The following is a 264,749-nucleotide window of genomic DNA, read 5'->3' as shown; positions in this document are numbered from 1 at the left end:
AGAATATTTCCCCTGTCACCTTCCTTACGTCCCCCCACGTACATCCTCCACGTAAGAAGGGGACCGTAAGGATCTCACGAGCGGAGGGCTGTGTTTTAAGGGCGACGGGCAAACACCCAGAGGCCAGCGGAACTGCCCCGGCTGAGCCTGCCGGCTCCGGGACGGCAGCTGCAGCCTGGCACTGCGTAAGGATGCTGTGCGAGACGAGAGGCTCTGCTAATGCTGGGGATGTGCGGTCAGCCCTGCCAAACCCCAGCATTAAAAAGTCATGAGCTCATCTTTTAAAAAAAAAACCTAACAAAAAAGGAGACGGTTTCGTTTTGGTTTGTTTTGGAAAGTTCACGAACATCGGGCTTTGTCCCTCGACCTTGGCTTGTCCTTTGTCAGCTGTGAATGCTGGTTAAACGCATGTTGGTTCAATGCCCCCTTTTGGGGAGCAGTCGGGGGCTGGCAGCAGAGGGGTGCCCTGCTCCTGCCCTTGCTGGGGGAGTTCACGTTTTGCAGCCCTCAGCGTCTGTGGCTTGGGGGGGGTCATCGGGAAACCCACAAAGTGGCCGAGACTGCAGGCTGGGTGAACAACGCAGCCAGAGGATGGCCCACTCCCTTCACCAAGCGAAAAGGCTCCCTTGGCGAGAGAAATGAAGACGTATCTGCTCCGAGTGGCGGTGGGAAAAGGAGCCCAGAGAGAGGGCTGTGTGAGAGGGACAGAAGGGAGACGAGCCCAGCATCACCATGGTGGGGACAGTGGGATGTCAGGAGGAGCAGGGAAGGGCTGAGAAGGTAGCGAAGGCCCCTGGAGAAGGCAAGCAGAGAGAGAAGGAGGTTTACAGTACAAAGGACATCCAGATCGTGTTCTTCCACATTACGGAAATTACCCTGAAGACTTTAGGCTCCTGTGGCATTCCAGATAAATATAGCTGCCGGCCATGTGGATAAATATAGCTGCTGTGCACACTGCGGCGTTGTGAGCTGGCAGAGCTGCCCCCGCGCTCCCCTTCCCATGCTGGTTTGAAGGCTGCCTCTGCTCCTCATTCCTCCTTCAGCGAATGCCAGCTGGTGCCAAAGCCCCTTTCCAGCAGGGTCCCGAGCAAAACTCCCCCCAGCCTCATGGGTGGGAGACGGACGAAGGAATTCACATCTTTTTTCCAGGAAAAGCAGGGCCCGGACTCAGGGTTGCCACCAGAGGGTGCAGCCGGCTCGGCCGTGGGGACGTGGGACACGGGTGTCCAAGTCCAACGTGCAGCGCCAGCCACCCTCCCCTCCGTCGCAGGAAGGGCACGGGGAGTGGGGAAGGGTGACAAAGGGGTCGACAGCATCGGGGGTGTTTCTGCTCTACACAGGGGGGCTCTTCAGCCTGGAAGAGAGCTGAGAGAGGAGGGATGGAGCAGCCGACAATAAAGCCGGGAGCAGAGGAAGGTCCTTGGTACGAAAGCCCACGGCCTCAGCCGAAATAAGCCAGGGGCAGGTTTGTGCTTTTTGTTACACAGGACTCGGCTGGAGGATGCTAAAACCTTCAATCGGGAAAAATAATTTTGGTTAATCCGGGGAAGATAAATCCTCCAGAGCTGCTAAACACAGAGGCACCCATTCTGGTCAGGAAATCCAGGAGCTATGAATGTCCAGAGGCTGGGAAGTATCCCCAGCGTAGCTGCGCTCCAGATCTGCTCCCTGTCCTCTCTCCTGGTACCTGTGCGAGCACTGATCTGTGAGGAGGCTGCTGGAATAGCCTGGCGATGGTCGGCTCTGGGAAAGGATAATTCAATGCAAAAATTGGAAAAAAACCAAACCCGTCTCCATTTCTAAAAGGATGAACTCAGCAATCAAAACGTGATTTAAGCTCTTCCCTCAAATTACATGGACAGGCTTGCTTTGCACCTGGTGTGTGTTGTTAAAGGAGAAGCCGCTGCCCGAGCATCCACACACCGTTCAGGGAGTCGCACACGCACCGCCCCAGACTTTAACTGCTAGGACCTGAGTCCCTTCGCAGCGGGCAGCTCCACTGAGCTGACGGGTGCCCCTTTTCGACTCCTCGCTCACACACACACTCACTCTCGGGCGCTTTCTCTCCCCTTAGGCTCGACCCTAGCTTTCCCAAAGCAGAGTCTCCGATGCGACGTACGCCAGACAGATTTATTGATTGGCACAGCGGTGAAAACAGGTCGAGCTGGGTGCCTCTGGAGAGGGACCCAGAACGAAGAAATCCCCGGGCAATTATACCCTTACAATCTAAATTCCCCTCCCCTCAGGAGACAGTTCGGACCAATAGTAGTGTCAGGGTCTGGGGTCTTCCCGTTCTTCACTGGGCCCTTTCATTGTCTCTAGGCAGGCCGATTCTTCTCTTATCTCTAAGATTGCAGCTTCTGCTAAGGTTATAGCTTCCTTACCTTTCTGGTTTGCACCGGTTTCACGGACCTTCCTTCATGTAGCCAAGTAAAAGTTCAGTGCACGGTCAGTGAATCTGGGTGAAAGTTCACAGCTTGTGGCCTAAGGCTTCAACAAGCCTTGATACTGATGCTATGTATTGGATTCTGTTTGGGCTAGAAAGTGACTACTACAACATGCGTGAAGCCATCCCCTTCCTAGCAGGGCTGGCCTTACCTGCATAACTCCCCTGGCATTTCATCCCACTGGAACAAAGATGGATCAAAGGCCCAGTCGCAGGAGATGGGGAGGCTGAGGATGAATCACCACTTCCCATGTGCTACTGCCCTCTCCCCCTTCCCCTGCACCTTTGTGCCCAGCCCTGGCTTTTACAGAGGCAGTTTTTGGCTTTTCATGCCAGGCAGTTGCATATATTTTACAGCACATACCCGCTGCTGGGAGAAATCGATTACTTCAAGAGTAGTCCCCTATTTTCCCCTATCGTGTGATGTTTTCCCCCTTCAGGTATATTGGCACCAGACCTGCCACAAAGAAAAAGATCTTGTTCCTGCCCTAACTCTGCTGCTCACAAGGCAAATGCCTTCATCCTGCCTCCAAGACAAAGGCAAAGCCTTCCCAGGCATTGCCAGCGGTGCGTTTGGTTGTCATCTGCTTGCCTTCAAATCGAGCCAAAGTCACTGGCAAGGACAGCCCTCCACAGCAGAGGCACGTGGGGAAGCTGGGGACAGCAACTGGCCTGCCTGGGCTTCCTCCAGGCTCCGTGGCCTTTTCATCCATCGCACCTGCCCAGTGGACTGTACGCTCCCTGCGGGATGGCAGGGGGCCAGCGGGAAGGAAGACGCGTAGGGAAGGGGCTCTGTGGGATGCTTCCGTCCCACCTCTGCAGCTCTGAGATGCCACGCAGGCAACATGGGTCCGCCCATACCTGTCCCTGTGTCCTCCCCTCATCAGGTTTAATGCAACACCAGCCAGAGCTAATAGACATCCCCCTGAGTATGATAAATCAAAGGATGGGTATGGCGGTGCTGCTTGAGAAGACCTTACGATGCCACAAGTACCCCTGCTCTGTGCTTGCCTGATCCCCCTGTAAGCCTGTGCCTCCTTGTCCTGCCCACCATGAGCATCAGGGCAGGTCTTTAACTTTGCAGTAGCCCTCGACAGGCTGGAAGAACATTAACATCCCTCCCTTCGGTCTCCTCCAGAGAGTTGCTTTCCCTCCCAGGACAGCCTGAAGGCCCCCATCCCTCGTGGCCAAGTCTGGGCAGCTGGAAGGGTCCTGTTTGTCCCCCTACTGACAATGTCTGTGCCATAAAACCAAAGGAAACGTCTCCCAGCTGCAGCTCTTCCTGGCCTCAGTGCGGGAGGGAAAAGCGTCCCTCTCAAACACTGAAAATAAACAGATGATTCAGGACTTAACAATAAATGTCATCAAACTCGCTACAGAGTAATTGCTCCCAAGGAGACTCTGTGACTGTGCATCTGGCTAGCAGCTATCTCTGCAAAACCCGAGGACGAGCTCTGTAGGAGTGCTCGTCCTCTTCTGTCTCAGCAGCCTCACGCACCACATGCTCTCTGCCCACAGACGTTGCCTGCACATCATCCTGCAACAGCCCCAGCGGCAGCAGCATCGCTGCAGCCCTCCAGCTGCACGGCTCGAGGCTGCACTTCCGTGAAAGGGTATTTTTGTGTCCTCTGGAGATGAGGTGAGGGATTGCTCTCTACTAGACAAACCACATCGCCTGTCCTTGGCACCTGCCCTGGGGCTCCCTGTTTTCCCCGGGTGATCTGGTCACCCCCGCGTGCCTCAGGGATCTCTGCCGCAGCTGGGGTGGAATTGGGTCAGTCCAGGGCAAAGAATTGCCTGGAGAAACCAATTCAGACCAGTTCCTGGCTGCTTTTAAACATCAACACTAGCTATTTTATACCTTATAAATAAAATTTACTTTTGGCAAAAATCAACAAGGACCCGTTTTATTTATTCTCTCCCCAAAAAGCCTCATTTTTCATTTCCAGTTTTTCAGTGACATCATCTTGAGAAGACCAGCTGCTGGCCACTTCCCATAAACCACAGCACCAAAGTCACCTTACTTTGGTCAGGCTGGACCAGCCGGTCACGTGTATTTATAGGCAGTGCCTGTGTACGTGCCAGCCCATAAACTGGTCGCAGATCCCACCTGGAAAAGGGATTCCGGAAAATCCCAAAGATGAAATGCAGTGGTCTCTGTGATTTGGCCGATCTTTGTATCCAAAAGAAGAGCCGTGGGGAGCTGGTAGCAGGGGTCTGCTCTGTCCCGGGGCCCTGCCACAAGACTGTTCTTGTTCCTGGGATTGAAGAGGGCTCTGTGCCGAGGTGCACCCCAGCTCCTCTTCCCCTGCACAACACAGCGGAGCATGGTGAAAATCTCGCTTTCCACCTAACCTGTGGCCACACATGGGATGAGTTTGCTAGGCTCAGCGTGCTCCGGCAGCGGGGTTCATCTCACCTATCATCAGGCACCTACAAGTTAGGGATCTCCAGCTCCAGGCTCACCCCAGTGCAGGTGTTTTGGGGAACTGAAGTGCGGCCAGGCTCGTGGCAGCCCCTAGCATGGGGTGAGTGCGGGCAGAGCCAGGGCTCTCCTTCCCCTTGGAGGAAACCCCTGCTCAAACACCTCCAGCAACCACCTTTGGTTTTTCACGTGGTGCAACTCTTCCCTACCCCTCCAGAGCCAAGCACGTGGTGGCCATTAGGAATTTTACAGAAATGCCATTTTGTGGGAATTCATCCCTTGTTGTGCTGTGATCCAGGCAGGTGCAACGAGGAGCTTAATCAGCTTTATCCAGCTTAGCCGGCTGGTTATAAGGATTGCAAAGATCTCTCTGGCATGGCTCTGCTCCTGTCGCAGAGGAACCCATGGCTCAGCAGTGAGGTGGCACCTTTCCCTTGTGGGACAACACGGAGAAGAGTTTTGTGGCATTAATCCTCATGGGGTGGTAGAGAAGCAGAAAGGACGTCAGCAGTAGGGTTCTCCTCGAGAAAAGGAAGGGAGAAGGTTTGGGTAAGCTCCTTCACCCTTGGGGCAGGTTTTGAGAAAGAACAGCTTTCACCCCCAAATTGTGGGGACTTTTCTCCCCCCACCCCAAGATTTCATTACAGTGAAAGCACAGCGTGTAATAAAACTGTGTCCTTAAAAAAATCAGTCGCACAGACAGGCAGCCTTTGTCCAAAGGTGTAATTACAGGATAAATATGGGATGCAGACCAAGAAATGCGGTCTGGTCAGGCATGCAGTCTCTTAAAAAAACACAACAGAAAACAAGAACAAGGCTGTCATTTAATGCTGAAATATCCATGTGTGCTGCAGCCCCCGGTCCCTTGCTGGCCCGCGGGTCCCCCTGCCAACCTGGGGTTCAGGCGATGGAGCCATAGCCCTGCACCAGCTCCCTGCGGGAACCGCACCAAGCCCTGCAATGGAGCGAAGGGCAAGGGCGGATCTGGCCTCCAGCAGAAGCCAGCGGGGCTGGGTGAGGGCACGCGATTGCTTGGGTGATAGGTTTCCCTCCAGCCCCAGTGCAGAAATCCCGTCTGATAGCGCTGCGAGGGGACATGGGGGATTAGCTCGTCCGATCCCATTAAATGGAGCTGGAGCAAGCGAGGAGAAGGGGATGGGGGGGTCACGACAGCCGGCAGAGCAACCATGACTTCTGAGCTTTGGGACAAACCTTGTGCCAAGCTGGAAAAAGGCCTTTTTATGCGTTTCTGTGGGCCAGCCTAGTGGCTTGGCTTCATGGGCTGGCAGACATCTGCCGTGCCAGCTGCTGGTAGCAGTTTGCCACCTCAGCCATGCATTAAACAGGGCGGTGTCCAAGGTGGCGATTCAGATACCTGGCAACCTTGACCACTCTCTTACTTGGTGGGCACCGGCATCTTCTGACTCAAGCAAGAATTGCCCCTTCATGGCAAGCCCAGCCATGCCAGCACAGCCTCAGCGAACCCTGAGTGTCTCTGAGAGGGAGGCAGAGAAACAGGAGGGTGTACCTGCTGTCCAAAGTCAAGTCTGGATTAGACCAGCGGAGGAAGATATTAACCAGAGAAATCCCATTTAGAGGGGAACAGTGCATACATAATTTATTAAAGTGGTGCTCACTGGTGCTACATCATCTCATGTCACCTGCAATAACCCCGAGGAGAAGCAGGCTTCACCTGGTGGCCCTGTCCCACAGGACACGTCCCCTCACTGCTCTGGGCTACTTGCAGAAAATGTCTCTCTGGTGATAATAAGCATCACCACAATGCGCCTGAATTTCCCCCAAAATACAGCTGTGGCAGGCTGAGCAGGTGAGCCCAGAGCCAGCACAGCTGCAGGCACTGACCTGTGCAGGGCAGGTCATAGAAGGGATGGGAGCAGCCTCGGACTGGGGAAGCAAGGTGGGGGGCTCTTTGTTGCTTGTTTTAAGGCAAGCCTGATCCTTTCGGGAGCTGTTTTATTTCTGAAAGCTTGAATCCCTTGAAAAGAGGATGGGGGTTTTTTGGCATTGGTGTGGATGGAGGAAGGGTGAAGCTGCATCCATTGTGGCCCCTGCCGCGGGCTTCCCGCGTGGCCTGTCTGAACACAGGTACTTCCTTGCTCTAAGGCATTGCGTCTTGCTGTGACTTTCCCAATGCATGCTTTTTCTCCCAGATCCATGCCTTTCCTCCTACAGGGAAGGGCCAGAGCAAGGCCTGGCAGTGGCCAGGGCAGGGCGAGCAGGAAGTACCCCTCCTGGGGGGACAAACCTCCCCCCAGTCGGCACGGAGGTTCAGCTGCTTTGGTCTCTAAAGGAGCCACGTGTTCCTCGTGGCTTCCCAATGCGTCTGGCACTGCGTGGGAGTCATGGCTATGGGGATTTAATGGGAGCAATTAGCCCCTGCGGAAATCTGCATGGGTCAGGGCACGTTTTCTTTCTGTCCTGTGACATTTTTGATGGGAAGCTGGAGGGTGTCCAGGAAGAAATGCTCTTGCCTAGCTAGAAATGACAGGCTGGAGCCAGCCGGGGCGGAGGCCAGCAGCGCAGGTGAGAATGGGCAGTTGTTGCCGTCCCCTCTGGCCTTAGCTCAGCACAGTTCCCCCTTCCATCGCTGCTTGCTCTGTACTTCCCTTTATTTGTCTGTCCTTCCCCCCAAGACCTTGCTTTGCCCAAGCCCTGAGGCTCCTCCGTGAGTGGTGGGGTGGGAAGGGGATGCTGGGCACCCCTCTGACATCCCCTTCCCGGCTCTAGCAGCTGAGCAGCTCTTTACTCCTCATGCTGTTTTGCAAAGCAACAATTAATTTAAAGTGTATTTGCTTTGCAAAAGCAACCCGATGGGTACTTTTTCAGCAGCACAGGAGAGGCGTTTGCCTGTAGCTGTTGCCCCGGGTCCGGCTGCGTTCCCCCTCGTGCTGGCCGAGCTCCGTGGGCTTTTCCCAGCGCACAGCCGCGGGGTATCCAGCCGACCTCGGCAACCCCGCCGCTTTCCTGGCGAGAAGCCTCCAAACAAAACCCGATTCACTCGGCAAACCCAGGGCCGCCTGTGATGCCGGGAGCCGTGTGCGAGACAGGGAGGGGGCTGACGGCCCCCCACCGCCTGCGCGCCACGGGGATATCGCCCGCGCTGCTCGATGCAAAGAAACCCCCGCTTTTGCACCCGCTCCCCACCCTGGCGTCGAGCACCCCGGCCCCGCACCTTGAGGCCAGGCGCTCCCCGGCGAGCGGTGGCCGCGCTCGCTCGGCAAACCTGCCCAGCGGGGCAGGCGGGCACCGGGGCTCCGGCGGGGCTGCTCCCCGCCGGCCGGCCCCGCGCTCCTCAATGCCGCCTCTGTTCTCCCGCTTGGGTCAAAAACGCGGCTTTTGTGAGCTCGGCCCACCGCGGCTCGTCACCGCAGCCCCGGCGCGTTCCTCCCGGCTGCCCTCCGCCGGCAGAAACGCAGCCCAGCTGCGGCCAGCCGCCGCCTGGTTTTACTTATTTATTTTTGCTTTCGGCCAACAGCTCTGGCTGGGGAGAGGCGATGTGGGGCTGCCGGCTGTGCCCGGGGGGCAGCGGGGACCCCTTGGGACTCCCGCAGCTCCCCAGCAAGCCTCAGGCGGAGACAACTGCGGGCCTCCCCCAAAATGCCTGGCTTCTCCCTCGGGTGGCCGCCACAACCCAAAATACGTGGGGAGTAAAGGCATGTGCTGCAAAGCAGGCTAAAAATAAGCATTTTAATTCCTTAAATGTGAATTGGAGGGGACAGCTCAGCACCAGGCTGTTGCTGGGTGAACATCTGCATGTGGCAAACACCCCAAAACTCCCCGTGCCTCTACCGAACCCCAGGTATCGGTCACCCACCAGCAAATACTTCTGGGGCTCCCCCCGCACAGGGGACACACACAAATGCCAAGGAGACAGGAGATGGTTTGGACTCTGAGCCGTTGTATTTTTGTTTTTAATTAAATAAGTCTGACCGTCTGGCAGCAGGCAGAGAGGTTCGCAGTCACTCTCACACGAGGCGAGTGCAGCCCCGGCACCGGCCGCGCTCCGCTGGGAGTCTGGGGGGGCTATAGCCCCTTGGTCCCCAGGGGCTCTCCCGGGGGCACGTGGTGGTCTCTGGCCAAAATCCAACCTCTGCCGCCTTGGCTCTGGCTGTCGCTCTGTTTCTTTGCGGTACGTTGTGCTGCTCTGATTTTTGGGCTTAGCTCCTTGACTGCCTCCCCCTCTTTTTCACATAATAAATAAATAAATTCGCCTGGTGACCCTGGTATGTAAATACACAGAGAAAAAGAAAAAAAGGGAAAAAACCAAACCCCAAACCCCACAAACCAACTTTGAAGAGCACCAAACCACAAAGTCGCCTCATTTCATTGCAGCCTGAGTGCTGGCTGGTGCTCCATGGGTGACTCCTGCCCCGGCATGCCTCCGGGGCAGTTCCCAGTCCATGCTGGCATATGAAGGCACTAAACCAGTAAGGCCTCTGGGGTCGGGGTCCAGGTCCTTGCTGGCACTGCGGGGGTCTTGTCCTTGCCTCATCCTAGCTGTGGGGACAACGCAGAGGCGCTCGGCCCCATCACCCCGCTCACCCTTCTCTTCCTCCATGCAGCTCCCGAGACGGGGAGGCGGCCCCAGCACCGAACTCCCCACTGCCCCTCACCCTTGCGATTTCCCCATTCCTGAAGAAATTGTGTAATTCAGGCTCTGCGGGACCCCGAGGTCGGCTCCGCTGGGATGCTCTGGCTCCCGGGGCTGCCGCTTTCCACCCGGCAGCAGCAAGGAGCATCTCTGCGAGTGGGGACCCCAGGTCTCCTCCGGGCCGGCTGGGAGCGCAGCCACAGCCCCTTGTTCCCCGCTGCCGCCTTGCTCCCCGCTGTTACGTGATCCAGGAGGGCTGTGCCTCCTCCAGCAGGCTGAAGGAGCGGTTAGCCAGCGCGGCAGGGCTGCTAGCCAGCTTGTAGCCAAAGAGGCGCATGGCTGGGGTGCAGGCGTCCTGCACCACCTGCGCCAGCTTGAAGGGGATACTGAACCGCCACTTCTCAAACTGCTCGGAGGAGTTTTTGCGGGTGGAATAGATGCCGCTGCCATCGCGAGGTGCCTGCGTGTTTTTGCTGATCCACTCCTTCACCTGGGGGGTGAGAGGGAGCCCGGCAAAGCGATACATCTCCTCCGCCTTCTGCAAGGGCGCCCGCGCCACGTCCTCATAGCGTACCAGCATGTAGCGACCCCGCAGCCAGCCTGGCCGCCGCAGCCCCAGCTCGGCCGACAGACGGATGCTCTCACAGTTCCCCCGCAGCCGCTGCACCTCCTCCTCGCGGAGGGGAGCCTCCCCTTCGGACGCCCACTTCTTCCAGGTCTCATACTTGCCGGAGAAGGCCACCATGCGGGACGCCAGGACGGCGCGGGGGTCCCGCACCAGCTGGATGATGCGCATGTCCAGCCGGGGGTCCTCCACCAGCGGCTGCAGGAACTCCAGCTGCCGGATGCGCACCGTCTTCAGGGCCATGTGCTGCTTGCGCCGGCACGCCTCGGCAGCCAGGGTGATGTTGAGGGGGCCGCAGCGGCGGTTCTTGCAGTGGTACTTCTCGAAGACCTTCTTGGTGCTGGGTGTGCAGACGGGCTCCTCGCAGAGCGAGCGGCTTGAGCCTCGCCGAAACATGAAGGGTGTCAGGTGGCCCTCGGGCGCTGGTGAGATGAAGCTCTCCAAGATGTAGAGGTCGCAGAGGAAGAGCTGCTTGAGGACGTCCCGGTAGACCAGGGCTGAGCCCACTGCGTTGGCTCCCCCCGGCTCGAAGGTCACCATCCTCTCGATGTGCCAGAGGGGCTCAAAGAGGTAGAAGATGCTGCCTTGCTGGTTGAAGAACTCCCCCACGAAGGAGGAGCCAGTGCGGGTGGTGGCCATCAGCAGGACATGCCGCCGCGACCCGGGGTCCCCGTCACCTGCCAGCTGCAGGGTGATGTTGCGCAGGTGGGACCTCAGCTGGGAGAAGGCGGCGTCCAGCTCTTGTAGCGAGGCCAGTGAGCCATTCTCAGCCAGCGCTGGGCTGGCCTCCGTGCTGTTGGCCTCTGCTAGCGCCTGTGGAGACTGCTTCAGCTTGTCCGACACCCTGAGGGGAGACCCAGACCAGCCTGGAGAGGAGCGGGACCACCCCTGTGTCCCGGCAGGGTGTTTTGGGGGGGCTCCTGCTGCACAGGAGCTTGGGATGTGGGGGAGAGAAAGGGTTAAAAGTGTGGGGTGGCTTAGGTATCCGCTCCCTACCTGGAGATGAAGTTGTTCTCCTTCTCAATGATGACGAGGCCAATGACAAAGACCAGCAGGATGGCGTACTTGCTCCTCATCTTCAGGCAGTGCAGCAGCTCCCGGAAATCCTGGGGCAAAGCGTGTCGGATTTCCATGGGGGGGACACACACGTCCCTCCCGCCCGCCGGGGAGGTGTCCTGGGCTAGCTGCCTGGCATCCTCTGCCCTGCTGGCCCTGCCCGGGGCGGCCCTGCCTGTGGGGAGAAGGAGGGTCAGCGTGGTGGTGGCTCTCTGCGGGCAGGGGGGAGCAGGCAGGGGTCAGAGGCTGACCCTTCCCACAAGGGATGACCAACAGGGTCTTGACAAGAGCAGTAAAAAGGGGGGGGCTCCTCCGTACCACTCCCATCCCGCCTGTGAGGAGCAGCTGCCCGAAGCCCCCATTGGCTGCTCCCCCTCCTTCCCGAAATACATCTGCCCGACAGGACCCCTTCCCGCACCTCTGCCAGCCACCCCTGCCAGCCCTGAAACCCAATCCCTGCCGCTCCGACAGCTGCCTGCTCCCTGCCGGCCAAAAACCTGCTGATGGCAGCAAGGGCCCCCCCGGGTGCGAGAGCAGCTCCTCATCCGGATCCATGGGGCATCGTGGCTCCCAGCCTCTGGAAACAGCTACTTTTGGGGAGGGTTGCAGGCTCCGCCATAGGGCCCCGGTGTGGGGCCACACGGCTTCCGCCTTCCCGTGGCATGGCAGCGGCGGCTGCTCAGCCACGAAAATGAAACCCAGAGGGTTTCCAGGAACACCAGCAGGCCGGAAAATGCTGCTGCTGCCACCAGCCCCGCTCAGGGCGTAAAATGCTCCTGGGGGCTTTTTCCAAAAAGAAAAAAAACCCAAATGATGGTGCAGCTGCTCGGTGCGGGATGCAAAACCCGCCGGGAGACTCAGCATCACCCCCAGCAGAAAAGACACCCCCCCCCCCCCCCCCCCCCCCTCCTCCCAGTGCTGATGAATTCAGGGTGATGGCAGGAGCTGCTCCGAGTTGCACCAAACCCACGTCCCAAGTGGGACATGGTGGAGATTTTGGGGGCCAAAGCTGCCGTTTGGGACCCTGGGGCAGGTCCCTGGCATGTGTCACATGTGCAAGTTTACACACGTAAGGCTTGCCGGCGCCTGCTACCTAGCCACTGGTTCGCATGCCCAGCATCTGGCCAGCTGCGCGGGTGATGCTGTTTGCTCATCCTGCTTTCTTGGCCAGACTTTCGGTGACTCAGGGAAAGTCTATTTAACTTTGGTTTGGCTCCTGCCAGTGTGACCCCGGCAGCCTGTCCCACCCCTGCTTTCCATACTGAAGGGGGGGAGCCCAGCAGAGCCTTGTCCTTCGGGGGCCCCGGGGTTTGCCGGAGGGGAGATGCCCCGGCCGAGCTGCGGTACCCACAGCCCTCGGCAGGGTGTGGAGCAGGGAAGCCCTGCCAGGCATTGCGTCACACCCAAACTTCCTCAACGCTGTCCATGGCAAAAATGTGCATTTTTTGGTGTTGCTCACTGTATGCTCCTCCCGCTGGGAAGGGGGGATAGCCTCGGGAGCGCGGGTGGGAGGAGAGGGACGTGCCGCATGCCGAGGGCAGCATCCCAGCCCGCCTGGTTCCTGTCCTCAGCCCTCTCTGCGGGAGGACCAGGAGTTTCCTAGCTTGAGCAAACCACTCAGCTCCTGGGGCTTGGCTTTGCACCATCTCCTTCCCAGCAAAACCTGCTAAAAAGAGACACCCACCCCTACACACCCAGGAAACCGGGGCTTTGGTAGGATGCAGGTGCCCCGGAGAGCCCCAGCTGCTGCCGAGCCCCCCCTGGCTCACCCCTTCCCCCTGCAGCGAGCGGCACCGACATCCCCCTGCACACGTATGTGTGTGTATGTTTAACAGCCCTGTTAGTTTAGTTTGTCAGCATGCCGCTCCTCGGGGACAGGCCAGCAGCCAGGGCAGGTGCCTTTCGCCGCGCCGCCCCCCGAGCCCCCCTCCTTGGTCCTGTGCGGTGCCCCTGCGACAACAGGACTTGTCGGAGTATTTGAGCAACCCAGAGAAGAAATAAAATATGCAAAGCCCTCGGCATGCGGCCGTGTCTCTCAGCGCCTGGCAGAGCCTCCGGCTTTGCCACTGCAAAGGACTTTTGGGTTTGCGGCATTCTGGGGAGCGGTGGCGGCAGTCTGCATCCCTGCCCTCACCTCCCCGGTGCAGGGGACCGTCCCCTCACTGTCCGGAGCATGCATGCGGGGGGACAGCATGCAACCACTTGCTCAGACAAAATCCCTGGGAAAAGCCAGGCCAGGGTTTTCCCCCTCTAATGTTCCCAGACCACAAACGATGCACAGACCAGGAATTTTTCACAGGGATGACACAGAGAGCCATTTCCAGCAGCACTGGCAAAACCCCTGATTCACAGGCTCCGGGCAGACATAATTTGTTAAATAAACAGCCAGCTGCAAACGTCCTGCCCGGGACCTGCAGGGTGGTGGCAACAGGCGCCGGGGGCCCTTGCAGGGCTGAGCCTCGGAGCTGGGGGACACGTGGGGTGACCCAGCGAGGCTGCTCGGCATCCTACCGCTCTTCCTCGCTGGGGCCCATGAGGTGCAGCCTGGCCGGGGCAGCGAGCAAGCCACAAGCATCCCTTTGTGAGCGGGAACAGAGGGGCTCTGTGCACCCCGCGTGCTCCCCTCCGGCCACCCGCCAGGGCTCCGCTGGGCCGGGAGGTGCAGGAGAGCGCAGGGACATCTCTCCGCTGCTGCAAGGAGAGCCAACGGGATGCTGCTACCACCAGTGCCTGCTCCCTGGGGATGTGCGTCCACCAGTGTGAGCAGACGGGCGGACAGACAAACATCATCTCCAGCAGTGGCAGGCAGTGGCCGGCCAACGCTCTCTTCTTACTCTGCACCTCTCAAAGCAAGGCGGAATAATTTCCATGAGCATTTCACTGAGACGCCCCGGAAAGCGGCACACGCGGCTCGGGGGAACTCCCCTGGTGCTGCTCCCTGCCTTTTCCCATCCCTCAGGCTGGAAATGCTTTTCATTTCAGCAGGGACGCTACAATTCCCACTGTCAAGATGATAAAAGGCTTTGCGGATTTCCCAGCTGAGTCAAAGCAAGCAAAGGGGCTTTTTCTTTTGAGTGGTGGCAGGGGTTTTGTTCCCATGCAAAGCTGCTTGCGTGGATATCCACCACTACTAGCAAGTTAACTTAACCCTGCCACAGCAAGAAGGAAGGATGGAGGGAAGGACTTGGAGATGCAAAATTATTCAAGTCTGCTGCAGCGCTCGCTAGTCAGATGGATGCTCCCATAGGTGCTGTAGGTGAAGTGAGAAGAGCAGCATAGCCCCAGGGCAAGGACTCGAGGCCCCACGGTGAGGGAGGAGGGAAGGGATGCCCTCACCACCTTTCTGCAGGGCGTTTCGCCGGCCGCAGGAGAGAGGAGCGGGGGTTTTCGGCCTCCCCAGGCAGGGAGCTGGGAAAGTGAGGGTCTTTCATGAAGCCTGGGGGCTTTCATCTCCCTCCTTCAGCTGCCCCCAACACCTACCGGGTGGGATCCAGGAAAGGAAAGACGCCTGCGGGCTGGTGGGGGAAGCCAGCTGGAGGTGCGACTAGATGAAGTCACATTTTCCTCCCGTGACTCAACAGGCAACAACTGAGCTCCGGACAAGGAACAGCGGTGAAGCACCTACTTGCAAGCTCCCTCCCTGCCCGAGATCCCTCTGTCCATCCAGCCCCCCTGTCCGCCCCCATGCATCCCTGCCCAGCTCCCAGGAGAAGGGAGCCCGTGGGGACCTGCGACTGAGCTCGCTGCCCCCCCCCCCCCCGAGTAATTCCCTCTGCGCGATGCTTTGCTTCATCAGATTAACAGCGGCAATGCGAGCCAGCAAAACACAGAGGCAGAACAACAAAGAGATAAGGCACACAGGCTTATCTGCTCTCCCTGCTGCTCTTTGTCTACAACCTGGGGAAAAAAAAAAACACCCTGAGCTCCCTCTGTATTTACTCTATCAACTATTTCCGCTCCCAACTTCCTCCTGAGGCTGGCCTTGGGAAACGTGCCACCGATGCTTTCAGCTTTGCTTTCATCTCCCAGCAATTTTCATCCTGCCTCTGGCTCTTCTCCAAGGCATGGCACAAGCACAGCACCACTTCAGTTTGCCCCCCAGCGCAGCTAAGGAGGCTGCCTGGGCAGGTATTTTTTGCTTAAAAACATGTGTATTCAAGCTAAAAAAAGGGGGGGGAAGTCACCTCCTACAATGTTTATAAAATTGCTTAGAATAGCCCCAAGCCTCGTCAAATTGAAGCCTGGAAACTGCCCATCGGAGGAGAAAGTTGGGAATGCGAAGTCCTTCTGGCTCGGGCAGGGACAGGGACTGGGCAGCCCCAGCCCATCCCACCGCCGCACAGAGAAACCCCAGTGTGAGCAGGAGCCGTGTTCCCCGGGGAGGACGGGAAGGGCAGAGGCGCTGCCCCCAGCTTGCCCCCGGGGACATGGCCAGGGGTTTGCTCCTTCACGTGTTCAATCCCTCAAGTTAAGGCGAGAGCCAAGCTTGTTTCTCCTCCCCTCATTCCCTTCCCAACTCTGCCCCTCGGTCCTTCAGCCCACCTCGGCTTGGTCCTCTGCTCTCCTCTTAACTGGGCACCCAGGGCAAAGCCACCCCTGGGAGCTGAAGCATGGAGGTGAGGGCAGAGACGGGAGGTTATGCTCAGGAGCAGCAGCAGTGGGCGTTGGTACAAAAAAGCACTGCTTAAAGGACTTGTTTTTCATTGCATGTGCTCTCAAACTCCAGGTGCATGAGGTTGTCTTCTGTCCACTATTTATTATCCCCCTGAGGAGGCACACCCCAGATGAACTGTCCTTGCTCCTCGTGTCCCAGAAAGCACTGCCCAGAAGGGATTTAGAGGCTGGTGTCGGGCTGGTGACAGGACCAGCCCAGGCTTTGTGGGCAGGACAGAGCAGTCTTTGCTCCCTCACCTTGGCTGGTGTCGAAAGAGAGGTGTTTTCTCCTGACCCAGGAGAGAGGAGAGCTGCTGCTGCTGCTGCTGCCGCCTGAGCCCCTGGTGAATGTGATGGGACTTTCAAGAGACATCAGTGCTGGGTACGGGGGTAAAATCATGCATCTGCAGGCACGCCAGGCTGCGTTGCCCTGGTTTGATCTGGACCTGGAGCCAGCGGGGACCAGCTGAGCTGGCTAACAAGCCTATAACCTTAAAACCAACTTGCTGGAAACCACGGCTGCTGGTGGGGTGGGTTTTGCAGCACCACCTGCAGCAAAGGTGCGCAACCAAATGTGCCAACCTGCTAGGCAGCAAGGGGGTCTGGAAAGCAGACCACCAAGATGGGCGAGAGGACTGCCTGGCTCTGTTTGCTCGGCAGCAGTGGCACAATGCTGGCCGCCGTGCGTGCCATCACCCCCCGTCCGCGCTGGGAACCACAAATACCCGTCCCTGCTTCAATGAGCCCTTTCTCTGGGGCACAGAGCCCACGGTCCCTTCCACCGCCCTGCGTTACTTCTCCCCACGGCTCCACGCTATCCTGGAAGCTCCTCCACCAACCCCACCCCAAAACCCAGGGACACCACTCGCTCTGTGCTCTGCTCCACACCCCTTTCACCCCAAGACAGGCGTCTGTAGCCTTCCGGGGACTTCTGGGAGGGACTGGTGGCGAGAGAAGTTCACCGAGGGAATAGTGAATCCCTGCTGCCCTTGGGAAAATGCAGACTATGCCCAGGTCCTGGCAGCGCAGGGAGACCAGAGTTGTGAAAATGAGTCCTACACTGAAGCAACTTGGTAGATGTGGGAAAATTGCGGAGTTAAATCCCTGTCCTGGCGTGGTGTTGTAAATCGTTGACCGTGGAAAAGGAGACATTTTGCCCCGGGGACTGAAGCCAGGCTCGGGTCCTGTGGTGCAAAGGCGGCAGGGTGCGGGCAGCTCCCGCAAACATGGCTGGGAGCTGCTGCCAAAATCCCTGCAGGCGCTGAGTGGGGACTCTGCCCCGGTGGCCCTTTCCCCCCCAAGGTAACCCCATGCCAGCCAGGTCCCGTCTGAGGCCCTTCGGGTGCCGGTGCCCCAGCTCCGGCAGAAAAGCCACTGGCTCCTGGTGGATGGGAGCCGGCCGAGGGCCAGGGTGCCCCAGCGGCCCCGGGGCAGGAGGGGAAAGGATGAGGACAACTTTCCAGTGCTCCCTGGTAGGGGCTGACAGGCCGGATGATGCAACTCCTGGGTGGCTGTGAGAAAGTCTCCTTTTCTCGACCCAGACGCGCTTCGCTCTGGACGGAAGCTCAGCGTTGCAGCTGGAGAGCTCGCCCTTATTTCATTTATTATTTCTTTCCTCTTTTTTCCCCCGAAAGAAAGCAGCGGAGAGAGCTGCTCGGGCGGTCGTGTGCCGAGAAGACTTCCTCCCCCGAGGCAGGGCGCTGGGATCCGGCTGCCCGCCGGCGGGGAGGCATCGCCGGCGCTGCCCCGCTGCGGGAGCGGGCGGCGGGGGGCCCCGCACGGAGACAAAGGAGCGGCCGAGGCCGGAGGGAGCACAAAGGAGCTGGCGGAGCCCGGGGCCGCCCCCGCGGGGGGATGCGCCCGCGGAGCCCCCGGCGTCCCCGCGCCCCGCCGCCCCGGGCCCGGCCCCGCTCCCGCTGCTCCGGGGCGGGGGTCGGGGCGCTGGCCCCTCCTCGCACGCCCAACTTCCCGCAACTCCCCTCCGCGCCGGGAGAGAAAGGCCCGACCCCCGCCGGCATCCTCCCCCCTCGCCCCGGGGCGGCCCGAGGCTCCCGCTCCCGGGGACTCCGCTCCCGGGGCTCCCGCTGCCCACCGCTCCCGGCCCCTGGTTGCGCTCCGGCTCCAGCCCCATCGGTCTCGGCCCCCGCTGCACCTACCCGGCGGCGGCCGCTCCGCGGGGCGAGCTCGCCTGGTCCTGCCGTGCGGGAGGAGGGAGGGCAGAGGGTCCCCTGCTTTTCTTCACGGCGCTGTCATCCTCCCTCCCTCCTTCCCTCCCTCCCTCCCTCCCCTCTTCCCTCCCTCCCTCCTTCCTTCCTTCCTCCCTCCCGGGGCGGCGGCGGGGGGAACGGTCCCGGCGCCTGGACGCAGGTCCCGGGGCGGAGCCGGGCAGGGTCCCCGGGCCAGCCTCCCCGCTGCCTGCCCGCTGCCTGCCCGCTGCCTCCGCGACACGTCGGGGCTGGAAACCGGGAGTCGCCGGCCCCAGCCCTGGGATCGCCCCGGGCTGGAAGGGGCCGCCTGGGCGCTGGGGGGGGAAATGGGGGGCTGGGAGCGCACAGACACCCCGGGAAAGTGCCCCACCAGGGCCAAGGCGAGTCCCCTCCCGGGCACCGTGGGGCCGCAGGCTCCTGTCCAGCCTCCTGCCCAAAGCGGGCTCACACCAGTGTGGTCAGGGCTTTATCCTGCAAGCCTCCAAGGATGGAGCCAGCACAACCTCTCCAGGCAGCCTGTTCTCGTGGGGAAAACGTTTCCCCTTATATGTGCTCCGAACCTTGCCTGTCCCAGCTTTCGCCCTGCCACCACCTGAGGAACCTGGCTCCATCTTCTCCGTGACCACCTTGCAGGCATGGGAATGCTCCTTCTCCTTATCCCCCGCCAAAACTGGCTCCAGGGTCAGCACCTTTCTCCCCAAAGTACTGAACTCTGTTTTCTCCCCGTACAGGAGCTGTGGGTGGGTTTGCCCCATGCGATGGCCGTACACCGCAGTGTGCCATGCCGGTGAGCACGCACCTGCGTGCACCAGGAGGGCAGGGGGTCAGAGCATCTTATTGGGAGTGGACCAGGAGCTTTAGGGGACACTGGCTGTCACCGTCCCACAGGGCAGGATTAGGGTCTGGAGCATTAAATCGTATAGAAATGGTTATTCTGGCTTATGGGCAGAAACTCATACAGCTCCCTCAGAGCTCTGTAACGTTAGACGCCGAGGAGCTGAAAGACATCTGGCTTTGCAGGCAGAGAGAGATTCGAAAAAATAGTCCCCATAAAAAGTTTCAGCCCTCTTTTGCATTCCTGGCATAGTTTTTCTGCTACGCATGTGGCATAGGCAAAAAATGCAGGTTTTCTTGGCATTCGTGTGCGATGACCTGCATAGCTCGTTAGTGGCTTCCTATTAGTGAAGGTGATGCGTTCGGGTTTATGCGCAGAGTGCCAGCACTATGCTTGCAGCAGCAGTGGGTGTGTGCAAACCTATACGCGTACTCATATATATGTAAAGACATATATTAACACAGGGGTGTTGCAGACCTGCCCTGTGTTGCCTGGAGGTGCGTGGGGCTGGTGGCATAGTTCGTATACAAACATCAGCGCAGGAAAGCCTGGGTGTGATGTTTATGATATAGACTCCATCCGTCCATACATCCTTCTGCTTTTTCTGGTTGTAGCGGGCGTATCACAGCCGGTAGCTCTGTGATTCAGCTGCAGACGGGCACGGTAACTCTGGTACACCCCTGCCGTGGCCGATGGAGCTGTGGCAAAGGGCAGCGTCTCACAAACTCTGCCTAAATGAGGCAAAACCAGGCCTGTGTAGGCTGTCAGGTTAATCATGTCAAAAAGAGCGGATAAGTCTGGCTGGCCGCACACCACAGGAGTTTTGTGGGGTTTCAAAATATTTTTAAGCTCCTTGCTTGTTATTTCAATTGAAGCAGGGAATTCTGCCTCGGATTTTAGTGGGCGGCGGAGCTATTGGTGAAAATACATCCCTAATACGTAAATATCTTTGAGATGAGGGCAGAGAGAGGCTGGTGGGGAGTGGGACACCCATGCTAGTGGGGCATCACTGCCTTTGTAGGATGTTTTTGCAGTAGTCCCGGGGGGTGGCGGGAGCAGAGGAGGGACCCTTCCCCACGCAGCTGCAGCGTGGGGTGCAGCCTGGGCTGAAGCCCACCTGCCCGAGCCCTGGGATGTGCTCCCTGCCTGCTCTGCATGCACACACAGAGCTTCAGATGGAGATCACATTCCCACTTCATCAATAAGTAAAGCTGGCACAGGGAGCAACAAAGTGCCTTCTCCTCCCCGCAAATTGCTGAGAGAGGTGACGGGACAGGCAGAGAGTTGTGTTTCCTCTGCCCTTCACTAGCTGTGGGATAACATTTCCTTCATCACCCACTCCTCTTCCCCCAGGGATAACAGAGACTGTTCTCCTCGCTCCCTGTGTTGCACATGTGCGTGCACACACGCATCTGCCACGTGGGAGGAGGCAGGAGAGCAACATCAGGAGCAAGGAAAGGGGGGGCATGTTGCTATAGCAATGAGGATGCTCTGTGTTTTCGGGAAATAAAGGCATCTGACACTCATTTTCTGCCCTGGGTCCAAGCTGATGATGTGGTGGTGACTAGGTTGGACTCTGACTTAAAAAAGCCTTCGCTGGTCTTTGCTTGGTTAGAGCCAGGTCAGCATCTGCCTAGAAATTTGCCTGTGGATTAGATGTTGCCAAATTCTGCACCCATGTCCCTTCAAGCGCCGTCCGGTGGCATCTGGCAGCAGGACGTGGTGACAGAGCACCTGGAAATGGTGTGGAAGCTGCGGTGCAAGGGGAACGCAGTTCTCCTCCACTTTGCTGCTTCCCCCAGAGGCACTTCAGGATTTTATTCCCCAGAAGGTCATGATGTGGCTCAGAAACAAGAGGAAGCAGAAGGACGCCTGTTGTCCGAGGTTATGAGATGGAGAAGGTGGCCTGGCTTTGTTTCAAGGCTGAATCTGCAGGGACTCATTTTGGATTTGTTTCTTGCTCCCCAGAAATTTGGAAACCTGTTGGCAGCCTTCCTTTTGCTTCTCGTGGCCAGGTGCCCATGCCGTGGAGAGCTGCTTTTCGGCATGTTCCTTGGATGGTGTGTGGCAGGGGAATGACCTGCCAGCTGCAAAATGAGTCACAAACACCCTGATTTCATTTTGCACGAGGGCCTTTTGCAAACACAGCCCAGGAAACATCATTCTCCAGCGGCCAAAGGGACTTGGGTGCAGTGGTTTCAGAGGACAGGATTGTGCAGGCACCTGCAAATGGCGGGATTTTGACCCCGGGGACAGCGAGGCAGCTGCTGATAGGACCTGCTCCAGGCTGGGGCTGGGCTGAGGATCTCCTACAGCTGCATGAGCTGGCATAGGGAACCGGGACCCATGTCAGAAGATCTCTGCCTCCTTGAGCCCCGAAGTTGCTCTAGTGAAAGGGGTGGGGAACCTAAAGCCACACAAATGCTCACACTGAACTAAAACATGCAGCACAGCTCCTAGCGCAGAGCCCAAACTGGCTAGCCAAGATCCGCCTCTGAAGAGGGAGAAGGTTTTTCTCAGTGCCAGGGTGCAGGTGTATCACCCCTGGAGCTGGGAGCAGTGTGCGTGTGGGTGCATGCACAGCCATCCCAGAGCTACTTGTGCCCCAAGGGAAAAGCAGGCAATAACTGGGATGCCCCCGCTCGAGCTGAAGAAGAGCCCAGTTTTCCAGCTGAGTGCACTGTGCATACCCATAACCTATACCTGACCTCAGGTGCTTTCATGTCTGCTCTAATGACACACTGGCTGTGGGCTGATATGAGGAAGGCATCCATGTGAAAAAAATGGTTTTCTTCCAAGGGCCGGATGGCATTTTCGGTCACTGATCCACCTGTCTTGGATGGCCTTCCCACATAAACTTCACAAGGGTGTTTTCATCCTCTCTGCCACCCCACGGCTAGCCTGCTTACCAGATTGCAAAACTACTAGTTGAAACTTCTCCAGCTCTTGTTTTTATGACATTTCAATAATTAAACACAACCCCACTTATCAGGAAACCTCTCCCCATGTAACTATAAATGGGGAGTTTCACTCTCTCCGCCGCTGATAGGTCCCATGCCAAAGACTACAAAAGGCCAAACTTACGGGCTGCGGCACCGTCTCTCCCACAACCGGATGCCCGTTGCCGCTGCCCGCGGCGGGCTCCTGGCGCCACCTGGCGGCGGCACGCCGCACCCTCGCCTCTTTGCAAACTGGTGCCCAGTCTCCCAGCCGCAGCCCTTACTGGGAGCGGGTGCTGCCTCAGCGCCGGCTTTGGTTTGGGGGGGTTCCTCTCCCAAGGAGCCGAGCCCCCTACGGGCAGCACACCCCGGCTCCCTCCGTGTGCGGCGAGGCCGTGCTTCCTGGTCCTGCAAGCTGGCGGGGGAACGTGAGCGTGGCCAGAGCCCACATCTGCTTTTTCGGTTCCTCCTTCCCCCTCTCTTTTCCGGATGAAGCAAAAGGTCTTCGGCTCCTGCCCGCTCCCTGCCCAACCCCTGCCTTCCCCGCGCAGTGCCCGTTCCTCTCTTGGCATCTCTGCTGCCACCAGGAGTCTCTCTCTTAATTTTAATGCCTCTCCTTGCTGGCAGAGCCCCCCCGGGGTGGGGGGGGTGTTTCAGACCGGAGCGATGGACCCGACACCACACGATGTACAGCTCCGGTACGTCAGCTTTTGAGGGGAAGGTGCTGCCTGCATTGCCATCGAAGAAGAAAAAGCAAATTGCCCACGAAGTAGAAGAGGGCAGCAAGCCCAAACAGCAGCCCTGTTGACAGGACCCAGGGGCTGCAGGAGATGATGGCCAGCAAATGGCGTGGAAAGGGTGATCCATAAACCAGGAGCATTTGCTGGAGGCTAGGCCTGACTCATTAACAACATCTGGGACTGGGTCCGTTAAATAAACTAATTATTTGCTGCAGGGGCAGCAGGCCAAGGTCTCTGCAAGGTAAACAGCAGCACCACGCTCACCGTCCAGCACAACAGTGCTTTCCCATGGGTGGCTATTCAGGCCATCCTCTGCTCCGCAAATGACCCGAGGAAGGAGTCGCTGCTGTCCACGGTGAACTGATACTTGGCCAGTTTCTATCCAGTATCTGTGGTGGCAGCTGCTTTCTTGTGCTTGCTTTCCTAAACTGTCCTCTGTAGGCAAACTGGCTCATGCAGCCCCAGCAAATCCCATCACCTGAGCTCCCTGGAGAGATTTTCAGTTGATCTCCCCCTCCACCCCCCAGCAGGTATGCTTAAAAAAAGCGGACATAATTAGGGTGGGAGCTTGGTGGGAAACGCATCATTCACAGCCGATGTGCTTTGACTGACTTCTGCACATCCTTCCCTCACTGCCTCCTGCAGCCCCCACATGCAACATGTGCAGGATCTTCAAATGACCCTGCTCCTCATTTTCTGTTCCTTTTTCAATTCTGCTTCTCTAAAACTGCTGAGGGCGAAATAAAGAAGTTAGTTTATTTTTAATCATCACACTTTCCAAACCTGCAATGCAAAGATCACTTTGACACGATGAGAGCAGCCAAGCCAGGGGGATGTCTGGTGAGAAGAGAGGCTGGCAAACCTTAAAATAGTGACACCAGTAGAAAATACCTCTTGTCCCCATCCCAGAGACAGCCAGCAAGGCCAGGCTGCTGCTCTCCCAGGAGAGAAGGAAGCCTTTTACTTTCTGGTTTGGCTTTTTAAGTCTCTGGCACAGAGAAAAAAGGCGAGTGAGAAGAGAGGGGGGATCACATGCAGACTGCAAGTATGTTTGTACCAGTGCCATTGGCTTTGGAGCTGCACTGCAGCAAAAAAAATGCCATCAAGCACCTGTCAGCATCTTAGTAAGGTCAGCAGCACCCTCAGCTGGGTAAAATCCAGGTCTCCCTGCTCTCTACAAACATGGAAAACTCCCCATCTGAGCACCCCACTCTCCTAACACACCATTAAAGGCAGGGAACTCTATTTAGGATCAACCAAATAAAGCTCCTTTTGCCTGACACGTTCACAGCTGGGAGACTGACCCAGACTGATAGCAGGCTTTTCTTTCTGACCAGCCTGCGTATGAAGAGAAACACCCTGTGAAAAGGAGCTGATTGTGCTAAATGCCACCAGTTACCCATTCTGAGCCTTAGCGGGAGAGGAAATGTCTGCAAAACCATGACTTGTCCCTTTTTCTCCCCTCCAAAAGAAGGAATTGAGAACCACCTTTTATTGAGAAGCACTCAGCAGTGAGAAAACCCCAGGGGTGACTCAGGTTTTTGAGTGCTCAGCACCCAGTATGTGCTGCCCAGCGGGCCGTGGTGCCCGCTGGGGTTTGCTCGGGAAGTTTCTGCAGCAGAGCAGGTGTTTGTAATGGGATTTGCAAGGTTGCACCAAGCTTTCTCTGTGCTTCTCTGAAGCCTGTGCTATAAAACGAGAAGATTTAGCTTTGGTATGAGGCAGGTTAGCTGCTAACTCCTCTTAAAACTCCCACGGCTGGTGTAATACTGGGGCACAGGCACACACCAAAGTGCGTGCCTGGGATGCTCTCTGCTGCGGGGTGTCCTCCTCTTCTGCTCCTTACCAACGACATCATGAGATGGTGTTAAGACTATGAAAATAATTTCTGGCCACAGTGAGTTATTAATATCTTAGCCAAACCCTTGGTGTCAAGATGTTTGTGAGACGGTGAGGTTTTATCAAAATGTTGATGAAAACTTTAAGAAACTTTAGGCTGGAAAAGGGTCCTCAAGCTGAGCACTCTCATCAATGAGGTATATCGATGCAGCTTATTTCCTTACCCTAATGTGTTATTTGTATCTCATCTTTTCTGTTGCCCTGCAATTTCATGATGTGCTTAAATCCACCTAAGTCAGGGAAGAGAAGAGACCGTCCTGTGCTCTCTTTCTGTCCCTGGCACATGTTCCCTCTCCCTTCCTTTGTGTCACTTGCAGCAACATGAGCCTGAAAACTTATCTTTTATTGCTTTTCCTGTGCAGAGTGAGTTTCTAGCTGGATCAGGAGCTGATCAGATCTACTCAAGGTCAGTCTGTCCCTAGACAGGGAAGTGGCAGGAGCACATGGCCAGGGTGCAAGAGACAGCAGGACAGCCCCTTCCAGCATCAGTTCAGGCATATGTTTTCACTCCGAACATAACTGTAGACCCACAGAAACCTGATTTAGCCCTGTCTGGACAGACATACATTCATTCTATTCTGAAACACCTTTCAGGTTTGAGATTCCCCAGCCACTGGCTGAAGGATTGGAGCTCGCTCTTGCATGTGACTGCTACTAGTTTGCTTGACTGACAGTTTTTTTTTGGGGGGGGGTGTTTTAGTTCTTCCTGGAGCTCAGCCACTGTTTGCAGAAGGGCAGACGGTGGCTTCTGACAATCCCCTAGTAGTCTTGCTGTAGCCTTGTCAGTCTGCTTACAAGAGGAAGATAACACCTCTGCCTGGAAACCTTGTCTGGCTTGGTGATAACCAAATCCTTGCTACTTAACACACAATAAGGGTACCAGGACCTTTGAAGCCTTGCTCACAATGGGGAAGGGCCTTTCCAACGAAGAAGCTGAAACAAAAGCACCACAGCAGATAAAGAACAGAGAACCAGTATCTGCCCAGAAGCCAGGGGACTTCACTGGGATGTCCATAGGGTCAGCCAAGCCCTGTAGCTGGACCTCTGGAAGATCCACGTCTAGGAAATGGCACTGCTGCATCCTGGCAGCCTGCAAGGATGAGACATGCTTCCCCACCTTGGCAGCTCTGGACGTGGTGGGTCTCATTTGAAGGGCATGTTGTGGAACGAGACATGGTGTGTGGCACAGGGCCAGACCCTCCTGGTGTAAAACCCATAGGTCTCAGAGAAAGAGAAGGACCAGGTCCACCTTGGAGATCACCTGCTTTCTGTGGACACCTGTAGGAGGAACCACCACTACATGATGGTCTTTGAGTGCAGCAAGAGAACAATTTGACCTGCCAGTAGGGAGACTGTCATTGGACTGGCTGTTCAGAGCAAGCTCGGAAAAGATTATGGGGAAACCTAGACACTTTTGCTAGAAATCACTATAAATTCCATATATCTTCTGATTGCCCCAGGCAGCATCAGAAAAACCAAGTAAGAGCAAAACTTGTTTGCTTTCTAAACTTCCCGGTGAAATAGGAGCAGCTCAAACCTGAAAATCCTCATTTTTATGGAAAAACAGTTTCAAAATCTCTCAGGGTTAATTAACTCTCATTTGCAGATCTGTTAGCAAGGACAGAATATGGCTCTGAACCTTGTCCAACTAAAGGAGCACAGAGAGAGATCAGCCACAGCTGAACAAAAAAATTACAACCTGAGGGGAAGCAGCTGTTGGATAAGTTTTAAAGGGAAGCTGCAGTGTGGCCTAATGAAGGGAATTGGAAAGACTTTTTTTTCTATGAGGTTAGTGTCAGGCTCCTGAGATGTTCTGAGTCAGTTTCTCTCTGTCCTTCAAAAAGCAGTGGATTTGACCCAGTGTGTTAAGCCAGGAATGATATTTGCTGCTCTTTACAGAGTGGTTTCTTGCATTTTTCTCTTTTCTATGAGTTCAGCCATGCTTTTGTTCTGCAGCTGGCTGGATCACGGTGCCCAGGGTTGAGAGCTAACTCCTACGCCTCTCTGCCCTTCCCTGGGGAAGGATAAGAGGGGTTTTGTTTCTTCTCTGACATTCACCATGGCAAACAAAGCTCAGCAGAACGGTGAATTTTGATCTAGCTGTTTCCTGGCTGTAGCTGAGCTTGTATGAGTATGTGGTGCTGACTTTTCTCAGGTCTGTGATTTACAAATTGAGGGTTAAAATAAGCCTTTATTCAACCAGTTCATTTCTGGGAAGAGGTGAAGAGCAAGTCTCAAAGATACACATTAGGTGATAATCATGGAAACTCTGATCACCGTGGAAAACCAGGCCGTAGGCTGGCAATACTTCATTAGTCACAGCACTGCCCATAGAATCCATAAAACATCTCTATTGCCCTGTGTTTGCTGTTTTGAGGAGACGCTCAAATGTTTCCCCAGCTGCTGTTGGGTGAATGGTGGGAAGGACACAGAAAGGGAGGTTGCTAGCAGGGAAAGGTGCTGCTGAATTCTCCTGTGAAATCCAAAGGTGTTGAATTGTAGCTGTTTGCCCTACTGCTGCAATCCAGCTGGCTTTTTTTTCCTGGTATGAAACATACTTTTGCTCTGTGAAACCGGAAGGTGAAGAAACAGTAAAAGAGGCTCAGGAAGTTTGACATGGGATCTTTCTGTTAGACTTGGAGAAAGCAAGGGATGAACACTGCAGTGGGCAGCTTGCTCCCAACCATTTAAATCCCAGACTTATCTGGGACAATGGAAGAAAGAGATTGAGCCTCTGACTGTATTTTTAGCCTTTTGTACAAGAGGGCAGAGAGCAACTATTCAGATGCCCACGACTCTGGGTGTGGGTTGTCTGCCACTGGTGACTGTAAGGTGATGAAAGACCTTGTGGTGGAAGCAACAGTAGCTGGACTTGCCACTTCCCCCACTGTGTCCTTGTGACTTTGATTAATCCAAACTCGTGCCAGTTTTGGCCAGTGGTTAGCTGCTGTTGCAAACTTCATTGAAATCCATTGCCTGGCTTAAATGCCCTCGACTGTGAGCGCACAGCTGAGGCAAGATCACATGTGAAGAGGTGCTGCCTGATGCTTCCTGAGTTTGTGACCTAGAAAAAGGATTGCAGACTTTGCAACAGTATAGTGACTGGTGAGCAGGCAAGCAGGGGATCCCTGTGTGATCCCTGCCTGGCTTCTGGGGCTGCTTATTAAGATCTCGGACTATACAATCTCCCCGATCTGTTCCCACTCCTTTCCCTACACACCAGCTAAAACCCTACTTGCTCATCCAAATTTTTGAGGACAGCTTACTTCCAGTCCAAGCTCTTCTGTTTTGTGTACCTTCTTCCCCAGATAATACATTCCCTTCAGTGTCTTCCCTTTTGCTTTGGATAATGAGGGAAGAGAAAGTAAGTATTTCAACAGCGGAGAAAATTGTATGAAGAAAGTCGGAGGGACCGGTGTCTTCTCAGTCTGGTTCCTTACAGGAGCCCTTGTAGCTTTTTGTCCCCTGCCAATTCTTATTTTTTCCTGCAAAGCCTATAATACTTTGTGCTTTTTCTTAAAGCCATGGCTCCTGGAGTCCTGTGATTATCTAATCGCTTCCGTGTGAGCTGAACTGAGTCAAAGCAGATTTTCTATCTGCTGTGAAAGGGCTGGATTGAAATAGTCTGCACTGCTAAAAAAGCCCTTAGAGCTTCCAAGTGTAAGCCTTGAAAACCTGCAAAGCAGAAAGCAAATAAAAGGAACTCAGCCCCATATTTTGTAAAAGCTTTTTTGTTTTGGCAGGCAAGTTTTGCCCATTTCTGGCTGGCAGTGCTAAAAGCAAGGCGGTGGCAGTTGGAGTTGCTGGTCCTGTGTTGAGAGCTGAGGTGAGCCCAAAGGCAATGGACAGGTAAAGGAGGAGGAGGTGGAAGATGACGATGGGGAACGTGTTGCCTTTTACTTTGGAATGAATGCACAGAAAAGAGTATCAGACTTTGCTCTGTGACACCTGAGCAATGCTCAGTTTTGTTCCCTGAGGACAGAGCCATGTGGCGGTAACGCTTGCTCTGCCCAAGGACTCTGTGAAGGGAAGATATTCTCCACTCCACACCAAAAATTACAGTGAGAGACCCTACGCACATGGGGTCCCCACCCATGCACTCGCTATCCCCATCCGAGTTAATGGCAAGGCCTGGCCGTGCCGTTTAATAGTTGCTTTGGAAAATGCATGCCCTCCTTGGCAGCGTAGTCTCTGGGGTGCGTGCAAAACTCCCTGTGAGTGCCTCCTTTGGGAAGCTGACAGCGTGGTGGTCTTCGGTCGTGTGACCCAACACCACCCTGCAGATGCCCCAGCAGCTTGGCAGGGTATGCACAGGGGGGTGTCAGCCAGGGCTGGGTGTGGTGATTTTTTCCCCCCCTAGGCTTTGAAGACCCAAACTAAAAACTTGCTTATTTTTGCAATGCCATCCTTTCTGACAGGGGCCAGCTCTTATAAATGGGTTGGGATTGTGTTTTTTCTTTTGGTTTTTTGATAGACGTGATACATTAAAAGCATCTTCTGGAAAGTGGCTCTTCTGTGGGATAGATGAGCCTGCAAAGACCTGGCTGCTCTAGAAAAGACCTGGCTGCTCTAGAAAACGGTGGTGAGCTTCAGTGCAACAGCACAATGTGACTGAGGGAGGGAGACCAGTGATGGGCAGGAATAGGTAAGGGCACTCTTCTGTTCATTCCTATCTTTTACTGCAGAAACCCTAAAAAGCATCAAGCCTGCTCCTCTTACCAGAGAGGATCTTAGCTCCCAGTAAGAAGCCTGAGTCATCTGCTTTGAATCTTTATAGACAAGCTAGGTAGCACTTCCTGGGGGCTGCTGGGGACCTTTTTCTCTGGCATAGCATGAGTGGGAACCAAAGGTGTCCTAAATTCCTCCTCCTCTTTTGCTTCATCAGACTTTATTTTCTTGGGATTTCTGACATATTTTTAACTCCATTATTAATTTTCCTTTATTTTCTTCCTGGGTAACCTAGATGTATATTTCTAATGGGGGTTTTTTGGAGGAAAGTAGGATTTGCAGAAAAACATGACTTAATTCTCCTTTCCATTTATAAAAAGAAAGCTGTTTCTCCTTCAAAGTTTGTTGCAGAATTTTGGCTGCTTTGTTACTGCTTACAACCCTGAAAAGATGACAAAATGACAGCAGGAATGGGATTCTGCATCTTTGCACATATCCTTTAAAGCACAGGCTTTACAAGATGCTGCTGCACTGTTGCACTGCCCTGTACTTAGGAGGAATCACCTGCTTTTCTGGCGACTCTGCGCTGGTCAGAAATCCTGGTTCATGAGGGCAAAGCATTTATGGCTGCTGACTCTCTGTGTTGATCCACTTGGTTTGAAGTAACAGTTGCCCTAGGATATGACCAGCCTTGGAATAGGGGTCTAATCCCAGTAAGTAGTGCCTAAAATGCTGAAGAAACCTTGAAACAAAATGCAGCTTGTAACTAAAATGTAAAACTTGTGACAGCTGACAAAGGAAATACTGAAATGAGAATTAGCTGCAGTGATTGGAGGCTTTATGTTATGCTTTGCTTCGAAAATCCAGTGCACTTGATGTGACCCCTTTTGATAATTAAGTTGTGGCTGAGCTGAATGTGGGAAGGAGCGTGGCCTGCAATCATGCCAGTGTTAACTGAGAGCTCTGTTTCGGTGCAGCTGCCAAAAGGGGATGGTCCTCAACTGCTTTCACCCAGTGCTGCCACAAGTGTTCAGACAGCGAACTGGATCCAGGCAAAAAACTGGCCGGGGAGAGGAATGGATCCATATTGGTCTCTGGGCTGCGCAGAGAGTGCGGCTGTTTGTACTGATGTGAGGGGCTGAGAGGCCGGAGAAGTGTAGGGTCGCTGCTGTCTTGCTCCCATGACCCGGCTGGCTCATTGCGTGGTGCTCTCTGCACCCTGTGCTGATTCAGGCCACTAACCCAGTAAAGAACCATCCGCTTCTGCGGGTCAGGGGGTTTTCGCTGTGTTGGGGAGCTGGAGCAGCCCAGCATGGGGGCTGACGAGCAGCAGTACCAGGAGGGAGGGGACACCCTGCTGTCCCACCTGCCCTGTTCTCTCCTGGTGTCGTTGAGCTGCAGCTTTGCCCTCGGATACAGTCCTTGCAGCATTGCCTTCCCATCTGGAAAATGCTCCGATGCCTCCTGCTTTGAGAAGTATGTCAGAGCGGGAGCATTTCTCTGCAGCCTGTTAGTGGCAAGGAAGGGGGCCATGTGGTGGGGAGTCTGTCTCTAGTCCAGCTGGGACCCGCAACCCAAACCATTTGTGAGTCATGGGGAGGCTGCTCCTGCTTGGGCTGGAACAAACTTCAAATGCTTCCAAGGCTCTTCTCGAGGCTGCCAGCCTGTAATTTGTGGCTGGCTTTGCTTCCTCTCTGACGGCTTGCTGCAGTCTGAGTGGAAATGCAAAATGGTCCAAAAGCGAGGCTGCTGCAGAAAATGCCTCGATTTACTTATTTTAATTTTTTCTTTGCAATGAGAGCACTTCTCCCGCAGAGCTGGCTGCGGCAGGCTGCAAAACCAGAGCCTGCAGGGACCTCTGGCTGGCCTCCTGAGATTGCCAAACAGAGATGCCTCATGTGCGCCGCTTATGCAAAGTGGAGAATTGGGCTCAAGGAGGGCGAGGCGACAGTGGAAGGAATTTATGTGCCGTAGGCATGACAAAACCGAGCATCAGGCTTTCTGGAGCCAGCTGGGCTCTGGGCTCCAGTGTCAGCCAGGTCCAACTTGTTGGTAGGGGAGGCAGCACTCTCGGATGCCAGCCCCTGGAAGGTGAGTCATGTGTTTTGCTGCAGGAGAGTCCCTCGCTCGGCTGCAGCTTTCCAGACTGAGGGAGGATGGGCTTTTCCTACCCACTTTCTCTATGCAGAGCATCTGCCTCCCAGAAAATGGGGCTAAAAATCAAGTTTAGGCTGGGAAGGCCCCCTTCTCTCCTAGCCGCATCAAAGTGACTCAGCTGTATGCAACTACAGACAAGACACAGTCCTTCCTGAGAAGCCTCATCTGACACCTTATCTGTGAGGTTTATCTTCAGGATAACCCCCAAATCTGAGCAGAAGCTCAGCAAAAGCGGAAGGTGGTAGGCAGACAGCAGACTGCTGCAGTTCACACCCCAGTTTGAGGTCTCTCTTCATGCAATTGGTCCTCACATCTGTGAGCTGGACCTGGCTTCAACAGGCTGAGCTGCCCTTTGGGGTTTCCCACACTTGCAAACAGTCCCGTCGTTGACAGCAGATGGCCAGTGCTTGAACTCTTGGTACCATTTTATTTTTTTAATCCCATTTTTAAGTGAGAAAACTAGCAGGCAGTATGGCTAAACCAGGAAAGCTATGTCATGGTGACAATTTGTCAGGAAGCTACTGGCCAGATACTATATGCCCTGTACTTGAGAGGAAAAAAAAAAAAGTCCCCAAATCAACTGGAATTGGTGAAGATCCAGGGAAACCTGGGCTAGCATGGGTGGTCTTGGTGCCCGAAATGAGAACAGACTGGGGGTGGCACCTGCTAGCTCGATGCTAGTCCTTCCTTAACCCTGTCCTTCAGTTCCCAGAAGAAAAACACCCTGCCTGCTGAAATAGCTCTCCTGTTCTAGACAGTCTTATTTAACCCCCCCCTTTTAAATATTCTTCACAAAGCTTTTTTTTTGTGTTTCTAAGCTAGTAGCTGACTGCTGGTTAGAAAGTCAAGGTGCCTCGTCAACATTTTGTGTACACTCCTGAGATAAGAAAGGCACGCTTGAGCCCTGCCTAGGCAAGGTGGCTTTAGCACCAGAGTAAAGGTTGCTTGTTTAGTCTGGCCAAAATTGCTGTTGGGGCTGGCTTTCTGCCTCGTTGATTCAGTTTGGGTGCATCTGGCTCCAGTTTGGGAATTACCTAAGATCCCTGGCTCCTGATGGGGGGGGATAGCAGAGGCTTGGGAGGCTCTGAAGGAAGCTGTGCTGACTGGCAGGGGGCAAAGACTGGCAAAGTGAAACAGAACAGATCCACTTCCTACTAAACTTTAAACTACAAGTAAACCTTAAATGTTATCAAGTCTGGTCCTTGAAAAATGAACATGTAGGCAGGGACCTAACATGGTAATACCGTGTATGCCCTTAGATGAAGGACAATACCTTAAAGATCCTCATGAACTGGGCAGGATAAGCCTCACAGATCGCGAGCACTTCAGTTGTGAAGTGATGAGTGTTTGTGAGTTATGGTGAGGCTGCAGGGGATATCCAAGCTAAGCTCTCCAGGCTGTGAGAAGCACCTAGCTTTCAGGACCCTTCGTCCAGCAACAGAAAGCCCTGAGCGTGGGTTTAAAAGAAGAGGGGAGCTGGTCTAGCAGCTCTGTGCAGTTCTGGTGAGCCTGGCTTCTGCCTGTGAGGGACCAGCTCTGGCCCTCAGCTGAGCTGGTTTGGTTTGTTGATCCAGTAGGAAAATACAGCATTTTTTTTCTGGGTTTGTTTGTTGTTCCAGTTGGCTGAATCAGTGCAAGGGATGTGGCAGGACTAGGAAGCTGGGAGATATCAAGTCAGTTCAGGCTGTCTTTCTTAATTGTACTTTTAATTACTGGTACTTTGGACCACACAGATACCTAGCCACCCAGTGACGACAGGGAGCAGGAGTCTGTCAGGCACAGCAATGAAAAACAAGCACCCCCTATCTCCTAACTGCAGGCAACAAGATGGGAAGCCTTTGAGCGGGAAGCTCTGCCATGGCAGATCTCCTGCTCTATGGTGTGCACCTCGATGAGATGCCATCAGCCGAAAGCAAGCCTAGAGGGACCTATGGGGACCCTCCTGCCTGTGGTGCTCCCACCGCCTCGGGGGCACTGCCTGTGCAGGGCCCCGGAAGGCTCTGCCCAAACCGCCTTTTGCGGCCTGTGGGGCCTTCCTCCGGCCAGGCACGGCCGTTTCAAGCGGCAGGGGCTCGCACCCCCTACCCAGAGAAGCCCGGGGAACCACGGCTCCGGCTTTTGTCACGCCTGCCGCCCCAGCGTGGAGCTGTCAGCCACCGCCGCCATTTCGAGTCTGCCTGAGGAGATGCGGTGGCGGCGGCGGCGCCGGCGGAGCATGCGCGGTGGGTGGGTGAGGGGCATGAGGCGCGCCCCCCTCCCCCTGCGCATGCGCAGCAACCGGCCGGGAGGGCGGTGCGGCGGACAAGCATGCGCTGTGGCGCCCGGGGCAGCCTTTATATAGGGGCGGGGGGGCAGCGGCGCCGCCGCATTGCAGACGGGCGTGGGGACGATGGCGCGGCGGTTATTTTGCCTCTTCGGGCTCCTGGCAGCCGGTAAGCGGCCCGGCCTCCGCCTCTTGCTCCCCTTCCCCCTCATGCTTAGCCCCGGAGGTTTGGGGGCGGCTTTCCCTCACCACCGAGGTCCTACTCGGGCAGGAGCGGGCTGAGGGCGGCCGGCGCTGTGAGGAGGCGGAGGGGGGGAGGCCGGGATAAAGCTGTTTCTCTTATCTTTTCCCAGCAGGACCTGCTGGGCCCGGCTGCCGAAAGCGCAGGGAGAGGAGGCAGCGGTCAGGGAGGGTGGCGGGCGGGGGGAGCGTCCTGCCGGGGCCCCGCCGCCCTTGCCGTGGCGCAGCCCGGTGTGGAGCTTAACGGTCCCGCCAGTACCGCTGGGGAAGCAGGACCCGGGGCGGGGAGCGAGTGGGGATTTCGAGGGCGCCTTCGGGGTGGGTGTGGTGGAAAAGCTGTGTTTGGGGTGGGGGGGGGAATCGCCCAAGAGTAGCGATCAGGTAAACGCAGGGAGAAGTCCTCGTAGAACCCAGCCTTTCCCACTGCTGGTAGGAAAACGACTTTCTGATGGCACTGTGGTAGCATCGGGTCAGTTTGTATCTGTATCTGACACTAATCGGGCAGCTGTATCACCTCCTAGAGCCAAATAAGAGCAATTGGTAGAAACTGTTTTTCTGCCAGGAGCTCTGTTTATCTTTGGCACTTGAGGGATAGATGTGTGTTAATCCTCTTTCAGGTGGCAAGAGATAGCCTTTTCTCTTGCGTGCTTTTAGCAACCTCATTTCATTAGGGTCTCCTGCTCTACATGGAAACTTCCACTAATGTTGCTGCTTGCTGCCTTGTTACCTGTTGTTGCTGGTGAAAGTGGTGATGGTGGAGGTATAACTGATATTCTGCCTTTAGCGTTAGGACTAAAGGTTAGAAAAGGCAGTGCTTGCATTTTGTACTTTGCAGAAGCTAGACAGAGCTACAGAAATGATTCATAGACTGACTGGAGGGGTAATACCTCCAGGTTGTGGTATGGAATGGCTAGAAACACCAAAATTGAAGGTCTAATACAGTGATGCACACGATTTTTTTTTTTGAGAATTTTCCTTTAAATAGGGCAATTTTAAACCTAGAGCTTACTTGCTTATGAGTTTAACCTGCAACACTTCACATGTCAACTAAAAAAAAAAAGCCTGACTAGCTGTTTAAAAGCCATAGGAATAACCTACTGGCAGACTGCAGTAAATTACGCCTCTGAGATCTTACATGATTGTACGCTAGTCTTGTACTTAAGTGGAGTTTTAATATACTGATATGTGGACAATTTAATGGAGAATCTCAGACTTTTCAGGCTGGAAGCAAGAAAGCAAATGTCAGCTTTCACTCTGCATATTTATCTGCTTTAATAATATGACTTTTGTGTTTGCTCTGCACTGAATTAACTGCAATCAATTATCATTTCTATTGGAACAGTTTCTGAATCACTAAAATCATTGTAGTTTCTTGTGCTTTAAAAGTGAAAAGGATCGGCCTTGAAGTATTCACCAGGTTTTCCATTAGTGTATTTAGGGAAATTGTAATGAGAAACCAGCTCAGCAATGAGAATTAGCTTGGTCTACCTGTTAAAGGCATATGTATGCAACTGAGCGTAGCAGGAGACTTGTTAGGCCTGTTTTTCTTTAGGAAGTCACTGTTTTAACACAAATAAACACCTGTCTTTTTTCACCAAGGTTCTGTTATGAATACTAATTGACTCACCTATGGTAGTATTGCGCAGATTTTTCTGAAGATTTTGCTGTTACAACCTGAAACACCGTTTTTGTCTACTAAGCTAACTTAATTAGCTGTATCAAAATCTAGCCACCCTTGGCGTATTCTAATGGAGTTACTTGGCTGGCTTACAGCATGGCTGGTAGGCCATGAGGGTTTTTGGTTGACCTACTTACAGTGCTTCTGTGCATCTTCCCTTTAAGGGAGACATGAAGGAATTAAAGCAGGGTGTACAGGACTTGGGATTTCTGGACTACTGATACGCACTTTGATTATTGCTTGTCTTTGAGACCAGGAAAGGAGGAAGCCTGTGTGCACAGTTAAAACAGAAGTCAGTTCCTCTTGAGCTGAATTTTTTTTTCCCCTCGTGGTAAAATAAAAGTTAAGCTGGGATTGGAAAGTAAAAACTTTGAGGATGTGATTACTTCACCTGCCCTAAAATAGTAGACTTAATCTTCCTTCCTTCCAAGATTTCAAACTAATGTGTAATTGCTCTAGTAAACACTGATCAGAACATTTGGGGACAGGTAAATTGAAGGCTGAGTTAGTCTGACTTGAATTTTGTGGAGGATGTGGAAAAAGCAGATAATTGAACTTGGACTATGCTCTGCAGTTTGCAGGCTTGCTCTAGTTGGGAATGTGGTTTCTAACAGAAAAGCTAGGCTGGTGCAGCCCACCACTGTAGATGAAATTAAGCAAACAGTGCAAGGTGTCTTATTTCTAAAAAATATATCCCTGTTTTCTTAGAGGAATAATAGGGAGTGCTGTGGGTATGAGGCACCTTACGACCATCACATAAAGAAGCAGTGCTTCGATAGTGCACCAGTGATGTGGCTTGTGTAAACCTGCCTCTGCACAATCTCCTCCTTGTTTGCAGAAGAGGTATAAATAGAAAGAGTTGTTGTTGGTTGTGTCTGGAGGAGCTGTGCAAGCTGTTCTGCCTGGTCATGCTCACGCTTGGTGAAATGTGTGATTGGATCTACAGAGCTTCTGAAGTCTTATGCGGTCTTTTTACAATCTCAGTTTGTGCTATTTAGCATACCACAAAGACGCAGTTCTGGGAATCTCTGAAAACCAAGATGATATAGGGGGTGGAACAAGAGAGTGGGAGCTTGTCAGCAGAACTGAATGTGGCTCCATCAGGTGACGGTGATATCAGTTGGGACTCTCTGGGAGGTTGGACTGTGCTGTTTCAGGGAGGGTTTTACAGTATAACATGCAGGAAGATTTTTACTTTATATCTGTGGAGGAAGCAGGACCAGTTACTGCTGGCCGCCAGTGGGTTTTTGTTTCAATGTCTCATGTGGATCTGATTCTTCAAAGCAGGTTTGGGACAACGCCTTAGAACTACATGACAAAAAAAAGGGTTTATGTTTGTTTTTTTCTCTAAGGGTTTACTCGCAGTCCATTTTATGTTTAATTTTTTTTATTTATGTAGCAGCTTTTGTATGCAATTGATTTGCTGCTATTAAGATACCACAGTTCCTATTGCAAGTTAAAAGGGGTACTTCTGTGGTCTTTGAAGTGTGTGCATATATTTTGAGGCAATGCTTGTCGTGTATGTGGTTATGGAGCAATGTTTAATTTCAGATATCAGTATTTTTCTTCCTCTTGGAGTGAGGAGTCTCATGTTTACACTGTTTACCCTGACTAGTTTTTAAACTTTGTTCTCTACTTCTACAGAAGTCTGCATATAGAGAGATTTTCTTGGAGATGCTGAGTAAATGAATATTGCAGTGAGATTTCAAGACTTGTTTTTTCCAGACATAACAGTTTAAAATCCTTTGACAATGTTCATATTGGGATGCAAGCTATTAGCATGCACAGACTAGGGGTTAACACTTTCTTCTTTCCTGCTATCGACTGCTTCATCACTGTACTCCTGGGTAGGTTATTCTTTCACCTTGTGCACCACAGTTTGCCTTTTCCAGGCTCTCCCATTGCTAAGTGCTGTCCTCCTTGAAGCTGCTCTTTAAAATGTTCCTTTTCATCCCTCTGGCATACTTTCCCTGCTCAGCTGTGGGGGTCTGATGTCTTCCCTTTCCCTAAGGGAGCTTCCTGTTGAGCTGTCTTCCATGTCTGGCATTCATTCTGCATTAAAGCACTTCTCCGGCATCAGTGTGAAAAAGAGCATTGCTCCTGAGACTCTGTTTCTTCGTGGCAGTGTCTGGAACTACCCTTCTGTTTTCTGAAGTTTTTAGATGCCTCTGGACTTCACCTGTGCTTTGCTGGGGCTGCAGTGTAACCTGTGGCCAGACATTTTGTCTTCTCTTACAGACATGGCTCTCTGCATAACTAGCAGACTTTTCCATTCTTTGTGGTGTGAATATATTTGCCTGGTGAAAAGTGTGTTCAATACAGAATTGAGACTAGCGTGAAATCTGTCCCCCCCCTCCCCCCTCCAAAACTCCCAAACAACCCAAAACAAAACTGGAAGGAATGGAGATAGACAACAAGTATGTTCAAAACATTTAGGCATATTTCTACAGGGATCTGCTGCAGGGAAGAATGCTCCTCATAACTTCTTGGGAATATCTTAACATACCGTATGGGACCGCTTACTCCTAATGACTACCAAATGCCCTTGAACATCCAAATATCTCTTCTAGATTCTGTCAGAGAAAAATATCAGGCAGAAGTCAGGGCTTGCTTGGCAACCTGGCATCAACCTCTGGTCAATGTGGAAATTATTCTCTTGCAACCTTTAGAGTAATTGGGACAATTTACTGGGACAGTAGAGCTGATTTTACTGTCTTGACTCATCCTGTTCTCTGCTATCTTTCACTTGATTGTGATTTCTTGTATGTACGCAAACTGCTTCTCTTACCATGCTTGTCTTCCAGTGAGGGAAGCAAGGAAGCATCTGAGGTAAGAACAATGTTTTACAGCAGAGGCAACGTACCAAAATGAGAATGCATTCCCCACGTTGAGGAAGAGCCCAATCACGGTGTTAACTCAAAACTCATGTCTTGTGAAATGTACTAGTTACAAATGTTTCAAGCTTGGTATTTGATCAGTAGATATTGGATAGGAAGACTGATTTTTAACTGACATCTGGAATACTGATAGCAGCTAGCCAGATTTCATCCATTTCGTCTGCCAATTGCCTGTAATCTGTCAAATACTGTGGTTATTTTACTGCCTCATTACTCCAGAGGCATAGTAGACCTTTGGCATGAGTTACTAGTATATGATGCAGTTACAACTTTTGAAATTTTACTTAAACTCACTAACCGACCAGAGAGGCTATGGATATTGAGCCCTTCAGGTAACTTCAGGATGAGGTCAATCCTTGTCTTGTTGACACTTTGTAAGATTCGATGAAGAGAAGCTGATCCCTCTTCTTTAACTTAACACACTTTGCTTTTGCAGTTCTCAAAAGAAATGGGGAAAAGTCAGTAACTAACTGAGCACAGAATGGCAGAGACTGATGCATTCACGTGGTCTATGGGCCATCTCTGGGAGATTATGAATGGTCTGTCTTTTTGCCAAAATGCCAAATTTTGGCAAACATTGCCAAACATTGCCAAAATAGGACAGCCTGGGAAACATTGCCAAACATGCCAAACATTGCCAAATGGGACAGCCTGGGAAAGAGCATCCCTCCTGATGAATATGTTGATATACTCGGAACAAATCAGGTTGTCATGAAGGCATAAGAGTTGACAGCACCCCAAGTAATCTTACACATTTGACTTTAACCCATTAACGTGAATAACAGCTCAGCTCTTTCCTCTTCTTGCCAATTGCAGGTTAATTTGTCCATAAAATTGCTGCTTACACCAAGGTTTTCCTAGCAGTTTGGTTATAGAGGAGGCTTGAGTCTTCAAGTTTATTTTCTTTGTGTTCTGGGCAATAGTTTTCTGGTTTATCCTCTGGCTCTTTAGGGAATCTGGTCTGGCCCATAGAGAATCCCTCTTCATAGGAGCTTGTATAAGGTATTAACTTTTAAGCACAATCATGGCAGTCTCATTAGTAGATTCAGTACAGCTTTGGAGGGGATTGTTTAGGATGTTTTTTCCGAGAGTCTCAGGTAGAAATTCAGGCTGGCTTTCCCTGGAAGAAGAATAACACAAATGCTTAAGGGAAGGAAGGGAAGGTTATTCTCAGGAAAGGTAATTACCTAACAATTTTCCAGTAGCTGTCCTTGCAGAATGGTAATCTCCAGCCATTATAAGCTTTCTTTTAGATTCCTGTTTCCGGAAGAGGAGTGAAGAACTGAACTGTACTTTCACATGCATCATTCTGTAAGCTTTCCAAGTAGAAAAGGTGGTATTGTCTGAGTGGGCTGTCACCTCTACTTCCCTAACGTCTGATTGTGTGTTAGTGTTTCCATTCCAGATGCCTAGTGTCGAGGAAGGAGATCATAGTTGGCATTTGCCGCTTTGAAGAAGCGTCTGGGAGTAATGCACAGTTGCTGAAGTAGGAAGGATAGTACCACGGTGGGAGTGAGTTGTGTGTTTCCCTTTATCTTCACAGCCTTTGAACTGGGTTTTGTGTGAATTCCTTCACAGGGCCCCATGTGATATGCAGTAGCTGTCACTTGTCAGGACTGCATTACTGGTGTTCTGGTAGCGTTAGGTTGCTGACCTGGGCCTTAAAGAAAGGGTTTCTCCTTCCTTTTTCTGCTGTTACCCTTCAGCTTGTGGAGTACTTTGATTGTGTTGTTGGGCTTCAGGCTGTGTTTCTGAGGCAAACCTTGTTCTGGGAGATGGCTTCTCTTGTCTGTCTGACACGAGCATCAGGGAGGTCAGAGTGGGTGTGAATCTCTCTTCTTTTGTTTTGGGTTTTTTTGTTCTGTTTTGTTTCGAGAAGCTGCAAGTGTATGCAAGAATCCTAGGGTGCCTGTGGGCTGTCAGCTTGGATAGAAGCCTGAAAGCTGAAGTCTTTCACATCTGAAAGATGTACCCTTTATACATGGATTGCGTTTCTACCTCCCTTCTCCTTCCTCTTCCATTTTCTTTCACTGCTTAATTTAGGAAAAGCTTGGTGGAGCAAAGACCGTTTCTTCTAAAATTGAAGAAACCACATCTCTGAAGCAGTTCAAGAAGGGAGGAACCAGTGAAGAGGACGAGTAAAGAAGCACCCTGGCATTCACAGATAAACTTGTTTGGTGCTCTAAAAATAGTGGCTTGCAAGAACTTCAGGGAAGGGGGGCAGGTTTGGATGGGCATGATGTGTGACTGTTGAGAGCTAATCTACAGAGAAAGGAGAAATCTATTTAAAAATGGATGACCTTAGATAAAGAACAATATATAAAATAAAGGGATGCCAGAGATAACTAAGAAGGTAATCCCATTGGGTTTATCCAGCAAGCATTAAGAGTTGTGTGAGGTAACTGACAGTGCTTTGTTTTCTCTTGGCTTGCTGCTGTGCTGGGGATGTGAAATACCACATTAAGGTGTCCCTCTTCTTGCAGCAGAGGCTATTTTGAGGGAACAGGCAAGATAACTGTTAAGACTCAGAACTGTTCATTCTGTTGTGAAACAGCACAAGGTCTTAACATGCTTCACTGGCATATTTGCTTTTGTTGTAATGTAAGTTAATATATGAGGAAAAATGCTGTTTCATAATTAAATAGGAGAACAAGCTAAAGGGAAGAAGTAGTGGGAACAGTAAGGGATTTCAATCTATTATTTTCTGAATCTGCAAGAGCTGAAGTAATGCAAAATATTTTAGTTTTGTTTCTGTTTTTCCCAGGACATTCAGAAAGGGAGGGTGGATACTGTTGCAATGAAGGTGCATCCTTTCATATTAGACATTGAGTTATGTAACAAAAATATTTCAACATAATACCGAATAAACTAATACAAGCTTAACTATATTTAAAGTCACTGTGGGAGATGGAAGAAAAGAAGCCATGCTTAGTGCATGCGTCTTTGTTCTGTAGCTGCTTTCTGAAATGTGCTTAGTGATGTGTGGCCCTAACAAACAAATTTGCCTAGTCACCATTTGACCAGAAAGATATGTACTGAAACCATCAAATGTAGAGTTGCCTTCTCAGAAGGAAAGAACTTCCCCAGCGTCCTTTGTAACTGAAAGGACACTGCTGTTCCTCTGTTTTCTGTAGATAAGTGTTCATCCTCATGGCATTAGCTGATTCAGGTTTCCTGAATCTATTGGCTTTTTTGATGGAAAAATTATGAAGACATTTCATCTTGCTCTGATGTTGTGCAGGAGTGAGGACTTTAAATAATACCAGTGGGAAGGTGTTTGGGCTGCTTGCTTGCATCCTAAAACTAGTTTTCAGTGTTCACTGGCTTATGAACAGTTTGATGCTTCTCATTCTTCACTGTCCCTGCTGGTCTCAAGCTCTTCTGAGATTTTGTGGCTTTGGTCTCCTGTAGAGGATTGCAGATAACATTAATGTCCTTATTTTCAAATCTGAAGTGACTGTGTGCCCAGTGGCAGTGCTTTGAGCAGAATCTGAACAAAATATGGCTGTGTATGCCTCTTCTGAGAAATTATTCTTTTCTCCTTCCAAACTGGTGAGACATGATGCAGGGAAGCAGCACAATCAGAGGGATCAAGTAGTTAATGTACTGTCAAAAATCAATCTAATTTTAGAGACTTTTTTTTTCCTTCTGAACAGAATTATCTGCAACCTGCGCTCCACTCACCTCAGAAGGTCTGGGACTACTGCCTTGCTCTTTGGTTTTCTTCTGCCTCAGTGTTGTAACCTGACAAAACCCTGCTGCTGTGCCAATATCCCTTGCTGTGTCCTGGCAGGTCAGAGCATTAGTGACTGACTCTGTGAGCATCTGTTTGATACAGAAGCCATGCAGCAGGGAATTTTTTAAAGACATACAGCCAAAAAAGCTGATAAGAAAGCATAAATCTGAAGCTTAGTATTTCTGTTGTCCTGCACTTATAATGACTAGAGGCTACGAGGAAGAAGGAACAAGACTAGCTGTTAGACATTCTGCCAAAAATGGGTATAGATCTGAAAAGTCATACAATGACAGGATCTTAAAGTAAAAAGCCAAACAAAATCTGAAAGTTCATTAAGAGCTAGATCAAACCAGTGCAAGTTATGGCATGAATTCCTCAGTTTGGGTTTTAAATGGCTTCTTAGATCAAGAGTTTGAGAACTGTTGTTGTAGTTTTATAGTATGTTTCAAACAGGGGAGGGGGAGTAATTTTCTTTTGATTTACAGAACTAAAGGCAGAGGTTAAAAAGGTATACTTGTAGATAGTTGGAAGCCCTTAATTCCACTGTTTAAAGCAAGGTCTTGCTTGACTTTAGCCAGACTTTGACTCTGCCTCGCAGAGCCTTCCTACCATTGTTCAATACCAATATCTGAAAGGGAAGAATAGCTCTTTCCTTCAACCAAATATATACTTGGTTATTGTCATCCTGCTAGAGCTGACAGCTATTTGACTGACTGGTCTGACCTTGAAACTTAACTACTCCTAGTGCTTCCTGATCAATAATGCTGTAATTTAGAATAGGCGGTCTGTAAATATTTTGCTAGCCATACATTATTAGAAGGTTTGAAGTCTTATTCCTATGGTCTTATAAGCAATCCTAGTGTGCTGTTCTTGCTGAAGAATAATATGTAATCTAGGCTTTTTGCTGGGAGAGAGGGTGGCAAACTTCATGCTCTTGTGCAGAAGATTAAGTATGCAAAGCACACTTTTCTTAAAATAAATGGGTCATTCCTCTGTGAAATCCAGTGTAAACAGGCTTTATAAATCAACAGCTGAGAAGGCTGCAGAATGCCACCTATAAAGCAGTGTTTATCTGGCTCTGTTTGATGTGTAGTGGCTGTGTACCTAGTAGATGGACTGGTAATTCAGCCATTAAGTTGATCCTCTAATTGCTTAGAACGGAGACATGAGAAATGGAAAAGCGATTGTTCATCTGTCATAACCTTACTAGAAGTTTCACAGGAATCAAACAGCTTAATTCCTGTTTCTTGGTTGACAATGTAATTTTACAGCATCTTGTGATGTGCAAACAGCATTGATGTGAAGATAATGGCTCCTAAACAACACCTATACAGCTAATAGGTTTGAATGGGCATTTTTTTTTCCTAAAACTCTGACAGCAGTGTCTTGTAGGCTTGGACCATGGCAGGTTTCCTTGGAACCTGTCTGCTGTAGGATTGTAGGAATTGTTTCTTCATAGGTTAGTGCAACGTAGGAGATTGCTGAAGAAACTGAGCCTACTGACAGGATGGTTTTAGAAAACTGGGAGAAGTTGTCAGTCCAGTCCAGACAGCACAATTAAAAAACCAACCAACCAAACCCCCCCAACCTCCCCCCCCCTTTTAAAGTCAGCTAGAAGGTGTGGTTGATTAACTTGCCCTATTACTTACTAATAGTGCAGATCTTTTGTACTCCTTTAGGAAGACTGTCCAGAAATGGTATTCTGTATTTTCCTTCAAAACTTTATAGGTTGCAAGACAATGCCACCTGGGGTGGGAGGTAATGTCCAGACAAGGACTTACACTCTTTTTTTTTTTTTTCAACAGCCCCCCCCGCCCATTTTTCTGTACACTGTTGAAGAACTGACCAAGAGGAAACAGTCTAAATAGATTTAATGGCTTTAAAAACTATTTGACAGAATGTGTCATGTTGTTTTCCATCCCTCTTTTGCTTTGACTTTTTTGAAACTTTCTGTTTATGATCAGTGTTTCGGTCTGTACCTGCCTCAAGTCCTCCATGTAATGTGTGCATTGTTGTGGCTTCTAATCCAATTAGTTTGCTAGCTCTCACAGTTGCTATATGAGAAAAGGGTGGTTCACCTGGGAGAAAGAATGCAGACAGCAATTACAAGCTAGATGTGACTGCTGGTTCAGAGTTGAAGTGACTGCAAGGACAGTAGGGCAGGAGAACAGGGTGTTGTGGCTTTGGGAACCAGCTGGCTGAAGTGTGGATTTCTGCAGTGAGCAGTTTCTCTGTTTTGAGTCACTGGGTAGTTCTTGTGTGCTAAGCAAAGTGGGGGTTTTGTTTTTGCCTTTTTTTTTTTCAAGGTGGATTATGGGGCAATGGGCTGCTGAGGTTCTCAGGCTCAGGCATTTCAGTAGGGAAGTTCAACTGTTTTCATTTTTCTGGAGTTCTTTGGCTGTGTAATCTGTATTTGGGACTCATTCTTATGTTTCAGGTAGGAATTGCTGGATTGAAATGTGCTTATAAATGTTAGTAAACCTAAGTGGCCTAATGGAAGGGTTGTGGTTATACTCTACAGTATTAACCTGCTTACTTTGGAGTGGAAATCATTTAAATGTGCAACTGTGAAAGAATGATTCTTTCTTTTGCAGCTGTGGCAAGCCCTGTTTTGTGGCAGAAGGACTGTGTGAAGGGTCCGGAGGTATGGTGTCAGAGTGTTCGGACAGCATCGCAATGTGGAGCGGTGAAACACTGCCAGCAGAATGTTTGGAACAAGCCTACTGTAGTAAGTATCAACTACTGAGCCCTTTTCCCACCTGTAGTTGGGGTAGCTGGTTTCCATATGCTAATAAAGATTTTTCAAGTCTCTGATCGGAGTTAAGTGCTACATCTGACTTTGCCTTGGTTACTATGCCTTAATTTGGGTGCTAGATAAAGGTTGCTTTCCACTTCTCTGCCTTGCACAACTTGTCTGCTGACTTTTCCTGTGACCTGTTGCACAATCACCGAGCAATGTGTGGAATGGAGCTAGTGGATTTCAGACTTGTTCCTCTTTATTAAAACAACTCCTAATTCATAGAGCCTTTTCTTATTTTTAACTTGAGCAATGCCAAAGTGATAGGCTTATTACAAAAAAAGCTGTATGCTTCTTTAGGTCTTTCTAGTAAGTTAATGTTCCACAAAAGATGCAGCATATACTAAATTATGAAAGCTATGACAGTAAATAATGGTACAAATGTTACATTTAGTGTGGCTTTTCAAATTGCATTTATACTAAACGTGAGTGCTGCTTTGCTAGATGTAGCTGTAGTTTGTGGTATTGTTTCACAATTTTCTAGGGGAAAAAGGCATTTTACTTACAGATGCATTCAGTCCACCTTGGCTATATCTGTGCCGAGATATGTTTCAGTTTGTGGAAAAGTAGGGGAAGGGAGGAATGTCAGAATGGCAGAGCACAACTAAAATGAGTGAAGCTGCCTGAAAAGTTCTTAGATTTCTAGTAAGTGTGAACTCTTTGAAGAGTAAGGTGAAAGGGGTTCAGGAGAAGGCTTCTTGGGGCAATGTACTTTATACTTCAAGGGAGGTGGGACTAGGTGAAATGAGCAAGTGGTAGCATGCCTGCTTTTTCATACCATGTTGATTTACTGAAGAAACTGGAGCTGGACATGCTTGGAATAGCCTCACTCTATTTAAAAACACATCTTCCCACCCCAGCTTCAGCCAGTATTTTTTCTTTAACTTCAATTCCAAATGTGATGCTCGTTCTTCGTATTGTAATTCGCACACTGCATTTACAGGTACTTAATTCTGTCTCAAAGTAACTCTCTACTTCTCTCTCCAGAACAGTATCCCCTGTGACTTGTGTAAGGAACTTGTGACAGTGGCTGGCAAGGTTTTGAAGGATAATGGCACTGAGGTAAGCAGAGCTCCCCTTCTCCTTGCCCCAAGGTACTATTTGATTTCATTGTCTTAACAAGATCGCAAGGTGAGGGGGTGGAAGGAGTAGTCTGCATGATGTTTTCCCAACCTAAGCAGCAAATGTTGAAAGGGGCCAGAGTACATGGGGAAAAGGCTTTTAAACAGCCTCTTCTGGTTTAGAGATTAGCAAATTCTAGAGCCTCTCATGCTCTAACACATCCCTGATTGACTGTAGATGCTTAATAAAATTGTGCTTGTGCCAGTGGGCCATCAATCTTAAAAGGTGGGATGCTGCAGTCTCTAGAAGTGGATGATTGCACCAAGTGGACTTTATTTTGGTTGTGGGCATTTCCTCCCTTTTTCTTTTGTGAACCTGAGTACTTTGTGTAAAACTGTCCCACTAGTCCATAATTTCACTTCCTCTTTGTAAATGTAAGTGTTCTGTGCTGGCAAGACTGTGTTGTGCAGGCCTTGCAAGCAGTATTTCATGTTTTCACTTTGGAAGGGTCTCATCGAAAGTCCAGGACTGGGGAAAATAAACCTATAGTGTAAAACCTCATTCTAGTTTTGCTTGCCAACTACCTGGACCTACCTGAGTCCAAGGGCCTTTTTTTAGGCTTTGTGTCATGCATTTTGGGAATGGAAAGAGCATTTGAGATAGATAGTCTATCTATATATATATATCTATAGTCTGCTTCATCTTTTATAGGATGAGATCCGCTCTTACTTGGAAAAGACATGCGAGTTTCTTCCTGACCAAGGCCTGGTCTCTGAGTGCAAAGAAATTGTGGATTCCTACCTACCAGTTATCATGGATATGATCAAAGAAGAGCTAGTAAGTAGATAACAATTTGCAACTGTTGGAATTAAAAGTGGTGCTCCTGTTGATGCCTGAATTTCTCTTCTACATAAGATTATGCATATGATCCTTCAGTCCTGTATGGATCACTGGTGTTACAATTAATGGTGTAAATTTGAAGACTGCTTCCTTGCTGTGAAATATTTTCCCTTCCTATCATGTTTCAGCTGAATGACTCTCTACTCTGAACTTCATATGAAAGTGCCATCAGTCTAGAGCTTTATGTATGTATCTTATCTCCTCTAGGATAAACCTGAAGTTGTATGTAGTGCCCTCTCACTGTGCCAGTCCCTTCAGAAGCACCTTGCAGCAATGAAACTTCAGAAACAACTCCAGTCCAATAAGATACCAGAGCTGGATTTCTCTGAACTGGCATCCCCATTCATGGCTAACGTGCCTCTTCTCCTTTATCCTCAGGACAAACCCAAGCAGAAGTCTAAGGTAAGGGTGCAGTGCTATTCCAGCGTGCAAGAGAAGTGCATGTTTTTTGCTCCAGAGCTTCAGCGCTCTTTTGTGTAAGAACTTACTGATGATTCTTGGTAAGGGATTGTTGTACTGGGCACAGTTTAAGCTGATGTGCTTCACCTGGGTGACTGTCTCCTGTTGAATTTTGTGCTGCTGCATACAGACAACTACCTTTTTCCTTAACCGTGGGTTTAAAGCTAAGTAAGATGATAGCTGCAGCCCCTGTGGACCATATGTATAATCTTGTATTAACAACCACAGTCTATAAAGACAAGTCTTGTGCTGGGCTGTTCTCATCCAGGACTCTAGTAGTCAAGCAGGTCTTACTGGAAACAATTTCTTCTGAGAGCAAGTTTGGCACCAGCGTTCAAAGGAAGAAGAATTCTCCCACATTGAGTAATCTGCTAGCTCTGCCCTTCAGGGGGAGCATACGTCTCTGAATCCAGAGGTGACAGGCTGGATCAGAAAAGAGCAAATAGTTGTTGAAGGGGAGTAGATGAGATGATGAACTTGTGAGTAGAGGCTGAGTCTTGATAGCAAGCCTAGATATGGGAGTTAAACAGTGGAGTGGGTGGAGAACAAGCTGCTGTGGGTGGAGCAGGTAAGATTATGCCAGATTTAGAAACCTTCCCACTGTGGTCTGTAACAAAACCAAAAGATTTTGAAGGTTGGGTATCTTAACTGTTATCTCGGGTTTCAGAGCCAAGTAGGTACCTAATCTCCATCTAGTGGCTGGTGCCCATACCAGCAGTAGCTTGTCTCTGTATTAGCTCAGGCTTTTAAGTATTCTGTAGAGTATTTATTAAGGTTTGTATATAGTTCAAAATAGCTTTAGAACTTGGTTCTAAAAAAGAACAGAAGCTTCTAAAACATGTTATGTGAAGATATGTCAGCTTAAGTTTCCTTTCACTCTTTGTCCAGGGAAGTGGGGATGTATGCCAAGATTGCATTCAGCTGGTTACTGATGTTCAGGAAGCTGTGAGGACAAACTCATCTTTTGTAAAGTCTTTGGTTGCTCATGCCAAGGAGGAGTGCGACCGTTTGGGACCTGGAATGTCTGATATGGTAAGCTATCTTTTTTGTTTAAAAATCTGTTCCTGTATGCAAACATAAAATAGTTTGTTCAGTGCCTTAGTCTTTTCAGTGTAATCTCTATTTAATAAAACAAAGGAGAGTGTCACATGTAGGATATGTTAGACAGTATAACAATAACAACACTGAAATCAAACTTTCTGGTCAAGAAAGTCGGGTGGGGTGCATGGGACTGGGGAGGAGGAAAAAGACTAAAGATTGCTGGGAGCCCTTAAAGGCCTTTTTCATAAAAATAATCTGGCAGGGTAATGTGGTCATATCAGTGAGGGGGAGTGCTTTTGCCCCGAGAGGAACAGAAAAGGACTCATCAGATAAGCAGCTATGTGTGCAATGATTGTGTAACCTGAAATGCCATCTTATATTTGGGACAAGCTCTGAAAGACAACAGAATAGTTAAGTAGAGCAGGTAAATCAATACCTTGATGTATTAGAAAATTCTAAATTAACTCTACAGCTTTAAGTGGTTAGATATTTACAAGACTTTCTTTTCCCACTTCCTGCAGTGCAAGAACTATATCTCTGAATATTCTGACTTGGCTATCCAAATGATGATGCACATGGTAAGATCAGTAGAATATAATATTTGCTTTCAGTTAATTGGTCTGCTTTGTGTAGCTAACTTATTTGGAACCAGGACATGTTTACTGCAGTAAAGGTCTGGGGAGAGCCCTTGCTCTGTAAGTCTTGGTGTTAACGCTTTGAACTCAGCATTTAATTGGGTAGTAACTTCAGTCTCAGAATGCTTTCTTCAGCACTTTCCTTTTCTTTCACAACCACTTCAGCGGTGCAAAAGGCACTCTAATTCTTTGAAACACAGAAGATGCTTTACATAGGTTCCTTTATACTCTTTTATCGCAGTCCTGTACTTACCTCACTTGCCCCCTCCCCACCAAATACTGTGTTAAGCATATTAGAGTTGGTCTTTGTCACAGTATTGCAAAATTGGTTCAGGTGTTAGAGATAATGTGTCTATTTGAAGCAAGACTAAATGTCCTTCTGGAATTGCTATCTCAAGACTCCTGCTCTCTGGGCTCTTGATAGGAGCCATGGAAAGTGAGCGGTACTGCGCCAGCTCTGGTCTTCTGCAGCAACATACAATATATTTTACCTCTGACCACCTCCATAGCACCTCTTTATCCAGACATCTCAAAGCCTTTTAAAAAAAATGGGTAAGCCTTTCCTTAGAGAACGCAGTGCCTAGATGCCACAAGTAACTAACAAATTTATAGGTGAATTTATGAATAGAGTATGTGGCTGACTTGACCCTGAATTTGGCAACACAGTGGCCTTTTTTTGTTTCCAGTTGCTAAAGGCTACTTAGAAGCTCATACTGCTTCTTAAGCATTTGTGGGGGGGGAAGCAAATCTTTGTTCCAACAACAGTTAGTTTCTCATTTTAAGCATTGCAGTGCAGTCTGTTGTTAATACCTGAAATTGGAATATGACCACACCTTGCATCCGGCTGAGTGTTCAAACTCTTTGGAGGTAGTCTTGCCCAGGATGCTTTCATAACTTCAAATGAATAATGCTGGTTAGCATTGTGCAATTAAATATGAATTGCTGTAGCAATGCTAAGGATCTCTTGGGGCGGGGACCATGTCATATTCCATCATCTTCATGGAAAGAGTATATGCAGTTCCAAGTGCTTGACTTTTTTTTTTTTCTCTTAACTGTTATCTTTAATTTCTCCTTTTTTCCTCTGTCTCCAATCTCCCCTGTCAACAGAAGGATCAGGTAGGTGAGCAACTTGCCTGTGGTGATAGCCTGCTTGTAGTTCACTTCTTGCTCTATTAGCTGTGTACATGGTGTGATTGTACTCAGTGTTGACAGATACAAGGGATATTTATGTGATTAAAATAGAGAAAGACTATATACTTCCTCCAGTGGATCAGTTCTACTTCCAGCTCCAGAAACCAGTTTGTGCTATTAAGATTTCAGCTTGATTATGCCAGTAGAGCAGAAAATATGCTCACTTTCATACAAGAAGGATAGATGTTGAAAAAGCATGCCGGTGGCTCCTGTCAGCTTCTGGTTTAAAGTCTGGGCTCAAAAGGGCTTGAGTGAAGCTGTCCCTGGGTCTTTTCTTGGTTAACCTTTAAATCTAGGACAATGGTATAGATGTTTGGAGTACATGAATTGAAAAGAAGATGCAGGATGCCTTTAGGTTCCTGCTTCCTAGAGCTATTTGGGCTTTTAATTTAACCAGTCCTGGGAGACCTTGTGTCTGTCATCTCTCTGTGAGAGAACATGTTGCGTGTATGTGGGTGTTGCTGTAACATTAATATCTGGAAATGCTTCTTACAATGCATGAACCAAAGGGCTTGACTTAAAGGTACTGCCTGGAGTAGTCTGAAGCAGCACTGTATATGTTGAGATACTGCTTTTGCCTGTGCATGAGGTTTTGGCATGATGTATTAACGGTTGCATAAGCCTCTGCTGTAAGAAGCTTGATGCCCTGGTGACAGGGTGGGGTATGATCTTCTAATTACCCACAGGACCAAAGGTAACTTTTTTTAGCTTAAGTAGACTTTAGGTGGGAAAATTCAAGTTTTGTGTATTACTCTCTACAGCCTTTCTCACTTTGTGTGGGTATAATGTGGCCTCCTTAGAGCAGTTTGCCTCATGTCCAGCATTTATTTTTGCATTTAGTAATGTATTTTTCTAAAACCTTTGGGAAAGACTTAGAAAGCCTTTTTAAAGGATTTGTTTCTGTTTGCTGTTTTCCCTCTTACTGTGAAAAGAACACTTGAAATACAGTTACTGCAGATACTTGTAAAAAGGGTTAGGCTTAGGTTTTAACATGGTTCACTTTTGTTTCTTATAGGCTGTGTTCAGTAATGTGGGAATCTGTTTCTGTTTGCAAAATGTGATGTTACTGGATGCTTTAAAGAAGGTAGTTTGTGGATGAGAAAAGGAGTCCTTTTCTTCTAGGCATTTCTTTCAGCTTTTGGGTGAACTCTGAAGTCAGGATAATTAGCCTCTTCTGTGATTACTTAAAGCTTTCAGGGGAGCAGCTTTGTGGATGCAGGTCTAATGTGATGCTGGTGGCCTGTTTTGGTGTTGGTAGCTCTTAAGTCAACTCCTTTGAAGGGCTTGCATAGCGTATTAGCTCATGGTAAATGGGGTTTTTAAATGGATGTGGCCTAACCTCTTCCTCTTTTAAAGGAACTGCTAAACTTAATCTGGTAGTTGTCCTGCCTATAACCATATCAAATGCTTTGGTGATACTTGAAGTAGAAGTAGTCATGAAACTTCTAGTTATGTTGGAGCCTTCTAAAACTTTGTTCTCTGTGCCTGCTCACAGGCTTCGTAGAAAGGGCAGAGCCTTCTAGACTTTTAAAAATTGCTTATACATCTCTTTCCAGCAACCAAAGGACATTTGTGCCATGGTTGGGTTCTGTCCTTCCGTGAAATCTGTTCCCCTTCAGACTCTGGTGCCAGCTCAAGTGGTTCATGAAGTGAAAATGGAAACTGTGGAGGTAAGGTGGATTTTTTTATACTCAACAGCTTTACCTTCCTTTTTGCTTTAGTGTAACGAACTAGGTGAAACTGAAAAATATGAGCTTTTATGCGTAGAATAATCCAAGTCTCCCTGCATATAAATTCCTGGCCGCCTCTTGTTTCTGATCCTGGTCTGTGAAGTAGGAGAGCTGACTGATTTGTTAGAATAGCAGAGCCTACACTAAACCGAAGCTGTAAGGTAAAACTTCAGGACTGAAATGGGAACTCTTGTTCCAGCAGTAGAGTATAGCAGCCATTCTGAATGACACCTCAAATGTTAGAGGGCAAATTGCTGAATTGGAGTTTTGCTCTACATTTGGAGTTACACTTCGATCCCTTTTAAAAATGGGACAGCGCTCTCCATGTGCAGATGAGTGATCAGAGTCAGAATGCTGAAGCTCTGAGTTTGGAGAAGCACCTTAGCTTCCCATGGCCTTTGGGTGAGAGATGGGCTGAGGTTTTTTTTGGAAGGGAAAGTCTCTTTTGAGGACAGTTAACTTCTGATTAACATGCTCCAAAAAATTTCCCTCAAATCCCTCAATTTCTAGGTTTCTTTTGCAGACAGGAGGGTGCTCTCAATTCTAGTAAATTTCATCCTCAATGAATGTATTTTAAAAAGCACTTCATATTTCCCTTGACTCCAGTCACTGTGGGGCTGTTTATTTCTCTGTCTACTAAATTCAACTCCCCTCCTTATACAGCCTGGGGATTGTAGTCTTAATTAGTCATACAAAATGACTGTTCATTCAGAAAGGCTTTTTACTGAAACCTTTGAGGTTGGTTTTGGGTTCTGTGTGACCTTTTGAATTCAGCTCAAACTGGGCCAGCTAGGTAAATGAATTAGTGTGCTGTACCTGAGTGTGAATGCTGTTAGACTGATTTTTTACCAATTGTCCCTGTCAAATGTGGTCAAGTGCTGATTTATTGTTTTGTATGTTTCTTCTGTGTACTCAGAAAGCATCAGTTCAAGAGAAAACTTTTTCCTTGTGTGAAATATGTGAAACCATGGTGAAAGAAGTGACTGGCCTCTTGGAGAGCAACAAGACAGAGGTGTGTAAGTGGTGAAAATGGTACCCCTTCCTAGGCTTTGGCTAAAATGAGGCTGTATTGGAGGGGGAAGGAAAGTTAACTTTATTGCCTGTTTTTATGAGAGCAAGATTTCCATCCTGGGTGGGATGGAGTAAGAAAACATGTACTTATGAATTGAGTCAGATTTCTGTTCCTCATTTGCCACGCATCCTTCACTGTGCTTCAGGAGGAGATTGTACATGAAATGGAGGTCATCTGCTACCTGTTCCCAGCAAGTGTCAAAGACCAGTGTAAGGACTTCATAGGTGTCTATGGCCAGGCTTTGATTGACATGCTCTTGGAGGCAACGAATCCTGAAGCTGTGTGTGTTATGCTGAAATGCTGTGCAGCCAACACACCTCCACCGCAGCCAGGTTGGTAATGAGGAGTCGGTGTTGCAAAATGAGTTAGTTCACTTATGATTATATCTATTTTGAGGACACATGCTTTAGTACTTTGCTGATGCTGCCTCCTTTCTTCTATTTGGGGGAACTACCTAAGCACTGATGTTTGTGGGTTTGATGGTGGTTTGTTTGTTTTTTTTTTTCCTTCCCAGTTTTGGTGAAACCTGCAGGTGGCTTCTGCGATATCTGCAAGATGGTGGTAGCTTATGCAGACAAAGAACTAGAGAAGAATGCCACAACAGCTGAAATTGAAGCTTTACTGGAAAAAGTCTGTCACTTCCTGCCAGAGTCTGTCAGTGATCAGGTAAAGTGCAGGCTAAAAAGCAATGGTCTTGTTGATGGTTGGGAACTGTCCTTGTTGATTTGTTTGGTTTACATAGGTCCTACAGTGACAATTATGCTTACCTCATTTTCTGAGTGTTTCACCTGATATTCTGTCTACATGCTAATCCTAGGTCTGTGTCTCAAGTGTCTCTTCTGCTATAAATGTCCAGGTACTCATAATAGATGTGTCTGTTTTGGCCTACTGCCTTAGCCTCTGTCTGGAGACAAACTGTCCTCAGGTGCAGCTGGGACTGGCTTGTGTTCAGCAACCTGATCCTTCCTAGGTTTTTCCTGTTACTAGTTAGCACCAAAGCATAGCAGCTTCCCATGTGCAGTAGAGCAAAAAAGAGGGAGGTAGCAGGCTTGATCTGAGGCAGTCAAGTGACCACACAGGCCTTGCTGTGTGGCATCCTGCCTTCCAGTCAGAACAAGGCAGAGATGAACAGAAGGATGAAACATCTTGCAAAGTATTTGGAAAAACTAGTGAGCAGCATCTCATGGCGTTTTTTGTAAGAGTAGTCAGTGTAATGCAGTTGAAGGAATCTCTCCTTCTGCTAGAGGCTGGAAGGAGTTTGGGGTGCAGGGGGATTAGGTTGTTGCACTCCCCATCCTTGGGGGTTGGCAGTCCTTTGAATAGCTGGAGACTTATAAGGACCTGAATTGACTGGCTGGATTGCTGTACTAATTTGCAGTCAGTAAAGGTTTGCCTGGAAATCCTCTGAGAAGAGTGGGTGGGAACAGCTGAGGGTTTTTTCCTCAACACTAATCCTGTTCAGGGGGATTAACAAGGTAATTGGAAGCAGGCTGGCATAAATCCAGTGAGACAGCAAAAAGCAACACCTGTTAGGCCACTGCTATCAAGATTTACCTGGAAATCTTATTAGGTGGCTGCTGAGTGGCAACTGCTTATAAGTTTACTAGGTGTACAATATACGGGCTTAAAGCAGCTATGAAACAGCTATTCCTGCTAACTGCTCTGAGGCTGTTTAATAGCTGCGGTTCGCTTATTAATCAGTGCTGTTGGTCTCTGCTGAGAATGCCAACATCTTTTTATGCTTTGGAGATGGCCTCCCCACTAGAGGGCTGACTGTTATTGATGGGAAGCATTCGTGCTGCTGCCTGGTCTGAAGTGAATAGTAACTGCTTGGGATAGAAGTACTTAAGAGTCATTACCGCATTGCTGCCATCCTGTTCAGGATGTTTGTCTTCAGCTTGTTATTCAGTGTTTTTTCCTCTTGAGACAGCAGTGATCTCCACGATTAGAGACTAAGCTTTGTAAATCAAAGCCTGTCCTGCTTGGTTCTTTCACTTTCGACCCCTTTCTCATCATAACCTGTCTGCAGACAGCTGCAGGCAGGTATGAGCTAACAAAACATGGTAAGTGGTGTGTGACTAGTGCAATGCTGAGTCCTTTTCGATCTGCAGAGCTCAAGCCTCCGGTTTATCAGTTTAGAGTGTATTATTGAGGTGTTTGGAGTAGTGTACAGGCCTGCCTGCTGAAGACCATATCTTCCTCTTTCTAAGGCTTTAACAGGAGAATCTCTCAACCTGTGTTTTGTTATAGTGTGTTCAGTTTGTGGAACAGTATGAACCTGTGGTTGTGCAACTCCTGGCAGAGATGATGGATCCCACTTTTGTTTGCACTGTGAGTATTGCGTTTAGTTCTATTGAGTATGGGCTCTGATACAGTCCTGCCTGCTCTTCTGTATGCCTTTCAGTGCCTAGCATGCAGAAACTCTGCTGGAATAAAAATCAGCACACTGAATGCCTGGAGCAAATGCTGTTGTGCAAGGCCTCAGGCTTACTGAATGGACAGCTGTCTGACTGCCAGCCCTGTGCAAGGAAGGATAGAAAAGAGCTGCCAGTGGTTATCCACTGTTGAGGTTCAGTAACAAGGTGTAGTGTGCCCTGAATGTGACGAGAGGAAGTTGAATGACATTTCTTGAGAAAGGTCCCTTTCTAGAAGCTCTGTTTCTCAAAACTTAATATGAAGAAGCAGTTGCGGTAACTTAATTCTTCCTCCTGTCAGATTACTGCTTCATGTCTACTTGTTCAGCTGTAAGTGTGACTGCAGTTGTCAATTGAGCATGGTATTGTGGGAGGGCCTGAAGCTGCCTCAGTGTTGCTTCCATGCTCGGTCAGGTGGAAGCTCAGACGTGAGGCTGGAGTTGAGAGCTCTTGGTGCAAATAGAAAGCTGCTGACTCTGCTGCTGTTCTTTTCATAGAAACTTGGAGTCTGTGGATCAGCTAAACAGCCTCTCCTGGGGGATGACGCTTGTGTCTGGGGTCCGGGTTACTGGTGTAAGAACATGGAGACTGCTGCTCAGTGCAACGTACGTAAAGCAGGATTCTGCCTCAAGTTTCCTATTGGTCTTTGATAGCTCCTTATAAACTACTTTTCTGGCTTCTATACCACACTTTCAAGTGGATGAATTCCAGTTTCAGGAAGCAAAAGGGTACTAGCTAGATGTGGTTGAGTTTGATTAGAGGGTCTTCTGTAGCCCTTAGCTTTCTTAAAGCAGGCTGTTTCCTCTCCCCTTCGTTCTTGTCCCCCACCCCTCTGCTAGCATTTCAGAATCTACAGCAAGGCACAATGTGAGCTTTATATTTAGTCTGTGTTCCTGCAGCCAACAGACCATGTCATGACCTCTCATCAGGCTCTAAAAATTGGCTTCCAGTATTGCTGTGGGCTGATGCTTTCTTTGCCAGGCTTTAATGGCTAAGGGTCATCAGCATTCTTTCCTGAAGCTTCTGGGTGGGGATGAGGCTATTATTTATTCTAGTCCTCTCTGGAATAATTTTTTTTTAAGAAAAACAGATTTGCTCCCAAGATCTTGGCTCAGGAGAAGGCTTTGAATTGTATGTGTAGATGCACACTTGTTTGCAAATGCTTTCTTCCACTAACATACACTATTTCTTTCCCTTTAGGCTGTTGATCACTGCAAACGTCATGTGTGGAACTAGAAGAAGAATTTCCAGTTCTAAAAGTTTGCCATGGCTCTTAATGTGGGCCGAGGTTGGCGGAGAGCTATATCTCAAATGTCCTTCCTCTCTGCCTCATTAACAATTTGACCTTCAGGTTCCTTTATTGTAACTCTTCTGTAGCAGTGCTGCTGTTGAAGGATCAGATCTTCATTGTTGACTTAACAGAGATATTTCTGATTGTACAGTTTAACTCATTATGCTCCTAAAAATAGTCAGTGTGTTGTAGATTTTTAATTGGTAGGCTGAAGTGTTTTTTAGGTGCTGGGAAGAATTGCAGAGAAGGTGAAATGAGACAAGACTATTATCTTTTAATTTAAAAAAAGAACAAGATAGTGAATAAACTTTCAAATGTCTTTCTGTAGTCAGCATTGGGAAGATTACATGCTTTGCATTTTTAACATCTGGCTGGAATATTAATTTTCTCTGTAACAGTAGGAAAACTCTAAGGCATACTGTTGAACCTGGGAATCCCTTAGGCTGGAATTTTCAAAGCTCTACAGATGCAGAGGAGGGGACTTTGTGTGCCCAGCTAACTTTTGAAGTAACTCGTACCTAAAAAGATGCATTTGCATTTGAGTGACTACGCTTTTGCATTGGAGTGACCACACTTATGGCTCATGGTGTTATCATAGCTAAGGAAACCCTCCCTCAACCTTTGATCATGTCCTTTTTACTTCCTTGGACTACTCGGTCTAAGCATGGGTGTTCTACTGTCAGGCCCTGTACAATGGTATTTCAGTCTTTTGAAGCATGCTGATGTACTTAAGGAATGGCTCCCTTTTTTCTTATCCTAGTTGCTCAATTCTGCTTAGTCTTGCAGCTTCCTACATGCAGCTGTCTGGGTGCCAAGGAGGTGGAGCGAGCTGGGTCGGTAGAAGATGGAGGGGAAAAAGTCAGCAGAGGCTGTGCATATGTCAAAGTGAGTTCAGCATAGAGGGCAGAATGCATGGAAAGATGGCTTTTATTGTAAAATGCTGGTTTGTTCCTTGATCTGTTTTTCTCTCATAGCATATTTCAGTTATCTAAAACTTCAGAGGGGCTATGAGGCTCGTGGGCAGTTTCCATTGCTGCCACCTGTTCTCACTGACACTCGCCCTTCTGAGTAGTTTGAAGTATAAATTTTTTCCAGAGTTCCCATTTCTGTTGGGAAATGCATCTGAGTAGCAAGTGGAGATGGCAGATGGTCAGAGCACTGTAATAGGTATCAGGCAGCTCTGTTGGCATACGTGACAACCTGCCTTTCACACCTCTGCAGCATCCCACTGAAATCACCTGAACTTCTGAATGAAAGCTTTTCAAGGCAGGCTGCTACCCTGGAAACAAGTCAGGCCCTTGAGAATGGGCCCTTGAGAATGAGAATCATGCTTGCTTGAGACACACCTTGCATCCCTTACCAGCATTTAGTGCATAGTTCTCATCAAGTTAACCTGCAAAATAGAGGCACCAAAGTAGCTCTGAGGAGACTTCTGGGAAGGAAAAGCTGGGCAGAGGTGGAGCTTTGAAAATTCCAGTCCTGTTCAGAAAGGTGCCGGCAACTGCTACTGTTCCTGTGGTGTCTTGGGTGAGGTGGGAGCTCCAGTAACAACGCTTTAGCAGCAAGCAGAGTAATTTTCATGCAGTTCAATGGAAAACCACTTGACTGCAGCTTTTTTGTTATGTGTACATACTCAATGTCTGGACAGCGTTGACAGACAGCAATACCGGTTTGTCTTTCCTGTTTGCATTTGTACAGAACACTGAAGCACTCATGGCTTTAAAAAAAAGAAAACTACTTTCCCCTAAAGATATAAAATACCTGCAGCTTTCTGTCTTGGCAGGCTTGTGCAGTGGTTCCAGCAGTGTATCGCAGTTGGGGTAGATATGCCAGATAGGAAATGGGCTCTCTTCAGTGTCGCTGCCCTGGAGGTACGGGTTGTGTTACACCACAGCATGTAGTATGGTATTTGATCTTTTAAACTGGATGGTGTTCTCTTAACATGAATTTTTCTGGGGGGAGGTGGGGATGGATTGACACTTGCTCTTACAGGTTGGCAAGGTTTTAATTTTCTTGGGTTTTTAGTAGTGAAGGATTCATGCTAGCGACCTGTGGGGCGAGGTGAACCGGGGAAAGTCCTGTGCTAGCGCTGCGAGTCTCTTAGTTTTTGCCCTTCCTGTGGACCGTGGCACCTGACCTGCTTGAGTTATGCTGGGGGGACATGTGCAGTTGCTTTCTAAAGAACATTGTCTTGATTTTTGCACAAAAGCTTCCTTAATGAACAATAAAAACTTCTACAAACTGGTAAGTTTGTGTTTCATTTCCTTGGTGTGTGCTAGTTGCCAAAGGATCTTGTTAGCTTCCTCTTTGCTGTGGAGCCAGGAGAAGGCACGTCCCAAAATGTCGCTGGGAATCTGGGGCTGAATGGCAGGATTCAGATTCCCATTGAGTTGCCGTTGCCTTGCAACATGCATGTCCCATCAAGCCTTTGCTATATTGAGTGCAGTTGCAGGTTAAAAGAGGCTTGCCAGGGATCGCCACCACCGCGCTCTTCCCTGGATGAACGCAATGCCTGATGTGAGGCAACAGCCCTGTGTTGCAATTTCTCCGCCTTGCACAGGTGGGAGGAAGTTCTTGCTGAAGCTGCTTGATATCAGGGTTCAGTGCTGACTTGCATTTAATGTGGCTTTCCTTTTGTCTTCATTCCTTTATTTTGAATAAAATAAATGTCTTTTAAATGCTTTAAGCAAACTACTTGGTTGCTTCTAAATACACCATTAATTCACTTGTCCTAAATTTACTGGTCTTTAATATCTGTGCTGCTGACCTTTTTTGTAAGGGATGATGCTCTATTCAGTGAATTGCTGTATCACGTGGCAGTAGGAGAGTTTGCTGCTGCTGTGCCCACCCTTTGCAGCCAGGAGTGGTGAGGTTTGCGTTGAGCAGCAGGTTCTGGGCTGGTTTTGACTTCCCGGGAATACCTGCCTGGCTCTGGTCCCTCCCTCCACTTGCAGGCTGGTGATGATTTTATAATCAAGGCGTAAGGAGAGGGGTGTGGTAATTGCCCTGCGTAGGTGTGGGTTCTCACTACTCCCAACCCATCCAAGATTCCTCAGTCTGGGAGCAGCACAGGAGAGGAACCAGCCACTGAGGACTATCTTAGGAACAGCATGGAGAGCAGATGGAGGGGCTGGGTGCTGATCCTTTCTGTGTGCCTGGGCTCCTACCAAGGTAAGGGCAGGCCTGGGTGTAGGGCTCGAGGAGAGCCCAGAAGACCCCTCTGAACCCCAAAACTATTCCCAGCTATAGTGTTTAAGCTCCATAGTGTGCTTCCTTGTTCCTCCATGGTTTTGGAGTTATGCCAGAGGAGAGCTGGGCCAGGCGGCACCACCGCCTGCTTTACCTCTTGCCCACCTGGATCTGAGTGTTGCAACTTCTGCCCTTACAGATGATCTTGGGGCAAAAAGTGGTTTGCTCTCTTCCTTCTCCCGAGGGAGCTGGTGTTTTGCTCGGGTATAGAAGGAGGGAGGCCGGTTGATGGGGCGTCTCAGCAGCGATGAGGTGAGAGGGCTGCTTTGTCTGCTGCCCTTGGCATTGGGACCTGGCTGGGTATGTGCCATGTGGGGGAAACTGCTTTGTTCTCCTTGCACAATGTAGTGACCGTGGTGCCACCTGATGCTGCCCCTTTCCTTGGGGGCCTTGTAAGAGGTGCAGGAGGCAGGAAACCTCTTCCCCTGTGGCTTGCTGAGCTCTGGGTAGGGTGATGGGGTGCAGTGCTGCAGCCCTGAGCACCTTTGGAGACCTCTCATCATCAGGGCTTTGGGTATCTGTGAGCAAATCCTACCTGTGGACAAGCTTATGCTGCTGTCCCCCAGGTATCCCCCCAATAAGAGTGAGAAAGTGATACCTGGCTCATGACCCGCCCATCCCCAGGATGTTTCTGACCTGTTTCTGACCCCTGGTCCTTGCTTGAGGGGAAATCACTTACTCCAGGGGAAACTTCCCTGGGGAAGCCATGGATCGCTGCTTTTGCAGGCAACCCCCCCCCCTTTTAGAGGGAAGAACCCCTTTTGCACTGTAATTACTCCAGGCTCGGACCATCGGGCTCCTCTGACATGACCTGCCCAGGCACCGGCTTTGCGGTGGAGGAGTCGTGCCTGCGCACGCGTGGCCTGACGGTGGGGGGGGACATGCCAAGGTGCTCCAGCCAGCAACAGGCAGAGCAGGAAAGTTCACCTGTGCTCCGCACGTCCGTCCTTTGGGCAATACCTGCCCTGGAAGCCAACGGCGGCTCTTGCAGCAGCAGCTTGGCTGCACAGCACAGCGTGGCTGGGGGGGCTGCAGGACCGTGGGCCACGGCACACCTTTAGGAAGGATTTTGATAAAGGGAAGAGTGGATTTATGGTTTTTGCCATAACAGGGGTGCACACCCAGCTGGTAACTGGGGCACTGGGGCCCACGCCACCACCCCCAGGGTTTACGTCACAACCTGCTCATCAGGCTCTGCTGGCTTGGCCGGCAGGCTCCGGGGCTCCGTGTAATGCTAGCACAGCCCTGCTAGATCTGGAGCTAGATGCTGGATCCCCCCTGAGCAAAGCCCACTCCACCCTGGGGGCCTGGCAGCTGGGGATGGGGCAGCACCAGCTGGCCTGGGGCCACTGTGGAAATGCGGGAGCATCCCTGCCTCATCCCCTGCTCCGTGCCGGGGCTTTGCCAAAAACGGCATCGTCCGATGTCCTACTACCTGGGTGCCTGTCAGCACAAGGCAGCCCCAGCGTGGCTTTGAAATGTGGAGGAGAGCTCATGGGGCACTGGTTGCTCTGGTTGCTTGCCCTGTGGCGATGCTTTCCACCCGGGGAAGCTCCCTCTGCTCTCAGCAGATGGGCGTTATTATTGTTATTAATTATTTTTCCGGCCCAGCACTTGTTGCCCAAGTTTCAGCTTGAGCAGAGCGAGGGGTAAGCGCTGAGCTGAGAGCCACTGTGAGCCAGAAAGGTGCAGGTCCAAACCACTGGTGTCCTTTAGACCAGTGAAATCCCCCTATGCCATTGCCAGCAGCATCCTTACACCGCTGGTCCAGTCTCCAGTGTGGGGCTGTGGGAGATGTCTGTGGGTCAGGCAAGACCAGCTCAGAAACAAGCTGTGGGTTATTGCCTCCCCTCTCCTCTGTTTTCTTTGGTGCTGCCCCTTAACTCTTCCGCTGACTTGCCATTCCTGTTCTCCCTGATGCTAGTGCCAGAGTTAAAAAAATAAATATGTATCTCTCAGCTGATGCAGCAACCGTGGCATCACACTGCTGGAGAGGTGTGTGGGAAGTCATGTATGGGAAACCGGGGGGGACACACACACTCGCCCTGTCCTGGGGCTCGCTCCTGCCCTGGTGCTGCTGTCAGCCCGATGGGGTAACTGGGGCTGAAACGCCACCCGGCACCTGCCGAGCTGCGCCAGCGATTTTGGGAGCAGGCGGGGCTGGTGGGGGGCTCGGGAGCCCTCTCCCCGCGGTCCCCACCCCCCGTGGACTTGCCGGGGTAGCCCCAGGCATCTGAGCCGCTGCCGCAACACGTCCCGTGGATGAGCCGAAGGTGTTGCCAGAATCTGGCATGCAGGAAAAGCAGCTTTTGGGGAGAAACCTGATAAGGGCCGGGTGGGTGGAAGGAGCAGTTTTTGCCTTTGGCTTTATTCCTGCTGTGCTAAATCATATGGCCAGGGCTGGGTGTAAAAGCTGACTGCAAATACTCGGGGGGGTGAGGGGTTGTGCTTTGCTTAGAAATGCCAGCTGCAAGAGGGTATGCAGCAGGGTCTGTCCATCCATCTGTCCATGTGCTGCTCCCCATGAGCCCCCCAGCTTCCTGGAGCAGCTCCTGGCCGAAGCAGGGCAGTGAAGGGCTCTGGTTGTGCTGGCTCCTCGCTGCCTCCCCAGCCACATCCTGGGTGAGCACAGCCCCCAGTGGGAATAAACACTTGACCCATCGTGAATTAATCCTGACACCTCAAGGTGGCGATTAAACCGCCGGCATTGCGCCATGCCACCACGCTGCCTGGGCGGCCGGGGTGGCCGATGCCGCTGCTGCTGTGCCGGGGATTTTCAACCAGGAGAAAATGCTGTTGTTGGGAGGAAATAAAAGAAAAAACACCCAGAACTGGCGTTGCTCAATCATTGCTGGGAGCTGTGGCGTGGCTAACCGTCTGCTGCGTGGAGCTGAGCGCTGGCACCCCTGGTTTGCTTGTTTTGCAAGATTTATTACTGTTTTTATAAGCAGCCACCTCCCCAGTGTGTTGAAGAGTGCCGCGAGGCTAAAGATGATCCCCCAAATTTACTTTGCATTTGATACTGGCCCAAAGCTGCTGTGACATCCTGATGGAAAAGCTGGCAGCACATAGTGGCCTGCCAAAGCTGGCCTTTGCTGGGCCTAAAAAAATGATTGCGAAAGCTGAGGGTGAATCACAGCAGGAGGGTGAGGAGCATTGCCAGTCACTTGCAGGGCAGGGCTGGGGTCAGGGTGCTGGTGGGGAGGTTGGTGCCGTGCAGAAGGTGGTCTTGGGGTGCCCTGGGGGTTGACGGTCTCCTCTCCCCCCCCCCCAGCTGCGGCCAGCCCCGTCCACGAATGCGGCGAGCGGCCGGAGGACTGGTGCCGTGATGTGGCAACGGCAGCCAAGTGTGGGGCACTGGAGCTCTGCCAGATCACCGTCTGGGACCAGACCTTGAGGGTAACCGCACTGGGACAGGGGAATGCAGGGTGATGGAGGGATGTGCCCATCCTGCCCCAAAATGTGGGACTGGGGGGAGAATCCCAGCCTGGCCACCCCAATGCTGGGCAGCCAGAGGAGCATCTGCTGATGCTCTCAGGCAGCAATATGTCTGCAGAGTGAGTGACAAAAATGAATGGGTACCCTGGGATATTCCCAAGTGCCCCTTGGTGGGGTGCTTTTGGGGTGGAGTGGTGGGATTTGGGGGAGCAAGCAGGGGGTCCGGGTGCCATGGCAGCATCCCGATGTGTCCCCTTTCTCAGCAGAAGGGGATTCCGTGTCACCTGTGCCAGATGGCAGTCTCCATGATGGGCAAGATCCTGCAGGACAACTGCACCGAGGTGGGTCATGGCTGGGGGATGTGGAGCTGGCATGTTCCCCCTCCCATGGGGCCAGCTCGGCCCTGAGCTCTCCCCTTCTCGTCTAGGAAAAGCTGCGGCTCTTCTTGGATAAGAAATGCCAGTACCTGCCCTTCCAGGACTGGTCCGTCAAGTGCAAAAGGATGGTGGACACTGGCATCCTCATCCTCGTCCAGCTGGGCAAGCAAGTGCTGGTAACTGGTGGGGGGGACCCACCTGGGTTTGTGTTTCTCCATGGTTTGGGATGTCTTGGGGTCTCGCAGGGCAAGGGAGCCTGGGACAAAACCTTTGCGAGCTGGAGATGGGGATGGAAATGACCCAGGGATGGGGGGGGAGTGGGACAATGGGGCAGATGCAGCCCCAAGCCCCCACCCCTCTCCTCCCCCAGTCGGACCCAAAGGTGGTATGTGGGACCATCAAGCTGTGCCAGCCCCGGGAGAGCCCCACGGGGGCCCTGAAGTTCCAGGAGCCACCACCGTCCCGCATGGGCCCAGCTCAGGACTTCGCCGACCTGGTCGCCCCCTTTATCGCTAATGTGCCCCTCCTGCTCCATCCTCAGGACCTGCCTCGCGGCGAGGCCCAGGTACCACAGCACAGGCATGAATGCCATTGATGCTGCTCAAGGGCGAGAATGACCTAAGCATCACCTATTTAACAATAATTTAAAAAAAAAATATTAAAAAATACTGCATGGATGAAATTAGGGTTGTCATCAATTTGGGGCCGGGATATTGCAGGATCCAGGGGGGACTAGAGAGATGCTGTCCAAAAAGCTGCCCCAGATTGTGACCAGCATTTAAATCCCAGCCCTGCAAATCCAGGCATGGGCTCTCAGTTTTATTTGGGGGGGTACCAATGTGTCCCTGCCCATGTTGTCCCGCAGGAGATGGAAGAGGTGTGCGGGGACTGCCTGCAGCTGGTGGCAGCCATGCAGCTGGAGCTGGGGACTGACGCCTCCTTCACCCAGGTGCTGGTGGCCCGCACCGAGCGGGCATGCGAGGTCCTGGCACCCGACCTGGCACAGCAGGTAGGGGTGCTGGCATCCTGCTGGGCTCCCCCCCCTCCACAATGTCACTGCTGCATGGGAGCATCTTTTGTGGCTGCCTGCTTTTGAGCAGCGCCCGGGGGGCTGGGTGGTGGGGTGTCCCCCCTCGGGTGCTGACACAGTGTCTCCCTGCACAGTGCAAGTGGTACCTGGCTGAGCACATGGACACGGCTGCCTGGCTGCTCCGGCACTTGGTAAGCGGGTGAGCAGCTCCCTGGGGCTGCTGGGGGCAGGTGGGCACCAGCCGGGGTGGCCAAGCAGCACAGACAAGGGGACCTGGTCAGCAGAAGCGGGGCCCTGCTCTCGTTTTTTTTTAATTAATCCTGCTGCATTATATTGCTATAAACTTTTAAATATTTTTCCCCTCTCTCTGGCTTGCAACTGCTGTAATTCTTTTTTATTTATATTTTTTTTCTTTGCCATTTTCCGGCCCCTCTACTGGCAGCAAGCTGAGGTAAGTGAGACCCATGCCTGGACGGGCTGAAATTGCCCTCCACGGGGAAGCGGGGGCACAGGCTCACCCTCCCGGGGGGTGATGCCCGCCTAATTCAGGACGTCTCTCTCCCCAGGACCCGATGGAGCTGTGTGGCCAGCTGGGACTCTGCTCCTCTGCCTCGGCGCTGCCCTTCCACACGCTGCTCACGGAGAAGGTGACACAGGTCCTAAGCACGTTGGGGGTAAGCCCACTCCACCGTGCTCCTTAAAATCCAAACGCCGGGAAGGGAGGAGCTGTATTTTGCTTTTTTGTCCCTCAAGCATGTCCATTTTTCCAAGGTGGGGAGTGTCTTTCATGGGGTTGACGGCTGGGTGGGATGGGGGTGGCTCTGGGGGGGGCTTGGCACGCTTCCCACTGCCTTGTCCCGGCAGGACGGGGAGGGGACCACGCCGCTGTGCGAAATGTGCCAGTTCGCAGTGAAGGCAGCCGAGAGCCTCCTGGAGAACAACGTGACGGAGGTGAGCCCCACTGCTGTGGTCTGGGGTTGGGGGGCTGGGAGAGGGGGCAAGGTGGAGTGCAGCAAGGAGGCAGGGTCTCCCCATCCCTCTGCCTGCCTTCTCCTGGCAGGAGCAACTGGTGAATGACATTGAGAAGGTGTGCTACATGCTGCCCCACGGCATCATCGGGCAGTGCAAGGACTTCGTTGACTCCTACGGCAAAGCCGTGGTCATCATGCTGCTGGAGGCCACAGACCCAGCGGCTGTCTGCACCATGCTGCGCTGCTGCCCCCGGAGCGGGGACACCCACCAAGGTGAGCCGGGGTACCCAGGTGGCACCCAGACACTGGGTCTCCAGGGAACGGGGTGATGCGGGGGTGCTAACGGCCCCCACGCCGTGTCCCGCAGGGGCTGCCACGCTGGAGCAGCTGGCGGTGGGCACGGGCGTGGGCGCCTTCTGCAATGTCTGCCAGATCATCATCACCTACTTTGATAATGAGCTGCTGAAGAACGAGACGCTGGTGGAGCTGGGCGATGTGCTGGAGAAGGGCTGCGAGCTGCTGCCCACACCGCTCACTGGCAAGGTGAGCCGGGGGAGCGCCCAGCCTGGCGGGGACCCCCCGGCCCCCTGCACTGGGCTCACCCCCTCCCTCCTTCCTAGTGCGAGGCTCTCGTGGTGCAGTACGAGCCGGCGGTCATGCGGCTCCTCGTGCAGATGATGGACCCCACCTTCGTCTGCACTGTAAGTGGCCCCGTGCCACGGGGTCTGCACCCGCTCCCTGTGGCAGCCTGGACTGAGATGGGCATCTTTCGGCCAAGCCCGGGGGGCTGGCAGAGGGGCAGTGGGGTCAAAAACCCACATGGGGTTTTTTTCTCCCCTTTCCCACCTTTTTCCTTTGCAATGCAGAAAATAAGAGCCTGCGATTCAGCCGAGGAGGATCTCCTGGGCTCGGACCCCTGTGCCTGGGGCCCGCACTACTGGTGCAAGAACATGGCCACGGCTGTCGAGTGCCACGTAAGTGTCGGCCACATCCCCTTCCCTGGGTTGTCAGGGTGCTGGGGGTCCCTGCCTCCCCCTGCCATCCCTCCCCATCTCTCCCGCAGGCCGTTGAGCATTGCCGGCGTCACCTATGGAACTAGGAGTCACCTCCCCGGCTGGCCAGACTTGTCCCGCTGTTTTGGTTCGGGATCCCGGACCCCCTCCCTTGGGATGCGTCTGCACCCACGGACAGCGATGGCAGGAGCCCACTGGCCTCACCACCCCGGAGGGGGCTGTGGGACACCCCAGCCACCTCTGCTGCTTCCTTTTCCACCCCCGGGGCTTGGATTTCCAAATCAGGTTAAGGGACTCGTTAGTATTTTCAGGACTGGGGATTCAGCCTTGACGTGTCTCAGGGCAACTGCAAAATCCCCATCCATATCCCCATCCCCATCCTCACCCCTATCCTCCTCCCCATCCCCACCCCACCCTGAACCGCTCTTAAAGCCCAGATCCTGCAACAAGGGTCCATCCCCGTAGGCTGGGATGGATTCTGCTGCCCAAATGCCGGTCCCTGGCTCCTGGCCGCTGGCAGCCTCGCACTGCAGGTCTCGTTGGCTTTTGGTAAACCCAGTGCTTTGCTGGTCCCTCTTCAAACTGGGGTGGCTTTTTATTTTTTTTTCCCCTGGTCGCCAGTTAAAGAAACAAAGTGGGTTAAATTTACCTGCAATGCCCGGCTTTGCATGACATTTGCAGTACACTAATTTTGTGTCCAGCCGATTGCTGGAGATAGATAGCTATATATATTTTAAGTATCCCCTGAACAAAAAATGAGTGAGTTTGGGGGCAAAGATTTCCTTTCACACATACATCCACACTGGGGGGGATCCCGTGCCAACCCAGCCACAGTGGCGAGGGGCAGCAGGGCGCTGGCGCGTCCCTCCCTGCTGCGGGAGGGGGGATGCCCACGGCGCCGATCCTGAGTGTGCACGGGAGCATCTCACCACAAATAAACTCTTCCCGTGAGCCCGGCTGGTTGTCTCCCTCCTCCTTGTCCTGGGGTGCCAGGGGACTGGTGGCGTGGCAAGGGGAGGGAAAACCTAGGGGAGGTTTAATGCTTCCCCCAAAACCTGGGGTGCAGCAACACCCAGGGTGGCGTCTCGTGAAGGTGATGGATGGAGGGGTTAATTAAGGGAAAAGGGGGTTTTCTCTTCAAAAGGCAGTTCGGGTATGATGAATCTGCATGGCTGGGGAGGAAGGACGACAGACAGATTACCCAAAGCCATAGACAGTGTATTTCTGAGTCCCGTAACAGACCGTGCCCGAAACTCTCCACAAGGTTACGACTGGAAACAAACCCCCAACAAACAAACCTGAAAGCAAGAGAGAAGGGGAAAGAAAAGGGCATAAAAGACACGCACGAGCACTCCACATCCAGAAGCCCCAGTTATTGTCAGTCTCTCTCTTTTTCGACGTTGCAACATGTTTTGGTAAAGCCAGCAAAATGGAGAAATGTCTTCGGTTTTTGTTTTTTGGTCTTTCCTTGCTGGAAAGGTGATGTTAATGCCAAATGGACTTGGCGTCTCCCCACACTGCCCTGGCCCTCCCCATGCCTGTGGTCAAAGTATGATGGCTGCTTGTCCCTAGCCTGTGCCTGGGGATGCTGCAGCGGCACATCATCTGCACCTTTGCTGCACCTTCACCCCTGTCCAGCCTGGACTCATTTGATTTGTTTAGCTTTTCTTTTAAAAACAAAAAAAAAAAATTATAATAAGAAAAATTTAAAAAATTTAATGCTTTCATGGTTAAATGACAGGCGAGTAAAAGCAAACCGGTCCTGAGAGCCCTTTCCCGGGGCCAAGCTCTCCAAGGCTGCCGGAGTGAACTGCACCGGTTGGCCTGGACTCCTTCTGCAGGGGAAGAGGGGGCCAAGAGCCGGTCTCAGGGTGCTCCTGGCCCCTGCCACGGCCCCCCTGGTCCATGCTTCGTCCCCGCTGGCCCCGGCTTGCCTAGAGGAGCACCACCACCACCGCTCGTCATAACTCAGTGATCTCTAGCGGGCTCTCCATGATCACCTCACGCATCTTGTGCAGGGGGGTGGACTTGGCCGACTCAGTGCGGGCGTTGTGGTCGCTGTAGCTCCCACAGTCGGCGGTCAGAGTCTCCAGCGAACGACCCAGCACCTTCTGGTCATCCTCCGGCAGGCTGTTGAGGTCGGAGGCAAGCAGCGTGCCTGTGCTGCCATGTACCACGTGGATGCCGTCGGGACCTTTCAGCTCCACCGGCTGCTTGTGTCGGAAGCGGAGGCTGCCCTGGCTGGGGCTGTGCTCCTCCTCCTCCTCCTCCAGCTCCTTCTGGATCAGCTGCAAAAGGTCCACGGAGGGGGGGATCACCACCGCGGTCAGAGCAGATCCTGGCTTCCCCGCCTCCGAATGTCCTGCAATGCCGGAGCCCAGTGGGAGGGATGGGACCCTCCTTTTCTGAAGCAACCTCAGACCGTGGTGATGAGGATCACCAGCACGATGATGATCTCCAACCAGATTGCTCACTTGTTGGGTGGGTGCCCTGGCTCAGGCACCAACTGCCAGCCAGGTGGTATGTCCCACAGCAGCCCCCGCAGCAGCCAAGGTGGGGTTTTGGACCCAGGTTGGGATTTGGGGTTGTATGAGGGTGGTGGGGCAGGAGGCAGAAAAGGAAAGGAGTTGAGGGAAGGCTGGATAGGCTGGAAGGCAATAGAGCAAGGAGGGATGCGGGACAGAAGGCCTGAAAAGTGTCTCCTGTCCCACTGCTCTCCTCCACTCTGCCCCATGTTTTGCCCCCCATGAAGAGGGGGAATGCTGTGGGAGGAGCTGCTTCTCCCCACACCAGCCCTCCTGCACCACAACCCTCTGTCCCGGCCTTCTTGCCTCAAAAACCTGCTGGGTTGATAAGCTCAGACGAGCAGAGGGGAGGGAAGATGTCCCCACATGTTTGTAGGGACCCGCAGCTTTTTGGCCAGCCTCGGCAGAGAGATGGGGAGATGACGGACAGAGCCCACCCTGCAAAGAGGGGGGGTCCTCCCCTAGGGTGGGAGAGACCGACGGAGGGGTTGCTGCTGATGCTCAGAGGAAACATGGGGGGTCACAAGAGCTGGGGCACTGTGGGGAACCAGCAGCCTCGGTGGAAAACCAACATCTGGCTGATTTTGGCCAAGCAGAGAATGGGGGGGACCACTGGGTGACAGGGACCGTGGCTGTGGGGAGGGACTGCAGCCTGCAGGGCCAGGAAGACACACTGCATCCCAGAGGGCACGGCAAGCATCTCCCCATGCCCATGCACACCCCGTCTACCTCTGAGACCGAGGAGCGGTCCCCCTGACTGGAGGTGGCCTTATGCACCATCCGCTGGGCAAAGAGTTTTTTCAAGCGCATGTAATCATCCAGGACCACCTTCAAGAGAGAGCCCTGGGCGGAGGGGGAGAGACGACGGGTTACCCAAGGGAGATGGTTTGGTCGGAGGGAGGCTGGCCTCATCCCAGCATTTTTTGGAGCAACATCACCCTCCAGCGCCGCAGCCGTGAACCTGGAAGCCGTAGCGGTAGGAGAAGACCCCTCGGTGGATGATGCCCGCACTCATCACTCACCTTGATGGGTCCCTCCCGCATGATCTGCCCCAGCTTGGCAATGTTGTCATACTCCTGGATAGCTGCCCGCAGGTAGCGGTCATCCTCGGGCTTGGCCACGGAGGGCTCTCTCCCGAAGGTCCCCTGCAGGAGGAGAGAGCAGCTGAGGAGGCGGCACAGGTGTCGGGCACGGGAAGGAGGTGTCCTGGCAGGGGCCGTGTCTCACATGGGTGCGGGCAGGGCTGTTCCAGAGGTCGGTGATCTCGCTCAGGTTCTCCGGCAGGTCGTCCTCGTGCTCTGCCTGTGCCGCCAGCTCCATGTTCCTGCAGAAGGGGTCCAGCCACACCGGGTTGGCCCTGCCCAGGGGGACAGAAGCAGCCCTCAGCACAAGCAAAGAGTGGCAGCAACCCTAACCCCCTCCAGAGCTCAGATGCTGAGGTTGCGCTGCCTCCTTCTGCCCTGTGCAGGCATGAATTGGGCTGCTCTGGATCCAGATGTGTGTCAACACTGCCCGACACCCCAAGCCTGGCCAGTATTGGCAGAGATGGAGTCACAGGAGAAGGCACAAGGTCTTTTGGCTTTGAAAGATCTCAAGGCAAGCATGCGTCCCAGGGTCAGAGTCATGCCTGGCCGCATCCCTCCGCAGAGCAGAGAGGCATTGCGTCTCCACGTCCCACGCACCCCTGGCTGCAAAACACAGCCGTCCCTCTCGGGAGCAGCCTGCAATCGCATGAGGTGGCAAACTGGGGAAGGGAAGGAAGGGGAGAACTCACCCGTCAAAAGAGTACTTGTTGGTGTTTGGCATGTCCATGATGTCCATGAAGCCTCTGTTCCCTGCAAAAGGCAGGGGTGGGGGTTACAGGGCGGCACGTCGGCAGGCTGAGCAGCAAACTGTGGGGTGGCACTTCTTTATTGAGGAGGGAAACTCGGTGACTAAAAAGGCACCGGTGGCGTCAGAAACATGCTGGGATGTGGCTGATAATGTGGAGCCTGGATGCTGAGAAAAGCCTCCCACCATCGCGCCTTGCTGGGCAAGATCGCTTGTGATTTACACCCCGTTGACATCCCCTGCGTCTCCCTGTGTACCCCCTCCGTGCTCTTCATGCACCCTGCTGTCTCATGCAGCTGGAAAACCCCAAACACTGCTCACCAGTGGAGCCAGCCACTATGGCTTTCAATTTCCTTTTGTGCCTGTGAAAGAAATACAGCGAATCAGGGAAGAAAATAAAGAAGATGCTTGAAAGGAGAGGGGAACACAGATTTGCAACAACCCTGCAAACAGCCCCTGTATCTATAAGGACGGCAAGCTTGGCGAGGGGAGGCTATATCAGTATTAAAGTAATTATATTTTGGGGGAAGAGGGGCAATTTCTGAACCCAGGCTGAGCCCTGACGCAGAAGGTGTTGGGAAGTTGGTGCCCTCCTTTGCTTGCTGGCAGCAGCCATGTGGGTCCCCCTGGCCCGTGGGGAGATTGCGGCTGGTGGGGCAGAGCCCGAGCGTTACTCACACTGTCCGGTAGTACCAGTTCATGAGGATGAAGAGCATGGCAGCCAGGAAGAGCAGGACGGCCAGCACAATGATCGCCATCTAGGAGAGACAGAGGGATAGCGGCAACCTCCGGCACGGAACCAGCACCTGGCGGTGGGCACCCGCCTGAAATAATTCGGGTGAAACGTCTCTCCAGGCCATGGAGGGCCATGAAGGATGGGAAGGGACATCGCCCCACCTATGAGCAGCAGCCATGTCCAGCTGCAGCTGGGCTGTTACCTGCAGAGCTGAGAGGTCGTCTGGGGCCCGGGCCATGATGGCGGGCTGCACATCCAGCACATTGTAGTTCCTGAAGAGGTTCCTCAGCTGCTCCTTGTTCTCGTCTATCATCTGAATCACCCTGGGAAGAGAAGGGTTGCTTGGGTATCTTGATGCTAATGAGGCTCCCGGAGGACTCAGTGCGCCAGGCTGGGTGATGGGCCAGGTGACGTACCGTTCCACGTCCAGGATGCGGTTGGTCTCCCTGTTCACCACGTGGATCAGCAGCTCTGTCTGCGCGAAGTTCACCCTACCTTTCTTGTCAACATGGAACTGGAGAGAGACAGCAAGGTCTGCAGTGCAGGAGAGATGTCTCCTCCCGGGGCACCTCCTGAGCATGCCCCGAGGTGTGCTTGCGTGGCAAGAGACCTTCAAGACTGGCATAGGGTCGGTCTGGACCCCTATGATACACCCCAGCCTGGGGTATATCTGTCACCTTCAGAGCTCAGGGGTGTCTATGGTTTATATAGACAGGGCACCCTCAAAGGAGACCTCCCAAGCAGCATGTGGAAGGTTACCTACCCCTCGAAGGAACCTCAAAGGTGGATGGTTACCTGCACATCATCCGTGTTGACGATGGCGCCCGTGATGTTGGAGAGCAGGCTGATGAACTCCTCCTCAAACTGCCTGACTTTGTCGGGGATCTCGTTGATTATGATTTTGACCCGCTGGTCATCCCGCAGGATGTAAATCCCCACAATGGCTGTGTCATTGTGGCCCACCAGGTCAGAGGCCATGATGTCCACCACGAAGTAGCCGGGGTTGTAGGCCGTGAAGAGGTCGAAGGTTCGCAGGATCCCATCAAGGGTTCCTGGGGGAAGGATGGTCACAAGCCCAGGATTTGTGACCCTAGCCATGGGGACGTCTTTGGCCACAGGGATGTCTCTGGCCATGGTCCTGTGCTCCCACGGCATGCAGGGTACGCACCGATGCTGAAGATGTTGGCCACCTCCTCAGAGTCGTTGGAGTGCTGCTTGATGTAGCGGATGCCCAAGATATTGTACAGGACCAGGCTGTTATTGCCCACATCGGCATCCACTGCGACCACTCTGATCAGCTCCGACCCCACCTTGGCGTCAGTGGCAACCCCTTTGAGAGAGAGATGGGACAAGGACCTGAGGCCGGGCTAGCTCTCCCTGCCCCTTCATCCGGTTAGATTTTCCCCGGAGCATCTCTGGCTCCTGGTGCCTCCCCAGCCCCCAGCACCCCTTACCTGCCGTGTACTCTGACTTGGTGAACTGGGGGGACTGGTCATTGATGTCGTCCAGGAAGATCCGCACTTCCTGAAGGGTCAGGTCCCTGCTGAGGTCCCAGGGCTGAGCTCTGCCCGCCTGCTGGCCCTGAGGAGGGGACCAGTTCCTCTGGCTGGATGCTTTGACGATGATGGAGTAGTATGGCTCCTTCTCCCGGTCCAAGTCTCGCAAGACCTGCAGCTTCCCCTCTCGGCTCAGCTGGAAGTTGCTCTCCTGGTTCCCAGCTAGATGCAGAAAGGGGGCCCCAGTTAGTCCTCTTCAGGCTCGGCATTTCTGAAACACCACCTTGCCCATTGACCAGGGCAGAAAGGCAGCGAGGAGGTGATGGAAATGATGGAAACCTTTGGCGAGGGGTGTGCAGGGGGCCACAGAGCTGCCCATCCTCTCCCTGCTCCGCACCCACCTGCTATGAAGTAGTAGACGATGGCGTTGGAGCCCTCATCCGCGTCCACTGCCCCGGTGACATTCCCCACCACGGTGCCCGGCCGTGAGTGCTCGGGGACGGAGAGCGCCTGGTACTGGGGACTATCCCTCTGCCAGAGACCCCGGGAGAAGGGAGGGTCATGAGCATTGGGGTGGCTTTAAATAAAAGTGAACAAATCCCATCGTGATCCCCACCATGGTGATGCCCAGCAGTGCATGTTCCATCAGACGTGCTCACCGGCATCCCCATCCCTGCATCCCCTGTGACCCATCCCCTCCATCCCGGCGCCTTACGGGTGGCCTGAGGAAGACGGGCTCATTGTCATCGATGTCATCGAGTGCAACCTGGAGGGGCTGCATGGTCTCATAGGCTGGCTGGCCCTGGTCACAGGCCACGATGATCAGCTGGGGAGAGAGGCAAAAGGGCCATCCTGGGCAAAGCCACGCGGGCCAGGAGACACCACTGAGGCAGGGACAGACAGGACAGCCGGGTAGCGGAGGATTTTTGGGGCATTTAACAGGGAATTGGGAGTTGGCCCACAAGGAGGCAACTCCCCGATGGCACTTGATAACCACCCAGTTCCTGCTAAGGTGTGACATCTTCACGACTGTGGCAGCTGACCCCATCCCCACCACATCGCTTGCATCCCACCAGCCCCACAACAGACCCGCAGCCTCGAGGACTGTCCCGGCCACCCTGCGGGTGTGCTGCTGCCTGGCTCACGTTGTACACCGCCTGCTTCTCCCGGTCCAGCCGCTTGGCCGTCTGGATCAGCCCGCTGACCGAGTCAATGCTGAAATACTCCCAGTCTTTGTTCCCTGCCCCGGTTTTCAGCAGGTTGTAGAGCACCGCTCCGTTGAGGCCCTCATCTTTGTCCGTGGCGTAGACCTCGTAGACGTTGGACCGCAGGGGGATCTCCTGCTTGCACATGTGTAGCCCCTCAGCCCCAGCATTGCATGTGAGCCCCCTGCTGCCCCTGCCCCTCCAAACTCCCTTGTATCAGGGTCAGCAGACTCCTGCTGCCCAAAACCCAAATGGGGGCTGGCAATGTGGAGCCATGATTCCCTTTGGCAGGGTGGCTGCTCCATGCTCACACCAGGGACTGGCTGAGACAAGCCTGGCTTCCCAGAAAGGAGAACCATCTTAAATGTCAGCATTTTGGCCCTTGTTTATAAACAGGCTCAGCACGCAGCGCCCGTCTGTTTCCCTATTTTGCATGCTGCCAGGGTTTCTGTTCCCCAAAGTTGCCCCAGCATCCCCTCTCGTACGTACGGAGAGGGGCTGTTGTTGATCGTCCAGCCTCAGGACACAAACCTTCTTGCCATGTGTTAAATCAAGGTCTTGTTCCATCCCCGGTGGAGATGGAGATTGGATTTTGCCACTGGTAGGCAGGAGTGCTCCTGGGCATGGTCTTGGCATGCCATGACCCCCTCTCCCTGTCAAGGGATTTACCTCCTTGATGTGCAGGATGGTGCCATTGGGTGGGCGGATGAAGACGGGGCGGTTGTCATTGATGTCGATGACCTCGATCTGGAGCATGGTGGTCCCCCAGAGAGGGGGACGCCCCTTGTCCGTGGCCACCACAGTCAGGTTGAACCTCTCGTAGGACTGCAAGCGCCGCCGGGACATGACAAGCCCGGAGTCTTTATTGATCTTGAAAGCCTCTGGGGGCAGAAAAAACACATCTCTGACTCAGGACACTTTGCACCAGACAAATTATGATTAGAAACCAGTATACCAGATGAAGTGCACTCCTCACTGGTGTGAAATCCCTGCCAAGGGGTGATGGAGCAGAGCTGGCTGCCTGAGGCGAGGGGTGTGGATAGCCTCAGGGTTTTTAGAACATCCCTGCCCACTGCTGCATCCCTGCCACTGGGCAGCGCCAAGGGCCCTGCTCCCAGGCCACCCCTGGCTGCGTTTCACTCCCGCCCAGTCTGGGTCAGAGGAGCCCATGGGTCTCAGGAAAAGGAATGTTCTGCCATTCCTCTCTACATTTATGCTGGCTTTTGCCTGGTTCCCATCACTCCTCAGTGCAGAGATATACTGGATTTCAGGTGCTATCACTGTCCATCCACAACTTCCTAGCCCTTCTTAGCTTTCCTCTAAAGCGTGCAGTGAGTATGCTCCAAGACACACTTGTGTACATAGAAAGCCCTGCTGAGGTGGAGGAGACAAGAAGATAAGCCAAGGCTGGACTGCAGGATGGAGGCAGACAAAGCCATAACATGCCACGCCATGAGGAACTAGGAACTGTGGAGCAATACCAAAAGCTCCATGCTTTCACTATTGCTCCCAGGATTGCGTGCACAACCTTGCTCCAAACCAGCCACAGGACATGGGATGTAGTCTTGGCCCCTACATCTCCTGCAATTGCTCCTCATCATAACCATCCTCCCCGGGGTGGAGCCCCCCACCTCCAGCACCTACCCGCTCCGGGGCCCTCGATGCTGTAGGTCACCACACCATTATCCCCTTCGTCCAGGTCGGTGGCGGTCATGGTGATCACCGATGTCCCCGCCGGCTCGTTCTCATAGACGCTGGTGCTGAACTGGCTCTTGCTGAACTGGGGCCTGAAGTCGTTGATGTCCAGGACTGTGATCAGCACCTTCACAGAATCACAGAATCACAGAATCGTATAGGTTGGAAAAGACCTTTAAGATCATCGAGTCCAACCGTAAACCTAACACTACCAAGACCACCACTATACCATGTCCATAAGCACCTCATCCAAATGTCTTTTAAATACTTCCAGGGATGGCGACTCAACCACTTCCCTGGGCAGCCTGTTCCAATGTTTGATAACCCTTTCAGTGAAGTAAAATTTCCTAATATCCGGTCTAAACCTTCCCTGGCACAACTTGAGGCCATTTCCTCTTGTCCTATTACTAGTTACTTGGGAGAAGAGACCGACCCCCACCTCTCTACAACCTCCTTTCAGGTAGCTGTAGAGAGCAAGAAGGTCTCCCCTCAGCCTCCTTTTCTCCAGGCTAAACAACTCCAGTTCCCTCAGCCGCTCCCCATCAGACTTGTGCTCTAGACTCTTCACCAGCTTCGTTGACCTTCTCTGGACATGCTCCAGCACCTCAATGTCTCTCTTGTAGTGGGGGGCCCAAAACTGAACACAGTATTCGAGGTGCAGCCTCACCAGTGCTGAGTACAGGGGCACGATCACTTCCCTAGTCCTACTGGCCGTGCTATTTTTGATACAAGCCAGGATGCCATTGGCTTTCTTGGCTACCTGGGCACACTACTGGCTCATATTCAGGCGGCTGTCAACCAACATGCCCAGGTCCTTTTCCACCGGGCAGCTTTCCAGCCCCTCTTCCCCAAGCCTGTAGCGTTGCATGGGGTTGCTGTGGCCCATGTGCAGGACCTTGCACTTAGCCTTGTTGAACCCCATACAATTGACAAAGCACAGCCGGCTGGGTGACGTGAGGCTGGAAACGGCCGGGCAGCCCCTGGGGGCTGTATCTCTGCCGTGACCTGCGGCTCTGCTACAGGAGCATGGTGCCCTTCCTGCTATTCGTTTAGCTCTGCTAGCTGAATTCCTGCCCCCAACAATGGGGGCCGCTGCAGCCAGGGCACCCATTCATGCCAGAGCACTTGCAGACAATAACACTGTCCTCCCCTGCCCCTCCTGCTCTGTCTCCTCCTGCTGACGTGCCGTCCCCATGGCACAAAGCCCCTGCACTGTCCACCCCACAGCCCCTGGGGTCATCTGCTCTTCCTTCTGCCTAATTCCTCCCCAGAGCCACCAGCAAGCCTGCTGGGGGGGAGAGCCTGAGGTTTAACATCTTCTTGCCAGCGACCACCATACGAAGGGTGGTGGGAGGAGGAGAGCCCTACCTGCACAGAGTTCTCCCGACGGTTACTGGAGACGTCCCCAGGGTTATCCCTGGCCACGGCTGTCAGTGTGTAGTGATCCTTCTTCTCCCGGTCCAGGGCTGACAGGATGTAGATGTCACCCTGCAGCACACAGAGACCTTCAGGTGGATCTTGTCTGGCAGAGCTGGTACTCGAGAAGGGGTAGAAGGTGAGGTGCGGGAGCAAAACACAAGGTGGGACCATCTCAGCCTCCCCTCCTTTTTCCCCTCTGTTCCGGCCTCGGTTGGCTCCTTACCGTGTTGGGATTTATCCCAAACTTGCCCTCTCCATCCCCCAGGCTGTACTGGATGAGAGCAAAACGCCCAGAATCTGCATCCGTGGCCTTGATCCTCAGGATGACTGTACCCAATGGCACGTCCTCAAAGACAGCTTTCTGCAAGCAAAGGGAGCAGGCAGGACCGGTTGCTGCATCACTTGCTGTTTTAGCGGGCAGTAACCAAGGGTGCAGGGTGGCACCTAGGGGTGGGCACAGCTGGACCCAGAACAAGATGTTCACACAGAGTACATTGGTGGGTTGACCATCTTCAGATGGTTCAAGCACAGATGGAGGGAAGAGAAGGTGTCCCTGGAGAACCTCTAGCTCTGTGCCCATCCTTTCTGCCCAGCCCCACACAGACTTGGATGGGGGGCCCAGCTCACCTGGTAGGATGGTTGACTGAAAACAGGATTGTTGTCGTTGATGTCCACTATCTGGAGGTACACAGGGATCTCAGCGGATCTGCGGGGAGAGCCGTTGTCAGAAGCTCGGACGGTGAAGTTCAGCCACTGCACCTCCTCGTAGTCCACCGTCCTGTTGGCCACGACCTTCCCTAGAGGATGGCAGACCCTGAAATGAGAAATCTGCCCCAGGCCACTGACCTGCCCCAGACTCCCACCTCCCCAGAACACCAACCTGCTGACTGGTCTTCGAGGCAGGCGTAGCCTTCCGGGGAGAGGTTCAGCATCTCATAGGTGATCTGCCCATTGGCACCTTTGTCTGGGTCCACCGCTGAGATGGAGATGAGTGTGGTACCCTGTGTGGCTCCCTCCAGGATCCTTTCGGTGAAATAGGTGACCCCGAAGGGGCGGAAGCGGGGCGTGTTGTCATTGACATCCAAGACGTTGACTGTCAGCTTGGCTGTGGCCATGGTGGAGACCACAAGGGAAGAGGAACAAGTGAGAAAGAGAAGGGAAGGAAGGATGGGAGAAAGGAGGGTTGTAAAGATACAAGCATGAAACTCCAGGAAAGCCAACTAAATTGAGCTGATTCATCAAGAAAAAAGGCAATATTCAGCAAAGCCACTATGCCCTGAGCTGGCTGTGGAACAGTCTCACCTACTTCAGACCTACTCCTGATCTGTGTGTGCCTTCTCACACACGGGCCTGGATTTACCAGGAGCAGGGTGGCAAGACATCATGGGGATGGTAATGACGAAACAGGTGTCTCCCATGGTACGGTTATGGGCACACGGTCCTCTCCATCCCCAGTGCAGCCCTGGGATGTCCGGGCTGTTCGCTAAAGGAGGGCTCAGAGGAGAACCCGAACCTGCTGGGAGCTGGTCCAGGACTGCTCCCGCTGGACATGTCACTGGTCAGGATGGAGAGGGAGCTGGGAGAGCTGCTGGCTACCCAGAAGCTGTGCTGGTGCCTGGGAAAGGCCGTGCCAGCCCCCGGCAGCTGCCAGCCCCGGCCCCGCATTGCCTGGCAGGAGCCCACACTTACCATTGGGCACGCTGACTGAGTGGTCGATGACTTCACTGGCATTGTCATGGACGGAGACGGTGACCTCGTAGGTGGCCACCAGTTCCCTGTTGAGGGGGGTTTTGATCTTCACAGCTCCTGGGAACCCCAAAAAGATGGGGGTCACAGGCTGTGCCTGTGCCCCCCCACTGAGGACCCTCAGCAGACTGGTCTGCACCCTCCGCTGCGCTTGCTCTCCTGCCTCTCCCCAAAGGCTAAATGGGGAAAACACTCGATAGCTACAGGAGGAGACGACTTCTCTCCCGCTGCTCTCCATCTCTTGCCTTCCTGCCTGCTCTGCTCTGCCCAGCTAACTGGGTCTCACACTGCCTCAGCTGGGGTAAGAGTTTGGGTTGTGTGGCCAAGAGGGGTTTAGGAGCAGCTGCTGCTGCTCCCCTGCACGACCCCATCCACCTTAGCTCAGCATCCGGGCATCTTTAAGAGTCTTGTCCCATATCCTTTCCAACAAGGATGCTTTCTTTCCCGGATCAGCTCTGTGCTTCCAAAACAGGCGGGGGTAGCTCCTGGCCCTCCTTCCCTGAGGGATGAGCCTGCCACCCACCACTTACCCCAGCGTTGCCCCCCCGTTCCCTCCAGAGAGGGTGCCCGTGTCCGGTCTGCCAAGGCTGAGCAGCCCCCAGCCCGCAGCGGGGCCACCTGTGATGGTGATGGGTGAGATGGAGGGAGGCGACTGATGGTGCAGAGAGAGAAATGAGGACAGACACAGAGACAAACCTGGCGGGCTGAGAGCCGGAAAGGAAAGAAAAGGGTTAATTAAGTCAGATAGATGGGGAAGAGAGGACAGGGCAGGGTAAGATGTGGCAGCTGGAGGAGGAGAGCAGGGAGGCAGGAGGGAAGTATCATCTCCCTGTGTCTCAGACACCTACCTCCAGGCAGAGAAGAAGAAGAAGCAGAAGCGAGGAGAGGGGTCCATGCCGCCCGCGCAGCCCTTCCCGTTCTCCTACCTGTCCTAAAATCCACCGTGAACGCTCCTTGCTGGTTGGGCACCAGCGCGTCCGTGTCGTCACGGGCCACGATCTCCAGCAGGTAGTACTCCAGGCGGGGGTGGAGGTCCCGGTCGATGGCGGTCACCTCAGCCACCACGGTGCCAGGGGCGGCTGACTCGGGGATGCTGACCGTCTGGATGGGGTTGATGAACTCAGGCCGGCAGTCGTTTACGTCATCGATGAAGAGGCTGATGGTGGCGGTGCCGGAGAGCGCCGGCGTGCCCTGGTCCACGGCCACCACCGTCAGCCAGTAGGTATCCCGCTCCTCCCGGTCGATGCTGATGTTGGCCACACGGATCACCCCCGTGGCGGGGTCGATCAGGAACCTGTCCTGGCCACCGCCCTCGATCCGGTAATCCAGCTGCTGGTTGAGGCCACTGTCAGCATCTGTGGCCGTCACCTGCAGGATGGAGAAGCCTGGAAAGGGGGGACACAGCCCTCTCAAGTGAGGGTTGGAGGGCAGCAGTAACAAGCCCCCGGTCCCAAGGCAAATACCGTCAATCAACGTGGGAAGTCCCAGTTCCCAAATTTTCTCTTCAACCCCATCCTGGCCAGCCCTGACACTGGGACCTGGATCTTCATAGTCCCAGGGGGACACTCAGGTCTCCCCATTGCCCACCCTCACATCCAGTCCTGGCCCTCTCCTGACCTGGGGGGCTGTTTTCCCGCAGCCGTGCCGTCCCAGACGCTGGCTGGAAGACGGGGCAGTTGTCATTGTCATCGAGGACAGTCACTGCCAGGCTGGTGGTGCTGTTCAGCCCCCCCACATCACGAGCCACCAGTGTGAACTCCAGGCGAGGGTCTGGCAAAGCTTCTCGGTCTATCACGCCACCAGGCTTCACCGAAATGACACCTGGAGAAGGGGAAAATCCTGGTGACAGGCCCCACGGCTGCCTGGTGGCCCTGGGTTGGGGATGGGGACCTGCTGAGCCACCCCACCTGTCCTGTTGTCGATAACAAAGAGGTCCAGGGATGTCTCCATGAGCTGGTAGGTCACCATGGCGTTGCTGCCCTGATCACCGTCCAGAGCTAGGATGGGTCCATTGAGCACCATGACTGGAGTCCCTGGATGGGATGACAAGGGTTAGGGAGAGTCACGGCCCCCTGCGGAGCCCCCCCTCCATCCCCCTCCCACCCTGGTGACGCATGAGGGACGGCAATGAATGGATGGAGGAGGTGACAGAGTGGGGCCTCGCAGGGCACGAGGCAGCGGGGGGTGGCTGCTGCAGCCTTGCAGACCGACTCGTGAGTCCCAGGAGGCAGCGGGACGTCCGGCTAAAAACAAACAGACAGACATATCCGTCAGATGATGGCACCAGCACCCTGCCGCCGAGGGCATCACCTGAAGGCACCTAAACCCTTCACCTGGGATGCCCCTCGATGGCGGGACAGGGAGGTACTCGAGGTCTTGGAGCAGGGAGTGATTTAAATGGCAAGAAGGCAAAAAAAAGAGGAATATTTCTAGCTCTTTGGCTGGGAAATGTCTACCTGGACAGGCTGGACTGTGTTATCTCTAACCCCCGGAGCAAGGTGGCTCCAGGTGCTGGTGTTGGAGAGATTACACCCCATCCCCTGCAGGGATGTTGGGCAGGTTGGTGCCCTCAAGGCTGCCCCCAGGGCTCGGCTCAGACCATGGGCACATCTTGCTACCTGCAGCTGAGCTGTTCCCAAATGGGGCTGATTTCTCACAGGATTGTGCCTTATCTGTGCCAGGACAGGTTTCCGCCAGCAGCATGGACTAAAGCCACGTTCTCCACGAGGCTGACCTTCTTGGGCAGTTGGCAGGAGCCCCTCATACTCAGCATCCCCATCCTAATGACTTGCAGCCTTTCCCTGCTCAGCATCGTGTCTCCTCCATGACGGCCAGGAGACACCTCCCCTTGCCCAGCCCCAAAGGGATTCTCCAGGAGCCACCTAAGGGAGCGAAGAGAGACCTACCTGGGGGCGAGTTCTCCATCACCTCGGCCTGGTAGGAGCTCTGGGTGAAGAGGGGACGGTTGTCGTTCTCATCTGCTATGGAAATGACCAGTAGGTCAAAATCCTAAAAGAAAACAGGGACAAGAGGGCGATGACCACAACGTCCTTTCCTTGAGCTCACCTCTTGCCTCTCCCACCTCCAGCTTAGTGCTGGTCAAAGCTGGAGTCCTGTGCAACCATGATGCTGTGCTCCCTGGACCACCCTGGAGGGTCTGCAGGGACCCTCACCCCGTGGCTGGGCATCCCTTCCCAGCCTGCACCCCAAAGGGTGATGCATGGGACATCTTGGCAGGGCCAAAGGATGCTCTGGTGTCGTTGTCCAGCTCTCCAGCCCAACTTTGTCTCACCTACCATGACATCTACTGCTGTTGCATGGAGTGAACATGAGATGTTGAACTTGCCCTAAATCCTACTGGTCCTGTTGTCTGATGGGGAGGGTGTTGCAGCACCCTCCTTGTGACCCTCAGATGCTTTTGGGGGATGGGGCTGCTATTGGAAATGGGTAGATGGGTAGATGCACCGCCTATTTGTGGACATGGCAGGAGCCCCTCCTCCCACCTGCCCTGCCGCCTGCGCCACTGGAGGCCCTGGCAGTGTCAGTAATTTAATTACCCGCCTGGCATTGCGTATGTTCTCAGGGTTGTCCTTCACTGTGACGGTCAGCCTGTACTCCGCCACCCGCTCCCTGTCCAGTGGGCGGTTTACATAGACGATGCCACTCTACCAAGAAAAAAGGGAGAAAATAGGTACAAGGGATGTGAAACACGCTTCCCCCGGGGTATCTCCCGCCAGGGCAGGATGAGGGAAGGCATCACGCCAGATGGCACCCATGAGTGCCCAGGGAAGGCAGGGCTCCAGGGCCAGGGGTGCCCACCCTCCGCATCCCGGCATCCCACCCCCTGGCGCAGGGTGACCGCGATCCCTGGGGCCGTACGGTGCTGTTGATGTAGAAGGCATTCTCTGTGTTGCCCGACGTTATGTCGAAGGTCAGTAGGGCGTTCGGCCCCTTGTCTGCGTCCCGGGCAAGGATGCGGGTGACGAAGCTGGAGACAGGGGCATTTTCACTGAGGGTGAGGTTCATTGGGAGGTTGAGGAGCACGGGGTCATTGTCGTTGATGTCCAGCACACGGATGCCCACCAGCATCTGCCAGGGAGAGAAGCAGTGCGGGCATGTGGCACCTATTTCCATCCCTCCCATAATTTTTTTGCAAGAGGTGGGCTTCCCCACTCATCCCACTACACTCTGGGGGAGGAAAGCCCCAGGGACAAGGGGAAGGAGGAGGAGGGGAGGAGAGCAAAGGCAGAGGAGACTCCAAGGAAGGAGCTAGGGATGGAGGACAGCACCCCGCAGCCCCCCAGACTGCCAGGGGGACTCACCGTGGAGCTGAGGGGGGGCACCCCCCAGTCCTGGGCAGCGATGGTGAGGTTGTAGAAAGGGATGTTCTCACGGTCCAGCTCAGCATCCTTCCGCACCCGCAGCTCCCCTTCCACCGGGGAGATGACAAACTCCCCTGCCGGAGACAGCAGGGCCCTGCCTTGTGCCATCCTGCTGTGAACGGCCTGGCTCCCCAGGGGGACGGCTTGTTTCGGAGCCGGGGGACAGGCACCATGGCGGGCTTGGGAACAACAGCCCCAGTACCCCATTACTGCAGATATGGGAGGACTAGGGGCAGCTGGGGTCTACCCCGGGGGCTGATGCAACACGAAGTACCAGGAGGAGCAGGGAATGTGGGTTGAATGGCCAAATAAGAGGTGCTCACACTCCTTGGTTGGGCCTTTCTGAAGGTGACAACAGCCCTCCAAGCACCTGCCTGTGCCCCATGATGGCCAGAGCAGGGTGGGCTATGCAGCATGGACCCCCCCCCCCCGAGCTGAGGGGCTGCATCCCAGTTGTTCTGGAAAAGCTTTGCAGCAGGGTGAGCTTGGAGATGGGCTCTGCCTTCCAGATACCCTGGGCTAAAGTCACCACCCGTTCACAGAGGGACAGCTGTACGTCCCCATGGCTGGGGATGCCTGCAGCTCCTCTGCCACCTGCTCTGGGGTGCTGGTGGGGCTAGAGCTGCAGTTCCACCACAGCGTGCAGAGCAACTCGGTCCCCAAACGCCCTGCAAACCCTGTGGGGGGTTTGTGCACTTGCAGCTCTCAGTTTCTCTTTCTGTGGTCTGTTTTTTTGCCTTTTTTATTTTTTCGCCTTTATTGTTTAGCAGATTTCCCCCCTCCCTTGCACAAGCCCTGGCCACACCCTTGGCTGGCCATGAATAGGTTAAGTTTTCTGTTGCTCAAAACAGGATTTCCTGGTGTCGAAAGGCTGAATTTGCAGAAGCGCCTGGCTGGGAGGATGGCTTTTCTGAAACGCTTCCGCCTGTGCTCCTGCGCTGGCTCCTGCAAGCCGGGTTCCTCCATGGGGCAGCCAGAAGGAGAGGCGATGTTCCTGTGTCCCCACTCACCAAGGGGGTCCCCAGCGACGATGCTGTACTCCACTTGCCCGCTGGGTCCTGAGTCGCCGTCGTGGGCCAGGAAGGTCCAGACGCGCGGGCCAGGCTGCCCTTCCGTGACGTCAAAGGGACCCTCGTATGGCCGAGGGAAGGTGGGACGGTTGTCATTGATATCATTGAGGTTCACCAGCACCTGCGGTCAGGGTGAGAGGGTGGAGGGCAGTGAGAGGAGAGGGATGGAAGGGAAGACCAGCCCGCTGGCCATGAGTGTGGGAAGCCATGGACGGGCGACATTGCAAAATACCTCCTGTATTTCTGGCTTTGTTGGGTTCACCAAACATTCAGGTCACAGTTCAGAGACTCAGACTCAGTCATTCCTGATCATGCTCATCCTACAGTGACACTATGAAACTCCAGCCACACACAGGTGGGGCCCTTTTCAACCTCTGGGCCATGCACCATGATGGAGAAGTCAATGCAAAAGCCAGATGTTCTCCACATTCACATCCTGAAACCCAAGCTGGATAGACAAAAGCCACAGACATGGATTTGACCATCAAAGCCATGAGTTCGGAGAGGCCCAGCCTCTGCAGCCAGCTGCACACTTGCTCATCAAGGGCTTAATTTCTAATGCTGAGCAAACTTTAAAAAATTTGCAGCTTGTGTCCTTATTCCAACACAAAACACCACCAATGCCACTGGCATGTTTCCCCTCTTAGCATCCCTTCCTATGACACACTTAGCTGGCTAGAAATCAATCCTACAGATCTCAAAAGGGGAAAGCATCAACAATTTTAGGACAGAGTAGACCATGGGGCTGTTGGCGAAGCCGGCGACCCAACGAACTCAAGTCTTGCTTTTTAACTGAGTCACACTACATAGAAGACATTTAAATAGCTCTGTACTATACTATATTGAAAAGAGGGTTATGCCCTTGCTAGGCTTCGGGGAACTTGCACAGAGGAGAAGCCCTGCTGGAGGAGGAGAGTCTCCAGTGGCTAATAAGGGGTTAAGCTTTGACGTTACAGGTGGTTATGAGAAAGACACTGAAAATGAGGAGCTTTCCGCCCTCCTGGGTTAAAGGATAGTAAAATCCATCACATGGGCATTTGTTACTGGCTAAATCTAATCTTTACAGAAGAGTATATCTGAGGCTCTGCTCCGTTTCCTAGCAGTGGAGAAAACAAACACTGGCATGCCTTATCAGAGTGATGGATTTCCCATCACTTGGGATCTTAAATAATCACTAAACCTCCTCCTAAAGCTATGTTTTCATAGGGTGCTGGCACAAACTTCCTGGGCCGTGTAGGGAGGGTGTTTCCTACCCGTTCTAGCTTCGATACTTGTTGCTGAAGGGGTTTCGAAGTTCATGTCTCTGCTTGGGCCAAGAGACGGGAAAGCTCTGCCTTTGCCGGCAGCACGCCAGCAGCTGCCACCTTCCCTGCTGGCAGTTAAACCCAAGGTCTAGACGTTTCCGCTGCAGTTTTCCTGAGCCAGGGAGGCATCTCCTGCAGTATCAGATGCACACATCTGACGACTTCCTATCTGCCCCAGCATGGAGAGCACAGTGCTGCCAGGCTCGCAGGGATAGATTTTATCCATGGAAATCTCCCACACTAGTGTCTCCCCTTCAGTTTGTCTTTTTTCTTCACACATAAAAACCTATCTCCTTTTGGGGGACTAGAAACCGCTCGGCTTGATATCTGGGTGAGGCACAATGGACCATGATAGGGAGCCAAGGCAGAAGTTCTAACTGACCCCTTCTACTTGCAGCCCCTAAAATCATTCTGGGCATGGACAATGTCTGCTGTACAGCCCGTCAAATTTTGGTTTCAGTCACAAAAATAATCAGTGTATTCAATTCCTGCAAAACATTTGCTTTGGAGCTGCTAGTCTGCTCTCCCCACACTTTGAGCAGTGCATTAAGTTCAGGTCACTGTGGTCCAGGAGAAATGGAAGAGCTATAGAGAGAAGCAACAAAAATGACTAGAGGCTTTAAATAACCTCCATACAAGGAATTAAAAAGGAATTTAAAAAGCAGATAAATGATCTGAGAAGATAAAGATGAAGCAGAAATTAATGCTCTAGCAATGCTTTACTACCTACTGTCCCTTCAGGCAAGAAGAACCAAGGGGACCTCTAAAGACAATATAATACAACTTAAAAGCAATTCAGGGAATTTCTTCTGTTTGTGTCTTTGCAGGACCAAATAATTGGGTAATTAACCCATGAGTGTCCCTTGTCCACCTCCCTGTTTTGCAGCCCCCATGAGGGAGTGGGGTGACAGCAACTGGGCAAACTGGCCGCAGCTGGGAAAAGCGACTGGTGACCCCTGGGAAGGAGATGTGAAACTGCTTGCATGAGGGGGAACTCCTCAACCCCAAAGAGGCCATGGTGTCGCAACCCTGCTGGCAGCTCCCTACCGTGGCGGTTGATGTCAGCCGGCGTGAGATGATGGGGCACTGGTCGGTGGCAGTGACAATCAAGGTGTAGCGCCCGTGGCTGATCTCATAGTCCAGCTCCTTCACTGTGCGGATCTGCCCCTGCAAGGCGAGGGGAGAGCAGCCAGGAGTGAGGGGAGCAGGATGGGGGCATGGCTGGGATGGGGCCGGCATCCTTACTGACCGTGGTGCTGTCGATGTGGAAGGTACCCAAGATGTTGCCTTCTGTGATGGCGTACGCAACTGTGCCATTGGGCCCCTCGTCCTGGTCGAGGGCCTGCATGGTGACGAGGGTGGCATTGAGCGTGGCAGGACCTTCATCGAGGGTCACCTCATACAACTGCTGTCGGAAAGTGGGAGCATTGTCGTTCTCATCCAGGATGGTGACATACACCATGGTGGTGGCCTGTGGGACATGGGAACATCGCGTTAAGCACTATGGAGGGACTGGCTCTACAACCCCTGGAGCCGGCTGCGGAAGGCTGGACCTGTCAAGGTCAATGACCAACGTGGGCTCAGCCCTGCCAAGAGACACAAACGGGATGCAGGGCTCAAAATGAAATGAGCCGTGGCTGCAGACGCATCTCCAGGTAGTGATTGGGTACAGAGATAAATGTACAGAGATTAAATCACACTCTTGTTCCCAAGCAAAGCATGTCTCTGTGGGATCCCTCTCCTTTTCACCTGTTTTTTACCACTGCTGGTAACACCGGGGAGCAGCCCATGGCAGAGGGAAAGCCAGAGGCTGAACCCCATCATGCCTCACTGCCTTTGGAGGAGGTCTGTGTGAGTCCTCACCTTGACATTGGGGCCACCTTGGTTGTTATTACCAAGGGTGGCAACGTGGTAGGATGGAAAGTACCTGGAGATGATGCTGCCATGGCTCAGGAGAAGAACAAAAATGAGCACCTCAGACGCCTGGCCTCTCCTCCCTCAGGTCCCATCATCTACCTGCTAACCCCAATTTCACTGCCTGTCAGGCTCAGCCTGTCCAGCCTCTTCCAGCTGTATCTGACCCTGCACAGGCACTTGAATATCCTTACTGAAGGGTGTCTCCTGGTTGTGTCACCATGGTGGCACACCTGGGAACAGGGAGGTGACAAGAGTGTGCCACCCTGTCTAAGGACTCAGCTCAGAGATGGGGTCTCAGGACAGATAAGCCATTTTCTTGGAGTCTCTGGACTTTGTGCCTACACCTTCCCCCAGCAACAAATTTCTTCCTGCCACACAAGGGTTACATTTTTGATGAGAGCATCACAGACACGTTTGCTGTAAAAACCACAAAGCTGCACAATAATTAGCTACTTTTCTATTTCACTGCATGCTGCAAAGGTTAGCAGCAAAGTTTCCTGCAGTTTGCAAACCTCCACGTGTCTCTGGGCTCCACTTTCCAGGGAATAGGCGCCTGCCTGCACTGTTTGAAACAAGGTGGCCGGAGATTTTGTCAGTGCCTTTTGAGTTCAAAGTGAAGCTCCAGGAGGAGTTACGTGAGTTGGCCCGTGGTGCTGCTTTGCTATTTGAGGGCAAAGTAAGGCCCCCCCATGCAAACAGACTGTGGGAGGGGGACCCTTTGCTCCCCTTTTTTTGGGGAAAGCTCCGTTCCCTTCCCTGAGCTGGCACCGCTTTGAGTTACCCTTCCCTGTACCTGCTTCCTGTTCATCCCAGGAAGGTTTCTGTCCGCTTAATCCTCACAAACACGGGAAAAACAATAATTACAAGCAAAGTCCACTTTAATCAAGCAAGTTGGAGTTTGGCCCCAGGGGATCAGCTCCCACGGGGGAAAGGATGGGGACCAGCACCTAGCCCCTTGTGGCTGAGCACCCACAGCTCCCCCGGCACATCGAGCATCTTCCTCGGCTACCTCCTGTGCACCCCGAAAACGCACGCAGGGGGACCAGCTTGCTCTGAGCTACCCCCTGCGATGCTGTAAGGGAAAAAAACCCGCAGAGGCACCCGCCACTGCCCGAACGGCTGGGGACTGAAGTGTCACCCATCCGTGGGGTGCCCCGTGGGCGTGCTGCCGCTCGCCCCGGCCGCCCGCAGCTCCCTGCCGCATCTCACCTCCTGGGGGTGCTCGCAGCTCTCTCCGTTGCTGCGTGCAATAATACCTCAATGAAATTTCCTGTGTGTGCAAGTCCGGTTGCGGCTGCGGGGCTGCTCAGAGCGTGCGGGCGGCTCCGGAGAGGCGAGCTCCCCGCGGCCGCCCCAGCCGCGATGGAGGCGACGTCCCCCCGGCCTGGGCTGCTGCTGGCTGCGCTCTGCCTGCTGGCTTCCCACGGTAAGCCCCAGCTTGCTTTCCTCCCCTCCCCGCGCAGAGAAACTCTCCTCGCTGGGGCACCGCGTTTGCCCAGCCGGGGCTGTGCCTCGGCATGAGGAATTTGGGGCGTTATGTACTTTCTCACCCTGTGATTTCGGAATGGGGGCGGGGGGGATCAAGCCAGCGTTTCACGCGATGCTGGTTGCGTTGGGGGAAAGGGGCCACAGGGGAGCTGCTGTTTTAAAACTCTGGGACTGGGTTTTCCTCCTTCCTCCTTCGCTTTGATCTAATGTGCGTGGAAGGAAAGCGGCACGCCCTGGCCCTGCCAGCCCCCCGCCGGGGATCCCGAGCGGGAAAAGCTGCCCCGTTCCTGCACGGCACTTTGTCCTGGCACTATGGGGGTCCCTGGCCACGCAGCGGTGAAAGCAGCCTTTCCTTCATCAGCCCCGGGGGAGCGGAGAGAGGCAGTTTGTGCGAGCAGGGCCGGGATGCCCTCTCTGAGGTTGCTCCGCTCCGCCGTAATTGCCGGGACGTGCCGGGCAGCTTCTCCGGGGGGGAGCCGGCCGGGCCAGGACCGCTGGGTGCAGCCGCCGAGTTTCCCTTCCCCTAGGCGAGAGGTTCCCAGCGCTGGAAGCTCGCCAGCCGCTCGCCAGCACGGCGGAGGGATGCTCGGGGTGGGGGGGGCTGCTTCACGCCTGACTCCGCACCAGCTCTGGCAGGCAGCGTTTCCGTGCTGGGGCTCTGGGGCCAGGCGGTGAAACGGGGGCGGTGGCAATTAAAACCGCAGTTCATCTGTGGACGAAGGGTCAGAGAACAAAGCTGGGAAGGACCGTGGTCCCTCCCTGCCCTGCGCAGGCGGAGGACGAGCATCCTATCGGGCTCGGCTTCTCCCTCCGTCCTGGGATGGCAAAGTGACCGCCTCCAGGATTTCTGCCGGCGCATCCTCAGGAAGAAATGATGCCCCCCTGCAACGGGGCAGGGGGTCCCTTCTCCTCTCTCCTCTGTGACAGCAAGGCTGGTGCAGACTGAAGTGTGCTTTGCTTCTCATCCAAGCCTCTTGACATCAGAGAGCGATTCCCAGCATCTCCATGGGGCTTTAGATTATTTCATTATGCATCTGGGGTGCTGGGACTGAACATCACGCCTTCTGCAATGCAACAAGCTTGGACACTGATGTTCAACATCAGCCCGGTGCCAGAGGAACTGAGCTTCGGGCAACCGCGTGCCTGCCAAAACTTTCTGAACCCCCGGCTAATTTTAGCAGGGGTTGATGGAGAAGTAGAGCCCTTGGAGACATCCAGCTCCTACACGGTTTGGGGACACTGGCAGGTAGGTGGATGGGGAAGCGGCTCCTCTCCACCCAAGGGATGGCAGCTGAGCTGGGCTTTCCAAAATCGCATCCCACGTGCAAACCTGGCGTTGTGACCCTGTCTCCAAGCCAGGGCCGTGCTGGAAGAGGAGCAAGGCAGGACCCTCCAGCGGGTGCAGCAGCTCCAGGCTGCTCTCCCCATGGCCTGGATGATGGGTACCAAGGGAGCGGCCCCACCGCTGAAAAGCCATTTGGCTCCTCAGGGTGCGGGAGATGAGGGCTGTTAACACATGTGTCTCTGGCATTTCAGTAAGTTTTTTTCTCTCCTTTTTCTTTCCTGCTCTAAGTACTTGTGCCGAGGTATGGATGCCCCTGCACATCTCACCCAGCTGATAACTCTGAAGCATAATGACAGCACAGTGACGATGGGGCTTGCAGCACTTTTATGTGAGGCTGCTAAAAAATCTCCCAGAAGAGGAATTAAAGCCGGGTTCCTTGCTCCGGCACTGAGCAGCCACTATCTCTCCAGCAGCCCCTCCTCTACGGCGGGTGAGCCCCTTCAAAGGCTGCAGCTCTCCCACCCAGATTTCACTGGAGTGGAAAGAGGTGGCATGATGTGGAAATCACTTCTGTAAGTCACAGGAGTGTAAATCAAACACCTGCTTGCCAGAGCAGGGGACCAAAGTTAGGAGAAGCAGCCAGGAGAGGCTTTTGGTCACCGATCCAGAATTTGGCATGAAATCCTGTTTTATTTAAGCTGTTGGTCGGCAAAGCAACACAGGTTCCTTGGCATTAGCACTTTTTTGCATTTTGTTTTCTCTGAAAGGAGAGCTCCCAGGTTTCAAGCTAGCAGTGGTGCTGGCACCAGGGATGTACCAGTGCTGCACTGGGCTCTGTGCCGCACCAATGCAATGCTGCGGGTTGGAGCCGAAGATACCGAGGGGCCAAAGAGGAAGAGGGGCACTTTTGGCACCCGCTTGAGACCTCCTCTGTCTTTACCAGATGGTGACAAGACGATGACAAGCCTGGACCTCAACGGGCCCAGGCTCTCTCAGTCAGAGATGCATGGAGACTGGCATCTGGCTTTACTTTGGTGTTTGCCAGTAGCACTGACATAAAAAGGAATGGTCCGACCAGGATGGGATGGAGCCAAACCTGGGGTCTGGGTATGGAAGAAGCCCACAGCACCTGGGGGAGATTAAAATCCACGAGCTTTAGTGTAAAGACACTGACAGAAGACATTTCCTCCGGGCACCATCTGGCATCTAGCATAGCTTTAAAGCCGTGCTATGTCTTGGGGAGGGAACACCACCCTCCCTGGCACTGCCGCAGGGCATGCTGTGCCTCACCAGCTCTTCTCCCCAGTTGTTTTCTCCTCTGCTCTCTGGCTTTTGGGAGCCTGCTCAGGAGAAAGAAGGGAAGTTGGTAATGCCGAAGGCTTTGCACACGTGGTAACCTCTGCCCCTCCCCACAGCTGGGCGCCGATGCCGAAAGCGTGGGCCGTGTTGACTTTCCATCCAGACGGTTCCCATCAAGCCCTGGGGGTGGAGGCTGGATGGTTTAGTAAGGCACAGCTTTGCAGACTGTGTGGGGATGAACGGGACAGCCCTGTTTTATTTGAGGGGCGGTGTGGAAAACAAAGACTCCTGCAGATACTTTTGCAAGGTGTTAGAAGTGCGGCTTCCTCCAATAGAGCCCTGGCTTCCCTTCCCCTGGCTCCCGGGAGACCCCTGATGTGAATGGGGCACTTCCCGTTGCAGCAGGTATCGAGAAACACATCTGAGGTCCCTTTTGTGCTGAGAGCGCTGGCAAGGAGATGGGGGACCCGCTCCGCTGCGTGCCAAAACCCGTCCAGCCCAGCCAAGCATCCCAGCCCCAGCAGCATCCAGGGATGGGGAGCAGCTGGGGCTTGAAAATAAGCAGAAACAGGCAGCGTTGAGCTCAGGCCACACAAACCTCCGCCCCAGAGCAGCCCCGGGGATGTGCTGCTGCACGTGCCGTGGGGAGCAGGCTGAGGTGCCTGCAGGAAGCCAGAGCAATTAGCCAGAGCGGTTTGGCAAAGGTCACGCCATCCCCGGCTCTGTGGGACTCCTTGGCACTGCGTGCTGCAGACTGGGAGGGTCCGATGGGGCAGATCCCCTCTCCAAAACCCCCTCTCCCTGCAAAGCACCCTCAGGCAGGCTGCTGGGACTCAGGGGCTTCACAGCTGTTCTTACGGGGCTTAGAGATCACCATCGTCCTAAAAGGCATAAATAACCACGAGGGGTGGAAGGCATGGGGGACATTTTCACTTTCACTCTCTCAAGCGGAGCCCCATGTCAGGATGGTGACAGCAGTGATTCTGCACGGAGGAGGATGCTCTCCGGGCAGCCCAGCGATGGGGAGCCTCTCGCCTGGCTGGATGGCTTGCGGGCAGGCACAGCACTCCCCACCTGTGATTGATGCCCGCTCGATATAGCAAGTCAAAAACCTCAAGGTGAAACGGTGGCAGAGTTAATGGCACAACAGGATGTTACCAAAATAAAAGAACGTCTTGTCCTCATGCCATCTTCTCTGTTGCAAACCAGCCCCAGGAACCTCCTTTTCTCAGTAATTTAAAGAAAATGAACCCAGAATCTGCTTTTTCTTCAGCTTTCGAAGGTGATGTTTGCACTTCTGCAAAGTGGTGGTGGGGCCAGAGCACCAAAGACTCGCCCATATTTGCTCTTTTCTCTCCCCTCATGCACAGCTCCCCTTACCCACCAGTACCCTCCACCGGCGTGCTGGGACAGGACCAGTAACACCATGGTGTGCTCCTCTCCTTCCCTCTGTCCCCCCCCCGACATGCTCCTGCGCCTCTGCCAGGCCTCCCACTATGCGTTTTGCAGCCGGCAGCAATCAAGGATTTCTTTCTGAAAATCGTTTTCATTTTCAAGCAGCTCCTCACAGTCGGTGTCAGCCAGTTCTCCCTTCTCCTCCCCAGGGGCTGAAAAACAAGCAGGGTGGGACCCGCTCCCCGCATGATCTCGGGGGGCACAGGCTCCTCCTAGTTGTTTTATTTTTTTCTCCTTTTTATTTGCAGCCGGCTCAGCAGCACTTGTATTTCCTCATTTGCAAGCCATACCCCACTGCCCTGCTTTGCAGAGGTCTGGTGTCCCATAAGAAGGCGCCTGGGGCAGACCCCACTTCGCTGCCCTACGCCGCCCTGCTCTGCCAGCCCTGGGCAAACTTCTGCCTCCCTGCTACTATTAAAAGCTGATGCTCAGCTGTATTTAAAGCATGCCTGCCCTCCACGGATTATTTCTAGGGTGAAGTTGTGCTCCCAGCCCTGCTGGGATGTTGCTACAGAGCAAGCGAAGGGCTCACACCTTGCTTCCCATCTCCCTTCTCTTAAGCTATGGAGAGCTCGTGAGTTTTTCTTGCCCCAAGGGCATGGATTAAGGCTTTTTTCCCCATGCCTGCAGGCTGGTGTTCACACTTTCTGATTGCTCTCTGCAACCTCTAGCCACCCCTCTGCCAACATCAGTGGTGCGGTTTGCAGTGCTTGTTTGGGCAGGGATCCCCATTTTGCTATGAACTCAGGGTAAACCCAGGGCTGTAGGGTCTGACTCAGTCACTGTGTCTTCTCCCTGGCAGGAGGGCCAGCAGCTTTCCTAATCACCACCCCGTACTCGCTCTGCATCTGCCCCGAGGGCCAGAACGTCACCCTGACCTGCCGGATCAGTGGTCCCCTCACCGACCGCCACAACCTCCTCTACAAAACCTGGTACTTCAGCAGCAACGGCGACCAGAGCTGCTCTGGGAAGAAGCACATCCGCAATGTCACCGAGAAGGAGCTGCATCACGACCTGGGCAGGCACCACGAGCCGCCGGGCAATGGCACCCAAAAATCCCCCCTTGGGGCACAAGCCAGCCATCATGGGGTGGAGTTTGTCCCTGACCACCACGGTGCCTTTCACATCGTGGTGATGAACCTCACGCTGCAGGACAGCGGGAATTACTGCTGCTACGCTGCGGAGGCCAGGTGGGAGCAAGGCAAGCCCCACACCCTGCAGGTTGCTCACGGCTTCGTGGAGCTGCAGATCCAGCAAGGTGAGGGGGGCCAGGGGAGCCCCTTCCAGTCCTGCATCCATGCCGGGGTGCGTCGGGGCAAGGCGGCAGATAAGGGCTGGTGGGGGATGCCAGGGTGCAGGATCAGGGCTGGGGAGGCAGGGTGTCCTGATGCTGAAAGCCCAAGCCATGCTGCAAGAGGCAAAGAGCAGCAGATGTTGAAGGTTTGACTTAGGGCCAGAGAGCACTGGAACATTAAAAAAAAAAAAAAAAAAAAGAAAAAATAAATCAAGAGGCTGGAACGCAATAAAATCCATGCTACATAGTTTCACTGATCTTCCTCAACCTCTTTCTGGAAGAGAGGAAAACAAACCTCAACATAAAAGGAGGTGGCTAGCGGGTGAGCCCAGCGTAAGGGCTGCAGACATTGCTCGGGATGGAGGGCTTGTAGATAACCTTGGGGCAGCAGCCCAGCAGGGAGAGCTGCCCAGGGAGGCACAAACTGGAGGGGGAGGCGTCCCCTGCCCTTGATATGCAGTGTTAGGATAGATACGTTTTCTTTTAGACCAAAAAAAAAAAAAAAGAGCCTGCATGGCCAGGGATGGGCCCTGCCACTGTGAGGGAAAAGAGGTCTTGCAGCAGGAATCTTGGTGTAAGCTTCCCAGGATTAAATTCTTGCTTTTGGGATGCTCTGGTCTGATTTTCTCAATGCCAGTGAGCAAAGGCAAGCACAGCTAGCAGGTGTGGGAGCTCTGTGGTACCTGAGCGAATCCTCTGAGATCTAACACTCTTTTCTCTTCTCCACCACAGGCAGAGGAGGGCTTCAAAACTGCACGTTTCATACTGCCACCAGCAAAGGTAAAAGGAAAAAACCCTCTCTCCAATGCACTGCTCGCCATCCTGGCCTGTGTATTTCACTAGGGATGGCTGCTTGCTATAAACGCACTGGTGTCCAGATGCAGCCTCACGGTCAGGTGTTGGGAGGGTCATTTCCGAGGCTGTCCCCACAGGGTGCATCTGACAGGCATGTCCTCAGGCTGAGGAGAACCTCCTTTGGCCCATGTTTCCACGCCACCTGGACTGTCCTGAAGCCTACGGAGATCATTCACTCCATGGTTATAAAGCAACTGAGCCCCACCCCAACATGATTGGGGATTTAGCGGCTTCTGCCATGAGCAGATGGGAAGGGACAGAAAACTAGAGTCACAGGAACCTCTTGCAACACCCCACCGCTGTCCCGAGCCCATGCCACCTCGCCCCAAGCAGAGATACTCTAGCAGGGAAACCCCAAATCTTGCTTGAGTGCTCAGACAACATGAGGCTCCCCTGGCGCTGTGTCTAGACGCTGGAGGTGCCCACTTTGCTATGCAGGTGGTTTCTCCGTGGGTCGCTCTGTCTACCCCTGTTTGCTGGCTGCCAAACAGGCAGATTTTGCTAAAATTGGTTTGCAGCATGGTTGCGGCCAGCCCAGCCACAGGAAACTGCACCATCCTCCCCAGGACTAGCGCTTTCTGTCTCAAACCCTCAGTCCCACATGCTGGGACAGCCTGTCCTGCCAGGCAAAAAAGAAAAGGGGAGAACCCCCCCCCCCCCAACATACCCAGAGCAAGATGCTGCTTCCCCAGACAGATGCGCAGGAGAGCAGGGCTTGAGCTGAATCTGCCCTCAATTTAGGTAGCCCTTGACCCTGCCGCAAGCCATCCCACATGGACCTTGATGGCCACAGACATGCCCGTAGACTGCCAGCCCTTCTGGGGAGCCTTTCTCCTGACTTCACAGGGCTCTATCAGGGCCCCTGCTTCTCTCCCCATATCTAGAAGACCAAAGAAAGACCTTGGGGTGTCCTCCAGCAATGAAGGACTTTGGTCAAGGTCCTAAACAGATGCCTCAGAACTTATCTCCTCAACCGGCAATGCATTCCAGCGTGAATCCCGCTAGGAGCGGACCACCCGGGCATGCAGGAGCCACGTTGCATCAGGCGTGGGGCAATGCCGGTGTTGCCCCGTGCTTCTGCTACGCCTTGAGGAAACCAAGGAAATGCAAGGCGAACCCTCCCCGCCGCCCACTCCAGCTCTGCCCTCTTCTGTTGCAGATATCACAGCTGCCGCGCTGGCAACGGGTGCCTGCATCGTGGGCATCCTCTGCCTGCCCCTCATCTTGCTCCTGATTTACAAGCAGAGACAAGCGGTCAGCAGCAGACGTACGTACCCTCCCTTTGCTAGCCGCCAGTGGGGACACCCACCCGGGGACTCATCTCCTGGGCTGCATCGGCCTTTGTGGGATGGGATGTGTCCTGCTGGGATCAGTGGGTTCGGCTGCCCTGAATCCCACAGGCATAGTGTAAGGTGGCCCAAAGACAGGTCCCTGCCAGGTGCCTCTGGCAAAGCAGTCCTAGGAAGGGCTGGGCATGCCTGCAGGCTGCGGCAAGGCGTGTGGGGTAGGAGAGGGACCTGTGATGCCTGCAAGGCACCCCGGGAGCGTGCTGGGGGCACTGAGACTGCAAAGATGCTGCTAGGCCCCCTCCCTGCTGAGCTCTTTCCTCCCCATCTGGTGCGAGAGCAGGCTCATTTACTCATCCCTCCCTCCACCGCACAGCCAAAATAGCACCTTTGCCTCCTGAGTGACTGAAAAAGCATTATTTGTGCTTTTCCTCCACCTGTCTTTAAAAAGACACCTTACATTTCTATGGCAATAGGACGGTAGCAAGCCCCCTCTCTCCCCACTGCTCCAGCCCTAGAAAATCAGGCAGCACTGAGGTGCAGCTGGCTGCTAGCTCCTGCCCATACTCGGCTCCCAGTGATTTCAGTAATTAAGCAGAAAGGGGCACCACCTTAACCGGCAGAACCATTTCATCAGGCCTTGGGCAAGCTGGGGGCCCTGCGGTTTCTCTCACCGAGCTTGGTGGGTGGCTGTGTGGCTCTGAGCAAACCCTTTGGAGAAGTGGTTTTTGCAGCAGCAGCGGGCACGATGCCAGCCACAAGAACGGGAACTGCGCTTTCGACATCCATCCCCAGCTGAAAAGACTGGCTGCGTGTCTTCATGCATCCATTTTGCCATGGCGGGGGTGCTGCTCCCCCGCTGTGCTGCAAAGAGTCACCTGGATGCTATTTAACCCAAGAGGGAAGGCAAAACCCAGGGGGATTTGCTTATGGGGTGTCTCAGGCCAGGTTAGCTACAGGTTATTTCCACTGGGCGCTTTCCACCGGCATGGTCTGGGCCAAAACTTGTGCATCTCAGCTCGGGATGCTCGCTGTGCAGCCATCCAGCACACCCAAGTAACACGGACTGTGCGATCTGCTGCGCCTGCGGCAAAGAGGATGAGGAAATAAATAGCAAATGCAGGGGCAGCCAAATGACGGGGTGGTGTTTTGCAGAGCCCTGGGAGGGTGTCCCGGGCGGGTGGTGGGTGCATCCAGGCACAAGCAAGGCTGGGCTGCAGCCCAGGTGCTGCAGCTGCATCTTGCCTTGCCCCGCGCTGGCGGAAGCACCTCCTTCCCCCTTCTTTGGACCCTGCAGTTTCAATCTGGGAGGAGGCCAGGCTGGGGAGTAAACAAGGCGGGAGACTGCAGGCAGAAGGGATGCGGAAAGGGAGGTTTGGGAGCAAAGAAGAGGCTGATGCTGAAGAAGGGAGAAAGGGAGGGAGGAATGCAGAGGAAGAGGAGGAATTGGGTGTGGATGAGACACCAGAAACCAGCGCTGGCAGTGGGTCTGGATTTGGTGCTGGGCATCACGCTGCCAGCGCACATGCCAACCGTTTTGTCTTTGGCAGGTGCCCATGAGCTCGTCAGGATGGAGAGGTGAGGAAACCCATGTGCTTCCAGCTCGCCCGACCTCCTCACACCCCCTCTGCCGGCATCCCAGACCCCGCAAGGGTCTTGTCCTCTTCTCCCCTCCCCTTGAAGCTGGAGTGTATCCTTGCCGGGCAAAGCGAGGGGGATGCTGGCAGCACCCATGCCCGGGGTCCTGTCCCTTTCCGGGCAGCCACTGTTTCTCTTCCCTCCCTCCGAGTGGGAAGTGCCTCCTTTCTTTTTGCCTGTGTCAAGGGCACGCGTCTCCCCACGCCCCAGGAGAGCTCGAAACCATGGTGCCTTTCGGCTAAGCTTTCCCCCCTGCGCCAGGCTTCCTGCTTGCTCTCAGCTGAGGTGCCACCTCCTGAACTTGCTCCCTGCCCTGCTTGGTTGTTCCCAGCACTCAGCCAAAACCCTGGGGATAAAAAAGGCTTCTGAAATAAAAATGAAAATCCACACCCTCACACCCTCTCCTCTCCTGCAGCAGCGCACAGGGCATTGAAAACCCCGTCTTCGAGGCGGTCCCCTCGGCGAGTGCAGAGCCACGGCCCCGACCCCAGCTTTCCTACATGGCCAGCCGGCAGCCCTCCGAGTCCGGCCGGCACCTGCTCTCTGAGCCTGGCACCCCCCTGTCCCCCCTTGGCCCTGGGGACTGCTTCTTCCCAACGCTGGGTGAGTGACCGGTGATGCTGAGCCCCCATGGGGACCCCTGTGGGAGGGACAGGAAGGAAAGAGGCAGTCAGGGGGTTGAGTGGGAAAGCGGGGGTTAAATATCGGCTGCAAACTTTGCATTATGTGGGACATCAAGTCCCAGGGCTTTGCAGATGGGAAGGACCCAAGGCTTCCCCTTCCAATGCAGTCAATGAAAGCAGAGTTTGGCCGCTTCCTGAAGCATGTTCCTGCAGCTGCAAGCCAGACTAATACCCCTGGTCTGCCCTTTTCCAGATCCTGTTCCCGACTCACCAAATTCCTTGAAAGCTTAAAGACCCCAGAGGAAACCACATCCCCCAGCCGCAGCCAGGAGAGGCCAGGCAGCCACCGCGCCATGCTCGCCCAGCCGAGGCCCCCTGGGAGGACAGCATGGCCACGGACAGCAAAGCCTTAAAAAATGAAGCTGAGTGCAGGAGCCCTGCCCTTGTCTCCTGTCCTGGCTCTGCCCGGGGGCTGGAAGTGAACCTCTCTTGCCCGGATTTCGGTTTTTAACTACCTATTTCTATGGAGAAGAGCAAAACTGTGTACTGCTCACGTTTTACGGACTAGCTGAAAACTGGGGATGCAGGGAAGGAAGCACAACCCACACCTGCAAACCTCCCCGAGGATTTAACTTATTGCCAGGGGTTTAAGCTCTGCAACATCAACCTGTTTCTGCATCTTTGACTGAACATCCTCTCTGGGAGCGGATGGTAAAGTACTTTATCCACCACAAGACAAAACAGGGTCACCGGCCAACCTTGTACTACCTTTTTCTTTGCAAAACAGGAAGGGGAGAGGCTCCCTGCTGCTGATGGAGCCCTCCTTCCCCACCAGCCTTTTGAGACGGCCACAGACTTGCGAGGCTGCTGTGTTTTCAGCTGGACACACACTGGGAGGAGCCTTATTTCTGCTGCAATTTTATCCTCGGCTTGGGATCAGGGGAATTTATCTTTCTGTTTGTTTCATTATCAGTGCTGATTAAAAGAAAAAAAGGATGTTTATGGTTTTTGCCTTTTTTTCTTTTTTTTAAATGCCTATAAATTAGACAGTCCATCTGGAGGGTGTTGGAGGATGTTCCCGTGACGTAGCCGAGAGCCCCTGCAGAGAGGCGGAGGCACGGGAGCATGCCGTGGGCGGTGGGAAACGCTCCGTCTGGCTTCCCCGCCATCCTCCCGGGGCCAGCCGTCCCTGGGGCCACTGCCTTCAGCCACGCTGGAGGACCCTGCGATGCCCCGGGGGATGTGGGTGCCCTCACAGCATCCTCCGTTCGAACCACAGCACTCTGGCGTTGCTTATCCAAAAGAAGCTGTGGGTCAGGCTCCAGCGTGACTCAGCCCCTGATGAGGAGATAAAACCTTGTGGTAGACACTGTTACTCAAAGGGTGTGTTTGGTTTTTTTCTCTTGCTTTTGTTTTTGTTGTAAAGTGGGGAAAAAATTGCCACTAGACAAACATAAACACTAGTCATACCAAAACAGTGTCAGACCTGAGCAATATCCATTATATCAGGCAGAGCATCCCCAGCAGCATGCTGAATTTTCATACTACATGACTGGAGGAAACTGCGTTTGCCTCTGCAATGGGCTGGGGACACCCTGGCCTGCTGTAGGATTTGATTAATCTGGTGTTGGCTTCAGCAAAAGCAACTTCAAGATGGTCCAGCCGCAGGCAGAGGGATAAAGGAGAAGCCAGCACCAATGCCCCCACCGCGGACGTAACTTCCTGAGCACGGGACTTGTGCTTGTTGCCACCCACGGCTCAGCCCCTTTCCCTGCTTTGCTGGGGAAGCTCACCCAGTGCCTCCAGCGCTTCCCTCTCCCTGTCCCCGTGGCTGCAGCTGGAAAGGCATGCGGGGGATTTGCCTGCCCACAGGTCCTAACTGCTTTGAAACCCTCTCCGAGTCTCTCCCTTTGCTAACAAATGCACTGTTTGACAACAGAATAAAGCTTTGCTGGAAATAGGTTTCTCTCTGCGCTGCAGGAATCCCATTTTTCAGGATGCCCCATGCTGCAGGCATGTGTGGTGGGCAGGCAGAGGTGAGCTGAGCAGCCACGTTCTCTGCCAGAGGCACTGGTGCGGCACGTTGGGGCACTGCGTGGCATCAGGGACCGTTTCCTACCTGGAAAGCTCGCCAGAAGGAAAACTAAAGACTTTTAGGGGAAAGAGGCGATGGCTACCCATCCTTCCACACATCCTGGAGCAGGAGCCCTGGCACACTGGGTGCTGGCACACCCCACCTTGGCCTCCACCACTGGTGGAGAAGATGGCGCGGCGCTGCACCTTTGGGCAGGATGCTAATGCTGAAGGTGACCCAGCAAGATGCTCATGCCCTCAAGGACCTTGCCAGGTCCCACCAGCTCTTGCAAGCGCCTGGCCTGGGAACGCACTGGTGCCCCGCTGCTGGCTGTTTTCCGCTGCATCAGCACTCGGGGCTTTGCTGATGGGAGAGTGAGGAGCCTCGGAGCTTCACCTGAACTCTTGTTTCAGAGTGGGTGGATGGGAACAGAAACTGCAGAGGCTGAAGCAGCCCTGGCTGGGGGTGGCTGTGAGATAGGCATCTGGGCGGTAAGGAGTGGCTTTGCCGATCCACTCTGCCTCGCTGCAGCCGCTGGTGCCCGGGTCTGCGGGTGCCAGCAGGAGCCCTGCTCTGGCTCATGTGGGTGCTGCAGCTCCCTTGGGCAGACATCCTTCCTTCTGCTGTGGGAAGCATCCCAAAGTCTCCGGAGCAGGGCAAGCCCTTGGGAAGGTGCAGCTGCAGGCTTGCACCAGGGTCAGACAGAGCCTGAGTGACTCCTGCAATTCCCACGCAAGGACAGCAAGACTTTCCAGTTGCAGCTCACCAGCTTGTGAAGGTTTTCTTTCCTGCAAAGCTTTTTTTGGGTAAATGCTTTTCTTTTAATATCAGCATTTTACCCTTTTGCCCCTGCATTTCCAGCTCCCAAGAGGATGGCCAGTCTTCCACGTGCCCTTGCTGTCCTGGGTATCACAGATCACCACGGGACTTCCAAGTCCTCTCCCATCTCTGTCTCCTCTGCCTCTCCCATACTCAGAAGGCCAAATCTTGAAGCACATGGAGGAATGTGTGAATTACAAACAATAGTTCATTTTTGTGCATCATTGCATCAGCCTAGACTTACTTGTGAAACCAAAGTTTCTAGTAGGTGCTAAACTCCTGACAGGCATCATTTCATCACCCAGGCATGAGGCCAGCAGCCACCAAGCCACACGCAGGACAGCTTTTCACAAGACCTAAGCGTCCTCAAGCTCTGAAAAGGGCCGAAACTCCTCTCTCTGCTCAGGAATCAGGTCACTGGATGCTTTGTTTCACTTCAGCATGGCGGGATTTTGATTGTCGCTGCTGGCATAACTTGTGCCGGTGACGTGGTGGTCACACAGCAGAAACCCTGAGGACGAGCGGGGCTGCTGGGACACTGCTTTGGCAGCGTGAAGCGATAAGCTGTGTCACTTGTCCTCCCCGGCACCGGGAAGGGAAGCGGGCATTGCCATGGCAATGGCATTTGCCAGCTCGGTGCATAGCATTCCTCACCACGGCAGCATCAGCGATGCTCCCAGGGTGCCTGGGTGATGGGGACCCGTCTGGGAGGAGCTGGCAGCACCAGGTGCTGCAGTTATATGAAGCAGCTTTCTCTCATTTTGGAGAAAGAAACTTGCCTAGATTTAAGCTGCAGTGGCAGCCTGTCTTAAGAAAAAGATGGTGATGAACAAGCAGGCGTGTGAACTACCTGGGAGGGAGGAGTTGAGAGTGCAAAGCCTGAAGCGAGAGTTGCAAGCCGCAGTTTGCACTGCTAGTTGCAACCTGTTTCCTCAAAATGTAGAGCAGGGCTTTGCAGCCAGCGCTGTGCCGGGAGATCAGAGAGATAGCGAGAGAGAGCAGGTGGAGGTGGGGGAGAGGAAGGATGGCAGTGTCGCACAGGGTGTCATGCCGCCCCGTCTCACAATTTGCGCTTGCTTTGTGCATGCAGGCACTTGCACACCTCCCCGCAGAGCCGTGGGGTTAGGAGGGAATCGGGGCTGGAAAATGCCCCAAATGTTATTTGCTCATTTGACTCTCCAACACCAGAGTCCTCCTTAAAGGCACAAATAACGAGACTTGCTATTCGTGGAGCGGGGAAGGTGCGAGGGAGAGTCAGGCTGCAGCAAATGCAGTTACCTCGCTGGGCAGTCCTGCACTCTGGTAGCTAAAACGCAAGGTGGCCACCTCCCCAGACCGAAGGATGATGGACGGCGTCTCGTATCAGCCCCCAGATGCATGCCCAGACCCTGCTCACTGGGGGCAGAGCACTCCAGATGGCAGCAACGTGACTAATGAGCTGCCCAAATCTCACACAGTGGGGACTGCCACAGCTGTAGTGCTGATTACCAGAGCTCTTCTCATTTGCAAGCACCAGAGCAGACACACATTGGTCCATGGTCAGCTGCTGCTCCAGCCACTTCCTGCCCTGAGATGACTGAGAGCAACATCCCGAGACCTTTCAGACTCAGAGCATGAGGAGCCAGCGGGCACGACAACTCCTGCAGCCACCAGCACGCTTGCCCATTGGGATGGTCTTGATATTTTTGGCATTTACAGATGGGAGATGGCAGCTCCCTGAATGACTGCAAGAAAGGGTCCCGCAGGACCAAGTGCCGAAGGAGGCTCTGAATCAAACCTGTACTCGGCAGATTTGGACCCTGAGTCATAATCCAAATGGCTGGGTCACTGAAACATCACGCCCTGTGCCTGCTTGCCCCTTCCATGCTCAACGTCTCAATGCTAAGCTCGCTCCTGCAGTGCCGCCCAGCTCCATCCTCCCCCTGAAAAGCACATTTTGGTGGCTCACCGACAAGGAGGGGTTGCCTTCGTCCTCAACGGTGACCACCAGGCTATAGAAGCTCTGCCGCTCGCGGTCTGGCGGGGATGGCCGGGTGGCGATCTCACCGGTGACGCGGTCCATGCGGAAGGTCAGATCCTCGTTCCCGCGGGTGATGTAGTAGGAGAGGACGCTGTTGAGGCCAACATCTCGGTCGGTGGCGCGTACCTGGGCCACTGCCGTGCCACCGCCAACGTTCTGCAGGGCAAGACAGTGGGGTGAGCGGCAGAGATACACCTCATAACATATAAAATACATAATTCATAACATTAATAATATAATTCTAATATAGAACGGGTTTTTTCCAGGCATTGTGGTGCTTGAGGCTCCAAACTTGCGGCCCCAACACCCAGCAGCCAAGCAGAAGGCTGCTCTCCTTCACTAGCTCCTGGATGCTGTTTTTGCAGTGCTTATTGCAAACGATGTTTTATTAATAGATGCATCTTCGTGCAAAAAATTAAACAAGGCTACTCGCGCTGCCACTGATAGCTCAGCTGAGAACCAGGCACAGGCTCAGCAACGGAAGGCTCTGCCCTTTGCTTGAGCGCTCCAATCTTTTTTGGTTTGAAACTCTGAAATTAAATGTGTTTTCTATGTTAGCTTTTAAAAAGAAATGGAATAAAACTAACAGGTGACATTTGCTGTTAAGTCGCCAAAGCCAGCTGTGGCTGCATGCCGAAATTGCGCCTTTTTTTCCTTATGTTACAGCATCTCCCATTTGTTGCAACAAACCAGTTTGATTCCCTGCTGCAGAAAGCTGTGCATTAGGTCCTTTCTAGGCTGGCACAGCCTGAAAGAGTGTAAAAACCAGTGTGTGTGCAAATGTGAAGGCTGTGTAATGGACTCAGAGCTCGGCTAATTATTTTTGGATAGTCCCATTACAGGGGAAATCAAAACAGAAATTCTGTTCTTCAACCAGCTCTGAACATGTATTAAATAGATAAGAAAATCCTAACAGGGCAATAACTTTAATGCAAAGCTATTAATCATGAGCGACACTTCCTCACAGCTAAGTGTTACTGGCTATCACTCGTATTTCATTTTTCCTCATCAAATTGAGAACCCCCTGGTCCAGGAATTAAACTGTCAGGAAATAAGTTGTCTTTTCTCACGCCTGATTGTGTTTTATTGCTTAATTATCCAGCTCTTGCCAAGCTGCTTCCTGAAAGCAATTCCTATTCTGCACCGCGACGCCTCTTGTGTCACTTCGGTGGCATTTCCATGGGTGTGTAGCCACTTCTCCTTCCTGCCGGTCTCTGCATCCTCATGGGCTTAAGTTGCCTGCAGAGCTCTCTCCTAGCCCAAAACTAGGAGGCCATCATAGGTGAGGCCTTGCAAGGGGCCAGCAATCCTTAAATCACCCAAGGTGAGGTCTGACCACAAGGCAGGTGGGGACAACTCTGCTGTCCCCACCTGCTTTGTGGTCAGACCTCACCTTGAGAGGATGGAAGGAGAGGAGCAGGGGTGGGTGCTCACCTCGCTCACGCTCACATTGTAGCCAAAGGGGCTGTCGATGATGGGGGGGTTGTCGTTGACGTCGAGGATGTTCACGTGCAGAGTGTGCTCCTTCCTCCGGGGGGGCACACCGCCGTCCGAAGCTTGGATCTGTGGTTGGGGGGTGGATTTTTCTAAAAATGCTATTTTCAGGCTCACAGCCCCAAGAAAACAGCCTCGATGCTCAAACCAGAAGAAGCCCAAGGAGGTAAGCAGGGTGGTTCGGTGCTTACCCTTAAGGTGTAGTGATCCAGCAGCTCCCGGTCCAGCGGCCATGCCACAAACACCTCACCGTAGGTGTTGTTGGTGGTATGGATCTCGAAAGCCCGGCCGATGTTTCCTGACGTCAGTGAGAAAGTTACCTGGAAACATTATGGGGAAAGCAAAACAGGGCAGGCAATGTGATGCTGTGAGGAGGAAGGAGAGAAAGGAGAACCTACAATAATAAACCCAGCATCGCCTCGGGAAGTCTCTGAGCATTTTAAAAGGTCCAATGTGCTGGGGTCCACGGGTGTGCTGGCTTATTGCAGCCATCCCAAAGCAAACACCCATGGCCCAACCCCTGTCTCATCCACAGCCCTCCTATGATGCTAGCAATTTTTGGTGTGCCATTAAGGGTGATGAGACCTCATTAATGCCTGTCTGCGTGGTAAAGAAAATAACAAATATCAGAGAGCTTCCTGCTCAGCCTGCCAAGGGCTTTGCTGCTGTTCCCTGTGGGCGGAGAGGACACAGCTGGTTTTCAGATTGCCAGGCTCCTTTTGACATGTGTCCCACAGAGCTCTCTGCCCCAGACAGCCCAAGGATGATGCTTTTCCTCTCCTGCAGGCACACCTCAGCCTGGAAGCGCCAGTACCCACTGCACAAACACCCCCAAAACTGCTGGCATCAACGACCAGAGTTTGCTCTTGCAGGGATGCAGATGAGGGGAAGGGGCTGGGAAGACACCGATGGAGGCATTTCTGCCTCAGCGAACCACTACCACAGCCTTATGGGCAGCCCCAAACCTGCTGTGCCAGCCTCCCTACCTGCCCGTTGCTGCCTGCATCTGGGTCGCGGGCCAGGACCACGGCCACCCGCTTGCCGACTGCGCTGTCCTCCGCCACGCTCACGGAGGAGTCGGAGGTGATGTCAAACTGGGGGCTGTTGTCGTTCTCGTCCAGGACCGTGATGGTGACCTGCGGACACGGCACAGGGCTCAGGCAGGGTGCAGGCAGGAGCCCACCTGGCATCAACACCCACGCTGACACTCCTGGCAAACTCTCGACCTGCTGCACCCCCCGAGGTGCCGACAGCGTGAGTGTTGTCTGTCCTACGGGGGAATGGGCATGGGTATTTGAGCCAGGGAATTGAAGCTACATCCCTGTCTGTGGAGGAGGAGGAGGAGGAGGAAGAGGGATGCTTAGAGGCTGGAGGAAGAGTGCAAGGGTGCTACAGCTCTCAAGTGGTGGATTTTTCTATGGAGCATCCTCTGTTTTTTATCCTGCAAACAGCTGGGCACAGAGCAACTCACGCTGCTGCAGAGTGACCCTTTCCTGCTAAGCTTTTCACAAGCAGCGATTTCATCCGTGCTCACAGCGCCAGAAGTTGGGCAGGGTTTGCTTTAAAGCTAAATGGACACAAAGAAGTCGGAGCTGCCTGTATTTAACTAAAGCAGGGAAACTGGGCATACAGAAGACCTGAGCTCCCTCCTGGGAAAAGGCACATGGGCAAGTGGGAGACCAGGCAGGAGATGCTTGGAGGGGCACCCTGTGGAGGCGACTGGGGACCGGGCTACCTTGGCCACAATTAGCCAGAGGAAATGCTCTCATCGCGTTTGTAATCAAAGAGCTGCAAGGCTACACAAAAATGAGAGAGGAAGAGCCTTTCTGTTCCCGGGGCTCTATTTATGGGTGCCCCGAGTCCCCAGGTGTGGCCAGGCTGAATGTGACAACATCCCGGAGGAAGACGGGCAGTGCGCTGTGAGCCTTGGGGCGATTGGGGTATTGTTGCTGCTGAATTAAAAACAGAGCCAGGAGCAGGGAGAGCCCATTTAGCTGCTGTGATGGATCCGGCAGCTGCTGTCCCAAGTGCCAGATCAGGGCGTTGGGATTTCTGCTGGCCGGCATCATGTTCTGAAGGGTGTCACAGAGGCTGTTGCTGGTGGGGCAGGGCTGGAGACCTCCACCCTGGTCCCTCCCTGCCGCTTGATGCAGAGTTCGGGATGGATCCTGGTTCCCAAGGTGATGCCAGCATGATGGACACACTTACCTTCTGTTGGAGGAGAGCAGAGTGGGAAACAGAGAAAACAAAAAACCAAGAGTTAGTGGGGGATGAGGAGGTGCACAGGTGAGGGGCAGTGAGCTGGCCCTGCATCCCACCGTGGCAGTGCTGGGGGCCGCGGGTACCCCCCTGCGGTGATTCGGAGGCTCCCCTGTTGGAGCATCCTCTGTCTTTTTTTCTAGATAAGCTTGGTGGATTTGCCCCTAGCCCTGGGAGAGGCTCAGACAAGAGCACGGCAGTGAGTGGAGACCACAGCCGCCAGCACCCATGGGTGGGGACAGGCAGTGCTTGCAGCATCACTGCCTTTGTCATCCAGTATCCTTTTTAGAGGCAACAGATGCACCAAGCCACAAGAGCGCTCAAAACACAGAGCGCTGCCCATCGCTGCGGGCCAGCCTCCAGTTTCAAACCCCCCCAGGGTCCCGCTCCTCCAGCTGGCCCAAACCATCACAGTGTGAGTAGTGCCAGCCAAGCCGCCCCTGCCCACGGCACAGGGACCAGGCTCGCCCTGCACCCAGCATGCCTCCTGCCCCAGCAGAGAAATGCAAATCACCCCCCTGCTCGGCTGCCTTTGAAACTGCCAAATATAACCCTCTTAAACATAAACCACTGTGAAGTATTTCAAGGGCCCCAAATTTACCTCCCTCAAAACTGCTTTAGCTTAATAAGTGACCTGCAAACTCTACAGTTTGGGGTGGGGTTTTCTTTTGTTCTGAGAAATCCCACCCTACGACATGCAGAAGGTCTGTGCTTATGCAAAGCCAGGGTTTCTCCCAAATCGGGGTTTCCAGACCCCGGTGGCCAGAGCAGAGGAAAACTAGGACATGCTGTCCCATGCCAGAGGAAGAGGGAGGTGACCTGAGGTCAGCTCTGCCCATGCAAAAGATGGTGGGGAAGTGGGTAGAAGCTGCTCACCACTGTAGAGTCAATCTTTGGTCCTCCATCATCGGCCACCACTGTCAAGGTGTAGAAATCCCCCTTCTCTCGATCCACCTGGCCTTTGACTGTGATCACACCCTGCCAAGGATGAACAACAGCTATGTCAGCCGCCAACACCAAAGTCCACAGTGGACAACCAAGCCAGGAGGGACCATGCTGTAGCTACTTACAGTGATCCCGTTGATTTTGAAGAGCGAGAGCGCCTGGGCGTTGGTGTTGGGGTCGAACTTGTAGGTGATCTGATTGAGGTTGTCGATGGAGCGGGCCTGGACCCGGAGCACCTCAGAGCCCAGGGGGATGTTCTCCATGATCATGGCCTTGTAGCTGCTGTTAGAGAACTGCACGGCCTCATCCAGCTCATTCAGCAGGCTGACGTACACGCTGCAGAAGCCCTGGTTGTTGGGGGGTGCTTGGTCCGTGGCAGAGATGTTCATCAGGTAGCTGGTTTTGGTCTCGTAGTCCAGGTACTCGATGGTCGTGATGAGGCCCGTGCTCTCATCGATCTCAAACTTCCCTTCAGCACCCGACAGGATTTTGTAGTTCACCAGACCACCGTTCCCTGGGGCAGGAGCAGGAACCACGGTGCTGGTTGGACCAAGCATCCCGAAGAAGCAGGCACCACCGATGCTGACCCTGACCATGGAGCAGAGCCCATCCCATGTGGGGATTTCAGGCCAGCCAAGCCAGGATTCATGCAATGGCTCTTTTCACCGCTTTCCCTCTAAACTGGGTGTTTCTGTAAGCTCACCCCCAGCTTCCTACCTGTGTCTCGGTCAGTGGCCCGGACCACCGCCACCGAAGTCCCTATCCCCGCTGTCTCCCGCAGCCCCAGGCGGTTGTACTGCCGCTGGGTGAACACCGGCACCTCATCGTTGACATCTTCCACATAGATGATCACCTGCGGAAGCCCCCAGAGAAAGCATGGGTGAGCTGGGTAGGCCCATGAAGCCTCGCCAGCTGCTTACACTTGTGAGGGGAAATATATCCTTCATGGCACTCATCTGCTGCACAGGAGAAATGTTATTTCTGCTACAAATACCACGTGATGGAGAGTGAGCACACACAGTTGAACATCATAGATTTAAACAAGCCCCGTGGTTGGAGTGACTCAGTCCTTCCCTGGCCAGAGGGAGGTACAGTCTGTATATTAATTCCTCTGTGCTTTGGGATCCCCTGCTGGAAACCTTGCAGTTAGAGACCTTGCAATGTAGAAATGCTGGTGACTTGGTGGGAAATTTTGCTCAAAGTTCAGTGGGTCAAGCTGCATTTTCTCCCCTTTCCCCAGAGAACATCCTTTCTCCTCCCGTTTTTCTGCTTGCTGCTGGTGCTGTGGGCACATCGTGCTTGGCCAGAGCCCACCATGAACTCAGCGGGTCTAAAAACAGATGGAACCAGAGGGCTGGGTTTGTGGGAACCATGGGAAGCTGGTGTATCACTGCTAAAGATTATTGCCACTAGGTCCTGGCTTATTTAAATAGATGTCTGTCCAGGAGACACAGTTTCCAACAGGCTGAGGCTCAGCTCTTCCTCCTGCCAGCAGAGCTGCATCTCACTGGGTGAGTGGGACTCCCTCCGACAGCGACTGCCGCACCACTTAGCAGCCTCATTGCACTGAAATGTCACAGGAAAAAAGAAAAAAAACAACAAAAAACCCCCACAAGCTCTTCTCCACCCACGGGCAGCCCCCAGAGACTTTCCATCAGCGTTTCCATGCCAGATATCTCAAACTTCCTGCAAGCCTGCAAGGGCTGGAAATGGCTGACCTCTGATGAAGCATCCCAAATATTTTCCATGAACTCTGCTGCCGCTCAGCCCTGTTGCCCACCCCTTGGTGGCTGCAAGGTCCTTACCCGAACGGAGCTCCTCATGGGTCCCTGCTCCGTGTTGTAGGCCTCCACCTCCAGGACGTGAGAGGAGTTTTGCTCCCTGTCCAGGTGCCGCACACCTCGCATCACCAGCCCGGTGCTGGGATTGATGCGGAAGTTGTTGTGCTCATTTCCTGGCAGGGGGGAAAAGAGACGGATGCTGCCTGCTGCTGCTGCATCAGTCTTGGCGACACACCGAGCCCTCCCCGGGGGGCTGCCTCGGAGCAAAACCCAAGCCCCCATCACCTTCAGCTACATCAGGATCAGCTCAGCAGGGTTTGGCCCTGGTCAAGCCAGGAGCTACAGTATCTAGGTGTCCATCAATGACAAACCATCCCCTGGCAATTAACCCTGATGCTGAAGTTTTGCTCAAGGGTGGGGGAAACGTTTCTGTGGGCTGCAAAGTGCAAAAGGATGGAGAGCGCAACAAGGCTGTGCATGTGGCTGGCCAGAGCCTGGTGCAAATACACTGATGCATGAAGGGGCACCTGGACTTACCCTTGACAATCCTGTACCACACTCTCCCATTAATGCCTTCATCTGCATCTGTGGCTTTCACCTTTGCGAGAAAAGAAGAGCAGTGAAAATGAAGAGCAGAGCTTTCCTGACCATTACAAGTCCTCCCACCCTGCCCAAGCCTGGACATCCTGCTCCTCCACCTGAGCCAGGGAGCTTACCAACTGCAAAGAAAATATGTTACCCTCCTCTTGTCACTGGACAGCAGGGATAGCGGGCTTGGGAGCCCTCGGCTGCCAGGTTAGCTGTTGGATGGGCTCGGGGTGGGAGCTGAGCCTGAGGACTATGTCATGAAATCTGCGGGCCAGTGTGCTGGTGGAGGTGCCTCCATCAGTCCTGCCTTGCATGCCAATGCTTGCCCCGCTGGAGATGCTGCTGGGGACGGAGGCTCCCTGCCTGCAGAGCTGGCTTGAGCCGGGCAGGGAGAGCTGCTCCTATGCCTGGTGGGCACACAGCCCATGGCATCGGGGTGTACCACACGCCTTGTTAAAGGAATGACCCACCTCTCGGCCAGCACACAAGCACCCTCCGGGGTCTAGTGGCTCTGAGCTGTTTGCATTTACCCTCTCACTGCAAGCTCTTGCCAAGTCACCCAAGCAGCAGCATATGCAAAAAATACTGAAGAAACATGAATGCAACAGCCTAGTGCACGCTGGTGGTCTGGACACTGGCCTGAGTCCTCACAAGACCCCGAGCAGTAGGTGGGAGCACCCCTCAGCTGTGGTGCGCTGTATGGTCCATGCATGTACTGAATAAGCCATCCACCCCAGGAAACCCAAGACACGTGTCCCCTCTGGTGTCACCAAACAACACTGCAGTGCTTTCCCTGCAAATCCCAGCCAGCAGCCTGCCAGCCCTAGCAGCTGGGAAGCGGGACCCAGTGAGGGACAGCGGGCCCTGGGCTTCCTCCCCAGGCTGGCATTGAGCCACTGCGTCTCCCCTCCGCAGAAACCACTTCCCACAAAGCATCCAAACCATGACCGCAGTGGTGGCCACTTGCGAATCACCGGGGCGGGGACGTGGGGAATGCCTTAGCCTTTATTCTCCAGCTGCTCCCCTAGCTGCCCCCCCCCCCAGCATCTTCTGCCACATCTTCTGCCTACAAATATTACCCAGGGGTTTCCTTTCCCAGGCAGGTGGGGGTTTGTGCCTCGATTTGCACCGAAAAGAGGAGGGGTTGCTGCAAAGGACGCACGTGCAGCAGGAACAGCAAGGCCATTTACAAGAGCTCAGCTTTAAATCCCTAGGCTGGCTTTCACCCACAGCCCCACACAACAATTGCAGGAGTCAGAGATGCTCTTCCAAAAGACAGTTTTGAGATGCCTTGAACTGCTTTTATTCCCTTCCATGAAATAAGCCCACATCAGCAGAAATCTTAGAAAATGCTGACCGTGCCCTTGCAAACTATCTGGATTTCCCACCTGTGTGCCACACGCTGTTTTTCTCTATCCCAGACTGGCTCATGTCTTGCTTATGGCTGGACACAACCCTGTGCCTTGCTCTTTGTTTCACCATGGACCCCGCACTTTCCTTTCACAGCAGAGAGCTCTCCCTCTGAATGCTGCCATTACATCCACACCAGCTCTTCCACACCCGGGGCTCCCCAAGGCCATTTCTGGGCAGGAGCTGGGCTGTCTCCTCTCCCATGTGATGGATGGGCCCTGCACCAGCAGGTGAGCGATGCCCAGGCAGACCAGCTGCCTTGGCACGGCGAGACCAGCCTGCCGCACGCACTGACTCCCTCCTGGGAAAAGCTATCCCGATCCCGTCAGCCAATACACCATGCCAGGGCGGCAGTGGTGGGAGGGAAGCCTGAGAGACAGGAGACAAATCTTTTTGTGCCATTCCCTGCCCTGCTGTGCCCGGGAAAATGCATTTCAAGGCGAGCAAATGGAAGGTTTTCAACATGATGAGCACTGCATGGGAGCAGCAAACTGCACCCTGCAAACACCCCCTTAGCTGCCCTTTTCCCAGCTCACCCCAGCATTTGCTGCAGGCAGCTCTGGCACATAAACCAAGTGAAATGGGTCAGCCCAGGTATTTGGTTTTTATTAAAAAAAAAAAGTGGTTTGCGTTAAAGCAACACATGCTCCTGCCGCTGCCGTGGCATAGCGTGCTGCCGGGAAAAAGCTCGGCTGCTGCTGGTTTGACCCCCTGATGTCCCAGAGGAGATGCGGTACTTTGACAGACTGTCCCAAACTCGGGAAAACAATTTAACTGGAGTGCAACTGGTGGGAGAAAAGCTCTTTCTGCTGCAGGTGCAAAGCACCCTGTGCAGCCGAGCGCCGGTGCCTCCAGCCTGCTTTATCCCCCTGCTAGAGAGAGAGGGCTGCAGGCAGAGCCAGCCTTTTGCAGGCCACCTTTCAAACACCCCCGGCTCCTGGAAAGGGGTCAGAAAAGGAGGAGGAAGGAGGGGGAATAAAGGGATGGAAGAAAGCAGGCGGCTTTCCGCCGTTGCTGGGAAAGGGGGAGCAGGCGTGCGGAGGGCAGCCCGCCGCCCCCTCCCCGGCGCGGGGGGCTCAGCCCACGGCCGTACCATTCAGCCTTCCCGCAGGGGCAGAGCCCGGGGAAACACGGCCCGGAGGGCTCGACCCCTCGCCCCAGCGGGGCACAGCCCCGGGGCACCTCCCTGCTGGCAAAGCCGCGGCCCCCTCGGCTTCGCACGCTGGGGCTGTCCCCAGCCCGGCTGCCGCCTCTCTCCCACCCTCCCTTGGCCTCCGAGAGGGAGGAGGGGGCTGGCAGCCGGCAGAGCGCGGTGGGAGAGGCAGCAAGGCAGGCGTGCGGGAGGCAAACCCCGGGCTCGGCCGGCCGGTGAGAGGTAGGGACCCCAAACCCCTGCGGCAACCCCACCGCCGGCCGCTCAGGCTAACCCCGAGGGGCGAGCGAGACAGGCCGGGGACATGCCGCCATCCCCGGCTGGAGAGCTGCTGCCCTCAGCCCTGCAGCCGCCTGGGGAAAGGGCTGCAAACAGGCGGGGAGCGGACGTGCCAAGTTTGGGGTGGGTTTGAAGTCGGGCACCCCTCCTCCCTTCCCCGTCTCGTCGCTTTGTCTCTCCCGCTGATGGGAGAGGGGGAAAGTCCTGCGGATGCGGCGCTGCTGCTTAACAGCAAGGGTGATGGGGTACAGCGTGCCGTCACTTTCGGTGCCTGACTATTTAGGTTTGCTGAGCTGGGGGTTTGGTACCCTCCAGCATTACCTCCTCCTGCAAGCGAGTGGAAAGACTTAGTGCGTTGGGAAAAGCTGGGGAGCTCCAGGAAAGCGTCGCTAAGCAAGACAGAGAGGGGAAAGAGAGCTGCTTTTCATCTGAGCTGTATCACAGGCACGGAAGTGCCTGAAAACAGCCTTTTCTTTGCAGGAGTTTGAGAAAAGGGAGGGAGGGCATATGGAAAAACTCCTGCCAAACTAACCAGCTGCGGCAGGCCAGGCAGGCAGTGCCCGGTGCTGGGCAGAATAATGCTTTCTTCTGCTTATGCTCAAGAATAATTTCTTCTTCCTTCCCACCTTCCTCAGGAGCATTTTGCTTTTTGCAGTTTCTCTTCTTTCCCTCTGATCCTCAGCTGCCTTGTGCCCAGTGCTGGGTTGCGAGCACTCGTGGGGACATCTCATCCCTGGCTGATCAGGGATGACCAGCCAGGGATCAGCCAGGGATGACCCTTCTGGGGGGGGATGATCAGGGATGATCCCTGATCAGCCAGGGATGACCCTTCTGGGGGGGGTTTGCCAGGCTGGGCAAGCCTGTTATTAACCCAGCTCAACTGCACAACGTGTGGTGTGGTGGGACAGCGATGCTGGGGCAGCGGTGCTACTAACAGGGATGCAGGCAGCGGCTTGGCTGGTGGGTACAAACTGGTCCATTGCCATGCTTCAGGAAAGGCACCAACCTCCAACCCTGTGGAAGAGAAGCCCTCGTCCCTGTGTGTGCCATGGCCAGGGCACAGGGAGTGCTGATTTTACCACACCCTGACCTTTCTGCTGATAAGACCCCAATTTTGGTTGCTTTTTGCTGAAATTCTGCTGAAACGGCTGCAGCTCTGTCTCAGGCAGGAGGTGAGTGGGAATCCCCTTTGTCCACGTTAATACGTTGAAAACTTATTGGCCCTAAAAAAAAGTCACTGCTCATGTGTGCTCTGCAAAGATTTCCCAGATTTTTAGTGGCTCCATTTCTGGAAGGACTTAGAGATCAGGTGTGGGGCAGCCCAGACCTTCCCTGAATCCGCAGCTCTGCCAACCAAGCTGTGCCTGAGGAGAGGACAGATCGAAGCGAGAAGAGAAGAGAGCATGGCTGGAAAAGCCTGGGAAAACATCAGTGTGATCCCTCCTGTCGGGTTTCTAGGGGACACAGTCAGCTGGCTCTAAAAGAAAAACCCTACAGCCACCACCAACAGAGCAAAAACCAACCTGAAGGCATTGGCCACGCCTCCCGGCTCGCTCTTAATGAACAATATAAAGTCACCAAGCCAAACCACGCGTGCTTAGTAAATGCCAGAATTAAGGTAGCCGAGGTAACCTCGATTCAGGCTGCCTTTGGTGTGCGCAATAAGCAGCAGCCCTGCCTGCTGGTTTTCATGCCCCGGCCCTGGGGGGCCTGCTTACGGAGCGGGGTGGGTCCTTGGGATGGCTGTGGCTGCCAGGGGCTGCTCTGCTCTGCTCCCAGAGCTGGAGGGGAAGGGGCTGAGCCAGGCAAGAAGAGGCTGCACGGTAAAGAAATGCTTTTGGGGTGAAGTAGAAACATCACTCTGGAGGAAGGGATGACAGCCCCAGCCCCTGAGCCTGCTTGCAATATGCACGGCGCTTCACCCGAGCTAAGGAGTTCTCAGATGTCGATCCATTTATTTTTGCATTACCCATTTTCTGAGCGCAGACCTGGCTCTGACCCATGGAAGCGGCCATGTCTCCCCAGAGCCTCTGAGCTCTGACCAGGCCAATACAGTCCTTGCTCTGAGACTGCCAGCATCATAGCTTTGAATGCTCGAACCCAGGCAATGCAAAGTATTCCAGAAATAAATCGCATCTGCCAAGTGCCTCAAACCCAGCACCCAACTCTAGTGGAAACCTGTGACCTTATTCCCTCTGTATCTCAGCTTATTGCCTGCAAGGGGAAGAGCATGGATCCTGCAGGACTGATCTGTCCCCTCTGGGACCAGTCAGGGTCCTGGCAAACCAGAGCTGGGAGCTCACCTATGTAAGCACGTACCTGCACACAGAGGGTACAGCTGGGGCACAGACAACCTGAGTTCAAGGACTCCTTAACCTCTGAGCGCTCGGCCTTGCAGCCCTCACAGTGTTTGCTTAAGGTTGTTTCCTCCTGCGTAATTTGGACGGTAAGCGATGCTTGTTTCTTCTGACGCAGCATCTCACTTTCCACTGGGCTCATCTCCACTGGGGTGTCTCATAGTTTCCAATTAGTGATTAAAGACATGTCGCTGATGTCTCCTCTCCCCTTTTTTGAATGTTTTACCAGTGAATGTCTGGTTGCTGCCTACACAAACCTGCGTGGCTTTGGGATGGCAGCTGCAAGGGCAGACCCAGAGACCCTGGCAGTCCCTGCAGCCCTGCCTTTTCCTCCTTAAACTCTTAGTTTTAAATTGTCTCAATCCAAATCCGTACTTGCCAGGAGATTGCCTGACCACAGACCAGTCTAACAGCTCTCCATCACTCTTCTAACTCCCACATCTCTGTAGGAAAGTCAGTGTAATGAATCTTTACCTCCAGCATACAGGCTAGAGCACGAAGGGCCAAGCCGACGCGTTGCAGAGGGATGGCACAGCAATATTTCCCCAGCCCTCGTCTCTGAACTGGGGAGCTGCCAACCTCAGGCACAGCCCGTCCAGGGCCGTGAACGGGTGCAGGAGGGTGCACGGGAGCAAAACGATGGGTGCAAACTGCTCTGGGGATGCTCTGGGGATCTGACGCAGTGGGGAAAGGAGAGGACAGTCGCCATCAGGTGTTTGGTAAGAGCTCTTACTGATGAGGCTTTGGGAAGCTGGTTTGCATCACTGTTTGCAGATCTGGCTGAGGAACCCATGACATGTCTGAACCTGAAACCAGGTCAGAAAAACGCCTAAACCCAAGTGGGTTTTCAGCACAAGCAGGTTGAGGGTGTTAGGCTTTGCCCCTGAAAAAAAAAAGGCAATGCTAGTGCAATACTGCAGCTCGACAGGGAGTTATCTGGGCGGAGGTTCAGCCAATTATCCATTTTCTTTGGGGGAGAGGGAATAATCAAAAAACCCCAAATGACAGTCAATTCAGCAAAACCACATTTCTGGAGAATAGAGAAGAACCAAACCCCAGCAGCCTGGGGGGAGGATTTTGGACCGTCTCTATTGTATGGTTACATATCGCTCCCAGAAAAGCTTCATGCAACATGTGTGTTCCCTACAGGTGTCATCACTGGGGCCATGGTACTGTGTGTACCTGGTACTACCTGTGCTAGATTTCTTTGCCAGATGGTTTTGCATGTCAGTTCAGGGTAGTACTTTGCAGATATAAATCCTACCTCTGTGCTTTGCCTGCTGGCAAAGCAGAGAGACTTGTGTCACCCTGTGTCACAGAAAATGTGGCTGGGAGGACCTTGGACGTCAAAGCAAGCCAAAAATCCATCAGGTTGGACAGAGGGTGGCTGTCTGTCCAGCTTCTAGGTGGTAATCACCCATGTCACTTCTCTGTGTCATATTGTGCACTGCAGGGAAGATGAGCGCAGAGGACACTGGCAACGGGACCTCTCCCACCCCACCTCTCCTTGGACTCCTGGTTTCAACCACCGAGCTGGTCCCACCCATTACCACATCCCCCGAGAAGGCAGACCCGCTGCCTGTCATCGTCGCGCTCGTCTGCATCTTCCTCCTCCTGGCAACATTCCTCATCTTTGTCACCCTCTGCAAGCCAGTGGCGCTGGACCACTCTGGGCCCCGTGAGTGCATGCCCCATCACCCAGCGGATGCCAGCGAGCCCCAGCTGAGGCTCTGGAAGCGTCTGGGCTCCCTGCGATGCTCCATCAACACCTTCAGGAGGAGTCGGCCGGTGTCCCAGAGCCAGCTCGCCTGCTTCAGGAGCTCTCCTGCCAGCCAGGATGGGGACATCATGGAGTCCACCAAAATGTGATCCTACTCTGTGGGAACTAACTCACCCTCCACTGCTATTCTTTCCCAAGCTTTTGGTTCAGGTTCAGTTCCCTCCTCAAGCAGCCCCTCATATCCTGGGCATCCCAGCAGAGCCCCTTGAAGCAGCTCATTTCCAGGCAGCGGCTCTGCAAGGCGACAGGAGTATTTGCTATTTCAGGTTCCTGAACACTTTCCAGGTTACTGTTTCCTGGCAGGAAAGGTGGAGGCATCCGAACTACACCCACACGCAGCTATCACTGGGCAGTCCAAAAAAATATTGCTGCTTAACTTCTTTTGGAAAACATTGTGCAAGTTGCGAGGCACCTGAACAAACAGCCTGGGCAAGAGCAGAGCAACCTGGCTGCCTAACAAATATCGCCTTGAAAAGAGGCATCCCAGGGCAAATGTGCTCCACAAAAAGCAGTCCTCAGCTGAGATTGCCCCCCAAGATGTGCTCCTGAGCAGGTGGAGGAAGGCTCATGCCCCCCACGTGCTGCCCTGTCCCTCTCCCCCCGCCCCCCATGCAATGAGACGCGGGTTGCTGTGGTTGATGCTTGGAAGGATGCATGCTACAGCTGTCTGCTGGAAACCTGCTTCAATAAATGAGCAGCGGGAGCAGGTAAACACGCCTATAAACGCATTAAAGAGGCCTTTTGAGGCTCACAGGCGCTGACAGCTTGGAAAGCCACCACACAAGGCTGAGCCACTTGTTTCTGCTGGGAAAGGGTACAACAGCCAGCAGGTAATCTGAAGTGTTTAAAGGAATCAGTAGAAAAAAGAAAAAGTGGTTTAATTCTTCCAGGTCTGCAGCTCTCACTACATTCAGCCATTGAGTTCACCCCGGTGAAGTCTCTGTGCCCGGTGGGGCCCCATGGCGAGCACCGAACCCCATCTCTATGGGTTTCACATGGTTTCTGACCCTTGTGGGGTGCAGTTCTGCATCAGGACCTCTCTGGTCTGCCTGGGACATTCCTGCTCTCGTCCTGCCCTGGGCTGCCTGGCTTTTGGACCCACAGCCGTTCAGCTGCTCACATGGCTCTAAATGTGCTAAATAAGCTGGGTTAAAATGAGCAGCAAAACGGCTCTGAGCCCCTGGCTGTTTAAAGTCAGGTCAATTTGCTGATCAGGGCTGGAGCGGAGGATGCAGAGGGCTGGATGGGGGCTAATGAGGGCAAGGAGGAGCTAATGTCTGCAAGAAGGGGATGGAGAAACCTTCAAAAACTCTCTTGTTGCCATAGGGATGTGGGGATGTATTTGAAGGGGGAGACATTCAGTACACATGGTTCACTTTTAAAGGTGTAAATTAATCTAAACCCAGGTGATTGCCCATTTCCAGTTCCCTCTGATTTTGTTCTGTGGAAAACAAACTTCCCCCAGATAACGCCTCTCCTTTGCCACAGACTGCCAAGGGCATCCCCCTCTTTTGGGAAGTGTGCTCTAAGAAAAGGGTCTTTGATGTCAGAGTCGGGTTTCCTCCATTCACAGTCTTTCAATTTGCAAAAACGGCTCAGTTTTGGGAGTCCCTCAGCAGGGCTCCTCTCCGCCTGCGCAGCTCCCCTGCACACCTCCTCCCTTGGGTGCAGGGATTACAGGCAGATTCCTGACCCCAGAGACAGGCGCGGTGCTACAGGCATCACGTACCCTGTGCCATGGCACAACAGGTGACGAGGAGCTGCAGGGCTCGTGCTTGGGGACCGGCCGCCCCAAGCACGACTTTGTTGCAAGGCAAAAGGCTCCTTTCTTCTCTCCTGGTGACTCACCCTGCCCGTGAGAGCCAGGGACAAAGCTGCCCCTTTCCCCACGCTGGGAGAGGTATTCAAGGCAGGAGGAGCCTTCCCAGGGCCCTCTGCAAAGAGCCTTTGGTGCCCGCTCCAGAAGAGCCCTGGGTTTGAAGGGATGCTGGAAGCCCTCAGAGGCTGAGTGAATGCCTGCATTCATTCGGCGCTCACTGAGCCATTCAGCTCTGCCCACCGCTTCCTCAAAGAGGAACAAAAATGAAAGCAAAGTCCAAATGCTTTTCTCCCTCCACTTTTCCCCCCCTCTCAGAGCATCTCTTTGCATGCACTCTTCTCCCTCCCCCTTGAGGTGTCCGCTCTCGGTCCCTTCTCTGCTGGGAGGAGGGAGAAAGCGGGGACGCAGCCAGGCAAAGGGGCCTCACCAACACAGGGCTTGGTTTGCTCCTCTCACCCCCTGCAGAAATGGGGTGAATTTCTTATTTTTCCCTTGTGCTTTGCTGTCTTCTCCCCAGTGCTCACAGCCTGGGTTAGCAAAGGAGCAGGGAAGCATACAAGCAAGAACACATCTTGCCCTGGCCTGGAGGAACAGACCACTGATGGGGAGAGAAAATGTCCTCCCTGGGCTTCCAGCAGCTCACAGCCATGGTGCCAGGGCCCAGAGAGCAGGGGACACCCTTTGCCCACCCAGGGGCCCCAGTGGGAGAGAGCCACGTGCCTGCACTATGCTGCTGGTGGCCGGGATGTCCTCAGGGACGCTGACATCGTAGCTGCTCTGAAGGAAGATGGGTCGGTTGTCATTGACGTCCAGGATGGTCACGTACACGGTGGCGGTCCCGGTGCGCCGGTTCCCAGTGGGGCCGTTGTCTGTATGGGAAAGAAAGGCGAGGGGCGGTTCAGTCACCTCTGTCTCCTCCTTGCACAGGTGGTGCTCAGCCCTTGGCTGCTGAAAATAACAGGACCAAAATTTCTAAACTAAAATCCTCCGTCTTTTCTGCAGCTTCCAAATCCCACACTGAACCACAGGGGTTTTTTTCTGCCTGTCCTGAAAGAGAAAGGAAAAGCCAAACTGTGCCCAAGCTCTGCCATGGAGCCACCACCCAGTGAGGCTGGAAACGCAACTGGTCATTAAAGAGGGTTTGCAACTCCATAGACTAAGAGGGTGATGTATGCTGGAAGGGACTGCTGGAGGTCAGGGATTTGGGGGATGAAGATGGGCAGGGGTCTGCACAGCAGCACCTCCAGAACCAATCTGCACCTGAGCCGCTGCAGGGAGGCAACGCGGGTCTGGTTGGCTGCAGCTGGCCCTGACAAAAAGCAAAAACCTCAATGAGTTTTCTGTAGACCCAGCTCAGCTCACAGCCAAAGAGCACCAGGACTGGTTGATGTTCAGTAGATAAGGACATGGTAGCATGGCTCTTGCTTTTGCCATGAAGGATGAGGCAATGGGGAGCATAGATTGAGTTTGTTTTTTCCAACATGCCTGATGCAAGTGAGCACTAAATCCACCCAGCTGGAGCCCGTGGGATCTGGTGACCGGGAAAACACAGGCAGTCTGATACCCATCCGAGGGGCAGAACGGACCCTTTACCACGTGGGATCCGGTCCTGTGTGCCCAGCCAGTGCAGCATCCCTGCTGCAGACCCCGTGGCACCTGCAATGCTGTGCCCCCAAGATTTCTGACCAGGCCACTTATTTCTCCTTTCAAAAGGGACGTCCAAGTCTTCTGTAAACAGGCACATCATTATAAAGCTCTGGGGATGATGGCCAAGATGCGTTTGGCACACAGGCTCTCTGCCCATGCCAGGTGGCTCTGGATTAATTGGCAGCCTCTGAGCAGAGGCCTGGCATGGCATTAGGGGAACGATGCTGCGGTGCTGGCATTTCTGGGTGGAGGTCTCCTCTGGACAGCACAGAGCCTCTCGGGAATGGAGGTCTTGCCTTCCCTGGGGGAAAGGGAAGGCCCCAGGGCTGGACAAGCCTGAGGGCTGAGCTTACTGTCTGCAAAAGTCACGATGGAACTGGGACATATTAATGCACATGGATTGTGAAATGCTAACACCAAACACAGGCTCTGGTTTATAGAGCACCTCAAAGGTTGCTGTCTCTCTCCCATACTTCCAAGGCAGCTTGGCATGTGCACAGCCACCCCATGTGGCTGCATGGCAGTGGTCCCACAGGAACGGTGGGAAATCCTTACCGATGGCCTCCAGGATCAGTGTGTACGATGCCACGGTCTCCCTGTCCAGACTCACGACTGTCCTGACCACCCCATCCCTGAAGCCGACGCTGAATTTGCCGTCCTGGTTCCCACCTGCAGCAAAGGACAAGGACCAGGTTACCTGTTGTCTGGATGCAAGGAGCAGAGCCCATGCTGCGGGGGATGCTGCAGCCTGGGCACGGGGCCATGGAAATTGCAAGTGCTCAGCCTGCCCTCCTGAAGTGCTGCGTTGTACATTGTTTTGAGCAAGGCAAGTGTAGGGCAAGCTCATATCTCATCCTAGGCAAAGCTTCTCTGCAGCAAAAGTGGGCAGAGCGCCTTCTCTCCACCACATCAAATGCTGTGCCTGCCTCACAGCGCAGGCAGGGAGTGATGGTTATAGGAAAAGCTGAATCATGTAAATGCCAGATCATTTCCTGAATGCTTCGGAAGCAAACTGGGGTCACTTTGCATGTGGCCTGCGGTACCTGTGGGACAACACACACCTTTTCTCTTGTGGGGGAGGCCAGAGGGGCCGTGCATGAAACACAGGGCTGCTATTGTGAGAAAAATGACTCTCCAGTGACACTTCTATTTTTGCCCTCTTCCTGAGGGCTGAATGCCGCATGTGCAGTTTGCAAGTCAAAGCGCGGCCAGGGGGTTCCCCGGCCTCCCGCTGCAGGTGCTGCAGCTGCAGTGTGAGCCAGGCACTGCCCGGGCAGCATCGCTGCCTGCTTGCTCCCTGCCCGCCCCAAACCACCTGCACGCCGGGCTACGAGATGCCCTAAGATTCCAGAGAAGCTTCCAGCCCTAAATGCACGTTACGTGAACGCTGCCCCAGCAGTGTTAAGCCCATCCTCATGCTTTTCCTGGCTGCATCCTGATGGTGTGAGAGGCAGGGGATGCTTGGGGGCAAGGGTTCACCCCGAGCAGGAGAAGGAATAGCAGCGGAGCGGTCAGCAAGGCAGGGAGCCAAGTGGGGCTGTTCGGCAGAGGGCGATACCGCACAAGGTTTGGAGGGGCTGGAAAAGGCAGCGCTGATGTGCAGAACACCCTGGCCATGATCTGGGGCAGTCTGCTGCTGTCTGCAACCAAAGCTCCCCTTTGCAGCATTTTGCAGGGGGTTCGTACCTGTGATGAAGTAGCTGAGCTCAGCGTTCAGCCCAACGTCAGCATCCGTGCAGTTGAGCCGGACCACTTTGAAATCCCGGGCCACGTTTTCAGGCAGCGACACGTTGTAGACGGCTGGGAAGAAGGTGGGGCTCTCGTCGTTCACATCCAGAACTGAAAGGGGGAGCAGAGCTGAGTGCCCTCCCAGGGCTGCCCTTCCTGCAGATGCCAGGCTGACGTCTGCCGGGCTCCCAAAACCACCTGCCTGCTGCTCTGAGCATCTCGGGGAATGCTCTGCCTGCTGGTCCCTGCCATTTGTGTGGTGGGGGTGCCTGCAGACCAGCTGTAAGGACTGGTCCCCGTGGCTGCAGGTTGTATTTGGTTGCCTCTGATACATGCAGATCACCCCCCTCGTGTCCAAGAAACCTTACATAACTGTAATTAAAGTTACTGTTTGCACCAAACTCATTTCCATCCCCATTCAGAGGAAAATCTGGGGCTTAAATATAAGCTCAGTATTTCCTGATGTATGGCAAGGGGCTCTGGAGTTACAGGACCAGAAACTTCTTTTTCCAAACCCGGGCCTGAGACGAATTCAGCGTCAGTTTATTTCCAGATGATGCTTATCCTCAGCACTAGGCTCATGTGAAGGCAGTAAATAGAAATGCAGTAAATTAAAGACAGGCCACATAATAAGCGTCCAGCTCTGAAAGTGGGATTATGTGGGCTGTCCAGACACGCAGCTGATGCAAATCGCATGCTGAAGCAAAAGGCAGGCCAAAAGAAAAAGAAACACCAGGGATGGGGAAATGGAGGAAAAACGATACAGAGTTTGGGGGCCCTGCCAGAAACACCATATTTTCCCCATCTCTGCACTATGCTGATGTCGCACCAGGCAAGACGCGAAGCCTGTGGGGACAGCAGTGCAATGGGCTGCCCTGCCTATGTGCTGTTGTACGCAAGAACAGACATAATGGGTCAGATCATATATCCATCTGACTCCTCACTGTGTCTCCTATATAAACCACATCTCCTCTGGTGAGGTGTCCTTGTCACCCATCTTTTTGGGACTGGAGGGGGCTCTGCAGCTGGGCAGGGCTTGGAGGGCTCTTGGTGCACCCACCTTTGACGGTCAGGGTGCTGGTGGAGCTCTTGGAGGGCATGCCGGCGTCGCTGGCCACCACCCGCAGGTAGTACTCGGCGATCCTCTCCCTGTCCAGCACGGCAGTGGAGATGACGAGCCCGCTGGTGCTGTTGATGAGGAAATCCATGCGGGGCATCCCCACCTGCATGCGGTATGTCACCTGCCCGTTCGGTCCCTCGTCCAGGTCGATGGCCACTACCTGGCGGGGAGAGCGGAAGGACGGGGTGAGCATGGGGGAGCCCAGTTGTCTCCTGACTGATGAAAATCACAGTACATAAACCCTGAGCATTTCTTTGCCTCCAGGGATGCTGGGTTGAAACAAAGGGGCCTCAAGGCATTCCCCCTGCTGGGAGCAAACACATGGGGTGGGATGCCACAACCCCTTCTGCATCCCCCCAGTTGCACTGCTAGAGGCTGGAGAGGATATATTGCTAGCCTGCTTTGCAGAAGCAATGGCAGCGAGAGCAGCAGCAGCAGCTCCCAGAGCAGGGCACGGTGGCAATGGGGCACGCTCACCTGGAAGACAGAGGAGCCTGCGGGAAGGCCCTCGGCGATCTCAGCGGTGAAGGGCAGGTTTTGGAAAGTGGGGTCGTTGTCATTTAGGTCCAGCAGGTTGACAAAAACTGTGGCACTGCTGGTAGCTCGCAGGGGTGGCCTCCCGCCTGCAGAGGCCAGGAACGGGGTTTCAAGGTTAATGCCTCCAGCCATTTCCAACCCTTTCCCCCAAAAGAAGTCCTCACTCCCTGTGCAGACAGTCATGCAGGATGGGGCTGCCCCATCGAGGCATTAATCTGTCCGTGTTACTGCTTGCGCTGCAGCCCATTGGACTAATAGCATAGTCCCCTGGCAGGGGAAAGCTCTCCCTGGCAGCAGGCATGCAAGACAGACCGACAGCTACCCATGCATGCAGCTAAAAAACAATAGCAACACCAATCTATCCTTATCCCTGTCCTTCTGGCAGGCTGGATGGGACGATGGCCTTAGCATGGTGCAGAAGCGATGCAAAATTAGAAAGGGGCAGAGTTAAGGTTATACGTGCCTGCTGGCTCTTGGAAACCAGCTGGATAATGGAAAATTACCTTTATCTCCCTCTCTCTCTATTTTTATTCCTAAAAAAGTTTCCCTAAGATACTCTTTCCAGAGCAAAAGACATTTCACACTTGATCAGCTCATTTCCCCCCACCTGACTTTCTGACTTTCCTAGATACTGGTGGAGCCAGCCTCCATGCGTGGTATCTCACCAGTCCTGCAAGCCACGCAAGCTCAGCTCTGCAGAGAAACCCTGACCCGTCCCCAGCAGACCTTGCAGAGCAGCCCAGAAACAGGTTCCCCCATGTGCCTTGACATACTGCATCTTCTCAGCAGCAGGCTATGAGCACCCAGCGCTGCCCTCATCTCCCTGCCTGCGCTAAACATTTGCGTCTTTGTGCTACAGGCCCTGCCATCTACACACAGCCCGAGCGCAGGTCTCCTGTAAAACAGCCGTTTCACACACTAGGCGCCTTTAGGTTTGTTTTTTAACTGCAAAATGCAAAGAATGGTGTCTTCTGCAACGAGGTGGAGTTTCTGTCTCCCAGGCTCATTGTCAGAGCTGCTGCAGAAACCACTGTGCTCACGTTTTGAGGGTTTCTGGTTTGTTTTAGCAGCAGGTTTTAACCTCCTCTCATTTATTTAACCTCAAAAACATCTTTGGAACTTATGCTCAAAACAGGAAAAAAAGAAACTTCATCATAAAGGAAAAATTAGGCCAAGAAAAGTTCAGCTTGACACGTGAAAACCATCAGGGAGGGAAAGTGGAGAGAGAAGAGGGCAACGCTCGCACAACCTGAGCCCCAGTGATTTCTAGCTACAGTGGAGGAAGACAAACCACCATGGCCAAGAGGAGTGGAACTGAAGCAGGGCTTACAGTCGGTGACTGACACCACGATCCTGCGCATGAGCTGGGCCTCCTGGGCGTTGGGGTTCTCCCGGTCCAGCAGGACGCCGGTGGTGCGGATCTTGCCTGTGGTGCTGTTGAGGCTGTAGAACTTGTTGGGGGGTCGGATGCTGTACACCACTGTGCCATTCTCCCCCAGGTCCGGGTCGATGGCCACCACCTGCCACGGAGAAACAGCAAAGCGACAGGAATTAACTCCCACGGTGCATCCCCGTGTAGATTCACCAGTGTCTAATAATGAGGCTGAGCTCCCATGACAGGCTTTCCCATACCAGCAGCAGCAAGAAGTTCTCCTTCCTCCACACAGCTGTATATTTTCATGATACTTGCAGGGATTTTGTACCCTTGAGACCTCTACTGTGGTGTTAAATCTCACCAAAATTGGCCTGCAAGCCCAGGAGGTAATGGCATGGCAAGAGAGACATGAGCACGCAGCAATCAAATGGGCTTTTCTTCTTCTAAATAAAGTCAGCTAGAAAACAAGCACCCTTCAGAAAAATAAAATAAACGGGACAAAGAGGCGTGCTGAGGAACTTGTGCTGCCACACTGGAAATGCTGGAAATAATTCACTGGTGGGGTTCTCCCACACGTCAGATATTTTGTGTTTTATCGTTCTCCCTGTGACATTTTTAATTACAGGGGACATTTACATTTAAAAAACCCCAACTTCATTACACTCATAACTTCCTCGGCCCCTGCTGCTTGTCCCGCAGCTGAATTTACATTGTATCAATGACACAATAATTATTTTCCAAGCAACTAATTGGGATGTCAAAGGCAAGACAACTTCACGCAGGCGCCGAGCAGCAGGGCTGGTGCTGCACGAAAGAGAGAAAACTGCCGTGCTCTGGCTGGGGCTGCACTGCCAGATCTTTCTTCCCCCCCAACTCCTTTTCTTTCATAGCCTTCCCCCTTATATGATTTTCTGGATTCTCTTTGCTTTTCCCTCATTTATTTTCTGTTTCGTGCCCGTCATTTTTCTCCCGGCATGATGGAGTATAAGCCTCCCCCTCTCCTTCTCTTTTATTTCACCAGAGGGACTTGAAAGGCTGTAAATCAATGTCTTTCAGAGAGGTCCTTGAAGGACGTCGCAGGCAAGGCTAAGAAAAAGAGAATTTGGCCAAAACCCACACAATTTGGAGAGAAAAAAAAATATCCCAGCAGAGAGGAGAAACACACAGAACAGGCAGCAGCAAGGAGGCTCAGGAGTAACCTTTAAAATGGACTTCTGCAAGATGGTGCTTGGCTGGAGGTGACACCGGTTAGGAGGTGACACCGGTTCAGACCTGACTCCCTGCTCCAGCCAAGCGGGTGACAACCTCGCCAGGTGAAAGGAATAGGCTTTTAGTGCAACAGCCACCTTCCCTCGCACGTACCGTGGTGACGTCCGAGTTGGGGGGAGTCATTTCCACCAGGTTAATGAAGTATGGCTCATCCTTCCAGGTGGGGTAGTTGTCATTGATGTCCAGCAGCGTGATGTTCACCTGCGAGAGAGCAAGCAAGCAACGCTGCATCAGGTGGTATTGGTTCTGGGGCAGCACGGTGTGTGTTCCTGGATGTACAGCAGCACCAGGTACCCAACGCATGTTCACCCTCTGGAGGGAAAATCCACGGAAAAACAACCTCCTGCATCTTCACAGCCAGGGCTCCTTGGCATATGCCATCTTGGTTTGGCTCATGTGTACTTATTACCTTGCAGTTAAAAGAACCGCAGAGGCAAGAGGTGTGTTTTCAAGCAGCTCCTTCACTGGGGGAGGGACACGCAAATCGGTCACAGTGGTGGGGGAGAGGGCATAGCAGGAGCATGGCAGGAAAGGAAGGAAAAAACTGAGTAAACTGGTAAAAAAAAAAAAAAAGAATAAATGAGAAATCGGGAGAGGTAACAGGGGATGGGAGGTGCAAAGACAAAGAAAGCATGGGAGAGGGTGGTGCCCTGAAGGGCTACCTATCTTCATTTTCAGCGTCAGAAACGGCATCTAAGTGACAGTAGCGAGCCTGTGAGATGCATCCTGTTGTCCGTGAGTCTGTCACCTCCCCAGATCACCCGCTTCAATCCAGCCTGTGAGTCTATAAAGGTGCCTGAGGGAAGAGCTGCAGTTCAAGGGAAGGGGGGGCAGAGGGGCAGGAGGGAGCCCCGGTGCCTGCCACCCCCACGCAGGGGGTCTCGGTGGAGCTCCTCCGGGGTCTTCCGTGCTCCCAAGTGATCGGGTCCTGCCGCCGCACCAGGCTGAGCTGCTGGTGCCACCGCGTGGTAGAAGAGGCAAATCTGGACACCACAGTCTCTGGGGATGTGCCCTGGGCACAAGCCAAGGCATCGGGGTGGTCCCTGGGGAAGGTTGGTGACCCACCTCTCCTCCGAGCACCCCAGGTGCTCATCCGTCACCCGGGGACCTTGCAAAGCCCCTGAATGGACACTTACTCCCAGAGCAAAAATGATTATAGGGAACAGCTTTGAGTCCCGGGTGTATATCCTTGCTAATGACAGCAGACAAACTTAATTGGCTACCCACTTCTCACTGAGTGTTAATATTCTTTAACCTTTTAGGAACCATAATGCATTTTTTTTTCCTAATTGCAATCTGTGTTGCAGAAACCTTGTTTTGCCTTTCAATAAAGCTATTAGGAGAACACCATCTCATCTGGAGCCCCAAAGGGGAACCCAGCATCCGACAGGCCATGCTATTGCTCGGCCAAGGCCTTCATGTGCCTCTGGGATGCTCCATAGCGAGCTTCTAGTCTTCTACCTGGATCAGACACCTCCTGATGGCCCTCAGCATAGGTGACAATTATTTTAGGGCTCTGTTCAGCACAACCACAATATTTCTCTGCATTGTCCTCTCTTGCATGGGACATCTCTCCTGCAACCCAACCAAGTGTCCAAGGAGCAAGAGCACCCAAATGTTACAAAATATTCAAACCAACACGGTGCTGTGAGCAGTGGGAGATGGATCCTTGGCTTTTGACCTCCTGATATTTCCAAAGACTCTTACAAACCCTTTGCAAGCAATGGGTCTCCCTGACATCTGCAAAGGGCAAGGCAAAGCAGTAGACTTCAGCTGCAGTACAATGGCCTGCTCCTCCACCAGAACCTTCTGAGGGGCCCAGGTATCACAAACCAGTTGGAAACCCTTGATCCAGGCAGTATGTGAATAGTAGTCATCAGGAACAACTAAGCACGCCTGCAGGCTCTCCAACTAAGCATTTTCTCCAGAGGCATGAACAAAGGGAGCCGTGCTGCGGGTGGAATAGGTACCCATTACCGCCTTCGCACGGACATGCTGGACATGCAAAGTGCTGGAAGGTCAAGTGGCTCCTGGGTGAATGGCTTGCCAGGAAAGGGAGCCTGATTTCAAGATCTACACAGCCCGAACAGTCATTCTGAAAGGGCTGCAAGCAGTGGTGGGGGCAGCCCAGAGGGCAGACATCACCATGTGCTCTTTACTCATTCACACAGCTAAAATTAAACACTGCTAGCATGGGGAACTGAAGCATCGATGCCTCGGCAGCCGTCCTGGATGCCAGCCCCAGGCAGGCACCAGTGGCTCGAGGAGATGGGAATTGCTCCTCACACACTCACCATAGCAATGCCTGTCTTCTGGTGGTGGCCCACGCCTCCATCCACTGCCCGGACAATAAGGATGTATTCAGATTTGGCCTCCCGGTCCAGTAAAGATGTCGTCGTGATTTCTCCTGCAGACACAGGAGATGAGAGGGATTAGAGATGTTGTATGGTGAACAGGGGCACCAGTGAAAAAAAGGGACACTCAAAAACAGAGAGAGGATCCTTCACAAATGGGCCCCTTCTTCTGATTCAGTTTCAAATAGACGGACCTTGGAAGGGTCAGCTTGTCAGCAAGCTCCTGCAAACTTTGTGCCATGTCTTCCCACAGGAGCCCGTTTAACAACTGCGTGTGATCCCTCGCGCTCGTTCCTGCCCAGAATGAACCAAAAACAATGCCAGCAAGGGAAGGTGGGCAGCAGCTCCTTAGCTAATGTAAGCTCACAGATAAAAGCCTTTTCTCAGGTTTCACTCCCAGCAGGAGCTGAGCTTCCACTGATGCCCTGCCAAAGCCCTCATGGTGACCGAGCAAGTGCTGGTGGCTGAAATCTGGTGAATCCCTTAAACTGTGTTTCTCCTAAGCAGGCTGCTTGGGGGAGAGAGGGAAGGATGGGGGAAGGAGAGAGAGTGAAAGAGGAAAAATAATGAGGGAGAAAACACGGGGAAATTCAGGAGAGGGAACTGAAGGAAAAAGAGGGAGAGCGTATACAGAGGCTCACCTGAGCGGGCATTGATCCGAAAATGTGAGGAGCCCTCCAGGGAGTAGATGATTGACTCCTGCCCGTACTCCCTGGACCGGTCCATGTCCGTGGCATTGAGAAACAGCACTGTGGCTCCTTGGGGAAAGCAGAAACAAGGGCTGAGATGGGCATTCGCAGCCCGGAGTGGCTCTCCCCAGCTGCCCCGTCCCCCGACACTGCTCCTGCAGGTCACCTGGCCAAGGAGTCCCCTTGCCTGCATGCACAGTGGGGCCAAACCCCCAGATCCCACAGCTATGAAACTGCCACATCTCTGGCTTTTGCCTCCCCTAAAAGCCATCACTGACCCCATTCTGGCTGTAAGACCCCCAGGGCCCTTCTGCTAGCCTGAAGAAGGAGCAGGGCTATGCTCCATACCTGCCATGATGTCCTCCATGACGGTTATAACGTAGGAGGGCTTGCTGAATGTGGGGGGGTTGTCATTTTCATCCTGAAGCAAAGAGAAGGTCAAGAGGCTGGTTGGGAAAAAGGCAAGATGGTCAAATAGCTGCAAAAGTCTGGTACAAGGATGCTCCTGGCTGACTGCATCTCAAGATGTGACCAGTTCAAGGCATCAGCATGGGGAAGATGGCCTTAGGGGTAAGGCACCGGAGGTCTGAGTACACAGTTTCGCTGCAGAGGCAGCTGAGGTTAAGGTAAATTGATTGTCAGTGAATTGATTGTCAGAGCCATACAGTGGGGACAATACTGACTATCTCATTACCCAGCATCCTGGGCAATACACAACAGGTCTGAGGAACCGCTGCCGTTTGCAGCCAAGCATCTTCTAAGCTGCTCCTCCCTCCACTGCAAGCCCTGGGAAGACTCAGACACTGGACGAAGCACAGCAGCATCAGGCACAGACCTGCTCCTCCCTCTTGGAGTGGCACACGAGTGGCTTAGTGCTCCGGGTCACCGCGGCCACGAAGCCACCAGGCAGACTGGACTGGCCAGGGGAGCTGCTGAGCTTTGGCTGCCTTTGTTTAAGTGAAGGAATGCTCTGGGTGTTTGGCTGGTTTGTATACCAATGTGCTCCCTCCAAGCCTGTCTCTTCCAGGGACTATGGCTGGCCTGTTGAAACCAGGCAGGAGCAATTGCTCGAGACATCCCTCAATGATTTTGGACCAGTTTAAAGCTTCCCCAGGGGGGCTTTAAGTGCTGTTTAAACAATGTTAAGAATCTGCCTTAAATGAACCAAACCCAACTGCCTACGGAGGGAAGGACAGAGCTGCCAGGACAGTAAAACACTGTTATGGGCTTCGCTGTTTCCCTGGGGCTGCTCTGGAGATGTTTTCTACCTGGAGGCTGCTGATGGACCTGCAGGCTCAGCTGCTCCTGCTGCCACCGAACTTGATATTTGAGGCAATTTCACGTGCAAACGATGCCCACCGTACTGCAATTAAATTGCCATCCTCTGCTCTCGTTGCCGGAAGCAGGTGGTCTTTAATCAGCCTTTCACCGTATCACTCAGCTTTCACTGCATCTCCTCCGAGGGTAATGAGGAAATTGCCTGCTGCCTGGGGTGCCCTCTGCATTTCCCTCCTCCTCCTCCTCCTCGAAGAGCTCGCTTGGGGTCATTGCCCCAGGGCAAACCCAGGAGGTCTGGGCAGGTTAAAGGCAAAGGAAGTGGAGAGACTGCTGCCTGCAGCCGGACCCGTGTGAGCTGTGCTGCAGTCTAGGCTGGGTGGAAGCAAGCCAGAGCAGATGCCGTGCCATTTTGTTAGTGGTCCTGAGTTCATCAGGCTGTGCTCAGCACTGCCACGGCCCGGTAAGCTGGCTCCTGAGGAGGCAGGGGCTTGCTCCTGGCCGGCTCTCCATCTGTCCGGAGCTGGCATGCACCTGCCTACAGAGCGGTGCGTGGCTTTTCTACTTGAGAAGGGCATTTCCCACTTCAGCAATGTGAACTCCAAAGCTCCCTGCTGCAAACCTTCCTGCACGCCTCCTGTGGCACTCACAGCAATGCTAGACAGGACCCGGCATGCTTCCTCCGCTCCCGCGGGAGAGGGCATCCAGCTAAACCACATCGCTCATGATCCCACCTCACTGATTTCCACAAAACCAGCTTCCCACAGTCCCCCAACCCTCAGCCTTGGACAGCCATCATATCATCTTCAGGGATACTGATAACTGCAGACACTCACACTAAGCACACAACCCCCTTTCCTCCAGACATACGCACGCTATCAGTCGCTGGCTCATCGCCCCGAACAGGGCGTCAGTGGCAGGGAGCGAGGCAAAAACTTATTAGCAGTGATATTTCCCCGGATTCTGGCGTGGCACGCGCTATTAGTTCTGATTCAGCAGCTCCCCTTACAAAAGCGTATTGTCCCCTAATGGGAAATCTACAAGGCGAGTTTGACTTCTTTATTAAAAACCAACAACCAAAGGATGAAAAAAAATTACCTCCCTCCACACTTGCTCTCGTTCTGCCTTTTCATGGCTCTTGTTCCTCAAGTGCCGTTGTGAAATGCTTCTTCCTAATTTTCTTCCTATTTTCTAGCTTTCTTTTTTTTCTTTTGTTTTTCCGGTTGAGAGAAAATCCCTTTGGTTGAGAGTTGGAAAAGTGACAGCTACTTAAACCCCACCAGGGTACAGACTCAACCAGGAGGAGATGACCCATTGAAGTGTGGTCTTTAGAAAGAGATGTTTATGCTGTCTAAAGCACAGCATGGGAAGGATGTATCTAACCAGCACTAACCCCCCCGGCACTGCCTTATTCCCCCTCTCCCGAGCACAGTGAGGGAGCTGGCATGCTGATAGGATTTCATTCCCATCCTACGGCACCATGGACTTCATCTTCTTCGCCTTCCCAGATGGATGCTGCCGCCAGCCTGGCTTAGATCCCATCACTGCGAGACTGACGGGTTATCAAGCAAACTGTCTCCATTGCTGATACCTCCCTCCAGACGTCCTCAAACCACAATGTGCCTCAAAGTGACAATCCGATCTAATCTTCCTGAGGAATGCTGTGATGCTTTACCTCTCCCAGCAGCAACCCCTCCTCAACGGGTTTTGCACCTATGTAGGTGCTTGTGAAGCCCACAGCCCAGCCGGGACAGGCTGGTATTGGGTAGATAAACAAGCAATTGCCTGTGATTGATTCAGGGACCAATAATTTCTGACACTACAAGTGCTAACGCGCAGCCAAAGCTCTCTCCTCTGCATCCGAGCTGCAGTGAGTGCCTCTGGTTACCGGCATGGAGAGCATTCCAGCCAGGAGTGCGAGCTGAGAGGAGGGCTCACCAGGTGCTCCATGAACCTCCCCAGTCAAAGGCAAGGGCAGAGGGCAGATCTCCACCCTGTCCCCAGCTCTGCTCCTCACCTCGTGGTTAGCTGGGGCTCCTACCACGTTACTTCCAGTGGCTTCCCTGTGCATCGTGCACGGCCGAGGAGGAGGAGGAGGTGCATGGGGTCAGGACAGCCTGTCTGCAGTGACACCCTCTCAGAGACACTCTCACTCGCCCTTTGTCACTCAGACCTTACCAAATGTCAGGGACAGCGTTTCTTTAACCAACATGTATGACACGTACGTACATGAGACATATATGGCACATATATACATATATGAGACATATGTAATGGCAATCCACATGTACACATCCACAGGGCAGGATAGTCTTCCTGGGTTACTGATGGATTAACGGCGCTGCTATGGAGCAACTGCAGGGAAACCACGACAGGATCGTTGGGTGCCGTACTTACAAACACCTCAATGGTGACAGGGACGGTGCTGTTGAGTGGTGGGTTGCCAGCATCCTTGGCCATCACAGTCAGGTAAATAACCCCGTTGGCCACCTGCTCATAGTCAAGGGGGTGGTTCACGCTGATCACTGAAAGGATGCAAAGCGGGGCGGTCAGGGGGGCATTCATACACCGAGCAGGATGGTGGGCAGGCTCGGGGGGTGGCCCATCCACACCATCTCCCCAGGGCCAACAGTGACTGCTAGAGGTGGCAATGCCCCAAAAACACGGGCACCGGGCATTACAGAGCATCTTGCACTGGCATAACCTGGAGTGAGCTGTACACCCACGGAAACACGGCTCTGCAGTGGCTCAGCTCAAGCTCTGCTGCAAAGGACTGCGTTGCAGGTGAGGTCAGGATAAGCAGAAGAGCTGCTGGAGCAGCTTCTTAAAGCTTGCTAACACGACTGCTTGCAGGGGGTGTTAGTGCAGCCCGAGCTGCTGCTGCTCATCAGGGGCCATGCTGCTGCTCGTCAGGGGCACCGTGGTCCCAGAACCAGTGCTTACCTCCGTAGCCTTCCGACACCGCGATGTCAAAGTAGTTGCGGAAGGCAGATGCCTGCGTGATGCTGTACGTGATCTGGTTGTTTGGAGGGGAGTCCTCGTCAGATGCCTAGGGCATGAGTAGAGGTGATAAATGAACACAGGAGCTGTGCTGGTGATGTGCAACAGCAGGGAGCTGAGGGGATGGGAGGTGCAGGCCGTGCCCAAAGAGAGTGGAAAAGCAATGAGGAAGATGCACTCATCAGGGGCCCCGAGGGCGTTTGTAAACCAGCCTCTGCTCCCATCCCGCCTCCCAGAAAGGACTCGCTGGGTCCCCCTCTCCCGCCTCCCTGCGGCACTCACCCAGCCTGGCCCCACAGAGGGAAACGTGCGCTCTTGCATCATGGCAAAGTTTATTCTTGTGCTGAAGGAGCAAACAGTCTTCCCTACCTGCCTTCCCTCCACAGCAGAGGCTTACAGCTCTATCAACAACAAACAGAGCACCTTCTCCTTGGTGCCTGGTGACTGCCGAGCAGAGCAAGGTGATACGGAGGCAGCGCCTGTGCCCTGGGAGAAGCCCCAGGTCCTGGGGATGCTGTATAGGCACGGGATTTATAGGAGAGGAGGAGGAGGGAGGCAGCCCACGGCTGCAGCACTGCATCCAGTTGCACTTTGCAGTAAAGCACAAAGCATTTTTTAGGAGGGACACAGGAGGAACGGCAGCAGGGGTGGACGGAAACCTAGCCCGCACCTGTCTCCCCACCGCGCATCGCGAGTGGAGGAGCTGCTCCAGTCCCTCACCCGGAGCCGGACCACCTGGGTGACAGAGGGTTCGTTCTCCCGCAGGGCCCCCAGGTATGCCTCCTTCTGGAAGGTGGGGATGTTGTCGTTGACGTCGAGGACATTGATCCTGACACGCCCCGTTGTCTCCTCCCCACCACCATCCCGGGCAATGATGGTCAGGGTGTAGCGCTGCGTGGTCTCAAAGTCCAGCCGAGCCATCAGGAGGATAATGCCCGTGTCCTTGTCCAGCGAGAAACTGAGGGGACAGGAGAGGAGGGGGGAAAGCCCTGGTGACCACACGCTGGAGATGGAGAGATGGGGTGGCAGCAGCCTGAACAGCTAACACTGCGGTGGGTGAAAGTTCATGGCTTTCTTCTGAGGGATATCTGGCCCCAGAGTATCTTCAAGAGCTTGGTGCAGGTGGTGGGGTAGAAACCCTCAGTGCTGCTCTACAGGCAGAGAAAGTGGGCTCAGGGGCCCCGCAAATCCCTTCTGCTGGGCAGCCCACATGCCTCCCCCAACCACCCCCCACGAGCGGGTCGCACATGATGCTCCAGGGCCAACAACTTGCTGGCAAATGCATTTATCAGTCCCAAGCAATGCTGGAGCCTGTAGGTCCTGATTTAGCAAAGCGATTAAATGTGCTGAGCATCAGGCACGTGCTGAAGTTAACTCACCCCTTTGGGAGACAGCATAGTGGGGTTTTCATGGGGTATCTCGCAGGTAGGACATAACAAATGTCCTTAATTGCCATGTAACTTCTTAGCGAGGTTAGAAGAGGATTTTGATGAGTCAAAGTCATGCCGGTGGTTCAGTCACACTTACCGGTCAGGGTCATCGCTGAAAAAATAACTAACTTTCCCGTATGTGCCCACGTCATTGTCAGTTGCCTGAAAAAAGAAAGTTAATTAATAAATGAAGGTACTTATGGCAACGTTGCATTACGCACACTAGTGAATCCATTACATCCTCTTTACCTCCTTCTACCCAGGTGGCAGCGGGCCAGCACCAGCACAGACCTTGCATGCTGCCATTTATCACCCAAGAGATGCAGGGCTGGGGCTGTTAGTGCTTGCCTGGGTTATCCACTGCATCCCTGACTCACAGCCTGCCCTAGATCACAGCCCTCCATCAACATCTCTCAGCATCACTGCCAAAACCTTTGGCAGTGGGAAATTTTATGCCTACTTACTTTCACTGACACACTAAGCTAACCTGGGAAGCGCACATGAAATAAAGGTCTCCATAGAAAATTCTTGAGGGCCACCCATCCTGGCCCCGTGAAGCCAAAGAGCTGGGACCCCACATCCACAGCTCTTACTGTTCCCAAATCGTTCAGGGCTGGCAGCATGCCTGTGGCTGTGGGGAGAAAAATAAAAACCTATCCCACTTCAAAACTCCCCCCCAGGCTAAAATACAGACCAGGAAAAGCAAGGAAAGGGATTTAGACCTTGCTTTCCATGAGTGGCTCTCACCAGACAGCCCTTCTAGGGGTGCAGTCTGCTGCAACCCCACTGATGGACCGATGCCTCTCGGGATGTTGTGGTGCGGGCGTGCAGTGCCGGCTCTCAGCCAAGCTGTTGCCGGCAGCAGGACTGGATGCACGTACACTGCTGCCAGCTGCTGAAGCTGGAGCAGGCTGGTCACAGCTAAGCAACCAGCACCTTCTGGGGAAGGTGTGCGAAACTCAGCGTGTCAGCTCTGGATGAGCAAGGCAAGATTTATGTATGTTTTAAAGTCTTTTCTCTAATGAATATATAAAATATGCATGAGCGGTGGCAGGAAAAAGGAGCAGAAAGTTTTATTTTTAGGTGAGGAAAGTGGAATACAAGCCCCAAAATATCCTTTTTCTCCCCCAGTATATTTTCTAAATTGAGTCCTGTCTGGATTACTTAGACACCAACAGGTCTGTGAAAAAGCAGGGTCAAAGACACATTTTATGTCGAGATACCAGCAAAAGGCTGTATTTTAGGACTGGCATGGAACATAACCCATTCCTGAAACCTTCCTGATTTATCAATGGCCTTGATTGCCCTTGACAGAAGAGTAGGATCTTGAGCACATCAAAGAGCTTTACCCCTGTGCGCCAGTTACCTGCCACTCCACGGGATGGCAGAGGAGCAAAGGCATGAAAACTAGCCTGAATTAATACATTTTTTTCCCCCCAAATGCTTCCCCAGCTCAGGTGGTAAATTCCTGCTGCTTTATGCCATCTGAAGAGTGCGCTGGTGGAGCCAGCCTTTCAGACCTACTGACCTTCCCAATTTTCCTCTCCACTGCTAAGATGCGATGTACTTTTTGTGCGCATTGCAATTGCATTCAGCAAAATGGAACAAACCTCCCAAAATCTGCCCAGAGAGATGCCCATCGAGCGAGTGGCACCTGCTCCTGGAGGGCCAAGCCCTCTCTGGGGTGCATCTTGCTCCTTAGAGGACACCAGGGAGGACATCCATGAAGATGCCCCATCCCAGCCAGAGCCTGGCTGCTTTTCTGAATAGAAACACCTGGGGAAGAGGGGGATTAATTTACTGTCTGCTCACCCCAGCTTCCCTCCACCAATTAATAATGGTATTAGCCCCCCATCCTAACACCTGCCACCAGCCCAGGTGGCTGCAAATCGCGGTGGCAAACCCCCAAAGCACGGTCAGGGCTGGCCAACAAGGGCCCTGGGTCCTCTCTCCCCAAAATGCTTGAGCGCTTTGAGCATCCTCAGCACTGCCTGGTACGAGCCAGCCAGGATTTTTTCCAGGATTTGACCTCCCAGCCAGGATTTTTCCCAGCCGTTACTTCTGTGCCCACAACCTCTGTGAATCCCTAAGGTCCCATTAATCCCTAAGTGGCTAGTGTGAGAGCAGAGCCCAGAAAGGCATTTTCCATGCACCTGGATCAGCTGGTGATGAGATAATGATTTACAGGGGGCCTGACAGTGCCACAAAGCATGGGCAAAACTAATTCCCTTCATTTGGCCCCATATAATTGCACCTGTAAGTGCTTATTGCAGTGACAGACAACACTGGGAAAGTGTAATTTTCTTCTGCCGGGGAAAAAAAATATAGGGAAGGAGGAAGGTTAAAAGAAGGTTAGCGCAGAGCTGCTCAGCGTGGGAAGGAGTGGGGCCCTGGGGAGCCGAGCCAGGAGGGTGGGCTGGACCCCAGGCTGCGGTGATGCTGGGCCAGCCAAAACTGCCAGCAAGGCAAAGCGATCCGCTCACGAGGAGCCAGGAGGCCGGGCAGCCTAACTCTGCCCCATACACCACCTCACCAGCCAGGCTAATTAATTACCCTGATTTACACCAGAGGAGGGAGGTGGAAGGTGATGCCTGCTCGATGGCTTCCCTGGCAACTGAACGTCATGGACATAATGCAGGGTAATGGTGCAGGTTACTTGAGCATGACAGGGAATATGCAAAAAGCAAAAGCATGCACGCTCAGCATATTTAATTTTGGATCTATGCTCGTTTCTGCATTACCAAATGTTTTCCCTCCAAGGGTAAAAAAGATGCTCAGATGCTCGAACCCCCTGGGGAGGTGACACGCATCCCCTTTGCAAAGCAATCCCATGGGCTCCCAGGGAGCACAGGCAACCCGCGTGCAGAATACCCCAAATCCCACTGAGCCGACAGCTTTGCGGGGCCTTTTGCAATCCTTGGGTGCCAGCTGTTTTCCCATGGCTGGCCACCCTCACCGACTGGTCCCCCCCTTCATGCACGCATCCATCCCCGCAGCCGGGGGAGGAAAGGCATCTGGCTGGACGTTTCCTGGGGTTCCACCTGGAGAAGCAATCAAATGGCTTTTACGGCTGCTCCTCTCCTGCCCAGAATTTTAAAGCGGGATTTGCCCACTGGAGCCTGCAAAAGAGCAGGATGAAAACGCCGGTCCACATCTGTACTTTTATGAGCTGTCAGTGGCGCAGACCATTTCTAAAAAAAACACATTTGCGCAGCTAAACTCTGGGAGAGCGGCAAGAAGAGGAAGCCTGGATAACCCAAAGGATTAATTTACTGAGCTGCAGTGTGGCATGGGCACCTGGCATGTGAATTACAGGCACACACAAATACCCACAGCCCAGCCCTCCATCTATCTCCATCCTCCAAGCACAAATATTTTGGACGGTTCCCTTTTGTCCTGCCAATGGCCATTGCGTCCATCCTTCCCCACCAGTTTGCAGGCCGGCAGAGCTGGAGACAAAAGTGAGGAGCTGGCGAGCTGTTCTGCTCTCGTGGGCAAATCTGCAGGAAAGGGCATGTCATCCAATTTGTTCAGGAAACAATAGCAATGTTTGACATGTCATCAGGATTGATGAAGCAGAAATTTACATGGGAGAATTCAGTTTTAAACAGCTCCACGGAGCTTCACCGGTAATGGTTTCGACATTCATCATCCGCCGAGCCCCACTCAACGACTCCTTAAACTGCCCGAGATTAACTCTACTCACAGCAGCTTCAGGGAGCACAGCAGGAGGAGCGGGGAAGAGCTTAAAGAGCCAAGAAGAGCCTTTCAGGGCAGCGTGGATTCCCTGTGGAGTCCCCAGGATGGCAGTCATTCCCCCAAACCTGCCGGGTGGGGATGAGCAGCTGGAGGTTGGTTGCAGGGGTGAGCAAAGTGTGTTGGAAGGACAATTCATTGCTGCCTGGATGCCATGTCCTGCCTGCCTGAAGATGGCTCCGTCGGCACCAAGGGAGAAAAATCCTTCCCACCTTTCCATGTGCACGGGGCTGCCGGAGTGGGTCCCAGCTCGGTTTGTTCTCGTTCGCCCTCTTTGTTTTCCCTCACCTACCTTGCATGCAGAAACCAGGAAATAAAAATTGATGGGGAGCAAATTGCTTTGGCCAGAAGCTCTCTGCTTAAAAGAGTCGTAGCAGGAAAGCAATTACCGAACGTCAAAAAGCTGTCAGGGTACCGGAGTGACTGGGCGTGAGTCTCGTCCCGCTGCTGCTTGCCTGCCTGCTCCCCTGGCACTGCCGGGTGGGCAGTGGGGAGGCCAAGGCACCGCTGCCCCAGCAAGATGCCTGGGGCTTGGGCCAGGGGAGATAGCAAATCGAAGGAGGATTCCCATCTGCTTCCTACTTTTTTCTGGTTTTCTAGGAAAATGAGGCAGATGCGGTTGCTCCTCAGGGTTGACTCAGACTGTGGTACAAGCAACCCAGGGTAGGGAGCCATGCCCTGTCATCATACCAATTTTTGGAGCCACCTAAACCTGCATGTGTTAAACAGCAAGCATCCCTACTTAAATGCATCCTGTTGCAATCTTCAGGTCCCGGGGGAATAACAGGTAACCTCTGGTATCCCCCAGACTGGGATTTGATTTGTGATTTTGGGGAGAGAAATGTGAAGGGCCAAGAGCTTCCACAAGAAGCAATCGCCAGGGTGCAAAACTGGATCAAGAAAACCAATGGAAAACCTACCTAAAGTCATTACGCCCTTCCCAGACAGAAAACAGCTCTTTCGCCAGTATCGCCTGCCCCGACCACGCTCTTTCCCAGGCCTTTAAAGAGTGGCTGCCTGGTGAGAGGTGGCAATCAGGCACGAGCAGAGCCGGCGGCTGGCCAGCATCACCGAGCCGGAGCCCAGCGGCGTGATTAGCTGGGAAGGAGGGAGGAAGGAGCAGAGAACTGGTGTGATGCTGGGGTACTGCCGCCACCGCCTTCCCCAGCAGCTCCAGACCATGGGGTCTGCACCGAGCTGGGAGCTCAATCGCCTCTAATGGCCCCAGAGGGCTGTGCTGAGCCTGCCTGGGGGGGGAAAAATAGCCAATCAACCTCCCTGAGAATTGCAGAGCTTTTCCCCACCTCTCTGCCAGCCACCAGGGAAAACAACAGCCTCCTTGATTGTGTTTTATAACAGCAGGCCCTGCAACATCAGCTCCTTGCGAGCAAGGTTAACACTTGCCTGGGCAGCCTTGATTTAGCGGGGAGTAATTTATTGTAGGCGGGCTGCTGCAATGGCTGGAGACTGGGGTTTAAAACACAAGCCGACAGAAGACAACCCTTGAGTGAGAGAAGCAGGCGTCTCGAGCGCAGGTTTGCATCACGCGAGGTGACACCAAGACCATTTAGATGCCCGCCTTGGTGGGTTTTACTGGAGCTCCATGCTGGAGCTGGGCGCCAGTACTCCGCTAATGAACCGTATTGATTTCATATTCTCCTGTTGTCCACCTAAATGGCAAGCGGCACATCTGATAGATTAAATAACCACACAATTGCCTGGCTTGACATCTCAATCACTTTGCTGTTGGGTCTCTAATGAATTTTACAGCCCAGCAAAACGGAAGAAATTAAGGTCAAAGTCCAGTGGAGAAAATATAAATCCCCAATGATCTCTGAAGTGTTCACAAGAGCTCCTGGAAGCCAGTCACACCTCCCACCATCTGCAACTCCATTTCATCCAGGTGACAAGCATCATCTGGGGCACAGCAGGGAGAGGGGCGACAAAAGCAAAGGAGGAGGGAAGAGCCAAAGCGGTCCTTGCCTGGAGATAGATACAAACCTGTTGAATCCCGGCCTGGAGAAAGGGAAAGGCAAAGCACAACCTTTGTCCAGCAGGAATAAAGATAATTCACCCTGAAACTGGATGCAGCCTGGGGTTGCTCCGAGTGTGAAGCAAACCCAGCTGGAGAGTGGGCTTTTTACTTTGTCAGCAAGGGGTAGCAAGCCCAAAACACATCCCTGCCAGGCAGAGGCCTTCCCAGAGAGAGCAACGGGGTTGCTCCTTGTTCAGCTCGAGGAAAACAAGCCCATGGTCCAGAAGCCATAGGCTGAGCTCTAGAAAGACAATATTCTCACTCCCCATGAGCTGGAAACTACACCTGAGTCTCAGTCAGACAGCAACCATCCACTTCTCAAGGGTGTTTTAGGGGATGGAGAGCCTTAGCTTTACTCCTGTAACCAGAGATACCAAAAGAGGTTTGGTTACAGGACACAGCATCCAGCCATAGGAAGATCAAGCAGAGCCTATGGCCCGAGGCAGAAGTGGCCTCTGGATGGTGCGACGGATCTCAGGAGGTTGATTTACACATCTCATGGCTCCCAAATGTCCAGTTTAGGTAAATTAGCCTCCCCTTAACACCCCAACAGCAGCTTGTCAACAGCACGAGAGGCTGCACAAGGTCATCTGTCTATGGGGTGACATTGCCTCTGTCACAGCATCGCTTCAGCTAACGGCACCCGCTGGGTGCTGATTTACATGGGAGCTCTTTGCTCAAGGAAACAGAGCCCCGGCTGCTTTGGGAGAGACATGGGTGCTAGGGGCACAGGGGAAGCCAGCTTGGAAAACAGATTAAAATCCCAGGAGCAATGGCTCTGTTAGAGCTTTGTGGGTGAGAAAGAGTTGCCCTTGCTCAGAGGTGCCGAGTCTAGGAGAGGACATATCGAGATGAAGATGGTGATTGCCCTAAAGGGACTGCTGAGAAAGATGTGTGAAGCCGGGGTGTTTGCACAGCAGCAAGCATCACCTTGGGAAAAATTCTCCCTTCATGTCCCGGCCACCTCCCAAACCACCAGCCAAAGCCAGCAGCAAGGGAAAACCACCCAACCCCATCTCCTACTGCAAACACTGGGAAGGGTGGGGGAAATCCTGCTGCCCGGCTTGTGCTTTGTAGGATGCAATTTGGACAGGAGCAGGTCTGCATTTGCTCCATGTTTTTCTTTCCCATCTCACGGGCTGGATTGGCTTTTTTAGGGGGGGAGGGCTGTGATTTTGTTTTGTGAAAAACCCATCCCAGCTCTGCACTTTAGCCGTGCATTTATCCTGACAGCTCCATCAGGGCAGGGAGCGGCTGCAAAAGCTGCAATAAGTGTCTCTCTCCCCAGCGCTTGGGCTGTCATGATTCCTATTCCACCCTATTTCGGTCTTACAGATTGATATTTAGATTAAAGAGATAAACACAGCCAAAGAGCACTGGGCCCTGACAGAAAGACGAGGACTTCAGATCCGTCAATCATGCTGCTACCTGGTAACTCCCTCCTCCCCTTCCCTTTATTTACAGAGCCGGATTGATAAGAATATTTAACAGGAACAAGGAGTGCAAGCATATTAAAAAACCCCAAAAAACCACACACCAAGAAGCACGCAGGAAGAAGACAAGCCATTCATGTTTAACTTTCCAGGCAATTTGGATTCGTCTGCTTTGATTATTTAACTATTTACTGTTTCATGTATTTGCAGTTTTCCTCTCCTCTTGCAGATAAAGGATTCAATTTTCTTTTAAGCGGTGGGGAAATTGGAAGAGATTTTGTTCTGTTTAAGCACAGCTGGAGTCAGAGAGCACTCAGGGGGATTGAGAACAACAAGATCAATTAAGGTGCTAACAGGAGGGCAAACTGTGGGCCACGGGAGGGGAGAAGGGCTGAAAGGAGGGATGAAGTCCAGGCTTGGAGGCCATCAGAAATGTCCAACTGGGAGTCCCCCTCCTTCTCCAGCCTCCATGAGGTGCTGCTGAGCCATGCTTTCATATTCCCGCCAGTGTCCTGTGAAGTCCCTCCTGCTTTCCTAAATGTCCTCTCCCCATGCCTGAGCCCATCCTCTGCAACACCCAGCTCACCCTGGCTGTTTGGCTGGCAGTCCCCCATTACCACCTCCGTGGCGTTCACCCTCTCCAGCAAGGGCTTTCCAATACATTTGCCATTCACTTCAAGTAGAAAGAAAGGATGGAGGCTGACCTGGGAGTCCTCTTCTCCCGGTGTTTGACCATCCTGTACTCCCCAAACTCACGCAGGAAGTCAGAGGAGGTGCAAACTATTTCTAACATAGGTGCGGTAGGTGACTCCCTGCAGAGCAGGACACAAACTCAACCACCTGAGCAAAATTTAGAGGGTCAGTCAACTGGAAAAGGTTGAGAAGCCCTGTGCTATCCTCATGGAAGCATCACAGAATGCTGTCCTACTGACCACCGATGCCCTGTGAGACAATGGGCTGCACCACTCTCCAGTCGTAAGGCTGGGAGAACACTACAAGTGCCATGGATGGGGCAGGGGATGGTTTATCTCCCACCTGATTCCCTGCAGAAGCTGATAGTAAGCTCAACCCTGGAAGCCTTTTCATCCATCCATTGATTTGCAAGGTATTTCCTCACCTCACTCCCTGCTCTGACTGGCTGTTCCTTACTCCATGCAACCTTCCCAAAATTGGGAGCAATGTAGGCTTTCCCTCAAGGCTGGTCCACACAGTCACTATCACCACGTGAAAGAGAAACACAGCTCGAGGTGAGCCCCTTGGCGCAGCACCTTGCCCACCAGCAGCTCAAAGCTATAGCCAGCTCCTCCGCTCAGCCTCTACAACTACTGCCTTTTATCCTGGACTATTTCTGCCCCCTGCATTCACTTTTTCTTCCAAGAAAAAGAAGGAGAAAGAAAAGCTTTGGAGATCATAAAGAAACAAAAGACAGCGGCAGCTATGCAGACGTTAGGGGATCGTGGGTGCCCTTGGCCAAAGGGATGGAGGGATGCAGGGTGGGGTGAGACCTGAAGTTTGCACAGGCAACTGGAGGAAATCCCCCAGGTTTGCAAGGAAAGCTGCATCCCACCTGCACTGGCCACGTGCACTTCGAGCTGGACAAACCCAGAGGGGTGCAACCCTCCTGGGCACCCCAAAGCTGCCCCGGGGCTGCTGCAAAGCTCCAGGCCAGGATGCGGGAGCCCACAGACCACGGCAGCCCCGTGCCCCTGCCAAACTCACACCAGCAGCAGACTGACAGCTGATTGAGAAACTGATTTGCATTTTAAATAGGTGCTTATTGATGTCTGCAACTCTCCTTCCCAGGGTGGGAAAACTACATTATTACTTTCTTGTTGACTGGCGTTTACAGCTGGCTAGAAAGAAGGGGAAAGAAAATCAGGCCGGGATTGATTTTCCCATCCCCAATGCAAGGCCAAAGACAGATCGAAGCAGCAGAAGAAAATTGACAGCTGGGTCGTAAAGAAGAGAAACTTTGCCAACCAAATTAAAGGTTGCCTTAATGAGGAGAGTAATGGAAGGTTAATTAGCGCATTTACTTCATTAGACTCTTACTAACAAGGCTTCTCCCGAGGAAGTGCAGTTGCAGAGAGGGGGAAGACGAAACTCCAGGTGAATGGATGTGTTGGGAATGATGATCAGGGAGGGGACAAGCCATTGGAGGGCAGCAGAAAGGGACTACTGAGGAATGTGAACCAGAATATGTATATAAAAATGAATATATATAAAAATATAAAAATAAAAGAATGTATAGGCTAAAGCATTCTGCAAAAAAGACAGAGGGACCTTCTCTTTCCCCCTCTCCATCAAATAATCTGGAAATTATAATCTGAAACTCAGAAAAAAAAGGGAAAGCGGTGTTTTATTAAAGTACCAAACTGTCTTACAGATTCACATTATCAAGCCCCGGAGGGAACATGGTGCTTATTTTACCCGCCTTGCTGCATACCACAAGCTACAGAAAATCATTCCCACGCTGAAATCGATGCCTGATGGTTGAATCGGGCACTGTAGTTTATAGTCTGAGGTCTGTGGACTGCCGGAGATGCTCAGACTATTCCTGAGGGTCTGCAAAAGATAACTCTGGAAAGCACACCAGCAGCCTTGTGGTCCCCTGCCTGAAAATGTTGAGGGGGGGGAACATTTCAAAGCTCTGAAAAGTCTCTGGATTCCCTTCAGACTTCTTGAGGGTGGTTGTCATGGGGTGAAACCCAGCACCACCCCAGACCAGAGGTATTTCTAGGTAAGAAGGACATCAAGGCAAGGCAAAGAGCATTACCTTGCAAGGATGTGGGAGGATAATGCTCCAGGGAGAAGGCAGTCACTAACTCAGCAAGGATTTGGGGAAAATCTTTGCACAACCATCCCATCGATGTTATTTTTAAAGTGCGGCTGGCCTGAGAAAGGTGCCTGAGTGGGCAGCTGGCTTGTCTGACCTGGCCTGAGCAAGGAAGAGCTGGCAGGAGAGCATCAGGAACTGCAGGGGTTAATGCCTCTGCTGGGAGATGCTTGCATGGGGGTTGAAGGTGGGCAGCCAGGTAGCAAACTCCTTGGAAACCCCTCCGCTTCTCCCCCTCTTTATCCCAGCCAGGGAGTGTGGGCTGGGAAGGGGCCACTCAGCACTCTCCCCAGCTTGCTCCTGCTCGACAGCCGGCTGATGGAGCCCGCAACGACCGATCCCAGCCTGCGCAGCCAAGCCAGACCGGGGCAAATAAAGCGGAGAGGAGGGATCACGGAGCTAGGATTACTTTCCACGCTTCCCTGAAGAACCATTTTTCTCCAGACCCTTCAAGGCAAATCAAATGCATTGTTGTATTAAAAACAAGTTACTCTTGGTTTGTTTGGGCTTTAATGATTTTGGTTATCGGAGCTTTTCAGGAGGACTTCACTGTGCAGATCTGTAGGATATGAGCAGCTTAAGGGGACCTCCCACCCCTTAATTCTCACCTCCCGCTGGGTCCTCTTAGGCCCCTTCCCCATTCCTCCAGGTCTAGCAAATGCATCAGCAATGGAGAACGAGGCACGTACCTACGCCGCCGTGCAGGTCCCTGGCTTTTGGGAAGCCGGCGCCATGACTACCTCAGCTCATGGCAGCTGCTGTCAAAGCAGCAGTGTCCAAAGGCAGTTTTGGAGGGACACTGTGCTCTTCGCTCCACCCATCATGGCACTCAGACCCTGTAGCCTTTCAAGGCAGCAGGACCCGGGCATGCCACAGGCTCAGTCCGACAGGCGTGAACACACGCTCACACCTTCCCTGCTCTTCCCAGCCAAGCATCCTCCACTGCATGTGAGGGGCATGGCTGGTGCCAGAGCCCCAGCACATCACCGAACGGACAGGAGGGGATGCTGGTCTGAACGCCCCTGCTTCTCTCCCTGTTGGGGGGAGCTCACTGGAAGATGGGCTGGGTCTTGGTGACCCCAGAAGCAAGGCCATGTTTTCATAGCTTCTTCCACCCAAAAAAGTTTCCCAGCTGAAAGCTCCATCTACTGCCAATGCCTCTCCCCCTCCCCAAGTCACAGAAGAGCTCCTCATGGTGTATTTCCAGCCCCACCACAGCTAATGGGATGTGAGCCCAGGGGACCACTTCCAAACCCTCCATGCCTGTGAAAGGAAGGAGCAGAGACCTGAGAAGCTAGGTCTGATGTCTGGGCAGCATCAGTCCTCTTCACAGCCACTGGGCATGGGACCCTGTGACTTTTCTTTCTGCTCCTGTCTCAACTGGCATGCTCCATGAGGGTTGCAAAGCAGTGGTACTACTCCCTGCTGCCAGCAATGAGGCACCTTGGAGCAGGATAGAGAGTAGCAGCAGCATGGGGGCATGCACCTGAGGGCTTGTGCTGTCTCTGGACTCAAACAGGACTAGGGAGACGGACTGGCCCTACCAGGAGCTCCTCCCTAGCACATCATCCCCTGCCCAGTGCTTTGCCCCAAAGCGGAGAGCATTCCTTCTGGGTCTCCCCAGCTCACTCCCTGCTCCCACACAATTGCTCTTGTCCCTGCAGAGGGGATTTGCCCTGGGAACATCGCCATTCGTGCCAGACCTCGCTTCCTGCAAGGCTTGTACTGATACTGTTAGATAGTGGCGTGGATGTCGGACCATGCCCTTTTATCTGTCCCTCCTTCGTCTGCTTATTGATTTGTCCCTCTCTGTAACGGATTTATCCTCCATCTGGTCTGAGGTCTGCAGACGTGTTTCTAGTCTAACAACTCATCCTTTTCTCCAGCTACTGGGCTTCTCAGCTGGGAGAGACAGGGCTGGAGACGCCCTCCTCTCTCCTGCTCCTCTTACCCCAGGAGAAAACCAGTTGTTGGGACTTACTTTGGAAGATATTTGCTAATCCCATCACAGGCACTGATTGTGGCTATGGCAGAAGAATGGCCATTCATCCACCCTAGCACTGTCCTTCCCCAGGGCTTCCTATCGCACACAGCCCCGAGCCCTCTGCCCTGTGCCAGAGCCAGCACCCTTGCTCACCACACCTCTCCAGAACACAGCCTTCCAGCCTGTTCCACACTATTAGGAAAGCCAGTACCCATCAAAAGCCACGAGCTGCCCAGGCAGCACTTGGCTGGGGGTGTCAGAGCCCCAGTTAGTTTAGGGTGCACTGTATGTTCTTGGTGCCCCTCGTTCCTGGAAGGCATGGAGTTATACTGGCTGCCTGCTTGCTCAAGAAGTGTGAAATTCTTTCTCTGACCTTTTCTGTTACATTATTAAAAGGCTTCATAGCCAGTTGTTTCAGAAAAAAAAATAAATTTCAATATCTGTTGGTAGCTGGGGCAGAACTTGCCCATATCTTCAGGCTGAGCTCTAGTCAGCTGGTCCTCTGCCTGCACCTCCCTGCTTCACCCCAGCCTTGCAGAAGGAGTGTGCCACTGTGCAGGACCTCTGAGCCTTTCCAGCCCGGCTTTTCCCCTGCACAGAAGGGCCTGGGGCAGAGGAAAAGAGAAGTTTGCACTGGGAGAGGCTACTAACAACTGCAAAGCCCCAGACAGCCTGCTCTCCCTTCTACTCAGCTCTTGGGTTGCAATCCATGCATAACTCCAAACTGCAATGATTTATATTACAGGGCAACCTGGAAGCTTTGACTGGAGTAAGGACCCCTTCATGCTGGTCTGCAAAAGCAGACACACAAGCAGTCTCTGGCCTAAGGAGCTTATCACACGGGTAAAGAGCACGGAAGCAGGAGAGAAGGCTGCCTTTGGGCACATTGCAGGCTCCCTGCACATGGCAGGAGCCATTCCCGTGAAGCTTGGACTCTCCAGATGTTCCTGTGCAAGCAAATGACTACCTGAATCTATATGATAAATGCCTTTCACAGACAGAATTAAACAGACAGATGGATGGATGAATGGACAGACAGGGAGATGACGGGAATGTGAAATAGAGAACAAAGAGCAGACAAACAAAATCTTAGAGGGCGGACAAGGCTGCGCTGTGCCAGGGAAGCAACCGAGATTTGCCCAGGAAGCTGTAGGGGTGCGTATCCAAGCCCACGCATCTCTGGGCAAAGGGAAAGAGGCAGAGAGCGGAAAGCAGGCAGTGGCTCTGGGTCCCTGCTGGCTGCCTGTGCTTCGGGTTGTTTTACAGTTGATTTATACATGTAACAGGCAATGTTTCTCTGCTGTCACTGACATTAGGAGCTGAAATGCTGCAGAGACGAATGGCCATTTGTCACCACAAATGAAGTCTACCTGCTCGTTTTTTTTCCCCTTCCATTTTCAGCTGGCCAGTCAGAGGGCAGCAGGGAAAGGGCGGCAGCAAGGAGCGTGCTTGCTTGGCACAGCAGGCTCACTACTTTTCCCAGGTCAAAAAGGAAACCCCTTCCCCTCACCTACACCCACCTGACCACACACAGCAAGGGGGACAAGTGGGGAAGCACTTGCTAGAAGATGGGCAACCAGTCCAGGGTCTTCTGGGCTGCTAGGAATAACTTCTCCTCCTTCCCCAGGACGTTGGGCTGGGCAGAAGATCAGCAATCTCCCATTGCCTCGGCCCCCTGCGGTTTTAGCTGCTCACCTCCCTGCCGGGAAGGAGCTGCAGGCACTGCTCTGCCCTGCCAGCTGTGCTTGGCTGTCTCTGGCAACGGCTGGTGGGAAGCCTCCTGCCATCCTTTGCCACTGCTCGCCCGGCCCATATGCTCCCTTGTTCATCCCGATCTCATAAACCTCCTGATTTGTCCTTAGCACCCTGAAAATCCATCGCCCCTCCAAACGCATGGCACAAAACCTGCACTTACTTGCACAAAGGGGCATTTGGCAGCATTGAGCAAGGGGGGAGGCAACAAAAGTCCCCTTTCGTGAGGATGTCATTCAGAGGCCACCAAAGAAGTGGGCACTCCACGTGGCTGGCCAGGCTTTCTTCAAAAACCCATCCCTAACCCCTATGGGTGAATACCCATAAAGAGCTCCCAGGGAAACGTAAAAGAAGGATAAAAAGAAAAGGAGGAATTTATTAGCAAGTAAAGCAGACTTTTTGTCTGCGGCACGTGGGACAGTTGGAGAGGCACGGCGCAGACGATTCTGCCGTGGAATTGAGCAGAAGGCTGCATCTCGAAGGCGAGCGGCAGCAGCAGGAAGAGCTGGTACTTTATGAAGGTTGTTAAAAGTTTGGGATCAGCTGGGAGGGCAATCTGGATTTCAGCACTAATTGCATCCATTCTGATTTATCATAGAAGATTCAACTCCTGGCATTTTGCGTTTGCTCCGAAATGCTGGCATAGCTGGAAGTTGGGGAAAGAGGAGACACAGTAACAATCTCATTGTTTAGTGTCTGACGGCCTGACTAGCTAAACATCTGCTTGAAATATTAATAACTGTCAGATGGGAACAGCTCAGGGGCTCTATACAGTTTCACACCATCTGTTTGTAGAGTAAACACACTTATGCACAGGCGCATACACCCAACCCTTTTGTCAGAGCTTTTATTCTCTGCATTGGCATGCCAGGGGCTGCGTCCCAGGAGAGTGGGGGCAAGGGGGGCCGGAAGGGCAGCAAATTCATCTACAACTAACAATAGCAGTAGTAACGCACCCAAAGCCTAGCAGGGGCTTTGATGCTCCCCTCTTTGATATTTCCCATCCCAGTGGAGCTTTGCTTCCTATTTAGACTGTTCTTCAGCGCAGGGTTTTGTTCTGGTTCTTGCTGTGCCCCACACACTGGTGCTGACATCAACTGACATTGCCCTCATGCCCTGCGAAATGTGTCTTCTCACCAGGGATTTTGCATCCTTCCACCAACTCACATGGGAGGGACGAGCCCTGTGGAAACACCCCGCTATCATCACCACCTCTGTCTGCTGCACCACTGTTCTGCTGCCAGCCATTTAATACCACGCTCTGCTAAATACAGTCATTCCCCTCTTTTTCCATCCTTCATCCTTTCATTGGCTCAATTGACCTCGATTTGGTTGAGGAAGATGATGCTTCCAAATGGGGCAGTGAGAAAACCCACACCGAACGATAAATGTGGGGCGTTCACTCTCAGCGATGAAGTGATCAAGTTTTTTAGGCACCAGAGCATCTTTTCCCAACAGAATTAAGGTAAGAGCGAGGCAGTGAATATGTGTTGAGACACAAGCCATGTACACAACTGAAATACTCAGTGGATCCCACACAGTGAGGAGGAGGGAGAGGCAAGACCATGACCACTGGGACCAGTATCCGCAGGAGAAGCTGCTGTCTGCAGGTGAGACCTTTCAGTGCAGGACTCTCCGCAAGCTGCTGGTGTGGTGGGAACCACACACACACGTCTCCCAGAGACCAGGAAAGGTCAAGGCACCTGCTCCAAAAGTCCATGGGAGGGCTAAACCCCACCCCACCACCAGCATCTCGTACCACTTACAAGGCTCCCCAGTCCACCCCTTGGTGACGGGCATCGTGGAGCCACACGCGCGCCAAGGACATGGGAAAGAGAGGCAGGATGCTCCTACTCACATGGACCTGGAGGACGGTGGTGCCCACCGTGGTGTTCTCGAACAGGCTGACGTTGTACAGGGCCTTACTGAAAATGGGGCGGTTGTCGTTCTCATTGATGAGGTTAATCTTCACGCGAGCAAAGCCAACATGGTCCGGGATGCTCTCGTTTGCAAAGAGCTGGGCAGAGATGGGAAGCGAAAGGGAGGGTTGGAGACTCTATTTGCGAAGCTTGGGAGAGTTATCTATTCTTTAATGGAGAAAACAATGTTCTCCTGAGCTCCCTCATCAGATGAGCCAGCTCAGTACTAACCACCAAAGCATGGATGCTCAAAAAATAGAAGAGCCCCTTCTCTCTTCCCCAGGAGCTGCTCAGCTCTGGGTGACCCCAGCCCTTGAGCGAGCCGAACACCCTGTAACCACCTGCCCCGAACAGCCCCAGCCTCCACCTGGCTAACTGGGGAACCAGGACCTGCCACCCCACCGCAGCCTGGAGCAAGGGTAGAAAGGCTTTTGCTCATCTTTCTCCAACAGTGGTATGAAAGCCCCCCTGCCAGGACTAACACCACCGGCGTGGTATAAGCCTGCTTTGCCTTCCTTGCGAATTTACAGCTAAGGCAGAGAGGGGGACAAAGCTGGAGCAGGCAGCTGGGGAGAGCTTTGGTGCCTGATAGGTGCACTTAAAGTTTTGTGCTCTATAAAGCTTTTGCAGCCCCGTGACATAGCAAGGGGGAACACGCTCTTGCAGCTGAGCCTTTGGATTTTGGAAAGAGAGAGAAGGCACAGAGCAAATCTCTTCCCCACCCCCTTCTTTTCCTTATTATTATTTCCATTTTTTGGCCATTTTGTAATGCTCTGGAGTTTCATAGTGTGGATTAGAGAGAGGAAGAGAGAAACCTGGTTAATGGTCACTCCTAGGTCACTCTTAAAAATATGGTTGTCCCACAGAGCACAGGCGTGCAGCCTTACTGAAAATTCGTAGCGAGGAATGGTCTCAAAGTCCAGCGGCACTGCCACGCGGACACGGATGTCCGCCTTCCCCTGGATGGAGGTCGGCGAGATGATGAAGTGGTTGGAGTTGTTGCCCACCAGGTAAACCTCGAAAACGCTGTTGGGTCCCTGGGAAAGGAGAGATGAAAGTTGACAGTGACAAAGGAGGAAGGGCCCGGCACAGCTGCTGGGTAAGGCTGCGGGCAGCCAGGGCCAGCCTGGGGGCAAGCGCAGAACAAAAGCACCAACCCAACTGCAAAGCCTGTGCATCAGATGCAAACCTGACAGTGCCAGCAGCTTGGGCACAGCCCTTCCCCTTTGGACATGTGAAAACAGATACCATGCAATTACCGGAGACGCAGGGGAGCGTTTCTCTGCTTGCATTTGGTTAACTGAGTCATACAGTTCAGCACTGGCCTTAAGCGCTCTTTGTTGTGTTTTATTACACATACTTGGCGTACAATGCATGATTTCTATAAATCTTCTTTTCACATGCACCCATTTTATACAAAATCTATGTGCACATGAAAGAAATGCGTCCCTGGGATAAACCTGCACAGCACACAACTCGAGGGAAAATCCCTTTTACTGTTTCAAGATCCATGCACCACACAGGGTATCACACACTGGCATTTCATCGCCTCATGCTGGGGGGCACAGCATGGGTGCCTCTCCCAAGCAGCGGGCTCTTTCCAGTAAGACAGCTCAAAATGGGAACTGGGAAACTCCTCCTCTCCCAAGACCTGGCCAGCAAAGCAGCGGGACCACCGACATACTGACAGCAGCATTTCAGGACCCTCGCTACGGGCATGGCACACCTTCCCAAAGCACAGCCCAGCAGAGCACGTGAAAAGCAAGTTCAGAAGCTGCCAGAGCCGAATTTCCAATTTTCCCCAAATGACCTCCCTCCATCAGAAAAGGGGACCAATTAAATGCACGAAGGGGCACTAATAGCAAAAGCTGGCTAAGCGTGACTGCCGAGAGCTGGCGACAGGAGCAGAATCCCTGCTTGCCCTCCTTCTCCCCGCACCCCCTGGAGCGGGGCCAAATGAAGCGTCTCTGGTGGAGCCACACGGCAGGAGCAAGCCCTGAGGGCACCCATGGAGCCACACGAGCAAGTCCCAAGGGCACACACCACCCCAGGAAGCCCAGTAATGCTCAGCTGGTGGATGACGGCTGAGGGAACAAAAGGGACCCATCTCAGGGCAGACTTAGCTCCTTCCAAAAGCTGTTTTGCTGGCAAACTGGGATGTGCCAACCCCGGCACGAGAGGGGGATGCTCCCTGACACTGGTACACAGCCTGGGATGGAGGGAGCAGAGGATACGGAGAATGGCAGGAGGAAGCATCACTCCCCAAGCTGTTATTTCATACCCTATCCTTAAAATGCCAACTTATAACAAACAACCATTTCCTACCAGCGACAAAAAGACATTTCATTGAGGAATTTTTGCCCAGTTCTGCTGCCAAGCCCTCGGTATCTTTCCCGGGGCCCAGTGACCTCCCCACAGTACACGAAAGCACCTTTCATGGTGGCGAGATGCAAAGGATTTTCTTGGAAGCCAGAGAGATGTGAGTTTGTTGGAGGCATGAGATAAAAGTTGAAACATCAAAAGAAACCCAAGTATTTGTGAGAAGAGAGCTGGGTGGATTAATTCTCCTCCAGCTGGGGAAGGAGATCAGCCTCCAGATACCCACCATCCCTAATTAGCAGCCCCTCGAGTGCCTCAGTCTCCCCATGTGAGGTCTGGAGAAGGGGAATACATCTGCCTCTCGGGAGGGCTGCTGTGAGTTGCCATTTATATATTTATTCGGCTATTTATTTTTTTGTTTCTGCCCCCATGCTGCTTTCCTTGCTCCCAGTTCCTGGAGCCTGCGAGCCCCCTGCGGATGGCTGAAAGCAAATCTGAATATTCAAATTGTTATCAGCTGCCCAGCAGAAGGGGCTGGCTCAGCCCGGCTCACAGCTAGTACCCCCCACTCTGGAGGAAGCCACGGGGAGCTGCTTACATTTTCCCCACCCCTTCCTACCTGCTCCTGTCACCCAGAGCAAACAACAGATCTGAAACGCGTTCGCGAAGAAGAAAAACAAGCGCTGTCTCCCCAGGCTCGCAAAGGTCCTGGTGTGCAGTGATGGGCTCATGGCCGAGCATCATCTCTTTGCGGTGCCGAGGATGAGCACAGGATCCACGGGTGTGCTATCGGTGCGCGACCTGCTCGTTTCCCCCCTCCAACCCCTTACCCACCAGCTCCTGTATTGCTCTAGGTTTTTCCCATCACTGAAACCAAAATTGCTCCTTTGCCTTCCTTTAGAGGCATAAATTAATGAGCAGCCTTCCAAACCCTACAATAATAAACCTGTCTGCATGCACCCTCCATCTGAAACAAATTGAGCCATAAAGAAATGGGCTTTGGAGGGAAGTACATTATTGCACAAAGCCGGGACGTGGCCGCATGTTTCCCAGTTCATCTTATCCCGTGCCAGCACACGGGGCCAGCACTCGCTGCGGCTCAAGGCTGCTGCCCGCTGCCTCCTTCCCAGCAATCAAACCTCCTCCCAGCCGTAGCCGGTGCCGCAACTGATGGAAATTTCATGTCAATTCAGCTAAAAGACAATTGTAGCTGCAGTTGGGCATAATTATTACTTTGTTCTTCGTGTGCGTATTCCTCGGAGTGTGTAATAGGAGCCGCATCACGTCCCTGCTGCCACAATGCCAGCATCAACCTCATGCCGATACCTGACTTCCAAAAAAGCAACCACTGACTGATCTATGCCAAATGCTTCATATTTGACCAATTTGTGACGGACCAGTTTGCCAGCCCCACGTGTGCAATCCTCATCTTAATATTTAAGAGGGCTGGAGCAGAGGGGAGACCGTCCCTGGGCATGGCTAGCACAGCACAGACTGGCAGGCAAGGGCAGAAACTCAGGCGTGAGGCTGTGAGATGCCAGGAGGTGGGTACGTGTGTCCCTCCAGAGGTCCCAGGCACCATGTGGGACCTGCTCATGTACCTGCTATGAATCATGGCCAAAAGTCTGCTCTCCCAACCTGCAAGACACAGTCACAGGACATGGTTCACCACGAATCAGGGAACCCCTTCTCACATCAGGAGGCCAGGAGCAGCCACATCAGCTGTTCCAGCTTTGACTGAGGATGAATCATAAGCTTTATCCCTGCTTTTTCACCCAATGTCGCCCACTGGCTTCATCCATCACTCCTACTCCCACCCAGCCCCTTCCTCATGGGAGTGCACATGGAAATGCTTCAGAAATTATTCAACCTTCCACCAAGTCAAAGCAAGTATCTAGCATCATTTACCAATGGCTACACAAAAACTCAAAGTAAAAAAGAAAACCCAGAACCCTAGGCAGGCAAACAACCCTTCTTCAACAATACCACTCTCTGAAATCACTGAGGTGCCCAGGTAGGCTGGTGGCCTGCAATCATTTTCAGCACAAAGTGAGCTAGCTTTGGGAAAAGCAAAAGCAGCCTGGGATCCTCAGTTTTCTTCTCTTCATGCTGACTCGGTACAGGGCCCCCTTTGATTCCCTCTACCCTAGCTCAGCTGCAGCTTGCTTTTCCAAAATGGAGAGCCCTGCCCTTCTGAAGCACAAAATCCAGCATAACTCCAGTTTTCCTCCCAGCCACTTTCTAGGCATGGGCTATTACCTACAAAAAGCTGAGGAGTGTTTAATATCCCTCATTCTGGCAAGTTTGCAAAGAAAGGAAAGCGCTAAGAGTTCAGGAGTGGTGGAGGAGGAAGGGGAAAAAAAGAGTGTTGGTTTTTTTTTTAAAAAGCAATTAGTGACTCTTTGTACGGCTTGGATACCTTATGCCTGGCTCTAGCTAGTCAGAGACAAATAATGCTTAATCCTTCCTTTGAAAACACAAAGCATAAAGAGGGTTATTCTCTCCACCCACTTCAAGGCATTTAACTCGAGTGCTCTGAATAGCCCCTCCAGAGTTGCCTGCCTCCCTCCCGCTGCCCAGCCAGCCAGCTCAGGCTCCCAGCACCCATTGCTTGCTCCCAGCACCCATTGCTCACCCAGCACCCAAGCACAACAGCATCATGACCCATTCGAGGGCTCACTGGGCACAGGTGCTTGCCCCTGCATCCCTAAGGACCTCACTGGGGTTGCAGGTGATGCAGGATGCCTGGAGCAAAATGCTCCCCAGCCTTTCTGATCGTCCTCCTCATGCTGACAGCCCTTTTCTGCCATCTTTCTGTCCGTCCTAAGTGGCAGTCCTTGCCCGCTCCCCCACTCCCGCAGGAGTTTTCTCCTTCCCTGCTCTCCCCAGGTTATCTGCTGAATTCCACACACGCCTGCACAGACGGGATCAATCCGAGGCTGCCTCGCCTTCAGCTTATCTCTGCTCCAAATGATTGATTTTCCCTCTTTAAGGGTAATTTGCTGGTGAATTCCATGTATTGCAAAAACCCCTGTGAAATCTAATTCAGCCCGACCAGCAGCTGGCACTTTTGGGAGAGAATACTCAAGCGCCGTCAATTCCCCTTTACAGTTCCTTGCCGTGTAGATCATATTTATAGTGTGCTTGTCTGTCATATGCATATATATGCTACAGATGATTCATATATTGCACCTGCACACGCATGGGCACATACGATATGCCTATGCAAGTCTCTGATGTAGCTTTTTGCAACAAATACTGTGTATTCCCATGGCCCGGATTTTCTTTTTTTAAATTCCCCATTTATCTTCCTCAATATGCTTATTTTGGAGAATTGTTTCAAAATTATTTTAAAATGTCAGACCATCATCCTTCTGCTTTATACAGCCTCTGCCCTTTTCTTCCTCTTCAGTCAACCGCGTCAAGGAAAATCAAGTGAAAGCCATGGTAGAAGAGCTGGTTTCTCTGGCATGCCCTGGGAAAGTATGCTGCCGTTTCTCTTAATATACCTCTGTGGATCTTGCAGAGATAGGAAGCTCAAATGGGGGATGCCCTGAAGGATGCCCTACTCCTTTTCCTGCATGGCCAAACCCTTGCCTTCTTTCTAAAATACTGCATCAAGCCACCAGGCTGTAAAATACCAGTGTATCCAGAAAGGATATCCATGTCCCCCACCTCAACCAGCCTTGGAGCAAATGAGCCTGAGCTAACCAGCCCTCCAAATTAACGCACACTTATTCCATAGCTCGGGGCTCTTGCTCTCAACCTGGAAACAAACTTTGCTGCAAAAGTGGATAATTCAAGGCTTTAATCTTCCATCTCATACACAGGATTTATTTGTCCCTGGTGATCTATCACAACATGAATGACAGGAGAATCCAACACCAGCCTGGGAGTGTATATACATACTGGTCTTCTGCGGTGTCCAGTTGAGTATAGGCTCAGTCTAAATACTGGGAAACTTTCACAGATTTTCATAAACAGCTCTCATACGGCTTTGGAAAGGTATTCAAGTGGCTTGCTGTCTATCTGGCAGAGAGAAACTCAGCTGCACAGAGGTTAACGCTTTTTTCTTCGTTCATAGAAGGCCGGGTCCAAAACCCTGTGCAAATCCTGTGTACTGATTTCTCCTGTGTTCAAGTGTTTTCAATAAGCCATAAAGAATGCAAAAAGAAAAACCAGCAACATCTGGTTGAACACCTCTTGGCTGCACCCCGAATCCACGCCTGGGGTCATCTCAGCTCAACCTGGGTGCATCCTCTTGAGATGCTCCCTGTCCCACCTCACACCCCCAGCCAGCTCCTCTTGGAGCAAGACCATGACTACATTTGAGGGACAGCAGCTGGGAGTTTGCAAGGGACAGACTCAGAGGAACGGGTTTCTCCTTGGAGGCACCCTGCTTAGGTACCTGGTCTGAGATGTTAATGCCAGCCTAGCTCCAGAAAAGCACTTAAACACAGAGGTAAAATCAAGCGCATGCTTTCAAGCATGGTCTTGTGTGCAACGTAAATACATTTTTAAGTGCTTTGCTGAATCAGTTAATCTAACTCCTTCAAAAAGCAATCATTTAAGTTTGTGCAAAATACACCAGAAGAAAGAAAGACCAAAACCCCACCATTTAAAAAGGCCACGTGGGCCTGGTTACAAAACACCTTCTTGTTTAACAGTCTTGGCAGCCCACGCAGTGTGTTTTAAGGGCCAGACCCACGTGACACCCCTTTATCCAGCTCTACAAAGACACAACCGGGGTGCGATGACAGGCAGGTTCCCCAAAGCCACCCAACCCCACGGGACCCCTGTGCGGGGCAAGGTTCAGACATGGGTTGCTCCATCCAAGTAGGACCTCAACAAGCGTGATGGCTGAAGGAACAGCATCAAAATTTGCTGGAGGGGCCAGAAGAAGGCTGGATGGCTTGGCTTAAGAAAGAAACCAACCTGCCAAGGGGCTCTCCTGGGACTTACGACATGGGTTGGGAGGCAGGAGACAAAACTTGAGCAAAATGATCTTCCCCAAGACTCTAGCTTTGATTTAATGTGCCTCTATCCGTCTGCTCTCATTTATTTATTTAGATGCTCTCCCTGGAGACATGCATAATTCTCGTCTTGTTTTCCTTTGCCCCTTACACAAATGAGTCGTGTAATCTCCAGTGTAAAGGCCATGTTGGCGAAATAGCTTCTGTCAGCCACGTCCTCAGTTACATCTCTGCCTGAAGACCTTGGTCCTCGCTGTCCCATCCCTCCACCCCTGCACCCACAGAGAGCCAAGAGAGCCTGGTGCCACCTCAGCTACCTCAAATCCAGATGGTTTGTGAAAGCCTTGCAACTCTCATGAGGTACTTGAGCATCCAAAATATCACCACCAGGCAACCATCTTCCCTTTCTGTAAGTTGTTTACTGAAAGTTTGGGGGTCTTGGGACTTCTATAAATACACTGCCCGGGAAGCAGTGCTAGAACAAGCCTGGTTGCAGATGCAGTCCCACTTCTCTCTCATACACATCTTTTTCACGACCTGGGTATCCTCTCCCCATTTTTTCCCCCGAAAGTCCTACTTTGATGGTTAATCCAATTGCAAGCGTCCACAAGGGGAAATAAGAAAGATCCACCACAGGATAATGCAGAAAAAAAAACCCCAATTGCTTATATCTTTCCTCCTTCCAGATATTCCAAGACATCAGCTCTCCTGTGCTTCTTATTAGTGAAAATAATGCTACTGTCAAAGCAATCTGTGCTAATATGACGGTCTCCAAAGATGCGTACAGTAAAACTCTTTCAGACTCCCTTAGCGCAAGAGGTCCTCTTTCAGCAGTTTTAAAAATCTCAGCCAATTCTTTGGGGGAAATCTCAGGAAGTTAAAGAAATACACCAAAAGAATGAGTCTATTTTTTGCTGGTGTGATCGGGAAGGCAAGGCTATTTTTTATTCTCCCATTTTAAAATTAGCAAGGCTGAAAAGTGAATTCTTGAATGGGAGTCACTCCAGTAAAATGAGCTTTTAACCAGAAATAATGACAGATCCTTCATCCTTCTGGCACAAACAGAAGTGTTACAATGCCCTTCAAGAACGGATCTGCTGACATCTCTCAGAAAGCACGACAGCAGCTCTATTCAGAAACTATCCTAAGCATCTGTCATATCCATATCTCCTTTATTAGCAATTGACATTTTCAAGAAAAAACAGTCTCTTTATCTGCTTAATAGCTCATCTGCACCTCTTCAGGCTGAACTCATAACTCTCGGATGGTGACACCATGTCACAAGTAGGTTATTAGTTCTGTGTCATAATCACTTCACATGAAAAAAAATGGGATTTCTGGGTGGCTTTGCGAGACTTGGTGAACTCCACCCAGGGCTGGGGAAAAGCAAATCCATCATTTCAGCCAGCAAAGGCATCTTAGAAGATGAATATTTTAATCGACCCACTGGGATTTCGGGGGGCAGGCATAGATGTTCTATTTCATATTCCTCGGTGCCATCACATCGTTTACCTGGAGCATCAGGAAAACATCCTGACAATGCCATTTATTTTGACAAACCCTCTCCCCTCATCTCTTGCTGGGCCTGAAGAGGAATAGGGACAGCACGAGCCTGTAGCCTCAGCAGCCAGAGCCTTTCCGAGGGATTTTGGAAAGTTCACCATGAGGTGTCAGCACTTGTTTGAAGCAGATACCAGGCAGCGTGGTGGGGTTGGAGGGTACGTGCACACAGAACAGCCAGATGTGAACTGAACAAGTCAAATAATCAGAGTAATTGAAGGCTGCAAGCCCAGGGCTGGAAAACATGTTGCAATCCCTATGTGGCATGGACCAGTGCATAAGTGGCTCCATTAACACGAGGGAGGAACAAGCCTCCAATGCTACCGGCTTGTTTGCAGTGATGAGCTGGTATCCCAGTCCTTCCGTGCTTCCTCCAGCCCCACGCTAGCAAGTATCTCTTACCTTCTTCCCTGACAGCAGCAGTACATGTCCCTGCTGGGACAGAGAGCCTGGAGGTCCTTTCTTTCCCCTCCCCTGGCAGGTCCCCTGGGAGCCCTGCAGAAAACCTCCTCCCTTTCTAAAACAGACTGGCAAAGGACTGCCTGACACGAGCTCTCGGAAGCGGGAGAGAATCAGCATCCTGCACAATCCTATTTTCTGGCTCTCAGTGGCTGTGCAATCCTCACTGCACTAAAGCACCTGCTGTGCCTGCGCTCTGGGAAGGGTGGCTGCACTTGGGGGACTGAGCAAATGGAGCAAGGGCAGCAGTAAGAGCTGAAAAAATGGGTATCCGGACATAACCATGCAACTCATCACAGGTCAATTGGTGACTTATCTTTCCCTGCACCCCCCAAAACCCACCAGTGCTGGACAGAAGCGCCCACGGCAGGGGATACCTCACCTCGTCTTTGTCCTGCACCTGGATGAAGAGGGGAAGGGCAAAGCCCACCTGGGCCAGCTCCGGGATGGCCACACTGTACTCCGAGCTGTTGAACTCAGGCGCGTTATCATTAATGTCAATGACTAGGATGTTGAAAGTGGTGGTGACGGTGGCGTTGGAGGGTGTGCGGTCATCATTCAGCTCTGTCCCCTGCAAGGAGAGAAGACAACAGGGCAGCCTTTATTTTTCAAAGAATAAGCGTAAAAGAAAGTGTGCATGCCATAATTAGAGACTCTTGCAGCTTTTGCTTCCTCCACCTTGCCAAGGAAGGATGCTCAGTTGGTTCTGCCGTTGCTCCTTAACCTTGAGCACCTTTCCACACCACTGACCCATTAACACACAGAGATGTTGACCCAGCTCTCCCATCACCCATGCTTCAGCCCCACAGCAGTCTTGCAAACCTTCCCAGAGGTTTAACATTTTCCTTGGGGTGGCTGTGGCCAAGTTTTCACTTACCCCTATCATGCAACAGGTTGACAGGACTCAGAGTCATGCTGGGGGATGAGTAGGCGATTTCCCTGCCACAAGCATTTAAACCAAAAAATTGCCTTGCGAGGTGTGAGAGACAGTCCTCAAAATAAGGGAAGCCATGATGGAGTAAATAGCACTCCTATTTTCTCCTCTCCGATCTCCTGAGGTGGGACCAGGAGCAGGGACCTAACCACCATAGTACTACTAAAGGGACAGAAAACTAGGGCAACAGAGGAAAACAAGATTTAGACCCTAAAATAGGTTTGCCAACATGTGTCTAAATACAGAGCTGAGTCATGACTCCATATCACACCTCTGTCTCAAGAAGGACTTTGATTTTGCTTTCCCAAAAGGAAAGAATGCAGATTTTATTGCCAGAGAAGCAAGACTCGTGAAACAGCCTTTTCAAGCAGAGTCCCTCCTCTTGTCCTTTGGATAATCTTGCTTTGCTGTGGGCACAGAAAAGCAATGCTAACACGACCCACACGGCTCATTGCTATTCACCGCTTCTGCACACAACAGCAGAACAGGCTAATCCGAACAAGGAGCAATCCAGCTGTATTTTCACTGCGTGCTCCAGGACGAGAGCAGCAGAGAACATTTTGGGTCCCGGGGATATGGGCCGCAGAGAGTTGGCATTTGCGGGAGGATGCAAAGTTTGTGGGGAGAGGAAATAAAAATCTATCAGATCAACAGAATATAGTTGGAACTCCATTATCATGCACGCAGGAAAATGGGCAAATTTTCAGGTTCACAAACCTTTCCAAGATTAAATAGATATTTTTGTCCCTATTAAAACCAGACAATCCTCCCTCTCTTGATCTCTACTGAATTTAAACTATAAAAGCCCAAACCAAGAGATACTAGGGATGGAAGCGGATCTCTTCCCTCTGCATAAAGCCCCACAGTACGACCTGTGCCTGGGACCAAAAGGGGTAATTTCCTGTCCCTTTTCTCCCCCAACAAAGCATCGCACTTGCCAAAACAAGAAGGTGATGTGCCGGCTGCTGCCCTCCCAATCAATGACCCTTCCTACAATGCTGATTTTTCCCCACCCCGGCCCAGCAGAATCTATACTTCTAAATGTATTTCCAACCAGCTGCCCAGCTTGGTATTGATTTTAATTACAAGGCTGCGAGTGGCACTGGGGAGCTGCTCTCAGGTGGAGCTGGTAGGGCTGCAAGACCACGCTCCAGTGCCTTTTCTTGACAAGGCAACTTTCAGCATCACTCCTTCCCCGTGCCTGCCTGTGCTGGACAGACGCACACGATGCCCTGTTACACCGCTGCCTACTGACATGACAAAATGTTCCTGTTTTTCTGGGGTTTTGGGGGGGAAAGGTGGGAAATAGGCACAATTGAGGTGCCTGAATGTATGTGTCTCGTTATTTGCAATCCCAGGGCATTGGCATGCTGCCAGCAGATACAACCACAGGGAGATCTAGTTGGAGGTCAGCCAGGGCACCAAAAATGACCCTATACATCCATATAGAGGCAAGCACGTTTTCGGCCACCATACAAGGGGGCTGTGTTAAACATCCCACCTGGCTTAGTCGGGGAACAGCACATCACGGCTCTGCATGCCCACAGGAGCTACATGCCCCAGGTTTGTGCCTCCACCTTGAAGGACTTGTCCCCAAGCAGGATGCCCTCCCCATCCTGCTCTGCCGGTGCGTCTCCTGGATGGAGGAGGTCTCACCTTCACCGTGAGGATGAATCCAGCACTATAGAAGGGGTTTTCCCGGTCCAGCGGCCCGTTCAGGGTTAAGGCTCCGCTGATGTAGTCCAGTGCAAAGATGCTGTTGGTGTTACCTGAGAAAAATAACAGGCAGTGTGAGCACAAGCAGCTGGTACAGCTGATGCCAAATGGTGCGGGCAGTAACGCAGAGAGGGAAGCAGGATGACATGAGCCTCCTGCCCCGCCAGTCTCCATGCATGACCGGACCTGGTGCTCGGAAGAGAGGTTTTACAGAGCAGCCCTGCTGCCAGGCCAGGAGCTCCGAGCTGGGCACAGGCTGCAGTGGGCTCTGCGAACCCTGCACATTATCTCAATGTGCTTTAAAATTTAATGGCTGTAATGGTCCTCTCCTCCTCTCACCTGCCCCAGCTCAGGGCTCAAAACAGTGCTTTCCTTTCAAAAGCTAATAAAGTTGCAAATGCTGCAGGCAGCTGAAGAATTTCAAAGGGTTTTGGTTAAAATATGCCGAAACTAGGGACAAATCCAGGTGCTCCCCTCTGAACAACCGCCTGCATTCACAGGGCACCATGTCCCTGGGGTGGGCACAGCCTCTGTCTTAAAATACAAGAGTTAAGGGACATCAGTCCAGGTTGATCAGAGGAAGGTGCAGATGAATCAAGCTCACAAGTAATTCTTCGCATAACAAGCAGTAGTTTAACTGTGGGGTCTCTTGCCAGTGGATGCTGAAGATGATAAAACTCCACACGTATTCAAGGAGAGACTAGGGAAGTTAATGGAAAAAAAAAAATCTATCAAATAACAGAGAAGCCACACACAGCTTGGGAATTTTCTTAGCTGGATGTATTGGTGCCAGGGAGAGTATTAGGATAAGTACTATAGGCACTTGCCCTGCTTTTATGCTCTTGCCAGATGTGTTGACCCCATGGAGCTGCCTTGTTTTGCTCTACTTGAGCCGAATTTAGCCTCTGTGCTGGTCCTTACGTGCAAGCAACCAGACAGGGTGCCATGGAGGGCTGCGATGCCTCCACCAAGCATCCTATCCTCAGCTTGACTCCTCCTCTGGAATTAGACACCCAGAGAGAATTAAGACAACACTTGAGTCTCACGGCCAGCAGATGCTAAAAAGACGAATGACCTGCACTGGGAATGCCCTTGCGACAGTCCCAGGTGCTCTCTCTGTCAGACAGAAAAAAGAAAGCAGTTGGTACATGGAGCCTGGGATACCTGACGCCGGCCCAACACAATACCAGAGGAGACTGCTGAATTAGTGATGACCAAGGAGGTTACACACAGGCATATGGCCACCCACACCACTCCCCTCATCGTCTCATGGTATGCAGAAACCCCTGATCCAGCCCCAAACAGGAGCAAGGAAACCTTGCAGGTACGTTACATCCATCCCAGTCAAAAATTTTAAAAAAATCCTGACTTTTCAATATATCTCAGCATGAATGAAACATACGCAACATTCATCATTTCCCTGGAAGGGAGCTGCAAGACAGATCTGCTGCCACAGAAAGTTGTTTCCCATCACTCAGCATCCACCTCTCTCCCTTCTGATCCCCTGTTTAACCATGGCTGCACCTTTTGTGGGATGGCCAAAGCCTCCAGGTCTGTCTCTCCCTTCCCTCCCAGCCCCAGGAGCCACCCTGGCCTTCACGAGCCACTGGCTGCCAGCATCTCCTCTCTCTCCCAGGGCCCTAAGTGCTGTAACACCTTTCTCCCCCATTACCAAGCCTGTATAACTTCCTCTTGGGCCGAATGCCTCCCATTTCTGTCCTCAGTCCTCTCTTCTCTCCATCCAAAATGGCCCATTGACTGCTAGCCAGCTTAATGAACTGATGCATGGCTACTTAAATAGTAGCGGCAGCATTGCTTTTTTTTTTTAAATCTAACTTTTCACTGCTGTATGTGAAGATCTCTAGTCTGCTCCCTTGGATGATTCCTCTCTTTTCATCTTGACTTCCCACCTTTGCTCTGTAATTTATGGCTGACTCTTTAGGAGACTTCTTCTGATACCAGGTTTGAAGGACACTCCATAAGATATATTGAATTGTGCTGCAAGGCATTTAAATGCTCGAGGATGCCATGTTGCCATGGTAAAGTTTATGCATCAGGGTGATTTTGGTACGATCCCCTTAATATAAAGCATAATAAAATACATTTTTAATCACAAAATACCGTTCCGCTAACAGGCATCTGTAAATGTGGAGACCAATAGATTTTAGTGGAAATAGGTCAACAGGGCAGGAATTTGACACAAAGGACTAAACAGCACTGAGCGCCGTATCCTAATAATGGTTATGTGTTTCATGTTTGACCACAGTCATTTTTTAAAGGATGGACAAATAAATTAGGGACCCAAATACCCTCCCAGTCTGCACATCAGAGGTTTTTCTCTAGCTCAGCCTCCCCAGTGCCACTCAAATGGCAGATATGCATCTGATGCCCTCTGGGGTGCCTTTCAGCTAGCAGAGAATTGCCGGCTTTGCAAATTAGCCTCAGAAGGGAAAGAAGTGTCTCCAAACTTGTCCCTCAGAGGCCTTTCATAATTTCCTCTACAATGCCTCTCCAACCACTGCTTCATTATTGCTCTGACCAGTGATCCCCGCTGAAGTACTCACACTGCTGAACAATGCACATTCCCCCGAGATGCTTTCTTTGCAAAAATCTCTCTAATCATCTTTACAAGTCTTCACTTTCCTCAGAGCAAGGAAAAAAAAAAAAAGGTGGGGGAAAAATAGCCAATTTTGTCTTTCCCTCCCCACCTCTGTATAATTTCTTCTCCCTGCATGATTCTTTCCTGTTATCTCTCCGTCAACTTCCTGATGCAGGAAAAAGCCGAGCCTGGGTTAGGCGCAGCTTAGTTCGCAGCTGACGGTGCAGTCAGCCACGCTGGCTGATGGCTTTCAACCGGTTTGTCCACTCCACTGCTCTCCCAGTGCTTGCTCCATCCTGCTCCCAGCCACGCTGGTCACAGGGGTCTGTGCCCACGGTGGCCTCACACCCAGGTGGACACCATGAGCTGAGCCAGCTCCTCATCATGCTGCCCCAATGCTCTAGCCGATGGCTTGCATGGCCAGTGGCTAGCACTGCCTGCTGGGCACACCAACGGAGCAAACCACAGTTTGCTCATTGCTGGTTTTGAAGCGATACTTCAATACATAGACACGAGAGGGAGAACACAGAGGGGATAGAGAATCTTTCCAGGGATTTCAAACCCAGTCCAGATCCTCAGATAATCCTGTTTCTCAGAGGACATGGAACGGTGCAGATCTTTCCATCTCCAAGTTTGCCCTCTGCAAACTGTTTTAATGATGCAGACAGGAACTATTGTGGCCACACTTGACATGGAAGCAAAGTGACCTTCAGAAAGGCACCCCTGCTGCTCCCCCTCCTTTGTGTCCCCCTTGCACGCTCTCCCACAAGCCATGCTCACGCCATGGCACACACAACTTTCTGCTCCACACCAGGCAGGCAATGAAATGATCGCTCACTTGGCTCAGGAATTACCAGCTGCTGGATGTGTCCCTGCTTGAGCCGTCTACTGCCTAGCCTGAAGTCCGGTCCAAACCTCCAAAGCATTTCTAGATGGTGACCAAGGACTTCATTTCCATGCCCCTGGTTTGAGAAGGGAACCCCAGACCATCCTCCAGTTTCTGCTAAACAAGGGCTTACATGTCCTCCTCCTCCTTCCCCATCCAGACTAGGATGTGGCATGTTCGCAGAGAACCAGAGAACCCAGCTCCATTGCATGGAGCAGGCAAAGCTAAGGAATAAATGGGTCTTTCATCAGCAAAGGAGGAGCTCTGCTTTCAAGTGCTGGGAAAGCAAGCACGGCTTTAAGAAAAGCAGGGTAGGGCCTGGTGCAGAAAATAAATGTGAGGCTGCCTAGGAGATAGCATCCTCCGGAGAGGAACACCCTGTGGGAAGGCAGGCTCCACTTCTACCTCTCTGCCACTGCTGCAAACCTGCGGAGCTGGACAAAGGAGACCGGGAGAGAGACCTAGAGTAGGAATCAGAGTCGTGGCAGAAAGGGAAAGGCTGGGCAGCAAAAGGGAGTGCAGAGAGAAGAAAAGCAGAGCAGATAATGTTTTTAAATACTCAAAAAGGCAGACAAAAGGTGAGAACAAAAAAAAAAAAGAATGAACTTTGGGACAGCAATATGAATGCATTTCTGGCAGACTTGTTGCTCTCACCTGCACGGAACAGGCTTGCTCAGGACATACAAGCCAAGCTTCTGGTTATGACACAGGTCAAAGGAGAAGGAGAACTTTCCCATCCCTCCATCTGTGTGTGGGTACAGGACAGCAGCACCTCCTACATCCACTGCGGCCAGGCAGGGGACCGGGAAGGCAGGGACTGACGTGGTGCTGGGTTGGGAGCAACGGGATGGATCACAGTAGCCCATTTGGAGTGTTTTTCCATGCTCATTGAGGAACGGATGGTGGCATAGGCATCATTTTGGAGAAACACTGCTATAACAAGGGGTTTTATAGATGAGGGCCATAATGTTTAATTGCCCTCGGCCAACGCTCTCACGGTTTAAAAAGGCCATTAGAAATACTGGCTCCAACCCAGGGGAAAAAAAAAAGAAAAGAAAAGAAAAAAAAAAAAGACAATGATGTCTCCTCCTTCCTCCCTACCCCTTTGGCCTTTGAGCATCGTTCAAACCCGTAGGAGGGAGAGATGCAGCTACTGCCCAGCTCTAGTGAAGAGCTACCTGTCAGCCAGGGGAAGCCGATTCTCCCACGCAGGCAAATTTTCCCACCCCCCCTACACGAAGGGCCATTTGTAGCGGGCAGCCACATCCTTAAAAGGCCCTGGGCTTGCTGAGCTGCTGAACTTGGAGCGGATGACTTTCATGAGATGTGAAAGGGGAACCCATCACACACCTTGCGCCAGATAATTTATTAATCAAAATGTGCTCTGTCAGGGCTCCTCGGCACCGAAATAGATGCTGTTGGATGTGGTTCATAGAGTCAGCAACAGACACAGTTATCATCGTATAAATAGTCCATCAGCTGCTGTGACCACCTTGCTGCTCTTCACCTTGAGTTTTTGCCCCCGTGCGATATGCAGGGAAGCATGCCAGGGCAGATACCTTGCCCCACACTTAAATTCAAAGGAAACAAATTACTTCCAAAGGAAAAGGGGTTGTTATAACCTGAGCTTTATTTCTTCACTCTGCATGAAATCAAGATGCTGCCACATGCTGCTCTAGAACACAGTGCCGGTTCCTCCTGCTCTGGGCTTTGGTTTGTTCTTCTTCCCAGAGGATGCAGCTCTCTCTGGGGCAACTAATTCAAGCCCAAAGTTGTGTGCCGGCACTCCTCTGCACACGCCTGCTCTGCAAACAAGCATTTTTAGTATCTTCCCCAAAAGATTTAATTGCCCATTCTAGCACAAACAGCAGAATTTCTGATCTTGCAGAGCCACAAAAGAAGCTTGGAGTAAATGCTGGCACAGTTCCCTTTTTTAGAACCGAATGTACAGAACGAGAAAATAAAAGGAGAGATTTATCACCCAAGGTGCAATCCCCCTCCGAAGCCCCCAGGAGCAGTGGCTGGGTACCAGAGAGGAGAACAGAGCCCGCAGAGTTTAAAGGTTCCTGCTCTGAGTGTAATTCATCACATGAAAGGGTGCTGAGTCTTGGACCACAACCACCATTCCCCCACGTCATCTAAAATGCGCTCCGTGGCCCAAAGGGAAGGCAAATCACCAGCACTGCCTGGCTTGGCTTTTTTCCTCCCAGCCTTTCCTCTTTCCATGAATCTAACCCTAAAACCTGCTACGGGAGAGCAGCCAACAGCTGGATTGTGAGTCAAGACAGCAGAGCAACACAGGGAAAACTACCGTAAATGTTTATTTCACTCATTTCTGTAACAGCAGCACTTTAACCCTCCACCTGAGCTCACAGAGGATTTTGTCCTAATAAACAGGGCGCAGAAGGCAGCCTGCATTCCCAGAGAGAACGGGCTGGTTCGGGCTGCCAGGCATCACCACCTCAGAGCAGCAGTTGCAGAACACACTCACACTCTGCAGCCAAAGGATGCAAACACATAAAACTGGCACTTTCTTAACAGCTACTGTGCCTGGGCTGGATTGAGAGACCCACAAATCACCTCTCCTGCCTCTCCCACAGCAGTACGCAGACTCATCAAGAGAACATGAAAGGAGTACACTGTAATATGCCCGGTAACAAGTCTGAATCAGCTTTTAACATAAACCCCAAATCTCCAGGCTCAACACCTTTCAGAAAATCTTCCATTAAAAACCACCTCTGAACTGGTTGTTTTCTCTAGCCCCAACAGAGACAGCACAGGTTCATCCTTCTCCAGTGGCTGCCAGCATCCTGAGTGCACATTAAATCCCAGGAAGGGATAGGAAGTCCCAGAAATTGAACAAAAAATATGCTTTTGTTTCATATTTACACATAAATGGGAAAGTATAGTCTTAATTACCAAAGGCCATTTGCTGGGGGACCACCCGCCGTGCAAACCATTATCCCAGCTGTATCTTTCCAGTGATTTCTGGATTGCCAGGGAGCCAAAGCAAGATGCCAGTGTGACGATGAAGCATCATTAGCAGTGAGGAGGAAGACAGGGAACAACCAAGCCAAGAAAAGAGGGGCTGTGGCCACAGCCACCATCTCTTCTTTGTGCCGTTTCATCCCCTTGCATTGGCAGGGTGGAAAAACAGCCTTTGATGAATAACTCCGCGTGAGGCACTTTTCCACCCATCAGCGTGTCCTCCTACAGAAATGTTCTGCTATGATGACTGCCTTTAAATCACACTGGAAGGCCCTCCCAGCAGGCGTAATTTGTGAGGACTTTAACACCCTAGTAGTTCACTGAGCGATCTGAATGTGGGAAAAAGCCGGCACGATGTAGGCCAGCTGGCAACAGGAATATTAAAATTAGAAGGTCCTATTTCCAAGGATCCTCTCTGATGTCTAGTTTAAGGGACTCAGGGAAGTGGTGTGCTTTGCCCTGCCTTCTTTATTAAGTCAGGTTGAAATATGAAGGGAGGTGTCAGCAGCTGAGGGCTAGGAGACCTCTTTAGCCACTTAACCTTACCTCAAGGGTTTGTGGTGCACTGTCAAAAGAAAGGCAGCCGGGGACTCCAGATCAGTTAAGACCATGTGAAACATGTTCTGAGAGCTACTGCACTGATTTTTACATATATTTTATTCCTTAGCAGGAAAAGCAGAAGAAAGAGGGAGAACAATTCTTTTCAGACACACTTCCCTCTTGCTTTTACAACTCACACTTCCATTACATTGTACAAATAATGATTTTTAATTCATGCTTCCCTTGGGATGCACCAGATTTAGGAAGAGAGTGCTTTGCCAGAAACTGCATCAGTCTCCTAAAGCAATCAACTCGGGGAAAAAAAAAAATGCCCAAGAGTTTGTGAAGAGCCCTAAGGACCAGCTCACCGACTGAAAGCCGTGCGCTCCCTCCCCTCTCTCCTGCAGGACTTTCCAAGCCCTGGGAAGGACATATGGATTGCCTTTGTGCAATCTCCCATTGCCCATCCATCACTGCACCTGAAATGTGAAGGCAGGCAGAGACTGACGTTCAGGCATCTTGCAGAGCCCTGGGACCCTTCTCCCTGGTTTAACCCTTTGATACCTGCCCAAGCAGCACAGGCCACCTTCACATCTTCGTGCCAGGAGACATCAAGTCTCCTGACTGTCCTGGAAATAAATGAAACTCAAAGTTTACCACTAGCGAGCAAAGCACGAGACTGTGGTCATACAATACGTATTCCTAACAAGACCTCACGGGCCAAAGTCCCCTCCTGCCTATTAATTAAATTGTCATTTAATTCATGATAAAAAATCCTTCTCTTAAAGAGCCAAAGGATTCCCCACGCCCCAGGAGATGTGCAGCAGCAGCAAACGTGAAAACACACTGCCGTCTGCAGGCCTGATCCTGCCGAGAGCACCGGGGCCATCCGATTTCCACCGGGAAAATCAATCTCTGTTAGACCAGAGAGTTCCCTAAATGAAAAGCCTTATCTAGAACAGGTCATGTTATACAACAAGTCACTCGCTTTGCCTGGGAAATGAAAGATGATGAGGCAGAGTCCCCGGTACAGAGGCTATCTCCATAAATCTGCCAAAAAGGAGCCGTGGATTACTTTGCTGGATTAATTATCTGTCCTTCAAACAGAGCCCTGACCTCAGCAGCTGAATATCTCCAACCTGTCAAAGCAGCCAGGGAACTGGGGAGGGAGGGCTTTTGCAGGGTACTGGCCACGGGCTGCCTGCGCTCTCTTTTTTGCGTGGGAAAAGCAGCAGAAACACCCGTCGGAGTGACGGGAGCCCCGACACCGACCAGCCTGTCAGCACGAGGGGCTTGAATCGTGAGGTCTCGATTTGGATTTCTTTTTCAAATAGTCTTTTGCACGGCGGTGCCCCCACTCCTTGCAAAGTGCAGGGCAAAAAAGTGCATGTTTTCATGGGGTTAAAATACTCAGATTGGAAGGAAGGGGGAGAAACAACTGAATGGCTTTTCCCTACAAGATATGGAAATGATTCCCAGTACAGGCAGGCAGGCAGCAGGCAGGCTCATCTTCCCTGACAGGACAACTAGCCAAAGCCGTGACACAGCTAGATCAGCGCTCCTCCGTCATTTCAGGCTTAACAGCTTTGTAAGCTGGCAGCATAAAGTTAGATCTTAAGTCTTATTTTATGTGGTTATGGTTAACCTTTTAGCTTTATTGTTTTCCTGTCATGGGAGGACCTTGTGCTGGAGATAGCCATATAAATAAGAACTGCTGCAGTATATTCTGAGGTGCAGCTACCCGAGGGCTGGAGCTGACTAGGACACCAGCAATTCCAAATTAATTTTTATATCCCACCTCCAAATCATACCAATGCTTTAGATATTGATAAGAAAGAAATGATAAATGGCTAGGTTGCTTTTCAGCTTTCTCACTGTTGTATATTCAACCCCAGCTAGTAAAATCAGAACAGCTATATGCAAGCCCTATGCCCGAAAGCCTGGGAGAGTCAGGGAGAGGCATCACCAATCCCTGCCATGAAATGGGAACAGCATCACCACCACCTCCCCTCGTGCAAGTGAGCTGAAGAGCCAGGTATAATTACTACCTCCACTGACCGTTTTCACTTCTGCTTATGGTCGGTTTCTAATTTAATTTGCTTCCCCTATTCCCATATGTTAGACGTTTTTTTGCAAAATTGCCATAAAAATTTACCAGCTCAGGCACAAAATCTGCTCACTGACCTTTAGCATCATGATTGAGGATAATGACAAGTTAATTAGGCTTTACCTGCCTGCCAAAAAACATCGCTTGCCTTGAGTGAGCAGAATTTTGGAGGTGCGCTAGCGGCCGGTTCCCATGTCCAGACTCTCAGACATCAGAAGGTAATTTCCTCTTTCAAAAGCAAGAAGTAAATCATAGAAAGTATAAGAGAATACCTTGAGCAGAGTAGGGGAGGCACTCACACTCCTACCGAGTTCAGAAAAAAACCTGTTTGCCCCATGACCATGTTTTCTTTAAAATTTGCCCTCAGCCACACACCTTGGCCGCAATCTGGCAGTAGAACAGAGCTGGCAAACTCTGGCAACGAACTCAATTCAAGGTGGAAGCAGAACATCCTGAAGCCTGGCTTCAGGGATTTTGAAAACCTCTGCCTTCAGCTGAAGGCAGGGTGAGGATGGGGAGGAGGCAGGAGGCGACAGCGGGTATCTGCAGTCGTCCTTGGTCTGTCCACGGGCTGATCCTTCCTAGCACCACCACTCTACAAGATGCTGGTGCCGACAGGAGAAGGACTCCTGGCCAGTTATGAAAATACTCTGCAATTCTCGTGTTTGGGGGAAAAAAAAAAAAAAAAAGGCAAAGCCATTTAATCACTCTTTGATGTGTTCTGCCTGATACTCCGATATGAGAGCTGGCCCCCGCCAGGCGGGACCGGGGGCAGGGATTAAGCTTTTGGCATATGCAAGCAGATATGAGGATGTTTGCACTGATCTGCCTGCCTGTCACTCCGCACCCCGCTGCCACCAGGCTCCCAGAGCATGCCTGGCTCACTTCCACCATCCCTTCGCCCGGCTGTAACGGCCAGGCTGACGGCTACCCTGGAACTGAGTGGGGGATGCTCACAAAGGGATATTGTTGCTATTTTGCAGGAAAACCAAAGACAGACGTGAAAATAAGAGCATACGTGAACGCTCCAGGTAAAAATCCAGGGTCCAAGGTTTTGTTTCCTTGATTCGGTAGAGCAGCCATGACCATCGGATGAGCAGAAAGGCTGACGTGACGATGAGCGGATGGGTGCGTTTAGCAAATTAACCCTCTATAGATTGCACGGTTGTTTCTGTAGGTTTGAACCATCAAATAAAGGCTCCTGAAAACCCAGAGCTGTTTGTATTGCACTGGTGCTGACCAGGGAAAACTAGATACCTACACCATACTGAGTCAGAAAAATGGTCCATAGCCATCAGCAGATACCCAAAGGAGGGTATACAAACAGGACAAGGGTGATTTCCCAGCTGCTGAGCATCTTCAGGCTTTGAGCTAGGTGAGGATTCTGTAAGCTGAAGGCTTTTACCATCCTCATAGTAGTTCAGAGGCAGCTGCAAAATTAGTTTGATGTTTCAGTCCAGTCTCCAGTGAAAAAGGGCTCGTATTAGCCAAAGAAAGTCCTTGCTGCACCTTAGCCAGTTGATACACGCAATGTGGAGGAATCTCTCATTCACTTCATGCCAGGGGAATGTTAGAATAAATTGCAGAGAGAATTAGAGGAATAAATAATCCTTGCATCTTCAAAGGCAGACTGACCTGGATACTTGCAGTCAGGATCAGTGGACTTGAAAGTCAGGGTGAAATCACCTTGACCCTAGACGTTGATTAAAAGAGCATTTGAAACGGCTGGTCTTTGAGAAAGAGAAACTGGGAAATTATTTCCGCACATGTAGCTCAAAGGAGCTGCCAGCCAGCACCCAAAGCATGTGGCACAGCAGGGAGAGGAGGCATCGCTACCATTTCTTGCCGTGAAGATCCCCCCAAAAAGCAATGCCAAAAATAGTGTTACAGTCCAGACCCACCAAGCTGGACCCTCGCTCCTGGATTAACCCAAGTAGTTGTCTGTCCCCAAGGCACAGCCCCACCAAAGCAGCATCTGAGTGCAGTCCAGTGAGCATCAAAGTCTGCCTTGGACATAGCAAAGACTTGCTGACCTCAAGGCTTCTTAAACAAGACGGGTCCAGCCCCAAAGATTGGCCTTTCCAAAACTCATCTATCTGAGTTTTACCTGGAAATGCCTGCCCAGACTGCCCTGCCCCTGGCTTTTTTACCATCAGAAGAGGTTGACAAAAGAGATTTGGGCTTGGGGGCTGCAAGGAGGGTTTCTCCAAAACCAATAGCAAGGCAAGTAGCATTCAGCATCAGACACCTCATACAGACCTTTCTTTGAAAATTAATTATCTTGTAACCTGAAGCAGTCATTTTTTCTCACAGCCGGTCAAACCAACCTGGTAGACCTTCCCCCAAAGGGAGGTCCCCAAGCTACAGTCCAAGCATCTACGGAGCCAAGCATTACCGAGCGACAGCAGTTTCAGCAAGCTACCCATGTGCACTATGAAGGGTTCCTTCAGGCTTCCTTCAGGCTTCAGAGCCAGTCTGCAAAGGCAGGATTAATCCACGTGCCTGTCAGAAGGCAGAAACCTTCCACCACTTTAATTAAGCTTCATTCTCTAGCCCTGCACCCTTGCAGGTCCAGCCCCCTACCTCCCAGCTTGCGAAGCTCTAGCAATGATTTGGGAGGCCAGCCCTTGGCACAGAGGCTTTCGGGAAACGCTGTGGAAACCTCCAGGAGCCATTCAGCCTGTAATCAGTACCATTCTCTCCCTAAACAATAACCACCGGACCGCCAACAAGAGTTTTACGCCTGGCTCTTTGCAGGTCTCCTCTATGGCGCTGTGTGAAGTGGAGCTGTTTGCTACTCGTCATTAGGACTGAAAGGTTTCGCTATGAGATATTGTCAAATTTGTTAGAAATAATGTCCGCTGCTTGAGGAAAGGGAGATGCCACGAATGACGCGCTCTGATAGCATCAAAGGCAAAGCAAGCTTTTCAGAGGAGTAAAAGCTTTCAGCTGTAGCAGTAGACTCTATAATTAGCAACAACAAACCAAAACAGCAAGCAGTACAGTCGAGGAGAAACTTAGCCAAATAGGCACGATTTTCCAGGCACGGGATGTACAAAGACTTATTGTAGGGCTAGCTCCTCCGGCCCCGCTGGGCTCCCCACCACATCCCCCATGACTTACCTGAGACAATGGTGTAGCCGATGCCCCGGGGACGTCCCTTGTCCTGGTCGATCGCTGTTATCATCCGCACGGTGGTACCCTGAGGACAGATAGGAGACACGCGTTACAGCCCCCGGCTGAGCACTGGTAGGGCTCCCAGGGCACCCTGCCAAGGTGTTGTGCCTCTTACCGTGGGCCACGTGCTTAGGAAAACCTGTCCAAGGACAAGGCAAGTCATGGAAAAGTCCCAACCCTACTTCTTAGGGCAGTTCGGGCTCACCGCTCATCACTCTTGTGCAAGCTGGAAACTCTGCTAACCCACCCCAGGATGTAGCTGGTGATGCTGAGGGCAGGACCGGTCTGTTCTCTAACTGAACCACCGAGCAGGCTGAGCTTGACCATGCAGTAGGTTTGTACCAGGGCAAGCGCCCGTAGGGACTGGTAGAGCACCACCAGGCTCGTTCCCCATGCTGCTTATCCCCTGCCCAGAAGAGGAGGATTTGAAGCAAGGTCAGTGTGCTAAGCACAGCTATCAGTGCTCGAGGAAGAAGAGGAAGGAGAAACCGAAGGTGCAGCATTGGCAAAGCCAGGACGTGCCTTCTTGCAGCATCACCGCTGCACAGGCTCTGGGTGACAGGCAAAAGCAAACACTCCTCTGCCACAGAGATTTTCACTCCACAGTCCCTCGAGAACCAAAGGCAACAATTCGCTCCCACCATGACCTTCAGCACTGGTCGTTACACCAGTTTTATCTCCCACTGGCTTCCCAGTTTCAACTGGTCCTCTTCTCCCCCTGTGTTCTTCAAACAAGGCACCCTAGGTGACGAGGGATGCTCGTGCTGGCCATCAGCATCCAGCTGCATAACTAAATGAGCTGCAGAGATTTTAATTGAAACCTTTAAGGAGGAGGGTTGGACAGATGCCGAGAACAGGGGATTGCCCACAGGCAGGAGTTTCTGCAACTGCCAGCTCACCCACCTCATCCTCCATCCTGCAGGACAGAGCTGTTTCTTATAGCCCACCAGAAAGGTCCATGAGGCCAAGAGTCCCCCAAAACCAATGAATAACATAAAAGTGACTCAAAATTCTTGTTTAGTTCTTTAAATAAAAACATCACATGCTCATGTCAAGTCCATAAACCGTACTTCCCCCGCCGCACTGCAGTGAGCCCATGTGAATACAAACACACACACATGCACATAATTAATGTAGCATGAAAAAATTTACAACTCAGCTGTTCTTGTTTTCATTGGTTTATCAACAGTGGGAAAAAGAGCAATTTTAATTTAATTTTTTTTTTTTTGCCCTCAAAGGAAATGTCAACAGAGGCATTTGCATATCTAACGAGGGAGCATAGTGGGACGGCAGTGTTGCATTTGTCCTGCAATCCATCAGTTGAAGGCCAAAGGGAAAGCTGCCGCAGAAACATCACCAGTGGAAAGCAGGGACTTGCCGTCTTCCCCAGCTTTCAGAGGCATGCCCCTGCAGGCTCAACGGAGATGCTTTGCTGCTGCCAGCCGTAAAGAAGGCTCCTGGGGCCAGGCAGACTGCCCCTTCCCTGATCTCCGAGGGCATTGCAATAGACTCCTTAAGTAAATCCACATTATTAACCGAGAACATTAGCCATAAATCCCAGGTCACTGGCCTTTGAGCAGCACTCGGCTGGTGATGCTCAGCAGCTGCCGGAGAGCCTCTAAATCACTGACAATAACTGTCCTTTCCAAAGGAGCAAGGATAGCTAAAAAACACAAGAAAAGTGGGAAAGGAGCAGGTGGGAAAGCAGAACAAGTGATGTGGAAAGGAGAGCAAGGCAAAGCAGAGAAAAAAAGGAGAGGCATGCAATCCAGCATGCTCTCCCCAGCATACTCTGCTTTAATCTGCCGTCCCCCTGGGGCACGCACAAGCCCCCCTCTGCTCCCTGGCAAAGCGGGAGCTCCTCCATGGCAGGGGCAGTGGGTGAAGGCACTCGGCCCATCTGACAGCTCGCTCATCGCCTGTCAAAAAGCGAGGGAGCGGCACAGAATGATAAGTGTCACCTGCCGTGCAGCACATTTCAAAGGGAAGGCAGCTGCGGGAGAAGACAGGGCTCCCGCGATGGCCGAAGAATACCAATCGGCCCGCCGATGCTGGGGCTACTTTATCTGCAGGAAAGGTCCCTCCCATAGGAGCCAAGGGGAAGGGCTGTTGGGAGAGAGAAAACGATGAGCTCAGATGTTACAGTCGGGAAAGTTTGGGACAGGAGGAAGGGGAATCTCATTCGGATATCTCAGCAGCACGTGCCATAGAGATGCCCATAGGAAAGAAATTATCCAGACATCTGATCCCAAGAATGAGGGCTGCTAGAGAACATGCTAAGGTTTGCCTGGTCCTTGGCAAGCCCATGATGATGGCTTTCACGCTGCTGTTTTCGGAGACTGGGTCTCCCCTTGTTCTTCTTGCAGCCTTGTGTGTCTCCTCCTTCTCCACAAGCCCCTTCACCAGCCTGTCCACTTCACCGGTGACCGAGAAACATGTGCTGGAGTAGGGCTGAGCTCCCTACCATTCTTGGACACCACCTCCTGGAACCACAGCAGAGGCAGGGACCTGGCCACCCCTTCACATCCTTCCTGATTTCCATCCTTCCTGTCAGCTCTTTCACAAGAGGCTTCCAATATCCACAAGACTGGCAGATCCCAGCTCCTGGGATTATCCACATAGCTGGTGGCAATTACTGCTTTTGTAGTGAGTGGTAACAACTGATGAAGACAGCCTCGGAGCATGATCGCTCATCACAGTCAACAGGAAGGAGTATTCTCATTTAGCACGTGTCTGAGTGAGATAGGGAGATGATGTAATGCAAAACATGATGCTACACACAGGCTATACTCATCTCAGTACCCACGATGATCATGAAGTGTCTTGCTCACCATACCAGCAGAGATAACTAACCAGAGAGGAGAGAATAGGAATGGGAAAACACCCAAAACCAAACCAAACTGTTGATCACGGCCATCCCGCAATAGCAAAGATTGACCTCTTGCCAACCACATCTCAACAATTTCTAATTTCTCTTCCAAAATCCCACCAGACCACCTAGATACCTTTTGCTATCTAGGCCTTGGCATGGCAAGGGCAGGAGATGCTGTGCTCTGGCTCCCACAGGCAGCCAGCTGCACCCCTAAATTGGAGGGCACCATCTCTAGCCAAACACATCTGGCAAGGCTTCCACTTACTCCTGGAAACCCCGAGCTGACTTCCAGCACCAACAGCTCTGCCCAGGGCTCACCCCATGTATTTGTGGTGTGAAACTGCGGCTCTTGGAAACTCCCAAATGTTCTTGGCATTTCTTAAAGCAAGCAACAACTTGCCTGCCTACCACAGACAACGGAGGCTGCAAGGAAAGGACACGGGTGGTGAGTATAGACTGAAGCACCAGAACAGAATAACTCTCTCCCTCTAGGGAAGGAGGAAGAAGGTTTAGAAAAGTAATAATCTAGAAAAGCCTATGCTTAAAAAAAAAGGCAAAGAAAATAAAGAATGGCACATTACCCAAACAAAATCTGAGGGTTTTTTTGAAGAGGGGCAGGGGTAAATCAATCCTTTTTTAATAAAACCCTGAGCTTTTAATAAAGTGTTCACACTGATGGGCTGGAAATATTGTAAGAAAGAATTAACTCAGAGCTATTGAGACTCTAGGGCAAAAATAGCACTGATTCTACCTTATTTCTTTAACCCAAGGAGTTTTTGAAGAGGAGGGGGATGGTGCTGAAGAATTAAAACTGTTTTAATGATATTTGACATGTATCTGTACCATGCTATTGCAAGGGAATACAACTGCTGGTCTGGGGACCAAGCACCAGTAGGGTTTGTGCCCCCTCTTGCCTTCACACGGCTCCCTGCGGGATAAAGCACACTTTCGCAGGCCTCAGCTTGTCTCTTAGCGAGTGGATTCCTCCTCTTTCACCCCCAAAGTGAAGCTGCGAAGTTGCCTGGACCATGCACCAGCTGAAGTCAAAAAACAGGGGCTTATCAGACCAACAGCATCTCTGCAAGGGGAAATGGACCCTCTCCTCCAGCCTCTATTAATTTGTCTGGAGAACATCAATGCTGCTATCCAGTCTACAGACACTGAGAACGGACAACCCAAAAAGGCTCTGAGGATGAAAAATACAATGTCACCGAGCTTTGCCGCAGCTGCAGGCAGCTTTGGTGCACTCAGGTGCCCTGGGAGAGATGTCTGAGGCATGCTGGGATGATAAACAGCATCAAGAAAGAAGATACAACACATCCAGAGACAGCAAAGTCTCTCCCTGCTGCATCCTCTTCCTTTGCCCGATAAGAAATTTATTTCTTCTCAGTGTCCGAATAAGCATGTGCCCAAAACGCATCTAAATTATGCTACCAGATCCTGGCCTGGGAAAAATGAGAGGTACAACAGCACTTCTCTCCCCTCTCGCGCCCCTCCACCCCTTTTTCTTATTCTTCTCTTACAGGATTAGGGACTTGAAAGGCAAACCACAGCCCAGCGTTGCAGCAGGAGGAGGAGGGGTGAGCACTTCAGAAAGCTGCCACGGCAAAAAAAATCCTATTTCTCACTTCTTAATTCCAGTCAATTCCAGTCAAAGGGCTGATAGAGATCTGTTTGCGGTAATTTGCTGCAGTTTATCCACTCTTTTCACCTTCTATCGGCTCTTCACTGACGGGCTGGCTGACATGCTGTTACTCAAGTGAGGAAATTAAAATTTGATGCAATAATCCCAAATAAGAAGGATTTTATTAGGTAATGTATACACTTTAGATGAGGTATTCTCACCTGATACATTGATAGAGGAACACAGACATGCTGTGCACCACAGATAAAAAGAGAGGCAAGAGAGACAGAGAGCAGGCATGTGGAGCAGCAGCAAGTCTCCGCTCTGTAGATTTGGGGCTGGGATGAGATATCTTGAGCTGAGGCCGACAGCAGGGCAAATGTCACCCGCAAATGCACTGCAGCCTGTTAGCTTGACCTGGAAGCCTGTTTTTGGACAGAAGTTGGCCAAGCCCAGGCTCCTCACTGAAATTTGCTGTTATCCTTTCTGTAACCAAGCCATTCTGCAGGGTGAACAGTTTCCACTCCGCACTGCGACTGGCTCCCTCAGGGGGTAGGGCAGAGCTGATGAGAACACTTCCCATGGAGAGAAGAAAATGCACGTTAAACCCCAGGCTTGCCATAGCAAACCATGTCCTTGTTTCAGCAGCGGAGATTTCTCCCATGAAGGATGGGACTTTGGGTCCAAACCAGAGAGCAGTACCACTCAAAGTACGGCCTGTGTTCAGCAGTCGTCGTCTTCACCATGTCTCCGGTGGCACCTATCCATCTTAGATATCTCAATGCCTTTGGAGATGTTACATGGGGCCAAGAGAAATTAAAATCTCTAAACCCATCAGAAAACTGCTAACAGTTTGGTGAGCACTCCTCCTTCACTCATTTCCTATTTCAGGTTACATAGCGATTATTTGCTGCAAACAGCGTACGTTCTGTGAATAATTGTGATTGGTGTATCAACACAAAGAGATCGTTGAGCTCCAGCCCTAATATATATCTCATTATTTTGAGAGAGATTCCCTTTCCTAGATACCAGGTCACTCCATGAAGGTGATGCAGTCTATAATTTTTGATACTCATGGGATTTCCATTTCTATAGTTTCAGCTAAGGTGTCCCGTCGTCCCCCCCCACCCCCCCCAGTTAAGGGTGATCTAAGTAGCGTTTTTTCTTCCCTGCAGCTCATACTGCCCAACACAGAGGCAGTCCTTAGTCTCAACAGCACTGAAACTCATTGAAACTTTCACTTCATGAAAGTAATGCATGAAGCCATTTCTTGGCCATCTTCGTGCTGGCAGACAGGTAACGTGCTGTCTGACTGTGCGATTTGTGACAGTAGGACTCAGCCCTATTGATCCAGCACTCTCCATGCCATCAGAGCCAACAGTTTGCTCCAAAGTGAATAAAAAAGGCATAAACTGAAATGAGCTGGAGTTCCTCCTACCACTGCATTATATGAGCCGTCAGGTGTTTTGGATCCAGTGCACCAGAGACTTTATGGGATGCACATGTAGTATGGATACCTACCACACCATGATTTTAGGACAGAAGGTTTTTCCATCCATATACAAAAATATGTGCCCTATAGACAAAGCTGTGGGATGCCTTGGGAAGGTAGATGCAGCTGAGCAGGGCTGGTGCTTGAGCTGAAGGTCCTGGGCACCCTTGCTGGGAGCAGAACTAACAGCTCCCAAAGCCGAAGCTGCCTGCCACACTCCCCGCCGTCTGCTGCAGGGAAAAAAAAGCCCTGCTGTATTTAGAGATTGGGAGACGTTTTCCACAAACAGCGAGTTTGCTGACAAACTGAGTTTCAGAAGAACTAAAATGATTGGATCAATTTGGCAAAACCTGGGGGGAATGCTCAAAGTGCTGAAATGGCTGATGATTCTGGCATTTTCAAAACTGCCTCATTTCAGGAACATTTACATTTTTCGTCAACTTTTGTATTAGAAACGGCATGCATATAGGCTGTGAGGAGGAAATAGGGTGACTGTGTGCTAAGAACAACAGAAAATCTTTTTAAAATTTAAGAAAAAATGTTTAGGAAAAGATTGGGGGGGGGGGGGAGGGGGGTGTCAGGCTTCCTAAACCTCCTTGCTTAGGCTTCCTTTTTTTAAAAAGGGCAAAATGTTTTGGAGCTGACTTGAAACACGTTGTTCCAGAAAGAAAAAGGTTTGCCTCTCTTTGGATGCCATTTGAATCCCATGATTTATCTCCCCTGCATCAGACCTGCATTTGCACTTCAGCATGGAAACAGGGCTCCTCTTTCCACCCAAGCCGCAAGCATCGGGGCAAAGCAAAGCAAACCTGTGATGGAAGGAAGGATGAATATCTCTGCAAAGAGGAGGTTTTCCTCTAGCTCTTTTGGGATACCTTGTGCTTTCTGTCCCATACCCTGCTCCATCCTCCCTCGGCCCCCCACGCAACACTGCAGTCGTGCATGTCAGAGTGAAGCAGCAGCCCTTACCGGAGGTGAGTTCTCATAGATGTTTGTGCTGTAGGGAAGGTTGATGAAGATGGGGTCCATGTCCTGCACATCTGTGACGGTGATTGCCAGGTTGGCCAGAGTAGACAATGGCTTGTTTTTATCTTGGTCCTTGAAAAAGCAAGGGTTGGGAGGAGAGAGAGAAAGGATTTTTATCAGAAAAATAGAATTATTCAATGGTATTAAGTTTCTCACAGTTGTAGTTGGGTCAAAATTTCTGAATAGTCCAGGAAATCATCTCTTCAAACCACCTGCTGGAATTATTGACCACTGTACCTCCCTCTAAGCTGAAATACAATACTTATTTTATTCCGTCATTAGCCCTTTAAAATAAAGCAAGCACCAATTTTGTTTTCATCACATTTTGGGTGGAAAAGATGCAAGAGTCTTCAACATATACTTCAAAATATAAATTCCTTCCTAATGCAGATACAGCCTAGGGCACCTCTGCGCCACGACACCCAGGTGTGGTTGCCAGCAGACTTTCATACCAGCACATCACAGCAGAGCATCTTGTACCCCCCAGCTCCGATGCCTCTGCACAGCCTGGGCTCCATCAGCTGGAACAGGACAAAGCCCACCAGCTCCCTTGCCTTTCCACTGCTCTTCATAACCCTGCGGGCTGTGTTGCAGTTGGAGCTTTATTCTTTTCTGTTGAGCTTTGGCAGACGGTACGTACACCAAGCGCTGCTCCTGGTGTCACAGGATGCCTCAGCTCTCACACAGAAGGCAGAGTAGAAACCTGAACTGCAGGATACATCCTCACAATAGCAACCTCCTTTCTACTGGGCTAATGGTTTTGGCTCCAATAAACTGCAAATCTCTCCCCTCCTGCCTTGCACGGGGACTGGCAGGATCAGGGTAACCAGGAGCTGCTTTTCTAGGCAAGCCAAGCTGCTTCCACAGATGCAGGGAGGTGGGCAGCCATCCTCCCTGCTCTGTGAAGCAGGTCACAACAAGCACACAGCAATCTTAGGACAAGCAGCGGTGCCCCTCGAACATTTCAATGCTCTGAGCAGGAGCATCATCTCCCTTACACCCCATCACAATTCATCAGGACGGAGCCACAAGCACTTTCCCAGAGCAAGACCCTTCCCCAGCAGCTAATACAACAGCAGTGCAGGCTGCCACCGGCTTGTCCCAGCAGTGCCCTGCTGCCACCAGTTCTCTTGCTGGAGCCTCATCCCATGGGAGCTCAAAAGCAACCCCAATGCCCGTAGCCCTTTGCTAGAAGGGCAGGAGCAAAGACATAACACACAAAGGGAAGGAAATAAATCTCTCCTTACCCCCTAATCAAGCACCATGGTGAAAGGCGACCATTAGAGGTTACCACACGCTTCTGCAAAATGGCTCTGAACAGCGACAAGGACTGATTGCCAGAAGATTAATGTTAATTTAAACCGTATTCAACAACACAGCTTGTACATTATCCTCTCAACCTGCAGGCCTCAGCGTTTATGGCCTGGATGGATGCGTATTTCTGACTTGCACTCTGTTGTTAGCATTATCAGGTTGAAGTCTTTCATTTCTTCAGATAATGGTTTTTTTTCCTCCCCTTCATCTCTTAAATTTTGGTTAAATTATTACAGATAGCACTGAAAAAGCAAGCACATTTCAAGTTTCCTCACCTACCATCTCTCACGCCGCCCTTTCCAGTCTCTTTCTGCCCTTGCTGCCTACACCCCTGGGATGAAATGGCTCCTGTCTTGAACCAAGGCTCCATAGCTGCTCTTGAAGCCCTTGCGGCCACCCTGAATTCACCATCACCCCAATTCTCACTCCAGACCATGTAAACCCTTCATCAGGCAGGTAAGAGACTGCATTGCTCTTCCAGCTCCTGCTATGCTGGTGCAGCTCTCATCCTCCTTCCTGGGCTGAGCTTTGCTCGGGGGTTTGCTCCGCATTGCATTTCTGCTAGAAATTACCAGCACCTTGCGACCGAGACGAGGAGATATTCCCACAAATGCAATCAAGCCCAGTTCAGAGATGTAATATTTAAGTCTTTGAACTCCCTGAGCTGGAAATCACTAGAAGCCAGGAGCGTATTAGGTAGCAAGTACTAGATATGCCTCCATTTTATTTTTTCTAGTAACTGCACTGGGGATATGGGTCTAGATGGAGCTGGATGGACCAAGATGGCATCCTTGTGTCCTTGAGGAAACCAGAGTCAGACATGGGAAAGAAAGGCACGTTTCCATCAGGGCTTGTGTTTGGTCCCACGTTTTGTAACCCACTAGACAGTTCAACAGCACATCCTGGGAAAGTGTGCTGGCGACAGAGACCGATAAGAAAATAAACAACGGGCAGGGCCTCTTATCACTGGAGTATTTAAAATAAAATGAGGCATATTTCAGAAAAAATAAGCTCCTGGAGAAAATTCCACAGCCTTGAACATGCAGAGATCGGGCTGAAAGGTTGAGCTGTTTGCCTGTGGCCATGCAGTCTGCAAATGCCCACTCTCCGTGGCCATGAAGAGCAAAAGCAGCCCTGCACAGCCCTCCACGGCCTCGTGACATTTGTGGTTCTGCATTAAGACAATGATCTTGATTAAATCACACGCTTCAAGAGCTCTAGCCAGCTGCCTGGAGGGGTCAGGAAGGGTTTCCCCCCCCACCTCCTGAATGCAGAGTTGATCAGATGTATTGTAGGGCTGAATCTCACCTTCCTCTGTTGTGTCTGAGATGGGAAAGGAGCCATCACCTAGAGCGCCTGCTTGCACGGGGCTGCTCATTCACACACTCCCTATTGAGCTCTTGCTAGATTTGACACCAGGAAATAAGTTTCCCATTCATGTGGGGCATGTATTTGCCATGGTGGCCACCTGGATGTATCTCTCCCAGGGGTCCCCCTCCTGGTACAGTGGCATCAACTGTAATTAGGATCTTGGTTTCTCCTCCTCTGTCCACCAAAATTTTAACTCTTGATGTCTGAACTCTGCTTTTGCTAAGTAAGACTCAGGGGTTTAATACAGGTGAATCCATCTGTTATAAGCCATGATGCACAAGGAATAAGACCAGAGGATTTAATGGTCTGTATGCCCTGTACTGGCTTTCTTCACCAAGGGAGCTGCTCACCTTTATGCAGAAGCCCCTGACACATGTACAGTGCTGTTGGAGAGGTGCAGCTGTGCTCCACGAGCTGCACAGCAGTGATTTGAAATTACCCAGGCACTGCATTGCTATTATACCTTTCTAAGTGGAAAATGCTTGATGTGCCTGAGAAGATGCCAGAGTGGGGCAATAAAATAAGTAAGCAGCAGCTCCTTCCCCACTGCAGTCCCTCCAGAAAATGTCTCCTCCCCTGCAGCAGCCAGGTTAAGACTCACCGTTGCGTTGACCTGGAGCTGGTATGCCTGAGTCACTTCATAGTCCAGTTCACGTATCACTGACACGATGCCACGGCCACTGTCGATAGCAAAGAAATTGGAAGGAGGTTGGAAGGAGTAAAGCACACTGCCTCCTGCCCCCTGGTCCGGATCCGTGGCATTCACTATGAAAATAGGAGTGCCCACTGGTGTATTCTGGAAATAAAAAAAATAATATAATCGGTAAAATTGTGCACCAGCCTATTTTCCCATCAAATGCACATCAGCAATTTCCTTTGCCCACCAAAAGGAATATCTAGAGACCCAAGAACTTCAGTACTATATTTTCAGGGCATTTATAAGTTATACAGCTGTTTTCTTTATTACAGTATTGCAGCAGCTATAATAGTTGTTACACACTTATAATAATAGTTATACAGCTGTGGTCAAGATGGCATTCTATCACAAACCCTTATTTTCCCAGAGACCACAACTTTCTAGAAAAATTACTCTCTCTGCTGAAACTTGTTTTCTGCCCAAAGGCATTTTTATTTTCAATGCTGATTCCTTCTCCGTTTTCACCATAAGACATTAAATATGAGAGCCTCAGAAAAAAAAAAAAAAAGGCATTAAATGCAACACAGAACTTTATGTAAAATACAAAGTTATAGTTTCCACAGCAACTAGAACCTGGCCCTATTAATGCAGGCATTAACAGTTAAATCGTCATAAATCTGGAATTAATCTACATGCATAAAATATGCAGCTGAGTGCACAAAATCAGCAATGGCAAATGCAGTTTGGCACTTCTTATTGTTTAACTTCACAGCAGGGAGAACAATTATCCATTTTTGGTGGAACAGCTGCATGTTCCTATGCAAATCTTAAATGCATATTCTTGTCTCTCCAAAGGCAGAAGCACAGACTGCAAGCAAAAAGGCTTTGCTGGGGACCCAGGCTGCAGGTACGCGCAGATCACGACCGCTTGGGCAAGTCCTTATGCTTGTAACACGTTCACAGCCACATTAAGGGTTGACGAAGAGCTAAAACTTGAAAGCCAGACAACAAAGGTCAGAAGTGAGACACAGCAGTGGCTGGTTATAGCCAGTTGGGATAATACAGATTATTTCTGCAAACTTCTTCCCAAGCCTCTGTGTTTTATTGTTAACTTAATTTGTATTAAGTTATTCATCCTCAGCTCATAGAGAAGTATCATGAAGTGCTGAGAAGGTGGAAAGAAGACTTGAGGAGATACAGAGCTTAGAAGATGGGGCTCTGCTTCCAAGTGGAGCTCCTCCTGCAAATCCTTGGCCAAAGCTGAGCCATTTTCAGGTTTTTGGGGAACCACAAAGCTCGCAGTGGACCACGGCAGGGCTTCAGCAAGGCTGTCCCAGGCTACCACCTCCACTAGAAAGCATGAGAAACTAGGGCTCCACGCTTGGAGATCTGATTTAACTGATCTAATACTGGGTGATGGCACCAGAAAAGAACCAAAACATCTGAATTGCCCCAGGCAAGGCTCAGGCAAGCAGAAACTTGCCTCCAAAGCAGGTGGCAGGACTTGCGGTGAGCTTGGTTAGGCAGAGCGGGGAACCCAGGGCACAACCCACAACTCACATTCAGGGCCCTGAAAGCAGCACTGAGCATGCGTGGTGTGCTTTTGCACCCTCATCCGTACACGTCCCTCATGCCTCCCTGCCCTTGCATCCAGCCACACAGCATTGCAGGGATGCTCTGACATCTAAGCTGGCCTCAGGCTCGAGCAAAACTCGTTTCCTTACTTCAGTGTCACTTCTGCAGAGGTGTGAGAGGTTGCAGTTCCCACCTAGATTTTTCATTTGCTTTCTTTTTTTCGCCCCTCTAAATCAAGCTGCTAAAGAAAGCCTTGCAGGGCATGGCCCAAGGATTATTTTTTAAAGCACCTTCAAGTTTTTTTGTGATCAGCAATCATAAAAGCATAAAAGATATAGCTAGAAGGGACCTCCAAAGAGAAACCTGTCCCCATACTACACCTAAATCATTCCCATCCTTAAAGCCTTCCAGTGATGGAGACACCACAGCCTCCCCAGCCCATTTGTCCCAGCAGTTTGCTACCCCTTACCTTACAACTGCTCATTTTCTGGCATGCTTAACCCAGATCTGGCCTGCTGCCTTTTAAGCCCTTGACTTTGTGCCATGCCTACAGCACGTTAATCCTGGCTTGTGTATTTGGAGAGCTCAGGAACCGGGACTTGGTCAGCCTGGGAGGCGTGTTGGGGTGGAGAAGCCCTTCATGAGGGGCCGTGGTGGGCGTTTGCTTTCCAAGCACTCCCAAGACACCTTCTTGGACAGGACTAGAGCATCTCCCCATCCCTCTTTGGGCTACCTGCCTCCCCCAAGCCATCATCAGCTAGGAGCAGCCCCAGAGCATCCCACAGCCCTCCCCTCACTGCTGCCAGGACACTGCTTTGACCACTGCGTTCCACATGCTCCAACAACTGCCATCTCAAATTCCTCCCCCAGAGCCACCCGGGGTATCAATGTCAGCATGAAGAGCATTACAAATTAACCATTAATAAGGGGAGGAGGGGAGAGGCAGCCAAAGACGAGATGCAGGGTTGCACCGATGAGGTCTGGGGCATATTGTCCCCAGGAATAATAACATTCATAAGGATAAAGCTGGACTTGATGAATATGTTTCCCCTTCTTTTTAAGTGCCCCTAGCCACTCCTTTTAACATGCAAATCTGCTCTGGTCACCCGTGATTATGGGGCTGCACGGCAGGCTGTGAAAGAGGAGAGCTTGATTTCCCCAGCATTGTATTTCATACAATAGCCCAAAAGCAGGCTTTGAAGAGAGTTCATCTCCTCGTCCTTCCAAAGGAGAAGCTGCCTGGAGGGACACGGAGATCACCAGCTTTGGTGCTATCAGCTCCGGCCCCCGCAGACACTGCCTGAGCTCTGACTTTGCAATTACTGTATTTTTATCCTTATTTTACAGCTTTGCTGACCAGGTCCCTTCATTGGCCAGGATAGCAAAAGCCATACAAAAGGGGTATCAGCTCTGGACAAAGATCTAGCTGGCCCTGGAAAACAGGCACTGGCATCTACACCAAAGCATCCGAGGGGCTGTGAGGGACGCCAGGGCAGGACCCTCAGTGGGGGGCAGTGGGCACCAGCAAGCACATGGGTGAGTGCACCAGCAAAGCACAGCGCTGGGGAATTTCGGAGGGGAGCAGAAGGGCTCCCAGGCAATAGGAGGAGCCTTACAGGGGCTTGAAGCAGAACAGCATGGTCATGGAGAGGGAAATCTCTGATACTGCCCAAAGTGCACAGGTCAGTGGGAAAATTTCACTACCAAATTCACACCCTTATTCCTGACAGCACACAGGTCAAAAGATGCAGACCTGTAAGAAGTGCTCTGGGTAACCCATCTTTTTTCCCCAGCTCAAATTCAAGCAGAAAAAAAAAAAAACAAACCAAACCCAACAAAACCAAACCAAACTCTGGCAAGGCAAAACCAGCTGTGGGATGCAGACACCCCATATTCAACAGTCCTCCAGGAAAAGAGGTCTCATTTGCAGCGTTCATGCCCAGGCAGGACACAGTCAGGACTCAGAGGAATTTCAGACCATCTGTCTTAAAAAGCATAAGAAGTGTGTCTTTGAAATCCTCTTGCCATTTTTGGGTCAAACAGGCTCAAGATATTCCTCAGTGGGAGGCTGACGTCTTTATTTCTCAAAAGATGCAGCCCATCATCTAAACAATGGAGCGAAACATCTGTATAAACAGCACTGGCTTAGTTTTGTGTTTGATGGTAAATAACAGGCAGAGGGCACATCCCAGGGAGATGCGACTGGTAAGCCCTGCACCAAGTCAGCTCAAGACGGACAGTGTTTCTGCGTTTTCAGCATTTGGCCCATTTATAGGACTCTTCTGCGTGTTCCTCATGGCTGTTCTTCCTTAGCAAAGATTAATTGTGGTTATGCTTAGTTCACCAACAGGCAAAAATAGCAAATTCTATCTTTTCTGTCCAGAAAAAAAGAAATGCAGACAGATGACAGCCTACAGGTGCTTCTGGCAAACAGGTGAGTTTTCTACACAAGTCACCAAATTTTTTCATTTTTAAAGCTTTTGACTCTCTCCAGCAGCCAGTGATGAAGCTTAACTCACCACAGAAAAAAGAACTGGTGACAAAACCGTGTCATATCATTAAATCTTTGTTAAGATGCCAGCAGATGTGAGATAAAAATAAATATGCAGACAGATGCATCCCATGGAGGAGAAGGAGGGCAAATGGGAGTGGGACCTGCCCCTGACCTGTCTCTAGCACCCCATCCTTCATCCAACAGCTCAGCAGGAGCAGCTCCAGCACCCAGGTCCCCCCTCCTGAGCAGCTCCGGGAGTTAAAGGGCTCCGGTGAGCCAGCTGCAATACCGCTGAGCTGCATGGGCTGGGGATGCGGGGGTGCAAGGTAGTGGGGTCATTTGTATCTCCTTTATTTTGCAATAAATGAATAAGAAAGGTTCAAACTGTTGTAAAAATCTTATAGGAAGAAGCTCTGGGGTTCTGTTTGCCAGAAAGAAATACTGAATGGTAACAGCGTATGTTACATATGGCTACCCAAAGCACCAGGAAGACCAAACCAAGAGCAGCAAGGTACAGGAGGGGACTACTCCATTTCAGTGTATCACCAATAGCAAGGATAGACTTGGGTTAAAATAAGGAATGAACAACCCTAAAATCCCTGTCCAAACATGAAAGGACATTGCTGCACAAGGAGGTGGCAAAGGAGAGACCAAGACCTTACCTCTCTTACACCAACACAGCAGTACGACAAGGCAATATACACGTTTGAGTGACCAGAAAGAATTTTTTTTTCCATCCAAAAGCTCTCACGGGTATGGACCAAGCGTGGCCCACTGCAGCAAACACCTCCCCTGGCCTGGGCTGTCACCTCCCATGCACCCTCCAGCATGAGTGACCAGACACACACATGTCCTGTGTTAACCCTGGCACATAGACAGCTGGGACACCAAAGCCACAATATTCTCTGCAAAAGGGCAGCTAATACCAAAGAAAAGATTGTCAGAAAAGGGCCTTTTTAACATATTTACTGCTGGAGAGAATATTTTCTCTCTGGACACACCTATAGTCTTTAATATCTTATTATGAATCCTGCTGTAAAATGCATTAGTAATAAAATTTCTGATGGATGCTACTCTGAGGAAACGTGGCAATACAAGGCAGATTACGACCCGGAGGAGATGCAGCCTCTGGAGGCACGACGTGCCAGGTTACACGGTCACAGCTGAACACGAGGGGCACTGGGCAGGACTCCCTAAAAGTGTCAGAGCACAATCTACTCTTGCCTGCCACCAATGCTCCCCAAGGGCTGCAGAGCCAGCTCTGCTGGCGCGAGGGTTGGTGCTGGAGAGGCACCGAGGACCAAAGCAGCGACGGGACAAGGCCAGTGCAATGAGGACCGGAGATGCACTGGGTGAGGAGCTTGTGAGGAAAAAGCTTTTCAAGGGAAACTTTAGGGGGAACAATTTTTAAGGTATATGTAAACCTATGTGAACAAGCCCTTCTTTCATACAGGGCTAAATGAAAAGGCTGTTTGCAGAAAAGCCAGCATCTGTGCCATTTCACCAGGCCCACGGCGCCTGCTCCAAGAGCGTATAAAACCCTCCGGCTGTCAGACAGCCGCTCACCCTGCTAACGGAACAGATTTGCACAGCGCCTTTGAGAGCTTTCCACCATAGCAAAACCATTTCACGGGCCACGGGCCGCCAACACCTCGAACGTGCCTTGATCCATCAGTCTCGTCCAACTGGCCTGACACCGGGCGTCCTGTGGGCAAAGGGCTGAGAGGGGGAATATGTAGCACTGACTTTTTTACAGTGGGGTCAGAGTCAGAAGTAAAGGTGGGAGATGAAGCGGAGGAGATCCGGGAGTTAGTTTCTCAGATACTCCCTTCCCTTAAATGCATCCACCTTTCCAACCTACAGGCAGGCTGTTACAAGCTTCGGTTGGGCACTAGAAACATAGGGTGTCAGGAGTGCTCGGAGATTCTGAAAGGACCCTCCCTCTCCTCTCTCTCCCTTTCTCTTGCACGCAAACACTCAATCAATTCTTTAATTAAACGAGCAGCGGGCTTTGAGAAACAGGTCCACTGCCCCAGCTGCAGCTTTGCAGGCTTACATCCACTTTGTGCATGCACCACAACCCTCAGCCTAAAAGTTGTTCTCTAACCCAGCAGCTCACCCCACTATACCGACAGCAACGGGCTCCATCCTTCTCCTGCAGCCAACAAGGACTGGACACAAATCCCAGAGGAAGGATTTCCAGGACCGGGGCAATGTCTGGGAGGAGCCCAGTTTTATCTGAGGATGGTCCCTCCAAGCCTGCTCCCCATCTCCAGTGGCTGGCCATGTAGAGGACCTCCATCTGACCTCCCAGGGCAAAGTCACCCAGCAGCACCCCAGCAGAAGCTAGTAGAAATGATTAGGATGCGGATGCGCGCATGCTGTACCAATGCAAATAATGTGGAAAAACGGCAGGCAATCTGGCCAAACAGCTGTCTGAAGGTCGATGGGATGAGAGGAGGCGAGGCAAACGGACTGGGGGGCATACAGAGACGGGCATGAGGGCTGGAGCAGCAGGCAGCAAACCAAGCCACCCGTGCTGTGATCTTCATATCAGCATCGAAACCACCTCACCAGCCCTATTTCAGGTCTTGCTTTTTTTTCCCTGCACTGCCCCTGCATCAAGGCAGGAGCTGACCGCTCCCATCAGGAGATGCTTTGCTGCTTCACGCTCCTGTTATGTCTCAGGTCAACCTATTACTCTTAAATAATTCCCTGCTGCTGTTCCTGGCAGCTCTCTTCCCTCTCCCTGCCTCTTGCCACCACACAGCGGGGCAGATGAAAGGAGCTTTGCGCTCGGCTAAAAGCTGGCTCAGACATCCCCCTCTGCTCTAGTCAAAGGCGCTCTCGCCGATCCCGTCTCATTGCAGGGCAGGAAGGGGGATTCGATGCCCCTTGTTCAAGGCAAGGCATCTTAGAGGTGCTGTGTAACACAGCTGACACTGAATCCAAGTGCTCTTCTGCTACAGCTGAAATCCTGGCTCCCTCGTCCCTGGGCCACCTGTGACAGATTTAAGTCACCTGTTCCCATCCAGGTCTCATATGCAGTGCTGCAGGAGAAAGCTGCAAAGGCAGAGCTGGAACGAGCGCCAGCCCCTCTTCCAGACTCTTCTGAGGGGAAAAACCAGCCCCAGGTTTTGGTTTCCCTCCCCAGACTGCATCTCGGAGGCGGCCTGACTGCCAGACTGGGTCCCTTGCTCACACGCCCGCTCTAAATGCTCACATGGATGTGCGCAGACTTTCAATTCCTGTATTCTTTATTACACTTTTAATTACATTTATTAATTGCATTACTACTAGTCCGAGCCAAGCAATTTCCAATTTCAAAGTTTGATTTTAAAACCTGATAATTTCCTTTTTTGTAATTTTTTTGGTTGAAATTCACCCCACCTTCCAATCAGCTCTCGTTAATATGTATCTCTTGTTGCTATCTCTATTAAGTGACCTCCCTCATTATCGGGTGACACTGGCAAACGGCCACCGCAGAGCTATAATTCAATTGAGGGGCTTTTGAAAACACCATAAACACAGCTGGAATAGATGCATTATAGGAGCTGGAGACTGAATTAGTAGCTGGATAACTGCACTTGGAGCTGAGAGCGCTTATTCATGGCAGACACAGCCCGACCCAACACACGGTGCTGAAGAAAGGGACATCGCAACCGGCAAGCCCGTGGGGGAATTTGCCACACTGGCAGGACAACAGCGCTCAGCAAGCAGAGGGCAAGCAGCCACAAATGGGGGAGGATGCTCTGGTATCCCACAGGATAAAGCTGCTCGCTTTTTCCAGCCCAGAGCTGCCCCATTTCCCACTGAAGATAACTCTGCCCTTGCCAGCACGGGGCTTGGATGGCTGATTTATGGCACGGCATCCCCAAAAGCTGGGCGCACAGTGGCTCTGCCACCTCTACTTGTGGCACTCATCACTTCTGCGGCGCAGGTCTTGAGGGGCAAGCCCCAGATAGGCAAGAGAGGGCAGATGGGAGAGGAAGGAAGTGCTAATAAGAAAATAAAGAAACCCACAACATTCCTCCTCTTATTTGTAACTTCCCAACTGGCTCTGGCTGCTGTCCCTTCCAGGCAGTGATACGATAAGTGGGACCTGTCCCTCCCCTGCTCTCCGCTCTAGAGAGCAACAGTGGCCACGCAGCCCAAGCACTCATCCGGAATGGAGTTATATTTGAAAGAGAAAGCAAGGGGAGGAAAAGCATTATACGGCAGAGCTTTAATTTGCAGCTCCAGGGGCAAAAGGAGCTGCCTGCCCTAGACCACAGCAAGTGCAAGGCTTGGGCTTGCACAGGGGCTGCACCACGACCTCCATCCCCAGCCAAACCACCAGACCCAGAGGACTGCTGCTCTTCTGTCCCTCCAAGCCTTGCCTTCATCTTGGTGCTCGGTCCCTCCACATCCCCAGCCAGCCCTGCCCTGCACAACCACCCCACCTGCCAACAAGCAGCCAGAAAGCAGCCAGGTGGGTGAAACACCAGGAGAAAGAGAGCAAAGAGAAGAAAGCAAGTTCCATACCGGCTTTCAAGAAGCCATCCTGCCCACGCTGTCACTGGTTATTTAAGCAGACAGCCAGCTTTGTCTGTTGAAGCTCATTTCCCTCAACAGCCCCTATTTCAAGGTAACTTGAGCTATGACACTGCACCCTGGGTTTGCGTTTGCTGTTCTCGAGAAGTAATGAAGAGCAGCAAAGCTAATGCCAGCAGGGTAACATACTCTGTGCAGGGGAACCTTCGTGGGAATGTTTCCAGCAACCAAAAAGCCACTGAGATGGACTGCTATGAACATGCAGCTACAGGACCATAAAGTCGTGAGCACAGAAGCACAATCTGAGAGATTAGAAAAACCCGCGTGGGGTTGTTCATTCCACCTTCAGAAAAGAGGTGGGGAGAGCTCTGGCAGGGACAAAGCAGTCTACCTTTATGTTTTCAGCCTCCTCCAGCAAGACACATCTCAGTCAGCAGGTCTGATAACTCCTGCCAAAGAGCGTTAAAGGCGATGGCCAAGGCAGTTGCCAGACCATTCCTGGTGATTTTCAGCAGCCCTGCAAACACCAAGGAGCAGCAGCAGACCTGGCCGAGCAACCAACATGCTATCAGGATTTCTTCAATGGGAGTGACTTCACACCTCTCAGCTACATCAACTCCAGGTGAAATAACAAAACCCTCAGCATAGCTCTTGGCTAATAGGGAATTAAAGGAAAGTAGCAGCATTAACACCTCCCACAAAACTGACAGACAATAGATCCTGCTCTGTTCTCTCTCTCATCTTTCTACCAGACAACAATCTTGGTCAAAAAGGATGACGGAGTCAAAGTCACATACATCATCTTCTCTAAGCCATATGACTTGGTGCTCTGTGAGATTGATTAACACATAGAATAATTCAAAATCACCACAGTCAGCTAGCACATAGACCTCAAAATACAATTGTAAACAAGGAATATTATCAGGCAAGTGTATTTTTAATGGATTCCTGCTGGGAACCTGCAGGTCTTTGCCCATTATTTGACATTTTTACTAATCATCTGGAAGAATGGAAACACAGAGATTGATATGGGTAAACAACAAAGGGCACAGACCATCGACACCAAGCAGATTGCTGGCAACTGGTTTGAACCAATACCCTTTTTTTTAATGTGTAAATGCAGAGTCCTATATCTGAACCAAAAACTACAGCTCTCCTAGGAAGGGGGATCACCCTGTAAAACAGACTGTTTCCCACTGCCCTGGGAAAGAAAATAAGAAAAGGGTGGTAAAGCAACCACAACCTCACTAACTCAGTGCCTGCAGCCAAATCCCATTGGAGAATCCACGTTTCTCTCCCATTTCTGTCCATTATCCATCTCCAGCCTTCGAGGAGCCAGGCAGGTCTGGAGCAAGGGCTGGGAGGCAGCCCGTGCTGCCCTCCTGGGCTGCTATTATGTCAGTCCCAATTTCAGAGATGGCAGATGGGAACCCAAGATGGTCTAACGAGACATTTGAAAGTCAGAGACAATGCCGAGAATGTGAAAACCTGTCAGTCAGAGAGCTCCTGGCTTCGATGGCGTGCTGGTGTGATTATCCTGCTGGAAGAGGGCATTCAGAGCAATCTCCCCCTTTCCAAGGGCATGCACCGCAGATGGCCCGGCACCCCTTCGGCTGTAATCTTGCCAGAGACGGTGGGCATGAAGCGGGTGGATCCAGGTCGCCACAGTCAAGGTCTCCACTCCTGCCTCTGCTCTCAGCACTGGCTGAGGCACCTTTTGCCCAGGGAAGCAAAGGCAGCCCTGACCCGCAGCAGCTGGTGAGATTTTCCACTATCCCTCCTCTCTATATTAAAATTCTGTAGCAAAATCAAATCACCAGCGTGATTTACTGATACCAGCCAACATACATTACGGGGTGAGAGAAGAAATCCCTTTTCTGATTTGCGCTCCGGGGTGATACCATGAACTGGGCAGATCCTATTTTTTATATTTCATTTTATTTGCAGTTGCCACTAACTTTTACTTTCTAAACCTAGGGAGAGGTCAAGAAGGTGGGTTAAGTTAATGCACCAGCCTTTAAGCTGGGAAGGAAAGATATCTGGAAGCAGCACACCGACCTCTGGCAGCCGTCTGTGCCAGAGCCAGGGAGGGCAGGAGCAGTGCAGGCTGACATGCCCAAGCCCAGGCAGCAACAAGGGTTACTCTTAACGGCAGCCTGTCCCCATCAATTCGTCTGAGTAACCCTTGCTGCAAGAGGTGCAAACTAGCACCCCCATGGCAGCCCATCAGGTGACACTCCAGATTGCAAATGACTTCCATTAAGGCAGAGCGTTAATACAATGCATTACAAATGAAACCCTAATGACAGGACACTGGCAGTATTGCTTCTACTTGATATTAATTGGGTGACACTTTCTTTTAATGGTACATTAATTAATGCAGAATATCAGCGGAAGTCCACGACACCCGCATTAATACAAATGAATTCATTATCATCGGTGTTATTACAAGAAATGACAAATAAATCTGTAACAGTGGGGCCCTTCAAATAATAGCCACGAATCATTAGGTATTGCATTCATTTATACAGCATACTGCAAATATATACATGCAATCTGTGGATGCTTATCTATTCACAAGTTCCTCTCCATGCCAGCCCAGCATCTGTTCCTCCCTGGCTCTCAAGCCATCCTGAGCCCCCTTGAAGGAGGACCCAGTGGCCAGCTCCTGGCCAAGGAGAAACTGGGACTTGCTTTCACACCAGCTCATCGCCAGGACTTCTTGCTATCTCCTTTCCTATCCCACATGCTCTCAACCACCGTCTCGTCTTCAAAAGACCCTCTGATCTAGCACGTGTATTCCTGTAAAGAGGATCACCTTTCTTTCCCCCATCTCTTGCACTACCATTGTAGCCAGGCAGATAGAAACCTACCTGCTTTTCTACCTTATTTATTTATTTTACTGCTTGTTTATCCCTTGTTCTGGTAGAAAGCTAAAAGCACCTTTCACAGCACAGAGTGGCTCACTTCTGACCATAGGTGGAGCAAGTAATTTGTCCTCAAAAAAGGAGGGAAATAAATCTCTCTTTGAAGTCTGGGATTTGGAGGTCCCAAAGATCCATCAAAAAGAAACTCCTAGGAAAGCCTCTGCAGCAGCCTGCGAGCAGGTATCGCTCTCGACATGAGCAAGCACAAAATCCGTACAGCTGTGCTGATTCAAAAAAAAGTATTTCCCTGTCTTCCCACGGATGGCTTTATTACCAGAGGAAGGATCGATAACAGTTCAGCTCAGGCCTCCTCATCGGGCTTCGCTCTTGCTGAAACACTTGTGCTAAAACAGCAAACTCCAGCATGAAGCATTTCTGTCGAGCCATGCCATGCCATGGTTCCCCTGGAGGGAGTCCAGCAATGTGGATATCACTCTCCCACGAGAGCTAACACCCCAATTTGCTGTCTCCCACAACCTCTGCAGTGCTCAGAGGCAGAAAGAGCAGTTACAAACCTGGGACAAAGGAACATGTAGGGAATTTTTTTTTTTTTTAAATAAAATACCTGAAGACTTACTGACTTGCCCTTGAACCTCTAGAGCAGGAAAAACCAGCAAAAGAGCTAGACCAAGCTAATTAAGACATATAATAAAGACAGGAAATCTTGCAACCCAAAGGAGGAAGAAACAGGAAGAAAAGCATCAAGTGTCCAAGTTCACACAGCTTCCCAGTGCCACAGCATAAGGAATGGCATATGTGCCACATGCACCAAACTCATCTCTGTGAGCATGCATGCTATGAAAGATGGGTTTACCAACACACAACACCCCAGCTTTACCTGCTTTGACCTGAAAACTCCCTGCTTAGTGCTACACACTGCACCCAGGTGCGGAGCAGCTTTGTCCCACTGTTACGCCTGAGGCCACCTGCCTGCACTGAGGATGAGGTACCCTGAGGACAGAGCCTGCCCTCTGCTATAGGCGGAAGATGCTCATCTTACTCTGCACGGCACAGTTGTTTTTTTCACACCTTCTTATGACAGTAAGGTTTTTCCCACCTGGGAAGATCAGAGGCAAGGCCTCAGCCAGCAGCACTGGCAAGAAAAATTGTGCAAGAGCTGCAAGGTACATGGTGAATAAGGCTCCTGGTCCAAAAAGAAGATGCTTGAGCATAGAGCATCAGGAGCCAACCAGCCTCGAAAGGAGAGGAAAAGGGGCAAGTGGGAACACAGCAAAGTTTGTAAAGGGAAGAAGCACCTTGTGTCAGACCAAACGTTGATGTTCAACTCCGGAACAATAAAAGAACATCCTTCAAAGCCAAACACAGACTGAGGACGCATGCTCTGAATTTGCTGAGACTATGCTAACCATGCAGACCCACACAGCAATTATTTGTGAAGTGGAAAGGCAATATTAGCACAAAAAGGGCCAATAAAGTCATCAGCCTCTTGAGGACAGAGAAAGAGAGGCAGGCAAGTAATCCTTGCCTCTGGCTACAGGTGGGGCAAGTTATAAAGCATCACACACCTAGTAATTTTACTGAGGCTGTCATTTTTTGGCATCAGATTAGAAGTTTTAGATCCTACCCTGAGGAAAAGATGGACAGATCTGCTCCCAGTGCTGCCCTCAGCAAGGCTGAGGGTTTCTGTGCAGGCAATGGGGAAAAGGCAGCTCTGAAAAGTGATTTTTCCAAGGTACTGTCTTCTTCATTCACAGTTCTCCAGTTAATCTCCTTGCAGAGGCAAAACTCCGCTACAGGAGCATTGCGTGTTAGGGGCTGCTCTGCACAGAGCGATGCAGCCAAGCACCGGGCACAAGGGGAAGGGATGCAAACCATCGCATGCAGCTGCACAGCCACATTGCTGGTGCATTTATTCTCCATTCCTGGTCAGCAACACGCCCTCCAAGCTGTGATTAAAACACTCATTTACGGCAATAAAGCTCTTTGAATCATTCAGCTTCTGGGTTTTGTTTCGGCTTTGCTTTTCTTTAATCCAGGCTGGGATCTCGGTGCATCAGATGGGATGATTGTGTTCACGTTGCGCCGTTTCCCCGTCTAGCAGGATTCCTAATGAAAAGGATTTTCCCAGAGGACTCAGCTCACCGGCTGCATTGACTGGCACATCTGGGTGAATTAAAGGAGCAATGTTTTGGAATTCCCTTCATTCACTCTAGGCCAAAACCCTTCAGCTCAGGGCAGCATCTGTGTGGTGGGAAACAGGCACAAATCCAGCTTAATCCCCTCAAACCTTGCCTGAGGGATGGGGTTAAGTCTATACTTTTCACATGGGTCACTTCAGTTCTCCTCTTCCCTCGGCTTTGCCCTCATTCACAGCTGAGAAAATGGATTATTTGCCCAACTTTGTTTCTTCAGCATCACTGGCTTATAGGTTACAAACTTAAACAAAACTCACAACAATTACAAATAAATCAGGGTTTCCCCTCTCTTATTTTGGTGTTTCTCACCTTCACTCACCTCCTTGTCATCACCATCAGAAGCTTATTGCCGATGTCTGGCAGGGACCTGCTGTCTGTCAGTCTTAGGTGAGCTCAAGTTTCTACGCCCACCTAAGTTTCTGTCTCCATCCCCTTCACCCTAGACAAGCCCCAGGAAAGCAAAGGCAAAGCCCCAAAGCCAAGGTGCATGCTCTGCACCCCAGACATGCCCAAGCTCTCGTTCAGCTGACTTGAAACTGAACGAGACACATCAGTATGGGTACCGGTCAACCTCAACCTCCAGGCATGACCTTGAAGACCTTCAGGTGACTCATTTGGGCAAAAAGCAGTGCCCAGGGGAGAAGGGCAGAGTGCCCCTCTCAACATGATGCTGTTACACCAGGAATGCCATCAGCCAGCACAGACCCAGCTCATCATACCTCTGCTCATATAGTCTGAAGATGGGGATAAGCTAAACAATCCCTGCGTTGGATGTACCTAGGGAATAGCATTACCACCCCTTGTTTACGAGGCTGAGACATTACAAACCCTGCCACCAAAGCACAGCACACTGATTCGCACTCTGGCACCTGAACTTCCAATTTTAAATGAAGGCTGGAGATGCTGCTTTTGAAGAGGTGGCCCCAAAGTGAGAAGGCACCAGTGCTGAGTTGATACCCCAGAGGAACTGCACACCACAGCTTTAAATACCTGCTCCTGGCACGATGAACAGCTTTGCACTGCTGAAGCTTCGGTCTACTGAAGCAATGAAATCAGCTATTTTTGCCTCCAAATCCCCAAGGAACAACCTGACCGGGAGGTGGGGAGACCTTTCAAGCCTCAGCAAAACCTGAGGCAGCAACGAGGCAGCGGATGCAGAGTGAGGTGCAGAGGGTATGGCAGGAACATCGGCGCAGGACACAGTCAGGGCTGGTCGCCTCATCAGTTAAGTCACACCACAAACACCCTATTTCTAATGACAGTTTTCAAAACCTGACACCTTATCAAGTGGACCCACAAAAGCAATCATGTTGGACATGGCTTAGATACATCCTCACATTAAAAATAAAAACTTTTTCTTTTTCTCTTTTGTTCCTTAATCCTCTTGTCCCCAACAGCAATGCAAAACATCCAGAAACACCAGGAAGAGCTGAGGCTCCCACACAGGTTTTCAGAGGGCACCCAGATACTTCCCTCCCAGCCCCTCCCTTGCCACTACCCACACTCTGCACGTCAGGACATGGCGATCTGCTCCCACTGCCACGTGGAAGAGTGAGCACACATGTCCCTAATACCAGGGACAAGTGGTGGGGTAAGCCAAACCACCAATTTTTCTTTCTTACTATTAATTTCCAGACTGAAGCTGGAGGCATGAAGTCCCACCCAGAGCACTTGGCCTGAGATACATCCATACACCTTTTCCATAAAAGACCCTGCTGGGTAGGTCTACCCGAGGAAGAGCTGAGCCATGCAGCCACAAGCTCGCTATCCCTTGCAAGTTACTCTTCATAGAAGCACAAGGCAGTTGCCGTGTGAGGCTCCCCTCCTTTTTCCCTTCTCCTCTCCAGAAAGACCACTGGCCCAGGACTGTCCAAAGTGATGCTTTTTATGTACTCCTAGACCCGCCTCCTCTCCTCACCCCTGCTCATTGCACACTTTCCACTAACCAGGGTTCAAACCTTTGTCAGTGAATCTCTGCTTGCAGAAAAGCTTTGCAGATAAACTTGAATACAAGCAAGCAATTATAATACTGTAGCCCAGTAATGCTACATTAAATGCCATCCTAAATTGCCAATGCTTTTTAGTGAGAGCTCCAGAGGGTATCCTTGAAGGCTCCTACACTAACAGCCTAGGGAAACAGCACAGGCCTTGCATCTAGCCTTGAGAGCCCTCTCCTAAAGCCTCCTGTCTCCCTCGCAAGCTCCTTCAGCTCCAGTGGTCCTGCCCTCTGCAGTCCTGGGCTGCATTTGGCATCGTTCGGCTTTCAAACCTCCCCCCAGCTAGCAGAAAGCCTCCATAAGCACTTGCAAAGCCACTGACATGGTCAGTAACCAGCTCTCTTACATGCCTCCTCCCAGCTGATGCCAGAGCAGAGCTGCTCTGCTTTGCAGGCAGCTTCCTCCAGCCACGCCGCTGCCCCCGACACAGTGAGGCGGGCACATTCGGGCAGGGCACTGTGTGCTCCCCACTGCTCTCAGCGGGATGCTACCTGCTGATGTGCCATTGCCCTGGGCTCGCTTCCCCCTCTGCCTGCTTCCCACTTGTAGCACTCTCCATGCAAGAAATCAGATTAACCTTCCCAATCTGAGTGGAAGCAGGAGGCTTCACTTCTTAGAAGAGTTTTGGTTTAAAACTACTTTTTTTTTTCTTCTTTAATTTGTAATAGCGTTGCCAAAGGAACCAGCCTTTGCAATACAGCCCAAAGAACCAACCGAGCATTCTGTGAAGTCACGTTGGAAGGAGGGTCAAAGCAATCAATCGGTGACACCAATTGTGTCAAGCGGTTTTTGAGAATAGCTTAAGTGGTTTTTAAAAATACCTGGTGTTTTATTTAAAATAACTCAGGATTGAGTTGTTTGGTTTTTTTTAAAGGGGCCCCAATCTCTGAACACCCCCGAGCATGGAGGTATCACAAGAACCAAGGCAACTGGGTTCTCGCCATAGCATCTCCTGTGGAGATAATACACTAGTAAAGGGCCTAGAAAGCACCGGCATGGAAAGCACATTCCAGCAAGGGATCTCTATGTTAAAGAACAGGGAAAAGATGGAAAAGGAGAATAAGAGAGAAAATAGAAAGGAGAAAGAAAAAGCTGCATTTTGGCCCTTTTCTAGAAACACAGGGACAACTCCCTCCTTCCCTCTCTCAGTTCATCACATCTTTTTTCAACCAGCAGAGGAGATCCCAGCTCTGCCAGCGTCCTTGGAATTAGCACAGCTTAAACCTTTGGCATTACCTGGGGAAAGAAAAAATACCAAACCAAAAAACCACACAACCCTGCAAAGCCTTATTTGCTGAAACTGTTCACTTTGAGACACTGGCTGCAGTCAACAGCCATTTCCCAAGCACCCATGTCCCTCCGGTAGAATCAGACTAATTCTCATCACATCAACCGGGGCTGCGGAGGAGGACCGGGAGGAGGGCCAGGCTCATTTGCCAGGGCAGGGAGAAGCCAACCCTGCAGCACCGCAGCCCCCCGAGCCCTCCTGCTACAGCTCCTGCTCCCCTCTCTGTGCTGATTGCAAAAGCTCGCCCTTCTGCTGATTACAGCTGATGGTCCTGGCTGGTTTTTGCCCCTTCAGACCAGATCCTCTATTATTGAGGGTCTGAGTTTTTTTAAAGGTTCAGGTTTTTTCACTGCTTTTTCAGTTCAGCTAGTGAGTTTATTTTTTGCTTGGACTCTTTCCTACTCTGTCTGGACGTGCTGATGGATTTCAGTGCTTGCCAGAATTCAGCAAAACCAGGCTCGCTGGATAGTATTAACTTCTAACCCCCGTGTAAAAATAGCTGCAATAAAACAGAGTGAATAATATAAGCTTCACCTAATGTAACTTTGATTAAAAAGTGCTGCCCTCTTCATCACTCCTGGGTAGTAACTCCAGAGAAACGTCCTTCCTGAGGTCTGGAAAGCCTGTGAGGTCTGGGTATAGAATACCCGATCCAACACCAGCACATCCCGGGGCTGCTGCCGAGCCCGAAAGGGAGGGTGAAGGGAGCAAACTCAAAGGAAAAGGCAACAACAACAGAAAAATAAGACAGATTCCTCCCACCTCCGGGTAGCAGAGGCAGTCGAAAGACGGCTTAGCCAGGCAGCTCACAGACCCTCCCAGCTTTAGCCTGGCCGCAGGACCAAAGCACCAAGGTCCACAGGAGAGAAGCGTCATCCTTTCCCTTGGAAGACCTTCCCTCAGACGCAAAAATCTCCATGTATTTAATTATTCTCCTCTTCACTCCCAGTGCCGGCAGACTGTGGCAGGAGCTGTTTTGTTACAGCATGCAGGAGGAGGCAGAAAAGGTTTTAATTTCACGCCTTGCACCAGGCGCCGCAATTTTGGACACTTTGTTATCTGACTTCTGGCCCTATCTCTGGTCCCGACGCTCCTCAGGCAGCCGCGGCCAGTTGGCTTTTTAATTTATTCTCTGCTAGGATGGGGATTCTGTTCAAGTGAAAGCCCTCACTGGCCAGGCGTGCCGTTTTAATAACAAAATGCCTTCAAGTTTGGAGGTGTGACTTTGTGCCAGGTTAAGTACGGCACCTGCCACTTCTGGGGGGCTGCAGCTCCTGTGCTGCAGCAGATGGGGCTGAAGGAAACCCCGCTGCTGTAAATCACAGTTTCCTTCAACCTTCATCCACCTGGAAAGAAAAAAAATCACTGGGGACTAAAATCAATTCCCAAATCCCCCCCCCCCCCCCAGATGGCTGAACCGTAACCCCAAATCAAAAGACCACCGCCCAGAAAGCGAGAGGAAGCTCACAACTGCTGCTCCGATACCTTCATCACCATCAAAAGTATGCAAGACCATGAAATTCCTGCTCAAGGGCCTGAGACTGAACCCTCTTGGTCCATATTTGGTTTGTTTAGCTCTTTATTTTTTTTTTTTCTACAACTGTGCCCATGTCTTTAGGAAAACCTGCTGTGGTACAAAAGGCCCCTGAACCGTGTGTTTGCAGGCGTTTCCTCTCCCTGCTGACTCTTGGGACCTAGAAATGTCAGCATGAATCTCTGTTTTCATTTTTTAAAGGCATTTTCAGCCCTTTTCCTTGTAATTCAGACTGGAAATGTAAACAGATCATGAAGACTGGAAGGTGCCTGTCCTTTTCATCTGTGATGCTGCTGGTCCATGAGTATGCAGTCTCCAGTGCACCCCTGCACAGCCCCGTCACTGTTCACCAGCGCACCCTGCAGAGCCATGGTCTGACACTGCCGATGCTTGACAAACCCCGTCCCCACGCAGCTGCTGGCAGCATCTCAGCCAGGCGCTTGTGGGATCTCTCAGGTCGCCCAAAGCTGAGCCACCTTCTCAGGTGACAATCCAGGGTAACCTCCTTGCACACGAGACACCAGCTTAATAGCACAAGAGACAGCGAGCGAGCGACCTAAAACTCATGCTGACTGATCCTAACTGCTTCTGTCAGAGGAGACACATCTCCTAAGCTTTCTGCCTTGCTTTCTCCATTAGCACCATGCTGCAGCTCTGCTGCAACCATGCACAGAGCCAAGCTCTTTGGAGCAACAGCATGGGGAAGCTTTTGCCCAAAAACCCTCAGGTAGACACAGCTGCTGGTTTTGGTCTGCATTATGATGCACCTTGGGCTTTTGTCTACCCAAAGCACAGCTTGCTTGGACACCTGTGCCTGGTCTAACTTGGTCTGGTACCTCTCTATAGCAGGCCACAGCTCACGCAGATGGGTGCTCATTCCCCAGTGGAGGATCAAGGACGACGTGGGAAAGGGCTGACCCCAACTCTCCAGGCTGATCCTTTGCACAGCAGCAAGGCAAAGAATTTCCTACGTTTTCAGCAAGAGCAAGAAGCAAGGCATAAACTCACATTTGCAGGCTGGGGAGCTGCAGCATCCCTCTTGCTTTGGATGAGCACTTTCCAGTGGCAAAAAAACCCAACAGAGTGAAGGGCTTTGAGACACCGGCCCTGAAATGATCACACCCCAGGGGAAACTCTCCTCAAAGTTTTTGTTATGTAAAACTTCTTCCCAAACCCTGACCCCTCTCTTTCTTCCAGGGTGGTTTGTCAATACAGAGTTTAGATCTCTGGCAAAGGACTCGGGATGAAAGAAATCAAGAGTAGGTAATTGCCGCATGAAAATGACAGCGCAGCGATTTACACAGACAAAAATGGACCGCGGAATACCAAGAGGCAGCCGACAGCGGAGAATCAATACCTCCCAAGAGGTGGGATTATTAGGGAGAGAAAGGGGCTTGAAAGATCCATACATAAGTGCCTGATGACTGACTATTTCCAAACGACCGTCCGCGAATGAGAATTGCCTTCGGAGGGATGCCGGACCCTTTCTGAGGGTGTGCGCTCAGCCTGGGGACGCTGCCACATCTCTGAGAGGTGCTGCAAAGCCAGGCGGTGAAACGTGGCTGCCCCACCACCCCCTGCCTTCCTTGCACCTTTCCAGCAAAGGCTCGAGAGCCCGCTGCAAAAGGGAGCTCTTCTCTTTCTGGGATGCACCCCACTCCGGTGGTGGATGGTGCCACGTAACATCCCAGAGGGATTTTAGGTAAACCAGGCTCTTGCATTTTGGCCTGTGCGGTGGCATTTCTATCAGAAATGCATCAAAAAGAGGCATCAGGAGAAAACGTGGGTTTACAATTCTTCTTTTGTTTTTGCCAGCATACCCAAAGCATCCCTGCAGTCATTAACGAATCAGATTTGTCAATTCCCCTTATTTCCTATAAAAGACAGTCATGTTCCATCAGCATCTTTTAAATAGCAATTTCCATGCTTTGCTCAACTCCTCCATGCTGTAGCCACACAAAAGGTACATCCTACAGAGCCTTTGACATCCCCAGAAAACGAGTATATCCATTTTACACCTCCTCCCATCAAGCCACAGGAAGCCACCAGGATCTCCTCCAGCACTCCCAAGTGATGATTACCTCTGTTTTCAGCCCCAGCAGAGCCCGTTACCCACACAAGCCATCCTTTTCTCCAGGGATGGCCAAGCATCCTAGCAGCGAAGGCAACAACACAGGACAACAATTTCACCTTGCTTTTCCTCGACCCGGCAGGTGTACACCCTCAAAAGCATCCTTAGGATCAGTCTCTTGGAAAGCACAAATTCGTGCAACTCCAGCCAAAGATCTGCCCTCCGAAGACGAAGGGAGCTCATTTTCAACAAGCATGCCTCTGGACATTTCAGCTTTTCATCGAGCACAGGTTTCACGCACCCAGCATCTCTCTGCCAAAAGCAGGCTGTTGAAAACACAGGCTGGAAGCTGCTCTCAATGGCTTGGGGGAAACTCATGTTCGACTTAGTGCTAAGTATGCTCAAAATACAAAAGATCCCCTAGATGAAAGCAGCCAGGAGACCCAGGAGCCTTGTTTTCTTAGGGGACCTGCTCTCCACTCAGCTGGTTTTGCCCAAGAACATCACAGCCAATTGCACACAGCATATCTGGGTAGGAAATATGAATAAAAGCCAGAACAGTTATCTCCTCTCTGACCACCATGCAGGTCCAGTGCACACTGCCCTGGTTTTGGCTGGGATAGAGTTAATTTTCTTCCTAGTAGCTGGTGTAGTGCTGTGTTTTGGATTTAGTATGAGAATAATGTTGATAGCACACTGGTGTTTTAGTTGTTGCTAAGTAATGCTTACATGAGTCAAGGAGTTTTTGGCTTTCCATGCTCTGCCGGGTGCACAAGGAGCTGGGAGGGGGCACAGCCAGGATAGTTGATCCAAACTGGCCAAAGGGCTCTTCCATACCATATGATGTCATGCTCAGTATAGAAACTGGGGGGAGTTGGCTGGGGGGCAGCAATTGCTGCTCTGGGACTGGCTGGGCATCGGTCGGCGGGTGGTGAGCGGTTGTATCACTTGAGGGGGGATTTTTTCTGTTTTTCCTTGGGTTTTGTTCCTCTCTCTCTCTCTCTCTCTCGTTATTTTCCTTTTCATTACAATTTATTATTACTTTATTTCAATTATTAAACTGTTCTTATCTCAGCCCACGAGTTTTCTTACTTCTGCTTTTCAGATTCTCTCCCCCATCCCACCAGGAGAGGCGAGGGTGAGCGAGCAGCTGCGTGGTGCTTAGTTGCCGACTGGGGTTAAACCACAAGACATGCACATCTGGTTTTGGTTTTGTTTTTTTTTTTTTTAAAACCATTTTTCGAAGGTGAAAACATAAATAAGATTTTTTTTTTAGGAGGGGAGAGAACAGAGATCACAGTGGAAGCAAAAAGGGAGTGAGGAGGATCTTAAAAGAGTAATTTTTGAAATGTCAGCAGGTAAGAGTTTGTCCAGGGACAGCTTGGATGTACTATTTCTTTTTCAAAGGATGGTAGAAAGACTTCTTATATCTCTGGTTTTGCACAATGTAGTTCATCAGCCTGGACAGGAGCTATACAGCAGGAAGAGAGCAATGCACAAGACATGCTCTCTGAAACCTTCTTCTAGCAGAGTTTCTTCTATTACTATTTATTTTCTATTAAACATATACAGGAGGAACAAAAAAAGAGCTGGATTTTTTTGTTGGTTGGGGGGTTTTTTGGGGTTCTTTTGTGGGGTTTTTTGTTTTTGTTTTTTTAATTGGAGGAGCTATTTGCTAGCACTTTGCTCAGGCCAGGGAAGGAGGGTCAAAAACTAAGGACTTATGAATCCTCTTGGACAGGAGTAGAGATGGAGCCGCACATGCAGCCTCTGGAGGAGCTTTGGCACACCTGGCTCAGCACCACCAGTGCCACAAACAGCCCTTGGAGCTCATCTGGGAGCTAGGAGGATGGTGAAGCCCAGGGATGAGGGACAGAGGACAGCGAGAGCTGAGAAAGGGGGACAGCAGAAGAAAATTCCTCCATTTCCTGTCCTGACACCCTACGTTGGCCAAACTAAACCTTTTGCACTGCTAAACCTTCCTGCTTCCAGCATCCCTTCCCTGCAGGCTTTCTAGACAAATGACCATTCTTCACAGCAAAAAGCAACATGACCCCAAAAAAACAGAACAAAGAAGAAAAGGGCGACTCAACCCTTCCATTTTTGAGTTTCACAAAAGGCAGGGGATTTAACCTTTATGCACACATAGGAACTACCCAGTGTCTGGGGAGGCCCAGCAGACTAAAACAAAACAGCAACTGGCACTAAAAATAAGGAAAGTTCAAGTGGGAGCAGGAAAAACAAGCTTTAAGGAGGCATTTCATACCTATGCAGACCTTCATGGCTTGTGGTACTCTGCATCCTCCGACCATGAGCAGACATCATGCTCTCCTAAGCACAGGAGCTAAATAGAAAGAGCTGGTGCAGTGGCCATGGTTGGAGCAATCACATGTTTTGTAGGATTTACCTGTGCCCTCAGCATGACCAGTTTGCACACCTGACTCTGCATAGAAGAACAGCTCACAATGTTATATTTAAAATTATAATTAAGAGAACAAAGAAAATAGGCTTATGTTGGGTCCACATACCTTCACTGTGATTTTGAAAGCACAAAAATAAACAAAAGGTTCCCTTGAATCAGAAAACCAATGAACGAGACCTGTAAGGAAGCCTGACAGTCCCAACAAACCACCAGATATCAGCTGTTCCCGAGATCCTATCCCTCCCCCAAAGCCTGATGAGAGGTAGTGAATCAACACTCAGCAGCAACAGATGTGGGCTATTTTGGGCCAAAAAGAATGAATGCCAGAGCTGGAATGGTGTAACAGAGTCAGCCAAATAACTGCAGTGACGTTGGTTCTGGAAATGCTGTGCTGGAGGCAGGACTTCACTGCCTGGCATGGCATCAGCCCATGGCACAGCCCTGGCACAGGCAGCAGGAGCAGACCTCCAGCAACAGCACATCATCCCTCTGGCCACCTCTGCTTTGTCCTCCCAGCACCCCAAAACAAAGGCAATACGGACCAGCCATCTCACATGGTCCCAGCAGGAACAACTTCACAGCAGGGAGAGCAATGTAAAGTCACAGAATCATAGAATCATTTAGGTTGGAAAAGACCTTTAAGATCATCGAGTCCAACCGTTAACGCTGCCAAGTCCACCACTAAACCATGTCTCTAAGTGCCACAGTCAGGTAGCAAAAGGATAACAGAAGGGAGATATAGCAACAATAAATGCTATTAATGGTAAAGAGCTATTAAAGCTAAGCACACCCAGCTGAAGCAGAACACTGAAGTCAAAGGAAAATTCACCTGGAGGAGGATAACCCAGAAACAGATATTCAGGTTGCAGCCCAAAGTACACATACAGTTGTAAATAAAAAGAAGAGAGAGGACTTTTGATATCTTGATGTAGTTCTTGTTCTCTACGCATTCAGTGTACATTTGGTTCAAGTCTTAACCAGGAAATTAAAACAAAAGCACCTTGTCAAAGTCATGATGAGGAAGATTTGGGGGAATGAACGATGCCCGTTAATCATCAGTTGTAGCCAACCCCCAAGAAGTGAAAGAAGAAATGCCAGTTTGACACTGGTGCAGTATTTAACCCAACTGCAGACCTGCTCCCATGCACTGTTGGTGCCCACCTGCTCCGGCAGCAAAATCCCATTAAAATGCAACGAGCAAAATAATGTTTCAAGAACGCATCTACTTCAAAACAGCTGTACCCAGCAAACATTATGTGGCCTAAGACTCAAATGCGCTGCTTCTTCCCATCAGTCAGGCTCAGTGAAGGATTTGCTGTGTGGGTTTTGTTTTGTTTATTACTTCTAATGACTTTCTCATTATCATTTTGCTGTGAAACATAAACGATGGTTATGGGAGAAATCATATTATTTGGATGACTTTATTAAATTAGAGAGCAAATCTGTGTATATTTCTGGCTCAGGATAAATGTTTGAACTTTGAGAGGCCAAAATTCATTTTCAGACAAAGCCATTTTCGGAAGCTCTGGAATCAGTGGTTAAATTTGCCCTCAGCTGCAAGGGAGATGTATGGGGGTATTTCTCAATTTAATCCCTCCTAGCAATTTAACCAAATCACCAAACCAAAACCCTGCTTCTAGTTCCATTTATGAGAAACTTGAGACTTAAGGAACATAATGGAGAAATAAAGGCAAAATAGCACTAGGAAAAACAAAAAAATCCTGTCTCTGTGCCCCCATTCCCCTAGCTCTCATACAGGGACTTCACTGAGCTCATGCATTTTCTGTGAGAGAAATCACTGTCTTCACACCTTCACAACACGAGCTGAAAAAGTGCTTATTTCTACAGATACCACTAGGTCTGATAACACCCATACAGCTCCCCCAGAAATAGTAACAGCAGCCAGCAGACATGCGAGCAGCTAACCACACCGGTACAGGTTACCTGCAAGAATTCGAGATGCACCACTTAAAATATACAAGGAGACGTCTGGCACCTTATCTGCACTAGGGTTCCTGCACGACCACCGGCAGGACTCAGCTGGTGGTGACAGGGGAAGAAAAGCAAGTCTGAAACACGCACAGGATGAGAAAGTTGTTGCTCGACAGGCAGGAGAGGTTGCAGTTTTCTCCTCTTTTCCATCCATCCATCCATCCACCCACCCCAGTCCCAGGAGGGGACCAGAAACCAAATACATTTTCCAGGCATCAAATCAAAGGGCCCCCCGGCCTTTTAGAGCCAATACCTGACACTGGAATAAACCTGTTAAAAAGAATAAATTCCCCCAAGCACACCCAAAGGGAAAAAGCAATAGAAAAATCAACCCTGATAAAAGATCTGTTAAATGAAAGCACTTTTGGCATGCCAACCCAAAATATATGGTCCGAAACAAGCAAGCTTTGTGAGAGAAATCCCTGCTGGAAAAAGACAGCAAGGAAGAAAGGGGGATGTTTGGGATCCTCCATTCACCATTATGGCAGGGAACGTGATATGACCTACAAGGAACAGGCTCTGGAGCAATCAGACATGCCTGTGGACCCCAGGAACCCAAAGACAATTTCAAGCAGCTCGAGCATCTGGTGGGAGCACAGGTGCCCAGGACAAGAAGAGACACGGGGCAGGAGTATGCCAAGCTGGAAGGAAGCATGGTCTCTTCTGCTAGTAATTCAGAAATCAGTAGCAAAGGGACTTGAAAAAAAGGGAAAGGGGCAGTTTTTCAAGCAGGGGCAGCTCCATGGCATTGGCCATGAGCAGCTGTACTCACAGCCGCTGGAGGATGGAAAGTAGGAGTCGGTCCTACCTGTCCACTGCCCAGGGCAAAATGTATCTTGCCATCTTTCCTCCACCTCGATGAGCTGGAGACAAGCAGAAATGCTGCCTCAGGCACCCCGGCCAGCCCTGGAAGTGCGTCAGCCCCTCTGCTCCAATTTCACATGGTTGGTGGGCAGCAGGGAGCAACTCCACAGCCAAGGGATGCCCATCTCTTGCACAAGGCAAAAAGGAGGGGAAGAAAGAAGATCTCTAAGGAAACTGAGGCAGGCAATCCCAGAACAGCTATCAATCCCTCTGTCCAATCTTTTCTTTAAGAAGGAGCTGCAGGAATACAAATACTCTTGTTTTACAGCGGTGCAGCTTCCTTAGGAGAGACTCTGGTTCATCCTGGAGCACACAAAAGGAAACACAGGACCACCACCTTCTCTCCAAGTCATCCTAAAGTGCCCTGGGCAGCAGCCGTGTGGTCTTCCCAGATATTTGCACACAGCAGCTGTGAAGGAAGGAGACTGACACATAGCTGGCTGAGCTTTTCCTGCCAACTCAGGTTTAAGATCATTTTAAAGCAGGATCCATTTAACTTTGAGTGTCAGATGTGCTAAGGGGATGCAAATTGCTGCTATTTCATCTGGTTTGATCCCATCTTATCTCGCTACAGTCACTTTTCTACAGGACTGTGGGTCTGACCCAAGGGTTTGGAGAGAACTGTCATCTTCTGTTCTGTTATTTTATCTGGGTTATTTTAAATCTTGGTGCTCAGCTGCGACAGACCTTATGCAGGTGGTGAAATATATGGCCACAGAAGCATGTTGCCAGTGGATATCAAACCTGTGGCTATTGTTTCACCTAATGCCAGCCTGTTGTCCTGCATGGACCAGGAGAAGCTGGAGACTTCTCTCCCAGGGACCGCTCTCTTGCCAGGACAGCTGGGCAGGATCCAGCTCCCCTGCTACTGACCCCTCTCTTACTTAGCAAATATACCATGCAAATAAATGCAGAAACAGCTGGATCTGCAATGAACTAAAGATGTGCAACACCCACAAAAGAACCAGTTTGTTAATTAAAGCCTCCTTCTCTCAGACCTTCTGGGAGCTGCAGACCACCACTGTGTGTCACCACTACCATTTCCCCTCCAAGGACTCCCACTGGATTGCTAAAAACCCCCAAACACTCAAGAGCATGCTGCTTCTCATTCCCTGCAAGCAAGGGCCTTTGGTACTTGCAGGCAGATTTTTTCAATGAATGACATGCAGCTCCTCACCTTTCTCCTCTATTTTCTTTTTCCTCCTTGCCCCCTGCCAGGATGCCTGCTGGCACAACCCGGCAGCTCTCTGGGTTTCTGACACCCACCGGCCCCACCAAAGCCATGACCCCACCTGGGACCCAAGGAGCGGCAGCATCCCATGGCACAGCAGCATGGCCCACAAAGGGCTGGCGGTTCATGGCAAGAAACCTCTCCTGACAAAGATCCCTTGCTAATTAGCAATGAGACTAGCTCAGCTGGAGCACAGAGTAACACTATTAGTTTACCCTCCTTCAAGGGGAAGAACTTTTCTGGGTAGCTGAACAGCTGATGATGAACATCTCCTTCCGTAAAGCATCTCTGCTCATTACTTGTAGGACACTGGTACAACAAATTGGCCTAAGGAAGGTGAGAAAGGCTACAAGCTCCACTGGTTTTCCCCAGGTGTGGTAATGAAAAAGTGCTGTAAACAGGAGGAAGATAAAGGTGTGAATCCTCCCCACAGCCATGGTGCAGACCTAAGCTAGAGGAGACCTCTCTGCATTGAGGCCAAAACCCACCAGCCCACATCCTGGCATCCGTTATCCTCCCGTGGTATTTAATTTGCAGGTAAGAGAGGGGAGCCTTCACATTCCTGAGCTTGCTTGAAAATGCTGGTTGTGACAATTTCTTACCTTCCCCACAAATGCTTTAAGACAACTCTTGAGCTGAGGCTGGGGGGCAAAAACCAATCCCATCAACTCTGACAACCCCTTTTTATTCTGTATGTGTCCGGTCATATCCTATTTCTAAGCCCACAGCCAGGCAAGATGTTTCAGCTGCTCAAAAGGAAGCCACAGATGTGGCCAGGAGCACACAAGTTGGTGCATGGTGCCTGAAAGCAGCTTCCCAATGCCTGTCCAGAGCCTGCACTGAATAAAAGCTTTAGTCACAGCAGACGGCAATGAGCAATACCATGTTTCACATGCCACCTGCATAGCACACCTAGGAACAGGGTTGCAACAGGAAACACGCTGATGAAGAACTGATGTGACACTCTTCTAGCAAACTCCTGTGTCCAGGAACAACGTCCTACTTCTTACAACAAAAGGACAGAAATTCTATAAACACATTTACCCTTTGAAAAACATCTCTTGACACCAAATCGATGGAAATAACCTGCACCCTTTTCCCACCAGAAGCTGGTAAAGCACTTGCTTCAAGCACAAGGAGAGGTCCATGTGCCATTCCCCCCCTCTCTCCCAGTGCTCATCACCCCCTTCATTCCTGTCCACAGTTTTCCAGAAGCAAAAGCACCCCAGAGGATCCAAACACCCCACCAAAAGGCTCTAATGGATGGGGAGACAGGGAAAACAAAAAGAAGAGCAACTTTTTCCAACCATATTTTTCCAAACTCGTAGAAAGGGAGAAGGTGAAGAGCCAAGCCTCCTTGCGAGGCAAAGCCTTTAAGTTAAATGTATCAGGAAAAAGAAAACTTCTGCCACTGCTTGAAAAGGTTTTTGACAGGTCTTCATTTGTAACCCACAAACAAATGCAGTTTCTCATGCTCCATGGACTCTAATATAACTTCATAGCAGACCTGAACCCAGCTCTCCATTGAAAAGCCAGAGAAGCAACCACATTAAAATTGCTCTCTTCACTGCTTTTGGGCACACCAGAAATCTTTCATTTCAGGAGCTGCACCCTAAGTGCCTGGGAGCACAAACTGAATAGATAGAAATGGCTGCTTAAAATAATTTCAATAGCTTTCGGTGGACCAGTTGCAGTTAAGTCAAGCCTAACAAACAAGGCATTATTATACAAGACAGAAAAAAATAGTGCTTTACCCTATTTTAAGCTACAGTCACTTTTCAGAAACCCCTTTTGTGACTTAGTTGATGAGAGAGACTGGCCATAACCCAACAGTTCAGACCTGTGTAGCCATCTAGAGTCCCCCACCACCTGGCAGAAGGGGTACAGAAAGCAAAGAGAAGAGTCATCCACTGCACACCAGGGTTAGGGATAGAGAAGAGAAATAAGAACCCACTCCAGACCGAGGACATTAAACGGCACATGACACAGCAGCTAGGACAACCTCCTCCATGCCTTGCTCTGCAAGAAGGTTGTTGTTCAGGGAGGCAAACCAAGCAGCTGAGGTGAGAAACCTTTGCAGTCAGCTTCTCAACACATGTGGCCATAGCAGACTGCCTCAAAAGCAACATCCGATACAAACGGGCATGATGCCAGAGTGGCACCACCACAGCACAATCCTGAGATGCAGACTCTCATCAAAAACAGTAAGTGGGAGATGGCCAACAGTCATAGGAATGCACAAGGCAGACCTCATCTCCAGGAGAACAGTGAGATGAATGGAAATGAAGAGAAGGCCACCTTCTAAGTGATGGAGAAGCTGAAGGACCTGTGTCCCACGGCAGCCCAGAAGATATGGACAATACATCTGCTGGCCACAGCCTCTGCTCTAAATTTGAAAACTCAAAGCCATCTACAAAAGCAGTAACTGAGAAGCAGTCCCTGGCTACCTGCTCCACAGCTCACATAATTCAAACTTGCATACATTTAAAAGTTTAACCAGCATGACCTATGTGCCCAAAGGGTCCCTTTTAAGAGATTCACAAACCCAGCTGAGCCTGGAAACCCATATTTCATCTGTGCAACACAAGCAGAGCGTTTTTACATCTTAATTTTGTGTTAATTTTGGTTCCTTGCTTTCTTTCTGCAGAGTTCCCAATATTTCATGTCAGCTACTAACCCATCCCTCCTCTCGAAAGCAGGACAAGTGACTACAAAGCCCAGGTTTGTCACCAGCCAGAGGAATCCTCTAGAAAGAAAACCTGCAGGAGAGAGATAAGAAGCATCTCCTCTGCTCATCAGAATTCAGGGAAAAGACCAAAACAAATATTAATGAGAGGCACTTAACTGCGCCTGTTCAGCAATCAATAACGCACGACAAGGTACACAATCAGGCTGCGCACTTCACCGCTGTCGCTGTGCTGGAGGTCCCAAATGGAGGGGTCTTCTGCTAATCCTCTCCTTGAGGTCACATCAGCAGCTCTCCAAGCCCCCATCCCCTTCCACATGCTCCCTCCATTAGAGAGGCAGGGGACCAGAGCAGTGACTAACATCTCGTGGTTGTGTTTAATAATTACATTCATCCCCACTAGCCATGTTCCTCTTTTTTTTTAAATTAATCTAGTCCTTCCAATTATTCAAAAATATCACCCGTTTGGCCATGCCAGTGAATGCTCTGGAGCCTTTCTCCGTGCGTGGGTGGCATTTGCACAACAGGTGTCATGGGGAAGGGGCACGGGGCTGCTTGGTGGGGCTCTGCTCCGATGCCCTGCACAGGGAAGGGGTGCAGTGGGAGGACATGACCACAGAACGGATGCAGGGAGACGCCATCCAAGCTGCAGGGACTCATTCTCTCATTCGGAGATTACGGCTCAGGAACCTATTTACCTTTCCATGCCTGTTTTAACACAAAACCTTCATCTGTCACTAGTCTGTCTTCTACTCCACATCACCCCTGTAGGGACCATCTTCTACCCCCGCCTACAAACACCTGGCACAGGAGGGTGGCTGAGGGCACCTGGCCGATGGGGTGCTCCCCCCACCTCCTGCTCTTCCAGCAGGATTCCTGGGCTGGCATTTGAGGGCGCTTCAGCTGGTCCCGCAGCGCAGGCTGCAGGAAGAGAATGGCTTTCAGCTCAATTACCCTTCACATTCTGATTCCATAACGCTCCGATGAGGCTTTTTAACCAAACCGCCCCAAAAAAGCATGCCTGCCACAGCCCAGCCTCAAGCGCGAACGTGCAGAAGGGATGCGACTCGCAGCCCTTGCAGCCAGCGTGAGGCTTGGCTCTCCTGTCCCTGCCGCTCACCTTTCCTGAAGGTCTCCTCTAGGCTGCCTTCTCCCCTCCTTGCCAAGCACCTTCCCAGCAGGGACTGGGCTCCTTCTTGCTCTTCTTCCAGCCTCCGCTTGCCTCTTGAGCTCCCAAGCCCAAAACACCAGACGCACAGAGATCAGGCTCCTCGGAGATGCACGTTAGGTGCAAGCAGAAAGCACCATCACTGCTGCTTGGGCCACCAAACACCCCCATACACCCCACAGAGACAGGTCAGCACAACGCAGCCACTTATGCTCTTCTTTTCAGAGGTGCTTGCAATAAGAAAATAACGTGGTGAAGGATTCACCACTTCATACAACTAAGTGAAAAACAGGTCTGCCATTTTCCAGAGAAGAGCTAACCTCATCCTGACATCATCTGTACAGATCAAAGACAACATGTGAGCACACAGCAAGACACCAGTCAAGATGATGATGAGGGACTGATGGTGAAGCACATGCTCTGGATCATAGAATCATTTAGGTTGGAAAAGACCTTTCAGATCATTGAGTCCCACCATTAACCAGATCATTAATGCTGCCAAGTCCACCACTAAACCATGTCCCTAAGCACCACATCTACACATCTTTTAAATACCTCCAGGGATGGTGACACAACCACTTCCTTGGGCAGCCTGTTCCAATGCCTGATAACCCTTTCAGTAAAGAGGTTTTCCTAATAACCAATCTAAACCTCCCCTGGCGCAACTTGAGGCCATTTCCTCTTGTCCTATCACTTGTTACTTGGGAGAAGAGACCGACCCCCACCTCTGTACAACCTCCTTTCAGGTAGTTGCAGAGAGTGATAAGGTCTCCCCTCAGCCTCCTTTTTTCCACACTAAACAACCCCAGTTCCCTCAGCCGCTCCTCATAAGACTTCTGCTCTAGACCCTTCACCAGCTTCATTGCCCTTCTCTGGACACGCTCCAGCACCTCAATGTCTCTCTTGTACTGAGGGGCCCAAAACTGAACACAGTATTCGAGGTGCGGCCTCACTAGTGCCCAGTACAGGGGCATGATCACTCCCCTACTCCTGCTGGCCACACTATTCCTGATAGAAGCCAGGATGCCATTGGCTTTCGTGGCCACCTGGGCACACTGCTGGCTCATATTTAGCTGGTTGTCAACCAACAGGTCCTTTTCCACCGGGCAGCTTTCCAGCCACTCCTCCCCAAGCCTGTAGCATTGCATGGGGTTGTTGTGACCCAAGTGCAGGACCTTGCACTTGGCCTTGTTGAACCCCATACAATTGACCTTGGCCCATCAATCCAGGCTGTCCAGATCCTTCTGCAGAGCCTTCCTACCCTCAAGCAGATCAACACTCCTGAACAACTTGGTGTCGTCTGCAAACTTATTGAGGGTGCACTCAATCCCCTGGTCCAGATCATTGATAAAGACATTAAACAAGACTGGCCCCAAAACTGAGCCCTGGGGAACACCACTTGTGACCAGCCACCAACTGTATTTAACTCCGTTCACCACAACTCTTTGGGCCAGCCATCTAGCCAGTTTTTAACCCAGCGAAGCGTATACCCATTCAAACCACGAGCAGCCAATTTCTCCAGGAGAATGCTGTGGGAGACAGCGTCAAAGGCTTTACTAAAGCCTAGGGAGACAAGATCCACAGCCTTTCCCTCATCCACTACGTGGGTCACCTTGTCATAGAAGATCAGGTTAGTCAAGCAGGACCTGCCTTAGGAGGTGCAACCTTGCTGAAAAAGTACCATTTGCCCTGCAGAAAGGGGTAGGTTGTGTGTTCAAGGCCCTCAGAAATGAGGTCATCAAGGGAAAGCCTTGCAGAGAAGGCCCCCTGTGATATGTGGTGGCATACCAGGCTGGCCCATCCATGTTAGGAGGATGCAGGTTTCCAGTTTTCTCCTAGCCCATACCCTGAAGCTCATGCAGCCCTCAGACCTGAGCAGGAGTTGGCACGAAAGGCAGAGGTTCTCAGAGGCAATGCTGGAGCTATGCCCCGCAGGGCAGAGGAAACCACACCTGCATGACACCTGGACTTTAGCCCCAACACCCATTTCCCTGCTGACTGCAAGGACTGGGGTGAACAGCAGTGCCATAGTCCTCAGGGGCTCGTACCAGAAGAAACACCCTCTTTGCAAAATTTTCTTCCCCAAATACACAAGTTATATATAGGAAAACAAAACATCCACCTGTCCTGCTATTTCACCCACCAGCTGAAAACTCCTGTGATGCTTCACGGGCCATCAGCTAACCACTGCAGTGGAACAGCTTTATGCTTTAACCCTCTCAGGCCATCTCAAAGGCGAGGCACGGGCAGTACATCTCGAAGGGCAGCGTTTACTCCTGGGAGGCTGAGAAATCTGCACACACACACCTGGCCGTGTGTTTCCAGCATGTTTAATAGAGTGATTTTCCAAGTGCTGGCTCAGTAGAGTTCCTGACCCGTGTAGGTTTGGGGTCCTCCAAATCACATGCGCAGCAGAAATAATTTCCCATTCCGGTTGCTCATCAAGGTCCAGTTATGGTATGACGCAGAGGTAGGTCCCCCTTTCTCCAAAGCTCAGAGGGCTGCACTCTTGACTTACCTCTAAATAAAGATTTACTAATTAGTGGAAGATATTTACATCTTCCACTCTTGGTAATGAACTGAGAAGTGCTAAAAAAACCACACCTCAGATGAGCATACCAGCCTATGGGTTACAAACTCCTTTTTTTCCTCCTTAAATACCAGTATGAAAGTAGTGCTGGTGGCCACCCTGGCCCAAACAGCCAGACCCTGGGTCATCTAAGCCGGAGGTGCCTCCAAACACATATAAGCAATCAAGACTCCTCACACACAGGCTTAGCAGGAGGTGGCCGACTTAATTAATATCTCCTCTTCTTCCTTCCCTCCTTCTCATTACCCTTTCAAGTTTGATTTACCATTGCGGGCCAAGGCCCGCTGGAAGTGACATATCAACATGATGAAAACCAAGGCAGGTTTGAAAAACAGGGAGGCTGTCAGTATAACCATCACCTGAGCTCAAAGGAGACGGGTGGGCCGTAGCCAAATATACCACGCTTGCACCCCAGTGAGACCCCCCCAGACCATGCTGAATAAGCTCAATACCTGGAAAGAGAGGGACAAACAACTACTGTCCCATACAGGGCGACAGCCACCAGCTCTCTCCTCCCACCCATGCACGTCTTCATGCTTTGCTTAATTATTTGGAGACATACTGCATTAGGACACGGAGCTAGCTTGCACGGCTATTTGTCGAGACTCTTGGCATGCATGTGCAAGCACGCGTGCACACAAAACCGCCTTGCGAGCTGCTCAGGCTGAAAAAAGAGCAGAGCCTGACATTTGGAGAGCAAGGCAGAGCAGCAGAAACGTAGCAGGAGTTGGGAAAGGGGCGGCGGGGAGGCAAGAAAACCGCAAGAACGTATTTGCAAAGCTCACTTACTGCACATTTGCTCAGTTCTGCTGCTCAGAAGGGAGCAGGCCTGATGGCAATACTGCAGTGGTGGAGATGATCTCCATAGAGGCCCGGCAGCTCAGCATCACGCTGCCCCCAAGCCAAGCCTTCCCACACAACACGAGCTGTCTGAATCTGCGTCTGCCTGGACTTAGTTTGCATCCTCATTTAGAAAAAAAAACCAAAACAACCAACCACCAACAAAATAAAAAAACCAAAAAAACCCAAACCAAAACAAAAACACCCCAACGCTTTTCAAATCTCCTGTAAAACAAATCCTGAAAATTAAAAACTTTCCGTTTTTTTTTCTTGAAACAAAATTGCCTTGAACCCTATATTCAGTTTTCCTGCTCTCTTCGTTATTCACACTGACAAAATATATCAACCACGTTTTAAGTTTCAACAGCAATTAATGGTCGAAATTAAGCAATGGCTGCCTAATACCGATTGAAACTTCTTCCTACATAACATTTCTCCCATTTGTAATGAAAATAGTTTGAAACTGATACAAACAGTTCAGTTCACACATAAATATTTAAAAAACATAGAGAGAGACTGATTTAGTCTATTATTTTATCACAAAGTATGACCAGCAGGAGGAAACTTATTATACACGACTGTCACTGACACATTACAAACTAATAAAACACAAAATGCAATTCTGAAAAAGAAATTGAAATGAATCTATTGCAAGAGCGATTTTTATTGTTCTTTTGAAATGCTACTTCTGCCCAGCTTTGCTGTCAAAATGGCGACATTTTTCCTAAATATTTCTATCTTAATTAAAATCAGCGTTTTTATTGAAAAAATGCTTTGGCAAGCCTCTTCTGCCAGCTCCAGCTTCACCTTCCCTAGCTGCACTGAGCGAGGATGCTAACACGTGCCCACCTTGCAGGTCTGCTGCTGAGCTCAATTATTTCAGGTTGAAAAGAGCCCGTATCCTAACATGGCAGCGGCTGGGGCACTGTCCCCCAGCGCGGTGCCTTTCTGAATGACCTTAATCATGCCTTAATTTTGGTGGCACGATTGAAAAAGGAGCCCAAAACAACAAACTGCATGATTATGCGGGTAAAAAGAGTTCACTTATAGTGAAATCACTTTTAATGAAGGCTCTTTTGCTGTCTTGCAGTTGTTACCCACACACTGCCTTCGCAGCCTGAACGCGTTAATAAACATTTCTACGGCCAGGCACGCTCCCGCTGCCGACTTAAAAGATGATGTACAGAGAGGGAGGTAAACAAAACAGGGGTGCAAAGGGAGGGGATGCGGCTTTTGCTGGCTGGCACAAGATAATAAGTTACATCCCAGGCTTCTGGGAGAATATCATAACCGGAGGAAAGAGAGATAAAACAAAACTAATTGCTGGCAGGTCACATTCATTAGCTCCTCACTCCTCTGCCCGTTTCTGGCAGCAGAGAGCCCTTCCTCCTGCAGGGGACAAGGAAGAGACCTTGAAGCCATCTGCTGCCCAGATGTGTAAGTGTAATTATACTGAAAGGGCTGGGCTTGAACGCCCTGCACGGGTGCTTCCAGTCCCCTGGAAAAGAACAGCCTTTCAGCCCAAACCTAAATCGCTCCTGCAGCAAGCGATCCTGGGGGACCACAAGCCACTGCCTCTGCTCTGGAGGAAGCATGCCCAGCCTGAGCAACCTGGTCGCTTGCTGCCAGCGGGGCCAAGGGGATCCTGAGGAGCCGTCATCCCTTGGCATCAGCCATCCTGAGCTCAGACATCATCCCGACACCTCGGGGATGGGTCTGGGACAGACACCCGCAATGAACTCGGAGCTTTGAAAATCAGCAAGGGATGGGCAGACGCTGGGTCTCAGCACCCATACGAAGAAACTCCTACAGAGCGCCCGAGAGCATGCCTGTGTCCTGGGGCTGCTCAGGAGCTCAGCGAGTGAGGATGGTTTTCCTTGCCTCAATTTCTTCCAAGAGGAATGATGCCCGATCTAAGTTACATCTTCCCTCTTTGTCTGGGTGCTTCTTGCTTGGAGAATGCTTCTGTACGCTTTCCTTTCCTCTGCCCTGAGATTATTTCTTTGGCTCTGGGAGTCTTATTTTCCCAGCATGACAGCTCCTCCACAGAGGCACTGAATTGCTTGCTGCCCCGCACTAGCTTTCCTTTCAGCTCTAAATCTGCTGTTTTCTCCCCTTTCTGCTTTCCTCTATCCCCTTCGTCTACCCCAGCATTACGCTGGTCAGAACAGCATGACTATTTCTAATTCTCAGGCTGCCCCCCCGCTCCTTGCTGCAGTATCCTTCCAGAAAGAGCCCAAGTTTTGCCTGGTGGAAATGACTGTTATCTCCAGGACACTTTACACATTACTTCCACGCCATTTGGAGTTTTCCGCCCCAGTAGTTTCTGTTGCGTCTCTCATTTCACTCCTTGGGCATGTGTTTTAAAGGACCAGGGTCTCCTATTCACTGGTGAAGCCAGACAAATGACAGGACTGCCAGAGGTGGAGACTTTCTTTCTCCCTAGGACACCAGGACGTCACTCAAGACCCTTTGATGTTCTCCATCTGGCATCACAGTATATGCACCAGCAATGATGAAAAAAACTTGCACACAGATGACCTTCAGAGGGAAGGATGCTTCCAGGTCTGAGCACCTGCTTCATCACACAAGAGCTTTCTCCATGCAAGGAAAGGAGAGACCTCCACGAGCCTCCCAGCCCCATGCAACCCCCTGTAGCCAAGCCACGCCACTCAAATCCTCCATGTCTTATCATACAGATGCAGCGTGACTCTTTAATAAGCACCCTCACCCCTTGAAAAGAAAAGTTTCTACATAAATCCCATGGACATCTCTGATGTCAGCTGTGCAAACTCTTTAGCCCAAATGCTGTTTTAGTCAATGCACTGCAGCCTGTTTTAAGCACCTCTCTTCAGTGCTGGCAGAAAAGAGCAGGGAGAAGATGGCAGCTGCTGCCTGGTGTGCTTCCAAGCTCTTGCCTGAAGGAACCGCCAGCATCTGAAAGCCAGAACGAATGCCCAAGACAGTGCCCAAACTTCCCTGCACTTAAACAGCCTGTTTATGTTTTGCTTGCATGGGGATCTTTATGAATATTTACAGACTCACCCCACAGCCAAATGTACCCAGCGTGCCAACACACATGGCATCCCACCCGTCAGAGTAAGCTCAGCCTGATGACTTGTGCATTATTCACATCCCTCAGTCCCTATCTGCTTGCTATTTCCTCAGCTCCCCTTCTTTCTGCTCTTCCACACCAGTGCAAGCCAGGTCACTCGCACAGCCTCTCAATTACTGATGAAAAAGGGCATCCCACAGCACTGCTGGCAAATCTTGACTTGGCAATTTTCTTCATGTAAAGATACGTTTTAACATTCAATCTTCCCAAGCAATATAGAAATAGCCCCATCTTGGTGGATCATGCAGGCTGGGGTTGAGAGAGGAGGGGAGAAGGCATAATTTCTTTGAGGGATATTATATTCTACCTAGTGATTACAGAGCAGATGAAACCCTCTCAAAGGGATTATCTCATCCAGCTGAGAGATGGCTTTTTAATAGATGGACAGTACACCTGCACTTAAGACTATTGAAGGGAAGGCACACCCTTCATGACATGTCTCTGCTTCCATGAGTTTGCTGGACAAAGTTGGAAAGTAATTAAATGTTGCTCAAAAATAAATAAATAAATAAATAAATATATATCTGGAAAGGAGAGACATCAAAACGAACACATGGTGAACAGGTCTGTGAAGCCAGAGAGACAGTACGGAGATCTGACATGGTATTTTGTCAGCCAACTATTCCCTCAAGGCTGACAGAAGCTGGCTTTGAAACCCAGCAACAATAAACACAATTAAAAATGAGGATGCTTGGGAAGTTTGGTAAATGTTGCACCTGCTGCAGGTTATCACTGCGTACCTGTGCAATGGAGACCCTCTTGCTGCAGTGAGCACCAGTCGAAGTCTCACCTCCCACTTCCCCAACAGGCACCCTCAGTCCCCAGCCTTGGCCATGCCAATGGGATGCCAGGGTGGAGGGGAGACGGAGATGCTTGCCTACCCAGAAAAGAGAACCAACTTGCTTCTGGCCAACAGTGTTTAATGAACACAGCTTGAATAATTCGCTAATTTTTTGTCACCTCCCTAGGAAGTTTTAAAAAAAAAAAAAAAAAAAAAAACAAACCAAAAACCACTATAAATAAATAAAATTACATATTAAGTGCTGTGGAGGAGTTCAGTACGCTTGCAAATTTTGTGTGTGCAAAGGTGGCAGAGGAAGGGGAAGGCTGGATTTGGTGGACAAGTTATTCATCGTAAGTTATTTGTGCAGTTCTAAAATCCACACAGAAGCATAAGAGCAAGGAGAGAAAGAAAACAGTGAGTGGGGAGAAGGGGGAGGGGGAAGAAGAAAAAAAAAGAAACGAGGAAGGAAAGCAGCCAGCAACGATTATAGGCCATTTTGCAACGTGGCCGGAACATCTTTCTTATCAGTTCTGTTATCAGCTCCTTCAATTTAAAGGCTCTTCATTTAAAGGAGGGGGGGGGGGGGGGAAACCACCAAATGCAAAAGGTGTCTGGAAGCATGCAAGGGAATGGCTAATGGGGCTGAAGTAGGAGCTCACGCTCATTGCAGCTGCTTCGTATGCGCAGCATCAGGCCTCGGAGCCATTGCAATAGAATTATATGAGCCCCTGAAGACTCCCGGGCAGCATGGCAGGGAAACTGATGTAATTAGCAACATTATTACCATTAAAGCAAAATAATAATTTTAATTACAGCTAGAGCTTTTGGGGCTTTCTCTGATCCTCCCTGCCCCTGCTCACCATCTAGCATGGTCTGGTTCCAGGCTGTGTAATGGGACAGGGCAGTGACAGTCCCCTCCTTTTCTCTCCCCCTCCCCGCCAAACACCTTTCTGCACAATTAAAAAAAAAAAACCACCATCATAAAAGCCCCTGTTTCAACTACACCACCATATTAAGGATGGAAACGGTGACCAGCAGCTTGTGAAGGCTCAATCCCAAAAGCTACTCCCCAAGCAGAAGGGACTGCTGTTGATGGTAAGTGCCCGCCTGCCTCCCAATTAAAATAAATTGCTAAATCAGGGCTGAGTTCAGGAGATGCGACACCTGCAAGCTGGACTGTAGCTGCCTAACCGATGCTGTGTGCTGCCCAGAAACTTTCCTTTCTATTTTTAAACTCCTTTCCCACAGCCCTTCCTCTTACTGGCACTCGCTTGAACTCAAGATGAGATGAGCACATTCCCAACGTGGATGATTGTGGTTATAGATGTAGTGGGTGCCTTTTGAAAGCAGAGCCCTGTTATAATTAATATGTCCTGTCAAATTACTGGTACTTTTTTGTGGTGCAACTGTCAATCTTGTGAATGGCTGGGGTGCTAAACGGCACTCTCTGGCCCAGAGCCTGGCTGAGGACAGCTTTTTGCTGGAAGATGTAACCCAATAATACATATTACTTTATAAATCACTCAGTGTGTTAACTGTAACAGAAGAAGTGAGGTGGGGAGAACACCGAAGGAGAGAAAACCCCACTGGAAACCTCCTGAGGGAACATTCAGCAAGAAACCAACAATTAAGTGACCTTTCTGCCAACATGTGAAGACTGACGATGCTCCAGGGCCACGAGAAGGCCAGTTTCAACTTGATCAGCAGGCTCAGGATGCTGGGGGGTTACGGGGGAAAACAGCTTTTCACAAGAAGGTACTAGACTTGCTTACCACACAATGGCCTCAGCATTTGAGGAACCTCTACAGGACCCAAGATGTGGTCCTATAGATAGCGTAGCATGTGGAAGTAGCAGATGCAGAAGAGAAGTTTGCAGAGCCATGCCTTTTAAGCATAAGCTTAAAGAACGTTCACTTCAAAGAGAAATGGAGGGCTGCGTGCCCCAGAAGGTCTCATGCTTGGACGCTGGGAGAGGAAAGCCTAGCAGGCACCTCTGGGAACAGTCTACACCGATCCCAACACCATGCCAGGTACCACAAAACCAATGTGGGGGCTTGGCTCCACTTCACTTGCTCGCTTCACGTAAACTTGTTGAACCGTGACAATCCAACAAGACTACAGATCCAGTCAAACGGAAAAACAGATTAGATAAAGCAGATCGGGCTTGTCAGAAACCAAGGCATTACCACAACAGCCTGCCACAGGCTCAGCAATATATCTTTCCCAATTTAAAAGCCAAACCCTGAGACTCCCAGAAACATGGTACACCAGGGCTGGGTGAGGACAAGGAGGGTAAGAAAGAGCACGTGCAAGAGGTAAAGTGCAAGGGATGCATCCAAGAGGAGAACAAACCCTGAAGGTCAGAGTAGCAAGCACATGAGCGACTAACTAATGTACTACAGCAGCACCACAGAGCACAGACACAGGCACACGCGTCCTAGCAAACTGGAAAGCCATAAAAGTCTATTATAGCAAATCAAACAGCATGACAGCCATTAGCCTGGAATGAATACATGAGAACTTAATGAGCTCTGTCGAGGCCAGCTTGGTGAATTAAGTTGCCAATTCTAGCAGGATTCCCCCTTTCTTTACAGACTTGAAAGCATCCGCACCGCCTTGTTGCCTTTTTGACAAGCAAATCACGGGGTGCCCTTGCCCAGACAGGATGGACGATTACACTGGAGCAACGTCCCTCTCCTGACACATGGGCCCTCGCTCAGCTATTCCAGGCAGGTGCCAGGGATGCGATTAAGACACGATGAGCGCAGAGGACCAGTGGCATCAGCCTGACACACAAGCAACCCCCGGTCTGGGTATTTGGAGCTGCTGCAACGTGGAGGAGCCCACGGTTAAACTGGGCATCCTCTCCCCCCTCCCCACATGAGAGAGGAATCACAGTCTGCAGCCCATGCCCAAATAAATTCCCATTCTCAAATCAAGTGGACTGTGTAAAACACCAGGATAGGTATTTAGAGGCAGTATTGTTTTTAAAGGTCAGTTTACTTCATGTTCCATTTATTTATGCGCACTCTTCTTTTGACTTTCCTAGTGCCACACAATAGCAGTGAGGTTTAAATAGCCTTTCTGTTGCTGCTCCATTAGCTAGGACAACTGCAAATCGATACACCCATTTATCTCAAAATTAAAAAGAGAAAAACCCTCATTAGCTGCCAATTCTGCACAGAGCCAGCCTATGCAAAGCCTCACTAGCACTTCTGCTAGCCTTTTCTCCATCCCCAAGCTCCAGCGCCTTTTTATTCATTAGCTGTAGGGCCTTCAGCTTGAGCTAGGTGGTCTTTGAGACAGATTTTACTACCAATGCCCTTGTGTTCACCCTGGCCTGAGCTGTCTAGAGCATGGGGGTGACCTGGGGATGCTGTCATCCCCTACCATGACTGGGTCCCCAGTCTCAGCTGCATCCAAGGTGTCTCCCCTGGCACCGGGGGCCTCAGCTTCTGAAAGCACATCTCCATACCACGTCACCTCCAGCTTTGAGTACCTGTGAACAAGCAACAGGTACAACCTGGGGCCCAGCAAAGCTCTCAAAGCAAGAGGGCATCTCTTCCTCGAGAGCCATGCCAGCACACACAGAGTAAATTCACTGCTCACATCTCCTGTGGACAGTAGTCCTTGGAGGGTCCTCCTTAGGTGGTGGGACCCCGTCCCTTGCTTTCACAGTGCCTGATAAGGAAACACTGTCTCCCCAGCAGAAGAACAGAAGTGCCTCCAGGATGCTGGCTGAGCAACGAGTTTGTGGCTCATTAACTCTGATCAGTGCCCTTGGTTAAAGATCATAGATAGAAACTGGCACATAATGCCTTATAATTAGATTAGGCCACCCTCCAGAAAAGCACAGCTCTGAAGGCCAAGTAGCAGAGTGGGTGCACTGGGGGAATCACCATGCTTGCTATACCCCAAACAATTAGACGGTCCTGGAAATCCCTCCCAGCAAAACCGCAGCTTACATGCAAAGCAGCGTGACACGTGAGAGGGAGGCTCTGGTGTTCAGCCTCTTCTTTTATTTAGTTTTTGTCCAGATCATCTGCCTGCAGTTGCCTCTCTTTGGCCAGACTTAATTTTCCAAACCAGCACTGGACCTTTGCCCGCCCTGCTCCCCAGGCTTGACGCAGGTTAAGATCGGAAATGTGGAAGGCTTAAGATTTGCAATATCGGCTCTTACAGCAGGAGCAACGAGCAAGAGGAGATATAGCATGGCTGCTCCAGGTATATAAACACTAGGGTTTAACGTAGCAACAGTTCCCAGGGGAGACACAGAAACCCACTTTTCCATCTCCCTCTTTGCATAGAGAAGGGAGTCCTCTATACCAGGTGCTGTAAATAGCAAAAACAGAGGTAAATCTGAGGGCAGGAGAGAGGAGACTATTCTCCTTCAGCCCTACTTTTGCTTTGCAGACCTCTGCAGACAGACTGTCACTGGGAGGAGCAGCAGCAAGGCAAGACGGCCACCCATCAGCTTCCAGAGGCCTGACTAGAAAGGCGAGAACAAGGAGCTGCTCGTGCAGCTTTTGCCAAGTCATTTCTGCACCGTTTGTGCTTTAAAGAGAAGAAATGACTCTGACCCAGTGTCATTCTCAAAGGGAGGTTTCAGATGACTTGGTGCAAAGATGAGACTAAAACTCCCGGCTCATACATCACAAGAAACCTAATGAAGAAACCTCATCCTCACAGCAGAGGGAAAGGGAAAGATCAAAGCCCAGCACGGCAGGGCATCAGCAGTCAGCATATTAAATAAACCGTTGTAACACAATCATTTGCACCTCTCAATTACCGAAGACTGCTTGATTTCACACACACAGACACACGCTTGACCTCATCCACACCCTGAGGCATGCTGTGGGAAAAACGGGCTCTGCCCTGGCATAAGGGTACAAGAGGGAGAGGTTTTCTCCACTGGAGGACATGGAATGCCCTACTAATCCCCTATTTCAAATATAATACCCTGACCTTGTCCTCCTAGCACCAACAACCACCTTTCACTCCACATCTTTAAAGTCTAAATTCACATCAGATCTGTAAGTTCTTGGTGTATTTCTGCCAAGCTGAGCTCTAGCTGCAGAAGCTCTCCCTGATGGTATGACTGGGTGTCACCTCCTTTGCAATGGCCAGCACAGACAGCAAGCAGCAAAAGGTTGTGGAAACTCTGTCCTTGGAGAGATTCAACACTTAGCTGGATAAAGCCCTGAGCAACCTGATCTAACGTGAAAATTCTCTCTGCTTAAGTGGAAGCTTGGGCCAGATGATCTTCTGTGGTCCCTTGTGCTGGTTTTGGCTGGGATAGAGTTAATTTTCTTTGTAGTAGCTAGCATGGGGCTATACTTTGGATTTGTGCTGAAAACAGTGTTGATAACACAGGGATGTTTTAGTTGTTGCTAAGTAGTGCTTATACTAAATCAAGGACTTTTCAGCTTCCCATGCTCTGCCAGGTGCACAAGAAGTTGGGAGGGGACACAGCTGGGACAGCTGACCCCAACTGACCAAAGGGCTATTCCACACCACATGACGTCATGCTCAGTATATAAAGCTAGGGAAGAAGGAGGAAGGGGGGGACATTTGGAGTGATGGCATTTGCCTTCCCAAGTAACCGTTATGCGTGATGGAGCCCTGCTTTCCTGGAGATGGCTGAACACCTGCCTGCCCATGGGAAGTAGTGAATGAATCCCTTGTTTTGCTTTGCTTGTGTGCACAGCTTTTGCTTTCACTATTAAACTGTCTTTACCTCAACCCATGAGTTTTCTCACTTTTGCTCTTCTAATGCTCTCCCCCATCCCACCGGGGGCAGGGGAATTGAGCGAGCAGCTGTGTGGGGCTTAGTTGCTGGCTGGGGTTAAACCACGACAGTCCTTTTTGGCACCCAATGTGGGGCTCAAAGGGTTCAAGGTAAAGACAGGTTGATTGCAACGTGCTAGATCGAATTTATAGCTGTTACTGCTCTTTAGCTATTAATAGGCAAGCTCCTGTGCTTGCCATGGGGCTTGCTTGCCTTACTGTATATTAGAGTCTAGTGCTCGTTAGAGGCTGCTTTTTGCTTTTGCTGCTTGCTGTACTGCTTATCATCTTACTCTGCTGTGCCTGGGAACATTTTGATAACAGCAATGGCGATGCGCCTGGGCTGGCAGATGGCCAGGGCATCGCTGCTGTTTCTGTGCTGCTGTACCAGACAGGCTGAAACTCCAGCGTGAACTCAAGTCGAAGGGACTGGGACCTGTGGATGAGTCCATGCAGGAACAGGACACCCCGAAGAGTCTGTGCCCATGGATAAGCCCACACCAGAGCAGGTATATCTTGAAACATCTGTGGCCATGGTTACGTCTATGCCGCAGCAGGTATACCCTTGGAGAGACTGTGGCTCATAGATAAGGCTCCACTTGGAGCAGGTACAACCCTAAAGGACTGCAGTCTGTGGATAAGTCCAAGCCAGAGCAGGGGCAACAGGAGGAGTTCATTGCAATGTTAAACCCTATAACCTGGCCCAAAGGGACCAGGGGTGGAGATTATAATGGATATACCTTTAAATTGTTGTAACCCATTATTTGAGTTGCATGTTATAGGAATTACTATAGCCGGAACCACCTGAACCAATGGAGGACAAGCCTTACAAGAAGCAGTGCAAGTGCAGCAGTGACCCGAACTGAGCTGGCTTCGGTGCCCAATAACTCCAAGCAACACACCACCTCTCCTGTCTTGAGTGACCACCATAAGAGATGGAGCCCAAAGTCAAGGACTAAATTAATTCAGTGGACATTTTGTGGACATTTTACAGACATTTCACAGGGGTGGTCCATAGACTACGGGAATGATATTTGTGTGTTATATCAAAGGATGGGAAGGGTGATGGTGGGTAATGAGAATGTATTGGATAGTGTGAGACCCGAGTATGACGTAAATGGTATGGAATGGGGTGGGGAATGTGCTGGTTTTGGCTGGGATAGAGTTAATTTTCTTCACAGTAGCTAGTATGGGGCTGTTTTGAATTTGTGCTGAAAACAGTGTTGATAACACAGGGATGTTTTAGTTGTTGCTAAGTAGTGCTTATACTAAATCAAGGACTTTTCAGCTTCCCATTGCTCTGCCAGGTGCACAAGAAGTTGGGAGGGGACACAGCTGGGACAGCTGACCCCAACTGACCAAAGGGCTATTCCACACCACATGACGTCATGCTCAGTATATAAAGCTGGGGAAGAAGGAGGAAGGGGGGGACATTTGGAGTGATGGCATTTGCCTTCCCAAGTAACCGTTAAGTGTGATGGAGCCCTGCTTTCCTGGAGATGGCTGAACACCTGCCTGCCCATGGGAAGGAGTAAATTAATTCCTTGCTTTGCTTGTGTGCATGGCTTTTACTTTCCATATTAAACTGTCTTTGTCTCAACTCACGAGTTTTCTCACTTTTACTCTTCTAATTCTCTCCCCATCCCACTGTGGGGGAGTGAGCGAGCAGCTGTGTGGGGCTTAGTTACCAGCTGGGGTTAAACCATGACATCCCTTCCTACCTACTTTATTCCTGGGACACAGTGGGACAAGTCCTGCTACAGAGGTGTTAAAGGAATCCACCAGCAAGGACAGAAGCCTTTGGGCAGGGCTCTGCCAGAAGAAATATTTAGTCCTGCCTCAGGTCACCTCTGTGACAAGAGCTGCACATCCCCCCAGCTCAAGGAAGAGAAAAAGTAACCGATTCCCATTTACAACTATTTTCAAACTTTACATTTGTCATGGGAAAGACATCACCAAGGCTGCAAAGGCTCTGAGCTCCAAACCTCCTCTTCCACCTGCCTTCCCCCCAACGCCCAAAATGCCGTCACTTTGCTTCTGCCCATTTTCAGGCAACAATAACTTCCAGAAGTTTAATCCTCCCCCCAACCACAGTGAGGGTCCAGGGCAGGAGGACAGTCCCGTACTTTGGTGGCCCTCAGGCAGCCAGCTCTGTAGCAGCAACCAGGCAGCAAGAGTGGCCACCAAGGGAAGAGCCAGAAGCCAGGCTGCATGGAGAGGCTGCGGCGATCCCTACCTCTGGGATGCGGACACTGTAGGGCTGGTTGTGGAACCGTGGGGCGTTATCATTCACGTCTCCAACTTGGATGTTGACCGTCCCTTTGATCACCTGCGGCCACAAGGATAACAACAGGGAGCAGGTGTCAGCTTTATGCATGGATTTAAAACCTCAAGCAAGCTTGTGGCTGCTTTTTCTGACTTGGGCTTTTAGCAAGTGATGGCCAGGGGTGGTCCCGCTCCCCAGACCCTCCTGGCATGATGCAGAAGGTGCCTCGGCAACCCACATTCATTCTCCCCGCTCCCCTCCTCCCATGCCGCAGACCATGAAATAAGAAGTCGCACTTACCCCTTGGCTGTCACTAACAGAAAATTCAACCGTGAACTCTGACTTAGTCTGAAAGGGAAGGAGAAGAAAAACGTGTAATTAAAGATACTGTAGTGTTTATCTGCAGATGGCAGACTTGGGACTTTTAGCCAATATTATTACATGCAAAACGCTTTCAGGACCTTCAAGAGGAGAAGGGGCGCTTGAATGCAATTACCTATGTTGAGTATAAAATGCTGAGAAATATTAATGCCAGCAGGGCTCCAGTGTATTTCACAGGCACGGAAAGCCGCTCTGCCCTGGGTCAGGAGGGTGCGGGGACTAAGGACCCGACTAGCAGCCAAGCACTTTAAACAGACAACTAGGCTAAAGTAGATGAGAGGAGCCCACTGTTCAATCTTCTGCAGCATGCCAGCAAGCCCCAGTTCTCTTTGCACGCCCGCCCGGTCCCTGACGCCACAGGCTGCCTGCTTGTAGCAGCGAGAGGGAATAAGTGCAAGGTAGAGAAAAGCAGTTTTCCACCCACGGTGTGCTGTGACCTGGCACCATCTCTGACTACAGGATACAAGGACGATGCAGAAAGAGAAGAAAGTCCAAAGAAAAAGCTGTGTAATTAGCTTTCCTTTGAGATGACAATACAACACAGTCTCACTGAGGACATCTAAATCTTGCTGCTGCTTTCCCAACTTACCTGCCATGCAGCAGTTCTTGGGATATCACATAGCTGGGAACACTGGGATAAGCCCAGGGTCTGTAGTAAGAACTGGCTGAAATCCCATAAGCCCATTCAAAAAAAGCCTGTGCAGTCCTCTCTGCCCTTATTGCTTTAACTAAATTAACAGGTTGGTCCTAAATGGCAATATATAAAAGTCACTGGTGCAGGGGTGAGGGACAAGTGGGGAAGAGGGGATTATTTTGGTGTCAAGGTGGGGGGATATTGCTAGTGGAGGCAGACCTTCTCTTCCTGACCTTTCTTTTCCACCAGCGATTGTTTTGCTCACGTTTTACCAAGGAATCACACAAGGACAGACAGCAGGACTTGGACTGCCACATCTATCTGGTACCTGGGCACTGTCTGGTGTTTTGGTTCCCCCAGTCCAAGCAATCCCTTCCCACCTCCAGTGCCCCTACCCTGCCTGAGCTGCTTGAGCACAGCAACTTGATGTTTCCAAAGCATTGTGCAGGAAAGGCTGAAAAGCAAGCTTGAAATGGCTCTCTGTGCTGCAGATTTGGTTGATTTATTCCTAGTAAGATCAGCTCGGGGACAGGCAGCAGCCACGGGTGCCCAGACCAGGAGCTCTGCTTGCACCAGGGTAGCAGTTCATCTTGGAGAAGGGTTTGGGGACAGTTTACCAGAGCATGCACCCCTCCTGCCCCCACATCTGCCCCCTCCCAGGCCCCCCATCCAAACAGCTGGGGAATTCAATCTCAAAGCCTTTCTTAGCTCCTGCCTCGGGGCAATGCTTGCAGGCAGAACGAAGAGCTGAAACACCAACGGAGAGGAGAGCCTCTGCTCCTTGTGACATCCCACCCTGCTGCGTCAGCGTCTGTCACCCGTTTCCCCCCTACCCATCAGTGCCACCACAAAGGGCAAAGCAATAGGGAAGAAAGGAAAAACAGGAGAGAAGAAACAACCTGTTGAGCATTTCATTTTTAAAATTTGATAAAATAATCAGAGAAAGCTGCCACATGATAATTTCTGTCTCCACCCTTCATTTTAGCACATACTTTTTTTTAGACTCAGGGTTTGTCTTTTTTTTAAACCTGTTTCCATCTAATCTTTGTGGGAGTGAAAAATCTTTTAAAAATTGTTTTGCCTTTATACATTCACTCCTTCCTCTTTTTCCTCTATTTTCCCTTTTCCTGCATCGTTTACCTTACTATGACTCCCTCTCCCTTTTCAAGTATAATGGAGGAGAAAAAGAGAGACAAGAATTATCTCTTGCTTTTCTTTCCCCACCACTTTTCTTGTATGGCTTTCTCTCCCCTGACTTTTTGATTGCATGCATCCAGGCCAGTGTTCTCTGCTCCCAGTGTGCTGTCCACCTCCATCCCTTCCCTCCCACACCATCCTGCTTCCGCCACCTTAAATTGTCATTTACACCTTTCCCTTGTCCATACCAAGCTATGCACGTGTCTGTCTTCACCCTCTTCCATGTATCACTGACTTTGAGCCCCTGGGATCAGTTGATGGGTGCAGGCTCCTCTCCCAATTCAGCCCAGCCACGCATGCAAGCTCTGCTCAGCTCCTTCCTTTCCCACCCTCCACCAAAAGCCACCTAAATCTATTGATCACCCTCCTTGGCTTAAGGCTGTTATCATAAGTATTGGGAAGCGGTAGGCATTTGAATAAGAGAAGATTTATGACTCATGCCAGCAGCTGTTGGCACAGGGAGGCGGAGGGGAGAGGGGTGAAGAAAAATGCTTTATTTTTCCAGAGCCTCGCTCTTAGCACTGTGAAATTGGGTTTGCCTTCACCCAGCCTGAGCAGCATCCACTGCCCTGCTCCTCCGCATCCCCACACATCTGGCTGACTCTGACCAGGACCGCCAGCGCCTGAGGTGTGTTAATGGGTTTTGTCTTCACAACGCTGCCACTGGCAAAAGAAGTACTAAACACAGGCAACAGGAGCACAGGGAAATTAAGCATGTTGGCCTAGTTGTATAGTATTTTCCCAGTCTTACCAACCTCCTGTCCAAACACCTGTGCTCTCCCTTCCTCCTTGCTCCAGGAATATGGCAAGGGCCAGGGCTGTTGCAAAACAGGCACCTGGATGGGATAACCTGTCTTTGCACACCAAAACTACCACTGAAAATAGTGGCGTGAAACAGCTTCGAGGCAAGAATCTTGCCAAATTTAGCATCCAGCAGCCTGAATCCACAAGATGATGAAAAGTCACGATGAGATTGAATAAGCAGGGATACCTCACATCTCTTCACACATTGTTTTAAAGAGTAAATAATTTAATTGGAATATAGGTTTAAAGAGGGAGCCTGTAAATTTCCCTGAATGTATGAGCATCCTGCTCTTTTGATAGATCATCTCCATTTATTATTTTATTTTGAACTCACAGATATTATTCTGGGATCCAGGAAAACCAACAAGCCAGATCAAACCAGAGCACTCTGTCCCCACAGTGACAGGGTGGCTAGGGACAGACACTGATGGGGACACATCAGACACCTGGATTCCCAACTCCATAGGGGAACAACACCCAGGCTGCATCTCAGCTGCCACAAAAAGTGGAGAGCCACCATCTATCCCAGCAGAGACATTTTCCCCTCCCCTCAGCAGAGGATGCTCTCAGCAGAAAGTGGCATCACCTCTCTGTCCAAGGGCTGCCTGAGCCAGACAACACCGGTCACGCTCTCCACTGCGAAGAACCGGCTGGCCTCCTCTCCAACCACGCCAAAGACCAGCGGGTCGTTGTCCAGGTCCCGGGCTAGCAGCTGTGTCACTGAGGAACCTGGAAAAGATGTAGAGGAAAGAAATCATGAGCAAAACGGGACAGAGGGGAAGAAATCCTGAAAATATTCAGGTCTTCTGCCTTCCTCCCTTAAGTCATCCCCAAACTATTTTCCCACGGTGTTACAATGCCTCATTTATACAGCACAAGGGGAGACAAGCTGTGCATGGTCCTACTGTTCTCTCTAGCACAGATAAATTGTACCACAGCTCCTCGCCTCCCTCGCCCTTATCAAAAGAGAGTCGCATTAGCTCAGCAGAAGCATGGCTATCTCAGGCACTAGAGACAGTGGAGGAACCCATGCCTCTTCTGGGTAAGCACCTACCAGCTTCTGTCATGCTCTCCCCTGCCTAGGGGCACCACCAGCAGATACAACAACATGTCCAGGTTAAAAGCAAATATCCCAAGGCCAAAAGCACGGACATGATGCCCACAGGGCCTGGAGCCAGACAAAGACCTGGAGTTTGTTTTAAACACCACAGCTGCAGCAAGTGCTGGTCTCTTTGACATAGGTGGAGCCCACACACCCAGAGAGCATGAGAGATGCTGGGATAAATCCATCACTACCTTCTGCCAAATCATGTTTGAAACCATCTTCTGCAGCATCCTCAATACCCCAGCCAACAGAGGCCTCGCTCAGCCATCCCTCACAGGTGTGCAGTTGCAAATGTCTCTTCCTGACTGCACCCAAGAGGCAACCCAGACCCTCTGAAGTTGCTGCGTGAGAGCCGTGTGTCCTGTTTGTGATCTCCACACTGCTCCCAGAGCGGCATGACTTCTACTGCTCTGAAAGCAAGGGACAGCTTCCACCCTTGGAGCTTCATTTCAGCCCCATAAGAACCTCCTTGGATCATTCTGGGCCTCTCTCTGACACCTCCGAGAGCATTCAAAGTCTGGTGTGGCGAGTCGACCGTGGCTGGCTGCCTGTCACCCACCCAGCCACTCTCAGTCCCCTCCTCAGCAGGACAGGGGAGAAAACAGGACGAAAAAAGCCAGTGGGTGGAGATAAGGGCAGGAGATCCCCTTGGCTGCCTGGCCCCAAGGATGGCAGGGAGGACAGCCTCTGTGTGAGCCACCTTTGGCAGTACGAAAGCACCCTATAACCCCAAATCATCTGGCCAAGGAGAATGGATGCCAAAATTTCATCCACCTGGGAAGAGGAGGGAAGCTCCGGCAGACTGGAGGGCAAAGGCGGCGGCACAGCTCAGCAAGCAGAGAGACCCAGCCAATTACCAACCGGTTGGCCTGACATCAATCATGGCGGAAATAATGGAAAAAGCTGATATGAGATTCCATTAATAAAGAATTAAATGATAGGAACATAATTAATGCCAGTCAACACAATTTTATGGAAAATAGGCCTTGTCAAACAAACCTGATTTTATTCTTTGATGAGATTACAATTTTGGCAGATAAAGGTAACTACAAAGAAATAATAGACTTTTGTAAGGCATTTGACTTAGCACTGCGTGACTTTCCAATTAAAAATTTAGCGCTGTATGACATCAACAAAGTGCACTTGAGCGAGGACCCAGCTGCCTAGCAGGTCCCAAGGCCACCAACTGCAATCGGGGGGAACATCCTAGCATGACGTAAAATTGCTGTTGGTACAAACTTGGGTGACAGCATGGCAAATAATGGGGAGGACCAAGCAGCCAGGGGAAGTGCTTGGTAATTTGGGCTTATTTGGTAAAAATCTGTTTTCACAACCCCACTCCAAACACCCTTAAAAAAGGCTGGGGGACCACAGCTGCAGAAGAGGGCATCCCAAAACCAGCCATTCTGGCAGGGCTGGGGGTTCAAGCATGCAAGGAGCTCTTTCCATGCCCTGGCTGGCAGAGCTGCAGTGCAATTTGGGCACTTGGAGGAGTGACTTTAGAGGTATATAGCCAGTTCTACCAAGAGTGCAATTCTGCAAGCTGCTTGGCTGGCCGCTTCATCTTCAGGACTGAATGCAAGAGGATGCCACAAACATTCAAGAGCTAGCAAAAATACTTTACACTTAACAAGGGCTTTAAAAGCTTGAACTGCATCATTTACAACAAAGAGCAGCAAGATGACTCAGGCCATCTCAAGCACACCCATAAAAAGGAAATGTAAGACTTAAGATGACTATTCCAGAGCAAGAAAGCACAGCAAGACTCAGTGCCCAAACCTAGACTAATTTCTATTAGAAGGAATATCAGTTGTTTTAAAAAGAGCAACTACAATTAACCACTGGAGAAAAAAATTTCCTTCCACCAACACAGGTGCGAGTGACAGGTCACTATCAAAGACATTTTGGACAAAGACCTGAAAACAAGAGTCCTCATCCAAACCACTACGATCAGCCAGTTCATGTGCAATGTTCCCGTCTCTTCAGTGAAGCAGCCAACACCGGAGACACAAAGTGACCCTACACTTTCTCAGACCTTGGAGCCTTGGTATGAAACAAGCTAATAGCTTGGTTTTATTTTGGAGGACATCTAAAGCCATCCTTAGCAAAGTTTTCTTTGCCCCAGGAAACAAGCCAGACTGTTACCGTCCCCATGGCAGTGAAAGTCAGTAACTAGGACAAGATAAATCCAGGGTCATGCCTCTCTATTCATCCAGACTTAATAGGAGAAACAGACTTTCCCCCTTTACATCTCATTCAAAAACCCTAGATCGACAGGGTATCTGCAGTTCCCCGGGGAACTGCAAATACTTCAAACTCCAAAAGGTCTCGGTCGCATATCAGTGGAAGGGAAACGATCTTAAAAATCCTGCTGAATAGGAAAACCATGTCCCACCCTGTTCTAATCATAGTGGCATTCATGGTTTGTGTGCTGCAAACGCACTTGCACCCAAAAAAAAAAAAAATCAGCCAGCAAACCAACATTTAACTCTTCTCTGTCTCTCTGCGTTACAGCTACCTCCCACTGTCAGGGAATTTAGTTCCTAAATTCAGGATAAACTGGAGAACAAGGCAGGGCATTTCTGGGCAGAGTGCATCATCCCACCCCCATTTCTTGCTTCTGCCAGTCTGCAGATGTGCAAAGTTAGATCCCTGTGAAACAGCACGCTGGGTTTGACTGCTCTCTGGTCCAGGAGTATCAATATCAAGGACAGATTTAGCAGTTTAAAAAGAGGAAAGGGAACATTCAGCACCTATACCCTCCTCAACTTTTCTTTCTTTTTATTTGTTAGAAACAAGAAACTTCATTAGGACATAAATATGCAGCTTACACTTTAGCGTTCTGAGCTGCCCTGTTGTTTTCCTATATCACAGGAAAATACCATCTTAAACAAACCCTCACAAGTGAGGCACTGAAAATTAAGAGCTATTTCACCTGTTCCCTTACCTGTCCATCAGCCAGTAATCACCATCCTAATTTAAGAGCACCACCCAATTCATTATAGAAAAAAACAAAAGCATAAAATGCAGATCAAAATAACAAATTAAATAGAAGATAATGAGAAACAGATCCCTTAAATAAGAAATAAGACTTCACAATCACTTTGTCATTTGTTATTCTGATTTTTGCAAGCTTTATGGGGAGAATGCTAAGTTTAGGTGCATGGTGTAAACCAGGTGTGCAGGATGCAGGGAGAGGACTGCAGCGGAGCACGCTGGGCTCCTGCACCACTTTCACCACCACGACAAAAGTTTGAGAGCTACCTTCCACCAATTCCTTTAGCACCAATTTATTTAACCCTACTTTCCCCCCATATCTTTTTTTCCCCCCTTTCAATTTACTGCACCAAGGGAGGAGGAGCAGACTAGCTGGATAGCACAAGGCAAACATCTGGAACATCTGGGCCACAGTCACCATTCAACAGACCACAAGAAATCCCATTTTCCAGGGTGATCACAAGGAGGATGCTGTTGTCACACCCATAGGTGAAGCCAGACCAAGGCAAACACCCAACACAGCGATACTCAGCTCTGCAGCTGGACTCCACGTTCTCTTTCATGGAAGCAACACGGGAATTGCCAAAGGATTGCAAAAGCAGCACTAGCACCTTCACATAAGGATGCCTGTATCGCTGGGAAATCATCAAAAAGAAGAAGGTCCCACTTGGACAGGGTGTGCAGAGCTCAGAGCTCCACATCTGTCAGAAACCCCTCTCTGGGCACTTGCAAAGAAAAATAACGTGCCCCAGCTCTCCCTGGGCCATGCTGAGGATGCTGTTTGAGCTGCCACAAGCCCAAGTGCCGACCTGGCTCCAAGTGAGGGCTGAGGAAACAGGGACAAATTATCCTTCTGCAGTGCAAAGTTATAGGTTCCATTTGTTTCCCCTCAGGAATCAGACAGGGCAGTTAAGTGTCTTGATTCCACCAGATAATCACAATTTATCTTGTCTCCTTTTTCCTCCTTTCTCTCAATCACAGCTGCTTCTCCCTCTCACACACACACAGATTTTCTTCTTTCTTCAAGTCTTGAACTTTGATTGACCTCGGGAGCTTTTTGTTGTTGCCTCTTGTTTTGTTCCTGATAGAATTCTATTAAATTTTTTTAGGTTTGGGTGCTTTATGGGGTGTACTTCCACCCTGCCACATTCCCCCCTGATGCAGGAATTCCTGTCTTAGCATCTTGCTTGCAGCTGTAAACCTGTGTATTTTTCTTGCCATTCCATTTTGCCAAGGAGGAAAGTAGGCAAAGGGGCTGGGCCCTCCCAGTTCCTCTCAGTTGGTTTTGCTTTCAAGGGGGGATGAGAAATGAGAAAAAGCAAACTCTCTAGGAGGATCCCAGAGCTCCTGGAGGGTTTTAGAAGCACCAAGCCCCAGAGCCAGGGAAAGAGTCAGAGGAGTCAGAAGCTGCCAGAGCAAGATGCTGACACAGTCTGCACAGGGATGGGTTGGGGTGGGCTGGAGGGCACTGGGATCCAACAGAAGGGGCAGGTTTCTAATTAGTTGCTTAATAAGATGCTCTTGTAAAAGGTCTGATCCATACCCAACTGGAGTTAATAGGAATCTCTCTGCTGACTGCGCTGGCTTTTGGGCTCAAGACTTCAGGCATCAGCTACACTTTAATATTAAAAGCATTTTAATCCCTGCTTTTAAAAGCCAATGCCTGTTTCACCTTGGCTCGTTGTTTCTCACCCCTCCTGAGCTTTGGATCATATCTGTGGGCACAGTCACCATGCAGCTTCTTGGCTCCCCGTCTTCTGCCACTGCTACCAAGAGTGGTCCAGAGCCTGCCAGCACCATGGGCACTCAGCTTACAGGCAAGGGGTTTTGCAGAACGAAAAGCCAGACATTTCTAAGTAGCAGCCGTAAATGGATCGGAGGCACTGGGCATGCTGGGAAGAGAAGCAGCAGGGAGACAGGCGCTGCTCTTGGCATAAGGGCTATGGTCCTCGACCAAGGTCACTAGCTGGCACAGACAGCCCTCAGTTGCTTCTCAACTTCTCAAACCAGCACAAATTTATTTACATAAAAATCATTTTAGCATTCACACCCTGCAGCAAGGAGTCCCCTTACATGAAGGCCACCACCATGCTTTTGCTCTGAAGTAGCTGCCAGCAGATTTCCTTGGCTCCCCCTCCTTCCTTCCTTTGAAGGGAGATGGGACAATCATGTCCCGTTCACTTCTCCCACAATCATTCCTGATGTTAGCTGCTAGCCAGCAGCCCTGCCTTCCTGCCCCAGTCACTCCAGCACAGGCATCTCCAATTAGCCCAGTTCATCACAGCAGGCTGGCCTCTGATGCACTTGGTGTCAGGATTTGATGGATCTGATCTTGAAATTTAAACCCTGTTCTTCTCATTTTTCACCTGCTCCGTTTTCTTTGCCTGTAATTCATTTTCTCTTTCCCCTTTCAGAAAAAAATAAATGAAGAAAAAAAGCCCTTCTGTGATTTTTTCCCCAAAGATTTTTTAAAAGAAGAGATGAAATGCCAATACTTCTGTGCTGCTGAGCAATCCTATGATATGCCACCTCTGAGCAACATGAGGGAGAGAAAGGACAGTGGCTCCCTAGCAAGGAAAATAAAGTAAAACCAAGTTTCAAGCAGGAGGCTACAGTAAGTGGGAGCTGGGTTTGGGATGAGGCTTCATTGTTTTCCCAGAGACGATGAGCCCCGAGCTGGGGACAGAGCGTGGACAGAAGACCCCACCTGATGCAAAGGTGGAGGAGTGAGTGTGGGCACAGTGCAGGGGAGCTAGGAGAGCAACCAAAGCACTCTTGGGCTCAGGAAATCTCTTGCAGGCATGAGGGTCTCTCCATCTTCATTCCTGCCTTCCTCCCAGTTAGTCCCAGCCTCCTGGAGCAGTTTCCCTGTCCATGCCATGGATGCCCATAGAGTATGCAGAAGATATGAGGTCCCAGAGCCTAACCACCACACGCTCCAGACTGCTACTGCAGGCAAAACCTTGCTCCTTGCAGCTTTGGGTGAATGATATTAGCAAAACTCATGCCATGCGAGCTCCCTGAGATTACCCCCTGGCCAACATCATTCAGATATGCTCAGGGATACCTAAAAGCAACACCACAGGTACAAGGGCAACCCACTCATCCATCCCCAAGCCTTTCTCCCAAAGCAGGTGGCTGCCAGTTAATTTCATAAACACAAACTCAACAGATACTCTCTGGCCTCCTTCTCAGAAAGGGCTCAACCACTTGAGCCAAAACTTTCCAGAACAACTCAAAGAAATTTTCCACTCCTACAATTCAAGTGGAGCTCAACATTACACACTTCTTTCCAGGTGCTAAGGGGAAGCATCAGCTTGCCTGACCAACAAGGCTGCCTCTGCTCCAAGTGCTGTGCTGCAGAGCAAGCAAAAAAGGGCAAGGAGACACCCGCACCTTTTAAAAAGGGTCTCAATAAATAAAGGAGAAAAGAGCAGTTTCTGCCATCAAAAAAAGCAGGAGGTCTTCACCAGTTACGGGGGGGGGAACCCAGGACAAGCTGGTCCAGGAACCTGGCACTACTGCCATTACTGATCACGTACGGGAGAGAAAGGAGCCAAACACAGAGGTGACGGAGAAGAGGGAAAACAAATCTGTGCAGTCAAAACCATTTCTGAGGGAGTTTATCAAGCTGGGAAGTGAAAGGCACAGCAGAGAGTTTTTCCTAGTTCCTCAGATGCTCAAAGCCAGAGCAGGAGACAGAGCCTGTAATTTCTCTGCTGCATTTAGTTATTTTAAGTGGGGAGTCAGTGTCGAGACGGAATTCATAAGCAGACCTGACAGCCGGCAGTAAACCTCAGAAAGAGGCATTGCCTGCCTTCGTTCCCCCCAGCTCTCACAGAGACATTTAAGAGGGTGTTTAAAGCTGTTTAAAAGGAAGAGCGCAGCAGCGGGTAAAGAAGAACCAAGCATTCACACAAAGAGCAGCCATAACAGAGGCCTTTTTTGGTTTACTTTGCTATTTACCAAGCACTTCAGTTAACTTTACAAGAGAAATGGGGGGGGGGGGGGGAATACAAAAACCAATGGTATATTCAACTTTCTTGACATTATCATTAAAGTCAACAGAATACTTGAGGGTATCCTGGCAGATGCTGTGCACACAGTCACTCGGCTGCTGGCATGCACGTGGGCAGAGAAGTGGCATCCTCCCAATTAAAGTCAACACCTGTATCAACAGTTAACACAGAGCAATTTCCCTCCATCTACCTTCAAACAGGTCTTACAGCAACGCAGATATCAAGCAAGCTCTCCAAAACCAGTTTACAGTGTATGTCTTCATGCCGGTGCCGTGTCTTTGCAGTGGATGGAGGTCACAGCCTTTGCTCACTTGTTGGCGCCTCCTTGGCTTGGAGACAGCAGTTTATTAACCAAAACTCTCCAACCAGGCAGGCATATTGCTGCCGAAATCACCAATACGCCTCAGTATCGCTGTGGCATTTCCAGATCTGCCTGGAAAAAAGGGATTAAAGAAATGCTCATCCCTGGGCAAACCCCTGCAAAGAGCAGTGGGCTCAGGGGGTGCCTGCCTCTCTCCTTTCTCCCTGCCTCCTCAGGCAGGGATCCAGCGATTCCTGCCCTCCGGTTCACTACAAAACCCCCAGCCAGTCCCTGGGACAAGGGAGAACATGGATAGTTTGCAAGAACTGAAAGGACTTTTGTTTCCTTTTGTTTGGGAAGGAATAGGCTGTATCAGCATGAAAGAGGGAAGTAAATACAATCACATCAAAAAAACAAACCCAGGAGAGTAAAATAAGAAAAGAAACACTTGTAAAAGAAGGAGTCCAGGTCTGTTAAGATATTCCCAGTGTGAAAAGGGTTCCCACACTTAAAAAGCCCTCTTAAAAATAATTTCCTCTCCAAACTGCCTGGGAGCCTCATAATTACCAACAATGATCACAGACCCATTCATTTCATCCTAAAATTAATACATCATGTTCAGAATGATATCACATTAATTTATCACAAGATTTATGAAACTTGTACTTTTTTCTAATGAGTTTTATGCAAATTCTGCTCCATCCATTGTTTGCACTATAAAAAAAAAGTTCCCTCGCAGAAGCTGCTCTGTCAAAAAGTCTCATTCACTTTTATTGATATCTGTCCTTCTCTCTTCATTCCCACAACAGGGGAGGGAAAGAGAAGAGCCGGTTCCAGCCAGGGTACAATCCTGTTCCAAGCAGAGCCCAGAGCACGAGCGAGGAGAGCAGCCCCATCACAAGGATGAGGTCTGCAGGTGAGCCAACAATTCAAGGCACTTAATTTTAAACTAATTTTAAAGGAAATTAACTGGTGGTTCACTCGCACCTTTGTCTGAGAAGGGTCAGAGAACAAGAGGAGCAGCGGGGAATTGTGAAATTAAAGTATTTAGACTTTCCAGAGTGGGAAGTCCGTGCCTGGTAAACTTACAGAATAAATGCAAAAGGGGGAGTGGGAGGGAATAAACGCCAAGAGAAGCATAAGCACTGAGCATCGTGGGGTTATAAAGGGGAAATCACACGAGATTAACTTGATATTTTACAGCAGAACTGTAGATGGAGCTGAAGAAAGGAATGCACAAGATGTCCCGTCAGCCCAGGAAAGCACTCAGTGTAGCATCTTACAAAGGCTGAGGTTTCCTGAAGACCAGGGCAATTCTCAGGAGCATAGGCAAGACAGTACAAAGCAGGCAAGACCATTTCCAATTCAAACATGGCAGGAACATTGCCTTCATTTCCAAGCACTGCCAACTGGAAATCAGACAGAGATCTTCATCAATACCCACACAGCCTAACCTAGGAGGCTGGGGAAAGGGATTCTTGAAAAACCCTAAATATTAGATGCAGCCTTGCTCCTTAGAGCTGCCCTCATGTGACCAACAACTATTCATGAGACACACGTATAGGGGTGGGAGGAGGCAGGATGAACTGAAAAAGCAAAGGAAAACATAAATCTGGGGTTAGCAGAAACATCCCAGCAGCAAAATCTACCAAGGTGTTAAATAATGGCAAAAAGCCCCAACATTGTCTGGGGGCTTTTAAAACTGGCCTGGAAAAGATGCTACAAAAACAATCCTGCAATAGCCCCAGAAGCACTGCCTAGATGAGATCCAAACCCCAATTTTAGCAGCTTTGGGGAGGGGGCAAGAGGATGCTCCCCACCTGTGAAGGCAAACCCATTCCCTCTGCATGGCTGGGCTGCCAAATGTCTCCATGAGTACTGCTCCATGCCACCTCGTGCCTGTCTCCAAAACACGCCGAACACTCTGTACACCCCCCCCCCGCCACTCACTCCTCAAGGAAAATCTAGATAATGCGGTCTTGATTAACATTTCTGACACAAAGTTTAAACCCTAAATCCATAGAATATCCTTTTCTAATTAGTTTTTGAAATAAGAAAGAGCCCAGAAAGAATAAGGTATATTTCCTTTGTTCATTCCTGCCTCCTCCCAACCTCCCCTACCTCCCTCCAAAAAGAAAAGAGTTTGTTTAACTAATTAAACACTCATAGGTCAGAGGAAACTCTGTCACAGGTACTAGCGTGGAGGGAAACACCATCCAGTTCTCCTCTGCATGAATATCGCAGCTCAGTAACAGGCAGAAAAACATCATCATCAGTGATGGCGAGACCTTCACCCTCACCCTGGTTTCCCACCTATGCCTGGGAACTGGGCAAGCTCCAAGACAGAGGTGAAGACCACCAGAGGGGACTCAGGACACCTGGTCACTGGTGAGATATTTAACTTAGTCTATGCAGTGCTGGGGAAAGGTGTTCACCACTAAGCCTGCCCTGACACTCACACTCCCCTATCTTATCAGAAGGGCCCATGATGCACACACATCCATGTATATAAGTCTCACACCTCATGCAGGCTGCAGCACCCCCTTGCCCAAATGCTATTTTTGAAGGCAGCTTTTTGAGGTACCAACACCTACCTTGATGCACAGCTTTTAGAAGACCACACTTCTCTGAAAAATGGATATGCATGTAGGCGGGACGCCCAGTTAATTCACCCACCAGAGACTGCACGAGTACTTTCACAGCAGGCACTCCCAGCAATGACCATGACCATCCTCTCCCCAGCAACTCAGGAGCCTCCCTGGCAAGTTACAGCCTAACATGGGAGAAGGATTTGCACCATAAAAACCACAGCATTCCTATAAGTCTCATGAAAATAATAGCTGAACTAAGGAAAGCTGAGTCTCCCTCCTTAGGGTCGCAACCCTTTTTCTTTAAAAGACATGGTTGCCAGCTGTCCCACCAACACGAACTAGCCAACCAGCACAGCCAGGAAGCAGGACATCCCACAGCTCTTGGGACAGCTAAGAGTCCTCATGGACATAGTGAGGACACCTTCCTCCCAAGAGTTTTACTGACTACGTGCAGAGATAGGGTTTTGGGAAAACTCCTCCCAAGCAATCACTCCAAGTTGTTCCCTGGGGGGAACTCTAAATTAATATGGATCTTGAGGTCAGAACCACATGGCTGGGGGCTTTCTGTAGTGACTGATGTTAGCGTAGAGTCGCTGTGCTTCCAGAAACAAGAAATTATGCCAACTGACCAAACAAGTTGTACAAACAAGCGCAGAGACTAAATCTGCAGCACCACAGTGCTGGGGTCAGTCCCATTTGGGGAGCTGAAGGGCAGAGGACTGATTTTCTAAACAGAGTCCGGCAAGCTTGGGTTTTAACTGCCATCTGGCAAGAACAGAGATAACAAGAGACTCCTGATCCTGCCAGAGAAACCATGACACCATGCAAAGAGCTTCACAGGTCAGAAGAAACCATTTCAGTAGGTAACCTGTTGCAGCCACCCTTTTTGACTACTAAGAGGTGTCTTGCCAGCTAAAACCAAGTAGCAGCAGGGATGCTGAGCACCCATATTTTCAGAAGAATCTTTCAGTCAGGCATAAAGACTGGGTGACCAGCTGAAGCAAGCCACGCTCTCTCACTAGGAAAGATTAGACAAGGCTTGCCTAGGGGATAATCGAGCCAAAACATGCCACCAAGGAATACAAGATGTTGCCATCCGTCCCCGAACGGGAGGCCCAGAGCAAGTGGAAGACTGAGAGTTACCATATGTCCAGACAGTACCCCAACCAGCTCTGACGGCTGGGACAGTAGCAAGGACCGAAACCAAATCCTAGCTCCAGGGATTACTTTAGTGGATGCAATGAACTAACAGGAGCTCCACTGAAATCATTCAGATGGGAGTCACCTCTCCTCAACTTGGAAAAACAGGGGTACACACCCACTGCAATCTCCCACTCAGTGCAGAAAGCAGGAAGGCAGAGAAGACAGGAAGATACAACTGACCCAGCATCCTCAAGTTCATTGCTTCTCTTTGGCCATACCAAGCTTTCTAGAAACTCAGCGGGGCAAGCAGAAGAAAAGCAGGACCCCAGAAGTCTAGCTAATGAGGTGCTTTGCTACTTGGCCCAAATAAATGATTTATGAGTAAGATGACACATGCAGTAGTTTGCCTCTTACCCAGACAAAGTAACATAGCTTTGTGTTAATTAGAAAAGAGAAGCTGTTCTGCAGTCAATACGAGGTCAGAGATAAAGCTCGTTAGATTGCACTGCCTACGGACTAGGTCCCCGGACTGTCCTGGCATTGAGCACGATTGCAAGACAACCATAGGGTGTAAGACAAGACACCCCCAGGACAGTACAGCAACGATGCCAGCAATGCTAACGGAGAAGTCATGCGAATATCAGTGCTGAACAGCTCCATCGATGGCACATCTGTACGACACCAGCTGTGCTCCAGTAACAGGGATGAGCCAGAGTGTAAAATGCCACCTCTGAAATAGTGCTGCCTGAGAGCCGCTTCCTCCACCAGCAACCCTGTCAAGCTGAGGAGCTGATCAATATGAATGGGGAAAAGAAAAAACTCGTCAGCAAATTTTACTTGCGCAAGTGAAGTTCGAGCGGGTTTCATTCATGTCTTGTTTGAAATCTCATCTGTGCCTTACAAAAGATGAAACATCCCCGAGGCTCTCAGTCTCACAGGGAATACAAAACCTTTAGTGCTACAGCTTGCCTATGGCCCAGCTGCTCCGCTCTCTGAATGGTTCAGGGGAACAAATAAATACAGCCACCCTCAGCCCAAATATCGCAGGATGTTTTGCTCCAGCACAAGCGTGCTTTGGTACGTGCAAAGTCCCACTGACTGGCCAAAGCCAGAAGGAAATGGTACCAGCGGTTAGATTTTTGTCTGCAGACTTCAGATCTGTAAGTAAATTGGCCTTGGACTGTCACCATAGCTCTCTGAGGTTTCAAAACATGTGCTGGGTGATGGATTCTGCCTGGTTATAATGAAGATGCAGTGAAATCCCTTCTTGATTTATCTCTCTGGAGTTGAGTTAGCACCTCTTGATCTCCAAGATGTGGCTGCAGTAAAAGCAAGACTCTCGGAAACGGGTCAGAAATTTGAAGCCCAAGGCGGCCAGTTTTGGAAAGGTTACATTTCCTGCTCTCCTCACCCCCTGAAAAGCAAGGAAAACCCCTAAGAGAATGAAGAGAAACAACCAGACACTTGAAAGACTCTCCACAAAGGTGACAGCCTGGGGAAATACAAACACCTGCAACTCCAACCCCTTTGTCCACCGGTCCCCTCCTGGCCTTGAAGCTGCCTTCCTCTGAGCACCACCCAACTCCTTGGGGCTGACAATGACTGCCACATCTTGGATGGAGCATTTCCTACCATGCCTCTCTCCCTCTCAAAAGCCAAAGAGAAGGTGAGGAGAGACTTGGCAGGTGGTGCCTGGGTATCTGAGGCACGAGCTTATCTGTGTCCCTGCCACAGCACTGCACTAAATTGCTTGTTGATAAATGAGGCTATTTAGGAGCAAGTGATGCCAGCATTACAGTTATTAATGACGCCAACGTGGAGAGACATTTAAGAGCGGCCCCATGTTCTATTGTCCTCTCGCCTGTGAGTAATGGGGCACTTCAGCTACGGGCTTCAACACCAGCTTGGGCTGTTTAACAACAGAAACAAAATAAGACCGAGGGAAATGCATGGAGCACACTGGACTGACGACTCCAATGCACTGATAAAGCCGAGCTCCTTCAGTAGAAGTTGGGCAGAGCTCCAGTCTATAGATGAAATTAAGTCGAGAGCATTCCCCCTTTCCAACCACAACATTCTTCCACTTGTCCCTGCAAGCTCCTAGCAGCCATAAGACAACAAGCAGCATCTTGTTCTCCCAATCTTCGGTCCTGTGCAGCAAACCCACCCAAATAAAAGGGAAAAGTCAAGCCGCAGCAGCCTAAACTGGAAGAAGCAGCAGTCCAGCTGTACTTACAACACGTGGTACACCCCGGAGCACAGCAAGGGTGATATTTGTTGGAGCTGGGGAGGCTTTCACAGGGCCATTACCTCACTTCGCACGTCACAGATGTCTAAACGTGGCCAGGAGGACAATGAGCAAGAAATAAAGATGCTGTTTATTGCAAGAGAAAACCTTGGAACAGAGCTCCGCAGTCGCTGGTGGGAGTGCAAGGCAGAGCGCACAAGCACGCAGCTGTAAACTTGTTTCTGAGTTAATATACCCACGAGTGTTTTTCTTTTCCTATGAAAGCATAGTCTTCTGCAAACAAACATCTGGAGATCTCTGTTACAGCTGGACCATTATCCCTAGTGACTAAAGCATTCAATTAATTTAGCCTTTCTCATTTGTGAGTTGTCTGCAAATTGACTTGGATTTGCAGGAATTTATTTGTTATTTGAATATATTCAGTGAATAGTTTATTAAAAAACATATTTCAGACAAAGGATTTCTTGCTAAATGCTCCTACAACTGTTGCTCCGAGTGTTGGCAAATGGCTGTTCACACCATGTAAATGGTCACTGCGGTCAGGTGGGAACACCTCTTGATGGAATGCAATATATCTCCAGAAAGAGCTTTCCAAGGGTCTGTGGAAGCACCTGCACAAAAACATCCTCACGCAAATGCACAATATTCAGTCTGCCTGAATTTCCTTAAAAAACACAAACCAGCTTGCACAGAAGTTGTCATAAAGAGGACAAGAACAGAGCTGAATACCAGAATTAATTGACTTTATGCAAAACACCAGTGAAAACATCTCTCAGTAGCTTCCACAACACCTTGCAAGCATCCACAGGGCTCCTTATTCAGGATCCTATCTGCCCAGGTGCGTTTTGTCTCAAAACTCCAGGGAACTACTTGCTGCAGGAATATCATCACAGCAGCAAGAGAAAATGGGGTGAGAAAGGAAGTAGTGACAGGCTATTTCCAAGACTGATGTAATCCCTCGGGCATGCAACAAGCCCAGACTCCTCCTTGCCTGTATACCACAAATTGTAGTCTATGTAGTATGTGTGACACACCTGAAATCACAAATCCTCCTACAAGAACAGTTTTAGTCTTCTACACAACATTGCTCCAAGGCAGTTGTCTCCCTTGCTGCCTCCCCAGGCTTTACTCCAGAGATTACTGCATTTTGGCAGAGGGTGAGGGGCAACACAACACCCTAGGTAAGCCTTTACTGTTTAAGAACAAGACAATTTTTATGTTTTGGACAAGCGAAACAGATTTTTCCATGAACTTTGTCACCATGTTAAGAAGATAGAGAAGCAAGTGTTGTACAGGGAAGTGATGATGCTTGCAAAACCCTCATGTTGCAAGACCGAAAGCTACGTGGGGTGAGGCAGATGAACAGTAGCAGGCATGACCCTGTCCTGGGGATGTCAGCAAGGCTCAGTTTTTATCCTCCACTTACTTTTACAAGCTGCCATTTCTCTACAGTGCTACATTCACTTTAGGGACAGGCAGAAGACCAGCCAGATGACCCAATTTTAAGAGATACCAAGTGGAAGACCTTGTGTTCCTGGTCCTTTACCCCACTGCGCTGCCATGTTCAACAGTAGACTTCCCAAGAGCTCCACCCAAGTCACCATGTCGGTCACCCCAGCAGGGTCCCCAGCCTAAGGCACACATCAGCCTGGAACATTCCCCATGGCCAAGGTGACCTGTGACAGCCTGGCTGCATGCAGCTCTTTCTGCAAGCTGGGTCAGAGCTGCAAGGGGTGACTGAGTCTATGCACCCCTCGCCTGGTGTCCAGACCAGCCAGTGCTCAAAGAAACTCCCTTAGTCATACATAAAAACAAATAAAATTTTAAAATCCAAACTGAAAACAAAACTCCATGCTAAATCCCAGCTGCTGGCTTGTTTGAAGGCAAAAAGAAAGCAATCACTGAGGTTTCACAGACTGTTCTAAAAGTGGAAATCTATGAAGAGAAAAGTGATCCAATAAGTCACAGTTTTAGGCTTTTTCTTTCAATTGCTCAAAGTAAAGGCTTTTAAAGGTTCTCTTTCCCCTGAAGCCCTGACTGAAGGAGAAATGGATATTGACCACTGAATTCAGCATCTACTTGCCAACAGCTACTCGTACACATCAGAGAATTCCCAGTCACCTCTGCCCCGACAGCTGCGTCACATATGTTGAGTATTTTTCCTGCCCCTTTGGCAGCACCAGCCTCTAACTCGCATGCAAAACCAGCCCCTTCACAGCATCTCAGAAGCCTCCTGTGCTTCTCAAGTGCCCTCTCAGCAATCCACGCTTGTGCTGCCAGCTCCTGCAGGCAAATTCAGGCTCCTTCTCTTGAAGGGCTTTGCACAGCACTGCGCTAAATAGCACTGCAAACACATGCCAGAGGGGCTGAGGCCCCAGTCTGGAGGCAATACCTGCTAAGACCACCATTCCCATGAGGAAGAGCAGGGTCTAAACTTGGTGTGCCTTCTTCCCCAGGGTACAATGGAACCATGGACAGGGCAGCTCAGTGCTAATGGTTTTAACCAGGAAAACCCATTTGAGCACGCTAAACCTTTCCTGTGCTATTCTACCACTTCTTAGATGAAGAAAATACACCCCGCTCTCTCCATCTGAAACTATGACTTGCAGACTGTGAGGCCATGGCCAGCTATTTGGCCCTAAAAGGGTCCCTCAGGTCTTAATGCATCAGACCTGAAAGGATGAGCAATCCTGCAGTCCCAGGGACATTGCCCCAGTATTTGGCAGGTGCTGTCAATCTCCACAGCACGAGACACAGCTAAAAACTTCAAAGAAAAACTCAGCCTATACTCAACTCCACCAACCCAACCATGCCACACGCACTCACGTACAGTGCTTCTTCATGGGCAGTGAGCATTTTCCTACCGTCAGCAAGAAATGCACCTCTCTTCCTCCTTCCCATTAAAGGACAGCCGTTCTTCTTCTCCCTCTCTTTTGGTTGTCCTTTATTCTAGGCCTTGTCCTTGGGAGGATGCAGAGAGCACCCTGGCCTAGGTAGCATGCAAAATTTCCTCAAATTTGAGCTGAGATTATATCTGTCGTTATTAAAAGTGATAATAAGCCTTATTAACCAAGAGTGAATGAGAAAGGAATAAGGGAAGGATTTTCATAAGACTCAAAGTGCAAGAAATTAATAACTAACTTAATACCTGTACCAATAACAGATACTCATGCTGAGTCTATTTTAAAGCCAGTCTGACACTTTCCAAAAGAAAAAAAAAAGACACACTCTTTTCCCCTTTCAGAATTATTCATGAAGATAGTCACAAAAACCTAAACAAAATAATGTCACCACTTGCAACAGAGTTGTCCTTCTGCAGCAGGTGGCAGCTGGTTGGATGCTGGTATTATTCGCTGCTAACGCGGCATTGAACCGGCAGCGACCCTTGCAAAGGCAAGCCTGGTTTGGGTGTGCACAGCTGCACACCGAAGGAAAATGCATGGCTTCAAGCAGTACCTACAACCTTGCTCCCAAAGGTGCAGGGCAATTTGGGGTATAACGGAGAGACCAAGTACTGAAAAGGGTAGAGGACAATGTGGTGGATGAACCCCCCCACCCTGGGCAGCTATGGGACTCAGAACCTCTGTGGGGTGCCCGTGCATGCTCCCAGCTGAGGATGCTCTCCCATGTACCCCCAACACAAGCATGCTCACAGGCTTCCTTCAACCTCCCTGCTCGCAGCAACAGCTTTCTGACATGCCTCCAAAATGACTGATGAGTCGGCACCTTGTTTTTGAGCAACTCACATGCCTTGCCGGCATGCAGGATGACAGACCTTGGGAACCTGGGCATTAATACTGGAGATTTATAGTCAAATCTGTCATGGTTGGGGAAGCTTTTTCCCAAGAACTACTCTGCCTGAAGGTCGCTTTTCCTGGGCAATAAGTGCAAGGAAACTTTCTCAGCCACCTTGGCCCCCAACAAAGGGCATGCAGGGGAGCAGGGGAGGGGGATAGCCACCAGCAAACGTGCTCAGCCTCAGGCTGCCTGAGCACTCCCCAGACCCCATCTGCTCAGCGGGAAGGCATGTTTCACCAGCAGAGCCCCAGCTGTAGCCTCCCACCAGGGAGCAAAAGCACACCCTGGTTTGAGTGTCCCCATCCCAAACTCCACATCCTCAACGGACCGGGTAAACACATACATACAGAGAAACACAGAGTCCATCTGACCCAGCACAGCATGTCTCACCTGCTCATGTTCAGCTAAGATGAGAGGTTTGCAAACAATATCCACTCACTCCAACCCTTCCTTTGCAAGGATCAGGAATCTATTGCCACAAGACATTTGATGCATGAGGCTACATCGTCCTATGCACAAATACCATCAAAGAGTTCATGGATGCTGCTGTTTGCTTATATTTCACTGTCAGCACCACACTATTATTTTTGTAGCGTGACCGGTACTGCAACTTCAACAGCCAACAGGTGCCATAGAAATCAGAGTAAACCTTGAAAATACGACTTCATGCAGCACATTAACAAAACCCTACATATTTGTCATCCAAAGGCAGCGCAGCCACACTGCATAATCTCTCTGAGATGGGATTTCCCCCTGAAGATTTCCCAGACATTCCTCCGGTGCTGGCAACATACTAGCGAGCGAGTACTGTCTGTTTGCTCAAAGCAGGGTCAATCAGTGGAGCAACTACCCACAGTCATTATCGTACACTCTGTTTGGTCACTGTTGCTATCAGATAGCTGAGCTGGTGATGGTGGGAGATTTTGAGGAGGGGGAAAAAAGTCCTGGGGAACATAGCAGAGGAATATATTGTTAACTACCGCTCCTCAGATTAGAGCTGACCTGCAGAGGTCAGCAAATTTAGCTAAGAAAATGCTAATAGGGAGTTCCCTCTGCCCTTCAGAAGTTTGTGTTGCCAGCTTCCCAAGCAGAGATCAGACCCAATCAAACACTGGATTTGCTCTGGCCAAAGGAAACACTGGACTGCATGTGCCTCTGTGTAGGTTGCACATATGTATCAAAGTCTGTAAAAGCACATAGAGGACCTATTTGCCAACTGATTTTGTATGAGTAGCTGGCCATAAAGCTCAGGCCCCATCACCAGAACTGCACCACTGAGGAATGGACTACCTCCTGCTCTCAGTTTCTTGTTCTTCCTCCTTTTTAACTTGTTTTGAACACAGGCAATTCAACTGCAGTGTCGAATGAAGTCTTCATGAAGAAGGTAAAGAAGGCCACAGGAAAACATAAGCTGTAAGCCCTTAGACTTTAAGTTATAAAGGTGTTTGGGACTTGCTTACCCACAAGTGGCCCTTGTCCCTGTTGGAAACCAAAGCATTTGGGACAAACAGGGAAGCACTGACCCTTTTATTTCTGAGCTTGTTGAGGACATGGATATGAAATCCATTCACAGCCTTTCTGCTGCTACGCTCTTCTCCCCACCAAGGCTGGTGGCAGACACAGGAGGAGCTGGTGAGGAACAAGCCAAGAAGCCCAGCCATTTGCCAGTGCAGCAAGCCTTAGAGCAGGTAGAGGCAAAACACCTACCGGGAGCTACCACGGGCTGGGTGGCAATTTCACAGCCCAACAGCTCAAACAAATCAAACAAACCGGCCCAAGCCAGGATTAGCTGGGGACTTGGATATGGACTGGCAACAAAAACAACTTGGTGGGCTGCCAGAGGCAAAACCCACCGTGCATACGGACAAGAGCCAGGACCCTAAGTAGCTCCCACCTGAACCTCATGGGATGCCCCAAAAAGGTGCTCTCAGTGAGATGGTTTCCAAGACAGGTTCTTCTCTGCACATCACTTTCCTCTTTGAGTTCCTCAGGGCATGCCTAAAAGCCAAACCCTTTTCTCAAGGCCTCAGAAACCCTGAACAGGACGATGTCTGTTAGGAAAGCTGCCTTGGACAAGGCAACAGCTCTTCTGTCCTCCTTCAAGCACGCATCAGGACGGGCTGACCATGCACGTCTTGCTCATCTCTTTGCTAGCAGAACAGCTCAATTCAGGCAAGGAAGGCTCCTGAGGTTTATAGTCAGGGCAACGTGAATAAAACCAATGAATCATGTATTCAGTCAATTTTGGCCATCCCTAAAAATGAGCTGTCTGAGAGCAGACCACAAATTTCTCTAGTGTATTCTCACTTAAAACAATAATCTCTGTGGATAATTCTTAGTCTCCAGCTTGTTTAGAAAGCACAGACTATAAAACCTGAGCCATTTTAGAAGGATACAGTGGAGAGGGTACCCTTTCTTCCCTTGCCTGAGCCATCAGATCAAGTTTACAGGATGAACAGGGACAACTCCAGATCAGAAATTCGCTTTCTATTAGCACTGTTGGCAACATCCATGGAATACTCCTGCCTGCAACCTTTGCTGGAAGCCAACCTGAATGGCACACAAGCCACCCAGTAAAAAATTCAGTCCCCACAAACATGCTTGTCCTTCGCAACGCTTGTCCAGCTTGTCACAAAATCAAAGACCCACGGCAATACTCTATCAAAGAAAGGGACTCACTTTAGAGAGTCAGAAGACTGTACGAACAGTGAGAGACAAACTGCTTCATCGCTTTGTACTCAAGGTGCTTTCCAGGCTGGTTTGTGCACCCTGGCGTACAGCAGTCATTTGGATAAAAGGTATGGAAGAGAACAGGGATAAAACGTACAGTAAAGGCTTTTGAAATTAATTTAAGAGTTTCAAGAGCAAACACGCTTTGCTACATCTTCCCCTTCAGGACAAGAGTCATCCTTTTCTTTCCCAAAATTTCCCTTGCAAATCCTTCCAAGCTCTTTTTTCTCCCTCACTGCTTTGAGCAGAGCTCTATAACCCCTCTCACACACTTCCAAGCAGCCAGCAGGTCTCCTGCCCACCTCCCCCTTGGCATCAGCCTGCTCTGCCCGATGCTGCCAGCTGGGCGAGGCTGTGATGCCGAGTCCTCTCCGCCTCACCTGCTCATTCCTTTCAGATTGGACCAGACAACGCCTGCTGCACAGTGCCTCTCCCCGTGCAGCTCCTTCCCTGCCTCCCCAAAGCATTCCCCCGCCAAAGAAGGCGGGGGTGACCACACACATACCCATGTCCCTGGGGACAGCAAGCCACCCAGGTGACAAACACGTGCTCGGCCAAGAGAGAAAGGGAGAGCAGAGAGGAGGTGGATTTGCAGGCTCTGATTCTGGGCGCCGGACTCCCTCCTCTCCCTCGTTATGGATGAGGTAAATTAGCTGTGACACTCATTAGCTGCAGCTCCTAATTAGTGAAAATTAATATTGGTTTTGATAGAAGCATTGGCTGAAGCTCTCCCAGGCAAAGGCATGATTGACCTTGTTATCCCGTTTAATAGCAAGTTACATCACAGGAACTACTTTTCATGGAGTCGACAGATTGCAGCCGCCTCCCGCCCTCCACAGCTCCCTTCCCCATGGCTCAGAGAGACAGCCCCAGCCCCTGCCAGAGCACCCACAGCCCCACTGGCGCCCGCGCCCATCCCTGGCAGCATCCCAAGCCCCCTCCCTGGCAGCAGCTGTTTCCCATGGCCAGCATTTTTTCCACTGTAAGGCAACAGCTTTTTGAATAATTTTCTCCCTTTCGGCCAGGCAGTGGTAAACAGCGCAAACCTATACCTAATTTTTAGGGCCATAATAATCTCTTTGGAACAGTGCCAGCCATCCCTCCCTGCCCATGGATATTGTTCCTCCTGACTGGCCTTTGGGAGAGGCAGTTGCTAGCCTGCCATGTCCTGTCCCATCACCCTCCCCAATGGCCTGAGTAACTCCAGACTCACCAGAGAACTTATGTGCCACCACCTCTATTCACAGTTCAAAATAATAAATAAATGAGAATAGCTACAATGCAATGGCAATTACCATTTAAAAAGGAAAGAAATAGGAGCAGCATCCCTTGACCTCAGGGATCCTTGCTCTTAGAGCCTGGGAATCTGAAGGTGGTTAACCAGCAAAGTAACAGACACCACTAAACAAAAGGAAAACATTTGCTACCAAAGTTATGTATTAAGAAGACCCACACTGTATCATTCACACATTAATAATAATAAAGATGTCAAACTGTCAGATAAGAAGTTAATCTCATTCAGAGCACAATTAAAGATGCCATTATCCAACCACCTGGGGCCACTTCCACTTTTACAAACATGGTAGATTTAACAGATAACAGGGATGAGACCACAACTGGTGAAGCAGCTCACCCAGCCAACCCCCTTGTCACCACCCCACACAATCCTACCAGCACCCTCCAGCCAAATATTAATGTTATTACTTGCTCAAAAGAGGCTGCATGCAGATCTGTGCTAGCAAAGCTTTTTTTTGGGGGGGGTATTCCTTCACACTGGCAAGGGACCAATGTCCCAGGGAAATGGGTTGCTGCCTAAGCAGCTCAGGACCCCAAATTGTTCCTCCACCCCCATCTGGATGATTCCACAGCACAGCACAAAGGATACAGGACACACAAAGGGCAAACCAGAACCGAACCATCTGCAGTAGCGCTGGTGCTTGGGGTGAGCTTATATGTCAGGGGAGGGGGGAACATTGGGAAGCAGCATGTCCAACAGATTCCAGTTGATTTTACAGCAGGACACCCACGAAGCATGGCACTTTTGGCTTTCGATATGAACTAACGAGCTCTTTGTGAACAGCAAACGGACTCTGAGCCTTTTTTCCCCAGACTGCTGCTGCGGTTTAGGAAGCCGAGGCCAGAAAAGCTGGGCACTCGCTGCTGAGTGCAAAGCCACAACCATCAGATTCTGGCCCTTATGGAAGGGGAGAAGTTTTTTGGAGAAAGAAACCCTCTCCTGATCATCCTAGGACAGAGTCATTGGTCTGAAATTGGTGAGGACAACAGAGACACAGTGATTTATGCTCTGGACTGAATGGCAGCCTTCAGTCTCTCATTGCACACTGGAAATTCAATTGGTAACCTGGCAAGGGAGGAGGGCAAAGCTGCTGCAGAGGGGTTTTGCCCACAGACAGGACTTGCAAAGAATTAACAAAGATACCTCTGGGCACATCAGCCCAGGAACTGCCCTGGTACTGCCCAAAGGATGCAAAGTCCAAGAGAGGCAGATGACGCGTAAGGAAACATTCTCACGCAAAATGCCCCAGTTCTCCTCAAGCCCAGGGACCTTTGAACCATTTTATGGAGAAAGTCCAGCAAGAGCATCCAGACGCTAATCACTATGCATACTGCAGGCCAAGTCAGCCTTTCCCACCTCGATGTAGCCTGCAAAACGTACAGCACCCATACACCTCTCCAGCTCAGCAGACTAGCAAGATAGACCAGGTTTCTGTAATATTTAGCACCACATGCATGTGCTACTGCCATGCTTTTTCAGTCTTGGATAAGAAGCCAATATTTTAGATTTAGTCATAAAGGACAAGGTTAAAAAAGTAGTCAAGGGCTGTCCTGAAAGCAGGAAATTACTCTCAAGCTATATTAATTGCATTCAAGACTCTGCTACACGTGTCCCATACAAGCCCCTTGCAGGGTTTCCTTTTCCACTGCATAACGTATGTGGCTCTGTGCTTTGTGCCATGGGATGGAGTGTTTCCCGCCCTCCCATGACAGGACGGGGGTGAGACAGAGCCTGCTTCCCCCATCCCCCCCACCCAGCAGGATCCCAAAGCGATACACGGGGGGTCCCCAAAAACCGGAGGTGCTGCACCGAGGGCTACAATAAAGCAAAGGGCAAGACTGGAAATCGAGACATGAAATCACACAGCCAGCTAATGACTCACTCAGTCCAACAGCTCCCCAAGCCGACGGCATGTTTTTGAGGGAAATTGAAAGAATCTGGATTTTTCTAACATAATAAAAAAAAAGAGGCAGCTCAGCAAATTGTATTTAAAATGCTCCCCCCTCCACACCTTGCAAGCTTGCTCTGCAACAGGACCAGAATATGTTGTCTCTTCTTCCTCGAGGTGTGAAACAAGCAGTGTGTGAAGTGAAAGAAAAGAAAAAAGTACACCTCCAAAACCAAGCTCCTGGTTTAAAATCCAGGGAGGCAACAGCCTCCTCCCCCTCCCAGGAGACCCCTTTTCTATCTGCCATGTGCCAGAAAACAGCTGCGAAGGGTCCTGGCACCTGCAGGGCTCACCCTCCTCTGTCCCTTGACTGTCAGGGTTGCGTAAACTTGGAGGATCCTGCCAATTTTTATGGTTTTTGCGAGAGCATCCTGTTCAGCATGATGATACCAGCTTGGGAATTTTCTTTCCCCTTGCCCTTTCCAGTACAGGGCCTTAATTTATGACTGTTTCCCCAACCTCACCGAAGTGCGCGGGTAATAGCTTCTGGCTGATGTGCTTTCTGCAACCTGTCACTCCCCGCTCCGTACCTGACGGGACTACAGACAGCATCCCCAGGACTGCAACCATTTTTCCAAGACAAAGAACAACTTGCAGAAGCCAGGGAGATTTTTTTTTCACCCTTTGCTTTATGCCCCTAGGAAAGCTGCTTCAGGGATGGTGGAAGGATAGCGCTTTCTACGTGGTCCCTTTCACTTACCTGCCTTACCTTCCCACTGTGCCAAGTTTTACATCAGCACTCTTTTGTACAGAAATATTGTTTTATCTGGTGTTTAATTTGATGCAGCTGTCATATGGGAAAAGGTGCGTTTCAAGAGTTAAGGTTTTCTGCAGTGCCGTTACTTCTTTTATAGTCTTCTGCCATATCTATTTCTTCCCCTCTATTTCCCAAAATCATTAGTAACAACCATTAATCTCTGCCTGTGAGAATGCTCCTCACTTCTCCCCACACACTGAATTGTTAGTCTCCCTTGGACTTTCTACATTTTTAAAGTCGTTTTCCCCTCCTATTTTGAAATTAACTGCTTGAAACTGCACAGTGGAGTAAGAAACGAAGCCCCATCACTGTTTGTGAAAGGGTACTATGTTCCATAATATGATCTCTCACCTCAAATCTAATAATTAATTAGAAGAAAGAAAGAGGTTCCTCCATATTCAGGTACTGAATCGCCCTCCTAATTGCACACATGCAGAAAGACAGCCTACGCGGTACAATACCAGAGCCTCAACAGAGCAGGCATTTGACAAACCCATGCAGATGAATGGAATAAAATTGAGTTACTAACCATTAAATGTCAAGTGTTTGAAATCTTTCCCCCTCGTGTAAAGAGCAATATTAATAAATCTTTAAGAGAGGGAGCGCACAGAGCTTATTCAGTCTTCTGACCACCACTGCAAATTGAACAGATGTTTTCATTGAGTTGTCCAACAACACTGTCTCCAGCTTCCCCCCCTCGCCCCCCAAGTGGTTACAGTTAATTCAGAAGCCATCAATGTACGGGAGCAGTTTGACAAGAGGAACCAATTTATTAACTCCCCCTGCCAATCAAGCCCATTAAGCCATGCAAAGGTAGAAAGGTACATTAGCACACACCGGCAGTAAATTGGTTTAAAAGCCAGGAGATGGGGAGGGCATGGATTCATGCGACAACATCGAGGTGACCACCCTGCATGTCCTGTGGTCCCCAAAATTGCAGAAACCATGATAAAACAAGATTGCCAAGAGGCAACCCTGCCGCCCACACAATCAGCACAGCCAGGGCAGTGCAATGCCTACCAACACCCCAGCCCCAAACAGGGGATGCTCACCAGGATAATGGCAGTTTTTCTGCATAGACGCTTCCCAACAGCCGGAGTTTTATTCCGCAATCTCAGTGCCATGACACATATATACATTTCCAGAAGGGTTCTCTTCTACCTGCTTATTTTCATACAGGAACATGGTGGCTTTCCATAATGAGGACTAGCTAAGTAAATTTTCACATTTTAATTGTTCGGGTGATTTTGAGGCAGGTGAAAAGACCTTTTTTACCTTTTTGTTGGGGTTTTTTTGTTGTTTTCATGATTTCTTTTACAAAACTGAACATCAGGATGCAACAACTGCAAACTGGCGTGAGGAAGGAACATCTTGAATTTTTAATTTTTTTAAAGACAAAGTAACACTTCCATGGTGACCAATTATAGAAAGTTTAATTTAAAGGTTAATTTTTCACAAGGCTAGAAGTCTGAAAATTGTGTAAAGAGAGTCATTGAGGCTACTGTGGGATACCTTTTGCAGCAGCACAGGAAAGCGCCTTGAGCTGTTCCCCACCTCACCCAGCTGCCTTCGGAGCTGGATGTGTGCCTCTGCAGCATTTCATTGATAAACTTCAAGCCATGCAAGTGGTTGGATGCCAGCCCGTCTCAAAACCATCTATTCCCAGCACCCTTCACTCGATGCACCTGTCACTTCACTGCAGCCCCCGGCTGGATAGCAAAACATGTTGAGATGTGAGAGCATAACATGTAATGCTCCACTGCTTCCCTCCAGCATGGCACGAACTTCGCCTGAGCGTTGTGTAATGCAAGGGAACTGCCCTGCCTCCTCTCACGTGTTCTAGCTTTGCTCCTCAGTCAAGAAAATTAGCTAGAGTGGTGGAGCAGATCCAGATTGCAGAGATCTCGGATTAAAGTGTTGTGTGCAAACATAGAAGTAGGGGGTAATGGGATGTATTTTTTTTCTTCTTCTTCTTTTTTAGGCTCACACAACCCAAATATATCAAGTTCCTGATCTGGCAAAATGCACAAGCATGTTTATCACTGTTTGCAACCATAGCTTTTTTCTAAGAGTTCCCATTGACAGACTCAAAGTAAAAACACAGCTCACCTTCCCCACCAAAAATAAAAATTATGAGCATATGCGTATGCAAGTATTTCCCTCCAGTACAGGGAAATAGTCTTAGCCCATAATACATTCCCTTAGAATATTAATACCTCCACAAAGATATATATATATATATATAGCCTCCTAATCTGAATATATACACACATAGACATGCATATATATACTTTTCACCCTGCCCTGTGTTTTTTTGCTTTACCAAGCTTGACTCACATTGTTATCCCTGCTGTATATCAGGTTTGCCATCCATGCGAATGCCTCCAACCAGCCAGGAAAAAGGCCCAATTTAACTGAGCTGGGACAGTACAGACATCCAAGCCTGGACGCTCCAGAGTAACAAGGAGAGCTCTGTTGAGTGCAGCCCAATACCCAGCAAGAAGCCAGCCCACAACTGAAGCTCCTACAGACGGCGCTGTACAGATAATTAATGCTACTAAAGTCATCTCAGACATAAAAATCACCCCAGACCTCATTACCACAAATACGCATCTTTCTCTGTTTCTTTTGAAAGGGCTTAGCCCACATGCAAGGGCTCACACACTCGAATGTGAAAGGTGGCGAGATCAAATGGTTTGATGAGGCAGTTACCAAAAGCAAGGTTACCCTAACATGTTAATTAGTCCATATTGCAAATATACTTTCTTCCTTCTCCCTCTCTTTCCCTTCTTAAATGTAAGCATTAATGTTATTCCCTATTAGCAAAGCAGATACAAAAATTTAAGTGATTGATGAAGTGATTAATTTAATGATGCAGGGTTAAGGGGTTGGGGGGGAGAGATTTTTTCCTTAAGTTTCCAGATGTTGAGAATAACTAATTTTCTAGCCTTAAGTTTTCATTAACCATGCTGTACTTTCTACAGCTCAACAAGTAATGTCATCAATGGGCCTTCTAGTGACAAACGACAGAAGAAGGGCTCGGGGTTACGAGAACTGAAATCCCCTTCTTAAAATACTCCTCAAATATTTTTGTTCATTAGGGTCATTACCACACTTAGAAACAAGGCTGGTTCTTTGCAGAACACTCAAGTAGCCTGCAAATCCAGTTTTAAACAGTAAATAGCCATCAGATGATAGTATCGCTTTCAATTAATACTGAAGATGAAGGTGATGTTCCTATAGCCTCCCTTTCTAAAGGAGAATATTCACACCCGCTCTCAGCGATGCCCGTAATGAAGCTCGTGACGCAAATTTCCTATTCAAAAATATCTCAGTCTCTCTCGCAGTCAGAGACTAGCGTATTCTTCTGGAATTATCCTTTGTAAAAGACCAAATCAATTCTGCTAGCTGCACACACACATGCACCCCACTGGGGTGACGGACACGTATATGCTTGCACTGTCAGCCCGAAGGGGCATGCCGGTTCCAGCCTTTGTACGGCAAACAGGCTGCACATACCTGCTGCAACACCAGCCCCAAACCCCAAGGCCACCCAGAGCAAAGGCTGTTTGAAATAGCTGGGCTTCACACACCTGCCAGGGACACACGGCCTTTTTATTGATCACTGATGGCACCAAATTCAGTCCAGTTGAGGGGGATGGTTTTAAAAAGCA

General features: G+C 51.0%; 7 protein-coding genes and 1 long non-coding RNA gene across 9 annotated transcripts; 4 read left to right on the top strand and 4 right to left on the bottom strand.

The window, feature by feature from the left end:
• Positions 1-8,770: 8,770 nt before the first annotated feature.
• CHST3 (carbohydrate sulfotransferase 3) lies at positions 8,771-18,088 on the bottom strand. Its single transcript, XM_072870965.1, has 3 exons — positions 17,974-18,088; positions 11,105-11,339; positions 8,771-10,952 (listed from the first exon to the last, which is right to left on the bottom strand). The coding sequence occupies exons 2-3, from the start codon at positions 11,239-11,241 to the stop codon at positions 9,722-9,724; spliced, it is 1,368 nt and encodes a 455-aa protein (XP_072727066.1). The 5' UTR covers positions 11,242-11,339; positions 17,974-18,088; the 3' UTR covers positions 8,771-9,721.
• A 15,473-nt stretch (positions 18,089-33,561) lies between these two features.
• LOC140655273 (prosaposin) lies at positions 33,562-58,916 on the top strand. Its single transcript, XM_072869531.1, has 14 exons — positions 33,562-33,694; positions 44,671-44,804; positions 45,861-45,935; positions 46,647-46,772; positions 47,043-47,237; positions 48,183-48,326; positions 48,857-48,913; positions 51,718-51,831; positions 52,808-52,903; positions 53,109-53,295; positions 53,478-53,629; positions 55,214-55,294; positions 55,875-55,982; positions 56,578-58,916. The coding sequence occupies exons 1-14, from the start codon at positions 33,652-33,654 to the stop codon at positions 56,611-56,613; spliced, it is 1,548 nt and encodes a 515-aa protein (XP_072725632.1). The 5' UTR covers positions 33,562-33,651; the 3' UTR covers positions 56,614-58,916.
• Positions 58,917-59,778: 862 nt separating this feature from the next.
• LOC140655271 (prosaposin-like) lies at positions 59,779-67,684 on the top strand. Its single transcript, XM_072869530.1, has 15 exons — positions 59,779-59,839; positions 63,192-63,316; positions 63,619-63,696; positions 63,783-63,908; positions 64,103-64,297; positions 64,598-64,741; positions 64,897-64,953; positions 65,205-65,213; positions 65,329-65,436; positions 65,627-65,713; positions 65,823-66,006; positions 66,101-66,276; positions 66,354-66,434; positions 66,600-66,707; positions 66,797-67,684. The coding sequence occupies exons 1-15, from the start codon at positions 59,779-59,781 to the stop codon at positions 66,830-66,832; spliced, it is 1,575 nt and encodes a 524-aa protein (XP_072725631.1). The 3' UTR covers positions 66,833-67,684.
• A 510-nt stretch (positions 67,685-68,194) lies between these two features.
• LOC140655808 (cadherin-23-like) lies at positions 68,195-81,419 on the bottom strand. 2 transcript variants are annotated; one of them, XM_072870741.1, is made up of 24 exons: positions 81,306-81,419; positions 81,016-81,219; positions 80,325-80,783; positions 79,342-79,458; positions 78,533-78,757; positions 78,280-78,449; positions 77,876-78,013; positions 77,602-77,721; positions 76,183-76,360; positions 75,208-75,419; positions 74,479-74,673; positions 74,049-74,159; positions 73,735-73,864; positions 73,292-73,555; positions 73,006-73,167; positions 72,633-72,889; positions 72,254-72,351; positions 72,040-72,160; positions 71,780-71,859; positions 71,423-71,463; positions 71,046-71,106; positions 70,499-70,628; positions 70,294-70,416; positions 68,195-69,034 (listed from the first exon to the last, which is right to left on the bottom strand). In XM_072870741.1, the coding sequence occupies exons 1-24, from the start codon at positions 81,364-81,366 to the stop codon at positions 68,708-68,710; spliced, it is 3,984 nt and encodes a 1,327-aa protein (XP_072726842.1). In that variant the 5' UTR covers positions 81,367-81,419; the 3' UTR covers positions 68,195-68,707. The 2 variants fall into 2 exon arrangements, with proteins under 2 accessions (XP_072726842.1, XP_072726843.1); XM_072870742.1 differs by lacking the exon at positions 79,342-79,458.
• Positions 81,396-107,767, bottom strand: LOC140655637 (cadherin-23-like). Its single transcript, XM_072870381.1, has 14 exons — positions 107,594-107,767; positions 106,688-106,837; positions 105,893-106,021; positions 105,642-105,770; positions 104,136-104,363; positions 87,404-87,625; positions 87,202-87,321; positions 84,791-84,971; positions 83,721-83,854; positions 83,278-83,487; positions 82,956-83,063; positions 82,305-82,407; positions 81,502-81,641; positions 81,396-81,431 (listed from the first exon to the last, which is right to left on the bottom strand). The coding sequence occupies exons 1-14, from the start codon at positions 107,765-107,767 to the stop codon at positions 81,396-81,398; spliced, it is 2,064 nt and encodes a 687-aa protein (XP_072726482.1).
• VSIR (V-set immunoregulatory receptor) lies at positions 89,360-100,453 on the top strand. Its single transcript, XM_072870743.1, has 7 exons — positions 89,360-89,497; positions 94,401-94,856; positions 95,625-95,672; positions 96,907-97,014; positions 98,584-98,611; positions 99,087-99,274; positions 99,548-100,453. Exons 1-7 carry the CDS (start codon positions 89,434-89,436, stop codon positions 99,583-99,585), a joined length of 930 nt encoding a protein of 309 aa, XP_072726844.1. The 5' UTR covers positions 89,360-89,433; the 3' UTR covers positions 99,586-100,453.
• Positions 107,768-107,783: 16 nt separating the features above from the next.
• LOC140655636 (cadherin-23-like) lies at positions 107,784-238,129 on the bottom strand. Its single transcript, XM_072870380.1, has 31 exons — positions 238,108-238,129; positions 236,728-236,870; positions 233,426-233,473; positions 233,096-233,188; positions 186,770-186,964; positions 183,427-183,555; positions 176,416-176,494; positions 164,113-164,225; positions 161,905-162,093; positions 153,099-153,248; positions 152,151-152,309; positions 136,594-136,658; positions 135,787-136,024; positions 135,010-135,115; positions 134,464-134,591; positions 131,140-131,212; positions 130,744-130,860; positions 130,043-130,155; positions 127,842-127,949; positions 126,435-126,624; positions 125,045-125,190; positions 124,508-124,727; positions 123,406-123,558; positions 122,275-122,388; positions 120,793-120,941; positions 111,224-111,284; positions 110,711-110,859; positions 109,623-109,758; positions 109,031-109,419; positions 108,837-108,938; positions 107,784-107,909 (listed from the first exon to the last, which is right to left on the bottom strand). The coding sequence occupies exons 1-31, from the start codon at positions 238,127-238,129 to the stop codon at positions 107,784-107,786; spliced, it is 4,203 nt and encodes a 1,400-aa protein (XP_072726481.1).
• On the top strand, positions 230,441-232,459 carry LOC140655630 (uncharacterized). The gene is made up of 2 exons (XR_012043815.1): positions 230,441-230,737; positions 231,210-232,459. It is a non-coding gene; the product is annotated as an uncharacterized lncRNA (long non-coding RNA).
• Positions 238,130-264,749: the final 26,620 nt, after the last annotated feature.

The sequence above is a fragment of the Ciconia boyciana genome, chromosome 8 (genome assembly GCF_034638445.1).
Source record: "Ciconia boyciana chromosome 8, ASM3463844v1, whole genome shotgun sequence".
In the NCBI taxonomy this organism is placed as follows: Eukaryota; Metazoa; Chordata; class Aves; order Ciconiiformes; family Ciconiidae; genus Ciconia; species Ciconia boyciana.
This window is presented reverse-complemented; position numbering and strand designations above follow the sequence as displayed.

Bases quoted from the DNA above. Each gene is read 5' to 3' on its own strand.
- LOC140655271 (XM_072869530.1), top strand. From the start codon at position 59,779: ATGGAGAGCAGATGGAGGGGCTGGGTGCTGATCCTTTCTGTGTGCCTG. The intron at 65,714-65,822 runs GTGAGCCCCACT...TTCTCCTGGCAG, and splicing joins TGGAGAACAACGTGACGGAG to GAGCAACTGGTGAATGACAT. The intron at 66,435-66,599 runs GTAAGTGGCCCC...TTTGCAATGCAG, and splicing joins ACCCCACCTTCGTCTGCACT to AAAATAAGAGCCTGCGATTC.
- VSIR (XM_072870743.1), top strand. From the start codon at position 89,434: ATGGAGGCGACGTCCCCCCGGCCTGGGCTGCTGCTGGCTGCGCTCTGC. The intron at 89,498-94,400 runs GTAAGCCCCAGC...TCTCCCTGGCAG, and splicing joins CTGCCTGCTGGCTTCCCACG to GAGGGCCAGCAGCTTTCCTA. The intron at 99,275-99,547 runs GTGAGTGACCGG...GCCCTTTTCCAG, and splicing joins CTGCTTCTTCCCAACGCTGG to ATCCTGTTCCCGACTCACCA.
- LOC140655636 (XM_072870380.1), bottom strand. From the start codon at position 238,129: ATGATTGATGTCAGGCCAACCG. The intron at 236,871-238,107 runs GTTGGTAATTGG...CATCTTTTCCAG, and splicing joins GATTGATGTCAGGCCAACCG to GTTCCTCAGTGACACAGCTG. The intron at 130,156-130,743 runs GTGAGCCTCTGT...CTGTGTCTGCAG, and splicing joins TCGGATCAATGCCCGCTCAG to GAGAAATCACGACGACATCT.
- LOC140655808 (XM_072870741.1), bottom strand. From the start codon at position 81,366: ATGGTGACCTACCAGCTCATGGAGACATCCCTGGACCTCTTTGTTATC. The intron at 70,417-70,498 runs GTGAGACACGGC...CTCCTCCTGCAG, and splicing joins ACAGCCCTGCCCGCACCCAT to GGGACCTTCGGGAGAGAGCC. The intron at 69,035-70,293 runs GTGAGTGATGAG...GACCTTTTGCAG, and splicing joins TGCGGGAGGGACCCATCAAG to CTGATCCAGAAGGAGCTGGA.
- LOC140655637 (XM_072870381.1), bottom strand. From the start codon at position 107,767: ATGCCGGCCAGCAGAAATCCCAACGCCCTGATCTGGCACTTGGGACAG. The intron at 104,364-105,641 runs GTGAGCACCCAC...CTTGCCCTGCAG, and splicing joins ACAATGTGAGCGTGAGCGAG to AACGTTGGCGGTGGCACGGC. The intron at 83,855-84,790 runs GTGAGTGGGGAC...TGTCTCCGGCAG, and splicing joins CGTCGCTGGGGACCCCCTTG to GGGAGTTTGTCATCTCCCCG.
- LOC140655273 (XM_072869531.1), top strand. From the start codon at position 33,652: ATGGCGCGGCGGTTATTTTGCCTCTTCGGGCTCCTGGCAGCCG. The intron at 33,695-44,670 runs GTAAGCGGCCCG...TTTCTTTTGCAG, and splicing joins CTTCGGGCTCCTGGCAGCCG to CTGTGGCAAGCCCTGTTTTG. The intron at 55,295-55,874 runs GTGAGTATTGCG...TTCTTTTCATAG, and splicing joins ATCCCACTTTTGTTTGCACT to AAACTTGGAGTCTGTGGATC.
- CHST3 (XM_072870965.1), bottom strand. From the start codon at position 11,241: ATGGAAATCCGACACGCTTTGCCCCAGGATTTCCGGGAGCTGCTGCAC. The intron at 10,953-11,104 runs GTAGGGAGCGGA...GTCTCCCCTCAG, and splicing joins GAGAACAACTTCATCTCCAG to GGTGTCGGACAAGCTGAAGC.